This window comes from Barbus barbus (genome assembly GCF_936440315.1).
Source record: "Barbus barbus genome assembly, chromosome: 49".
Taxonomy (NCBI): Eukaryota; Metazoa; Chordata; class Actinopteri; order Cypriniformes; family Cyprinidae; genus Barbus; species Barbus barbus.
This window is the reverse complement of record NC_136727.1, coordinates 4,473,419-4,761,776: the sequence shown is the minus strand read 5'-3', so window position 1 is coordinate 4,761,776 and position 288,358 is coordinate 4,473,419. Positions and strand designations below refer to the sequence as shown.

The 288,358-nt window shown below is 36.5% G+C and overlaps 17 protein-coding genes, 1 long non-coding RNA gene and 3 pseudogenes across 33 annotated transcripts in view; 11 read left to right on the top strand and 10 right to left on the bottom strand.

Moving 5' to 3' along the window:
- Positions 1 to 9,282, bottom strand: part of LOC306867871 (centromere protein P-like) — a 61,018-nt gene extending 51,736 nt beyond the window's left edge. The window contains exons 1-6 of the mRNA XM_079413804.1: positions 9,233 to 9,282; positions 8,549 to 8,686; positions 8,198 to 8,349; positions 8,012 to 8,100; positions 5,794 to 5,882; positions 92 to 188 (exon numbers count right to left, since the gene is read on the bottom strand). Of these exons, the coding sequence (XP_079269930.1) occupies positions 92 to 188; positions 5,794 to 5,882; positions 8,012 to 8,100; positions 8,198 to 8,349; positions 8,549 to 8,673 (552 nt within the window). The 5' untranslated portion in view covers positions 8,674 to 8,686; positions 9,233 to 9,282. The remainder of the gene's footprint in view (positions 1 to 91; positions 189 to 5,793; positions 5,883 to 8,011; positions 8,101 to 8,197; positions 8,350 to 8,548; positions 8,687 to 9,232) is intronic.
- An 841-nt stretch (positions 9,283 to 10,123) lies between these two features.
- On the top strand, positions 10,124 to 24,816 carry LOC306867205 (nucleolar protein 8-like; the record flags this gene model as incomplete). The annotated part of the gene is given in 13 exon segments (XM_079412796.1): positions 10,124 to 10,253; positions 10,388 to 10,444; positions 10,527 to 10,605; positions 10,684 to 10,690; positions 10,694 to 10,834; positions 10,931 to 10,999; positions 11,337 to 12,408; positions 12,588 to 13,082; positions 13,181 to 13,269; positions 14,242 to 14,412; positions 14,477 to 14,534; positions 14,651 to 14,733; positions 24,562 to 24,816. Coding segments are annotated over 13 exon segments (2,706 nt in total), but the record flags the coding sequence as incomplete, so codon positions are not given.
- Positions 24,817 to 40,437: 15,621 nt separating this feature from the next.
- Positions 40,438 to 55,198, top strand: LOC306867883 (nischarin-like; annotated as a pseudogene). The gene is made up of 21 exons (XR_013786121.1): positions 40,438 to 40,662; positions 41,127 to 41,210; positions 41,296 to 41,478; positions 42,786 to 42,834; positions 43,615 to 43,778; positions 43,952 to 44,047; positions 44,124 to 44,219; positions 44,408 to 44,560; positions 44,661 to 44,729; positions 44,835 to 45,020; positions 45,099 to 45,227; positions 45,408 to 45,521; positions 46,855 to 46,969; positions 48,254 to 48,372; positions 48,462 to 48,514; positions 48,998 to 50,306; positions 50,990 to 51,166; positions 51,813 to 51,952; positions 52,140 to 52,265; positions 53,583 to 53,744; positions 53,850 to 55,198. The product of XR_013786121.1 is annotated as a nischarin-like (transcript).
- Positions 55,199 to 58,644: 3,446 nt separating this feature from the next.
- Positions 58,645 to 100,179, top strand: LOC306867204 (stabilin-1-like; annotated as a pseudogene). Its single transcript, XR_013786120.1, has 53 exons — positions 58,645 to 58,694; positions 59,601 to 59,696; positions 59,772 to 59,887; positions 63,147 to 63,223; positions 63,714 to 63,783; positions 63,871 to 63,966; positions 64,085 to 64,195; positions 64,964 to 65,151; positions 65,241 to 65,371; positions 66,988 to 67,115; positions 67,242 to 67,318; positions 67,456 to 67,604; positions 68,627 to 68,764; positions 68,863 to 68,951; positions 69,019 to 69,115; positions 69,275 to 69,328; positions 69,967 to 70,047; positions 70,186 to 70,348; positions 71,830 to 71,927; positions 72,653 to 72,739; positions 72,816 to 72,927; positions 73,056 to 73,077; positions 73,515 to 73,608; positions 73,742 to 73,892; positions 75,555 to 75,650; positions 75,809 to 75,904; positions 76,449 to 76,496; positions 76,615 to 76,742; positions 76,830 to 76,937; positions 78,434 to 78,609; positions 78,700 to 78,795; positions 78,883 to 78,928; positions 79,007 to 79,086; positions 79,210 to 79,336; positions 79,972 to 80,159; positions 80,264 to 80,383; positions 80,488 to 80,535; positions 80,621 to 80,701; positions 80,961 to 81,116; positions 82,102 to 82,233; positions 82,325 to 82,384; positions 82,455 to 82,631; positions 82,760 to 82,846; positions 83,125 to 83,270; positions 87,207 to 87,263; positions 96,074 to 96,239; positions 96,345 to 96,451; positions 96,807 to 96,926; positions 97,057 to 97,206; positions 97,292 to 97,405; positions 97,777 to 97,923; positions 99,735 to 99,842; positions 99,953 to 100,179. The product of XR_013786120.1 is annotated as a stabilin-1-like (transcript).
- Positions 100,180 to 105,298: 5,119 nt separating this feature from the next.
- On the bottom strand, positions 105,299 to 127,825 carry LOC306867858 (coiled-coil domain-containing protein 71-like). Of its 2 annotated transcripts, XM_079413780.1 has the most exons (3): positions 127,728 to 127,825; positions 122,069 to 122,166; positions 105,314 to 107,931 (listed from the first exon to the last, which is right to left on the bottom strand). In XM_079413780.1, the coding sequence occupies exon 3, from the start codon at positions 107,888 to 107,890 to the stop codon at positions 106,853 to 106,855; it is 1,038 nt and encodes a 345-aa protein (XP_079269906.1). In that variant the 5' UTR covers positions 107,891 to 107,931; positions 122,069 to 122,166; positions 127,728 to 127,825; the 3' UTR covers positions 105,314 to 106,852. The 2 variants fall into 2 exon arrangements, with proteins under 2 accessions (XP_079269907.1, XP_079269906.1); XM_079413781.1 differs by lacking the exon at positions 122,069 to 122,166 and having other exon boundaries at positions 105,299 to 107,931; positions 127,728 to 127,802.
- A 2,550-nt stretch (positions 127,826 to 130,375) lies between these two features.
- LOC306867193 (BTB/POZ domain-containing protein KCTD6-like) lies at positions 130,376 to 138,165 on the bottom strand. The gene is made up of 3 exons (XM_079412777.1): positions 137,898 to 138,165; positions 137,472 to 137,626; positions 130,376 to 131,909 (listed from the first exon to the last, which is right to left on the bottom strand). Exons 2-3 carry the CDS (start codon positions 137,496 to 137,498, stop codon positions 131,223 to 131,225), a joined length of 714 nt encoding a protein of 237 aa, XP_079268903.1. The 5' UTR covers positions 137,499 to 137,626; positions 137,898 to 138,165; the 3' UTR covers positions 130,376 to 131,222.
- Positions 138,166 to 138,699: 534 nt separating this feature from the next.
- LOC306867487 (pyruvate dehydrogenase E1 component subunit beta, mitochondrial-like) lies at positions 138,700 to 149,080 on the bottom strand. The gene is made up of 10 exons (XM_079413160.1): positions 149,003 to 149,080; positions 148,846 to 148,905; positions 147,262 to 147,369; positions 147,116 to 147,178; positions 146,994 to 147,029; positions 146,626 to 146,911; positions 146,438 to 146,548; positions 140,126 to 140,217; positions 139,666 to 139,807; positions 138,700 to 139,319 (listed from the first exon to the last, which is right to left on the bottom strand). Exons 1-10 carry the CDS (start codon positions 149,036 to 149,038, stop codon positions 139,174 to 139,176), a joined length of 1,080 nt encoding a protein of 359 aa, XP_079269286.1. The 5' UTR covers positions 149,039 to 149,080; the 3' UTR covers positions 138,700 to 139,173.
- A 1,117-nt stretch (positions 149,081 to 150,197) lies between these two features.
- Positions 150,198 to 171,391, bottom strand: LOC306867778 (PX domain-containing protein kinase-like protein). 3 transcript variants are annotated; one of them, XM_079413648.1, is made up of 19 exons: positions 170,984 to 171,391; positions 169,431 to 169,481; positions 168,574 to 168,621; positions 168,161 to 168,347; positions 167,989 to 168,066; positions 167,040 to 167,113; positions 166,697 to 166,771; positions 164,536 to 164,640; positions 164,341 to 164,442; positions 163,092 to 163,253; positions 162,890 to 163,007; positions 162,559 to 162,637; positions 160,891 to 160,939; positions 160,739 to 160,816; positions 160,415 to 160,501; positions 160,243 to 160,306; positions 153,596 to 153,658; positions 153,147 to 153,174; positions 150,198 to 151,767 (listed from the first exon to the last, which is right to left on the bottom strand). In XM_079413648.1, the coding sequence occupies exons 1-18, from the start codon at positions 171,095 to 171,097 to the stop codon at positions 153,158 to 153,160; spliced, it is 1,551 nt and encodes a 516-aa protein (XP_079269774.1). In that variant the 5' UTR covers positions 171,098 to 171,391; the 3' UTR covers positions 150,198 to 151,767; positions 153,147 to 153,157. The 3 variants fall into 3 exon arrangements, with proteins under 3 accessions (XP_079269774.1, XP_079269772.1, XP_079269773.1); XM_079413646.1 differs by lacking the exon at positions 153,147 to 153,174; XM_079413647.1 differs by lacking the exon at positions 153,147 to 153,174 and having other exon boundaries at positions 150,200 to 151,767; positions 153,596 to 153,655.
- A 266-nt stretch (positions 171,392 to 171,657) lies between these two features.
- LOC306867774 (ranBP-type and C3HC4-type zinc finger-containing protein 1-like) lies at positions 171,658 to 183,848 on the top strand. Of its 2 annotated transcripts, none has more exons than XM_079413641.1 (13): positions 171,658 to 171,701; positions 176,270 to 176,322; positions 176,400 to 176,544; positions 176,642 to 176,738; positions 176,841 to 177,039; positions 177,122 to 177,213; positions 178,767 to 178,943; positions 179,727 to 179,887; positions 179,970 to 180,081; positions 180,174 to 180,353; positions 181,058 to 181,156; positions 182,300 to 182,443; positions 182,526 to 183,848. In XM_079413641.1, exons 2-13 carry the CDS (start codon positions 176,286 to 176,288, stop codon positions 182,604 to 182,606), a joined length of 1,524 nt encoding a protein of 507 aa, XP_079269767.1. In that variant the 5' UTR covers positions 171,658 to 171,701; positions 176,270 to 176,285; the 3' UTR covers positions 182,607 to 183,848. The 2 variants fall into 2 exon arrangements, with proteins under 2 accessions (XP_079269767.1, XP_079269766.1); XM_079413640.1 differs by lacking the exon at positions 171,658 to 171,701 and adding an exon at positions 174,898 to 175,430 and having other exon boundaries at positions 182,526 to 183,425.
- On the bottom strand, positions 171,849 to 174,953 carry LOC306867776 (ribonuclease P protein subunit p14-like). Of its 2 annotated transcripts, XM_079413644.1 has the most exons (7): positions 174,872 to 174,945; positions 174,371 to 174,491; positions 174,169 to 174,253; positions 173,608 to 173,684; positions 173,248 to 173,326; positions 172,865 to 172,937; positions 171,849 to 172,747 (listed from the first exon to the last, which is right to left on the bottom strand). In XM_079413644.1, exons 2-6 carry the CDS (start codon positions 174,442 to 174,444, stop codon positions 172,866 to 172,868), a joined length of 387 nt encoding a protein of 128 aa, XP_079269770.1. In that variant the 5' UTR covers positions 174,445 to 174,491; positions 174,872 to 174,945; the 3' UTR covers positions 171,849 to 172,747; position 172,865. The 2 variants fall into 2 exon arrangements, with proteins under 2 accessions (XP_079269770.1, XP_079269769.1); XM_079413643.1 differs by having other exon boundaries at positions 172,158 to 172,937; positions 174,872 to 174,953.
- On the bottom strand, positions 183,329 to 193,123 carry LOC306867775 (TBC1 domain family member 20-like). Of its 4 annotated transcripts, none has more exons than XR_013784046.1 (9): positions 192,778 to 193,123; positions 191,097 to 191,282; positions 190,034 to 190,114; positions 189,748 to 189,934; positions 188,687 to 188,788; positions 188,350 to 188,491; positions 185,817 to 185,989; positions 185,195 to 185,739; positions 183,329 to 184,685 (listed from the first exon to the last, which is right to left on the bottom strand). XR_013784046.1 is itself a non-coding variant. In XM_079413642.1 (8 exons), exons 1-8 carry the CDS (start codon positions 192,839 to 192,841, stop codon positions 185,472 to 185,474), a joined length of 1,203 nt encoding a protein of 400 aa, XP_079269768.1. In that variant the 5' UTR covers positions 192,842 to 193,123; the 3' UTR covers positions 183,331 to 185,471. The 4 variants fall into 4 exon arrangements, 1 of the variants encoding a protein (XP_079269768.1); XR_013784047.1 differs by having other exon boundaries at positions 183,331 to 184,614; XR_013784048.1 differs by having other exon boundaries at positions 183,336 to 184,591.
- Positions 193,124 to 193,498: 375 nt separating this feature from the next.
- On the top strand, positions 193,499 to 196,102 carry LOC306867194 (biogenesis of lysosome-related organelles complex 1 subunit 1-like). The gene is made up of 4 exons (XM_079412778.1): positions 193,499 to 193,677; positions 194,272 to 194,344; positions 195,337 to 195,469; positions 195,568 to 196,102. Exons 1-4 carry the CDS (start codon positions 193,617 to 193,619, stop codon positions 195,676 to 195,678), a joined length of 378 nt encoding a protein of 125 aa, XP_079268904.1. The 5' UTR covers positions 193,499 to 193,616; the 3' UTR covers positions 195,679 to 196,102.
- Positions 196,103 to 196,987: 885 nt separating this feature from the next.
- On the top strand, positions 196,988 to 200,334 carry LOC306867367 (retinol dehydrogenase 7-like). Its single transcript, XM_079412978.1, has 6 exons — positions 196,988 to 197,032; positions 198,354 to 198,392; positions 198,488 to 198,813; positions 198,884 to 199,142; positions 199,256 to 199,419; positions 199,715 to 200,334. Exons 2-6 carry the CDS (start codon positions 198,376 to 198,378, stop codon positions 199,933 to 199,935), a joined length of 987 nt encoding a protein of 328 aa, XP_079269104.1. The 5' UTR covers positions 196,988 to 197,032; positions 198,354 to 198,375; the 3' UTR covers positions 199,936 to 200,334.
- Positions 200,335 to 200,882: 548 nt separating this feature from the next.
- On the top strand, positions 200,883 to 204,104 carry LOC306867202 (glutaminase liver isoform, mitochondrial-like; annotated as a pseudogene). Its single transcript has 10 exons — positions 200,883 to 200,953; positions 202,019 to 202,096; positions 202,181 to 202,244; positions 202,325 to 202,619; positions 203,036 to 203,158; positions 203,256 to 203,350; positions 203,479 to 203,540; positions 203,639 to 203,708; positions 203,805 to 203,868; positions 203,948 to 204,104. The product of its transcript is annotated as a glutaminase liver isoform, mitochondrial-like (transcript).
- A 1,031-nt stretch (positions 204,105 to 205,135) lies between these two features.
- LOC306867874 (SLAM family member 5-like) lies at positions 205,136 to 207,816 on the top strand. Its single transcript, XM_079413808.1, has 4 exons — positions 205,136 to 205,227; positions 205,553 to 205,882; positions 206,453 to 206,743; positions 207,160 to 207,816. The coding sequence occupies exons 1-4, from the start codon at positions 205,179 to 205,181 to the stop codon at positions 207,297 to 207,299; spliced, it is 810 nt and encodes a 269-aa protein (XP_079269934.1). The 5' UTR covers positions 205,136 to 205,178; the 3' UTR covers positions 207,300 to 207,816.
- On the bottom strand, positions 207,531 to 213,677 carry LOC306867865 (natural killer cell receptor 2B4-like). 2 transcript variants are annotated; one of them, XM_079413795.1, is made up of 6 exons: positions 213,388 to 213,677; positions 211,726 to 212,055; positions 210,873 to 211,163; positions 210,314 to 210,427; positions 210,120 to 210,217; positions 207,531 to 208,881 (listed from the first exon to the last, which is right to left on the bottom strand). In XM_079413795.1, the coding sequence occupies exons 1-6, from the start codon at positions 213,443 to 213,445 to the stop codon at positions 208,831 to 208,833; spliced, it is 942 nt and encodes a 313-aa protein (XP_079269921.1). In that variant the 5' UTR covers positions 213,446 to 213,677; the 3' UTR covers positions 207,531 to 208,830. The 2 variants fall into 2 exon arrangements, with proteins under 2 accessions (XP_079269921.1, XP_079269920.1); XM_079413794.1 differs by having other exon boundaries at positions 207,539 to 208,881; positions 210,120 to 210,187.
- A 12,644-nt stretch (positions 213,678 to 226,321) lies between these two features.
- Positions 226,322 to 232,038, top strand: LOC306867845 (uncharacterized protein). Its single transcript, XM_079413762.1, has 3 exons — positions 226,322 to 226,377; positions 226,849 to 227,011; positions 229,166 to 232,038. The coding sequence occupies exons 2-3, from the start codon at positions 226,957 to 226,959 to the stop codon at positions 230,647 to 230,649; spliced, it is 1,539 nt and encodes a 512-aa protein (XP_079269888.1). The 5' UTR covers positions 226,322 to 226,377; positions 226,849 to 226,956; the 3' UTR covers positions 230,650 to 232,038.
- A 15,347-nt stretch (positions 232,039 to 247,385) lies between these two features.
- On the top strand, positions 247,386 to 259,245 carry LOC306867852 (histone acetyltransferase p300-like). The gene is made up of 9 exons (XM_079413771.1): positions 247,386 to 247,643; positions 250,388 to 250,470; positions 251,659 to 251,908; positions 251,989 to 252,102; positions 252,741 to 252,968; positions 253,896 to 253,989; positions 254,087 to 254,218; positions 255,939 to 256,056; positions 256,316 to 259,245. Exons 1-9 carry the CDS (start codon positions 247,550 to 247,552, stop codon positions 256,424 to 256,426), a joined length of 1,224 nt encoding a protein of 407 aa, XP_079269897.1. The 5' UTR covers positions 247,386 to 247,549; the 3' UTR covers positions 256,427 to 259,245.
- A 1,581-nt stretch (positions 259,246 to 260,826) lies between these two features.
- On the bottom strand, positions 260,827 to 263,944 carry LOC306867877 (natural killer cell receptor 2B4-like). The gene is made up of 5 exons (XM_079413812.1): positions 263,605 to 263,944; positions 262,817 to 263,116; positions 262,234 to 262,353; positions 262,076 to 262,143; positions 260,827 to 261,797 (listed from the first exon to the last, which is right to left on the bottom strand). Exons 1-5 carry the CDS (start codon positions 263,819 to 263,821, stop codon positions 261,750 to 261,752), a joined length of 753 nt encoding a protein of 250 aa, XP_079269938.1. The 5' UTR covers positions 263,822 to 263,944; the 3' UTR covers positions 260,827 to 261,749.
- An 8,570-nt stretch (positions 263,945 to 272,514) lies between these two features.
- LOC306867864 (SLAM family member 5-like) lies at positions 272,515 to 282,069 on the bottom strand. 4 transcript variants are annotated; one of them, XM_079413790.1, is made up of 6 exons: positions 281,399 to 282,052; positions 280,883 to 281,215; positions 275,098 to 275,406; positions 274,792 to 274,914; positions 274,600 to 274,667; positions 272,515 to 273,759 (listed from the first exon to the last, which is right to left on the bottom strand). In XM_079413790.1, the coding sequence occupies exons 1-6, from the start codon at positions 281,445 to 281,447 to the stop codon at positions 273,709 to 273,711; spliced, it is 933 nt and encodes a 310-aa protein (XP_079269916.1). In that variant the 5' UTR covers positions 281,448 to 282,052; the 3' UTR covers positions 272,515 to 273,708. The 4 variants fall into 4 exon arrangements, with proteins under 4 accessions (XP_079269916.1, XP_079269917.1, XP_079269918.1 ...); XM_079413791.1 differs by having other exon boundaries at positions 280,883 to 281,197; positions 281,757 to 281,869; XM_079413792.1 differs by lacking the exon at positions 274,600 to 274,667 and having other exon boundaries at positions 281,399 to 282,069.
- LOC306867887 lies at positions 276,845 to 280,434 on the top strand. The gene is made up of 5 exons (XR_013784074.1): positions 276,845 to 276,962; positions 278,101 to 278,139; positions 278,218 to 278,665; positions 278,846 to 278,997; positions 279,695 to 280,434. It is a non-coding gene; the product is annotated as an uncharacterized lncRNA (long non-coding RNA).
- Positions 282,070 to 288,358: the final 6,289 nt, after the last annotated feature.

Genomic DNA, 288,358 nt, shown 5'->3' with positions numbered 1-288,358 from the left:
ATCAATCATTGCTGTCATTTCTCAGTACTGAAGAATTGTGCCCATACATAGTTGGTTGAGGACCTTATTCCCTGCTTCTATTGCTGGTTACCTGAAAGTGCTGAAACGTTTGACGCCTCTCCTCACATCTCTCAGAGAACGTCCTCAAGGTCCTGAAGAACAAGAGAAGATCTTTTGTGTCCTCCACTCTGCAAACGAAACAGAAGTTACATTAATACCCCAGAAAACCCATCACTGTATTGCTCACTTTGGTAAATGATACTTTCTAATCAGAGACGGTCTTATTTGATTATTTTTTAATGAAAAACATGACAGGGAAATTTCATTCTTAATGTAAAATTCAGCATTCAATATAGAAGGATAAACTGTGTATTTGCGTTTAATCCCCTTCACAGTCTGACGTTACGAGACACTGTGAGATTTTCCATAGATTTACTAGGGGCCCAGAAACTGTGGCACAGGACACAACTTTCCATGACTCTCGAGTCCTGTCTGTGAAAGGCCAGTGTTGTAATGAGTGATGGAAAAATGGCAAGTCTCTCAAAACTAAATGGATCCACTCCAAGATTAAAAGACAGCAGCTTAATGGCAAGAGCTGGAGAAAAGGCTCCCTGAGAATACCTAAACACCAGGCAATTAACATACGCCTTACATTTTTGGAATTTGGGTGAGCTGAAAGTTTACAAACATTAATCAACCATCTGGTCTGACTGACGTCTAGCGCTGTTTAAAAGAAACCACAGACAAATCACCCTCGCCGACGGATCTCATTTTGTAATGTGGGCAATTTCCATCGTATGCATTTCAGATTTGTTGATTGGGGACCTTGAATCTGAAAAAGTCATTTTAAACCATGCTTTCCTAGAATGCTAACCTTATAGTTTGACAGACTAAACATATTGAATGCCAGGATCGCTCTACAGACCGATTAATGGCAAATCAATGTTTGGCTCCTTTGTATAATTTCACTAAATTTGTCTTTTCAGTTTTTCTCATTTGCCTGGTTAGGCTGCCAAGAACCTGTAGCATGTACTAATATTAGACGTATAGGTTCCAAAAAAACTCATTTATTATGTCTACCTGTGTGGTTGTGCGTAGTTTCAAACGTCACACTTGTCAAAAATCAACACGTCAACAACAGAACAAAAGTTGTAAACGTGACAATAGAGTATACAGTAATGATAGCACAAAAACTCAACGTTTTAGCACTTTAAAACTTTCTCCCCAGACATGCCTGAATCCACTTATGTACCTGACCACAAGAGTGCTCAAAAATTCTTCTTAAGTTTACATGAAGCATAATGGTTATAAAATGCGTCTTCCTGAGACGCAGAGACAACTCAGACTTATGCGAGAATCATTATCTCCAGTATTTTTCCGACTCTCTCGTGCCAGGACAGACTCCCAGACCAGACAATATGATCCAGATGTACATCCAGCGACCAGGAGGCTGGCTGCACTTTAGAAATAGACCCAAACAAATTGCCGCCAAAACAGCAGCATTACTTCAAACTGTAATTTGTCATCCCAGCCAAAAAATCCTGTGACTAAGTGGAACAACTGTAGGAGATCTTATATTATGTCCAAAACTCTGAAATTTAAGCAAATTCATTAGTAATTCAAACATATAAATATAATGCCTTCGCATTTAAAGTAATTTTTAATAGATTGAGAGATCTACAGTGGTAACCAGAGAGTTGTTGGTTTGAACATCTGGAAAAAAGGTGAATTAATGGGATAGTTTACCTAAAAATGATAATTACCCCATGATTTACTCACCCTCAAGCCATCCTAGCTGTATGTGACTTTCTTCTTTCAGTCAAATACAATCAGAGTTATATTTAAAAATGTCCTGGCTCTTCCAAGCTTTATAATGTCAGTGAATGGCTGTTGATATTCAATAAAGTGCATGTATCCATAAAAAAAAAAAAAAGTGCTCCACATGGCTCTGGGGAGGGGGGGGGGGGGGGGGGGGGGGTTAATAAAGGCCTTCTGAAGCGAATCAATATGTCTGTGTAAGAAAAATTCCATATTTAAAACTTTATAAACCATTATCTCTAGCTTCCGCTAACTGTCATATGTGCGTTCACGAGAGCGTGGCGTTCCAGCAGATAAGCTCCGTGGGAATATGCTAGTCTTTCGAAACCCAGGTTTTGTTTACAGGAGCAAAGGAAGCAAAGTTTCCTTTGTTTAGAAAAGGAAAGCAAGTCTCCTCTTGGCTCATATCAAAATCATATTTTTCTTTACAAATCTTCATTTTGTACTAATTCATGACCGGTGTTTTGTTTTGCTCTCCTCTGTGTTTCCACGTTCAGCACTTCTCATTGGAGCCTACGCTACACCAATGTCCTACGTCATCTGCTGGAATGCCACTCTCGTGTATTTGCATATGACAGTTAGCAGAAGATAGAGATTACGGTTTATAAAGTTTTAGATATGGATATATTTCTTGCACAAACATATTGATTTGCTTCAGGAGGTCATTATTAACCCACTGGAGCCATGTGGAACACTTTATGGATGGATGCACTTTATTGGACTTCTATTGGACTATTGAAAATCAGCAGCCATTCACTGCCATTATAAAGCTTGAAAGAGCCAACACATTTTTTTTAACATAACTCCGATCGTATTCGTCTGAAAGAAGAAAGTCATACACACCTTGGATGGCTTGAGGGTGAGTAAATCATGGGGTAATTTTCATTTTTGGATGAACTATCCCTTTAACAGCTACCAAGTACCATAAAGCTACAGGATAAGGATAAGCCTTGCACCTCGATAACAAATTGACCATAAGATCAATAGAAGTCACAGGTTCAGACCTCAGCTCTTTTTTTCTTCAAGTACATTACAATACTGTACATGTACAACACAATCTAAATAGCCTTAACTTTCTAATTATCTTGGCTGTGTTCTCTGTGGATTGCTGGATACGTCAACATCAAAAGGTGTTAGTTTAATGGGAAGCGGTGTGCTGTACTTGTTCAAGTAATAATAGAAGACAGAACTGTGCTTTAAACCACGGGAATATTTACACTATAAACCAACAGGTAAACCAAATAAATCTACCTAGGACAACAATGGCTTTCATCCCTGAGGTGTCTGGTGGAGTTGTACAGACTGTGCTGCCTTACACGATCCAGAGTGACCTACAGGTGGTCCACAAGTTCGCTTTTTACAGTGCACACACTGTGGGGTGCTGTTAGCAGTCTATGACTTGCTGGTGCCATTTGTTGACAGTTTAATGAGCGGGACATGTTACGGACCGCCACCACAGCACTTTTAAAACATTAAATCCACACATCATTATGTTGGGTGCAGCGTTCTTCTGGACTCAAATGACTGAATCTCATTACAGCACAAGCAGAGCAACCGTCTATAAGCTTGCCTTGAAGCTGCTGTGTAGGAGCTTTACCACAAAAATAAAACAAAATAGAATTGAACAGAACAAAAATACAATAAAACAGAACAGAATACAGAAACGGAATAGAACAAAGCAGTACAGACACAACAGAAGCGAGAGAACAAATCATACAAAATAGAACTGAGAGAACAAATCATAAAAGAACAGAATACAATAGAACAAAACAAAAAGGAAAAAAACTGAACTGAAAAGAATAGAAAACAGAAATTTGTAAAAAACAGAACAGAAAAGATCACAACAGAATTAAACATAACTGGACAGAACAGAATAAGGCAAAATAATTCACAACAGAACAAAAAACAACAGAACAGAATGCAATGGAACAACAAGAAACACAACAAAACAAAGTACTATAAAACAGGACATACAAAAACTGAATAGAATACAATAAAATATAGCAGAAAACAGAATACAACAGAACAGAGAACAACAGAATAGAACTTCATACAACAGAACAGAACATGATAGAATTCAATCTTTCACAAATGATCTTCCTTAAAAGATGAAGCTACCACAGATATGGATCACATGCCTAATGATCAGAGACATGTATTTGTTCATTTGGCTTGGACCACGAATAAACAAATCCTTCAGCTGCAAGTATAACAGAAACCCCTCAAACACATAAACAAAGCCCTTATTTGTCTAACGATGGAATATTTTTGAGGTTATATTGCATTTTGCATGAATGCTGCCTCATATGAAAGATTCTCAAGAGTACATTGCCGTCAGTCAATCAGCCAGCACTGGGATCTAACCTGATCTCGCAACCCTTGTCAATCAGTCCTCAATGAGAAAATCAGACCTCTGTGGGAACTCTCCCACATCGCGTTGACAACAGCTGGTCAGGGTTCACTCAGCATCTTGCTAATGAGCCACACAGATACATTTATTTCCCTTGTATGGAGTTTTATTTGGATTTGTATCTTTTTACAAGACTAACATAAAGCAGAATGCTCTTCTTTGTTCTATGATGTCTGGGAATTCAATTGCCTGATGTTTACTTACACGGTAGGTTTTATGTTGTGTAACCTATTGCGCAATCTGGATTTTCTCCTAATGGGATTTCTGTTGATTCAATTATGCATAAAAGCAAGATACAACATTTTGTGAAGAGTACAAATTATCCATAGAATCTACTTACCTTTAAAAATAAATGTTAAAAATAATTGCATTAAAGGAATAGCTTTTCCAGTAATGAAAATTTACTCATCCTCAGGCCATGCAAGATGCAGAAGAGTTTGTTTTCTCTATAGAACAGATTTGGAGAACTTTAGTAGATTTACCAGTGGATCCTCTGTAGTGAATGGGTGCCGTCAGAATGAGAATTAATTAACAGGACTCCAGATAATTAGTTAACATCTTATGAACCAGAAAAATGTGTCAGTGTTTCCCACACATTGATTTATTTGTGGCGACCTGCCACAATATCAACACTGATCGCCACAAACAAATAGATTTTTGTAAAGATGTTGAGTAAACATGAGCTCTGCACATTTCAAAGTTAAAAACGTGGCGCGGGTGTTTTTATAATGCATCTTTGAAGGGAACCGTCTGTCTTCAGAAAAGTTTAGATGTCATTTTTATCTCATCTTTCCTATTATGCTTGATAAAGTAGCTCTAAAAGCACCACTTTCAATAAGCCCGTCTGCTGTTTTATATTTACATTATCTACACACACACACACATATATATAAATATATATATATATATTTACACATACATTTAAATATAAATATATATATATATTTCCCTTGGGGAAATGCCGCCACACAGAGTGTAAGTCTGTGGGAAACACTGATGTGTGTTTGTAAGAATCCTTCATTAAGCCATTTTAACCTAAAAGTGCTGCTTCTCACCAAAATATGATCCATAATATGGCTTACTCCAGTGAAAAAGTTCATCCCCTGTCGTCCTCTCACATCAAAGTCCACCAGCATATTTGTTTACAACTGTTTTCACTTCTAAACTGTGCTAGATCTGTGCATATTTCTCTCCTGATTCAGACAAGAATTAATTTTATCACTGGAGAAAGTAATATAATGGTAGTGGACTTGTATTTTAGCCAGAGAATAGTTAAATGTTAAAAACATCTTAATGACAGATTCATTACAAACATACAGCTTTTTTACTTAAGATGTTAATTGATGGACTGGAGATTACTTGTGGATTATTGTGATGTTTTTATCAGCTGTTTGGACTCTCATTCTGACGGCACCCATTCACTGCAGAGCATGCATTGGTGAGCAAGTGATGCAATGCTAAATTTCTCCAAATCTGAAGAAACAAACTCATCGTCATCTTGGATGACCTGAAATTGAAATTCAAACACACCATTGATATTAAGGAGTTACCAATCATCACTCTACCTTGACACAAATGTGGAGAAATCTTTGAATTCAACACCATCCACAACGATATTGAGCTCTGTAACTCTCCTGAGCAGTGCATCATCCTCCTGTAATAAAACACAGTTTGACAAGATCAGAAATAGATAGTCTTAAACTTATCTGCATTTAGCATATTACCTGTCATGAGACTGAGGGTTTATGGGATTTCCTCTCTTCAGGAAAAATCTTTTTTATAGTGAAGACTGGAGCACGAATCTGCTTTTACTTCTTTATATAACGTTTCAAATTTATTCTCAACTATTCTCATTGTAAAGATTTTCACTGACTCAGCTTTAGATGTTCAAACACAAATAAAACTTTCATTATTAGAGTCATACTGATCTTCCCACAGGCTGCCAGTTTAAAATAACTTACAATTTTTACGAGTGCCATCAGTCACCAACCAACAATTCTGTTCTGAATCATTTAATGCGGCTATGTAAATATTTGTGCTAAGGAGGGCCCTCAAAGAGCTGGATTTATGCCTGTCATGAAGATTTCAGAGAAACAAGAAGAACTGGAAGAACTATAAATGCCGAGTCTAATCTGTTAAAGAGATGTTTTAAGACTGTCGCACAAATCTCTGATGTTGAAAGGAAATGTCAAGGATAAAATGGAGACATGCTGCCCTCTAGTGATGAGTATAAGAATAATCATCACAGTCTTCATCACTGGTTCCAATAACCATCATGGACTGTATAGAGTTTGAATGATTGTAGCTGATATATTACGAGAATTTCAGCACTTAACCACATTTTCTTAAGAAAAAATGAATGGCACTTTTTAATACAAAACATGTCATGATGTTGATCACTTACCTTTCTCTTCAACATGCCACATGATTTGAGGCATTACACAAACTATATAGGGTTCAGGATTTAAACAAACCCCTAACCATATGAACGAAAAATCATAGCAAGCACTACTAATAATTACAAAATAAAACCAAATAGCAAATAATTTACAGCATCTTAATATAAACTTTGTAAGTTTTAAGGCCATGGCCTGGTTGCAACAAACCCTGGCTACATGTTTGTCAGAAACAAATCCATCATTAAGGCATTTTAACTTCAAACCATTGCTTTTGGCCAAAAAATGACTCCATAATAACACTTCCTCCAGTGAAAAAGTCCATATGCATATTTCTCTCCTAATTCAACAGACAACTTTTTCACTGGAGAAAGCAATATTAAGGATAGAGAACTAGTAATTTGTCATTTGTTTATTACAAACACAGCTTTTGGCTTCACAATTAAGGGACTGAAGTCATGTCGATTACTTGTGGATTAGTGTGATGTTTTTATCAGTTGTTTGGACTCTCATTCTGGCGGCACCCATTCACTGCAGAGCATCCATTGGTGAGCAAGTAATACATTTCTCCAAATCTGTTCCAAGAAACAAACTCATCTACATCTTTGATGGCCTGAAGGTGAGTAAATCTTAAGCAATTTTTTTTTTTGGGGGGGGGGGGGGGGGGGGGGGGGTGAACTATTCCTAAGAAAAACCCAAAACTTGTAAAACAAATGATTACTAATGGTTTTCTTAAAGGGGTCATCAGATGCGACATGCACTTTTACAAGTTGTTTGAACTGAAGTGTGTGTTGGTGTGTGTACACAAAATGAAGACTTTGGAGTGGCCTAGTCAAAGTCCTGACCTGAATCCTATTGAGATGCTGTGGCATGACCTTAAAAAGGCGGTTCATGCTCGAAAACCCTCCGATGTGGCTGAATTACAACAATTCTGCCAAGTTGAGTGGGCCAAAATTCCTCCACAGTGCTGTAACAGACTCATCGCAAGTTATCGCAAACACTTGATTGCAGTTGTTGCTGCTAAGGGTGGCCCAACCAGTTATTAGGTTTAGGGGGCAAGCACTTTTTCACACAGGGCCATGTGGGTTTGGATTTTGTTTTCCCTTCATAATAAAAAAAACTTCATTCAAAAACTGCATGTTGTGTTTACTTGTGTTATCTTTGATTAATATTTAAATTTGTTTGATGATCTGAAACATTAAAGTGTGACAAACATGCAAAAAAAATTACAAATCAGGAAGGGGGCCAACACTTTTTCACACCACTGTATGCCGCCACAAATAGAGTGTAAGTCTGTGGGAAACACTGGTATATGTTAATTGTAATAAATAATACTTGTGTTAATACTATTAAGCGCATGCATAAATATTTTGTTGCTTCTTTGTACCTGAATCTCAGTCACTGCAAATTCAACCTGGAACAAAAGTACACTGCTGTGACCTGCAAGTCTGAGCTGCTGTACAAGTTTTCTTTCACCTGAAAAAACAACAGAAGTTAATAACCCTTATATACAACCTAAATTATTTTTCACATAAATTATTTCATATTTAAAAGCAAATTTCAAAAGACTCACTTTTGTGCAATGTCTTCACAAAACACTCATTTAGAGCGATCCCGCTGATTTCTGTCTGTCGTCTGAGGTTTTTTTCCAGCTCTCTGACGTCTGTTATAAGCTTTGAAAGAGTGTGTTTTTGTGCTCCTCCTCTTCCCTCATAGACTGACTTTCTGAAAGAAAAATGTAATTCATTTGATCCAGTCTACAAGTAATACATTTTCATTGCGAATATGCTTTTTTACGTCACAGAAAGACAGTACGTTTTTTGTTGTGGTTGTTGTTGTGTTAGCTTTTGCCTGTTTTTGTCCAGTTTACGCTGCTGCTATATGACAACAGAACAAAATCCATTGAAAGGTAGCTCATACTAACAGTTTCTGCTGTAGTCGATCTCCATGCTCTATGAAAATGGACCGTAAAGTCTCCTCCTGTTCAGCCTCCAGCATTTCAATTTCCTGCTGGAGCATCTGGATCTCTTCCTCATATTTCTGCTCCATTATCTTCCTCAATCTACCAAGAAACAGTATGAAAAAATACATATATATATATATAGAGACAGATAAAGATAAATAACTTCATGTTCTACATGATATACACAAAACTAGCCTAAATAATAACATTTGAATGCCAGTTTTGTTTTAATATGATGCAAAGGTTCTAATTAATCAGCTCAAAACGTCAAAAACCTTAACTTATCTAACCAATATATAAAATTTCAACAAAATATACAACAAACTAATTTCACTGCATCTGTCATTAAACTCTGTTGGAGATTCATATCATAAACGCGTTTATAAATTATCACAAACCGACAATTATCCTAACAGCTGCCCATATGTTATTTGTAAACCTTTATATTACTTTATATAGTTTCATAACGATATTTTGAGAGTAAATCAGATGATAGGAGGTCGATTTAACGAATCAACAAGAAGACAAGGTAAAAAAGAATCTAAAGTTGTAATATAAATATGAATTTTATTTCTTATATGGATTTAATAATTTGTGTAGAACTTATATCAAGCTTAAATCCAATGTTTAAAGGAATAAACTTACTTTAATGTTCTTCTGAAGGTAAATACTGCGACTTCTCGATTCTGACTGATTCAACTAAATCCCGCGTCAACACGGAACATACCACATGAGAACTGCAGGGGTGAACCGTACACCCTAAAGCATTTAAATGTTCATCTAAAAATCATTATTATGAAGTGACGTGTTTATATAACACATTGATTTCTTCGTATAATTATGATCGCGTATGGTAGAAATTGAGAAGTTGTCTAATATTGCTTTTCTTTATTCGGTGAGTATGTTTTGTCGATGGAACTTTCCAAAGCGTTGAGTTACATTCGCAAGAACCAAAAACACGTCCATGGCGTCACAGTGGAACAGTTACAGTGTAACATCAGTATGTGTACATGTGAATCTTTGGCATGGTCGTAGTCTGTTTTGAGTTTATGATAATACCTTTATTCTGCCTTATGGAATATTTTTAGGAACTGTTTAACGAAGATATGCTAAAGTATGACTCAAAAGTATTGAGAAATTAGGATCATACAGTCTGTACTTTTGTAATAATCACATGAGTCTCATATAAAAAATTACATAATTTGATACTTGTATGTTGTCTGTTTGCAATGCAGTTAAAACATTTGTACAAGGCATAGTTATAGGTACAGTACTGCATAATCTTTAGGAATTTAGTATCTACAATTATAATGCGTTTTTTAAAAATTCATAATAATTAAATAATTGTGCCCCCTTGAGCAACAATCATTGTCTGAACATTTGAATTTTTACCCACAATAGTTATATAATGTTGAGTCCATCACTGTTACGTGTCAGTAAATTTCTGCAATACTATGATTGTATTTTTTGATGCTTGACTTCTGTGTGGTTCATTATGTGTGTTTTGATGGTACACAGAACTGGTCGGTTGCATGAAATCTGGCCATAAAACGGTTGTACATCGGTGGTCTCGGACACACTGTGTCTGAGAAGGACCTCAAAGACAGATTTGGAAAATTTGGGGATGTGTCAGATGTGGAAATCATAACAAGGAATGATGAGAATGGTAAAAATTATATAAAACCCCCCAAAAAAGACTATTAAATGCAACAGAATTTAATGCAATATTTCTATTACTGTAACTGGGTATCTGTTCAATATTGTTTACTTATGCATAATATATTTGTGATCTATTTGCAGGAGCTTCTCTGAAAATATTTGGCTACATAAACATCACAGATGCTGAATACAAAAGATGTATGTAAAGTCATTTAATAAATTCTTTCTTGCTTTCTTTGTTGTGCAGTAAATCAATCTGTACATTTGCTTTTTTATACAGGTTCAGGCATCCTAAATAAATCCACATGGAAAGGTGGAACCTTGCTTATTCAGTTGGCAAAAGAAAGCTTTATAGATGGGTAAAAACTTTCTTCAACCAATAAATATTGGTTAAACTGTTTACTATATATATTCATTCTGTATGGGTTTTTTTCCAGACTTGCATAGGAACGACAGCAAATCGTTGAAAAGGCCAAGACACCAAAGATCATCCCTCAGGAGAAATTAGTGGATTCGTTTAAAGCGGCCGGCGTTGAGAATTTCCACATGAAAGCTGCAGTTCCAGGAACTGAAATTCCCGGCCATACGGTCTGTGTCATTTTCTTTTGCTAAAAACTTTTGTCCAGATGTAAAAATGAACAGATGCGGATTTAACATTGGTTTTGTGTTTGTCCACTCTTCCAGAATTGGGTCGTGAGTAAATTTGGGAGGGTACTTCCTGTCGTGAATCTGAAGTGTAAAGGAAAGAACAACATATCCTTTTCCATGTTACAATTCTAGGAAGATTTAGCGACTTAAAAGCATTGACACAGATATGTTTGCAAGTGCCATTTTGCTTGGAGGAACAAGTCATTGAGGTGTTCATAATCTAAAACAAGCAGATGCATTTTTCAATCTACATTTTTATATTGCAACATGCACACTTCAGTGTATTTTAACCTGTCATCTTCACCCTTTCTTGTCTTTTGACATTGGCTTTTTGTAGTGAAGTACCATCTTTAAAAAAAAAATTGTATTCTGGGATCATTATGAAGAGCAGAATCATCATACTTTCAATGTAATTCACTATCTAACCTTAACTCTTGAATACGTCTTTAAGTATGATCCATCCAAACACTGCCACAACATCAAGAGACTGGAGGCTGCGGATGACGTCACATCAGTGTCCCAGCTGACGTGGGAGATTAAAGGTGGAGATGATGAAATCAGTAAGAAAAGGCGAGGAGAGTTTCCAAAGCAGAAACCGTATCCCAAAAGGTCCAACATAGACTTGAGTTTGTTTCTGAGTAATTTGGCTCAGAGAAATGGAATTAATGCGGCTGCCACTGGATACAAAAACAAAGTGGCGATCCAACAAAATGGACTCTCCGCTGTAAAGAAAGGGAAACAAAAATCTGTTTGTGTTTTTGACAACGACTCTGACGATGAAATCAGAATGTTGGTTGCTCAAGAACATTTGAGGAACCCTAAACAAACCTCAACAGAGGATGACGACGGCAACCTGGAGGTGGTAGGAGATGATTTTGTTGTCAAGTCTAATGTTTTCTGGGGTGGAGTAGAACAAGATGACTTGAAAATATCCCTGCTAACTTCATCAAAAGACAATGAGGAATATGATTCTGCGGACACTGATGAAATAGTCATTCGGAGAAAGACCCAAAAAACACAAGTTGAATCTGCACCAGTTACTCAAGATTCCCCAACATTATCCAGTCAAACCAAGTCTTCATCTGAATCTGATCATGGTAGCGACGAGGCATCTGATGATGTTAGTGTAGATCCTGATTATGAAGCCATGATGGGGAACTGCTACCGTTCAAATCTTTCCCTAGCAGACTTGGAGCAGCTAGCTAAAAAAACAGAGGTGATTTCAGATGATGAATGTGTAGAAGAACCCAAAGACGAACTCAAGACCCCAAATGCACCACCCAAAAAAACAGGCAATAACCCAGAAGATATTCTCACTTCTCTTCTTGGAGACGACACCACTGAGAAAGAAAGTAAGAAGAAGAAGAATCAGGTAAACACTGTATCTCTTCCTGCTTTCATTGGAACGAAGGATCTCTTTGGAGGTCCAGAGCCCAGCCTGAAAAGAGTCGCCCAAAATATAAACTGTGAATCTCCTAAAAGACTCAAACAAGACCTGAAATTGAAAGAACAAAGCATCTCAGAAGATACAATTCAACCGCAGTCTTCAAACCATCTATCTCAACCGAAATGATCCATTTTAAATATACAAACAGCCTCAAAAAAACTTGAGAATATAGCGTCCATCTCAGAAGATGATTCTTCTAGTGAAGAATCAGAAATGAAGATGTCTTCACTTCTAAAACATCTTCAGCGTCACAATCAGTAAGAACCATCCCTGAAACCGAACTAAAGACTGTTAGCTCTAATACCTCAAACACCCCAAACAAACCCAATCAGACAAAGACCTCCAGATCCTCCAGCAGTGACTCTTCTAGTGAAGAATCAGAAAGTAGCGAGGAAGATGATCATGAAGATAGTGCTGGAGTTTTGACTTCTAAAACACCTTCAGTTGCACAAACTGTAAAAACCATCTCTAAAACTGAAATGAAGACTGTTAGCTCTAACAATTCAAAGACCCCAGTGAAACCCAATCAGACGAAGGCCTCCAGATCCTCCAGCAGTGACTCTTCTAGTGAAGAATCAGAAAGCAGAGAGGAAGAAGATAATGCTAAAGTCTCCATTTCTAAAAGGTCTTCAGCATCACAATCAGCAAAAATCAATCAATCAAACCCAATCAGACGAAGGCCTCCAGATCCTCCAGTAGTGACTCTTCTAGTGAGGAATCGGAAACTAGTGATGATGAGAAGTCCAGAACTCAGACAAAAGATTCTAAGCCTGACAATTAGAAGAACATTCAGGAGAATGTTGTTTCACATCAAATAGTTCTTCTATCAACTGTGATAGATGCTAAGAAACAACAGCGGGACAACCAGAAACGTCTTGCGGCACTGGAGGAACAGAGGAAACTCATTCAAGGTGCTCTTTCTAACATGGTGAGTAGAAGTAGTCCATAATACTTTGAAGTATTTTAAGTGAGGACGTACAATGAATCAGTAAATTATTGGTTATTGGTGGTTTTTTAGACATTTTGTTTAATTTAATAGTATCAGTCATATCTTATATTTAATTTTTCATGCTTGTTACCTCTGTCATCATCTAACTTAAAAAGTGAATCTAATGTATTGTACATTATAATGCTGTGATGCCTAAATTGATGTGTAGAATTTAAAATAAGTGATTTTTAAGTTTAAAGTGTTTTATTTTTTATTTATTCAGACAAAATACAGTCAAAGTTTTATATTGGCTATATCTTATTTATTTATTCATAAATAAATAATAAAGAAAAAATCCTGCACAGTGCTAAGGCTTGCAAAACTTGAAAAGTTGAAGGTTTTTCAGTCACATGACCTTCATCAGGTTTACAAACATTTCAAGTTATGTAACTAAAACTTTGCTAATAAATCAAAAATACATATTTTAGTTTTGTAAACTTCATTATTTTACAAAAAATGTTGTCCATGTTTGCCTTTGTATTTTTCATATGTTTTGATTATGTGAAGTTCATTGATTTATTGTACATAAATATTAATTATACAATGATAATTGGCTTATCTGTTGTGGCCTAAATTTTAATATCATTGTGTCTCTAATTTAAAGTCATAATTCACTGAAAATTTAATTGGTCTTGTATTGTTTTGAATCTTTTAGGCCTGGTTTCACAGACTAAGACAAGATTAGGCCATAGTTCAATTAGGGCATTTAAGTAATCTTTATAATCGTGCCTTAGAAAAAACATTACTAGTGTCCATCTTGAGACAAAACAAAGGCATTGATATATATTTTAAGATCAATCAGTGTAATTTTCATTCAGTTGAAACAGCTCAGACTTACATTTTAGTCTGGGTTTAAGCCTTGTCTGTGAAACCGGGGGTTAGTGTTACTTACTCTAACATGACGTTTTTCAGGACGCAGCAAAAGCAAACAAAAGCAAACACATTGTGTTTGATTCTGAGGATGAAGATGAGGATGAAATCACAAGCAGACCAGGACAACCATCAACAAACTTGAAAAAAAGCCTCTTTGAGGACGATTCAGTATCTGATGAAGATCAACAAACGTCCATGTTGAAAGAAAAGGCAAATATGGACCAAGATTGGAATTGGAAGTTTATTTTCTTGAACTCTTTGATTTGCTCTTCAGGTTTCCATCATAATTCCGCAGAAGAACAGCAGGCCAGGTCCCAGCAAGCTGTTTGACAGTGAAGATGAGGACAATCATTTCCAGATCAAGCCCCAGATCTTGTGGCCAGTTTGATCTTGACCCAGTTTGAGGTTGTGCTTTCAAAAACTCCATGTACAAATCTCTTTTCTTCAGAGGGGCCAGGAATGTTTTGTAGAAGTGTAAAACTACAAGACCAGAAGGAAACCTGGGAACAGAAGAGGACGTCGCTCAGAGAGGTACCACAGATCTGATTCATATGGAAAAATTATTAATAAAAGTCATCATTTCACTTCAACCAAAGCTAAATGTTTCATTATCCCTCCAACATTAAGTAAACTGTAAATGCACTATAGTTTGTGCATGTTATTGTGCCGTCCCATTGCTTGAAACATATTGTGGAATCCTAGTTTAAAACGGTTATGTGACATTTAAAAGTACTGAAATTTGGTTTGCATTTATGACTTGAATTACAGCTGTTTTCCCCCCAACAGGAGTGTCGCAAGAAACACAGAGATGCCAAAAGACACCAGAGGCCTTCACTGAAGACCTAAACAATTTCAAGTATTCAAAGACATTCTTTACTCAGAAGATGACCAGTTTTTTCCTGTTCTGTTTAATAGATGTAATTATTATTCAAAATAACAGTATCTAATCCATATTCTCTTTGTATGATTAAAATGATTTGAGAATAAATGCTGGTTTGTACCACTAGAGGGTGGTGTGATAATACTTTCATGACTATTACAGCTGGCTTAGTGTTTGTTTTCATTCCCCACTCACTTTCTCCAAACCACAGGTTCAGCCCACAAAGTTGTTTTCTAGAAAACCTACTCTGTGCTTTTTAAAGCCACATTAAAGATTGATTAACACATATGTTCTGCACAGTAGATCATGCAAATGCAAACATTTTTTGTTATTTGTTGTGATTCTTGCATGTAGTCGCTTAGAAAAGACTGCACAGTGTCGACAGCTACTATCTTACATTTGGGGAAAAATGCATTTTTATGCGCAAAAGTGAGTGAAATCTCTTCAACCTTGTCCTAGATACCATTTTGGCTAATGATAGTGATATTTGACCCCTAGTGTTTATTCTTACCCTTATTTGCAGACTCAAGCAGTTTCCACTTACTAGTGCAAAAGGGTAACAGAAGCCTTTACTATTACTTTACTCTTGTGCAAACTTCCAAAAATGCTTAAAGATTTCAGGTTATTCAGTAAGGTTTTGATAACAGATATATTTTTGTAATTTAGACTCATGTTTTCACATAGAAATATATCTAATATATGAAATACATATCTTATAATGAAAGTTAAAATTTGCATATGTGTACAAGTTAAAATATATATATATATACACACACACACATATATATATTTTTGAGACTGCTCACTTTTTAGCTTTTGTAACTTTTTGGATTTATTGTAGTTCAAATTAATATTTTGGAAAAATTGAAGCATGCCTCACTTAAATCGCGATTTTGATTAGACTGTGAAATTTTCAAAAAGTCAGGCAAGTTGGCTGTGAACGTGTTTAACGTCAGCCAGTGCAAAGGCCAAGAATGAAACATGCAATCACTCGAGCAAAAAATCTCGCACTGTTATTTTCGTCTACTGATAAAACCCTTAATAAATCTACAGGAACCATTTGGCTCTGCCCAGCTATCATACATATTGTGTGTGTGTTTTCAAGAATATCATTGTACCATTGACTACGTGTTTGATTGATGGTGGTTTTGATCACTATAGGCAAAGCGGCACGTATGTGGCTCTGAACTATAGTCATACTGTGTTCTCTGAATAAACAGGATGCTGTGGTTTCCGATTTCACTGTGACATCACAACTGGTGTCGCCCGTGAAGGAAAGAAGCAGCTGTTCTTCGGTGACATAAGTCCCCCAAAACTGCGATTTTGTGTTACCAAGTCCTGTTTTTGGCCATCAGCTTTGATCATTGTTATTGCTGGAACTTTCTAGATCAAATGGAAGGCGCTCTGTCATCATGTTCAGATGTTTTGAGTGATTTTTAGCATGTTGCTAAAGCAAGAATGTTAAATGTGGTAGTTAGCATGTCGCTAATGGGTTTTAAAAGAAAGGGTTTTTTCAAGTTCATCCTTCAATGTATGTTTGTGGGAGTTTTTACCTGGTTTTCTAAAAACGCAATCAAAAAATTAATAACTCGCCTCTCCTCAACAAAACACATGATCTGACATAATGTTTCTAGCACAGATATACAAGATTCTTGAGTTGCTATGTGATTCTATGAAGATTAAGGAAGTTTTATGTTGTTCCTCAGGTTAGCATTTGGTGTCTTCATCTGTTAAAGCACCAGTAGTAGATGTTTTTCTAATGAGCTAGCAAATAGTCCTTTGTGTAGGTTAAAAATGGCTATGTAAAACCCATTTTGGTTCTACTTGCAGCATTTATTTTCCAAAGCTGATCTCACATTTAGGCTTTGTGATGCTAACTGTAATGCTAATGTGTGAATGGGGGATGGTAAGCCAAAAAACAGTTCTTCATTCTCCATTTTAACATTAACTGAGCACATTTTAAAGTCTCTTTCTTGTTTTTTCACCAGTTATGTTAGAAAAGATTAGCAAGCTGTTTGACAGATATTAATAAACACTTGTTTTTTTATGACAAAGGGAGGCTAATTTTTGAGCGGGCTGGAACCAGATGTGTGCTGGTATGAAATATTTACATTTTACTTCATAAATTCCTCTCATAGTGGGAATAGCTTCCACAGTTACCTGTTACTAATGCCTCAGCCAGCTCAAAAAGGCAGAGTCACGTGACTAGCCTGCATCCGACTAGAATAACAGCCCTTCCCCCAAATGACATACAGACACACAGTGCCTGCAAGTGTAAACTGAGGTTTTACGCACATATTGAGCTGCTTTGGACTTCATATCTTATATAAATACACAAACTGTGAAAATTCTTTCAAAAAAATATTAGCTTTAGCATTGCTGGATTGAACTGATTGATGTATAGCTGCAGTCTGTAGCAACAGATGCTATTATGCAAGACTTTGCAATGATCTGTCATGGGTTTACTTATGAAAAAACTCTTAAAAATCAGTACTTTTCCATACTAAAATGCCTTGTGTGTTTTTCACCCCAAACACTCCTCCCTCTGTTCCTCAAATCCCACCCTGTCCTGCCCCCAAACTTCTCAAAGAGGACTTGTTTGGATCTATAACTATTACTGTTCACATCCAAGCATAAGGCTCGGATAACAGCGGCGTCTTCCACGATAGGACGAGGCTAATATGAGGGGCTGTCATCAACGGCCATTTTAAAGGCTTCCTGCTCTCTGATTTGCTGTTGCTTTGGCTAATCAGGTTAGTGTGTGACAACAGGAATGTCTGTTTTTGCACCGAGTGATATCAAAATACCCCTCTTCCAGCCCTCCTTAGTTTTACACAAACACAAAAATGAGCTATGAGGCAAAATATAAAAAAAGAAGGAAAGGGGGTGTGTCGACTGGCACCAAAATTAGCAGTGTTTTAATATGCTTGAGTTTTAGTTATTCAAAGGCAGATAGTTAGTTAAGGGGTGTGTCACTGTACGGGTGGATCTTGTTGCACAGTAACAGTTAGAAAAGCTGAAAAGCTACAAATGTCTTCATTTCAAGCTTTCATGTGTATTTGTAGTGTTGTTCTCAATGTAAAAGCGTATACTTGAAAGATACGAGGATAATTTTGTAAAAGTTGTACTGAATTTTTGTGTTAAAGATGCAATTGTGTTAAAAATTCTTCTATTTTGCATTGTTTTCGTGATGAACCATATTTTAACCATATAATTTTAGTAAAAAACTGAATTGAGTTAGAATTTAATTTAGTTTCTTTGTATTTTGTCATATTTTACTTTACCCTATTTCCAAATAATTACCTTTTTTATTTAATAGCTATGCATTAGTGATGACAGTGAGTCTAGTAACTTTTCACTACAAAAGGCCAAAAATTGAGGGCTGTGAGTTGAAATGCTGCATTATATCTAATGGTATTATTGTATTTGACTTTTTTTTTAGAAATTAAATGTCAAATTCTCTACATTTCAATGCAACAATTAAAAAGAAAAAAAAATAATGATCTAGCAACATCATCCATGTACATTTTTAATGTTTTACTGTAAACTTTCATAAATGTGTTACTTTACAGTTTTACTGTAAACTTTCATAAATGTGTTACTTTACAGTTTTACTGTAAACTTTCATAAATGTGTAACTTTACAGTTTTACTGTAAACTTTCATAAATGTGTTACTTTACAGTTTTACTGTAAACTTTCCTACCCGTTTGTTTGTAACCTTAAGTGTTTAAATGCCTTTAAACTGATGCTGATTTACTGTCCGGACATCGTAATTGTACTCCTTTAAATGACTGACTTTAAATAATTGTGATGCTCGTAATAAAGCATCTGTTTCCTGTGGAAGACATTAGATGAGTCATTTCGAAAATGCCTTAAACATACAGGAACCACCTAAAATAATACAGTCACTGGCCTGTTAGTGAAACCATTTACATTAAAACCAGTTAGTGAGCAGTAATGCACTGAAATGTGTCGATTTACTTTATAGATGCAAAGTAAATGTTCTCCAGCCAACTGTTTTGCCCGTGTAGAAGTTGCTTTCTCAATGCTACACTGTGTTGTGGTTTGTTACCAGTATTGCTATATGCAGCTGCTAAGATGTTCTGAAGGTTTTTAGCATGTTGCTACATGAACCATGTGGTTTTTAGTTCTGTAGATATGGCTCTGGCCAAATTAAACTAGATATGAGAAACAGCAACAGGGATGCTTCCCTTAACACTGCCTTTAGGGAAACACCTAGAAATATTAGGGATTCACCTAACAATACTATTAATGCCGTCAGATTGTCTTCTTGGAATCAAAGTGGTTCGTTTATAGAAGTGAGAATCACATCCATAAAATGACGTCAAACATAACAGCAGCTGGGTACAAAGTCACAGAGGGAGAATCCAAAATGGCAGCATTGACACGACAGTGGTATTGTTACACAACAGTTTTATTGTTATTGAAACCATTAAATCGGTCTGTTTTTTGCTAATTGAAAATTTTACAATTTTTAATTTTTTTGAAAATAAAATCCAATAAAATATAAAAATAAAATAAACTAGAAATCTTGTACTAAAATTACTAAAACTGAAATAAAAATATATTAACATTTTTATATATTGTTATTATTATTTGGTCATTTAGCAGACACTTTTATCCAAAGCGACTTACAAATGAGGACAACAGAAGCAATCAATTGTAGTATTAAAACAACTAAAAACAGATCCAAAGCTAAAACTTTATAAATACTACCTATACCCATTTTAAAAATAAAGAAATTAAATAAAAATGACAAATGCATACAACAAAATTTCAAAACTTAACATTTAAATGAAAAACAACAAAGCTAAAAGCAATTCAAAATATTAAAGAACAAAAGGTACGAGTATAATAATGATTGTAACATAATACTAGGCAAAACACCAAAAATACACACACACACACTTAACTAAATGATTACATTTAAAACTAAATCTGAAAATCAAAAAATAAAAGCTAATTCAAAATATTAATAAATACTATAAAAATATGGCCCAATGCCAGGACACATTTTTTCTATGGATTTTTTTTTCTTACAGCGTATAAATAATTGTAAAATAACACCGCAAAATAAAACAGTTCTGATGTAATGCATAAAGGCTACATTCCTGATATCTATGTTTCATTTAAAGTCATATACAAGTGAGGGGATGCACAAAGGTCAACACTTTCTTCCTCTCTGACAATGAAAAACCCCATTTTACTTTCAAAAGCTTGTGCATTTCTGACTAAAACAGTCCCGTTGATCAAACACCAGCACTCAAACCTCTTCAGGCTGACAGAGACAGATCATCGGCATGAGACGGGGCGGTTTCTGTCGCATGATTTGCTCAATATTGGGTGTAGGAGGCACTTTATTGTTGGAGACGTCTGTGAAGGAGAGGATAGGATAGGATATAGAGGGAAAGGGAGGGGGCGTAAAACATGAAGCGCAGCCTTTGGGCCTGTTAGGAGATTAAGCTACGTGCGAGAGGAAGAGAGCGAGCCAGCAGGAGGGAGAGAGGCAATTGGGATTGAGTGTTCTCTTATATCATTATCTCACTGAATAATCCTGCTCGCAGCGTCTTTGCCAGCGGGGGAAGGGAATGGACCAGACCCACACATTCACAGCCTATGGGTCGTGCCTTCACCTTATCTGCTGCTTTTGCGCTATGCTGCTTTTGTTGCTATTTTAGAAAAACAGATCTTGTTTGCGCTGCGTGAATGTTGTTCAGCTAAAGTCATTCACATTTATGTATTTGACAGACACTTTTATCCTAATCAATGGGTTGAGTCCTTCACGGTGCATTCAAGCTACATTTTTAGCAGTTCATTAGCAGTTAGCGTTAACCGCTAACAGGAAAATATTCTTAAAATGCAAAAGTCATTGATTTAAACAATAAGGTACATTTTTCCATGCTGAGAAAAATAAAAACAGCTAAAACTAGTCATGCTGGTTGGTATTTCTGGTTGGTTTGAGCTGGTCAGGTCAGTGTTCCGCTGGTTGGTCAGCTGGTCTTCCGCTCTGACCAGCTAAGACCAGCCAGGCCAGCAAGTGGTCAAAAGCCTTCTAAAACCAGCCTGCAATCCAGCTATGACCAGGCTGGAAGACAACTCTTTTTTTCCAACAAGTTAAGAATGTAATTAAAGGGATAGTTCACCCAAAAACGACAATTCTGTCATTAATTACTCACCCTCATGTCGTTCCAAACCCATAAGACATTCGTTCATCTTCGGAACACAAATAAAGATATTTTAATAGCTTTGTGACACTCCATAGAGAGCAAAGGAACTACCATGTTCAAGACCCAGAAAGGTAGTAAGGACATCGTTAAAATAGCCCATGTGACATCAGTGGTTCAACCATTATGTTATGAAACTACAAGAATAGTTTTTGTGCGCAAAGAAAATAAAAATAGTGACTTTAATCAACAATTTCTTCTTTTCCTTGAGTAAACAATAATTCTTATAATGGTATAGCGCTAACTTCTAATTAACTGCTAAAAATATATCTTGAACGGCCTTTGAGTTTGTAAAAGTGTCTGTCAGATACATAATTATAAATGTCCATGACTTTAGTACAGCAACTTCTATGCAGGGTAAAAACAACCAAACAAAAAGTTACTGATTTAAGCAACAAGGCACATGTTTATGGCTAAAGAATGTAGTTAACTACTCCTTTAGCTGTGATTATACTCACAATGGTTGTAGCATCAAATGCTATAGTGATTACTGTCAACAAACTGCTACAAACATAGCTTGAACACACTGTAGATGCGTCCCAAATCGCGTACTTGTGTACTATTTATGGCTTTTGCAGTATAAATAGCGCAAATAGTGCGTTCACACTGAAAATCCAAAATGAAAAAGTGCACTTAGAAATGCCCGGATGATGCACTTAAATAACCAAAAAAAAATTAAATAAAAATTAAGTGTGGAAGGAGAGAGGGGAAGGGCTATCAGACACAAAATAACCTAATAAAATTCATACACTATACAGTACATAGTGTATAGTGTGTCTTTTGGGACGCAGTTTGGATAAAAGTCATATACATAATGTAAACATCAATTACTTTGGTGCAACAACATCTATGCAGTGCAAACAAGAAAAGATTACTAAAGAATGTATAACTTAGCTGTAATTATACTCAAAACGTAGCATAGCCTCAGATGGCACCAACTGCTAATGAACTGTTAAAAATGTATTGAACGGTCTGAAAGTCACTTTTCATAAAAGTGTCTGTCAAATATATAAATGTAGATGTAGACATTGATGATTTTAGTGCAACATGCAGTGTGAACAAAGGTTATTGATTTAAGCAAAATGTACGTGTTTATAATGTTAACTGCTAATGAAATGTTAAAAATGTATCTTTAATGCACTGTGAGTCCCTTTGGATAATAGTGTCTGACAGATATGTAAATGTGAATTAGATTAGCGCAACAACATCTATTTTTTAACCACACTCTTTAGCCATAAATATGTTTAAATATACCTTACTGCTTAAATCAATAACTTTTTCATCTCCAAACTCACAAAACCAGTCATAAGGGTCAATTTTTCGAAATTGAGATTTATACATCATCTGAACGCTGAATAAATAAGCTTTCCATTGATGTATGGTTTGTTAGGATATGACAATATTTGAAAATCCTTTAAAGTTGAAAAAAATCGAAATATTGAGAAAATCTCCTTTAAAGTTGAAGTTCTTATCAATGCATATTACTAATGAAAAACGAGATTTGGATATATTTACAGTAGGAAATTCACGAAATATCTTCATGGAACATGATCTTTACTTAATGTCCTAATGATTTTTGGCATAAAAGAAAAATCAATAATTTTGACCCATATAATGTATTTTTGGCTATTACTACAAATATACCCCATGAGACTGGTTTTGTGCTACAGGGTCACATATAGCCATTTTCAAGGAAAAAAGTTGGGTTACTTTCTAAAATGCTTTGTTTTTAAAGCACACACTTACATTGCAGGATGATTCAGTGACATTTGATGGTGTAAAAACACTCTGGATCATGGCAACATGCTAGTTTGTATTGATAACTCACTCGGCCTGTCAAACAGTTATGAGTCAGTCTGACATGCCTCTGGTCTTGCATGCCATGACATGTCATTGAGAGAGAAATAGAGGACGTGATTGTGCACCTCTTCCACCCAAAGTTTACAGCATAGGTCACAGATTTGTTTCTATAGCAAAGGCCTTTGAGAGGAACCCATCCCCCACAAAACACACACATCCACCCCAGCCCTCAACTGTAGCCTGGCTCTTGAGCATTTAAAGGTACAGCGCACATTTTAGTTTGCATGTTAGAAAGCATGTAAAGTTTTTCCGTTTTTTTCTGTAGTATTAGCCTGTGCAGATTTTTGCATTTTCCAGTCTTGACCACTGTTGGAATTGACTGTAATTGATTTGTTTTTTAATGTTTTATATGCAACCAAAATACAACTAATTAGGATTTACTTGGCGTTAGTCTCCATTGTGGCTTGTTTTGCTTTTAATTTGTTGTTCATTGACTAAATTTTAACACATACAATATATTTTGCCAATGACAAATGTCTCATCAAAATCTAGACACATTTATCTGACGCGATTAATGTTGGAGACACTGTTATCTAAATCAGCTTATTAAGGATTTTTACAAAATTTTATGAAATTGCACAAAGTTTACAAAGACATTTTTTTATTTGAGGAATGTGTACTGATTACTCACGCACAATAGGAAGAGGAACGGGTATTGAATAAGGTCATTGTTCATGTAATGTTGGCTTTCATTGGTTTCATAGATATAAATATGAAGTACTTTTATAAAAGATAAAGAAAAGGAGAACGAGGCATGCATGGAGAGCCAGGTCTAACATTACTGACAGAATCTTGTGTTTACTAAAGTCCCAGCTTGACTGTTAGCAGTCGTTATCCTGTTTTCCCCTCCTCCCACCATCAGTGTCTCACCATCAAGATCTTCTGCTTCTTTGGAACCTTATTCTTCCTTATTTGAGAGTTTCAGTTTGAATTCTATATTGAAATTATACATTTCCTCCCAAAATGTCATGTACATAATATAACTGCTATACTTATTTTTCTGTTATTTAACATGTTTTTGTTATATTTGTTTAATTCAATCATGAATATTGAGTGTCGATGTTAACTAGGAACTAAAGTACATTTTGCGTTGCACTCGGACATTTTTAAAAAAGGTGCAACAGGAAAAACACATATTTGGTCAGAAATTATTCTCTGTGTGTGTATTACAAAGTTACTCGTGTTTGAGTGAAGAAGTAAAAAAGATGGTTTTCATTTTTGTTTTTTGAACCGGATATTTTCAAGTGAACTCATTTCCCTCTTGGTTATATGCAGCCAGCGAGGTATGTGTATTACGTTTGTGTTTCCCGAGTGTATTTGTATTTACCTCTTTATAGTGTATGTGAACAAATCTTTACATTGTTATACTGTAGTTTGACGGTGGATTCATTGATGGTGAACGTGATGTGAAGGATGACAAGAGCAATAAATCCATCAGTAACCAGAACCACGGTGTCGTTTATTTCCTGGAGGGAGTGAAAGTCAAACTCGACTGCGTCAACGTTCCCGAACCTGCTCGTGCTCGGCCCGGACCTGCTGTGTTACAACTCGGCAAGACGGGAACTAACGTTATACAGATAAGCCCATGTTTAACATTAAGGACCTGCAGCTCATCAGTGTTTCATTAAGACGTCCATAAGTCAGACACTTACGCTTGTGTTCTGAAAGGTGACAATAAGTTTGAACACTACAAAGGACTGTTTTGTAACCTTAATAATGCCTGTGGTTTTAAATTGTATAAGGGAAATTTATTGATATTGTCTATTGAAGAAAGTAAGTGACAATTTGAAGGAGAATTATTTTGTGCACATTTTAAGCTGGCCAATATCTTTCAGTTTTTTGAAGTTTTTATTATTTTCTAAGTATGTTCACTTAAATGTGGCCATAAGCATCTTGTCAAGTGTAATTGACTAAGCCTGTACAGTGTTTTGCTTTAATTGAAGGGTTGATCTAAAGGACATTGACCTAATTTAATTTGATTGTTCACTTCAGTTTTGTAAAAAAAAAAAAAACTTTTCTGCTGTTAATTACACAGCTAATGTTAAGTGAGTACAGCAATTTCCCAGATAATGTAAGATGTCACAAACAAGTGAAAAGGAACAAGGGTCAGAGAAGTCTGTCGTTGTACAACAAGTAGTACAGCCTGTAAGGCCTCGTAGAAGTGAAAGAGATCGAACATTAACAGAAAAGGGTAAGGAATTTCAGAAGGAAAAGGTGAAAGGATTATTACTTCGCTTTGACAGTATTTATGAACGCTGGAAGGTTCTGACTAAGGTGGCTAAAAAATCTGTAATCAAACAAAATCCCAGTGATATCCTTCAAGAACACATTAAAGGTATTCAAAGAGAAGAATCTGAGCTGAACAGTGTGTATGATGAATACCGAAAGATTGACAGCCCAGCTCATGACATGAGACGCAAGTTGGACAGATGTGCATCCGTCACCAGAATTGTAATACAGAATGCACAGTCTCAAATTCAAGGAAATGAGGAGGAGATTATTTGGCCTGATGCTTCATCTGTATTTGCGTCTTCAACCTCCAGTGTTTCATTTCAGGGCAGTAATTCTAAGTCTAATTCCATTCACTCTTCTGTATCCTCATCCAAAAGACAAGAAGCTGCTGCTGAGTATGCGCATACACAGGCTGTATTGAAGATTATGGGTGAACAAGAAAGCCACCAAGCAGAATTGCAGAGACTTGAAGCTGAGGATAGGTTGATAGCTGAAGACCAAGAAGCAGCTGCATTAACTCGCCGTCTTCAAAGAGAAAAGGAAGAAATCGAACGCAAGATAGAAAGAGAAAGACAAGAGGCTGCTCTATTAAAGAGTCAGCATGAAGAGAATGCTGCAAGAAAAAGGTCAGTTGAAAATTTGAAAAGAGAGCTTGAGCGTTTGGAAGAGTTGAAGAGGCTTAATGCAGCCAAAGCAAAGCTTCAAGTGTACAATGCAAATGAGTTCTATCCAACCCAAGACTTTGTACCACAAAACTTTAAAGCTGAGATGCCTACTGATATGCAGATAATCAATCAAGCGAGTTTTGCTGATCAGCATCCACCACCACTCAGAGATGTGACTCCAAGAAGTGAACTCCAAAATGACATGCGAGAGCTGGTGAAGGTCTTAGCTGAAGCTATGACAGCAAACAGGTTACCCATTCCAGAGCCTTCAATCTTTAGTGGAGATCCACTCAAGTTTAATCATTGGAAATCGTCCTTTCAGACACTTATAGAGAAAAAGAATATTCCAACTCCAGAGAAAGTCTTCTTCCTTCAAAAATATGTCGGAGGAGCTGCTAGAGAAGCCTTAGAAGGTCATTTTTTGGCTGGTTCAGAAGATTCATACAATGCAGCATGGGATCTGCTCAATGAAAGGTATGGCCAACCCTTTGTAATTGCCAAGGCTTTCCGAGACAAACTACATGCATGGCCAAAATTAGCTTCAAAGGAGAGTGCTGAGTTGAGGAAATTTGTGGACCTTTTACGCAGTTGCGAAAGTGCTATGGCTAATAATGAAAGTCTCCACATTCTTAATGATGGAATTGAGAATCAAAAACTTGCTGCCAAGTTACCTGACTGGTTAAGCTCCGGATGGAACCGAACAGCCACACAATATCTACTTGAACACGGAAGGTTCCCAAGCTTCAGTTATTTTGTGACGTTCCTTTCAATGGAGGCTAGCATCGCTTGCAACCCCATTACATCCTTCCATGCTTTACGACAAATTGAGTCTGATAAAGCAAGGATCAGGAGCCAGAACATTATGATCCCTAAGAACCAAACTGTAGGTGCCAAGATCTTCACAACAAACACCAGTGAAAGAAAAATGGTGACGTGTGTGTTTTGTAAAAAACCAGGACACAGCTTACACAAGTGTTACAAATTAAGAGAGAAGCCAGTTGCTGACCGTGTAAAATTTATACAAAGTGAAAAACTGTGCTTCGGCTGTTTGAGCCCTGGCCACCAGTCTAAGAGCTGCAGTAACCGGATGGTCTGCGATTCATGCTCAAAGAGGCACCCCACATGCCTGCACGCAGAACGCTCAAAAGGGGACCATGAACTAAAGAAAGAACAATCTAAGGAGAGAACTCAACCACAAGACGTTACAAGGGAAACAACCTCTAACAGAGTTGTGCAAGATACTAATAGCACACAGACGTCGGCAATAGTACCTGTCTATGTGTCAACGCAAAGTGATCCAGACAAGGAAGTTCTCGTCTATGCTCTGTTAGATACACAGAGTGACTCTTCATTCATTCTTGATGAAGTGGCAGATGTTCTTGATACAAACACTGAACAAGTGAAGTTAAAACTATCTACGATGTCATCAAAGGGGACAATCATTCACTGTAAAAGACTTAATAGCCTACAAATAAGGGGCCTATTTTCCTCTAAAAGGTTAACAGTGCCAACAGTTTACACTCGTGACTTCATCCCTGCTAATCGCACACACATCCCAGTTCCTGAGACAGCAAAGGCATGGCCGCATTTGGAGCATCTTGCTGACCACATCGCGCCTCAAAAGAATTGTGAAATTGGTCTGTTGATTGGATACAATTGCCCACAAGCTCTAATGCCACGAGAAGTCGTTTGTGGAGAGGAAAGCCAGCCATTTGCTCAGAAGACAGACTTAGGTTGGAGCATAGTGAGTTATGGTGACCCAGGTGAACACTACGGTGATGCAATTGGAGTAAGTCATCGCATTATCGTAAAACAAGTCATGCCTGAATTGAATGCAATGGTCAAGCTTAAAAGAGAAGTCCACTATGTTTGCAATACCCAGGTCAGTGAAATGGTCACTCCAGATGACATAATTAAGATGTTGGAATCTGATTTCAGTGAGAGAGGTGGAGAAGAGGTAACCTTTTCTCAAGAAGATCTTCGCTTCTTGGCTAAACTGAAAGACGGAATCAGACAGAAGCAAGACGGTCATTTTGAAATGCCCTTACCTTTCAAACAAGAAAGACCAAATCTACCAAATAATAAATCATGTGCTGTTCAACGTCTAATGTCCTTGAAGCGAAAGCTCAGGAGAGACCAGCAATACTGCACTGACTACTTGGGGTTTATGAAAGACATCATTGCTCGTGGCGACGCAGAAAAGGTCCCTGAAGAAGAGCTGAACAATCAACCAGTCTGGTATATTCCCCATCATGGCGTATACCACCCCCAAAAGCCTGGGAAGATACGAGTGGTTTTTGATTGCTCAGCAAGGTTCCAAGAAACGTCACTGAATGACCAACTTCTTACTGGTCCGGAACTCACAAACACCTTGGTGGGAGTTCTTTGTAGGTTTCGCAAAGGCCCGATTGCCATTATGTGTGACGTGGAAAAAATGTTTCACCAGTTCCATGTAAGGCCTGAGCACCAAGACTACCTAAGGTTCTTATGGTGGGAGAACAGTGATCTAGAGTCTCCACCCTCAATTTTTCGGATGAAGGTCCACCTATTTGGGGCAGCTTCCTCACCTGGATGTGCCAATTTTGGACTTAAGCATCTAGCCGCTCAAGGTCAGGATAAATTTAACCCAAGCACTGTTAAGTTTATCCAAAGGAATTTTTATGTTGATGATGGACTCGTGTGCACAACATCTGATGCTGAAGCAATCCAAATGATTAAGGAAGCGAGAGAGCTTTGCAGCACAGGCAAGCTGAGACTACACAAATTTATCTCCAATAGCAAGGAGGTATTGAAATCAATACCGAAGGACGAGTGTGCTGAAAGTGTCAAAGCCATGGATATGGCTTTGGGAGAGCCACTCATGGAAAGAGCTCTTGGCGTTCTATGGTGTGTATCCTCTGATGACTTCCAGTTCAGAGTGACTGTCAAGGAACACCCAAATACCAGAAGAGGAGTACTTGCTACAGTAGCTTCTATCTACGACCCATTGGGGTTTGTAGCGCCTTTTATTCTCCGTGGAAAGCAGATTCTACAACAACTGTGTCGAGACAAAGTAACTTGGGATGAACCACTCCCACAAGAGCTGCGAGCACAGTGGGAAATCTGGCTACATGATCTTCGAAACTTATCTAATGTAAGGATCAGAAGGTGTTATATCCCAGATAACTTCGAGGATGTCAAGCAGTACGAACTTCACCACTTCTCAGATGCAAGCGTCATCGGTTATGGGCAATGTACTTACCTCAGAGCAGTCGACGTCAAGGGAGATGTTCATTGCACTCTAGTCATGGGTAAAGCACGAGTTGCTCCTACCAAGATAACCACAGTTCCACGGCTTGAGTTGTCAGCTGCAGTTGTTGCAGCAAGAACAAGTGTTATGCTCAGAAATGAGCTGGAAATAGAGGGTCTTCAAGAACATTTTTGGACTGACTCAAAGGTCGTCCTCGGCTATATAAACAATGATGCCAGACGGTTTCATGTGTTTGTAGCGAACAGAATCCAAAGAATCAAGTCCACTACAGATCCTGAACAATGGCACTTTGTAAGGTCTGAAGATAATCCTGCGGATTATGCGTCGAGAGGTCTCTCCGCAGATCAGCTTGTTGCTTCAAATTGGTTCACTGGCCCAGATTTTTTATGGGAAAGAGAGCTACCCAGAGGAGATGTTAGGGTGGGAGAAGTCTATGATGATGATCCGGAACTTCGAAAGGCCCTGGTGCTCAACAACAAGGTGAGGAAGGAGAGGTCATTGCTAGACCGCCTAACAAAGTTCTCTGACTGGAAAAGAGCTGTCAAGGCTATCGCTCTTCTAAAGCGCCATGCTAAGCAGATCAAGGGCATCAAAGATAAAGTAAGTGGAGCTACAAGTATCGAAGAAAGAAAAGAAGCAGAACTGTTTATAATCAAGTTGGCTCAGAGGAAAGCATTCAGCAGTGAAATCAGAGATATAAAGCAAGGCAAGGAAATAAAACCCAAAGACAAAGTAAACAAACTACACAAACTGAGTCCGTTTGTAGATGAGCATGGGGTGCTTAGGGTTGGAGGACGTTTGACAAGATCTGTTCTTCATCCGCATGTCAAGTATCCTGCTATAGTGCCAAATAAGAGCCATGTATCATCATTGCTTATTAAGCACTACCATGAAAGGATGCATCATCAAGGAAGAGGAATAACTACCAACGAATTACGATCCAATGGAGTATGGATTATAGGATGCAGTAGTGCAGTTGCCTCACACATTTACAAGTGCACAACATGCAGAAAATACAGAAGGAACACACAAGATCCAAAAATGGCAGATTTGCCAGAGGAAAGAATGGAAATGACACCTCCTTTCACATATTGTGGCATAGATTGTTTTGGACCGTTCTATGTGAAGGACGTAAGGAAGGAACTAAAGAAATATGGTCTTATTTTCACCTGTATGTGCTCTAGAGCCGTACATATTGAAATGCTTGATGACCTCACTACAGATGCTTTTATCAACGCATTGCGTGCATTCATCGCGATACGCGGACATGTAAGACAGTTGAGATGTGATCAAGGCACTAACTTCGTAGGTGCAAGAGGAGAGTTCATGAATGCAATGAAGAATTTGGATCATGAACAGTTAAAGGAACATGGATGTGAGTTCATAATGAACTTCCCATCATCAAGCCACATGGGAGGCGTCTGGGAGAGACAGATAAGGACGATCAGAAGTGTTTTAACCGCAATCCTTGACCAGTCTGCTAAACGACTCGACAGTGCCTCGCTCAGAACCTTTCTGTATGAAGTGATGGCTATTATAAATAGTAGACCTCTAACAACCGAGCATTTAAATGACCCAACAAGCCTCGAACCTCTCACGCCCAATCATATTCTTATGATGAAGTCTAACATAATATTCCCACCTCCAGGTGAGTTTGTGAGTCAGGATCTATACTTGCGCAAGAGATGGCGCCAAGTGCAATTTTTGGCAAACGAGTTTTGGTCGAGGTGGAAGAAGGAATATCTCCTTAATCTTCAGCAAAGACAAATATGGCAGAAAGAGAAGAGAAATACGAAGGTTAACGACATTGTCATCCTGCAGGAGGACAGTTCTCCACGTAACCAATGGAGATTGGCCAGGGTAACAGAGGTATATCCAAGCACTGATGGAATGGTTCGAAAGGTGAAACTGTTAATTAGTGACTCGACCTTAGATAGCCAAGGAAAACGCATTTCCAAGCCAGTCTACCTTGATAGGCCTGTACAAAAGACAGTTTTACTGCTTGAAGCAGAATAAAGGTTATGGTTGCTATTTCATAAATACAGTATTTTGTTACTGTAAGGTTTAAGGCATACTTATGGTTGAAATTAAGGTGTGAAAGGATTTCAATTCTGAAGTTAAATGACAAAATAGTCATTTGGTGGGAGTATAACTGCTATACTTATTTTTCTGTTATTTAACATGTTTTTGTTATATTTGTTTAATTCAATCATGAATATTGAGTGTCGATGTTAACTAGGAACTAAAGTACATTTTGCGTTGCACTCGGACATTTTTAAAAAAGGTGCAACAGGAAAAACACATATTTGGTCAGAAATTATTCTCTGTGTGTGTATTACAAAGTTACTCGTGTTTGAGTGAAGAAGTAAAAAAGATGGTTTTCATTTTTGTTTTTTGAACCGGATATTTTCAAGTGAACTCATTTCCCTCTTGGTTATATGCAGCCAGCGAGGTATGTGTATTACGTTTGTGTTTCCCGAGTGTATTTGTATTTACCTCTTTATAGTGTATGTGAACAAATCTTTACATTGTTATACTGTAGTTTGACGGTGGATTCATTGATGGTGAACGTGATGTGAAGGATGACAAGAGCAATAAATCCATCAGTAACCAGAACCACGGTGTCGTTTATTTCCTGGAGGGAGTGAAACATAATGTATTTGGCCTGAAATAATGATCTCTAACTTTGTCAAGTACAAGTGTTCCATGCAGTGAATCAGTATGTGGTCATAAAACCAATATGAGGTCATTATAATTATACATGAATTATAAATATGATGCAAGACACCGCCAGACATGTCATGCCATCTGCACATTTTCAGAATGGGAGCGTCCTTTTTTACAGTGATCTATATCATGTTTATTTTACAGTATGAGTTTGATGTTAAACCACTTTGTTTACTGATTAACTCCTCCGCCAACCTTGATTACAAGCCACAACTCACATTTGATCTAACACCTTAAGCTCTGGTCCAAAGGGCGGCTTTGCCTCATTTGACACATGCCCGGTCCCAAAATCTTGATCCTGGCACAAAGCGTGTTTAATCTTGAACCAGTTGGACAATGTGCATGTGTTTGAATAGAACAATAGAGGTAAAAAGTTCAATGCACTGCACTGAGAAAGTGTTCTTTTAATAAGGTTTAAGATTTAAATTATATTACTAAGGGAAAGTGTGCATTTTTAGGTGCTGTAACTGGTCACCAAATGTACTTTTTTAAAACTATTTTAATTGCTAACAAGAGTAAAGTTCATGAAATCTGTCATGAATGTCCATGCCACATTTAATCACAAAACATATGATATTTTTCTTACAGAAAATACAGGCTGTTGTAGGGCATTTATCTATCTATGCAAGTTAACACATTTCTTTACAATGTTATGACTGAAATGAATGAAGAACAAATAAAATAAAATATAAAAATATTCATACATAATTTCATATTATAGTATTTGTTATACTGTCCTTTATTTGTGCAGACTGCAATAAAATCTTTGTATTTTTTTTTACAGTACAAAAAATGCAAAATTATTTTAGTATTAAGATATTGTAGTTTTTACCATTTTAAATCATTATTATTTATTTTCCTTTTTTAATATTAGTTAGTTTTATTAACTTTGTTGTGTATTTAGTCTCTTTTTTTATTATTACTATTTTTTAAATGTCTATATAGTTTTTATTTATATTATTTGGGTTTTAGTTATTCATTCTATTTATTTTCAGTTAACATTTACTTCAGTAAAATAACTTTTTATGGTTTTAGTTTTAGTAAACTATAATAACTATATAACTATAATAACTAATAATGAGTAATAATGAAATAATGAAAAAACCTCTGAATGATCCTAAATATAGGCTCCATTTTCTTTGTTATATATAGACAGATAGATATAGATAGATAGATAGATAGATAGATAGATAAATATGTGTATGTGTATATAGGCTCTCTCTCTCTCTCTCTCTTTCTCTATATATATATATATATATATAAATGTAGAAATATAACATGAATATTAGAAACATTTCTCTCAATTAATGTGAGGTCATAAAAATACTTATACAAGAGTTTTTTTGTAGAGAAACACTCTAAAACTCCATCTGAAAGTCTCTTTTCCCTTCTCAGAAAAATCTTTATTTAATTTATCGGCAGTTAATGGGCTTCAACTGAAGCCAGGCGATAGAATATACAATCCTGCTGGTTTGGCCGGAAGAAGTTGCACCACAATTATCTGACATGCAGTTGGCAAGCTGCGCAGGAAAGGGGCTGAACCACTGCTGATCAAAACACTCGGGCTCTATTCACGAGAAAGATTTCATTGGAGCCTTTTTGTCGAACCTTTTGCATTTTTATTGACTAGTGGGGCTCTAAATTAACACCGATATCTTGTCATATACAAAGACCAGAGATCATAGGTCTCATTGTGTGCTGTGAAAACGGAAACCCAATTAGTGACGCAGATTATACGGTTATATAGACACTCTTTTGCACACACACACACACACACACACCTTGTCTCATGAGCTTTGTTATTGTTCTTGTGTCAGATCTCCAAAACCCAACTCTGCTGTACTAGAAGGGTGTGTATGTTGGAAAGAAGGTTCTTAAATGTTACACAGGCATCATATTTCTGTTATGCATCTCCTTCTTTTGTAACCCCAAAATATTTAGATTACTGTGCCATTCTTTGTAATGTAATAAGACACCGCATATTGATTTACTATTCAGTTTTAACATCATTACAAACATAAACCATGCAAAGGTTGAGAATAACTATCTCTGAGAAGTCATTCTATATTCTATACATTTTATAATTGCATTATACATTGAGCCAAGTATATCGAAAAAGAATCATGTAATAAAAAATATAGACCATAAGTGTAGCAAAATGTCGATTTATTATGAAAAACATTCACATAGGATTTAGTTTTGCAGTACAAACCGCTGCTATGTTTGTCAAGAGTGATCAAATGAGCTCGATGGTGATTGGCTGGCTGGTCACACTCCTACTTTGGACCCTTTCCCCGCCAATCGTAACACATCACAGAACAAACAAACAAACAAATGCCTCTCACATTGCAATCAACAGATTTAGTTGGTAAAAACCGTTCAGAAAACCAGTTATGTAAACACGTTACCTGTGGCAGGTGTCTAAATACATGGTGCCACAGTGTCACAGAATTCTTTGAAGTCCCTTTGCATGAAGTCTTCGCTTTGCATCATATCGTCTTCCGATGGGAAATACTGCATGCTTTCCTCTTGATTGAAACTGAAGAAGGAAAACGGCTGGCGTTGGTTCATCTGTCGAGCGTAAAATGTGGGTTGCGAAGGCAGATCTGGACTGTCCAAAAGTGCGCCTCTAGCGTTCTCCAGAACGCCCAGGTATGAGTCCATATCCGCAAAGTCTATTTCGCAGTCGGACCCGCTGTCGGTGCCAACAGAGTCCGATCGCATGTGCATCATCTGGTATTTCTCGTGCATGAGGAACTGGTTGGTGTTCCTGGGCGCTCTCATGCCAGGCGCTCGGTTGCCTTGAACGTTGGCAGGACGCAATGAAACCAGAGTGCCAGACCACCGAGACAATCTTGCTCGATTTCTGCGCATTTCTGGATAGTGCGCCCTTCTCCCTGGCCTCCTTCCCCATTTTTGCCACTTCTGTTTAGCGCCGCCGTTGGTTCTCCTTGACACGCTCTTGGGTTTCTCCGTCTCCTTGGTGGAAGATCTATTGCTGTAGACCTCCCATTGGCATATCATGCCCCTTCCGCACATTTTCTCAGGGTCTAGCATCAGCTGTAGTGCGCTCTCACATAATCTGGAGGGCAACAAAGGCTGTTTCTTCTCCTTGCTTAGGGGTTTTGTTTACTCGTGCCTCTCTACACGATTCACCCCCTCGGTCGTCTACCTTTTTACAATCTTTTCCGATTTTTTCTTTGTCACTGGCTTTAGATGGCACATAGCCTGGCGCAGTGACCTCTGTATAGGCAGCTTGACGCTCGTGTGGCTCTGATCTGAGACCAGTCACACCCCTCCTCAGCTTTTCCGAGTAACCAGTGTCTTTTTTGCTTCAGAATAAAAGCAGAATCGTTGCCTAAATGTCTGAGGAGTGGAAAAATATGTTTGTAGTTCGTTTTACTTTGGATAAGTGCCAACAAACTACGTTTTCTCTCCGTCTCAGACTACCGTCAATCTCGAAATGACAGTTGACATTAACAGAAATCCGCGTCAAGTGGGCTTTTTATAGTGTTGGGGCGCGTCAAACTGCTTCGAAGGGATAGGGGCGTTTCATTCTTTCTAGAGGTGAAGTATTTAAAATATGATTAAAGTATTATCTAACAACATCATATATATATACTAATTTAGATTCATATTTGTTATACTTTAGGACAAAAAATGCTCCTTTTACCTGAAGAGCAGCGACAACGCCGTTTTTTCGTATTCCAAAAACCCGACCCCTCCGAGAACAGAATGGTTTGTTCCATCTCGTCTTCGCAGCTGCTGTTCCAGGATCAGTTTTTTCAGTCATAATCCGAGACTCTTTCATATATGGTCAAGAAAGCACAACTGCCCTTAGATCAGCTGAGAGACGACACCACGACAAAGAGCGTGAATACGTGATAGATGTGAAAGATGTGAGGACAACAAACTAATGGCTGTTCTGTGAACGGTTGTTATCTCGTAGACAATTTGTTTATTTCTCAGTTCAGTTTTAGGCTTAGACGAAGACGCACGCTCGATTACCTGATTAAGATATGAAATGCACTATAAATGTATACAAACTCAATCTCTGTTTATGTATCCCTGATATGACTTGAGATTTTCCGTCGTTGTGGCATTTGTTTAATCAAGTCTAAAACGATTATTATTTTAGCGGAGACACACAAAAATGCTTACTTATGACATAACAGAATAAATACACCTGTCATTGTGTTGGAAGAAATGACACCTTTTCAATTCAACCAGCCTCGAAAAACCTTTGAATAACAATTAAAGAGGTATGTGTTTCTTAAACATGAGCAATGAGTTGCACTGCTTTTCTGTATTAAACAGCGAGATGAAAGAACCGTGTAAATTTAAAAGATGGTTGCCTTCATAAGACAGCCTGACTTGAATAAATGAACGAGTGAATGCATTTAATACGTTTTCACGTGTAGCAGGAAAGTAGTGAGGAATGAATGAACTCCACATGATAGATAGATAGATAGATAGATAGATAGATAGATAGATAGATAGATAGATAGATAGATAGAAGTCTATTTTAACTTGTGGAGAATATACCATCCCAGCAAACACAGAACGTGCCCCTATGTTCTCATATGGTTTGCATGCTTTTTGCAGGGAACCAAATAAGAACGTTCGTGGGAACCAGAAACTAACGTTTCCGAACATTCTGAAAACCAAAATGTGTGATTTGTGACCAATGAGGTTTACCAACCCTCCATTATTGAATTTACATATATGAGCCTATTTATTTATTCCATGTAAGTTATATATAGATCTTTTGTGAAACAATTAATAGCATTCTTTCTTGCAGTCATTGTAGCTAAATTATTATCATTATTCATATTTTTGAATATTTATAATAATACTTGACCGATAATTTATTTCGTTTATATACATATACATACATACATAGGCTACATACATATAATTCAAATTAATTAATTGTAATCTAATTTACAGAATTGTTACAGTTTGTATGTTACAATTTGTGTTATTTGTGATTATTATTTTTTTTTTTTTATGTATAATTAGTTGCAATCTATTACTTGTCTCTGAAGCCCCTAGAGGTTAATTGTGAAATTGCTAGGGTTTTGTGGGATTGTGATAAAAAGACTCTTATTTTTTAACAGTTAAAACTGGTTTTAAGTCAGTTATTTCTATCTTTTTGCTTTAGTGTGTTAGTAGGAAATATCAGTTTACATTTCCAAACTTCATTTTGCCATTAATTGTAATAGTCGAGTGAGATTTTTTAGATCTGATCTGATCATCATCCAGTCTGTCTGGAATGTACTAGTGGCCTTAAACTTTTGCACAGTACTGTATATATATATATATATGTATTGGGGACTTTAAATACCCCATAATTTTTGCCATGTTGGTTGGATGAAAGTTAGGTAGACAACCAAGAAGTGCCAGTAAGCAGAAAGAAACCTAAATCATTAATACAATAAATATTTAGTTTGAGCAACCTTTACCAGACCCAGTTCACAGGAAAACCCTGATGGTGTGGCTGATTTTTATTATTTATTTACGTCAACTTAAATGTTACAACTTGTAAAAATGTAAGTTATATTGCAAGACTAAGCGTTGTGTAATTAACAGGTGGGGACCAGCATGGTGATGCATTCCTGCACATTTTGTGCCTTGGTGACGAGACAACGACATCCCACACCTTCGCAATAACATCTTCCTTCCTGGGAATTTCTCCAGCATGCACTATATCATATTGATGGACATGAGTCTTCATGTGTGAAGTATTTGAGGGCAACAGTTTTTTCTGGCCACTTTTTATGTTTAATTTTTTTGTCACATGTATTGTCTGTTGTAGGTCTCTTTGTTTGGCTTAGTTTTAATGGCACAATGTTTGGACTGATTCTCATGTGGCAATAATCAATTTATTAGTGTTATGATGCTGCAATGTTGACAAAGAATAGGAATCTACAGTACCTAGTTTACAAAGTTTTGTGTTTTAAAGAAACTGATCTACAAAAACCGTTGTTTTATTTGTGTCTGTAGGGGTTGGATGTAATGTGTAACAATAGCACCCATTCAAAAATTGTTTTAAAAAGAAATGTGAAAACTCATTAAATTGATACTTAGTTGCATTTTTGTGTTGTGTAATTTTATTACAGAAAAATAATAATTTTACATTCCTTTGTGATTGTTATTTTTTTATTATTGGTAATATTGGTAAATATAAAGGTAGCAAGGCAATGAGCCAACAAATAACCCAATGTTTAGGTAATGTTTAACCCATCAACACAGTTAACCTGACCCACTGGTTGGGTCAAAACAACCCAGCGCGTGTTCTGTCCCATAGTTACCCAGTGGTTGGGTTATTTTTTAACCCAGCATTTTTAGAGTGTATATTGCCTATTTGTATATTATTCTTTTATTATCTTTGTCCTGTCACTGTCATTTTGTTGCACTGTGGAGCTTTTACTATAACAAATTCCTCGTATGTGTAAACATACCTTGCCAATAAAGCTCATTCTGATTCTGATCTTTAGCAAACGGCAGATGGGCAGCAATTTCTTTAGGAGAGCAGTAGCTTTCTTCTTGCAACTCTGCCATGCATACCATTGTTGCTCAGTGTTCTCCTGATGATGGACGCATGAACATTTATATTAGCCAATACGAGAAAGGCCCTTAGTTGCTTAGAAGTTACCCTGGGGTCCTTTGCAACCTCGTGGACTATTACAAGTCTTGCTTTGAGAGTGATCTTTGTTGGTCGACCATTCCTGTGGAGGGGAACAGTGGTCTTGAATGTCCTCCATTTGTCCACAATCTGCCTGACTGTGGATTTGTGGAGTCCAAACTCTTTAGAGATGGTTTTGTAAGGCCACACTTAATAGATAATTTTTCAATTGTTCTATTTTTTATTTATTTATATTTCGTTTTGTTTGAGGGATTGTTTGCTCGTTTATAAATTTGTGTTTTTTCCTTTGTATTATTTACCCAAAATATTTTGTGTTAGAGGTGTATGTTGACTCTTTATGCGAGCATTAAAGATCCAAGAGCGACAGAGTTCAGTACTAGAGCGCACGCTAGTGATTGAATAAAACCACAACTAGACAGAAATGGGTTTAAACTCTTTTTTAAAATTGTGTATCTTACCTGTGGTTCTGCCAGGATCCATAACTTCAGCATGGAACAAAGGCCTGTTATTAAAAGAGCATTTCTTGATGTAGGAATTATGGGAAATGTAGTTTTGGGGACCGTCTGGGTTTGGTTTGTTCTTTGGATGTTATGTATAAAGTTTGTTTTTGTTATTGCTTGGTTGAATGTAATTTCATATGTTTATAAAGTTTATTTATACATATTATATATTACTTTTCCTTTGAGGTATGATGTACTAAATTTAGAATTAAGATCTTGTGAGACCCCCTGTAATTATAAAATGGTTTGGGCTGATTTGTTAAAAGGGTTCAATTTTCAATGACTGAGTTAGTTCTGGTGAGGGATCCTGAAACATCTGAGGCCCAGAACTCAGTAATGTGCTGATATTGTATTTATTAGTTTTGTGTGTGTGTGTGTGTGTGTGTGTGTGTGCGCTTTCCCATTTACTTCTGCACCTTGGTGATCAGTACATGTGGCAGTGAATAAAATTGGAAATTTTGAAAACTCAATGAACGCCTCCTGGAAATTTATGGAAGAACCTTGACAGTAACCTTTTTCATCCTGAAGAGCAACATCAACTCTTTTTCCGAGGTCCTGAGTAATCTCCTTTGTTCGTGACTTGATTCACTTCCACAAACATGATCAGACTTTGATCGATCCCTGCTCTTTAAATAAAACAGGGCACACACTGACACCTGATAGTCATCTCAGTGATTGAAGACACCTCTGAACAAATTTCACCTTCAAATGAACTGCTAATTCTAGAGATTCACTCACAGATATGCAATATTGGATAATTTTCCTGAATAAATAAATGACAAAGAAAATATTTTTGTTTAATTTGTTTGATTGAGTTCTCTTTGTCTACTTTCAGAAATCTGATGATGTTTTGGGTCATAAATGCAGAAATATAGAAAATTCTAAAGGGTTCACAAACTTTCAAGCAGCCCATATATATATATATATATATATATATATATATATATATATATATATATATATATATATAGCCTATATATTGAAAGATTAGACCATTACATGAAATATCAGTGGGTACTTCATAAAGTAAATTGGGTAATCTCACGGAATCTAGATCACTGAAGTGATAGTGTTGATATCTATATATATATATATATTTTTTTTTTTTTTTTTTTTTTTGTTATAGTTGATATCTATAATTATTTTTTTTGGTATAGTTGATATCTATAATTTAAGTTCTGCTGACGATATAATTGATCGAGTAGTAAGATCCGCGTGCGGTAGGAGGCGATAAAGCTCGCCGCGGTGCGTCAGAAATATGAGAAGGCGGTGCTTCGCTCCGTTAAACCACAACAAAGATGGAGGCGCTACATGACAGCTAGGTTTGCATTTCTCATGGCGACGCGCTCAAAAATCGCGCTGAAGTGAAGATGGACGCGCCGCATCTACCGGAGACGAGCGCGGAGAAACGCGTCCGTATCGTCGGATCCGAGCTTGTGGAGAATTACACGGTCAGTTTGATGTGGTTCATTTCAGTGCATATTCGTGATACCAGTTTTTGAATAAATTGATGAAAATGAGTTATATTGTTAGTTTTGGTGGTTAAACTATATTTAGTTGATTAATAGATCAGTTGTGTAACCTTTCAGATAAAGTAGACAAGTGTGTTGCATTATAGCCAACGTTTGTTAATAAAACATAAGGGAATTATGTATCAATGTTTAAAGGAATCCCGTGTTTAATTGTTAATAAGTAATAATAATAATAATAAAATACAGCGACAAAGGCCACTTTAATTATTTGCATGCTTATTTGCATAATGGATAATATTAGTTATATTGTTTTATGGAGTGTATGATAAAGTGGAGAGTTGGTTTGCAGAGATTAAGTTACCCATTAATGAGCAATATTAGTGAATATCCATATTAATTATGAAAAACAAATGTAAAGATATAAACAAATATGCATTTTTCAGGTTTACATCATAGAGGTGAATGTTGGAGATGACAGTTGGACCGTGAAGCATCGATACAGCGACTTTCACGATCTGCATGAAAAAGTGAGATCAGACAACAGATATTGACATTTTGTTCATGGTTCAGAGCGAGTGACTGATAAAACTGATGAAATGTTGTTGACTTCAGCTCACAGTGGAGAGGAAGATCGATAAACATCTGTTGCCGCCCAAGAAGATCATCGGCAAAAACTCCAAAAGCCTCGTGGAGAAGCGACAAAAGGAGTTGGAGGTTTATCTCCAAACGCTCCTGAGCAGATTCCCTGCATCGACCCCCAAAGTCCTGTCTAACTTCTTACTCTTTCACTTATATGTAAGTTTTGATGTGCTTTGTGTTTGATAAGAAGCAGAAGATTGTAAACAGAAGATTTATATCTGTCACATGCTGGTTAAATGTTAACCGGAGTTTGTGTGTAATTCATCCAAAGAAGTTGCATGCAATTCTTGCTCTGTTGCTTGCTTTCTTTGCATTGCATTCTCTCATCTCAGCCGTATAAATGGTTCTAGGAACAGCAGGGCGATGTTTTTGCGCTGACAGTAGTGGCATTGATATTGATCTCTGAAAGGCATTTGTATGAATATGCATATGACCGGACTGAGTAGTTTTGGAGAGCTGAAGTGCTTTATGTTTATGCATTTGTCCTTGATTAGCTTTCTTTGTTGAATTTGTGCACATCAACATGCATTAGAGCTCAGAATACGTAGAAAGAAAAACAGGATATCATGAGGAAATCAGGGTTATTTCTGGTGAGATCTTTCAGGAAATGAGTTGAAGAAGCACCAGGAGTAGTTCAACCAAAAATAAAGATTTGCAGAAAATGTCCAGATTTAGATGAGTTTGTTCCTTCCTCGGAACAGATTTGGGGGAATTTAGCATTGCATCTCTTGAAGCTCACCTATGGATGTGAATGGGTGCCGTCAGAATGAGAGCTGATTAAAAAAAAATTCAACATGTAATCCACACCACATCAGAAAAGCTGCATGTTTGTATGAAACAAATCCATCGAGACGTTTTTCATTTCAAACATTGCTTCTGTCCAAAATCTGAGTCCTCTATCCATAATATTGCTTTCTCGAGTGAAAAAGTTGTCTTGTCTGAATCAAGAGAGAAATATGCACAGACGAAGCACTGTTTGCAAGCCTAAACAGTCTTAAACAAATATGTCATGTGGATTATCGTGTTGTTTTTATCAGCTGTTTGGACTCTCATTCTGACGGCACCCATTCACTGCAGAGGAACCATTGGTAATCAAGTGATGCAATGCTCAATTTCTCCAAATCTGTTCTGATGTGAAAATAAAATCATCTGCAACTTGGATGGCCTCAGGGTGTATACATTTTTGGGTGAACAGTTCCTTTAGACAGGATGTCATGAGGAAATCAGAGTGAGTTCTGCATTCCCCCGATACAATCTTTCAGGAAATGAGTTGACGAAGCACATGCAGATCATTAAACTCATTCCAGTTACGTTGCTGTTTTAGCTGGTGCCGTTTTTGCAGTTTAGTCAATGATGAAGGCCACTGATTATAATTTGTGAACGTTTAAAATGAGCAAATGTAATAGTTGAATAAGGTTTGTTGTGAGAGTTTCCGTCTTTGACTTGAACTTCATTATTTTCAGGAAATCAATGGAATTGTTGCTGCCCTGGCTGAAGAGCTCTTTCATAAGGGTCTGTTGTTATTCATTCCTTGTTGTTATATGCTTGAAACATTTAATGTATTGGCTGAATAACAATGAAATGGGCAGTATTATAAATTTATACTATTATAATAATGCTCCAAATGAAACTTACGCATGCTTAAAGTGAAATCAGACATCAAATATTTTATTGTAGAAAAGGTTTATAACTTATAAAAAAATATTCACATTGCACTCACAATGATATGTTATAAAAAATTATGCAGTCCGATTATAAAATAACCCTAGATGCATTTTCTACAGTCCCCATGTTGAAATATTGACATGTACATCATTTTTAATTGGCATAATACATAATATGAGCAGTTTTACACTATTTAAGTTTGAGATTGGTAAGATTTTGCAATGTTTTTTAAGAAATCAAACAAAGGCTGCATCGTTTCTATTGAAACTACTTAAAAATGTAATTCACTCCTGTGATGCAAAGCTGAATTTTCAGCATCATTACAGTCTTCAGTGTCACATGATCCTTCAGAAATCATCCAAATAAGCTGATTTGCTGCTCAAGAAACATTTCTTATTATCAGTGCTGAAAATGGCTTATAAATGCATCATTACATTTATTAACATGATTCTTTAATGAACAAAAAATGCAAAAAAAACTATTTTGTAGCATTATAAATGTCTTTACTTTTAATCAGTTTAATACGTCCTCATTCAGATATTTCTGTATATCTTTATTTCTGTAATAAAATCAGTTTTGAATGACATTAAGATCTCTAAGATGTAGTAGTTCTGTCTTTTCCTCTAGGTGAGCGGTTGTTGGCTGTAGGCGAGGTGTTTCTCCTCAGGCCGCTCCAGTTGTACGCCGTCACACAGCAGCTGAAACTCGCCAAGCCAACCTGTGCCAACGGAGATGCCAAAGCCGACCTCGGACCCATCCTGGACTTCACCTGCCACCTCAAGTACCTCAAGGTTTGAGTCTGTCACTTTACTAAAAGTCATGAAATGCTAGTGCCAATATCAGTTTATGTATAAACTGGTTCACTGTTGGTATCTCAACTTTTAGATTCTCTATTGAAAATATAGTAGTAGAAATAGAAAAAAGTTGAGAACTCTCATGTTTTAACCGGTGTTGAAACACTCAGATCCCTGGAATGAAAGCAGCGGTGGGGACGAGTAACATCGAGGAGAAGAACCTCCCGTTTGACCTGTCCATCTTTAAATCGCTGCTTCAGATCGAGGTGAAGAGACTCACGGTTTGTGTTTTGTGAGGGTCCGTGGAGGGCAAAGTCTCTAAAACTGAATGTTCATTCTCAGATCAGTGATAGTGATGCCGGACAGATCAAAGGTCTGCCTTCCCTCAAGCCGACACTGTCCACACTCAGCATCCATCTCTCCGCCAGCAGCATGAAAGTACGCCATCTCACTTTGTTCGAAAATAACAGGTTTTTGAATCTCCAGAAATAAAAACTGATGGTTTTAGGGTCTGTTAAAAGGTTGCAATGTTTTAGTTTTTGCAAGTAAAAATTCTTGAAACTTCTAAACCATTTCATTAGTGCTGCAAGTCATTCGAATGACTATGTACGCTACGTCTTCAATAGGAAATCTTAGTTCCTGAAGCGTCCGAATTTGAGCAGTGGGAACCTGAGGGTGTTGATACGGAATGTCCTGTGACGGCGATCATTCCCAAGTGGAAGATGCTCACTACTTTGGACATGAGCCGAAACTTCATACGCTGCATAGATGAGTCTGTGGTGAGCCACAGTTGTAGATTACATGAAACACATACCAGTTTTCATTTATCTTTCCTTGTTGATTTTAAAAGTTGAGCTTTTCCTGATCTTTTTGGTACAGAAACTGATTCCTGAAGTCGAATTCCTTGATCTCAGCCATAATGAATTGTCTCTAGTGGAAAACCTTCAGGTGTGTTGTCTCTAGATAATTTCATAATATTATTTTTAAAGTGCAAAGAAGGTTTGACGTGTAGTTTGAGTGAATTTTCATGATTTCTTATTATTTTCACTGCAGCATTTGTACAACCTGGTTCATCTGGATCTGTCCTTCAACAAACTCACGGTGCTGGAGGGCGTTCACACTAAACTGGGGAATGTCAAGAGTTTGAATCTGTCTGGGAATCAGCTGGAGACACTTTCCGGCCTCAGTAAACTTTACTCATTGGTTAACTTGGATTTAAGCAGGAACAGATTAGCACAGGTAGTTTATTACAGTGTTTGCTTAGGCATTGTTTTCTTGATTCCAACGTAATTCTCTGTCTTCTGTTTTTTTTTGTAGCTGGATGAAATTAAATACATTGGCACTCTTCCCTGTCTGGAGAAACTGTCTCTGGCTGGTAACCCCATGTGCATCATCCCAGATTACAGGACTAAAGTTTTGGCCCAGTTCTGCGACCGGGCCTCTGAGGTATAGAGCTTTTCATCCAGGGTTAGGACTGTTTACTGCGCAGTTTTGCAATATTATTACACCGAGAAGAAAAAAAGAGTGCCAAATTATTCAATTTATTTGATAATTTTTTTTCAGACATTTTTCTGGATTTGTTTCTAATTGATATATATAAAAGTATAATTCATGTTTGTCATGCAGGTGTGTTTGGATGGGGCAACCACCACAGAAAAAGAGCTCGACACAGTGGAGGTGCTAAAAGCCATTCAGAAAGCAAAAGAAGCCAAAGACCGAATGGCAAACAATGAGAAAAAGGTATTTTGAGGATTTTATATTTGTTCTTATTTTTTTAAATATAAATGAAATGGATAATTTTGTTCTTCTTATTATTATTACAATATCATAACAACATTATTACTATGAACATTTATTATTCATTTTTGCTATTAACATAAATTATTATTTGTCTGTTTTGTTTTTGCTTAGAAGGAATTAAAGAAAAAAAATGACGTAAAGTCGGTTGACAATGGAAACAAATTTACGTAAAAGCCCTGCTGAATGAAAAGTTATGTAAGAGGTTCTAATTCAGTCTGTTTTGTCTGGCAGGTAAATGGTTTTCTGAGTAATGTGATTACATTTGTGATGTATTTATAGTGTTTTAAAGGAGTGTGCTGATGGCTTTCTTTGAATTCATTGTGACGGTTTTTTTAGGTGCGAATCGACCTAAACCTTGATATCCAGACATGAGAAATCAACAAAAAGATGATTCCTTGTCTGGCTTTATATGCTCACATTGATGCATTGGCGTGTCAGCATCTATTACATAACACAAATTTTCCAGTGCCGTCAAAGACACGAGTTGTGGCGCCTCCTCCTGGTCAGACTCTGATTGTGACTGGATATCATCTACACTTCACAAGTCTGCAGTCATGCTTTGTTAAATAAATATTAACTTAAAATATGCATATGCTATTGTAATTTTATTGTATATCTTTAACATTGCAGTGCACTCATGACTCTGAATTTCCATAATTACTATGACAGAAAAATACTTGCTACATCAATTGAGCTGTTCAGTTTTGAGTCTAAGGATTTTTATTTATTTATTGGTCATTTAAATAGTTTTAAAATTAAAATTTTTTTTTTCAATTTAATTTTACAATCAAGAAAGCATATCTGGCAGAATCATCTATAATAATAAATGGCTCCAAATATAAAAAAAATGGCAGTGAAGCTTTGAACTGTTATGGGGGGAAAAAGTGCTAAAAGTCTGCGCTTTTATTAAATTAGACAGAAAAATTATAGTTATGGTAATAACACGCATGTACTAACATCGTGTCCTAACCAGGCATGATGTTTTGGGCATCAAGTAAGCGAAATATATCAATAAATCCACAGCCAATCAGCAGTAAATATGTGATGTTTTTTATGGAGCACGATTTGGACCAATTAAATTTCAGTGTGGGTGGAAAAACTGATTAAACATGGCGATTTATGGCTCATCGCTCTGGTTTGGACATGTTATAATATTTTAAATGAACATTAAGACGTTTACGATCCCTCACACCCTTTACACTGACCTCCAGGGGTCTTGAATTAGTCACACTGTGTTTTTGGCTAAAGAGGAGCCTGATGTTATCGTTGTCAGGTGAGTGACGTCCCAGGACAGGTCGCAGGCGTGCCACAGTCCTCTTCGTCCTCTCTTGTCACAGCGCCCTCCTCTTCCTCCCCCTCTCTGTCTCGTTCCACCTGCTCCAGTCAAGGTAATCATGTATGTATCGCGCTGCTGGGACGAGGGGGGGACACAAATGGAAAATTAAAAGTGAAGTGTGTTGTTTCAAACACTCCCATCTGTCACTGGTTGAATAAACAAATAGTCTCGGCTAAACTCGTGTCTGCATATTAAGATGGGAGAGGAGAAAGTATTATCAAAAAATAAAAAATACACACTTCACCTTTAAAATAAAAAAAGGCATGTCATGATTACATAATTAGCATGCTCTCTGTGTTGCCATCATGTGACTTTCTTTATGATTGTAAATGAATAATCAGAGAGTATTGAATCCTTTTCTTATGACAATCTGAAGCTATTGAATTTTTATTCCTTACAAAAAGACTTTTTCTTTGCACCAGTGATCTCTAAATCTCATTTCATTTACATTTCTGTACTCCTGCATATTGACTTATTGCAGCTCTGCCGCTCGTAATTGCGTTTCAGAGATTTGGTGCGTCCGTTTCTGCATTGCAGATAAAATAAATTTCATCAGCATTCCTCAATGATTTTTCTCATATCCTTGCTTTGAATGAGTATAATGGGCATCCATTTCTTTCCTTTGCCGTGTCAAACTAGCTTAAACGTTGAATTTTGTGGTGGTTAATTTTCATGTGGTGCTCTAATAGCGATTGGTCCTGATTTATAAAACATTTGATCTCCATATTTGTCTCTTGAGTGTTAGTTACTAAGCAAAAGCCTCGGGTACTTTGATAGACTTTACGTTTTTGCAAACAGCATCTAAATATTCAGTGTTATGCACTCCTAAAAATGTAATTTTAAATAGTGGTTCTCAAATATTAATGGAATATTATTATACTCAATTGTAATCGTAATAATTTATACATCAGTTCGTAATCTATACAGTCCATTACATTTATATATAAAACAGAATGCACACATTACATGGGATTGTATAGTGTTTAAGAGTGTAATTAATATACACACATATGCATGGGGGGGGGGGGGGGGGATGTAGTGTTTGACTCCAAACTTATTTTATTTTTAACTGCCAAAACCTTGATTCAACATGCATTCAATATGTGGTCTGAAGTCTAATAAGCTGCTGCCAGGTGTTGTCTGTCAGTCTCTTGACATCATCCTGACATTTGCATTGTTACTATATCACCCAACATGGATACAGTATATATTGCCTGAACAAACAAATCAGATCATCACCATCCATTTTCATCATCACCGCATCGAATTGTGCTGCGTGAACTAAACTTTAGTAACTAAAGAATGCCTTTTTGCTTTCCGTCTATCTCCCTTTCAGAAATAACTACTTGTAAAGAAAAAGCTTTTATTACCAAAGAGATATTAACTCCTGTGAATTCTACACTTACCCAGAGATGCTATGATGTTTACAGCTCAACCTGTGATGTCATTCCGCAGGTTGGTTTGTATTATAGCACAATTAATTAATTAGTATTTTAGTTTCAGCAACAAACAAGAACACAGCACTGGTCCTTTTTTTTTTGCAGGTGGAAACTCAAATTGATTCCAGTTTGTCTTCGGAGGTCACCTTTGAAAGCAGGTTAGTTCTTATATTCTTGTGTTTTGTTTCTGCCGAAACATACTTGTATCTAATAAATGTGGTTGCAATGAGTTGACCAAGCTGTTTTGTCTGTTTATATCCTTAAAGGGATAGTTCACCCAAAAATAAAAATTCTTTCATCATTTACTCACCCTCAATTAGCTCCAAACCTGTATGAATGTCTTTGTTCTGCGGAACACAAAGGAAGAACAAAGACATTCATACAGGTTTGGAACTACTTGAGGGTGAGTAAATGATGACAGAATTTTCATTTTTGGGTGAATTATCCCTTTAAGTAGAGTACATTTTTGGCCTTATAACGTTTGATTGACTAAGGTAGTAAAAAAAATGTAGTTACTAAACCATTAAACTTCAAGTCTTTGAAGAGTAAGTACAGGTGGTGTTGAAGTGCTAAAAGGATGAACAGTTATGGTTTCGTTTAAGATTCCAAAGCTAAACCAAAAACGTTTCATTCCTCTTTAGCCCCTGTTGCTGTGAAGAGTGGAAACCTTGGACCTCAACTCTTTTAAATCTATTTGTACCTCCTTCTTTACTATCCTACACTACCACCAACCAGGAGTTTTTACCAACCAGCTTTCTGCTCACATCAGCCAGGCTAATAGAGAAGAATCAACTCCGATACCTTGCAAAACCATGTCTCTTGAGGTCACAGACCAAGGCAGTCCTCAGTCTGGAGATGGGTACTTTGAGATGACAATAGATGACACCAACGACATCATGGGTTGTTCCTTCTCATCTACCATTCTGGAAAAGATGCCAGATGATGCGAAGAAGGAATCTGCAATTGAAAATGTAAAAATGGTGGTTTGGTCTCTTTGCATCAGTGTTGGAGAAGGTTTGAGTCAGCGGCCATCTTGTTTGGTGGCAACGGACCGCTTGCTTGTGGTTCTCCACACAAGGTCAGAAGAACCAGTGAGTAACTTGGAAGAACTAATGGAGAACCTTGAGACAGACTTGGTTGTGCCACCAACATTGAGACCTTTCAGTTTGATATTCCAGAGGTTTGTTTCTCCTTGAAGGTTAAGTCAAACAATACGCGATGGTTCTTTTTCTCAGGCGCCCAAAGTCTGAAGGAGATGCACTCTTGCATTGTTCCACATGTGGACCAAACTGATGAGCAAGTTTTGAATTCCTCTAACACTCAAGTGTTTATCCGACAGTTTCTGAAATCTTGGGACTTTGAGGAGAGTGAGGGCAGCATTAAAGGTGGACACTTGATCCATTTCCTTGATCTAGACTCATCTACCTCCGACAAGAAAGTTGCAAACAACCCACAGTTTCCAAAGAACTCAGCAACCTTGGATGTATTATCCCAAATCAGCCAGTTTGAAAGCGGTCAGAACCAAACCTCCAATCCCATGATTCTATTCCTGACCTCTCGGCACCTCTGCATTCTCAAGGTAGACTTTGTCACTCTGGCGTCCCGGGACCCTTCAGAAGCAAGTGCGATGCAGAGCTGCTCCAAAGTAACCCGTATCCCATTCTCATTCACGCTTCTCGACCCAAAGCAGTGCTGTTCGTGTAGGGCTGTCTCAAACTCTCGGCGCTTCTACGATGAGTATGTTGTAGAACTGATGACGGGTCACGAATGCCTGACTGTTGTTTTTGCCCTTCCACAAGACAAGTTCACATTCCTGAGAGAGTTCACACAGCTTCGGTCCAATCTGAGGGAAATTAAGACCATCGCTCTCCAGCACACCAAGAAAGGACACTTGAAAGTGCACATTTGTCCCACTCCTGCTACGGCCACGGAAAGAATGCCTACCAGCAGGTAATGGGGCTCATTCATTTATTTTCAAAGATATGTATAGATGCCATTTTAGCTCCAGTCCTAAGCTGTAGACTGGAATGTATCTGAAATGTTTTAGGTTCAAACCTCGCAAAGGCTGTCAGCATTTGTGCCTTTTAACAAGACACTTTCACAAAGAATATACTGGACTACATGTGGCTACAGTAGCTTTCTACTGGCAATAACTTCAGTGTCCACCAGTTGGGGTTGGGAATTGGCACCATCATATTGTATCAATTGCAGCTATAGCTGTTAGCATGATAATTGTCAATAAATCTTAACCAGAAGTGCGTTGGACTAGACAAGAAATCCTTGATTTTAAGATTTTACTATATCCCTAACCAATCTATCAATTCACCCTTCGCCGGGAGTTTGACTGGCAGGTGATCTGACCAATCATAACTCAGAATCTTCCATTTTGTTTGACAAACAAACCAGGCCTGCGTTTCCTAAAAGCATCGTAATCCTACATTAATCTTAGCTCCATTGGTTTCAATTGGTCTGCGATGTACCTACTTAAGCTTACAATGCTTTTGGATCTGCTAAATGACTACTCATTTTTCCTAAGGCAGCATTTGTTAATTAGCAAAACCTTAATGGTTCTTCTTAGCTGTTTTCACAGTAGATATAACTGCACTGTTTTTTTTTTTGTTTTTTTTCCACAGCGTCCCTCAGGAGGCGCCAAGGCCCCATCTGACCCTGTCTCTGCTGTATCCAGCCAAATCCCTCATTCAGCAACTGATGGAGGACAACCAATGTCCCTCACACCTCTCGCTTTCCTCCTCATCTCGTCTCTCAAGGGAGACTAGCTCGTTCACTTCTTCCACGACAATATTGCAGAGGCAAGTCTTTCGCACATTTTGTAGATTTAGATCCTACGAGGAAATTTCCTGGATGGTTGTGCTGTAGAATGTTCCCTACGGAAGCAATCTCTTGGGTTTTTCCTGTGGTTCTGTTGTTGTCGTCACACTGTATATTCCTTGATTTGTCCTTCCGGTCAACCCCTCTCTTCCTGTGTGCGCTCTTGGCTCCTTTGCATTTGTTTATTTACTTTGACTGTGTTACATTTGGCCAGCTGCCTTGTTTTCAATATGACTATCTGAACCTCTTTCCACTCATTCCTATTCAATCAGTGTCTGGTTTTTACAGGATATCCTAGACTGAATTTAAACTGTAAACAAACACACCTAACATTTGAAGTCTGTAACATGATCAGTAACCCTCACTAGAATCATTAATGCTCTACACTCAATTTGAGGTGTTTACAGAGTATGTGGCTGTTTTCCTGGACATGTCCTGTATTCTTCAAAACAATAAATTGCTTGGTTCAAGGTATCCTTCATGTTCATAGCACAAAATGCATGGAGGATACAATTCTGACCCTACATTTGAGCAATTGTAATCCTTGGCTAAGCAAACACTCATAAATAAACTGCAGTATTATGCAATGAAGAGACGGAAAACTTTTATCTAACCGTTTACATGCAGATGGAGAATGAGGAGCTGAAACACATCCTGTGGACGTCGGTGCTCTTCTACAGATCCCCTGATGTGGAGATGAGCGCCTGTGTCCTGCTGTGTCTACTTCATCCTGGACGATACGGCATCCTCACTCACCAACCAATCAAGTGGGCAAAAATTTACTTAACATTTGCAGTGACAATTTTATTCTAATCTGATCTTCAGCCATATTCAGTTTTGTTCATTTGATATACTAATTTATATTTTATATTAACATTTGCTATTCTATATTCTGTTCTAGTTAACAGTCTAGATAGAATTAAAATCGATTCATTAAATTGATTGATCTTTCAGTGATGTGGACCTGGCACCCGTCTGAGCACAAGGACACTGATTTCCTCTTCTCCTTCTGCTTCACCCTAAAACTAAAAGACCTGCAGAGCGTCAATGTGGGCTTGTTCGATCAGTACTTCAGAGTGAGTTTGTTTTGATCACTTCTGGTCAAATTTTCCATCCAAAATGAGTCAAAGATATATGTGATTGGATGACATATTTATTAGGCTGACACCAATTGTAATCATCATTTTAAAGGATTAGTTCACTTCCAGAATAAATTTTTTCTAAAATTTGAACTAATGAACTAATCCTTTAAACAAAAGGACTGCCAATATATAATATACACAGTGGTGGCCAAAATGATTAGAACACTAGTATTTTCAGCAGCTGAAAAATGGTTTTAAGTCTAAATCTTTTGCTGTACTGTGTCTGTAAGAAATATCAATTTACATTTCCAAACATTTATTTTGCAATTAATTGTAATAATCCAGTGAGATTTTTGTCTGGCACAGCCAGTGCTCCACACAGAGATCTGATCTGATCATCATCCAGTCTGTCTGGAATGATATAAAGAAACAGAACAAACTGAGACCGACTCAATCCAGAAAAGCTATGATAACGTCTCCAAGATGCTTCAAGAATCCTACCTGCAAAGCTGCAAATTGTTAACAGTTTTTGGCACTTGTGTAAAAAATGCTGTAAAATGAGGATGCTGTTCAAAATAATGTCATAAATAGATTTTCTTTATCAATTAACTTCTATTAACTAAATTAATTCATCATTTGGTGTGACCACCCTTTGCGATTAAAGAAGCATTTGCACTAGGTACACTTGAGCACAGTTTTTCAGGTAGCTTTGCAGGTAGGATTCTTGAAGCATCTTGGAGACGTTGTCATAGCTTTTCTGGATTGAGTCTGTCTCGGTTTGTTCTGTTTCTTTATATCATTCCAGACAGACTGGATGATGATCAGATCAGATCTCTGTGTGGAGCACTGGCTGTGTCAGACAAAAATCTCACTGGATTATAACAAATAATGGCAAAATGAATTTTTGGAAATGTAAACTGATATTTCTTACTGACACACTACAGCAAAAGATGGAAATAACTATCATCAGCAAAAAATGGTTTTAAGACAAATTCAAGTGTTCTAATAATTTTGGCCACCACTGTGTATAAGTGCATGCTGTTTAAATTTTCACAAGTCCATCCATTGGCTGGTTTGTTTTGTGTGAAAGCTCCATGAATTCAACTCTGGAACTAAATAGCATTTCATTGTGCTGCTTCTCTCTGGAGAAAATGTGAGATCACATCTTTGGCATTTGTTCGCACCAGACCATTTTGTGCATGTTTGGTTATACAACCCAAAACAGTTTCCAGTTTTAACTTCTTCTCTGAATTGATTGATTGCTGCAATGAAACTGAGATTGAAAACACTTAAAGTTTAACCTTTCTCTTCAAAGGGCCCTCGGCTGATCACATCATTTCCTGTCTGACCCGTGATGGTTACGGCACACATCGGTTCCTGCAGCAGCTGATGATGGTTTTGTCCTTGCTGGAGAAAGTTCCCTCTCCTGAACCTTCTGAGCTGGATTTCTACTCGCAGTTTGGAAACAAAACCACAGGTTTGACTACTTGCATTGTGAATATTCAATATATCGCTCATGCTTACCTGGATGTTTAGCAAACAATTTTTGATGTTAAACTAGTTGTACGTCCTCTTAAATCAGGTAAAATGGAGAACTACGAACTGGTCCATTCCAGCAAAGTGAAGTTTGTATATCCAAGCGAGGAAGAGATTGGAGACCTCACTTTCATTGTAGCGGAGAGGAAGACCCCTCAGGCACCATCTCACTCCTTCGAAATCCTTTTGTACATACTGGTATTCCAGGTCCACGTCGTTCCAGGCCAGACTGCTCAAAACCAGACTGTCCTACAACCCAAGACTCTTATACTCACCAGCACGGACGTCTTCCTCCTAGATGAAGACCACATCAGCTACCCGCTACCCAAATTTGCAAAAGAGCCTCCGCAAAGAGACAAGTACCGCCTCACGGATGCCCGACGAATACGCGACCTGGACTGTGTTCTAATGGGCTACCAGACTTACCCACAAGCCCTCACGCTGGTGTTCGATGACGTCCCTGGACCGGATCTTTTGTGCCACCTTACCATGGACCATTTTGCGGAGAGTGATGGGAGGGGTGACAGGACACAAGGGGTCGGAGGAGCCGAGGGGGAAGTGCAATGGTGTATTTTCGTACCGGGAGCGGACAGCAGAGAGCGGCTAATATCGCTCTTGGCTCGCCAGTGGGAGATGTTGTGTAGCCGAGAACTGCCGATTGAGCTAACAGGCTGAAGTAGGAAAAAAAAATGACAATTTGCAGTATTCACCTACACAGTATGATGAACATTTCTTTTTACGAACGTTTTTTTACAGTTTTGACACAATGCATCCTGGGAAGCTGTATTGTAGAGTCCACACGAGTGTAATATATATATATATATAATTTTGTCTCAGGCTTCAAACTTTGCTTTTCAGACATATTTATTGTGTTCAATCGGCTGTGCATCATCAAATGTGAAACGTCGGTTATACAGTTTTGTGCAGTTCAGTATTATTTTAAGTAATTTTGTGTTCTGTGGCAACAAAATGATTTTCAGATGGCTTTTAATGAATGGAAAAAGATTATATGTGTGTGTGTATATACTGTATGTGTATTAGTCTTTTGTTTTTTTTGTTTTTAAATCTAAATGCGGTTTTAACATTTTATTTCAATTTTAGAAAATATTCCCGAGACTAATCTGTGCATTTATTTGTACAGATATTCAAACGGAAGACCACCGAGCACATGTTAACAGAGCGCTTTTAACTTCATGAGATTATTCACCACGGGAATTCAGACTGATTATCCACTTTGAATTTTTTTAAATAAATGTGAGTAAATGTAAATGCTTTTTTAAAATCTTCATTTAATGTCTGTATCTGTAGAGAGGTATATATTCAGGCTGTGAATACAAAAATTGTTTTTGTTTGTCATGTGTTTGTAAAAAATTTTTTTAAAATATAATATCTGTTAAAATAATATTTCTTTGTTGTCCTGTCAAGAACAAATTTTACATCCATAAACACACACACAGTTAGGTCCATATATATTTGGACACAGGCACAATTTTTTTTTTTTTTTTAGCTGTCTAAAACATTCAAGTTACAGTTATATAATGAATATGGCTTAAAGGGTTACTCCACCCCAAAATGAAAATTTTGCCATTAATCACTTACCCCATGTCGTTCCAAACCCATAAAAGCTTCGTTCGTCTTCGGAACATGATTTAAGATATTTTGGATGAAAACCAGGAGGCTTGTGACTGTCCCATTGACTGCCAAGTAAATAACACTGTCAAGTGTTTCATAAAAGTATGAAAGACATCGTCAGAATAGTGGAACTGCCATCAGTGGTTCAATCTGACTGTTATGAAGAGACGAGAATACTTTTTGTACACAAAGAAAATAAAAATAACGACTTTTATTCAAATTTCAAATAAGGATGATATCTCAAAAATTGAGCTTTCAGTAAGATTTTGTTTGGGCGCAGCACCAAATTTTCCCCATTAGATGCCAGAAAAACTCTGCTGGTGCACACAATGGTTGGATTTGTGATTTACAGTAGAGTTTTTTTTTTATTTTTTTTATGACACAAACAAACCACACTCTGACATCCATACCAACACACCCACACAATTATAGCTGCATTATTTATCCAGTTGCCTCTATAATATGCAGAAGCAGAAAACATGAATTTTTACTTTATAGACCAAACCTGAAAAAATGGCACCATCTGGTAAACAAATTGTAAAAAAAATTAAATTTTAAAGCCTTGCCAACAGACTGAAAGCGTATAAACAAAAATTGCATAACTTTACAATTAAATGTCACTGCGATTAAAAATACCAGTTTTAATGGGTTTCAATGGGGACATTTTTGTCCTTAAGGTCCTGAGAGGAACAATTTTTGTACCTAGTGCAAAATAGATTTATTCAAGGAAATGGGGGCGAAATGGTAAAATTCCAATAAAAATACACTCCTGTGCCACAATTTATGCAGATGGCAATAACACAGGCAAAATTATCAAAAAAACAAAACTGAAAAGGACACAAATGTCCAAAAGGTTGCACAAGGGTTAATTTAGGAAGAACAATCATAGTCCTCTGAATTTCTCGGATATCTTCAACACCTCGCTGAGCCAGGCAGTCGTCCCCACGTCTCAAATCCACAACAATCATACCGGTGCGGTACCAAAGAAATCACCTGTGTCCTGTCTAAATGACTACCGTCCCATAGCACTGACTCCAATCATGATGAAGTGCTTTGAGAGGCTAGTCATGCATAACATCAAAACCAGGCTCCCCAACACACTCCTATTTCAACCGACGCAGCTTTTGTAGTCTTTACGGTAGTGGTAACTGGCAGACTCCGGTCCGAATTCGTGAAGGCTTTTGACATAATGAAATAAATAAATACCAAACGCTAATTTAATGAATCAAATTTATATTAAGCACGTCAAGGTCAGCTCTAGAGCCATTTGGTGCAGTCGTGCGTGCAGTGATGAGAGCAAAGAGCGGACAGATGAAACTCTGAGTGAAAAACGATGGAATTTTAAAAAATTAGGAAAGTTGACGGGGTCCTTAAAAAGTCTTAAATGGTACAAGAAAGTCTTAATTATGATTTCAGGAGGTCTTAAATGTGGGGACTGAATGACAAGAATTGCGATTAAACTTAAAAAGGTTATTAATTCAATAAATATGAGCGCTGCACGTTTCAGATTCAGCTGCTGCGCTGCTTTGTGGAGTCTGTCTCTTGGGCTTGTGTACTGCCATTCCGCTGGAAGAGAATGATTGACTCTGTCAATAGTGTCTCTATTTAGCAGAAAGACAATAGCAGGAACTCTCAAAGTCTCAAACTGATGACACAGCAGTGCTGCAGGGTGAATGCAGCTGTTTTTTTTTGCTAACTATATAGAACGTCTGCTTTCCAATTTCTATCTACTGTAATCTAACTGAATTTAGCCATTTTTTTCCAACAGCTGCATTAAAAATAAATTTTTTACAAAGAACACTTTTCTTCATGGTAAAAAGGAGATGTAAAAGTTCATGATTCTTCAAACTTCATTTTATCATTCCTGTAGCTCAAATGATAGAGCAATGTGCTAACGACTTCAAGGTTCGACTCCCACAGAAAATGCCAACTGATAAAATAGTTTAGATAAATGTGCTACTAAATGTGTGAATGTCACTCTTTAAAAATCTTTTTTTTTTTTTTTTTTACAAATTTCTTTTTTAATAAGAAGTGAACCACAACTCTAACTCTAGTGGTGCTGGCACTATTTATGTGACCCTTTGAAATAAAAAAAATGTGCTAATTCTCAGTGTTCCATTTTCAAATTCTGCTGAAACCTGCAGTCTTGTCAGCTGACAGACATGGACTTCCCAAACCATCACTGAGGCAATGCGGTAGAGGAAATCTGGTGATTTTCCTATCAGGAAAAGATGTTTTTCTCACCCTTTCTCTTGCTTGAAGCTGCTGTGTGGTCACATCAAACCTCTCTCGCTCAGTGGCAAGCTGTTCAACATGCAAATCCTTGAAAATACATGAGTGACATGATCTGAAGAGATTTTTCTGGAGATGTTAGAAATCGAGATGTCCTGTTGTGTGCATTGACTGGAGATAGTGGCCGGTCTCAAGAGAGGCAGTTCTGTTTGTGTTGCATGTTTATCTGTTGAATTTTCAGGATTTTTTACCAGCTTTGGGGAAGCAGACATGTCTTATCTTCTCATTTTAGGACTCATGGTACTGTGGATTTCACACATTCAGGTACGTTGCATGAAAACTGTTTGCTTACGTGTTTAGGTAACTTTTTACATGATTTGTTAAACGTTTTTTTGGACATGTACTGTGGTAATACCAAGGTATTCATTGAAAGACCATGAAAATACTATACTATGTGAATATGGACTAAAAAGTACTACGGTATTCCCATTATAAGTACAGCCATGGTGTCCAAAACAAATCAATGCAGCCATGGTACCATGTCTACTTTTTAGTATTTTTTTGTGATTAATCACTGCACCATGGTACTATTGACCCATTACACTTTTGTAAGTGTGGTATCATTTTTAATTAATAATACTTTTTTGGACATGCACTATGATAATAGCATTTTATAATATGTAAATGCCGTGCAAAAAGTGGTGGTACCATGGTACATTGCTGATATCAGATGGTAATGGTACTTTGATTTATACTATAGTTATTTACCATGATAGATAATATGACAGATACATTCAGGAAAGTTGCATGAAAAGAGGTTGTTTACGTCTTTAAGTCAGTATTTAAATGATTTATTATTCAAATATTTTTATTAATTTTCATTATTATACAACAATCTCAGCTACACAAACATATACAACATTCTACTTAAGTAAAAAAAAAAAAAAGGGGGGGAGGGAGACATACCAGGGTCAGATATGAACAATTATGAAATAGTGTCCCAGAAGAAGAAGGAACAAGAATCTTGGTAATATTGTCATTTTAATGGAGTTAATCTTCCCAGCCAAAGATAAAGGAAGGGTTGACCACCGCACCATGTCTTTAAATGATTTATTAAAAGATTTTTGTACATGCACGGTTGTATTTATTAAGGGCCATGTAAATACTATACCATATATATATGCACTTTAAAAAGTACTATGATAGTTTTGTATTTGGACTTTGGTAGTACAAATTATAATGGTGTTTACATGGTACTCCAAGGTACTTCCGAGAATACAATGTTACACTATAGTACATGCCCAAAACAAATCGAAATAGTCTTAGTCCCATGCATAATCTTTGGTATTTTTTGTAACTGATTGCTGAACCATGGTAGCCTACTGGCCTAGAATGTTTTTGTAAGTGTGGTATAATTTTTTAATATATAATACTTTTTGGACATGACATGTACGAGGTTATACAGTGGTTTTCTTTGAAATGCTATTCAAATGCCTTACAAAAAGAGGTGTCACCATGGTACATTGCTGAAATCAGATGATTTATACTAAGGTTTTTAGATACAACCAATGGTAATTAATGATAGTAGCCTACTACTTGGCCAAAATACATGGTAGCCTTATATTTATGGGAATATGATATTATCACATTTTTGGACGTGTATGACAATACCATGGTATTTTAATGCCATGAAGTACTATAAATACTATGGCATAAACATTTGATCTCCTCACTAAAAATGGTAGGCTACTTTACCACAGAGTAGCCTATATTCGTGTTTAAAGAATAGTTTTTAATACATTAATGATTTTTCTAAATGGTTTACGTGAATTTTGAACAATATTTTGCGATACGAAATGCTTGTTCTCTAGCCGCCTTTTGCTTTTGTTGTTGTTCCAGGCCGTTTCTAATCGCTGCGGTGCGCCCGTTACAGTCCTTCACAGGACTGCCTGCACATCCTGTGCCACTTCCGCCGCCGTTGTTTGCCCGCGAGGGTTCAGGAAATCACCCAGAACCCCGAAATCTGCAGGTGTGTGATTATCCAGGCTTTTCCTTTCTGTTCGCTCAGAAAGTTTGTGTTCTAATGCGTTCTGTGCTGTTTCAGATACATTGTGGAGATCGGCAGTCGCCAAGTAGAGCTGTCAGGGTGCTCTCATAGCTGTCAGGGCGTTACAACAGTCCAGCACTGCTGTCCTGGCTTCTGGGGGCCCCTGTGCTTGCGTGAGTTACTATGGCCTAAAAAAAGTGTTTCTCCACTTGAGAACTTAATTAGTGCTGTCAACGATTAATCGCATCCAAAATAAAGTTTTAGTGTACATATGAGTGTGTTCTGTGTATATTTATTATGTAGGCCTATATATAAATACAAACAAATGCATGTATATATTTAAGAAAAATTTTATGTTTATATATTAAATATATTTATGCATAGTATAAAATATAATAATGTAAATATATCACTGTATATACATGTAAGTATTTTCAAAATATATACTGTATTTATATATACATAATAAATAAACACAGTACACAAGCATTTATTATGTAAACAAACTTTTATTTTGGATGCGATTAATCGCGATTAATCGTTTGACAGGACTCATTTTAATATGTCATTGCTTTATATCCTCCCGGTGCCAGGATTAAACTTTTGTCCTCTTTAGTGGACAGTATATTTTAGTGAATTTCTCTGAGAATATACACATGCCACAGTTTTAAGTCTGGATGTCTTGTAAAGAGCATTCAGGGCTTTTCATAGATACCAAATGTTTGGAAGTTTTACCATGACCACTCCCTCTCCTTGGTCTTTAAAAATAACTGACATTAATTTAGCCAGTTTTACTAACAGCTTGCACCAGCGCAAACCTTCTTTTGGCATTAAAATAGTACTGTCAGGTTTTACTAAAGACGCGCAGTGACGAATTAGCGCTGAAAAGGCGTGGACACAGTCATCTTTGCGCCTGACCTTATTGAATATGCATTTCTAGTAGTTTCCCTTTCAGACTCAAAATTTATGGCCGAGAGTATTCAAAAGAATCACGCAACGAGATTTACTAACTTTTGCGCTCGTTAGATTACTGGCATTTGCGCCATTATTTAACGCACAAAAAAAGCATGTCTTAAACTATTTTGATCTTGAAATGGATGTAATTTGTTGCTATGAGGAGACACTGCGGAGAACAGAGAGCGCGTGGTAGAAGGGAGAGGATTTTTTCCACACGTATTAATTTATTTTGAGTGCCACAATTATCCGAATATATCATTTGCCAAGCCATGTTATTTTTAATTTGCTTCAGGAAATAAAAGACGACTTGGAACCCTCAACTAGGAGTCACGCAATACCAGGTCTATCAAAAGTGCTGCAACCCTTCATTTTTTGGCTTCCGGTTCTTTTCAACGTACTGTGGCTTATTTCTTTATTGTTAATTCGCGACTACGCAAATTTGCTCTGCGCTTGATATACAGTATTGTGTTGGTTGATATGTAAATGAGATGTTGCGTCTGTGCGCGTTGTTAGTAAATCAGTAAATTTTGTTAATAAATTTCCCCTCCCATCAGCGCTGTTATGGAGTTACGCTCTCATGCCAATTTGCCCTGTTTAGTAAAACTGACCCTTAAGCCAAGCTCACACTACAGGATTTTTTAAAATCCTAACCGATTATGAAATCTGGTTGCAGCACACACAAGGAGAATCTTTGCACATTATTTTCCCTCAAATCTTAAATGGTTCATCGGATGCAAAATTCACTTTTCAAGTTGTTTAAACATAAATGTGTGTTGGAAGTGTGTATACACTTCCAACCTATTATTATACAAATCCACCCAGTGTTTTTTTTTTTTTAAATCCCTATTTTAAAATCCCCTTTCTCAAATCAGGCTGTTCTGAGATTCCTGTACAGGCCCCTCCCACGATAATTGACCAATAGGCCATTTTACCTTAGACCCAGTTTAAGCGATTGAAGTGTTTTGTTGTTAGATGTAATAATCAATATAGCAGTCGTCATTTACTCCTGACTTCTGAGCCTCTGAAGACGCAGAGGATTAATGTTACTTTCATTTTGAAGGGAATGCGTCAATCCCCAATCTACCTAAATGCATCTATGTTCGCACGAATCATTCGTGATCCAGCTTCATCTACAGAAGAAGTGAGTATGAAGGTTTTTTATGAATCTTTGCAAATCGCCTTTCCTAATAATGTGCTTGTTAGCCAGTTTCGCAGCTGAAGTAAACAGTACTTGCTCGTCACCCCACGGAAGAGAGGGGCGTGGTCAGCAGAGTTATTAGCATTTACAGCAACATTGACTAAAAAACGGCTTACTGGCAGTAATGCAACACTATGGATTCCAACTGCCTAAAATTCCAACGAAGAAGAAGAAAACGGCTTGCTGAAAACAGAGCTGATTTTGACCCTAAAGACCCTAAACAATCATATCAACTTGTGCAAAATGGGCATCCGATGACCCCTTTAAACATGCACACACTACAAGATTTGAAAATTGAGGCGCATGGCACACTACTTAATTATTAAGATTATCATGCCAGAGGGAGCCAAATATATCAAATGTAACACTCTAATATGTAAACATCACTGAAATATCAATGACGATCTGCTGCGTGAGATCACGTGAGGCGCTCCTTCTGGCATGATAATCTTAATACTGTTTTATAGTGTACGCTGCGCCTCGATTTTCAAAACTTGTAGTGTGTGCATGTTTAAGATTTGAGGGAAGAAAATCTGCAAAGATTCTGCTTATGTGTGTGCTGCAACCAGATTTCATAATTGGTTAAGATTTTAAAAATCCTGTGTAAGCATGTTTATTATGCATTTTGGAAGACACAATAAAAGAATAGGGAAAGAACTTATATTTCAATATTCATAAGAAATAGATATTATTGTGAAAAACTTGCCAATTATTACTAGCAAGAAAACCCTCTCATAGCCATTTTACACACAATAACATAGTTGAGAATCATCCTTATACAAAGTTTGAAAAAAAAAAAAGATCCTGAAACCTAAAAAATTATTGGTGATGGAAAAAAAAGATTGTTTTTGCCTATGCATGTTCATTCATGTTTTTTTATTTATTATTTTTTTTTTTCAGTCCTGGTGTCTTCTACAGAGGACATAGCATGAAATAGCATTTTCAAAAAATTTATTTGTAATTTGTTATGCTCTAAACAATGTAATGACATGGAAAAATACTAAATTCACAAAATGTTTTTTCCCGGGTTTCAGGAGGATATAATTTATTATGACAAATTAATAAGAAATTTAAAACACATTAAAATCTATATGCTGTAATTGTCCTCACAGTTTTCAGTATATGCAGTTTCTTCTGAACTGTACCAGTTAAGTATGGCTATGGTTAAATGTATGAACAGGAAACCCAAAGATTGCTGCTTCAAATGTTATTTGCTTTACGTAAGAAAGTAACTACTAAATGATGAATTTTCTAATCAGTCCTGTATGTTTTTCCAGCTTGCCCTAGCTGGTCCGGAAAGATGTGTAATGGTTATGGTACATGTGACTCTGGAAATGGCACCTGTGTTTGTAATGTAAGTGTGTATGACTTATTTTACTGAAAGTAAACTTATTCATTAATTCTAAATAAACAGATAATATAAATAGATAATACTAATAATGTAAAATAAAAACTTACTTTTAAAAAATATTTTATTAAATATGTTAATTCAAACATTTTTGTTGAAATAGATGCATATTTATTAAATTGTTATTAAAGTGATATAAAATAATTTTTTACTTCTGCAAAATTCTGTGGTTTTTGATTTCACAATTTAATTTCACAATCTATTATGTATTTGAGCATTGTTGGGGCAAGTAATATCACAATTAAAAATAGTAATAAACAAATAAATAAATATATAATATGTTCTTTTACTTTAATTTTTATGTTAATTATATAATTTTGTATTAAATATATGTTAATTCTTTATTTAAATAAGCTTTATTCAATGAAATTTGTATCTAATACTATCTTTACTACTACTACTACTATAATAATAATAATAATAAACAATTTTTCAGGAGGGATATACAGGTTTTGCATGCCATAATTGTTTGAATGAGGACGCCTATGGAGACCACTGCCGTTCAGGTCTGTTATTTGTAGTGATTTCTGATATCACAAGCTAATAATCACCATGTTTGGAGATAAAATTGTCTATTTGTAAAACTGCTGTAGAGTGCAGCTGTGTTCATGGAAAGTGTAACTCAGGACCAGACGGAGATGGGGAATGTTACTGTCAGCCGCCATTTTCAGGACCAAAGTGTGATAAGGGTAAATTAGGGCCTATTTCTGTAAGCTTATCTACCCGTGGTGCAATAAATATCCACTTATTCCTAGTAAATATCATCATGTTGATTTTGTTAAATCACACTTATTGTTTCCTGTGCAGTTTCTTCATCCTGCTCAAACTGCCCGGCCTATTCGTACTGTAAGGGAGACAACACAAATGCTGTGTGTGAATGTGTACCTGGATACAAGAAGATTGGAAATGCGTGTATAGGTATTTCTAATGTTTAGCGACATGAAATGTATGTTTGTTTTGTGTCACGTTTTGAAAATATAGGTTAATATTCCGCTAATTTTAAGGCAGGACGTCCCAGGTGAATATGGTGAAAAATTAACTAACAGATAGCACCATATTTCCCCAGCTGAGAGTTTCAAGCATTTTTATCTTGCAAGTTTTCAGAAATTTTATGTTTAATGAAATATTTGCTTACATTTTCTAAAACAATGGAAAATGCCAAGTTCAAAATAGATGTTTAATTTTATTGACATATTAGAGTTAAAGCTTTTTACTGATGGGATTTTGGATATCTCTTTTTATCACTTCATAAATCAGAAAATACTGTCGACAGCCAGAAAATATACATTTTAACCATGTTTTTAGGAATAAAATGTTGTATAAAACCAAGCGAATGATATATGAACAAACCCCACAGTAAAATCCTTCAGAATACAGATAGGAATAAAACTGTAAGTTTTGGTGGATGTAAGTGCTACTGAAGTGGAGGAAAAACTTTTTTACATTAAACTGCTTTTAATGTACTGTAACAGACACAAATAGATAAACTGCAATAAAATAAACACTCAAAAGTATTTTTGCGGATGCTTTCTTTCCACTAGCCTGAAACAACATGTTATGAAAAGCCAAGTAAACCCAAATCTCAAAATTGAAAACAAAGCTTTTTCCTGTGGTGACTTGACTTCAAATTTCTCAACCATTTTAGAGGCTAGTTCCTATCCATAATCTGTTTCTATCCTGTTCCAGGCGTGTGTTTGCAAGGAATTTGCGATGTTAACGAGAAGTGTTCATTTAGCGGTGGGAAGTTTCAGTGTGAGTGTGAAGAGGGATTCAAGGGAGACGGCAAACACTGCCTTCCCATCAACCCCTGTGACACTAATAATGGGGGCTGTCCTGCAGAGTCCACCGTCTGTGAATTCACAAGCCCAGGGAAGGTGAGCAGTGTACTGTGCGATAGAATCTGAAACTAATGATGCATTCAATGCATAATTGTTATATGAGTTTTGTGTGTGTTTCTCTCCAGTCAAAATGTGTTTGTTTGCCTGGAATGGAGTCGTCTGATCCGTCGAAGGGCTGTACGCAAAAAACGGCCTGCACACCGGGTTCATGCCACGTCAGCGCCCGCTGCGAGACCAACTCAGATGGCACACCCAGGTCTGTCCCGGTGCTTCTCTCATGATAACATGACAAAAGCAACTTTCACTTCCTTCAACACCACCACTGTAATGACTGAGAGAATCTTACAAAACCTGTCCAAGTCCATCTAGGTCACATTTCACCCCCAACAATAAGAATATTGAAAATGAATCATGTTTTTGGACCATTTCAATTTTCAAATATTTAATGATATTTAAAAAAAAAAAAATCCCCACACTTTTCCTCCTGCATTATCATTAAATAATTAAATAGGTTTTATTATTAATTTTTAACAGCATGAAAAGTACCATGAAATGCTCTTTAGCATCAAATATTTTCTGGATCTTCTCTGTTGTCGTTTGCTCCATCCATCAAAGGACATTTGAAATGTTTTATGTAGTATATTAATGCTGAATTTTATTAATACAGATTAATTGTATTAAAGTAACTACAGTCCTAAAGATACTTATTTAAACATCTGGATGCATTACAGTAATATTAAAAGCAAATAATTTAGAGGAAATATATATACAATCTAAAAAGGGTCCTAAAATAGACTTATTCAATTTAAGAAATTATATTTAGTTTAATGAAAATGAAGCTTATTTTTTAGAACATTGCAATGTTTGGAATTGGTTTAAATATAAATCAGTATAAATTAAGAATAATTTGTTTATTAATTTTGTATGCATTTAATTTTTTTTTATTAGAATTAAGCACATTTCCCACTAAATTGTAATCACCATAATGCAGATAAATTTAAATTTCATTACTGTAATTTGAAATGCATTATTTGTTTTTAAATATTTAAAGTATTTAAACAGCATGTGATTGTTAGTTGTACCACTTTTAAATTATTGACACATATGGATGCATTATGCTAATATAAAAGGAACAAGATATAAAAGAAAATTTTTTTTAATTGTGATTTTAAATAATGTTGCAATGCAAAAATGTCTTTTAAAAATGATAGACAATTAAAGATGCACACCTATATTTGTTTATAAGAGTAAACATTTATCTCAATTGATATGATCAGACATTTATTGCCTTTTAAGTACTAAATATTAAAAATGCATGTTTTTAATCAAACTTCTTCTTAAGGGAAGTTTCTTAAACATGAAAAACTGAACAGCACTTCCCTGAACATTATGAAAATGTTATGTAGACATTGCATTAACTGCTCAATGTTCTCTCCCTTTGGAGAAACACTCATGTATGGCATCTTTAACACACATCAGTGTAGTAATATACTGAATTGCGTTAATTATGATATAATTGGTAGAAAAACAACTGAATCCCTTAATTAACCATGGTTTTATTAAATTAAAAGTGTTGTAACCATGATTTTTTTGGGCATATTGATTACCATTTGTACAACGACAGTTTTACCACAAATACCATGGTTAAACTATGGTTAGTGTAGCAAAACCAGAGTTAATTTGGTTTTACTAAAGTAACCATGTTTTTTAATTCTTTTTATTTGTAATAAAACCATGGTTAATTTTCATAAGGGATGACCTTGTAAAGAGATCAGGATTAAGAGATTCTGTTGCGTCATGTATAGCTGAGATGTTTTGCTCAGATGCTCACAGAAGGCCAGGGGTATAAACCGAGACGTTTCATTCATTCAGCTGCCACTGCAACGCTCAGCAGATCAGCGATGGCAGACGTTGCTATGGTAACCTCATGGAAAGAGTTCTGGAGCTGGACAGAGAGGGCAGTCAGGCAGGAAACCTCACTGGAAGCGTTTGGTTCTTTGGTGGGTCCGCAGAGATCACCAGACCTGCTTTCTTGCGCTTTTTTCTCATCCAGCATTGAGTGAACAATTGAATTTGTTTTATCAGTTTGAAAGCAGCCTGCACTGACAGTGTGTGGTGTTTTTCAGAGCAAGCGTGTGAGTTCACACTCAGCCAGCATGGCCCGTTCACTGCGTTCATTCCTGTGGGACAGAATCCTTTCCAAGTGGGTTGAAGCAGACTGAAAACACCCAAACAGTGGCCTGGCAGTTTGTGTTTCACGTCCTCATAATGTTTCTTGCTTTTTGTGTGACAACTTCATGTTTGTCGAGAGCAGATGTTTACGTATGCTGTGCTCTTCAGACGCTTGCAGGAAAATCCTCGAGCAGCGTCCTGAAGGCAGTGTGCAAAAATCACCAGAACTCTAAATCAGACAGAAACTCTACAGTGATCTGGAGGGGAAAGACATGTGGATGTACGGAGGAGAAAAGATCAGATTCAAAACAAAAAAGGTGTCCATCCATCCATTCACCTATCTATTCATCCATCTATCCATCCATCCATCCATCCATCCTTCTTTATGTCATTCTATAATTATGTCATTGTTTATCATTCTATCTATCATACTAGCTACCATTCTACATCATTCATTCTATCCTGCTGTCTATCGTTCTGTCATAATGTCTGTCATTCTCTTTGTTGTGCTATCTATCATTCCACTTATCATTCTATCATTCTATTTATCGTTCTGTGAGTGTCTACTGGTTTAACACTCCATCTATCGTCCTTTACATTGTTCTATCTATCATTCTATCATTGTATCGATCGTTCTATCATTCTGTCAATCGCTATCATACTATCATTCTTTCTATTGTACTAACATTCTGTCTGTCATTCTACATCAATCGTTCTTTTTTTCTTTCTGTCACACTGTCTATAATTCCATTATTCTTTATATCGTTCTATCACAGTATCTATCATTCTATCATTATAACATTCTATCTGTCGTTCTATTATATTGTCTACCATTCTTTCTGTTCTTTATATCATTCTATCTATTTATAATTATGTATGTATCATACTATCTTTCGTTCTATCTATCATTTTAACATTCTATCGATCGCTCTTTCCATCGTACTGTTTATAATTATTTTTTTCATTCTTTATATCGTTTTATCCTTCTATTGTTCCGTCTGTCAATCTATTGTTTTGTCTATCATTCTTTATAGCGTTCTGTCTACAGTAATGTCTTCCATCGTATCTGTCGTATTATACTATTTATCATTCTGTCTATCATTCTATCAGTTTGTCTCTCTATCATACTATACATTGTTCTATTTTACAATGTATCGTTCTTTCTATTGTGTTATCTAAAATGCTGTCGTTCTGTCTGTGGTTCTATTGTTCTTTCTATTGTTTTGTCTATCATACTATCTATGTCTGTCTATTGTTCTATCCATCATTCTCTCATCAGTCTATTTTTCTGTCTGATCTATTCATGTATCCATCCATTGATTTGTGCATGTGTCTGCAGCACTTTATCCTGATGAGGGATCCAGACGTGTTGTTTACTGTACTTGAGAGCGATATCCCAGCATCCAACGGAATAATTCATATTATTGATAAGCCCTTTACTCTTGCTCATATCGAGTCTTCAAACAACAACATGGAGGTAAATCTGTTCAGCCTGTTTCACGAGCAGCTGATCTAATAATATCTGATGAATGACACCGCACCAACCTCAACATGTAGATGTTCTAATATCTCAAGTTCTCCTCAAAGACCATCGGGGAGATTTTCAGAAAGGATGACAGGTTCAATCGATTCCTGTCTCTGGTTGATGTGAGTGATCTCCTCTCGTGCTCTTTTTCTGCATTTCTCCACTGAACCCAAGCATTGAGAACATTTTCTCTCTTTCTGCTGCAGAATTGTCAGAGGTTCAGGTCCGCTTACAGTGTTTGTTCCAACCAACACAGCCATAGACAAATCCAGAGATGGAAGTCTTATGTACATGCTGAATGAAGTAAGCTGCCACTATATGCTTTCTGCCTCAAATGAAGTTGGATTTGTATAAACAAATTATTCAGAACAAATATTTACTCAGTGTTTTAATCAGATCTTTAGGATATTCATATATTTGTTCATATAACACACACTGATCTTTCATCTCTTTGTTTTAAAGGCCAAACCTAAGCTTCAGATGCTTCTGAGACACCATATGCTCTCCCTGGCCGCTGTAAGTCTCCTTTGACATACAAAATCATTTCCCACAGTTCATTTGACTTTAAAATGAGGCATTTATGAATGTTGCTTTCCATGAAATGGTTTGACGAATGCAAAATTGGAAGTTGGGGAAGCACATATTTGCTTTTTGTCACACCTCCAAAGCTACGATACATGCTAATGCTAGTCATTTTCAGGTTATATTAAAAGTTGGGACATTCCTATTCTAGAGAGCATTTGATTTGGGTTGTTGGGGCGAATGTTTAAGTCATATCAAGATGGTAAACCTTATTCTGTGAAGCTCTTGCGAAATTAGCATTTGCTGCTAATTTGCTGCTCAGCATACATTATCATAAGAGCAATACTTTTGGTCCATTTTCCAAAAGGTAGCTGTATTTGTCAAGTGTTTAGCAATACACACATACACAGATAGCCTCAAAGTTAACAGACATTAATTAAAAATCTTAAAAATCTTTAATCTAGGATGTAAGTGCAATATTTAGTATAATCTTTGAGTCAGTGAGTTTTAAAATAATATGTATATTTATGTTTTTAAACTAGTCTTAAACCAGCACATTTGGTGAAATCTTTGGCCCAGTTTCATAGTTGTGAAATGGATAACATACATCATGTCAAATATCTTTGCCTTAGGTCACTGTGGACCAGCTTGCTAGCATGTCTGAGATTACAACAATGGCCAATGAGATCTTAAGGATCAATGCCTCTGAGGATGTAAGTGAATGTTTCTGTTCACTTCTGTTCCTCATTCTGTTTTTAAATGAAAAATTTGGTGACTTAATGACATTGTAATAATGGGAAATCGAAAAATGACGGAACTGTTGGATTTACACTCTCTAAATCAATCCACAGGGAAGAGTCTTCCTGGGCGATAAGGGAATACCTCTCGAAACGAAAGACATTGTCGCATCTAATGGAATCATTCACATAATTGATGGAGTTCTTGTACCTTCCTCTATAGTTCCCATAATGCCCCATCGATGTGACATTAATGGGAGCAGGATCTCTTTTGTAGGTGCCTTTTGATGCGTGACTACACATAGTTGTTGCTAGCAAAACAAATATTCAACACCATAATTCTATTCCATAATTAAATTCTTCCACCATAATTCTATGGGGAAGTCGTGGCCTAATGGTTAGAGAGTTGGACTTGTAATCCGAAGGTTGCGGGTTCGAGTCTCCGGCCGGCAGGGATTGTAGGTGGGGGGAGTGAATGTCCAGCGCTCTTATTGTATAATTTTGTTTACTCACTATAGCATTATCTTATTCAAAATGTTAGACATGTTTAAGAACATAATCCATGTAAACTATGCAAAGTGTGATATCCTAATATTAATTACTATTATACTGGATGTCTAAATACTGATTATGGGTCTTGGAGTGCCATCCACTGGCCATACTGATTATAAGTCTTTAAGGGCCATGCACTGGTCGGATGCAGGTGTGTGAACTTAGAATAACCCGAGGAACTTTGGGTGATTTCCAGAATATGACAGATACATGTAAACAACTATGATGTATGTCTTCTGGGATCACTGCCAACCAATGGGAGTGATACAACTGTGATGTATGTCTTCTGGGATCACTGCCAACCAATGGGAGTGATGGAATAAAGAACTTTTTACTTTTTAAAAATGGCGGATCTGGCCAAATGCCACCATTAAAATTGGACCAGGTGGGCTAGTAATTAATTGTGGTAAATCAGACAGACATAACCAATAAGAAAAACAGGAACTACCAAATTTGGGCAATAAAAAGTGTATATATGAAGATGTACCAACACTGAGAGCTCAGAGGCAGTTGATGTGGCGGCTGCGTTCTCGGCTTTATTGTTTTGTTATAATAAAGTCTTTTCTTCCACATTTGAAACTCTGCTGTTTTGAGCCTTTCTAATTGCACCAACTGAGATCCAGACGAGACAACCTCGGCGTGCCACGACACTCTCTGCACCCTCAATACCACGACTGAGGTGCCCTTGAGCAAGGCACCGAACCCCCAACTGCTCCCCGGGCGCTGCAAAATGGCTGCCCACTGCTCCAGGTGTGTGTTCACGGTGTGTGTGTGTGTGTTCACTGCTGTGTGTGTGCACGTTGGATGGGTTAAATGCAGAGCACGAATTCCGAGTATGGGTCACCATACTTGGCTGAATGTCACTTCACTTCACTTCACTATTCAACATAATTTCATGGATAATAAAACAAGATTTTCTATGAATTCTGTGAAAAATGTTGCTTCGTTTCATAGGGTACCCGTGTCCGATGCAGCCATATCCATGAGACACAATGTCCGCCTGGAAGTTTTGATCTGGTATTTGATGTTTTCAATCATTTATGAACTATATCAGCAATTAACACATTTATAATCAATATATACTTATTAAAAGACATTTTAAATGAATGTATTTTCAAAATTACAACAACCAATTAAGAAAATCTAAACATCAGCACTGTTTCCAGCAGAGCTCTTAAATGATGTCACCTAGGGACATCATTTAAGAGGCTGCGAACCAATTCCTGATCGCCGATGGTCGTATTCTTTATTCGAGGAAGGCTGTGCCAAATACTGCAACATTACTGAGAGGGTATGAAAACAAGGTTTGAGATTCCACATACAAACACAACCTTCCATAAATGTCTGCAATTGTTGTAAAATTGTAAAAACAGCATTTTCTACATAGGTAAATAGTTTTTTATCAATAACTTATGAACCTTTCAAGACAGATCTACTATATATATCTACAAGGTTGATCCTCAATAGTATATACTTCAGATGAAGCCATCAACCTACATTATTTCAACTTATTTTTTAAAGTAATCCCATTTAGCAGCAGAATTCATGATGAAAAACTACATTACCCATGATTCTGTACAAAACATACCACATGAGCTTGTAAATAAACGCATATTTTGCAATAAAATTAAACTATATTGTTTCTACTGATATAATCAACAACTTTAAATGAATAGTTTTATATTTTCGATATTGTTTAATTTGATTATATCATTCAGTGGTTCAGTAGTTCCATTAAATACACAGTCTTGTACCTTTTGTCTTTTAGTCCAGTTTGTTTTCTCTTTGCTTCAAATCAAAGTTTGTAATGTTGTGATTCTTCTCGGAGCTAGTTGGCTTGGTTCAGGGTTTGTAACTTTTTAATGAAGACTTATGACGTTTTTAAAATTCTATTGGGGAAAATAAATAGCAAAAATGGTTTCGGAACCGATACCACTGAAAACGTGGGCGGGCACTAATGCACTCAGTTTATAACCAATAATCTGTATGAATACAGAGGTTTGTGAGACGTGTGACATCCTGTTTTCAGATGCCACAGTGTTGCAGTGGTTTCTATGGGCCAGACTGTAAACCGTGCATTGGGGGTTTCCAGCACCCGTGTTATGATAAAGGGACTGTAAGTATGCAAATATGAACTCACTACGGTCGTGACTGGAAGTTCTGGTGTTTATTTGTCGTGTGTCTGTTCGTAGTGTTTTGATGGCATCAATGGGAATGGCTCCTGTAAATGTGAACCAGCGTTTACAGGTGTAGGCTGCCACCTCTGCTCAAACCCCAAAAAACATGGAGAGAACTGTGATGAAGGTGAAGTTATATACATTATATACTTTCATAATACCGCCTCTTCTGTCTCTGTCTAAAGCGTAAATCTGCTGGTACAGTACCAGCGTCCGTGACCTTCTCTTCTGCTCGTGCTCTGTTTGCTCCTGTAGATTGCCGCTGTGTCCATGGTGTGTGTGATAACAGGCCTGGCAAATATTTAATTTTTTTCTTTATTAATTTATTTTATTTAGAATTATATTTTTTTACAACCCACTACTTTTACTCTGTAGTGCACATTATTTCCATTTTATTTTATTCTATTTTAGAATTTTTTTATTTTATTTTGGACATCATTTTGGCAAATATTTGTTTTTACTATTTTATTTTATTTCAGTTTAGTTTAGACAAAATGTTTGGCAAATATTTACCTTTTGTTTTTGTTTTTACAAACCGATACTTTTACTCTGCAATGCACATTTATTTTTATTTTGTTTTGTTTTTTTTCAACCCAGTACTTTTACTGCAGTGCCTACTGAAGCAAGCATATCAGTAATGCCAGTTTATGTGCTGATTTGTTAATCGCCATCAATCTTTGGCATGTTATTGATCTGTCGTCCATTGTGCTATAGGTGTGTTTGTCTGCCTGGATACGAAGGAGATGGTTACACCTGCACTAAAACCAATCCTTGCCCCCAGCCTCAGAGAGGAGGTTGCGACGTTTATGTGAGATTATGTGTTTATTTCCCTTTTCCAGCAGTTTGCCTAATCTGAAATCTGAAGTGATGTCATTCTGATCAAATTAAATAATTATAATTATAAAAGTAATAATTTTGAGCTTAACTTTTTTGTTTTATAGGCCGAATATATGTACGATGCAGGAAAGGTAAACTGTGTTTGTATGGAAGGATGGACATGGCGATTTGTGTGTGGGAATCAATAACTGCTTGAGTGAGAGCCGTGGTGGATGTCATGAAAATGCACATTGCACAGTTGCTGGACCAGGACAGGTAATACTGAACAAGCTGTGAGGATACAGTCTGTTAACGTTCACCAGAGCGACGTCGCACTGAACGCTCTTTGTTTGCATGCGTCATTGTTTTATAATAGAATAAATGAAACGGGACAAAGTTAATCTTGACAAACTATATATCATTCTGAAGGTCTAAGCCTCAAGCATCGACGACAGATCGCTGTTTTTCGATGGAAAGCTTATAAGGAATGTATTTGCTACATTTGTGTAAGCAGTACACATCCAAACACGCAGAGTAAAAAAGCAGTACGTACCTTTATCATTGTAATAACGAGCCACAAACGCGTCCACTGCTGAAATCCCAGTTTAGTTAGAGAGGTAAGGGTCCACAGAACAACATCCAGCGAGCACTTTTAGTCCAGCGAAACAATAACGTTGTAATAAGGATGAATATTCCTTTGTTTACGTTTCATTTCTTCAGAGAGTTATTGTTCGCGTCCGTTATGGAATAAATTACGTCTTGGTGGTAAAAAACAACAACACGTTGTAGCATACAGTTTTACAAACAGAATGAGACCGTCCACGGAAAAAAAAAAGTCTCAGAAAAGCGGAATATAGATTGTTTGAATTTGGCGCTCCCTCCTGCCGGCTCTGACGCAGGCTATGACGCTGTCATCTGAGCGGGGCTTAATTTAGCGATCTGCTTTTTACATAAAAAAGCTGTTTTTTTTTTCTTCTACATTTTTTATATATGTGTGTGTGTGTGTATTGTGTGGGGAATGTGGCCGTATCTGCATGATTATAATATATGGACGGACATCAGCGTGTTTATTAGCGACTCTATGACGGCTATCATTGTGATTCATTGATCAGCTATTATTGATTATATGGCCCATCTGTTTTATTATCATCTGAATGGAAGCACATCAGCGTGTGTTTACTGACTCTATGACCATGTCTGGCAATATCACTTCACGTCTGGCAGTGATATTTATCATTGTAATAACGAATAACGAAGAATACTTCAGTATACATACTATATACAAAACATTTTTTTTTTCTATTTTTTTTTTCCATTTTTATTACTCAAATAATTATTTTTGTATTTTTTTGTGCTCAAATAAATCTGTCTATTATTTTATAATTGAAAAACTATGCAGGAATATGTATAATGACTAAAATAGCTTGTATAATTCTGCAATCCATTTGGTGGTTATTTTTCCTCAAACAGGGGGGTGGGGGGACTATAAATAGTTTCAGAAAAAATATTGCAGGAATCTCATTTTTCATGGTATCTTCTTCAAATTTGAAATATAAACTCATGAGACACATGGCTTTCAACCCATTACTTTTCTGGATTGCTCCAGGACTTATTTCATGTATTTGTATATGAAATAAAAAAACATTCAGTGTGGAAAAATATTTTTCAAGGCACATCAGTGTGTATAACTTTTTATCTTTTTGAGCATTATCAACTCTGGATGATGGATAGTAAAGCCAAGAGTGTCTTCTTTCCAAAGATACCTAATTTGTGTGTGTAGCATACTTTGTCACGAACTGTTACCATTTTAATTTAGGTAGGTTATTTTCACCTATGAGGCCCACAATGGGGGCGAAGGTTAACAGGTTTTTAGTATAAAATAAATATTACTATTGCAAACCCAGAACTGAGTTTTGTTCAACCTATTTCTCTGTTCAGAATGAATGTAGCTGCAAGAAAGACTACATGGGAGACGGCGTCGTCTGCAAAGTCGTCAACCCCTGTTTGTCAGATAACGGAGGCTGCCATTCTCTGGTCTGTATTTCATGATTGCAGATTTATCTGTTAAATACATCTGTACATCTCTGAACAACCTGTCAAAATACGGATGCTGGTGAAATTAAGGCTAACACTCCTTAATACATGCAAGAGCTAGCGTGTAATGTGGCGTAACAGTATTATAATGTGTTCAGGCCACAGGTAAATTAAAGAGCCCAGGAATACGTGAATGCGTGTGCCGAAACGAATACGAAGGCGACAGACTCACATGTTACGGAAACATGCTTGTGGTAAGATGATGCATTTATGCATTTATTTAATTGTAAAGTTATAAATTAGTTATCAACAACATTGTTTTTAGGCTGTTAAAAATGCATAAAAATGGTTTAGTAATAAATAATAGCAATAAATGTATTTAATTTTTTTTACATTTTATTTAAATGATTAAAAGTTAGTACTAATAACATAACTAATTAAAACATACATAATTGTTTTTCATTTTTTTTTATACATTATATTTCAAATGAACACAACATACACAAACCATAAGCGAAAACTGAAAAAACGCATACAGCTCAGTCAGTTAGAATGAGAGTTCATTGAAAAAGGAAATGAAAAAAAAAATGTATTCATATCTCTTTTTAAATGAACAACAAAATGTCAAAACACAAATAAAATACCTTATATTTCAATTTTCAAACACAAAAACATTTGAATATAACATATATGGACTCATGCACAACAGATTTGTTCATAAAAACTGATTTTGATCAAAATCAGCATTCAAAATCGAAATGTAGTTGTTCATCTTTTTATTATTGTTTTTATTTTCAGGAACTAGATGGAAACTCTGAGTTTTATAATTTCAACTGCTTCCTTCTAGTAAGTTAATCTTTACCCAAGTAAACTGTCAATTAATTAATTTACAATAATTTTGTAGTAACATAATGCAAGCATGTAAACAAATAATATAATACAACATTTCTGTGTTCATCTGCAGATGCACAAAGTGATTGACAACGACAGAAGAGTCACAGCTTTGGTTCCATCTAAAGCTGCTTTCAAAAACCTCACCTATTCAGAGGAGTCGTTTTGGGTCGATTATTACAGGCTTCCTCACCTTCTGCAGTAAGTGATTGGATCGACATCGCAAACTGATTTCTGAGGTTTAAAAAAATAAAATAAATGCATTTTTCGTGTGCAATTTCTGTCTAGAGTTCATTTTTAGATGGGATATACACCTCTGAAGACTTACAGCAGCTGGTTGGTGAAACAGTACAAACTCTAGGAAAGACTAAATGGAAGGTCAATAGCAACGGCAGGGTAACTGTCACACAAACCGGATTAATTAGCATCTTAAACTGGTCATCTTTAACTGTTCTGATGTGACCTGTTAACCCTCATGTTAAAGGCATGTTAACCCTCATGTTAAAGGCATCATAAAAAGAAACCATATCAAGGAGTTTAATCCATGTTTTGTGAAGAGATATGAACACTTTATATCAGGGGTGTCCAATCCTGTTTCCAGGGCCACTGTCCTAAAGGCTGCGTTTACACTTGGCATTAACATGTGATCACTGTGATCCAATCAAGCAGATCGGATCATCAGTCAATCAGAACACGGCGTGTTTACACTTGGCAACATCAGCTGACTTCTCTATCTCGATAACCGATCGGATCTGTCTTTCCCACGCAATATTTAAATAAGTCTGCAGAGAATGGCCTGGTGCAAAGTCAACCTGAAGTGTTGGGTTGTCTTTTGAAAAGCATTTTCAGTCGCGGGACATTTTACAAATCAAAGATAAGTGTAGGAGTCTCACCAGCGCTCCACATGGGTGTTCCCTGTCTTTTTTTTCTGACAATTCGCAATAGAGGGGGCGGTGTTTTGTGTGATGTCAACACGATGGCTGGATTGTGTTTACATTACACAGAGATTCGTTCACAATGCGTCCTCGACTACCTCTGGAGCAGGACATGCTGATTGGATAACATTCCGATCAGAAGCGCGTTTACACTTGTCTTTTCAATGTGAATGTGGACAACATCCGGATACAGGTCGCATGTTAATGCCAAGTGTAAATGCAGCCATAGATTTAGCTCCAACCAACTTCCAACCCATTTTCCTGGAACTTTCTTATGTGTCTGAAGACCTTGATTATTTGGTTCAGGTGTGTTTAAGTAGGGTTGGAGCGGAACTCTGCAGGAACAGGTTTGGACACCCCTGCTATATATCTTCAATGCTAGGTTTCTTGTAAAGATGAACCGTCTTGTGGGTTAAGAATGAAATGAGGATGAGTAAATTACAGAATTTTCATTTTTGGGCAAACTATCCCTTTTAGGATGTTGAGTTAAAATAAAATTTGGTCAATGAAAATTTCACATACTTGGATCAAGTTGTATTCATTAAATTAACTATATTTCTTCTTCATTTCAAACTGACCTAGCTCTATCCACAGCTTCATAAAAGATTGTACACATTTGCTGTTAAACAGTTTATTATTCAGGTAGCTATAAGCATGTTGATACTTGCTCTTCAAGATATTTTTTGAACAGTCTTGACAGTTGTTGATCTGAAAAGGAAAACTAACTATATAAGAAGAGTATAAACTAGTCTCTGCTATAGTGCCCACTTGTGGTAACAGTGAAAATGCAAGCCATTCTTGCACTCTGAACATGTGTGAAATCAAGATTGCACAGCTAGAAATTCCAGCAATTATGTATTTAGGGCCAGAGTGTTATGTACAGGTAGTGGGTTTACACTTCTAAATTCAGATTCAAAGCTGATTCAGATTCAAACCTCGTGATAACTTTCCTCTTAGGACCATTCCTGCTGTCCAGGATACTTTGGGCACGATTGCTCCAAATGTCCTGGGAGTGTGGATAACTGGTGCTCCAACAACGGTCAATGCAAGGATGGGTTGTTTGGCAGTGGGGAGTGTCTCTGTAATGAGGGCTTCCACGGAACCTGGGAGATATGGAAAAGACTGCAAGTCTGGTAACCTCTACAAGCAAGCTTTCCGTTCTATATTCTTTCAGGCATTCTGTTGAAGCATTATTCAACAAACCCTTGGTTTCTATTTGACAGAATGCCACTGTGAACATGGCAAATGTTTGGACAGTATGGAGGGAAATGGGCAGTGCATTTGTTTCAAAGGTTGGAAGGGAGTGAATTGCTCTGTTGGTCAGTATTAAGGTCAAACTAATTGTATGTCAGATAGCGTGTTTCTCACCTTCGTGCACTTGACGTCATAAAATTTCTAAATTTCAGTGGTAGTTAATGATGCCTGTGGTGGAGTTTGTGATGTCAGTGCTAAGTAAGTATGGACAACATAAATATAAGACACATTTTTAACACATTCATCACTGTTTATAATGCAACATTTTTCTTCCAGCTGTATCTCAGGAGGTTCAGGAGCTCCTCCAATTTGTTCCTGCGTAGCTGGTTATAATGGTAATGGGACATTTTGCAAAGGTTTGTTTGTGGTTCTTTAAGTTTGCCATTTCAGTTTTTTTCCATCAGTGAAATCAAAATTCACCCTGTTTACTTTCCCAATACATAGTCCTGGTCTTATTGTAAATGATTTGTGTGCCACAGAATTTGACCCATGTACCACAAACAACGGAGGGTGTTCCATAAATGCAAACTGCACAAAAAACATCGCCTGGTGAAAGGAGCTGTACATGTAAAGCTGGCTACATTGGTGATGGGGTTATGTGTCTTGGTAAATGTGTAGCGTGGACCAGTGGATTCATGGAATTTGTGTTTGAGATTTGATGTTTAAATGATCTCTTTATTGATCCCTTGTTGTTTTTTTATTCAGTTGGTCTTAGCCTGCTTTTTATTTGATTTTAGTTTAGTATTATAATCAGCCTTGATTAAGATTTTTTTTTTGTGATACATGGTATGTGCTTAGGGTGTGCCTCAGGGCTCTGTATTGGCCTCAATTATGAGTTTTGCAGTATCTGTATGCATTTAAAAAAAGTGAGTGAGTGAAGTGACATTCAGCCAAGTATGGTGACCCATACTCGGAATTCGTGCTCTGCATTTAACCCATCCAACACACACACACAGCAGTGAACACACACACACCGTGAACATACACCCGGAGCAGTGGGCAGCCATTTTATGCTGCAGCGCCCGGGGAGCAGTTGGGGGTTTGGTGCCTTGCTCAAGGGCACCTCAGTCGTGGTATTGAGGGTGGAGAGAGCGCTGGACATTCACTCCCCCCACCTACAATTCCTGCCGGCCGGAGACTCGAACCCGCAACCTTTAGATCACGAGTCCAACTCTCTAACCATTAGGCCACGACTTCCCCATTTACTTCTTTAAAGCTGTGTAATTGTGTTTTCACTACAGCAATGGATGCCTGCTTAGTGGACAATGGAGGATGTGACAAAAATGCTTTATGTATGAAAACTGGACCAAACATTACGAAGTTAACATTAAGATGCTGAACATTACATTTGTTTCAGGTTGCATGCGCATGTAAGCCTGGCTTTATTTCTCAAGGTCATAGATGTCTACCAGTTAATCCTTGTCGGAAGGTAACAGAATTCACAAACAGTATTACGGCAAATAATTGTATTAAATCATCATCTGATATTAGGTATTTTTGTATGCAAAACATTTTTATTTGAATTCATAACAGGATAATGGCGGCTGCAGTATTAATGCTGTTTGCAGATACCTTGGGGATGGGGAATGTAATTGCACATGCTATATTGGCTACAAAGGAGACGGTTTTAATTGTGCAGGGACTGTCAGTAGAGTAAGTATCATCTAAGATGAATTTTAGGCTAATTAATAATGACTGACAAAACATGAGAAACAACTTCTACTTTTCAAATTAATTTTATAATTTTTTATTTGCAGGAGCTTCTTCGTATGCCTGAGGCAGCATGGTTGAGGAGAAATATTGGTGTAAGTGCATGTTTCAATTTGTGAGAGAATATGCTAATTTCTTGATATAATCAAGATATATTAACAATAATAATCTGTGTTATAGGTAATGAGAGTCCGAGATCTGTACAGTAAAGGCCTTTTCACTGTATTTGTTCCTCATGCTGATTATGTGGCAAATGTTTCGGTATGCTGAACTGAATCATACCTAAGTAATATAACATTATAAGTATTATATCGGTATTGATTGGATTGTAAAAAGTAGGCAATACTTAACAAATTTTGTTTTTCAAATGTTGTGTTTAAAAGTAATGCTTGCAAGATTGTGAAGGCAGTTTCTCTTAGAAATAGCATAAACCATTGAATCATGTACATTTGCACAAATCGAAAATTTCATGATGACTTCCTTACTTTTTCTATTGTCATATAATTTCTTGTCATGACAGACTCAGCAGGTTGAAAATTGGACAAATACAAGTCACAGTTCAGACCTGCTGCGGTACCACATTGTCAGTTGTGAAGAACTGCGTGAATCAGACCTCAGATCTGTTAAAGAAGTGGCTACCAGTAGCGGATATAAATTACGCTTCAGTGTTAGAGATGTGAGTTTCAAATGCATTTTATATTTTTAATATTGGATAATTGTCTGAACAAGAGTCAGAAATTAAAGGCATAGTTCACCCAAAAATCAAGATTTTGTTATCATTTACTCACCCTCAAGTTGTTTCTTTCTTTTGTTGAGAACGAAAGAAGATATTTTGAAGAATATTTGAAATCAAACAGTTGACTGTAGCCATTGTTACCAACATTCTTCAAAATATCTTCTTTTTTGTTTAGCAGATGAAAGAAACTCATACGGTTTTGGAACAACTGGATGGTGAATAAATTACATAATTTTAATTTTTGGGTGAACTATCCCTTTATTGATAGCAAAAATGCAGCCAAAATGAACAAAAATGCCTCCCAAATTCAAGATTCTGTGGTAAAAATTCAATTCAATTCAAGTTTATTTGTATAGTGCATTTCACCATACAAATCATTGCAAAGTAGCTTTACAAAAAATATTAAGTTTCTACATTACATTTAGGATTATTAGCGGTGACTATGGCAGAAATATACAGTAAAAATCAAGCAGTTAGTTACAAATGTAATCAAACAGACGGTGAACACTATTAACTGCAATGATAATATGTTGCGATTAAACTTTGCGATCGCGATAAACATTAAATGTTGCGATTAAGCAAAATTTGGTACTCAATTATTCTATTTTAGAATAAAGTATAAAGACAGAATAAAAAAAATAAACATCATTAAACATACTGTAAAATGCCAGACTCCGCTTCTGTGCCACATTGCAAGGTAAAGATGGCTTTTTGTTGATTAAAATTTTATTGGAAACAGCCTGACTGTTGGTAGGTATTCTGACTGATTAATTAGATTAATTGAAGAAATATAATAATTTTACATATAAAAGACAACACAGATCCATTTATAAGTTGATTATAAAAGCTGCCCTTGTAAATCAGTTTCCCAAGTGGAAAAGTTCTTTTCTGTCCCTAATCTGAAGTGTCTGCTTTTGTCTCTCAGGGTGTTGTGTACATCAACGATAAGACAAAGATCATCACCAGTGATGTTGAGTGCTCCAATGGAGTCATACATTTCATAGACAAGGTCCTCTTTCCATAAGATCTAACGGGCAAGGCAGATATCAACACTGATGTATGTAACTCAACCACTGTCCACCATTTTGTAAGTTCAGAAAACTCATAAAAATGTCATTCCACAAAGTAAAACTCAATTTATGTTGCAGTTGAACATTACCACAGCTGCTGAACAATATGGCTTTAAAATCTTCAGCAAGCTCCTACAGGTAATATTTATGCTGCATTTCAATCTTTTTTGGACCATATGCATTTTTCTTACAAACATCTTCCAAACAGGATGCAGAATTGATGCATGTGGTGCAGCATCGACCCTTTTACCCATTCACCATGTTCTGGCCAACGGATGACGTTTTTAACAGTCTTCCTGAGGACAGAAAGAAATGGCTGTACAGCGAAGACCATCGTGATAAGTTACAAGCCTACCTCAAAGCTCACATAGTCCGTGACCAGAGGGTACGAGACTCCAACATCAGTTAAATTGATTTAACTGAATTTGATTACGTTATATATCAAAGTACCATGGTGTTGCCATCTGATAGCATCAGAACGGTCACAAAATGGTTTTGGATGTATGTTTCCAGGTAGTTGCTCTTGCTCTTCCTGCTGAGAAAAGCATGGAAACATTGTTTGGATCCGAGCTCACCTTCAGTTGCAGCAAAAATTTAATTGTAAGCATTGGCAAGTTGGCAAAAATTTCCTTCAAAACTCTCCCATTTGAAATGTAAATTATTTATTTATTGTTTTTGATATTGATGTTTTAACAGTTATAAAGGTATTCATAATGTGTGTTATTGTGAAGTTAAAATGCATTATAAAGACTCAAATCTAAGATTGGAAACTACATCATGCATCGTTGCAAATTAATTTGCCGTGTTTTATTGCCATTTTAGTGATTGTAAATCAGTTTGATAGTAAATCTGCTCAACTCTTATTGACTGAATTTCAGGGCGACATATTAATCAATGGAAACAATGCAGAATAGTAGCGCGGAACATGATGTTTGATTCAGGAATTGCTCATGGGATTGATCAGCTTCTGGAGCCACCGAGCATTGGTGCTCGCTGTGACAACTTCACAAGCATAGAGATAAAGGTACAAAACCTTAAGACTAAATCAGATTATTATATCATCAAAAACTGAACAAAATAAGTTCAAGTTCAAGTTCAAGTCAAGTCAGCTTTATTGTCAATTCTTCCACATGTACAGTACATACATACAGAGAATTGAAATTGCATTACTCTCAGACCCTTGGTGCATACAGTTAACATTAAACACGTTCAGATACAGATAAATACGGTTTAAACATATGTACATACAACTATACAATTATACAAATGAGGATATTGTAGAAAAAAAATAAGAATTAGATCGATAAAGTGGCATAAGGCGCATGGCAGATAGAGTGCAAAACCAGTTAAATAAACAACACTGTGTAGATATATTTTTAGTGCAAAAGAGCTTATCAGTCTGAGGACATTGTAGAAAATAAAAACAAGAGAGATAGATAAAGTGCATAAGGCACATGGCAGAATAGATGGAGTGCAAACCAGTTGAATGTACAAAAACAAAAACAAAACTGTGCAGATGTTTTGTTTTGTTATGAGTGTAGTGCAAGAAGAGCTTATCAGTCTGTTAAAGTGACAAGTCGAAGAGACTGTTCGGATAGTTTTTGTCAGACTATCCGAAGAGGTAATTTGCAGTCAATGTTGGATGGGTAGTGATCAGCCAATGCTGCACAAGTGACAGGTGCCGGTTACAGTTTGTTGGTCGGTGGGGTGGGGTGTCACAGAGTCAGAGTTCCTAGTGTGTTGCTGTGTTAAATGGGGGTGAAAGAGGGGAGGGGGGGCAAGGACGGGAGGGAGTTCAGCTTCCTGACAGCCTGATGTATGAAGCTGTCCTTCAGTCTGCTGGTCCTCGCCTGGAGACTCCGCAGTCTCCTCCCTGATGGCAGCAGACTGAAGAAGCTGTGTGTCGGGTGGGTGGGATCGCCTGCAATGCGGAGGGCTTTGCGGGTGAGACGGGTGCTGTAGATGTCCTGGAGGGAGGGGAGAGAGACACCAACGATCTTCTCAGCTGCTCTCACTATGCGCTGAAGTGACTTGCGGCAGGATGCGTTGCAAGCGCCATACCACACAGTGATGCAGCTAGTCAGGATGCTCTCGATGGTGCCTCTGTAGAAGGTGCACATGATGGGGGCCGGGGCTCTGGCTCTTCTGAGTTTGCGGAGGAAGTAGAGACGCTGCTGTGCTTTCTTGGCCAGTGCTACAGTGTTGTTAGTCCAGGAGAGGTCCTCAGTGATGTGCACACCCAGGAACTTGGTGCTGCTCACTCTCTCCACAGTCGCACCGTTGATGGTCAGAGGGGCATGCTGAGTGTGTACTCTCCTGAAGTCAACAACAATCTCCTTCGTCTTCTTCACGTTCAGAGAGAGATTGTTGTCACTGCACCACCCGGCCAGGCGGCTCACCTCGCTCCTGTAGTTTGTCTCATCTCTGTTGCTGATGAGACCCACCACAGTCGTGTCATCCGCAAACTTAATGAAAATGTTGGAGTTGTGTGATGGTGTGCAGTCGTGGGTCAGCAGAGTGAAGAGGAGGGGGCTCAGCACACATCCTTGGGGGGCCCCAGTGTTCAGTGTGATGGTGCTGGATGTGTTACTGCCGACCCGTACTGCTTGAGGTCTCCCGGTCAGGAAGTCCAACAGCCAGTTGCACAGAGAGGTGCTGAGCCCCAGCTGGACCAGTTTGTGAGTGAGCTGTTGAGGGATGATTGTGTTGAATGCTGAACTGAAGTCTATGAACAGCATCCTGACATATGAGTCTTTTTTCTCCAGATGTGTGAGGGCTGGGTGGAGGGCAGTGGTGATGGCATCATCGGTCGAGCGGTTGGACCTATATGCAAACTGGAAGGGGTCCAGGGAGGGGGGGAGGACAGACTTGATGTGGTGCAAGACTAGCCGTTCAAAGCACTTCATGAGGATGGGAGTGAGTGCTATTGGACGGTAGTCATTGAAGCAGGATGGAGATGACTTCTTAGGGACTGGAATGATGGTGGTAGCTTTGAAGCATGTGGGGACAACAGCCTGATTTAGTGAGATGTTGAAGATGTCTGTGAAGACCTCAGTGAGTTCCACTGCACAGTCTCTCAGTACACGCCCAGGAATGTTGTCAGGACCCGGAGCTTTGCGTGCATTGATCCTGCTGAGGGATCTCCTCACACTGTCCGGGGACAGCGTCATCACCTGGTCGCCGGGAGGAGGTGGAGTCTTCTGTGCAGTGGTGCTGTTTTGTGCCTCAAAGCGAGCAAAGAAGGCATTCAGCTCGTTCAGCAGGGGGATGGTGTTGTCACAGGTCTGTGGTGGGGGCTTGTAATCCGTAATGGTCTGTATCCCCTGCCACAGGCTCCGCGTGTCTCTGCTGTCGCTGAAACGATGGGCTATCCTCCTGGAGTACTGTCTCTTGGCCTCTTTGATGCCGCGGGATAGGTTGGCCCTAGCTGTCTTCAGGCCCTCCTCATCTCCAGCTCTAAAGGCAGCGTTCCGAGCCTTCAGAAGTCTGTAGACCTCCCCTGTCATCCACGGCTTCTGGTTGGCCCGGACAGTGATAGACTTTGTGACCGTTACATCATCAATGCACTTGGAGATGTAGGCAGTAACAGTCTCTGAGTACTCTTGGAGGTCTGTAGTATTGTTGTATGTGGCAGCCTGTTTAAACATATTCCAGTCAGTGGTGTCAAAGCAGTCTTGAAGTGCCTCTGACGACCCTTCCGGCCACACTTGAATCTGTTTGTGAACTGGTTTGGTGACTTTAACGAGCGGTCTGTATGCAGGCATTAGCATGACAGTGATGTGGTCTGAGGCTCCGAGGTGGGGGAGGGGGAGGGCCTTGTAAGCTCCTCTCTGGGTGGTGTAAACAAAGTCCAGAGTGTTTTTTCCCCTTGTTGGAAAGTCTATGTGTTGGTGAATTTTTGGGAACACACTCTTTAAGTCTGCGTGATTGAAATCCCCAGCCAAGATAAGAAAAGCATCTGGGTGGGCTGTCTGCTGCTCACTGGTGTGCTGGTACAGATCATTTAGTGCCTCACTCCTGTGGTTGTTGCTGGAGCTGGGAGGGATGTATACAGCAACGAGCAGTATGGCTGAATATTCCCTCGGTAGATAGAACGGCCGGCACTTAATAATCATAAACTCCACCAGGGGTGAGCAGTGTTTGCAGACCACAACAGCGTCGCGACACCACGCATCATTGATGTAAACACAAAGCCCGCCGCCGCGGATCTTACCTCCCTCGACGAGAGTTCTGTCAGCTCGATAGCATGTTAGCTGGTCAAGCTGTATGGCGCAGTCCGGTACGCTGTTGTTAAGCCATGTTTCCGTAAACACAAAAACACAACAGTCTCTTACAGTCCTCTGAGTCGAGCGGAGTAGTCGGATGTAGTCCAGTTTATTGTCCAAAGAGCGTACGTTCGCCAGTACGATGGTGGGGATAGCTGGCTTGTGTGGGTTGGCCGCTAGCCTAGCTCGGATACCTCCGCGCTTACCCCTCTTCTGCTTCCTCTCACGCCGCTTGTAGCGCCTCCGCTGTGGGCGAGATGCAGTAGTGGGGGTCGGTGATGGGGAAGGCCTTCGGAGCAGACCGAGGTCCCGCAGCTCTTCAGTGTGCGCGGAGTTTAACTCTAAAAATGTGGTTCTGCCGACCTCGAGCAGAAACTCACGACTGTATGCGCGCTTAAAGACAGGTAGACGAGACGAAGATGTGCAAAAACATTGCGACTTACAAGACAAAAAACACGAAAACACCGGTTTGTCGGGAGAGAGAGAAGCTGCTGCGACTGCGCGCGCCGCCATCTTAGTTATAAGCTTTTTATAAATAAAAAGTAAAGCACAAATAAAAAAGCACAAGTGTGTAGAGACCATCTAGTTATTTATCAGTACAATTCAGTTCCACTACTGGTGAAACTGGTGTTTCAAAGTGATTTTAATATTAAAACAAATGAGCAGTCCTAATGTTGTTGTACTGTTGTCTTTAGGGACTCTGTGGTTCTTGCAGTGTGCCTCCCCATTGTCCCCTTGGATCAGAGGACTCAGTGAGTGGATCTTGTTGATTTGTGGTTCTGTTTATTAACAAAACTTCAGCAGCACTTTATTGACCTTCTTTTTGTTATTTTTTGGTTCTGTTTCGTCAACAAAACTTTAGCAGTTAGTGCTTTATTGACTGACGTTTTGTCATTTTTAGGTTCTGTTTCATTAACATTTTTTAAAAATCAGCGCTTTATTGACTTGATTTTTGTTATTTTTGGTGCTGTTTTGTTAACATTTTTAGCAGTCAGTGCTTTATAGACTTATTGTTATTTTTTTATTCTGTTTTGTTAACATTTTTAGCTTTATAGACTTATTTTGTTATTTTTTGGTTCTGTTGCATTATCAGAATCAGAATCGGCTTTATTCGCCAAGTGTGCGCAAACACACAAGGAATTTGTTGTGGTTTTTAAGAAGCTCTTGGTACATACATGCATACATACATTCATAGATATATACATACATATCTGACATGAGAACAGAAACATTTGAGATGAGATGGTATGGGGGAAAAACGTATCGGTTACGTATGTAACCCTCGTTCCCTGAAGGAGGAAACGGAGACGTCATGTCGGTGACCGACGAATTGGGATCTCGCCGGAGAGACCAATCCACTTCGAGTGTAACTAAATGAGCGAATGCACATTGGCATGCGGTATTTCGCATTTGACTGCCACACCCCGCAGCACGGGTATAAGAGGCAGCAGGTGCACCGCATTAATTCATGTTTTTGCTGAGGAGCCGAGCCAGTGACCCGGCAGCTCCGGGCTCTACACAGAGAAGGTTGACTACTGCTGTTCCTTGAGCAACTCAAACAGTAGGACTTGGATAACACTGGTAAAGCATGCCCTTCCACCTGGAAGAGGCACACTGCGGAGTCCCCTCCTCCCAGAGGGGGTTAAGTGACATTGACTCATGTGCCCTATTGCACATGGAAGTCTTGTTGAACTCAGGAGGAAACCGGTTTGACACGCAGGCTATAGAACCTAGCGAACGTGTTAGGAGTCGCCCAGCCCGCAGCTCTACAAATGTCTGCTAGCGAGGCACCGCGAGCCAGCGCCCAGGATGATGCGGCACCCCTAGTGGAATGAGCACGCAGCCCGAGCGGGCAGGGCACACCTTGTGCTTCAAAGGCCAAGGTGATGGCATCCACTATCCAGGGGGCCATCCTTTGCTTGGAGACAGCCTTCCCCTTCTGCTGTCCTCTGTAACAGACAAAGAGCTGTTCTGAGATCCTAAAGCTCTGAGTTCTATCCACGTACTGTCGCAGTGCGCATACAGGACAGAGCAAAGCTAGGGCTCGGTCTGCCTCCTCCAGGGGCAGCGCTTGCAAGTTCACTACCTGGTCCCTGAAGGGAGTGGTAGGAACCTTGGGCACGTAGCTGGGCCGTGGTCTCAGTGTTGCACTGGAGTCAGCCGGCCCAAACTCAAGTCACGATTCGTTGACCGAAAGTCGTGGTAGGCGGAAATAGCAGCAACGTAAACGTTAAGGGTGGAGGGGGACAGCCTACGCTCCAACCCTTGCAAGAAGGAGGGAAGCGATCCCGTGATGCACAGCTCGCAACTCTCCTCCTCTTGAGACCCAGAGACTGAGGAAACTGCTCTTTTATCGAAGTTTTGGGCGAGTTTTGGACCAGCGGTGGAACAAAAATACAATGAAACAAAAGATTCTCCACCCGGCCCTTCTCTGGGGGAGGGAGTGGTGCGGTCACCATCTCCCGATGAGCAGTCTCCTCCATCTCTGGGTCGCCCGTCTCAGGGCCTCTTGCACTTGCGCTTGCTGCCAGGTTTGGCGGGGGCCTGGACGGGCTCTCGACAGTGTCGCCGAAGAGGCTGGTCTGCGACACGGGAACATTCAGGGACTGTACCTTCTCATGCTCCTTCATGTCAGCTAGACACAGCCAGAGATGGCGCTCCTGGACCACTAGCTTGAACATCGCAAGACCCAGAGACTGTGCAGTCACCTTCGTCACTTGAAACGCGAGGTCTGTCGCAGCAGGCAGAGTGGTAGCGGCTGTTGGACACAGTTGCATGGGGATGCCCGCATACCCCAAAGTGGCCCCACCATCGAGGGTGGTGAGGGCGGAGGAACAACAAGATTTGTTTCGGGCAGTAAAAGGTGCCTTCCACTATCTTATGAGCTCCTCATCCATTTCTGGGAATAATGGCACGGGGGGGGGGGGGGGGGGGGGCACTGAGAACCAGCGTGACCCCCACCGAGAAACCATTCATCCAGTCTCAAAGGACCAGGACGTGGTGGAGGATTCCACATGAGCCCGACATTCTCAGCGGCCCGGGAAAGCATGGCCGTCATCTTTGGGTCTGGCTCGGACAACGCTACCACACCCGAAGTGGGCAACGCAGCCGGGTCGTCATCCCCTCCGATGCAGCGATCGACATCTGGTCGTCAGAGGGGGCACCGAAGGAAACGCGTGGTGCACTCTGTCCAGCATAGGGCCCAGCGCGCTCCTTCGGCAGATGTTAATCCCGTGGCAGAAAGAGAGAAACAAGTAGAGACATAATTAGCGTAGCTGCTGTTCCATCTAAGCAAAAATGATTTGTTCAACCCAAGCTAAAGAATAATAATAATGTACATTTGATCAGATATAACTGCAGTACAAGATTATAAGATGCATTATGTGAATGCTTGGCTAAAGAGTGTCTTTAATCTAGATTTAAACAGAGAAAGTGTATCTGAACACCGAACTATTCCAGAGTTTGGGAGCCAAATGTGAAAAAGCTCTACCTCCTTTAGTGGACTTTGCCATCCTAGGTACTACCAAAAGTCCAGAGTTTTGCGACCTTAGGGAGCGGGTTGGATTGTAGCGTGGTAGAAGACAAGTTAGGTACGCAGGAGCTAAACCATTTAGGGCCTTATAGGCAAGTAATAATATTTTGTAAATGATACGGAACTTAATAGGTAGCCAGTGCAGAGACTGAAAAATTGGGGTAATATGATCATATTTTCTTGACCTGGTAAGAACTCTAGCCGCTGCATTTTGGACTATCTGTAGCTTGTTTATTGAAGATGCAGGACAACCACCTAGCAGTGCATTACAATAGTCCAGTCTAGAGGTCATGAATGCATGAACTAGTTTTTCTGCATCAGAAACAGGTAGCATGTTTCGAAACTTGGCAATGTTTCTAAGATGGAAGAATGCTGTTTTTTGTAACATGGGAAATATGATTTTCAAAGGACAAGTTGCTGTCTAATATAACACTCAGATATTTGACTTTAGAGGACGTAACAGTACATCCGTCTAGTTGCAAATTGTAATCCAAGAGATTTTGTGTACTGCTTTTTGGTCCAATAAGTAATATCTCTGTCTTACCTGAATTTAATAGGAGGAAATTATTAGTCATCCAAGAAGAACATGAACCATCCAGCTGAATGCCCAGACACGTGAGGCAGCGATCGTGACCGTTAGAGGTGCCAGAAAACGATCACACCCAGAAACGCATGGGTGATAAGACATCTTTAAAAAGACATGATCACCAGTGTTGCTCTTTTAGAGAAATTGCTCTTTTAGTCCTGAAGCACGAAGACAATCTCTTTTTTTTTTTTTTCTCCCGTGAGACTGTGACCAACACTGATACGCCATAACGCCCGCACTCGTCTCTGCAGTCACTCGAAGGAGGGAAGAGCAGTCGTTATGCACCACAATTCGGCTCTGAAGCGAAAAGATGAATAAATGCGGTGCACCTGCTACCTCTTATACCTGTGCTGCAGGGAGTGGCAACCAGATGTGCAATACCGCATGCCAATGTCCATTGGTTCGTTTAGTTACACTCGAAGTGGACTGGTTTCTCTGGCGAGATCCCAATTCGACGGTCACCGACGTGACTCGGAGTGACCGACTGAAAGGGAACTGTTTTTATGCCTAGATGTTCTAGTGCACTGAGATTTGTAGTGTCAGCCTGAAGGGAGAAGTTCAAACAGGTTGTGTCCAGGGTGAGAGGGGTCTGTGATGATGTTACCTGCTCGTTTCTTTACTCTGGAGTTGTACAAGTCCTGAAGGCTGGGCAGGTGGACACCAATGATCCTTTCTACTGTCCTAATAGTCCGCTGCAGTCTTCTTATATCTGATTTGCTGGCTGACCCAAACCAGACAGTTATAGAGGAGCACAGAACCGACTCAATAACAGCTGAGTAAAATTGTGTCATATGCGCCTGTGGCAGGTAGAACTTTTTCAGTTCACGAAGGAAGTACAACCTTTGCTGAGCCTTTTTCACGATGGAGTCTATGTGAATGTCCCACTTCAGGTCCTGGGAGATGGTGGTGCCCAGGAACCTAAATGACTCCACTGTCATTACAGTGCTGTTCATGATGGTGAGTGGGGGGAGTGCAGGGGGGTTTCTCCTGAAGTCCACGATCATCTCCACTGTTTTGAGCGTGTTCAGCTTCAGGTTGTTAAGACTGCACCAGACAGCCAACTGCTCAACCTCTTGTCTGTAAGCAGACTCGTCGCCATACTGAATGAGGCCGATGGCTGTAGTGTCATCTGCAAACTTCAGGAGTTTAACAGAGGGGTCTTTAGAGGTGCAGTCATTTGTGTAGTGGGAGAATAGCAGTGGGGAGAGAACGCAGCCCTGAGGAGCTCCAGTGCTGATGGTGCGGGTGTTGAATGTGAGTTTTCCCAGCCTCACTAGCTGCTGCCTGTCTATCAGGAAGCTGGTGATCCACTGACAGATGGAGATGGGTACAGAGAGCTGGGTCAGTTTATTCTGAAGGGTATCTGGGATGATGGTGTTGAAAGCGGAGCTGAAGTCCACAAACAGGATCCTTGCATAAGTCCCTGGTTTGTCCAGATGATGGAGGATGTAGTGCAGTCCCATGTAGACTGCATCATCCACAGACCTGTTTGCTCGGTAAGCAAACTGCAGGGGGTCCAGCAAGGGTCCAGTAATGTCCTTCAGGTGGGCCAACATGAGCCTCTCAAATGACTTCATCACCACAGACGTTAAAGTAACAGGGTGTAGTCATTAAGTCCTGTGATTTTTTTGTTTCTTGGGTACTGGGATGATGGTGGAGCGTTTTTTAGCTTTCCAGAGTAGTTTTTCTTTGTCACGCTTATCTCCGTATTTAGTGTGTATTTGGCCTGTTTGTACAAGTTTTTGTCCCCACTCCTGTAGGCGTCCTCTTTGGCCTGGCAAAGCTGTTTGAGTTTTGTACTGAACCAAGGTTTGTCGTTGTTAAATGTTAAATAAATCTTGGTGGGTACACACATGTCCTCACAGAAACTGATGTAGGATGTCACAGTGTTAAACAAGTCTTTAGCAGTCAGCTTTTATTATTTTTTTGGTTCTGTTGCATTAACAAAACTTTCGCAGTCAGCGCTTTATTTGCTTACTGTCATTGTTTGTTTGATTGGTTGGTTAGTTCTGTAATATTAAAAAAATATTAGCAGTTAACACTTTTTGCATTTTTTTGTTCTGTTGCATTAACAAAGCTTTAGCAGTCACAACTTTATTGATTCAATTATTTTTTAACCAAGTCAAAAAAGTTTTTTTTTTTTTTCTGTGGTAATCAGTCACATGCTTATACAAACATAGCATGCCTTGATCCAGACTGATTTCTTCTTTACAGAACAGAACTAGCATATGTAGACAACCTTATTTGCCTTTCGTGTACAGACGGCCAAGTTATTATAGGTTGTACTCATACGGTTATGGATACAACTCATACAGAGGCTGTAATCGGGTATGCACGAAAATGACGTGGGCTGTTAAATGCTGTAAAAAACACTTTGGAAGAGACTGTAAAGGTGAGAATTTAGTACACAAAAAGTAATAGGTTCCTTGAATGTTACATGAAACGATGCAGCCAATAGGTAAAAAACATTATCTAAGTGAAATATAATACACTCATTTCATTTAAAAAATGAAGAATCAAGAAAATCTAAACCCACTTAATTTTAATAAATTTTTACAATACAAGTCATTTTGCTTCTCAAGTAAATGTATCTTGAATTAAGAATTTTGAGGTATTTGTAATGAAGAATAAGACAAAAATACTGAATAAGAAACATTTTTTTCAGAGCATTAAGTAAAACTGATTCAGCAGCATGGATTACATGCCATTAGGCTACATTATATAAGCTGTTAAATATATATTGGAGCCATGGCCACATGTTTCAGATGTAATTTTCATGTGAACGTCTTGAGTTTGAATCTGAGCTCCCTCTTCTATTATATTTATAAAAGTGGCAATAGGCCATTTGAATCCAGGACAGGCATCTTACAATCAGTCTAATATAAATTCATACCCGTGCAGTTAATGCCATTTCCCCCATAGGGCGGCACACACTCGCAATTATTTTCTGGGAGGCACACTGCATTGAGATCACATGCAGGCGAGCAAATCGGCTTGACTTCTGTTAAATAACAGGCAAAAGAGAGTGTTTTAAGTCTAAAATATTTTCTATGGTTTTCTACAAAACTGCATATCTTTTATAGATCTAGTACATTTGATAGAGTTCTCCATGTGAAGCCTGCTCTTACCGATTTTTGATTCGCAGTATTTACCCGTCCACCCCTCTTGACAGAAACAGCTGCCATCACCGTCCAGGCCGCTATCACATTTGCCATTGCTGGTGCAGTTACATGCTGTGAGAAATTATGAAAAAAACTGTTCATTATAGCTGTAAGCAGTTGAGTAGTTGAGTAGTACTAATACAATAACATTTAAACAAAAAAAAAACATTTATACTGATCTGACAATAAATGTAAATGTAAAAAGTTATGTCATTTTAGTATAATTTTCTGTGTATATTTCTATATATTTATGTTTAATATTTATTTATATTACTGACTTTTAAAAAACTGAATTTTTTATTTTTTTACACTGCAAACATTTTTCTTAATCAGCATTTTGTCTACATGTAAACTCACTTAAAACAATATAAATTTACATGAGAAGAAGAAAAAACACTTTCAGTAAATAAATCTTAAAGTTATTTTATCTTAATATTTTGGCTTATTTCTTGTTTAACCCTCTGGTGCTGTTTGCATGGTGGTCAAAAATGACCAAATAGTTATTTTTAATTTTTTTTTTAATTTTAGAACTTTAAAGGTTATAGTTATAAAAAATACTCTTTTTATATTTTATACGAAATATATATTTTCTAAAACATGTTTTACTCTAAAACTACATGAAAATCAAAGCCATGAATCTGTGAAAAGTTGTCTTCCAAATTTGAGGCTGATATCTCAAAAAAGAGCTTTCAGTAAGATTTTGTTTGGATGCAGTACCAAATGTTTCCGCTAGATAAAATTTGCTTCCTGTTAATTTCCAATGTGGCAATTTTTAACCACAAACAGTACAATTGTGACTGCTTTTTCACACCCATTTAACTTTCTTGATTCAAGGTGTTTTTCGTGTTTACATAGCAAGTGCCTAAACCTTTACCAAGTTTCGTCCCATTCTGAAGAACTAAACAAAATTCTCTAAAAAAAAAAAAGTAAAATTTTTCACAAAAAAATGATTGAACAGAACCAGTGTCAAAACAAACCTCACTTAAGTTTAATGAAAAAAATTACCAGAAAACAAATGCCAACTATTCACAAATTGCCAAAACTGCCTAAAGTGTAACCGTTTATATATTATATATATAATTTTGAATTTTTAGAGCTCTATTTGCATAATTGTTCTTACAGTTGAGTCTGATTTGCCTGTTCATTTAGTCTTCACAAACACTTGTGGATAAGGATTTGGGGACTGTTTAGGAAAACTTCATGGTTTTTACCTGTGCAGTTCGGCCCAAAGTGACTTCTTTCACACAGCTCACAGCCTGTACCTGTAAAACCTTTGTGACATCTACACATCCCTGGGCCAGTGCGCCCATCATCACAGTCTCCATGCTCTCCACATGGTGCCTCGAGTCCTCCAGGACACACTAAACCACAACCAAAACATACTTAATGCACTGAAATTTTTTTTTCTTATTCAGTATTTTTGTCTTATTCTTCATTACAAATACCTCAAAATTCTTAATTCAAGATACATTTACTTGAGAAGCAAAATGACTTGTATTGTAAACATTTATTAAAATTAAGTGGGTTTAGATTTTCTTGATTCTTCATTTTTTAAATGAAATGTGTATTATATTTCACTTAGATAATGTTTTTTATTTAGCATTTTGTATTTTGGGCGATTTTATGGTATGGTAATTTAAGTTAGAAATTTAAATTTCCAACTTAAATTGTCATAAATCCTTAATGCTTAAGTTTGGAGTCCTTGTAAAGATGGCACTCAGCAGATTATTGCTAAAGTGAAAAAAGTTACATTTAAAAAGTTTTAGATGTTTATTGTTATGAAAAAAAAAAAAAAACAAGTTGTGTTCCAAATTGGAAGTTAATATCTCAAAAAATTAGCTTTCAGCAAGATTTTGTTTGGGTGCAGTAGCCTACCAAAAGTTTTTCGCTTCCCCATTTATTTCCCATTCATTATCAGGACCATCTTCAGAACCTTTTCAAAGCATTTCCATAAATTTTTTTTAATACCAAGTTTTGTACCATTCGATGAAGTAACAAATTGTCAATAAAAAAAAAAAAAGACCAAAGAGCACCAGAATCTCACTTAAGATATTAAGGGCTAGATTTACTAAACAGGGCAAATTAGCATTAGAGCGCAATTCCATAAAAATGCCGATGGGAGGGGAAAATTTTGCAGGTGATTTACTAACTTCTTCTTACTATCTTTTCAACTTTCTATTCATCAAAGAATCTTAAAAAAATTATTAAGCAGCACAACTGTTTTCAACACTGATAATATTAACACTTAAGACTGGAGCAAACAAAGCTTTTTTATTGTTCCAGTTGGGAATGCATCTATGTGTGGCAGGATGGATGGACGGGAAGAAAGCTGGCAATCCGATCCGGTTTCCTTCTACTAAATGTGGGGATAATCTTGTTGGTATTGTGCTGTACAAAGAGCCAGTCAATGCCAGTTGGCTGTATGACGCGTACTGCTACAGAATGAAAGGTATGACCATCAGGAAATCCTGCAATCAGTTGAAATGTAATTTGAAATTTTACTGTACCTGAACAGTTTTGATGTAAAATTGATGGCAATTTTTCTCTTATACAGAGGTGTCTTGTGAATGTAAACCTGGATACGTTGGAAACGGGGAATTCTGTAATGGAGACTTGGCCTCGGTTGTTGCCACCACTTCTAATTTTTCTCTGTTCTACACAGTAAGTAGCCATGTACTGTTGTTTCCCTCTAAAAATAGTTGCCACTTCCTGCAGGATGATGTCATCAAGGAACAGATTTTGTAGTTAAAGCCAACAGACTAACCAGATGGAAAGAGAGGACACAAACTGACATAAAGTTAGTTACCTATTACAACATATTTATAACAACGATTTGTTATAATCGTTTTGAGTGAAGAAAGGGGAAAAAACAAAGCAATGGATATCAACTGAAGTGAAAACAAATTAAACATTTTCACATAATTGTTGTCAATACAAATGAAGTCCTGTTCGAAGAGAAATATCCATGTAATTTAATTACAATGGAGTCAAACATTTCTTGCCGGTTTCCTCCTAGACTTTACTGAAGTATGCAGAGGATGATGAGGAGGGCAAGAACCTGCTGAAGTCCCTGTCCGACAAATCATTAAACTTAACAGTTCTTGTACCTCAAAACGACGGTTTCTCTGCCAACAAGGTGATTATCGATATAAACCAGAATAAAATCTCATATGAACATTTTTGAATTGCGTCTGAGTCAGAGGAAGAAAACTTGGACACTCTCTTTCTCCGCTGGCCTTGAGTCTGCGGTTTGTTTCCTTTTTCAGACCTTATCTTGGAGGGATTTGCTGTATCATATATCCAGCATCAATAGTCTGCACTTCTATGAAGACTTGAAGCACAACACCATAATCCCGTCCCGTGTGGGTTCTGATCTAGTCGTGACAATTCCCTCCAATTCCACTGGTCAGGCTGAGGTAAACAAACCTTAGCAGCTTCAAACTGCTCAGACCACATTTACTGTACATAGACAAGAAAACTATATTTTTATTGGTTTCACAGGACTCTCAACCTCAAAAATTTGTGAATAAGAAGGTCATATTGGCCTGGAACATTCCAGCCATCAATGGTCTGATCCATGTCATTGATGGGCCTTTCAGAGCTCCACCTGTTCCAGTAAGTGGCTGCTTTTGTAGAAGTACAATAGAGTATATGAGAGAACCGCTTTGCTTTATGGATGGACAGGCAGAATTTATTTTAAAATTTCATGGGTAATTGCATTAACACCAATGGATTAAATTTCAGCAGTTTTCAGATAGAAAACACACTCCCAAGCCTTCTGATGAGCAATGACTTTACTGAAAAGAATTTTTGCTCATATTCAGACAAAGATAACAACTATGACTCATCAGAGCAAGTCAACATCCTGTTTGACTAAAATGGATGTCCGTCTAGTTTTTTCAAAGCAGTATTAGACAAAAGTTGGACCTCACTTACAATACCCAGTTCATTTTTTAAAGTCATCAATGGTGTTGTCTAATTTTTAGGTGCCGGCAGTTCTTCCAATCTCACAGTCCAGTGGGGTCGCAATCACCACTGTGCTGATTGTCTTTGCCATTGTTGGTATTGTTGCTGGGCTCGCATACTACGTCCTCAAGCACAAGAACGATGCCTTTCGTTTCCATTATTTTAAGGTTTGTTCACGTAATAGAACTTCAGATATTTAGGTTTACGAACAAAGACACTTTACCATTGAACAAAATGTCTGACTCTAACTCTTCTAGAGTTTTCTACATCTATCTGTTGTTCCATCCATCCATCCATCCATCCATCCATCCATCCATCTATCGACAGTCGTGGTCAGAATTACTGGCACCCTTGGTAAATATGATCAAAGAAGGCTGTGAAGACGTTCATTTATTTTAAAAAAATCACAAAAAATCGAACCTTTCATTGGATAATAAGAATTTAAAATGGGGGGGGGGGGGGGTATCATAATGAAATAAATGTTTTTTCTCTAATACACATTGGCCACAATTAACGGCACCCCTTTATTCAATACTTTTTGAAATCTCCATTTGCCAGTTTAACAGCTCTAAATTTTCTCCTATAATGCCTGATGAGGTTAGAGAACACCTGACGAGATCAGAGACCATTCCTTCATCCAGAATCACTCCAGATCCTTCAGATTCCCAGCTCCATGTTGGTACTTCTTCTCTTCAGTTCACCTCACTCATTTTCTACAGGGTTCAGGTCAGAGGACTGGAATGGCCATAGCAGAAGCTTGGTTTTGTGCTCAGTGACCCATTTATGTGTTGTTTTTGAGGTTTGTGTTTGGATTATTGTACGGTTGGAAGATCCAAACATGGCCCATTATAAGATTTCTAACAGAGTCAGTCACTTATTGATTTTTTTATCTGTTGGTATTTGATAGAATCCATGATGCCATGTATCTAAACAAGATGTCCAGGACCTCCAGCAGAAATATAGGCCCACAACATCAAAAATACAGCAGTATATTTCATTGTACACATGGGTTTTTTATCCCTGTGTTCATCAAACTCATCTTGAGTGTTTGCTGCTAGAAAGCTCATTTTTTTAGTTTCATCTGATCATCGATGCCAGTCCCATTTGAAGTTCCAGTTGTGTCTGATAACTGAATATGCTGGAGTTTTTTTTTGGATGAGCTAGGATAATTTTTCTTGAAACCCTCCCAAACAACATGTGATGATATAGGTGCTGTTTGACAATTTTTTTTTAAGGTCTTCTGACCCTGAGACTCAACTATTTTCTGCAATTCTTCATTAGGACGATATAGACACACGTCCTCTTCCAGGCAGTTTCGTAACATTTTCTGTTGATTGGAAATTCTTAATTATTGCCCTGATGGTGGAAATGGGGATTTTCACTGCTCTAGCTCTTTTCTTAAAGCCACTTCACTAATTTTTGAAGCTCAATATCCTTTGCTGCATATCAGAAATATATTATTTGTTTTTTTCTCATTGTGATGGATGATTAAGGGGATTTGGGCTTTGTTTCTTCCCTATTTATATTTCTGTGAAACAGGAAGCCATGGCTGGATAATCTCATGTTCATAATCACCCTGGAGTGCTCAAAATTGTGAATATGAATGGGAATATACTTCAGAGATATTTTACTCATAAGAGTTTCTAGGGGTACCAATAATTGTGTCCAACGTGTATTTGAGAAAAACATTTATTTCATAATGAGATTGTGCCCCATTTTCAATTGTTTTAGTTCAATGAAAGGTTAGATTTTTGTGATTGTTTTTAAATAAAAGGATTAATAATGCAGGTTTATTTTCAGAGCCTTCTTTGATCATATTTACCAAGGGTCTATCTATCTTCAGTTCTAAAGTTCTGGACTGTCTTTATAATTAAACTTTATATAGTGATCCCAGAAAACGAAATAAGGTATATATAATTTGTGATGTATTATAATCTACTTTCAAAGATGAATGAATGCCTTATTTATCGTTCAACAGAATGATGATGAAGATGGTGCTTCTACAAAAGGTGGTGGAAACCCTGCTTTAGTATCAATCCCAAACCCTTTATACAGTGGCTACAGGGCGTTTGCAGAGCCATTTGGGGTAAATATAGAAAAACATCCTTCTATGTGCTTGTAATTTTAACTACATGCATTTCTTTGATTGCTACTACTGGTCAAACAGTTGTCCTAATCAATATTTGCTTATTTCAGGATTCAGCTGCTACAGACACACCCAACCTCGTTGACTAGCACAGACATCAGCGCCGACCTCCTCTCCTTTTCATTACCTGCTATCAGCTGGAGAGCCTGGCTGGAGGAGGTGGCCTCAACACCTTTGTATATGGTTAAACCCAAAAACAAAAGACTTAAATGCCTTAATTATGTCCTAGACAACATCAGCCAACTGTGGTGCCTTCAGTTCAATATAAATATCTGCTAAAAAACACTGGGTGCATTTGTTAGTTTACCTGTTGTTTTCTTCTTGGCCAATTTCAAAGGAAATCATCTTTCCAGGGACTAAACCTGGGGTCTAATTAATGTCTCCAACTGCAATGCAAAATCCCAAAGGTCTCATCGACATAATAGAAGGGTATTTTTGTCTTGGTCGATCATACTAAAGATGACTGAAGCGTAACGCAAGAGGGAGATGGGTGAAAATTTCCCTGAGGTAAACGACCACCTGTTCATACTACTTGACAGGAAAACAACATTGTTTTGATCTGCTATGGACTGGGGACGGAGAAGCTGGTCAGATTAGAAAAATTAGTCAACGAGTTGTTTAGTGTGGAATTTGAGTTCTCTTTTTTTTTTAATGACAAATTAGTTGCATTTTCATTGTTTTCTGCTCAAATGATTTTTTCCCCAATTTTTAACTGAGGTAGGTGCACATTCAGTTCTTCATGAATTAAAATTACATTCATATGTTTGACATGTTAGAAAGGCAAGACCAATCACAACCGAATATGCATATTAATTCAAGAAAGCAGGCCAATCACAATCATTGGTTTGATTTTGTAACTAATAGAAATACTTAAAAAAATACAGTTTAAAAGGACTGTGTACTTCTGTTAAGCAGCTCAAGCTAATTCATCATAATAATTGTAGAGAAAATGTGATTAATTGTGGGGATGATATGTTTGATTAATATCAATGCAGTGCTGCATTGCAAATACTGTAGTAATAATTTAGTCCATCAATCACTGACAGTGAATGTGTCTGACCTCATACAGGAAGCTTTTTGGCATACAAAAAACAGACGTAACAGCGTTATAGTTCTTAAAATGGATTGTAGCGATGAAAGACTAATTTTTAAGTAATTTTTTGTGCTAATTTTTGTTATTTGGGAATTCGCCTGGGGACTTTAGGACCCAGGGCTAATGAGAACTGCAGTGAATTCACAGCTGGGCTTTCCTCCACCATTTTTCCAGTTCCACTCATCTCCCATCCCCCCATTTTCATCGTGCTCTTTCGCAACAAAGCATGACACCCATCCCCACTCTAGACAGAGCTGCTTCTGGGTCACACACAAATGTGTCGCGTCACACCTGTCATTGTGTTTGCTTTGAAATGTATGAAAGGAGGAGACTACAATGTAGTCAAGATGGCATGTGGTACTTGTCTGTTAGATAAAAATCTTTGAAGTAAATGTGGTGAGGGGGTCAGGTGTTGAAGAAGAATTTGCTCACTTTGGGTGAGAAAAATCAAAATGCACCTGTAGTTCAGTGAGCAAACTTTGGACAGAAAAACAAAATGTTTGGCCAAAGATGTTACGTAGAAGTCCAAGCTCTACATTGAGCAAAGACAAAAAAACTTGAGTCTACGAAACCTTGCAGATAATGACCAGTATTGGTTCCAAAACATCTTGCCAATTACATGATAGCTATATTAAATTTGTTGTTACAATGTCTAACTGTTTTTATTACGTTCGCCATCGGTTTCTATGAATGTGGCCAGAACTGGCCGTCCACCAAAACCACATGCCCAGAACAGATGTCCCAGAGGCCTTCGGCCTCATATGGCGTATGTTTGCTCCAAAAAGAAGTTGCTGTCCTTTCAATAATTCAGTAATCTGAAGTTCTCTTGTGCCAACCAGAGTTCCTCAAATGCCAAATAATGAATGCCGTGATGAGACCAGACGTTTAGGCCTTGTGTTGGTTTTGGTGGATTTGGTGCAATCCTTACATATTTATTGTCACAGTGCTGAACTGTTTTTGTTAGTGTGAAAACCGAGGACTTGTTTTTTATCTTTCTAGACAAAAACACATCTTTGAGCCCAAACAATAAGCCCTATAGACAGAACATTTGGTAGAATGGAAGTACTCCCTGACCAGTGCAATGTTTCGGCTCAACTGGGAACGCAAGAGCTTAATGTCATTGGATTCACTGAGTCATTTTTTTGCAAATGCTACTTTTGTAAAGTAATCTTTTCCCCCCAAACTAGTTAAGCACAAACCCCACCCACTAATAATTCTAAAGATTTCATTTGTAAACTCAATCACAACGCTGATTATGGACACAATGCTGAAACAAATACTAAACCCTAACCCAGACGTTAACCCTAGCATTACTTTTCAGATTCATACATTTTTTTTAAGTCCAAATTTTTCTTGATGGTTGACTGTGATTGAGTTGACCAATTAACTGCAGAAAAAGGGTTTGTGCTTACCTGGTTGGGGAAAAAAAAATCATGCACTATGTTCAAGGCTGGTTGCCAGATTGTAATCACACTACATATAAGTATCATGTATGGCTACTTTCATTCAAGGGTTCACTTTGAGAATACCTGAAAGATTTGATGGGGCTTAGCCACATGTTGGCACTAATATGGTGCTAAAACCATGGGACTGTTTGTCCAATCAGTTTGAAATTTTGTATGCAGTATTGTTTATAAAATATAGCCACTGTCAACAAATTCAGTTGATAATCATAGACATTCAGCCAAGTATGGATACTCGGAATTCGTGCTCTGCATTTAACCCATCCAACGTGCACACACACAGCAGTGAACACACACACACCGTGAACACACACCCGGAGCAGTGGGCAGCCATTTTATGCTGCAGTGCCCGGGGAGCAGTTGGGGGTTCAGTGCCTTGCTCAAGGGCACCTCAGTCGTGGTATTGAGGGTGGAGAGAGCGCTGGACATTCACTCCCCCCACCTACAATCCCTGCCGGCCAGGGACTCGAACCCGCAACCTTTGGATTACAAGTCCGACTCTCAAACCATTAGGCCACGACTTCCCTACTATGTTACAAGCACAGTAGATATATATTCCACAGTGTCTGATATTGAGAAAAAGCAATTCCATCACTTGATGGGCCCCCTCATGCCAAACAAGAACTATTGGTGTTCCTCATATCATTTCAATAGTAAAAAATAATTACTTACAGTAAAAAATAAGGCCCTACAGTAAACGTCAATTATTAATTCTTGCAGCTTTATTTTAATCTGGCCTGATTGGCATTTCTCCAAATTCACATGCCCAGACCAGAAAAGACAGGGAAATAGAGGCCACCAAGAGGCCTGTGGCAATATTAAAGACAGCAGTCCTTCATGAGAGATGTTTGAAATTATACACAAAACAACAATGTCCCACCCATTTCATTAACGTAGAGGAAAGCTTTTGTTGAAACATACTACTTCCTGGCTGGAATTTGCCCAGTGGCATGGGAGATTTTCAATTTGATTTATTGAAACTGTGTGATGAGACCTGGGCCCATATTCACAAAACATTTTATCTTACCACTAAGGGCTTCTAAATAGCAGTGAAAATTTTTAGCGAAGAGTATCCTCTTAAACCTATTCACAAAGCTGCTGATGTTTTTTTTATTAAGGAATAGAGAGAAGTCTTGATCTAAGCGTGACAGTTGCTATGGATGATGTCAGCATGCTTACTAACTATGCACACAGTGATTGACTGATAGGGGAGGGGTCTCTGTCAGAGACTGATTCATAGAAATACTGTAGAACGCAATATTATGTTGCCATATTCAAATAAAGGTTAAAAAAAAGTTAATTGCCACATTCAAATAAGATTTTAAAATGTGTCACTAATTAAATAAGTATATGTTCAGATAATTGTCAGCCTCTTACATGTATGCTTCTCGTAAACAATTTAGCGGATATGCATATAAACAGCCTTTTAATTAACAGAGTAGAATAATCATGGCTGATAGTAAGACATGTAAACGTAAAAGAAAACCAAACTTGATGCAAGAACAGCTGTTACTTCTTGCCCTACTGGTTAATGAAAACAAGGATATAATCAAGGGAAAATTTGGAATTGGGTTAACCTCCAAAACCAAAGGCTATACCTTTTTAAAAGTTCGTTATCGTCAAATATTTCTAAATTTTTTATGTTCCGAGGCAGATTGCCGGCAACAGCCATTTTAGGATAGTTTGTGGCTAGGTCTTAGTGACTTAGGAGTCCTCTTCACTACTCTTAACATTTCACAGGTTTAGGAGCTAGTTTTAGCACTAAAACGCTTAGACTAGAGAGATGCTCTTAGAGCAAAAATGTAGTTCTAAATTTAAGACTGACACGCCCATAATTTTCAAGTTTTGAGCTACGCTTAACATTAAGATGTTAAGTGAATATGGGCCCAGACTTTTAAAAATGTTCATGCCTTGAAGGTAAGCTCTTGGTTGGTTTAGTTTTGTGAAAAGAATGGTGGTGGCCTCTTTTGCAAGGATGGACTGTTAAATGGTTGGGGAAAAGCACAGAAGAATCCTGGTGCTGCATTGCATAAAAACTCTATAAAAGAAACAGAAACTAGAAATGTTCATCATGTAACAATTAAATTCCAACTTACTGTAAAATAACAATTCTTCAAAAAATGACCAACAGTTCAAAAGGACTGAATAAATTAAATTGTTTCTGATTTTGTATGGATTCTCTTTTTTTCTGGCCATTGTGTTGCAAATATTACATAATATGGCTGAATTAAGTGAAATGGTTTAAAATATTAAATATTTATAGGTGCTATAAATATCTAAAATTTTCAAAGATACAGCAGTAAAAATATTTTTTTTTTACACCAATTATTCTCAGAGTTTGCACAACAATATGGCAGGAAAACCAAGCATTACTAGAGGTTTTTAACACTTAAGAAATGCTGTTCGGCACATGAAACCTTGCTTAAAACCCTTTTAACTGTGGCAGCAACATCAAGATGGCAACACACACCAATGTACAATAAAGAATTAAATATATTAGTAACAATAATCACAATAAGCAATTCATCTGCTAAATAACATCTGCCAAGTTAATTAGCCAAACAGTAAGTCATTTACGGTTGCCAAGCAACTTGGCATATTAATATAATATTGAATTCATGCCGTTTGTTTGTGTGCACATTAGCTATTTTAAAAGTGCTTTTAATGTGGCTTATCCAGTCAGATTTTATAGCAATATGTTTTAACGGTTTTGGCCATACAATATGCAACTATGTCCAGACCTCATGAAACCGCTAATGGAGATGTCTTTGAGCAACAATTTGTTTCACCAATAATGTTGCCTGTTCTTTAAAAAAAGAAAACACTGAGACTCCAGTAATCCACACAAAACATTTCTCAAACATATTTTAATTCACAACTCGATAACCGAAACTAAAGATACAACACTGACATTTACAACTTTTGAGTGTCACAGATTCAACTGGATAAAAATAAAAACGGATTAACAGGAAACCAAATTCTGCATGTGAATGAAATGGTTTTTATTTTATTTTTATGAAACCCATATGTAGGTTGTCAAAACTTAAATTTATAAACATTTTTAAATGTTTGCCTTGTGGCGCCAATATACTGCTGCATTGCCATCTTCTACTTTAGTTTGAAAGAGACCTTATGAACCAAAGGCCTTAGGAGTTGCTGAACGCCAACTGAATTCTCACATAGCTTTTCCTCCTTTTGCACAAAAAGCAAGCATTCATCCTGTTGTGTCTTAAAATGATTGCTCTATGCACATGAATCATCCTCAACAAATGAATCCTGGTGAGGCCGAACAATGACCTTAAAAAACACCTTGAGCAAGATTTAACAGACAAACTGAATACATTTTTCTTTTTCCAATTTGCTACCTTCAGATGTTGCCTTAATTAGTGCTGGATCAAAACCATCCTATTGAAGATTAGTGTGCAATTTACAAAATTTGGTTAAATGTGTAGAAGGCGATCGAGATGGCCACAAATCAAACAAACCAACCAACTTACGGATGTATGGAATGAACAATATTAACTGCAGGATTAATGATGACAACATTTTCGCATTCAAGTGTTTGAGGTACGTTCAATCAATGGACAAGTAAGTCCACTGTTCGACGGGATGCTGAGAACTCAGAAAATGAAGCATTTTTTTTGCAATTCTTTGTGGTCATGGCACCAACAAAACTGTAAAGAAACGAAAAACCAGGGTTGGCACATTAAAAAACATTTGAGGAATTTATGAGAAGAGGAGTGCAGACAGAAACAAGTACATGAAGGAGGAAAGAGTACAAAGATTCAGTTGAATTTCACTCTTAAAGTATAAGGCCATTTATTTTGCCCTGAAATTAAATTAATATGCAAAAGTGCCCCCAATTTGAACATGTTAGAGTCTAAACAAAAATACAATATGCAGTCTATGCCGGCAGACTAACATATTCCAAAAAAAACAAAACAAAAAAACTGCTGATGTCAAAAAAAACCCTGGGTGACATTGACATCAGCAGGATCCAAGGACTCTACAAATTCAGTCTATTCCCATGATCCAGTGAGACAGCAGTCCATGACCACAGTATTCCAACACAAGGAACATTCTGGGAACTGCATAGTCATAAATACGGGTTTGTTCATCAGTCCAATCCTTCAGAAGTTAGATAAAAATACACAAAAGAAAGGCAGGTTGGGATGTGTCTGGAAAACAAAATACTGTGCGAGCAGAAAAAAGCATCCCATCTTTGGATTATGATGTCAGTAACTACTTGATAATGCAAAATTTGGAGGTAACTGCAATGCTCCCATCCAGAGATAACCTAGGGTTTGCTTCCACAAAACGCAACTTTGCAAAACAAGGAAACTTAACAAAAGACGAAAAAAAAAATTAAATAAAAAAAAATCCCCAGCAAGTGTCTATACAGAGTCAACAAGGGGATGGATCTGTATCACAGGCGACAAGTTAACTTGCAAGATTTTTTGTGCCTTCCTTCTCACCTCTTCATCTGTGACCGAATTGTCTACTTTTATAACCTTCCATTCAAGACCAGTGCCATTCAGTCTAGAAACGTCTTGGCCATTGGTGAGTGTAGACTGGGACCAGTTATAGCTTTGGAAACGGAGTCTCCTCACTGAACCATTGTCCAGACCACTGGTCATCACATCAGGTTTACCTGATACAGTTTCAATCTTTTTATAAATGCTACCATCTTTAAGACCGAAACCATTCTGACAGACGACTGGGGCAGAGTCTCCAATAAGGGCATCGTCTACTTTGAACGGACATGACACAACACGTTTGTTGTCCAAGGCAACTACATTTGATGTCTGACTGCCATTTTCCGTTGGAGAGTGTGGAATTCCGGAGCGATCCGGTGGTCGTCCTAGAGCAAAATTGGGGGCGCTTTTAGAATCCGAACCAAAGTGAATTTGCAACCTCGCGGTGTGGCCTCTGGTCAACCCCTTTATGTTTGTTAGCTTGAGGCACTGCTGCGCTTGAACAGAATGTTTATCTAGCATTGCGGTTGCAACATTCTGCTTAAGACTGTCCACCGAGAGATTGGTAAGCAGGATCTTGGGTTGGTTTTGGAGAATGTCCTTCGCCGCTCTACTGAGCATCGCGTAATTCACATCCTTGGACTTGCTCGAACCTTTCCGCCCTCGCTTCTTGCAAGGTTTCTGCACTCTCTGAACCTTGCTGCCAATCCCGGAAGAGATTGGCTCCGTGGTGCAAGACGTGTATCCATATACATCTTTGCTCCTCAAAATCACAGGCTTGGCTCCCTCTTTCCTCAGCTCTTGAAGAAAGGACACCATTTGTCTCTCAGTGTCCGACAGATCCTTGGACATGGGGTTGAAGACCCTCAGGGCCTCTTCGAGGGCAGTTTTTCCAGCTGGGGCAAATCTGGCCCAGGAATGGACAACCCTCCCCATGCCCTGCTCTTCACAATTCATGGTGCACCTTCACAGCTGGTATGCATAAGGACTTCAGGTGTCTGTGAATTTGAAAAGGATATTAAGGTGATGATTTAAAAAAAACACATGAATTACAGTTGATATAATCTAATATGAAAAGCAGTGTAAATTCTGCAACACTAGCACCAAATGGACATTGATTGAGCCAACTGATAGTTGTATCTTCCTAGATGTAGACCTAGATTTAAACTAAATTATCCCAGCCAGTCTTGACTGATGCAGTTTGGCAAAACAATGTTTTTTATTGTTTGCTTTGGGTCAAAACAGTACCATGACTCAACTAATCACAACATTCTGGTTATGCAGTTTGAACTGTCAGTTTTTCAACAGTTCTTTAACAGTGATCTTCAACAATAATACTCCACTAAATAAAGTAGCCTATGCTTCACAAAGTAAAGTAGTTGGTAGGGCTTTTATTCCCCACAAACTAAGTTACATGAATAACTGTCTCAAGAATATTGTGTGGTTGAAATAATGACTTCAACTGTGAAATGGGGATTTACGGGTGTTCACGTAGTATGTAAAGTCTTAGTCTCAGACTTATTTTCTCACAATAACAGATTACCTACAGGAACACTGGCCAATTTTATTTTTGCAAACTGTTCTAATTCCCTAAGATTTTTTAAGAATCTCTCTAACCATCCATGGGAAATGGATCTGAACTCACTGCTTTCCACTTCAAAACAGTTTTACAATTTCAACCAATTGCTTATAAGGTTGTTATATATTGTTAAGAGCAATGGCTTTTGATAGACATAGCTTTCTGACTGTAGTTTCAACATTGAATCTCCAAATGCTTTGTAATTTTTATAATTTAGTTTATTGAAGAAACATACACAGGAAATGTTAGAAATAAAACAAGAGCTATTTTGATAACATTTGAAATAATTCCACATAGGAAAGGGCATTTGCAAGGCTTGTTGAATGTTTTACTGCAAGAGATTTTTCACTATGCCTGTGATAAAATACTGAGATGCATTGATATATCAAGAACAAAGTAAATTGTAAGGTGAATTCCACATTTAGCAATTAAGCATCAGCGGATTAATGATTTTCTTCAAGGCAGTTTCTGAATTTCAAATCACCTTACCAGGAAAACTACAACAGGATACAATACTGTACTCAAGACGCTACATTAAAAGAAGCACAACACCACAATGTAGGTAAACAATCAGTTTTAAGAAAAGTAAATGTTTAAAGGGGTCTTGACATGAGGAATTAAATTATCCCTGATCGTTTGACATTTGACTTCGGTCACTGTACTATAAAAAACATTCTGTAAGTTTTAGATCTCAAAACTTCTTCATTGCTCCAAAAACAGCTTTCATTGAAACAAAGCATGCAAAATTACTAATTTTCTACTTCAACGTTTTAAATAATGTAATAATACATCAACACAAGTCTTCTTGCACAGATATGGATCAACACCTACTTCTATATCATTGCTCCTTTACAGTAAAGGAATTTCTTTTGCAGTTCACTGTAAAAATTGTCAATTGTAAATGATACTTTAAAAATGCTATGGTACAAAACTGTTAACTGGTTAATAATACGTTCTCTTACTATAAACAATGAAAACTAATGAATCTAACAGGATTTTACTCTAAAAGTTACAGATTTTAGAAGTTAAACAGAGCAAGTCATCTTATAGGCCTAATTTACAGTGAAACCGTGAATTGACATTCCCATAATTACCTGTATGGCTCATCACATTTGATGTCTTGCGTTTAACCCTAAAAGAGGCAACGTATCCTGGGGGATACAAACATTTGAGAAGCTGTGGGGAGAACCAGTGAAAGTGTAGGTCTTATTTCTTGCTTTCATTTTGAAAGGGTGTTTGTTGTGAATATTTAGATGAGGTGACTTTAGTTTCTACATAATTTTTTTTGCTCGCAGGAAGCATGCATGGCCGCCTGTAGTGGGAAATCTACTCATCTCCAATAAAAGTTGATCTCGTTCACAAATGTACACGTGTTGGAGGGGACTTACCTGTTTAAAAAGTTGTTATTCAGCATTAGCTTATTAGGTTTACATTGACATTTTATATGTTAATGTAATTAAATGCTTAAATATTTTTGTAATCAGTCTCTAAATGTTCGTATCTCAGGGGATACGTCGCCCTTTTAGGGGTATAAATCAAGATATAAAAACATATACATAGACTTGTGGCTTGTGTTTTAGAAAAATCTAATTTTTTAGTAATCTTGACAAAACACACATCATTGGAAATACCTGACAGTCAAGGTTCCATCTTTGGTCATTTTGTAATAGAAGTGATATTGTGACAGAAAACTGCAAAAAAAATAGAAATCAATAGAGTTTGCCCATTTGGCCAAAAATCTGTGTTATTTTTTTGTATAGTGCCCAAACAAAATCTCACAGGAACCACAATATATCAACTTCAAATTTGGAACACAACTTGGTTAGACATATGGATTTGATTTCATAGAAATTTTAGAGTTCAACATTTTATAAAATAAAATGGTATACTACATTATCTTTATTGTAAACTGAAACTTCTATAACTTATTTTGAAAAGCTTTCACTTCAGCAATAATCTGCAATGTGTCTTCTTTAAAAAGAGACCAACCTTAGGTCTGTATTCCAAAGCGTTCAGAAATTTGCAAAAAGCATTGATAAAAATTTTCAGTGAATTTATACCCCCCAAAGGGACGACGTATCCTGAGGGATACAAACATTAAAATAAAAAGAGTCAAATTTGAAAAAAGAAAAATCATGAAATTGTATTTTGAGTTCCAATAAGAAATAAATTCATTTTCTGATGTCTCTTCATGGTTTTGCCCTTTTTAGGGTTAAAAAACTTTCTTTTTTCTTATGGTATTGACTTAAGAGTTACCTGCATTATTTTATGTATGGTACCATGATGGTGTTTAGTATTTGTGTGGTCTTATATTGTTTTTAGCATTTGCTTCAGCTTTTGGAAAAGCTACTTGTGGCGAGCTGTGATTCATCTTGTTGCTTTCTCATTACCATCTCTGTTTTTGGGTGGTGGTCAATATATTATAAAAGGTATAAAATCAGATTTTAGTACTCCAGGAGGTTGGTATATTAAAAGGTTAGTTCACCCAAAAATTAAAATTAGCCCATGTTTTACTCCCGCTCAATGCATCCTAGGTGTATATAACTTTCTTCTTTCTGACGAAATTCAACCAGAGTTATATTAAAAATTGTCCTTGCTCTTCCAAGCTTTATAAATGGCAGTGGGCTGGTGTTTTTTTTTTTTTTTTAACAGTTCAAAAGAAGTCAAAGTAGTGGTGGCTCGATACCACTTTTTCCGAACCGATCCCGATCCGATACCAGTATCTGCCAATACCGATATCGATCCGATACCTGAGCGTTTTTTTTTTTTAAATCAAGTGTTGAATTGTATTACCTCAATGTGTGTTGACCTGATCATGACTTTTTTTTGTTACACAATCTACTAAATATAGACAACTTTATTGTATAGAAAAACAACAAATGAATGCATATATAATTATAATCTATGACAAAAAATACTATTATAAATTAGGTTAGGGGATAAATCAGTAGGAAAAGTTACTCTAGAAAAAACGTGCACAATTTTATAAAATCAAATTAGTGGGAAAAAAACATTTAGTGGGGAACAAATAAAAGTGAATAAATGTAGGACTAAATCTAAAATGATAATGTAAAATTATATAAATTGCTCTGTGTTGTTGTAAAATACATTCATGAAAAAAAGTTATATTTATATATAAATATATACACTGTAAAATTAAGACATTTCTTTTAAATGTACAGCACCGTAATGAGGCAGAAACATATGATAGATATGAACATAACATATGATTGAACAAGGAAGGCTATTAATAATCTTTCATTGTGCAAAGCGCTTATGCGCATACCGTGCGCAGAATGATGCGCTTGAAGCATCACGGAGTCACAGTACGCAGCGCATAGAAATGTTCAAAGCACAAAGTGGAGAGATATTAATGCGTAGTGTATTAAATCTGTGGTATAGTTTGAGCATTTTCTTTTAACAGTTCTTTTAACATTTTCTTTTATCAGTACAATCCAATATATGGCGCTGTAGCCTGTATCCCCTGATATACACTGTCCCGCCGCTCCAGTCGATCCACGGCGCGTTTCAGAAGCGGCTCTCCGCGCGGCTTCACTAAAGACAGGCACCTAGTCTATTTTTGACAGTTCAAGCCGCACAGAAAATACAAAATAAAAAGTCAAAATAGCTATATACACACCACAAAAGTGGCACCATTGTAAATAAGTTACATGTTTTGAAAAATGCCTTGTATTGGAACCGTTTTAAAAATGATTAAAAGACTTTCCAGTATCAGAACAAATGCCAGCGTTATCCTCCTGCTCACGGGTGCTGTCATTTTGTGGGGAAAACATGGAAATAATTTGTCGTTTTATCTTGCAAAGATATGCCTTCTTCTATTTTCCACAAACATTTTTATGAAAATGGATATAGTACTGTTTTTCTGGATTACAAATTGCGTTTTTTCATCTGAAATGTGCTGCGATTTCCAAGGCGACTTATATAAAGCAATCAAGGTCAAGCACAAAGCGCACACATTAGGATTGGTGATGAATGAGAAAAGGCAAGTGAGTTTGTTTTGAGTTTGCAGGGGTAGACAATAAGGGAAAATTTCTTTTGAAGTTCACTGGCCCAGGTCAACGCGTCGGGTATTGATCCCAATAATCACGAAAAAGAACAGTTTGCTTGAACAACATGAATAACATTTATTTTTTTTAAGGTAGGTTTAGTGCAAAGTGCAGCAAAACTGTGCAAAAACATGAAACAAGTGCAAATAAACCTATTGCATAGGATTCATTCTCCGTAGTCACACAGCAATTCATTACATTATGTTCATACCATAGGTTTCATACACGTTAACTTTTCTCTAACTTACTTGTCTGCATATGTGGGCATTGATCTGCAGAGCTCACAGTAAACCTCTTTTTTTTTCTTGATCGTAGCCCAGCTAGGGGTGGGCGATATGGGAAAAATATCATATCACGATTTTTTTTAGAAATATCACGATTCACGATTTTATCAAGATTCTTTGTCATGTTGGTTTTACAAGTTGTCTGAGCATTACAGCCAAACTAGAAAGACAAAGCCTTTCAAGGTAACAAAAAACAAAAAAATAAAGACATGGCAGATATTTAGGCCAAAGTGGGCGAAGATAAAAAATCTTTGTCATCATTCTATCTTTCTTATTTTTTAATAAGAACAAAGATACAAATTACAAATACACATAATATACAAATAAAACAAACAGTGCTTTATTTCCAGGTACAATAGGTGTATTTAGCAGAGCATTCAATGAAATTGAATGAACAAATATAAAAATAAAACACTAGATAGACTGATTCCTAAAGCAACCGTATTAAAGTTTTTCAGTCAAGAATAGTGAGTGATTTTTCTCTTTGTGTTTTGATTTTTTATTATAATGTTTTATTTTTATACCATCATTTACTCAAAAGTTGTTTTAAACCTGAATACGTTTTTCTTCTGCTGAACATAAATGCTATTTTGAAGAAGGTGGAAAACCAAACAGTTGCTGGTCCTCAGTGACTTCCATAGGATTTTTCTTTCCTGCTATCAAAGTCAATGTAGACAGCAACTGTTTGGTTACCCTCATTCTTCAAAATATCTTCTTTTGGATTCAGCACAAGAAATTAATAGAGGTTTGGGACAACATGTGAGTGAGTAAATAATGACAGAAATTAAATTTTAGGGTGAACCATCCCTTTAATGACAGTCGACAGCACGTTTAGTGTCCTGTCCCTTTAAGAGCTGCACACATCTAATATACAGGCACGCATCTGTTTCTCTCTTAACTATTTACTTTCATTTTAGAGATAACCAACTGAGTCTGTATGTAAACCTTGTGTGTTTTGACAGTATTAGCGCAAAAGATAAGTTAGTTGAGTAATCAGGCGCTGTTAGACAGGCTTTTTAGTGCGCGTGCTTCAGGTGTATGCGCTCAGAAAAAGCACACGTCAGACCAGCGCGCGAATTAAACAATTAACCAGCAAGCCTTGTATGCAAATAATGTACTTTTGCGATCGCGAATAAGTGCAGTGTCCTGTCAGAGTAACTCTACTGCTGTATGTGGTGTTGTACAGTATATAGAGACGGAGGCGCCAGAACTGTATTTGACAGAATGTGTGCTGTAGCACGATACTACCATATTTCTTCAAAAGCAGATCGTGGAGACATTTTTATCGTCCACGATCAAACATCGTCATATCGCACACCCCTAAGCCCAGCCAATTCCAGCGGTCTCGCCACTGGGGCTGAAACTTTCTCTGCCTTTTCTTTTCGTATTCCCTTTCGCTTTCCCTCAATTCCTCTGGTGATTTTCTCTTCCTTGCCTTCTCTTTTTTACCCAGCGTTTGGCCGGGTGATGTGGGTTTCAGAAACAAGTAGCCTAGCTTAATAGTAGCTATAGGTAGGTGCTGAGCAGCAGTGTGCAGTTTGCGCGCGTAACCGCGGGAGCGAGCAAAGGCTGTCAGGATCACGTAACGTGTTAGCGGTGGTTACCGAGACGATTAAACAGAAATCAAAACACAGAACCACAGGTAATTAATGTGAAATTAGACTTTTTTTAATCGAGGCATTATTTTTACTGGCCCCACCGGGCTAGTGGTTGGAGCGATCTGGTGACCCTGAAGGTTTTAAAAGTACGTCCGGGCCACCGGGCCAATTATATTGTCGACCCCAGGTTTGTATTGTGCATTTTCCCGCAACCACGCCGCTAGTTTCAGTTTCCCCTTAAATATTTAAGGCCAGGCAATTATAATATGTTTATAGTGAATGCCACTATAATTTGTGTTTGTTTTTTACTTATATTTTCGTTCTTTTTTCTATTCTGAACACTGCTAAATTTACATGATTGTTTGTGGAGTGTAGGGAATATAAATACGTTTCTAATGTTTGTAAACGTTTCGTTTATTTTACATTATTTCTGAATGAAATTATAAAATGTGTTTTATACATTAATTGATTTGCACACTGATGCAACTTATCTGTGTGTTATAAAGTGCTCATAAAAATAGGTAGAGATGTTACAAGAAAAGAACTGCCATGTAGGTACAAGTATACATAGTACAGTAGTAAGTGAGTGTCAATTTAGATTTTTTTTTTTAAATAAATCAAAGCTTCATATTATGTGGCCCCTAACTTAATATGGAAAACTTGATGTGGCCCTCGAGTCAAAAAGTTTGCCCCCCCTGCCTTAGACAGTTTTAAATACGTTAGATGGTATAAGAAAAAAAAATTCAAATTGCCTTAAGAATTCTGCAGATACCTTGTAAATAGTAAAATAAAACTCTTTCCTTGATATTTGTTTACTGAAAATGTTTTTGATTGACATTTATGGTCTTTATTTTATTTGGGCTAGTTAAATTAATTTTCGGGCTACCAAAATCTGAAGAGTACCTGCCCGAAGGGCTAGTAGGGATTTAGAAATTTTGCGAGCCTTGGGTCTGGTGTCTCTCATATTCCTCTTGGCAATACCCCATAGATTCTCTATGGCATTCAGGTCAGGCAATGAATCTAAAATACACTCACCTAAAGAATTATTAGGAACACCATACTAATACTGTGTTTGACCCCTTTTCGCCTTCAGAACTGCCTTAATTCTACGTGGCACTGATTCAACAAGGTGCTGAAAGCATTCTTTAGAAATGTTGGCCCATATTGATAGGATAGCATCTTGTAGTTGATGGAGATTTGTGGGATGCACATCCAGGGCACGAAGCTTCCGTTCCACCACATCCCAAAGATGCTCTATTGGGTTGAGATCTGGTGACTGTGGGGGCCATTTTAGTACAGTGAACTCATTGTCATGTTCAAGAAACCAATTTCAAATGATTCGAGCTTTGTGACATGGTGCATTATCCTGCTGGAAGTAGCCATCAGAGGATGGGTACAGGTGTTCCTAATAATCCTTTAGGTGAGTGTATATGACTTACAAGAAAAACATTTTTCACCACTTTCTAATTTGAGCTGCACCTGTACATAAATAATATTTTGGCATTCAAATACATCGCGAATACGGAAACATTTGATTTTGTGTCGAATGAGAGACCCAACGTTGGTTTCAGTTTCTTATATTTTGAATTTTTGTTCTTTTCTAAATACTGTCAATTGAGAGCATTTGTTGTGGAGTGAGGGGAACTAAAATAGCCTATTTACAAACATTATAATATACACTGTAAACATAGCTAGGCTATTTTACTAAAGACTAAAGGGTACTTCACTAAAGACTCGACTCCCTTTTACTGGCGGCATTCAATCAAATGGCTTCCCAACTCATTTTTGTGTGCGCGAGAGGCACATTATTTCTTCTGCGCGTCCGCGGTGGAAGAGCACGCGCGCTCAGCTTAGAGGGAACACTGCATGGGAGCCCTGTATTTAAGGTAGCCCGTCGGGCAGGGCAGTGATACATTTTGGTAGACCGACTGGAAAACACAATAGCCCCGGGACGTGGGGCTAGCGATTTTGCGAGCCCTGTGGAGGGCCGGTATCCTGCAGAGTTTAGCTCCAACTTGCCTCAACACACCTGCATGGAAGTTTCTAGTATGCCTAGTAAGAGCTTGATTAACTGCTTCAGGTGTGTTTAATTAGGGTTGGAGCTAAACTCTGCAGGACACCGGCCCTCCAGGACCGAGTTTGGACAGCCCTGAACTAGACGAAATGACTAGCAACATGGGCACTATCTTCTCTAATACATTAGAAGCTGTTGCCCCCCCCAATTTAAAAAGATTAGAGAAAAAAAAAACGTACTGCGCCATGGTACAACAGTAATACCCATTCTCTCAAGAAAAAAACTCGTAATCTTGAGCGCAAATGGAGAAAAACTAACTTGGAAGTAGGGGTGTGTGATTATGACGATTTTTGATCGTGGACGATAAAAATGTCTCCACGATCTGCTTTTGAAGAAATATCGTAGTATCGTGCTACAGCGCACATTATGTCAAATACAGTTCTGACGTCTCCGTCTCTATATACTGTACAACACGACATATAGCAGTAGAGTTACTCTGACAGGACACTGCACTTATTCGCGATCGCAAAAGTACATTATTTGCGCACACAAGCCTTGCTGGTTAAATGTTTAATTCCCGCGCTGGTCTGACGTGCGCTTTTTCTGAGCGGATACACCTGATGCCCACACACTAAAAAGCCTGTCTAACAGCGCCTGATTACTCAACGAACTTATTTTTGTGCTAATACTGTCAAGACACACAAGGTTTACATACAGACTCAGTTGGTCATCTCTAAAATAAAAGTAAATAGTTAAGAGAGAAACAGATGCGTGCCTGTATATTAGATGCGTGCAGGTCTTAAAGGGACAGTACACTAAACATGCTGTCGACTGCAGGGCTCCAGACAAAAAAAATCGAGTAAGGAGCCATTGGCTCCTATAAAAGAAAAACTTAGGCGCCAAATTATTTTTTTAGGTGCCACAGAATAAAAGTGGTTTATTTTATTATTATCATTTTATTTTCCCCCCCTATTTTAACATTTCAATCATTTTGTCATGCGTTTATGTCTTATCTTTTCTAGGCTTTATCAGCATTTTAATCCATCTTGTAGATGATCAGGTCGACCGGGGGACTAAGGTTCACTTAAAGTGTGAATTAAATGTCTTTTACAACTTGAAATATACAGTCACAAAGAATTGTTCATTACACAGAATCTGTACCAATATCATGGACCATAAGCATCACTTGGCAACTGAGTGCAGTGCATCCTATAAATGTTGTCACGTCTTTCACACATTCAGTCTGTTTTGCTTCATTAGTAAAATGCAATTTTATAGGAGGAGTTGAATCATGTACAACAGAATAAGTAAAAATATTAATATGCAACAGCGCATAAATATAGCAAAACGCTCCTCTTTATAGTTATTTTTCTAGCTGACTGATGAGTTTATGGACACTGAGTGGTTATTCTGAGGTAAATATATTACAATGCAATGTTTACAAGCTTTATAACATTTCCTCAGTTTGAAACAACGAGCTTTTCCATAAAACATTTCAGTAAGTTGTACTATAGGCTTTCTTATTGCCTACCTTTTGATCATGTTCATTTCATACTATAGTAGTAAATCGAAATATATAATGGGTTCACTTGCTGCTTTTACTGAGGTGCTAAAGAGATCGCGCCTGAGCATTAAGTGCGATACTCTCCGCTCGCGCGATCCGGACACATACACGAACCGTGTGGACGCGGGGTACTGGTGTTTATATTATCACCTTTCAGGTCTCTCTCACTGCGTTCAGCAGACTGTGTGCGGCAGAGACGAGGACTGTTTGAAACTCTTTTCCAGTAAAACTTTGATGCGCATCGTCTTATGTAAGTTTAATACGTGAACATAACAAAAGATGTGAGCGCAAAACAATCGGGAAAAAAGTCCTTTCATGCAAATTATATATAGTCGCCAGTGGCGACCTCAGCAAAAACTTCACTCGCAAATTAATATTTTTGGTCGCAAATGCGACCATTTTAGTCGCAGTTTGGAGCCCTGCGACTGTCATTACTCACTCACATGTTGTCCCAAACGTCTATTAATTTCTTGTGCTGAACACAAAAGATGATATTTTGAAGAATGAGGGTAACCAAACAGTTGCTGGTCCACATTGACTTTGATAGCAGGAAAGAAAAATCCTATGGAAGTCACTGAGGACCAGCAACTGTTTGGTTTTCCACCTTCTTCAAAATAGCATTTATATTCAGCAGAAGAAAGAAACTCATTCAGGTTTAAAACAACTTTTGAGTAAATGATGGTATAAAAATAATACATTATGACAGAATTGACAGACAGATGACTATTTAGTTTTGGGGGGGAACTATTCATTTAACGTTAACAAAACGCAAAAGAGAAAAATCACTCACTATTCTTGACTGAAAAACTTTAACACAGTTGCTTTAGGAATCAGTCTATCTAGTGTTTTATTTTTATATTTGTTCATTCAATTTCATTGAATGCTCTGCTAAATACTCCTATTGTAACTGAAAATAAAGCACTGTTTGTTTTATTTGTATATTATGTGTATCTTTGTTCTTATTTTTTAATAAGAAAGATAAAATGACAGATTTTTATCTTCGCCCACTTTGGCCTAAATATCTGCCATGTCTTTTTTTTTTTTTTTTTTGTTACCTTGAAAGGCTTTGTCTTTCTAGTTTGGCTGTAATGCTCAGACAACTTGTAAAACCAAAATAGTAAAACCAACATGACAAAGAATCGTGATATTTCTAAAAAAAATCGTGATATAATTTTCCCATATCGCCCACCCCTACTTGGAAGTTTTTAGAATTGCGTGGAAAAACAGTATGTCCAGCTATAGACAGGCTCTAAAAGCTGCCGAGGCCAAGCATATCCACAAACTCATAGATAACCAAAACAATCCAAGGTTTTTATTTAACACAGTGGCTACATTAACCAATAACCAGACGCCACCCGAACTAAATATTCCCTCACAGTTTAATAGTAATGTCTTTATGAATTTCTTTACTGATAAAATAGATAACATCAGAAATACAGTAACAAATGTAGATCCCACTGAGTCTAGTATTTCAGCTTCATTCATCGCACCCAAAGAAAAACCGCAGTGCTTTACAGCTATAGGAAGAGCTAAATAAACTTATCAGTGCATCTAAACCAACAACATGTTTATTAGATCCTTTACCCACTAAACTACTGAAAGAATTGTTACCTGTAGCAGAAGAACCGCTTCTCAATATTATTAACTCATCGTTATCTTTAGGTCATGTCCCAAAACCATTCAAGCTGGCGGTTATTAAGCCTCTTAAGAAACCACAACTAGATCCTAGTGAACTGGCAAATTACAGACCCATTTCAAATCTTCTGTTTATGTCTAAAATTTTAGAAAATTTGTGTCTGCTCAATTGTGCTCCTTCTTGCAAAAAAATGATCTCCACAATGAATTTCAGTCAGGTTTCAGGCTCCACCATAGCACAGAAACTGCACTTGTTAAAATTACTCATGACTTGCTTCTTGCGTCAGACCAAGACTGCATCTTATTGCTAGTTTTACTTGATCTTACTGCTGCGTTCGACACTATAGATCATGACATACTCATAGATCGATTATGGGTATTCAAGGGCAGGCGTTAAGATGGTTTAGATCCCATCTGTCCGATCGCTACCACTTTGTTTATTTAAATGGGTCATCTCAGTTATCACCAGTAAAGTATGGAGTGCCACAAGGATCTCTCCTAGGTCCTCTGAAATTTTCAATATACATGTTGCCCCTTGGCAATATTATTAGAAAATACGGGATTAGTTTTCATTGTTATGCTGATGATACTCAACTATATCTCAACAAGACCAGATGAAACTTCTCAACTATCTAAGCTAACAGAGTGTGTTAAAATGTTAAAGATTGGATGACCAATAATTTTCTCCTATTAAATTCGGATAAGACAGAGATATTACTTATTAGACCAAAAAACAGTACACAGAATTTCTTGGATTATAATTTGCAACTAGACGGATGTACTGTTACTTCCTCTAAAGTCAAAAATGGGTGTTATATAAGACAGCAACTTGTCTTTTGAAAATCATATTTCCCATTTTACAAAAACAGCATTGTTCCACCTTAGAAACATTGCCAAGCTTCGAAACATGCTAACCTGTCTCTGATGCAGAAAAGCTAGTTCATGCATTCATGACCTCTAGACTGGACTATTGTAATGCACTGCTAGCTGGTTGTCCTGCATCTTCAATAAAACAAGCTACAGGTAGTCCAAAATGCAGCTGCTAGAGTCCTTACCAGGCCAAGAAAATGATGATGATATTACCCCAATTTTATGGTCTCTGCACCGGCTACCTATTAAGTTCCGTATCAGTTACAAAATATTATTACTTACCTAAAAGGCCCTTAATGGTTTAGCTCATGCGTACCTAACTAGTCTTCTATCTCGCTACAATCCATCATGCTCCCTAAGGTCGCAAAACTCTGGACTTTTGGTACTACCTAGGATAGCGAAGTCCACTAAAGCAGGTAGAGCTTTTTCGCATTTGGCTCCCAAACTCTGGAATAGCCTTCCTGATAATGTTCAGGGTTTAAAAGACACACTCTAATTAAATCTAGATTAAAGACTCATCTCTTTAGCCAAGCATTCATATAATGCATCTCATAATCTTGTACTGCAGTTATATCGGATCAAATGTACATTATTATTCTTCAGCTCAAGTTGAACAAATCATTTTTACTTGGTTGGAACAGCAGCTACGCTAATTATGTCTCTATTCGTTTCTCTGTTTCTGCCACGGATGTAACTAGGAATTACACAAGCTTCAGCTACTACTACACAAGCTACTACTAAATATATTGTAGAAACTTAATTTCCTGTAAAGCTGCTTTGCAACGATTTGTATCATGAAAAGCGCTATACAACTAAACTTGAATTGAATTAAAAGCCACGTCCCAAACACTTCAACATAAGCAGGCTAATTTGAACAGTTTGTGTTTTAAAAATTAATTTTACTCCCCTATTACCAAATTCCTCATATGAAGTGTCTTACAATAAACAAATAAATATATATAGACCAATTTCATGTAGATGTCACAGTTAAAATGTATTGAGAGATAAAATGTATTGTTGTGGCTTTGGATGTCAGAATCAGAATGCAAATAATTTTTATAGAATACTGTCGTCAAAAACGCATACGTTTAAACGGACAGACTAATGAATGAAACCTGCTATGATTACTCTACTTTTAAAGCATAAATTTGATTTAAACAATTGGTCTACATAATATTCACATATGCAGTTCATAGGGAACATATTATATTTGCCCTACAGTTACAGCATGAAAAACTATTTAGACCCAAAATATTTTACATTTAAATGTTACCTATTTTGTCTCAATTCTTTTTTTAAACTTTTTTCCCTCGGAAATGCAACTTTATATCTCTCATTTCGGACTTTATCGCTCGATTTAACTGAGCAATAGTGAGTTTGTCCATTCTGAGGGAAAAAAAGCCAGAAGTGTGGGATATAAACTCAAAAGAGAGAATGAGTTGATTTTTCTTATCAGAATTGTGAGATATAATCTCGGAATTGCGAGAATAAAGTCAGAATTTTGAAATATAAACTCAAATTTACCTTTTTTATTCTTTTATTCCATGGTTTCCATAGACCGCCACTTGAAAACGCTCATTTTCTGCCATCAGATAGGCTCCGCCCACCAAAAAACGTCATCACTGTTTGAAAACACGAAATTGGTCTATATATATTTATTTATATATGTGACTCTGGACCACAAAACCAGTCATAAGTAGCACGGGTATATTTGTAACAAGAGTCAACAATACATTGTATGAATCAAAATTATCGATCCTATCAATATTGTCCTATATTGTCCTAACAAACCATACATTAATGGAAAGCTTAGTTTATTCAGCATTCAGTTGACGTATAAATCTCAATTTAAAAAACAATTGACCCTTATGACTGGTTTTGTGGTCCAGGGTCACATATATAAGTCATTGGAAATCATTACTTCATGTAAAGAATCAAAATGCATGCGCAATGAATCAATAAAATGGAATAACCTCTGCACAGACAATGATGAAATGATTTTAATTACTAAACCATATTGTTGATGAAAATAATGAGAAAAATAAAAGTGGTGGTTATTATTAATAATGCATCAATGATTTTAATAAAAGTAACAAATTAATACCACTGTTTTAAATAGCAGAAATGCTGTTTGAACTGCGTGTGCTGGAGAGAAGCGCTTTGTTAGCGGGTAAATTAGGCTATATGAGAATCAGATATTTATAAAACAAACATAATATTATAACTTATACAGTATACACACAAAAAGACGGAAATGCACAAGTTATCTTGAACCAAGTTATGAGCTAGTCAGATGTTTAACTCGTGGATGAGCTCTTGGCTCTTCCCGTAACAACGCGCTGAAACACGGCAAATAAACCCCAAGAATTCATAACTTACTATGGTAGTGTACTCTTTATAATGTTATGTATATGACAGTCCTAGTTATAGTTATTAATTTTATGCATTGCTGTTCAAGCTGAAGAACTGAATGAACACTGGTAAACTGTAGTGCTTTAGTGAAATGCATCCTATGAGATTAATCAGATATTTATACAACATAAACATACCAAATTATATGAACAAGGTATTGTGTGCTTTAGTCAGAATGTGTAACTCCTGTTGCAGACAGCGTGCTCTTGGCTCTTCCCATAACGTGCTGAAACACGGCAACTAAACCCAAAGAATTCATAACGTTTTAATATTCTCATTAGAACGTTATATATCCACAACATTTCCAATCATAGTCATTAATGTTTTGCGCTGCTGTTTGAGCTGCGTGCACTGAGCTGAAGATCATAGGTAAACTGAAGAGCTCTATTAGCTTAACCAAATATATATGAGATAAATCAGATATACATAAAATAAACAATATTACAATGTACAATTGCACAAAAGGCTGCAAATGCTACAGCGAACTTAACGGTCATGGAGGTGTAGCTTCGTTGTGGGCATGCTCAACGCGCGCACAAAATACGTGCACACAACAATTCCACAAAATTATTTACAGTAATGTTCATATTATAATTTTATGTAGCCTTTATGACAGACTTGACCTGTACATGTTGCACTTAAGTATACTGCCTTTTCAAAGTGATTCCAATCCTATTTCAAGCATTTCAAAACCATCATGGCGAACAGTGCATATCTGAAATGTCTCTGAAGGAAATAATACATTATATATGGGTTTTAAGATATCAGCCAAATGTTTTTATCGGGCCGATACCGATAACAGTAAAAAAAAAGAACATTTAGCGGTATATATTTTTTGGAATTATGCCTTTAAATGTTGAAAGCATACTAAGACAAAGATATCGCTTTCACTTTGAACAACTGATGGCAAACTGAATTTTCACAAATATTTGACTACACCTGAAGAAGGACAGACGTAGGTAATCCCACACGCTTATTTGATCTCTCTGTACATGTAGGCTTGTTGCGTGCAAATTTCTGAAACCTCGCTACAAATCAGAATGGTACACAGATTTTTTATAAAAATTAAAAATGCAGTTCATCGCCTCTTAAATTAAAGTTATGAATAACTGTTTCAACCTGAAAATATAAGCAGAGAAAAACAATGTAGATGATTTATTTCCCAAAAATGTGTCTTTAATACATGCATTTTGTCTTGCAGCAATTGGCAGATTTTTTTTTTATTTGTTTCAACCATAAACAAGTTTAAAAAAAGTGAAAAGATCTGCCAGTGCAGTTAGTCAAAACACACCAGATCTGTTTGTCTGATGAGTTCACTCATTCAAAATGGATGACCAGACAAAAACACATTGGCACTGAAGAGCAATTATGATATCCAAAGTACAAATAGTCGCTTTGCAACCAACCAATCTTTTAAACCAAGACAGACATGTCACCATCACATTGATGAAATAGGACTGCTTTGCTCTTGGTGTTAATAGATATTTTGTTGGACCAATTGTTCTGCAGCTTGTGTTATTACCAACTTAGCCAATTCAATTCATGCAATTCACAGATTGACCACAAATGACAACATTCAGTGCCATGCTCTGAATCTGCAGGGTAAAATGTTCAGACTAGACTACTTTTGTGCGTTACAGAAAATAGGTGACCATTTATAGGGTTGTGCCAATAGACAATAGTATCGTATATTAACGATAGTCAGAGATTTCTCCAGTGGCTGACGCCTTTGATAAGAACAATACTATTATTATTAGGCTAGTATTATTATCTAATTAATATTAGGGCTTATTTGATCCATTTTATTTCTTTTTACGCGTTTTACAAGGTTATGCATTATAACCAATCACACACACGATTCTGTTAAGCTTATGAATTCAATGGCCAATCAGAGGCGTTCAGACGAGTCATTGCTGAAACACCAGAGTTTAGTTGTTCAGTGCGCTCGCTGACTGAATTCTGCTCTCTCACAAATTCTCTCATCATAAACAAAGTGCAGATGTACGTTAAATGTAAGTAAATTCACACTAGACTGAAGTCAATGATGTTCTTTGATAATGTAAATGTTCCTTGCTCGTTTTTGTAAAAACAAAAAAAAATTGGATTGTCAGTATGCAAATGTTTGCACCTGGCGCGAATGGAACCACTCGCAAGTGTTCAGCCAGTGTTGCAAAAGTGTCTCGTTTAACCACTTTAATTTTCAAAAGTTTATGTAAATTGTGTTTCTGACATGTGACCAGATCGCAAAACATTTTGGATCTTGTTTACACTTGTGTAGCCCCATCCAACAGACTCAGTTGTTTGCACCCACTCCATTCCCTTTTCAAATGCAAAAGTTCACAACTGAAAACTTGTGAAAAAAGCTAGCTTAATGTGTATCCTTTGCTATTCGTTTAGGGTATGGAATGTTTTAAAGTATCGTAGACAATACCCTATTACTCTAAAATGTAATTTTACAAATGTAGACGCACATATTGAACAGACATCTAGACTAGAACAATTGGGGCAAGAGAATGAATCAATAACTGGAAATTACTGGTCAGTGACGTTTTTTGTTAATTTGCAAAAAATTAAAAAACATTTGGTAAATTTATCGTAACTTTTGTAAAAAGATCTTTTTAAAAATCGCCAAATCAACACAATAGCACCCGTTAAGTGTTATTCACAATGAACCTTCACAATGTTTTTGGCCAAACATTCATGTCTAGATAAAATATTTTTCTTGCCTTAGAACGTACATGAATGTAGTGCACAAACACAACTTAATAGAATGTTATGATTACACAAAGTGCTTTAGCACGCATATCAAACCTACATGTGACTACTGGAGTCCACAAGTCGCAGAGATGACTATGTGCTATGAACAAATGTTAGTATTGAAAATATAAAAGTAATGTTTTTGTACAAAATAATTGACATGTTGTGGCACTTGCTTACTGGGATTTAACGTTTCCTGTGCATTTACATTGCCAAGACATCTAAATGATGCGTTTTCATCATTTTAGAATGTATTATCATCTGTAACATCTAGAAAATGTAGCTAGTTTTTACAAAATAATCAGATGTTAAGAGCCGTTCACACTCAATGCACTCCTGCATTATAAAAAGTGGAGTGCAACACAAGGCAAGTTGAAAGGCTTTTAACATTTGCGATTTAACGGAAGTAGCGACAGATTTTTTAATATTGTGATGCACATTTGAGCAAAACGCGTTCAAAAAAAGAAAAAAAAATGCTAGCTGGAGACGCGGTTCTATCTATTGTTGATTGGATGAATGCAGGTGTGAATCAAAGTTTGCAGTCAATTGTAAGAAAGGGGCGTGGTTTAAGTGCACTAAACGATTTGAAGAAGTTTATCATAAGTCATGAGTCTATTCAAATTGGAAGAAAATGAATGTTCACAATAAGATTAATTTAGTAAACTTCAAGTAAATTTATGGGAATTTTCATTTCTTGCCGACTTCAACTGCCTTTCAATGTTATGTAATCGGTTTATTTTATACCCAACCCCCAAATTCATGAGATCAGTCCTTTGTCTTAAAAATTACACTGAGCTGCCATGTTGTTTTTCAAAACATCTAGAATCTTGCTGGTGCTTGTGGTGTGAAATATTTGAGAGGGTGCTCGCTGCAGAGCCAAATGCGAGGCGCTCTAGCTCCCCCTCGCTGGAGGTAATGGGTGGAGATAGACACCTAACCACACCCTAACCCTACCCCTTACCCCATCACTAAACATAACTCCACCCATTACTTCACACAGAGGGGGAGCTGGAGGTAATTTGGCTCTGCAGTGAGCAGTACTTGAAATGTTTCATAACTGCCAAAAACGTCCCAACAGCGAATATTTAGAGTGACAATTTAAAATTCCTCAAACTGAACACAATAACACGCGGTGAATAGACTCCTAAAAGCCCAGAAACAGCAGTTTTCGCAACATTTACAGTTTAGTGAATGCAAATTCGCTCTTTTTACAAATGCTCAGATAGTTATTCCAAATAAGAATGCAGCGCTACATTTTGGCAATGTGATATTGTTAATTAAGATTATTGCATCGAATCACAAATTATTTAAAATTAGTAGTTTTGATTTGTAGTTGAAAAAGTAATTTTCCCAAATCAAAACAAGTCATGCAAATTATAATTTTACACAACTGAAAAATAGGCATGCCTTTTGTTTCCTAATGAAATCTATACTTTAAATCTATGTCTGTATTTAAATTCATAACACATACATGAATATAGACACATCTTTCTAGTAGCTAGATCGCGCAGCGCCCTCAACTGCGATACTTCACGAGGTTTGACGTAACCGAGCGCATACGAAAATACACAGATCCGGTCTTTACACGCTAAATTAATCTTCCTTAGCAACCAAAGCGTTAAAGCAGATCGAATGATAAGCAAGAGGCAAAGTGATACTGCGAAACCAGAGGTTTGTAGCAGTAAACGGCAATAATTTAGAATTACATTCAAATGGCGATGCAACAATACAATAGAGGAACCTTCAGCTGGAGATAAACATTCGTCTGATACTTACCGGTTAAATATTACCTCGCAAATGGATTGAATAAAACGTTTAAAAAACAACAGACGTTTTTCACTTTGGGTGTCTACTTGAGAAAAACTAATACGCGAAAAAGCCAGACTAAAATGTAGTTGAGCATAAGCCATACATGGAGACTTTATGGCGAACCTGTTTGAAGTAAATGCCATACTGCTGTAAGACCGCGCTTCCTCCTCCAAATAAATACATAATTTTTAAAAAAATGTCTTACCTTTTACCGAGTCCCTTCTGAGAGCATTGAAATGAGAGCTGCCTTGCTCTCTGCCATGAAACAAAAATGGCTCTCAAAGCGTTTCGGAGTGGCTGACTGGAAGAAGGGGCGGAGCTATCGCGATAATAGCTAGCTAGGTTAAAAATTGTTTAAGTGCAAAAGAATATTTTCATGTTGTTGTGGACAATGGTGCAAAAATATGTACGTAACATAAAAGGAAAAAACAGATCACAATTAAACCATTAAATATTTATGTATAGTATTAATATTAATATAGTCACGAATTGTCATAACTTGATATATGCATAAAATATATATTTAATAAAGAATATTACAAAAGGGTGATTATATTCCTACAGGATTTGTAGTTTGGCAGTGGGAGATGGGCGAGCAGGAGCCCAACCCCCACAAATGGGATTGAAGTACTGAACAATAATGATAGGAATGTTGGAATTTACAACTATGTACTTGGAAAAATACAAAAGAACTCCACTAGAAGTTGGGCTGTCAAGCACGTTTTATCACATATTCTGCAGAAATGTGGCTGCATGGCGTCACATTAACAAGGCGGCTTTCAGGAAGATGATGAACATTGAAAAGCAAATATAATCCATCAAACTTCCCAAAAACAACATCTTCAGCCAATATTTGTATAGATTTCTAAATAATGCATAACAAAATATCGTCCATATTGATCATTGTAAACATGCACGCCATAATACCATTGCATCGTTTATCCTCAACAATTTGGTTGCTAAGAGTTCATTATTTTTTTGATGATAATGAACCGCAATGCTAATGACAGCATTGCTATGTTGTTTCCTTACGCAAACATTTATCGGATAATAGAATGTCTTTGTGGTCAAAAGTTGGACATTTCAAGAGGGAATATCATATAGCTTCTTGACATACTATTTGACTATGTCACCTATTTGACATAGTAGTGTGGTACTGGTCAACTAGAGTTTTTTTTTTTTCTAGCTTATGCAATACTGTTGCTAACTCCAGCATACCATGGCCAGTATACTGTCTTTATTAGATAGAAGATTCTAATAGCACTTTCTCCTAAATTTTTCCACTTTGGTTTGGAGGGACATCCTCTCAGTCCTTCTGATGGCGGCCATTTCATGATTTGGTGGATGGGTCAATACCAGTCAACACAGAATTAGGACATGTTCTGCAATGAGGAAAGCTTAAATAATATACACAAATGAACAAAGAACATGCACAAGGACCCTTTTTTAAAACATAGGATCTTATAGTATTTGCTGTAATCTAATGAACATGATACTGTATCTCTAAAGAAGCATTAGCATCTTAGCATTAGCTTTCTTTGCAGGTTGTTCGTGTAGACAGCATCTACCAGCAGGAGCGTACACTACCATGCTAACCAGCTAAACTTTGGCCAGCTAAGCTGGCCCAGTAATGGCAGAAAGGCATGGTGGGGTGTACAACATTCAGTAACTGGATTATTCTAATCATGTCATTTGCTGAGGTGTCCTGTCAATTTTCATTATTAAGACCAGCTAGGCCAAAGATGGACAAAATAAATAAATAAATAAAAGATTTGTATTGAAGGGAGATCTCAAGATTTATCTAGAGACGACGATATCATAGAGACTTGGTGGTGGGCTATTTTTACTGAGGATAGTGAGCAACCACCTAGCAACCACCCAGAGCACCCTAGCAACTGCATAGTAATGTGCTAAAAACAACTACTTTGCAACGCCATGGCAACCACCCTAGCATAATTTTACATGAGCAAACACCACTTACCGTTTCTTCAGAAAAACGAACTGCTACAACATATTAGATAACACCAAAATAGAACTAGCCCACCTGCACATACACATTACCAGTAGACATCACTTTTAGATTTCTGGTAGCACCAGGAGCAAATTATCAATTGAACCACAATGCTAGCTATCAGAAATATGCTAAAGCTGTCAGTACTAATAGGCCATGCTAATTAATCTAGAAATGGTGAATCTTGATGCTAGTGTCCATTGTACAAAGCTTTTTATGATTAATGAAAAATCAGGGGAAACATGGCTAATGAGTTACCAGTTACCTGCTTCTTTAGTGGTTATTTACCATATTTCATTTAACTACTGATACTGTTGGTATTTTTAAATGCTAAAACGCAGTATGCATAAAGAGATTATTTAAACAAATTTCCCTATTTGTCATTGATCAGACAAACATTCCTCACCCCAAACTTACACCATTGGTTGAGTTATTGTTGCTGTGCAACACCACTCAAACAAATGGACTGAAATTTCATTTGGCGTCACTAGTTGCAGAGAAATACACACTGCAGCTTTAAATGCAATATTCACAAAAAGAGAAGCATGTTTATAGATTTTCATCAATTCAAGATTATGACTAATTCAATAAAAATAAATTATAAATATTTTAGATCTGCCATTTTTAACATCTTGCACAAGTTTTTCTTTTAAGCAAAATCAAAATAGATTTAGATAACCCAGTTATTATTTATTCAAGTTATTGCATTTGAAAGAATGGCACCAAAAGTAACTTAAAAAATTACACTAGAATAATAATTTAAATTAATTCCAATAATAAAACTAAAGGTTCTCCCAATCCAATGTTATTCAAAGGCATCTACAACCAAATAAAAACAATGTATGATGAAACTCTTGTTTTTAATGTGTAGGTCAAATTCATTACACACAGGAATGAACTCTTCAATGTTAATGGATGTACTCAGCTTCAAAGACGCTAACCTGAGTCTTACATGCATTTTGAGACTAAAATTAATTTTAAATGGGACATTAACTCCAAAATTTGGTCTGGTCTAGAAGCTGGTCATAAGAGGTATTGTTTTGCTCAAAGCTATGGGCAACGAAACATATTGTGCATCATGCAAATTACATAATTTTCACATTTCAAAGGGGAAATATTACTGAATCAACAATAATGCAGATACCACAGAATCATGCAAACCATTTACAGTTGAAGGACTCAATCACAGGACAAAATATCTGCAGAAATACTATAAATACAACTGAATACTGTATATTTAACACTGATGCATTATATATTAAAATGTCAGATTTAAAGGTTGCATATATGGATTTGACAATTAAGAAAAAAAAACTTGTCACTTTTTCCAGGTATATGAGGTATATAGTAGCTCTAGAAATTGTTCACGTTCCTTTTGTCTATACACATCTGAAGTGGGAGAGATGATGCATAAAATACGATAGGACAAGTTTGCACAAATACAACAGAAAACATTTTGAATGAATGATGCATTTATATAGCGCTTATTTTCATTGTGTTCATTACTGGCTACCTCAAACAGGATCTGTAGTGGAGATGTGGTGTGTTCAGGTAATTTCAGAATTACCTTAATTATGAGTTTGCAACTATTAAAAATCACTAATATCTTTGTTAAACTCATAACTGCTCAAATTGCTTTGAATTTTACCAATAAATAATTTTAATGTTCAGACATGAATGCAGTATTAATCAGTCTTCAACCTTCTGCGCAACTCTACAAAATGTCCAGTGATGTTCTACCGTGTTCTCATTGGCGCGTTCACTCATGTGATGAACCCGCGTGTTGCGAATCGTGAAGCCTTGCTTGGAGATGTACTCCACCAGATGCACCCGAAGGGAAACCTCTTGGTGGTAATCACATGGTCCAAAGGTAAAAGACACTTGAAAGTCTCTGGTGTCCATCATGTGTTTATTCCATCTGGTGAAGTTGTTGGAGATGCCTTCAAGTAGCGCGTGAACTTTGGTGGTGACAGTGAGTTGGGTGATAATGACCGCCACCGGGTTCGAGTATTTGGACAGCTTACGAGTACTTGAAAGTTCTACCACTTGCTCAAAAGTGTCCAATGGATAAAGGGGTTTGGTGTCTCCTAAACACTGGATCAAGGCCTCGATCTGATAGAAGTCTGCTTCCTTCCTAAGGAGATCTGTTTCTTTGAAGTCGCATGGTAGTGTCAGTTTCGAGGTTTGTAAAAAGTTCAAGATGTAACGGAATAGAGGACCATCTCGATCTATGAAATAGTTGCCCTGGGCGTCTCGTGAAGTGGGAAAGTCACCACGAAACATGGCGCCCAACATAGAGTCCGGATAACGTTGGAAGGTGGAGAGCGACGTGGTGTACAAATGGCCACCAACGTTTAGGGTAACCGTATCCATCATCTACAACAAAGAAGAACATAAATATAACATGCATTTTGTTCCTGCTGAGAATGTCAAGAAGGTGCATGCACTGATATTACAAACACTCAACCAATTTCTGCTGAAAAGGCCACTTTAGACCAGCATGAATTGCCATGCAGATCCATTGATTTGGTGCTGTTCTAGTTGCTGACCTCCAAACTTATGTTGTTTCCCAGCAGAACTTTAGCAAATTGTTTGACCAAGGAAGATTTGTTGGGGCTCAGCCTTGAAAACAACATTTGCTGCTTTCACTACCCTTAAGAACATTGGTTTCTATGAAAACTTTAGTATTTAAACTAAAGCCTCGTTCAGACTGTCAGCCCAAATCCAATTTTGTGCATATCCGATTGGAATCCAATCTAGACGACTGACTGTCCACACAGTTGCTGTGTCCCAATTCGCCTACTTTTACTATGCCCTAAAAGTATGTACTCTTTTTGTGAAGATAAATTACATACTTTTGAGAATAGTAGGCAAGCTTTGGGACATTCTACTTCATCATAACTGCATAATAGACACCCTGTTGCTTAGTTACGTGCATTCTGTTGCCATTTAAATTACACTGTCAATCATCTTGTCAAAGTTAACATTATCCATATTTAGTTTGATTTCCTACCATATTGGAGAGAAGTGAAGAGGCACATTAAACTGCCAGTCATGGGTCTATCATGCCGAGAACTCTCTTCATATGTTTGCATAACGATGATACATTTAAAAGTTAATGACCAAACGTATCACTATAAAAGTTCACAATGTTGCTGCAGATTAAATATATTGTGCATAACATAAATATTTTTTAACCAGGTTAGACATTGATTATCACTCAAACCCCTTTCCCTACCCGCCCGTCAGTCTCGCATATCCGATATGTTTGTAATTTTAAACACTTTTTATGCGTGTTTGTTTCTAATCAAATCACATGTGCTGTCAAAATGATGAAGATGTTTTCTTGATTTGCTGGTGTTTTTTTCTATTTGCATGTGTTTTCTGAAGTTGCAGTGCGTTGAGCTCTCTCGGCCACCGTAGCAATGCTAGTTTTAAATATGAAACCAAACAGTAGGTGGCAGCGAATGACTGTTTGACCGAGTGAGTCATTTAGTCCTTCAACAGATTCGTTCAAACGGCTGATTCATTCAGAAACGAGTCAAGTGACTAGTCTTTATGAATGGGTTACTGACGGTGTGTTCCAAACAGGATATATTGCCCTCCGAAGGGCACTTCGGAGTGAAAACAATCATGGCCGCCATATTGAAGGGTCGTTCCAAACCGAAGTGCTCAAAACTAGCCACTTCAAAGGGCCCTTCGGAATGAAAGATTTCGAAGGGTACAACTGATGGACACTTCAGGCTCCCATGATTCTTTGCACAGATTCTTTCCATGATGACGGCTCCTCCATGTGGGCATGGGATGATGACGCAGAAGGGCACTTCAAGAAACAGTTGTTTGGTCCCCTACACCCTTCAACCCTTTGAAGCTCTCACTCCGGAGGGTAAAAATGCTAGTCTTAAGGGATTAGGGCATAGGGATGAGCCCTTCTGAATGGAACGCAGGGTAAATCATTGACTCACTTGATTCGTTCAAAAACGTGGATTCATTCAGGAACGAAACACTGCTATGTTGCTCGAAGAAACAGTTCTGCTGTGGCTTTGATTGGAACTATTTTCACCAGTGAAATTGAGCAAAAACAATCAATATTTTATCTAAAATGGAAGTCAATTAATTTTAAATTCTTGTTTATTGAACTACTATTGTATAAAATCACATTGCAATCGTGTTCAAACATTTTGGTCGTGCAATGTTGCGTAGAAAGTATCTTGAGCCTGTGTAAACCACGGACCTTATTTAAGGGATTTAACCAAAATCCCATTCAAAAAACCCATTGACTCTGGGATGATGGAACCGGAAGTACTAAAATGCTAATTCTCTTCCGGGTTTTCGCCTACAAAGTGACATCATAGTTCCACCACTCTATTGAGGGGGGCTAGTCCCCCCAATTGATAGTTTTCAGTCACTTGACCGGCTCGAAGACTTGGAGGGCAAAACGTCCATAGAACTGCTGCACAAGCGTGTAAATTTTTCATCTGTTTCACAGCCGCAAATATTTAGATCACCTCTCAAAAGAATAAAACAAAGGTATTTCCGAACACAATTCAAGTTTTAGCCATTTGCAATCCATATTGAGCACCCGCTGCAATATTTCAATCATAAACAGTGCGACAAAACGTTGTAAAAACACTTAAAGTGCCTTAATATATTTAAAACAGTAATATTAAAAGATCAAATTCAGTAATCACCACATTAATGATGCATAGTTTACACAGGCAAGCAGATGAGGCCGGAATATGAACGCAATCCGCTTAACGGTTCAGTGTTTTCCTTCTAATGGTTTTCTATGGGAAGCCATTTAATGTGAAGGTTTGCACATCGCGTTTATATTCTGGCTTCATCCTCTTGCCTGTACAAAATAAACATCATCAATAAGGTGTCCACTGAATCTCGCCTTTTAATATCTGCGTTTTTACTACATTATTACTTGATGCAATCTGCGTAAAAATAGCTGGCGGTCAGTGGAGCAAAGCTTCGTTTTGCCTGCCAGGTGGGCGTTCCTATAAGGGTGTGATGTCACATGAAAACTATTAATAATTAGAAATCGCTAAACCCTTTTCTCAAATGTTGCCAAATCGAGAGAGAGAGAGAGAGAGAGAGAGAGAGAGATGAAAGTTGCATGTATGTGTCTCTCTTTGCAGTGAGTGAGTTTAGTTCAAAAACAGCGATTTTATCCTCTCATTGCTGGAGAATATAATAGCGATTCAGTATTTAAACTGTTATTAATAAAAGTCGTGGGGCAGCGTTGACAAATTTCTTTGCTCCTGGATGTGTGAGCTGCGCCATCTCCGATGTGTGTGTTTGTGTGTGTGTGTGTGTGTGTGTGTGTGTGTCAGTAAGCAGCACATTAATATTGAACGCCAAGGCTCTAATGCACACTAGCACACCAGGTGTGTAGGAGCTAGACGTGACTGTATGATCATGTGTGACTGTATAGTAGTGGTGTCCCAATTCTTAGGGGAATATTTTCACCCCTACCCCTTGACACTCTGTTTCAAGGGACAAGGGGAAGTAGTAGGCGAAGGGGTAGGGGTAGGGGAAGAATTGGGACTGGGCCTTACTCTGCACTGTGCAGTTCGGTTTGAACGATGTCTCTGGGCCAAAAGCGCTGTATGAATGTGAACGTTTGACACAAAAATGAAAACATCAAAAAGGTTTACTGTGTATACCCCCTCCATGTTTCAAACACAACACTGGGAGGCACTTCAGTTAAGAGGTCAACTGGTTAACGATGTCACAGAATTTACCAGCATTTTGAAATGGATGTCTGAATGGTGCTTTACTGGTAAAAAGACGGAAGATCGTTGCCTTTGTGAACAGCGCATTTTTGTATTTACAGGTAAAGTGGTTTCAGTAATTTTATGGCAATTTACTAGTATTGCCGTGTGAAATGGGCTAATGTCCTGAAAACTACCTGTCCTGACAGCCTAGCACGAAGGTGTCCAAACTCAGTCATGGAGGGCCGGTGTACTGCAGAGTTCAGCTCCAACTTGCCTCAATACACCTGCCTGGGAGTTTTTATTAAGACCTTGAATAGCTGGATCAGGTGTGTTTAATTAGGGTTGAAGCTAAACTCTGAAGGACACCGGCACTCCAGGACCAAATCTGGACAACCCTGGTCTAGCAACACCCTAGAAACCACACAAAACACTCTAGCAACTGCATAGCAAAGCACCGTAACTGTATATTAGCACGAGAATAGGGTTTCCCAAACTGATCATTAAAAACAAATCAAAACTCAAAAAAGATTTTTTTTCAAGTGACCATTAATCAACTTAGATAACTGTGAACATGCAAATGTGCTGTTAAATTTATTAAAATATTAACTTAAAGGTGCAGTGTGTAACATTTAGGAGGACCTATTGACAGAAATGTAATATAATATACAGAGGTTTTCAGAGGTGTATAAAGACCTTACATAATGAACCGTTATGTTTTTATTAACTTAGAATTAACAATTTATATCTACATACACCGCGGGTCCCCTTGCATGGAAGTCGCCACCATGTTTGTACAGCAGCCCTTAAAGGACAAACAGAGCGCGTTTCGTCACTATGTTGTTCTTGTGAATTAAAACACTGACACAATGATGAACAAGTAACAATAATATTTGCAATAACATATCAATTTATTGAATAACTAAGTAAATATAATTCATTCATTTACCTTTGTAAAGAAACCTCATTGCTGGCTACTCTCTGCGGTCGCAGACTACGACGTCCTGTGCCAGCCACCGTAGTGTCTCTAAAGCCCTAAACACACAGCACGATTTTCGGCTGTCCCAGATGAAAGATTGGCATCGTGAAACAATCGTGGCGAATCAGAAATCGCTGCGATTGTTACACGATGCCAGTCTTTCGTCTGGGACAGCCAAAAATCGTGCAGTGTGTCTCAGGCTTAAAGGTCCCATAAAATCAAAATTGAAGTTTTTTGGGTGTTAGTATCAATATGCTAGTCTTAAGGTTATCGGTATGCCAGTGTGCACCAAAACAGTGACAAAATTCATATTTAGAAGATATAAACATGCAGTTCGTCACTTCTGCCAAAACGGCTCAATGATTTTTTTGACGTCATATCGTACTTCATTTTCTCATCAAACTTTCTGTCCAATCAAATGCTTTCTAGAATTCGAAGCGCCCGCCCCCTACACTATAAATTGATGCTGAAATAGTTTACTTGTTCACAGAATTAGTATTTTCTGTATGGTGAATGGGGGGGACAGGGAACGATTCAGACAGTGTAAATATGCTTTCCATTGTGCACAGTGTCACGCTAACCACCGCACCGCACACACACTCTGCTCCGGTCCAGAGATCCGATAGTACGGATAGTGCGGATCACAAGTGTGAGTCAGCGCAGACCACAAAACATATCGGACCTATTTGAATTCTATACAGAATGCTATGTTTTATAGCAATATGGATGCGATTGTGGCTGTCATACCCTGTCAAATGCAGCTTTACGGAGCTCAACGGCTCTGAACAGCTTTAGGCCAAGCTGTGATATAAAAAGGGGCAGGGCTGCTTGATATGTCCCGCCCTGTCATCTTGTTTCAGTTCAAATGAGGTCAACACATAGTGTGTTCCAAAGCATTTCAGGGGACCTTTAAAGTGAGGGGTGAGCGGGGTGGGGGGTGGGGGGGGGGGGGACTGAGCCGTTTGTTGCAATTCGGAACCTCGCCGCTAGATGCAGCCAAAATTTACACACTGCACCTTTAACATTAATATTTTACATCAAAGGGGTCCGCTGACAAAAATATTTGTGAATTCTTGCCAAGCAACACCCTAGCAACGACCCAAAACAAATGGCTTTTCTTGTCAAATATATATATTTATTCTTGTTTTGCACATTATTCTGTTTGTATTTGTACAGTAAACAATATCGACACGGTTTTGGGTTGAGAACCGTTGCTTTATTTTGTCTGTTTATATTTACCATGTGTGCCCAGTCTCCATTCTCCATGTGGCCAACTGTTCCTCTTCAATGATGTGATGAATGCAGCCTTTATGGGGTATAAACACGTCACCTGCAGTAAACTAAAGAACTATATACACTCCTTTACAGTTTAGACGGGATTCAAGATGAAATCACTGCGGAAACATGAATGAAGCATGTGAAGGACACCTAAGGATTTCCCAGCACATATTTTTTTTACGTCTCAAAAACAAACAAGAAAATTAAAACGTAACTAGCTACAGAAAGCAACAATCTATCGATACTGATGAAATTACTGAAAACGATTAAAGATGATGCAGCACGCGCATAATTTATAGCTGCTGCGTACCGTATTAATTAACACAAAATAAGCGTAATCAACAATGTATCGTTTAATGCGAATAAAAACGGATTGCTTATATTTACCTCGTTGCAAAAACGTTAAGTCTCAGGGATTTAGTCTCTCCTCCTCGTCCGATGGACTTCAGTTGTTTCAAAGCATCAGGATAATGGAGGATAGGGGAATTAAACAGGGACAGTTTATGAGCTTTTCGTGACTTTTTCAAAATATAAATACATTTTGAAGGCCTTGTGTTCAAAAGAGACTCGTTTGCTTGAGTAAAGGCTGTAAAATAGCTGTAATGTTTCTGTTGTTGATTCACACTGAGCCGGACAGATGAGACGGACATGGGATGAGCGGAAATGACACACCCACGAAACAAGCCACGCCCACCACACAAATCCCCGCCCTCTCTGAATCTGTAACATTGATCCAAAACACTTAAATCAGCAGAGTTTTGTTTAATGTGACTCTGACGAAGTGTAATGTATTTATGAATATTTCAGATTTATTCTTTTCGTGAAAAAGAACATACAATATTTCAGCATTTTCTTTTTGTTGTTAAAAGTGTCCTTTTTATGTCCTTATCATTCATTTCTACTTTTTAAACGCGTTTTAATAATACTTTGTCATATTCTGTATGAAAAATCGTAGATATGGTTACACTTTTAACCTCTAAATTATATTTGATTAAAGTAAATATAAACCATTACATTTCTGTGAAAATGATCATTAAGTTTTAAAAAAAACAACAACTATTCCTCAACTGTGTCTTCATTTCTAGCAATTTAACAACAATGTAATGTAAGACTAAAATCCTTATCTCATGGACATGGCCACAAATATCTGAAAAGTGCATGGTCAATCAAAAGAGTAGAATACTTTATTGGACTAAATACTTTATTATAATTACTGATTATTTTTATTTGTTCCTTGCAAGTAGGCAAAATATAACTTTACAAAACTGTAAAAATATAATGCATTTTATAGAAATTTTGGTGTTACAATGACTTTAATGACTACGCTTAATTTAAATGCTGCAAAAAATGTAACGAGATGAAAGAAATCACAACCATTCTTACAACCCTTTGTGATAAAAGTTTATTACTTTAGCTTACAGTAGACCTTACAGCATAATACACATGGTTGGTTGTTTATAGCCATAATAAAGGTTACCGTCATGACAAAATCTCATTTTGGAGTCAAAATGAGAAAATTATTTTAATATAGTGCCAATGAAGGAAGAACCATGTAACAGAAAGACCTGTACAAGATGAAAGAGGATGTCCTATTTCCCAAAACATTGAAGCTGAAACGGGAATATTTCATATTTAACGTGTCCTGGTAAGGACATCTATTATGTTAAACATTCAAAGTCTTTTTGATGCAGAAGATGATGTCCTTGATTTGCGGTATGCTGTTGTCCTCCAAAATCTTGGCGTACGGCATTGGAATATCTACACCCGTAACTCGGACCGCAGGGGCGTCGAGGTAACTGAAAGCAGGACCTTGGAAAAAAAAAAAAGAAAAAAGATAAATAAATCCATTTACTGAGGAGAAAACAACGATGGGTATGTTTGCAATGACACACTGCCTAATATTTTTGAAAGTACACAAGTAAAATTAATCATCCAACATAATGAGATCATGCAACAAAAATACAAATACTGTTGTTTAAATATGTTTGTTTCATACTAGAAAACAAAGCAGTATGCAGAATACAGCAAATAGTGCGCTAGTATTCCATTCAGAACACTTCAAATGAGCATTTTTGCGATATTGATAGATAAATAAAAATTCATGTTATAAGTCATGTTATAGATATATTAAAAAACGGATTTAAAAAAAAATTACCCTCCATAATCCGGGCAAGAATCTCTGCCCCGACTCCAAACTGAGGCCAGCCGCCCTCCACAGTGACGAGATGATTAGTTTTCATTATGCTTGTTTCAATGGCTTCCGTGTCCAGAGGCCGGATTGTGCGCATGTTGATCACCTACAGACGAAAACATACAGGGTCAAAGTTAAACCAGATTAAATTGAAATAGTCTTAGTTATTTCAATAAGTATATATAAATTGCATTAAACGTGAGATTATATTCATTTTCTCTGAGCAAATGTAAATGTCTCAATATTGGGTTTTAATTTTTGGAGAAATTTTCACTGCAATTTACATAAATACAAAACTGGTTCATTCATTTACTATGAATCAAATCAGCTCTTTTGAATCTTTAAAAATGCATATCAAGTGTCTATTTTACCCGAACTGGAAATGGCACTTAAAATAATTACACCATGAAAAAAGACGTCATACCTCGCATTCAATCCCTTCCTTGGCCAAGACAGCAGCAGCATCGAGACACAGACTGACCATTCGGGAATGAGACACCAGCGTGATGTGATTTCCTGCATCAGACCGACAACATTAATATCCAGAAATCAATTCAGTCGCAATTAATGGCTGGCAATTAATCATCACTCAAATAATACTATTAACAGTAGCAGTTACAGATTTTTAACAGGTTAATAAAAAGAAGATTTTAAAATATACATTAAAAAGAACTTTTAAAAAAAGTTCCATTTTTAAAATGCACAAATCAATAGTAAGCATTTAAGCTAAATATACATATATATGGTGTCTGTTTCAGTCTATTTAAAGGGATAGTTCACCCAAAAACAAAAAAAAATCTGTCATGAATTACTCACCCTTATGTCGTTCTAAACCCGTAAGACTAGTGTTAATTTTGTCAGCTATTTTCAGTTTTAATCTTATGGTGCGTTCAAGTCATATCAGATAGATCGTATTTACGAGTTGAACGCACATGGATGTACACCACAAAGATGTAGCATTTGGACCAATCAGACACACAATTTTGCACTTGATTTAACAAATCAATTAGTTATTAGATTAACAAATAGTCACAGACCCCTCACCCAATACGCATACTGGGTACTAGTCTGTCTGTCAATGACTTCAGGCCCCCGGTTCCATGGCAACCGATCTGATAACACTAGTTTTATTGCTCAAAGGAATGCAGGCAGAGCAACACTCTGCACAAAAAAACATTATGCCATAAAAATGGACTCTTCTCTAATTAATTTATAGAAAAACCTTTCTTTGAATGAACACATATCTTTAGGTCATTGTGTATATTACTGTTCTTATATATGTTCTTGTGTATTGTATCCTGTTTTATAAATGCTTATGATAGAACACTAGTTAATATTAACTCACTTATACTATGTTTGGTCTCTATCAAGTCGTCTTCGGATGATCTAATTGAGAGTGTATATTATATGTCGATACCTATGCAACATATAAGTGTTCTAAGAATCTTTAATAGTTTGTATATCAACTTCCAATCCAGTTCATATGCAAATTACCATGCATGGAGACAGAGTCGTAAACTTTCCCTCCAAAAGTTCAAATCATCATAGGCTCTTTGACTCCCCAGAGGAGTGACCTCTATAGCAGATAAAGCTCTCACTTCAGTGACGCCCCTGCAGTCTGCGGTTCTGTTAGATCCTAGGAGGATGTGAACTAGAACTCTTCTGGACCCTTAAGTTTTGTGCCAGGCCTTGCGGCCTTGACTTTCCATTCAACCAAAGCTCCTCGGACCTCAGCAGATTTCTTTCTTAGCTCTTTTTCACTTTCTAACTGGGAAGAACATTTCTACCTCAGAACATCTTTGGAATTCATCACTCTTCAACCCGGAAGAACGTGATCGGGAGTCCAAAACCTTGAATCCATTAAGACTTATCTGCGACTGCATTCCGGACACTCGGCACAACCAAGGCAATGCAAGTATCGTACATTTATTGTATAAGTTATAGAACCAGTTATAAACGGCGCTGGTGGTTTTACTCAGGTCGCTAAATGACTTTTTCCATAACTGCATTCTCTGGTTTTCCTGATGGTTTCATCCATCAACTCTCATTTGCCCTTTCCCCATGTATGAGTGATTGCATGTTTGTTTGTTTGTTAGACTTGTCTGTGTTAGTGTTTAATAAAACTCTTGTGCACAAATTACATACAGTTTCTGATTCTGCCTTGCAAATTAATGTCCCTTTACGATTTTTGATCCTTACTACATGCTCTAATGTATTAATACTTACACAGAAAGTATTGTCTGTGGCCACGAAAATATCCTTTCTTAGAGTTGATTTGAACTTACACTGAATGTTCGCTGGACGAACAGATTAGTTGTTGGCAATTTATTTCTGCTACAGATATTACGGTCAGCCAATATAAATAATTGTAATTAATCATAATTAATTGTAATTATTTATATACAATTCCCTTTTGAGCTTATAAATCAGAATCAGAATCAGCTTTATTGCCAGGTATATTTGCACATACAAGGAATTTGTTTTAGTGACAGTAGCTCCACAGTGCAACAGAATGACAGCAACAGGTCAGGACACAGATAGTAAAAAAAAAAAAATTTAAATAAATAAAAATTTAAAATAAAATAATGTACAAATATACAAAAATGGACAATGTGCCAAATAGCACAAACACAATATACAAAATAGACAATTCAGTATGTACAGGTATGTTAGGTGCAAATTTGAAATGTAATAAGTGTGTAAAATAAAAATAACAAGTATGATAGTGTTGTGCGTTTCATGTTTATTGTTAAGAGTTCAAGTGTTCATGAGATGGATTGCCTGAGGGAAGAAACGGTTCCCATGTCTGGTCGTTCTGGTGCTCAGAGACCAGACGGTAACAGTTCAAAGAGGGAGTGTGTGCTGGGTGTGAGGGGTCCAGAATGATTTTACCAGCTCTTTTGCTCACTCTGGATAAGTACAGTTCTTGGAGAGTGGGAAGGGTTGCACCAATGATTCGCTCAGCAGTCTGGACTACCCTCTGTTGTCTTCTGAGGTCAGATTTGGTAGCTGAGCTGAACCAGACAGTTATTGAAGTGCAGAGGATGGATTCAATGATGGCGGAGTAGAACTGTTTCAGCAAGTCCTGTGGCAGGTTGAACTTCCTCAGCTGACGAAGGAAGTACAACCTCTGCTGGGCCTTTTTCACAATAGAGTCAATGTGAATGTCCCACTTCAAGTCCTGAAAAATTGTGGTGCCCAGGAACCTGAATGACTCCACTGCAGTCACAGTGCTGTTCATGATGGTGAGTGGGGGGAGAGCAAGGGGGTTTCTCCTGAAGTCCACAATCATCTCCACAGTTTTGAGCGTGTTCAACTCCAGGTTGTTAAGACTGCACCAGACAGCCAGCTCCTTAACCTCCTGTCTGTAAACAGACTCGTCACCATCCTGAATGAGGTCGATCAGTGTGGTGTCGTCTGCAAACTTCAGGAGCTTGACAGAGGGGTCTTTAGATGTGCAGTCATTGGTGTAGAGGGAGAAGAGCAGTGGGGAGAGAACACAGCCCTGAGGAGCTCCAGTGCTGATGGTGCGTGTGCTGTATGTGTATTTTCCCAGCCTCACTAGCTGCTGCCTGTCTGTCAGGAAGCTGTTGATCCACTGACAGACAGAGGTGGGGACGGAGAGCTGAGTTAGTTTGGGCAGGAGGAGGTCTGGAATGATAGTGTTAAAGGCCGAGCTTAAGTCCACAAACAGGATCTTCACATTAGTCCCTGGTCTGTCTAGGTGTTGCAGTGTGTAATGCAGTCCCATGTTGACTGCATCATCCACAGACCTGTTTGCTCTGTAGGCAAACTGCAGGGGGTCCAGTGATGTCCTTCAGATAATCCAAAACCAGCTTTTCAAATGACTTCATGACCACAGATGTTAGAGCCACAGGTCTGTAGTCGTTAAATCCTGTAATCTTGGGTTTCTTTAGGATGGGGATTATGGTGGAGCATTTGAAGCATGAGGGGACTTCACACAGCTCCAGTGATATGTTGAAGATCTGTGTAAAGATGGGGGCCAGCTGGCCAGCACAGGATTTCAGACAGGCTGGTGTCACACCGTCTGGGCCTGGTGCCTTCCTTCTCTTGTTCTTTTTGAAGACCTGGCACATGTCATTTTCTCTTATCTACAGTTCAGGTGTGGGGGAGAGGGGGGTTGCAGGAGGTGCGAATGGTGTTTTTTCAAACCTACAATAGAACTCATTAAGATTGTCTACCAGTTGTTGATTCTCCACAGTGTTGGGGGATGGTGTCTTGTAATTGGTGATGTCTTTCAGACCTTTCCACACTGAAGCCGTGTCACTGGAAGAGAATTGGATTCTTATCTTATCGGAATAATTCCTCTTTGCCACAACCATATCACACTGCAGCCCAAGACCGGTTGCCCACTGAAACTAAGCAGGGTTGAGCCTGGTCAGTACCTGGATGGGAGACCTCTGGTGAAAACTAGGTTGCTGTTGGAAGAGGTGTTAGTGAGGCCAGCAGGGGGTGCTCACTCTGTGGTCTGTGTGGGTCCTAACGCCATATAGTGACAGGGACACTAGGCTGTCAAAAAGTACCGTCTTTCGGATGAGACGTTAAACCGAGGCCCTGACTCTCTGTGGTCATTAAAAATCCCATGGTACCTCATCGTAAAGAGTAGGGGTGTAACCCCAGTGTCCCGGCCAAATTCCCTCTACTGGCCCTTGTCAATCATGGCCTCCTAATAATCCCCATTTACTTGATTGGCTCTATGACTCTCTCTCCTCTCCACCTGTAGCTGGTGTGTGGCGAGAGCACTGGCACCGTTGTACTGTGGCTGTCGGCGCATCATCCAAGTGGATGCTGCACACTGGTGGTGGTTGAGGAGAGACCCCCCCACATGATTGTAAAGCGCTTTGGGTGTACAGCAAGACACAAAGTGCTATATAAATGCATCATTCATTCATTCTTTTCCACTCTGATCTACTTTTCCAGTGTGTATTTGGCCTGTTTATACAAGACTCTGTCCCCATTCTTGTAAGCATCTTCTTTGGCCTGACGGAGCTGTCTGAGTTTTGTAGTGAACCACGGTTTGTCGTTGTTATAAGTTAGATGAGTCCTGGTAGGAATGCACATATCCTCACAGAAACTGATATATGATGTTACAGTCTCTGTGAGCTCGTCCAGATCATCAACAGCTTCAAAAACACTCCAATCAGTAAGTTTATTGCTGTGTAACAATGATCCAGTATATTACTGTCTCTGCTGGTAACATGCTGTCTGTATTTTGGCAGTTCGCGGGAGAGATTTGCTTTATTAAAGTCCCCGAGAATGATTAAAACATTCTACAAAGTCGTTGTCACACGTAGTGGGAAACTCAAAATTGTCTGTAAGCCCAGAGTTTCCAAGTTGGGGGCGTGTCAGTGAGAAAACGTGTCGGATGCAATGGACGCAGCCAAAGACTATAGATATGCAGTCTGTATTGACCTTAAATTTGTTGAAATTAATCAAATTATTATTTTTTTGTAATGTAAAAAGAAACTACATAAGTTACATATACAAAATATTGTATTGTATATTTACCATAGAACATAATGATTCAGTTTACATCACCTTCATAAATTGAATAAAAACAGAAAAAAGCAAAAACACAATGATGCACATTCTTCATTCATCATTTTGTAGATGTAGAAGAAACATCTTGTTCCGACCAAAGTGACTTTGCATTTGAAGTCGTTATTACGGCTTGCCAACTCGTAAGTACGAACATCCCTGGAGGACTTGAATGCAGCATTAGTCCAGTGTTAAATGTCCTTGTTAGTTTTCATCATATTTAGTCAGCCTTATCCCATTGAGTTTGTCAAAGAAAAACTGAAGTTTTTAGTCTAGTTTTAGTCAATGAAAACTTAAGATTATTATTAATTAACCATACAGCAGTATTAAATTTGGCAGCCATTTTTTATTTAGTCTTCCTCAAATCTCCTCCACGTCACCCTTTAGCACCATTTTGGAGAGTATCACGACGCATGCGCGTGCAATGATCTGAATGCAAACATATGTTGTTTACGTTCAGATCATTGCATGCGCATGCGTCGTGATACTCTCCAAAATGGCACTATATTGCTTAATTCAATGGTTCAATAAAATCTTTATTTTTGTTTTCTTTTCCACACAAAAAGTATTCTAGTATCTTTGAAAAATTATGGTTGAACCACTGATGTCAGATAGATTATTTTAACGATGTCCTTACTACGTTTCTGGGCCTTGGTCGTGGTAGGACCCTTGCTGTCCATGGGAGGGTCAGAGAGCTCTCGGAATTTATAAAAAATATCTTAATATTTGTTCCGAAGATGAACGGAGGTCTTACGGGTGTGGAACGACATGAGGGTGAGTAATTAATGACAGAATTTTCATTTTTGGCTGAACTATCCCTTTAAGTTGTATCACAATAAACAGTGCTGGGAAATAACTCATGTAATCTTGATTATGTAATTAGATTGCAAAGATTAAATACTTGTAATTAGATTACATTACGTTGTAAAATACTCAATCATACCACAGTTTCCCCCCCATTGATTACATGATTAATTAATATTCACAAAATGGCAGTAAGTTAGTAATAATTCATTGCTTGCTACTAATTCTTCTTTAAAAAAAAAAAAACTTTTTTTTATATTTATTATTATTATCATTATTATAGATAGATAGAAATAATTAAGTGTGATATAATATTATTACTACTACTACTGCTACTATATACTCAACTTATAATACTCAAAACATCACCCACCCTGTCTTTCAATCTTAGCTTTTCCGATTGGGATAAGGAAGTCTTTTGACTGAGCCTCTTCAGACATCTCAAACGGCACACCATACATCAGCTCGTTCTCCAAAAACACCACTGAAAGAGACACGATACAACAGTCAGAGGCATCTTCACTTCCTGTGATCGTCAGCCTCACGTGGTGAGGAACTCACCAGGATTGTCGTCACGGATGGCTGATTTCAGAAGGCCCCTAGCATCCTCTGCGCTCCAGGGACTGACCACCTTCAGACCAGGACAGTGTCCATACCAGGCAGCAAAGCACTGGGAGTGCTGAGCCGCCACACCGGCCGAAGCGCCGTTGGGCCCGCGGAACACAATCGGGACAGGCTGCAGGCCAGCAGACATGTAGTAGGTCTTGGCGGCGGAGTTGATGACCTGATCAATGGCTTGCATGGAGAAGTTGAAGGTCATGAACTCACAAATTGGCCTCAAACCGGCCTGAAAGAGGATGTGATGGGTTATTTTGGGAACACGATGGAGTTTCACATTCTTTTATCAATGTTGTTACAGGAAAACTCACCATGGCAGCACCAACAGCAATGCCAGCAAAGCCCATCTGAATGGAAAAAATCCGGAAATTTTATTAAACATAATTAAAAACATACATAGATGATTTTTGGACAAGTTTATCATCATTCTCACCTCTGTAATTGGTGTATCAATGATGCGTTTGTCGCCGTACTTCTTCCAAAGGCCTCTGCTAATCTGAAAACCAACACAAGCGACTTTAAAAAAGATTCTTGGGCATCGTTGATAACTGAAATATAATACAAATATTTGGATCTAACCTTATATGCACCGTCATACTGTGCGACTTCTTCTCCGAGGAGGAAAACCCGTTCATCCCTCTCCAACTCCTCATCCATTGCCTGGTTGAGGGCATCTCGGACTGTTACCTACAACAATAAAATTCAACAATTATGCATATTTCACATAGTCGTGGCCTAATGGTTAGAGAGTCTGACTCGTTATCCAAAGGTTGCGAGTTCGAGTCTCGGGCCGGCAGGAATTGTAGGTGGGGGGAGTGCTCTCTCCACTCTCAATACCACAACTGAGGTGCCCTTGAGCACCGAGGCACCGAACCCCCAACTGCTCCCCGGGCAGTGTGTGTGTGTTCACTGCTGTGTGTGTGCCCTTTAGATGGGTTAATTGCAGAGCACAAATTCCAAGTATGGGTCACCATACGGAAGAACTATGGCATTCAAGGGCAAGAGAAGTATTTAATATATAAAAAGAAACAAAAAACCCCCACAATTATTTCTTAATCAGTTGCCCATTAAAAAAAATGAATCAATAAGGTGGAAATAAATATTGGCTAATATTTTGAAATAGTATGTATTTTTATTACACTGGAAACACTGCAAATTATTTTAAAATAATCATATTAATGCTATGTATAATTATTCTAAACTAATCACTATTATTTATAACTTTATATTACAGTACTTAATTATATTAAAATATTAGTTAACTTTATTAATTATATTTACAATATAATTATAAACTATGAGAAGTGCACACTTATAATAAATATGCAATTATGAGAAAATCTGAAATATTTCCATGATAATTTGCAAAATAATCAAGGGAGTGTTCATTTATGAAACATGGTACTAAATAAAACCCAAGTACAGTTAAGAAAAGCATGGTAATACCATAGTACATGTACATAAAAACATAGCAACACTATGGTATATGGAGAAAAAAGGTATATCATGGTAAATTTACAATTTCTATAAAACCATATTTACAAGGAAAATGTTAATTTTTTTTAAAGTAATATACAAAATACAGTGGTATTTATATAATATAAATAAAAAATTACCATGGTATACAACAAAAAGTGACTTTACCACGGTATTACCACTGTAATTATGGAAAAACTATTGCATAACCATGGTATATTCACAAAATATTTCCATTTAAACACTGTAAATGTTCAAATAACCATAGTATTACCATGGGACATAAAATAACATGGCTCTACCATGGTACATATGGAAAAAAATATGGCATTACCATGATATATTCCCAAAGAATGTCAATTAAAACATGGCAAAGGTGTTACCATGGTACATATAAAGAAAAACCCAAAATATGGCTTCACCATGGCGTATGTGGAAAACAACTATAGCATTATCATGGAATATTTCCAAAGTAAATGTTCATAATACCATGGTATTACCACAGTACACACCCAAAACAATGGCGTTTTTGTTAGCAGTTCTGTATGTTTTGTTGAACTCAATGGTGACCGTTAATGGGCTGAGCAAATATACTAATATTCGACACATTTTCCAGGTGTTTTCTGAAGGTTTAGTGTTTAGTATCATGCAGCATCTGTTGAAGGTGAGAGCCGCAGCATCACTGACCTGCACCGCAGCCGGCGACGTCCCGTGAAACTCCCGCCGCAAAACCGCTGCAACGGCATTCTGAGACACAAACACAACGCCATATCAGTCTCAAACCTCTCATCTTATTATTATGAGCGTACTATGTTGCTAATATGTCATATTTCCACACAAATACCTTCCCCGAGCGCAGTAAACACCTCAGAGACGCCATGTTTCACTGTCCTCTGTCTGGAGGCGGGGCTGTCATGCCAGTAGTTTCGACCAATCAGAGGGCGCGTTGTAAAATCAGAACAGGAAACAAAGTGACAGCGGCCAATCAGTGCAGCTGAATCGTGACAGAGCGGAAGTTGCCGTCAGACTGTCATTGGGCGTCCAAGGGCAAGAGAAAAATCTTTTTATACAAACCAAAAAAATCAATGATTTCTTAAATAAATTGCTTCACTATTTAACAAAATAGACAAATATGACGCAATTTTCATTAATGTTAAAATATGGGACGTGGTCATGTTGAAAATGGACTAAACTAAATTTAATTGTTGCCAGATGTCTAAAATATTCCATAATAAAGGGTCGATAAGGTCAAAATAAATGTCAAAACATTTTATTTAAAACAATATCTAAAATATTGACAATATTTTTAAATGTACGTGATTATAAACTAGCAACTGTTAAAATATAAAAAATTTTATTAGCTATATTTAAAATGTAATCATAAACTTCAAGATCTCTGTGTATTATACATGTTTATATGGCTGAAATATTTACATGATAGTTTTAAAATTACATCATGAAGCTAATAAATGTAATAAAACATTAGTTAAAATATCAATAATAAATAACATTAACTATAATTTATATCAACTACATTTACAATGTAATTATAATTCACGAGATCTCTACATATTTATTCATTTGAATATATATATATATATATTGTAGAATATATTTTTATTAAAGAAGTGAATAAATGTTGATTAATAAAGCATATAGTTAAATATAATAATAAAAAAACATAACTCTAATTTTAACAATATTTTCTAACATATTTGTAAACCAGATGAAATATGTACATATATTAATTGGTAATGAAAATATCGGAAATATTTCCTGGTTTTAAAATATCATTAATAAACATGCTAATAAATGTCAATGAAGTTAAAAATCTTATATTATTAAAAAATATTTAAAATATTCCAAATAAATATAAAAATATATCTATATCTATACATATTTAAAAATGTGTATAGATAGATAGTTGTTATATTTTATTTCAAAATACAATTTAATATAATTTATTTTATTCACAGCATAACATATACATAATAGTTATTCATTTATGCTTGTTTGAAGAAAGAATTAAACCACACGTGATCTGTTCCATTGTCTTTACTTCAATGTTCACAACTAAAAGCACAAGACCATTCTTTTAAAATATTGTCAATACAAGTTTTTCAGAACAGGGAAAACTATTTTGTAGCATTTTGAGGATATTCACCTCCAGTGCTTTGAACAATGGTTGTGGCAACTGTACAGAGGCGAAAATCACTGGCAATTTTCTTCATTATCAAACGCACCGATTCCTCTCCTGTCCTCGGACATACATAAATCTCTGTGTAAACTTTAGAGGATTTCTTCTTCTCCAGACCACTGCTAAATATTCAGCGGTAAAGTGCTGTAGCGAAAATGAAAACATTATTAAACTCTTCCCCCACGATAAAGCCGGGAATACATATTATGGTAAACAGCTGTTATGTTTTCAGTGTCTGTATGAATCTATATACAAATGAGTTTACTGTTACAGGAGCAAAAGATGAACTATTGTGCATTACTGTACATCATTCTAGATTACAAATGGATCTGGTTTTCAACAGGACCCTGCGATGAATTTGAATGATAGAAGTTTCTCTCTCTCTATATGTGTGCAAAACAAGAAATCACTTCCATTTACCACCACTTTCTCATCTCTGATTGGCTGAAATTCTCTACCGGGCTGCAACAGCCAATAGGATTAGACGGCGTAAGTGACATCACAATGGTCATTATACAATCACGTCAGTGGTAATTCAAAGCCGTCGTTCATTGTGTCATTAAGGGGCACAAATGATAAACGCATCGTATAAATTACCTATTTGCGCAACATATTGATTGTGATCTTACAGAACAGGAATGCAAATATTACTTAGTTCTGAAAGAAAATACGAACAATGTAGCTCAAAATTTCCGCAGGAAAAAAACGAAAAGCTCTCAGCTTTTGTAGGCACAATGGTAAATGTGGCAAACGCTTAAAAAGCATAATCCCAAACCCTCCGAAATAAACCATAACCAAAGTTGAATTCAAATGTCAGAATCAAATATCACTCATTTTATGAACCAACAATACAATCCAGTTACATTTTCATTCATAGTAAATGTGCTGCCCGCATTCTCCACCATTTTGTGCCTTCGCCTTCAGAAGTCAGTACTTTAAAATGAAGATGTTTTTTCGTCCGAACGAGTGTACAAGTCCATTGTTTAAATACAACAGCTGGTCCAAGCAGAACTGTTTAGGTTACATCGAGCAACTTAAAACAAAACAAAAAATGCAGGGCTGTGAATAAAACAAATGAACAAAACAAACACTGAATAAGTTCAGGTAGAAACAGTCACTTTTCACTGCTAGACGCAAGTTGCTAAAAGACTTTGAGTGGACGAATTGCACTAAAACAAAGACGAGCGTGTTTTTTTGTTGTTGTTTTTTTCACGAACGTGGGCCACTGTGGTCAACAGTATCTGATTTTTTCAGTTTGCCTTTATTGAAGGACTGGATGGAGCTGAGGAGGGCGCTCCTGCCCACGCCGTTGCCACCGGGAGGCGAGAGGGGCGGAGGGACGGGTTCGCTCCCGGGAGGAGGGGGAGGAGGTGGAGGAGGAGGAGCAGCGGGGGGAGGAAGTGGAGGTGCTCCTGTGGGAATCAGAGGAAACAGTCCGTCACAATCAGCTGAATATAACTAATGCTGTTTAGTTATATCGAATATAACGAAACGAAGCGTAATATAGCTACTCAGAATCCTGTGCCGTATGTTAACATGAAACGATAAAATACAAAAGCTGTTCAGAATGATACACTTACCACAAGCAGCAACATTTAAAGTCAACATGAAATAACTGAATATCTTTAAATTTATTTATATTTAATACATAAATACACAATATAATGCAATATAAAACATTCTATGAAATAACATATTAAAATGAATTATATAGTTATTAAAATAATAATAAAAATTGAATTAATAAGTAAAGATAATTGAAATTCTTTATTCATTTAAAAGCACACACACACAATATCTAAAAATAAAATATAATTCATAATTATATCATTAATTTCGAAAACTCTAAAATGTAATATTCAAATGATAAATATTTAATAATAATTTAATAATTAAAAATACAGAACTTGCAATATTTATAAATAAATATACAATATATCATGACAGATAACATACTGATATCATTGAAATAAAATTGAACTATTAAATACAATTCAAATACTTAAAATAATTAAATATAAAATATTATATTTTATAATATTATAATTATATAATGATACATTATAACCATTGATTATATAATTATAAATTGTTAATTTGTTCAATATAAATTAATTATACAATTAATTTAAAAGATGTACATTTAAAACATTTATAAGTAAATATTGTGTACAATAAATTATGATACTACAAATATAATTATTACATGAAAATATGAGTGATTAGAAAGAATACTACTATTTCATGTTGACTTTAAATATCTTGCTGCTGATTTATCATTTACTGACCAATCACCTTCTTGGAAATAAGTGATGGACAGAATGACTCATGCCTTCTGAACCAATCAGCAAGATGCAAGTATCGTCAGCATACTAGTTATGCTTAACTGTAACTGCTTTAAGACCACTATTTTGTTTTTATTCCTCATTCAAAAGAGCATATAATAATAGTATCTTAAAAACAAGTATTATCATTTACTTATATTTCATAATTAAGAAAAAATATCCATCACAATCCACAAAACCAGAGTGTTTGTTGTTAAGAACCAACAGAATTTACCCTCAGAAAAGCCCTCAAAAAGTCCAGAATGAAGCAAGTTTTGTGCCTAAATAGATAATTGCAGATTGTGAACTGTTAAAGTTGCATTAACCCTTCTCAGTAGGTTGGAAACGGTCTGGACAGAAACTCATTTATTGATGAGCAACAGCTGTGGGAATCCAAATGTACTACTGAGGGAGGGTGAGCTGCAACTTTACGGTGGAAATAGATTATTATTATTGAATTACTTTACCCCACACACGTTCAAAATGGCGCATGCTCTAGTTTTGAAGACAGCATGTAAGAGAGAGAGAGAGAGAGAGAGAGAGAGAGTGAGGAACACACAAGTTACTGATCATATAAGAATGAGGCGACACATCGGATGATTATGATCTGGTAAAATGAATGGAGATTGCAACCAATTTCATGAGGAATTTGATGATTAATTATGGAAATGAGAAAAATTAGATCTCTATAGCATACAAAAAGGAGATGTTAATGTGCCGATGAGTTACAATCGAAAACATTTTACCGCATCGTGCAACAAATACAGTATTATACTGGGAAAACTGATTGCTGACATGGACATAACTGGCTGTGGAAAGGGAATGTTTGGATAAAACCAGGAAAAACAAACTCTTCTGATGATTTTTTTGTAATGAGTAAGGATGGACGGGACATTTTACTGTAAATGGGACGTACCTGATCCTGGTAAGGGAGTGGGTGAGGACGGGCAGGTTGGAGGTGAACTCGCCCCAGAACCTGCTAGAAGACAAAAAATATGATTTTTTGTTACCGTGTACATTTAGTGTATTTATACATTGAGAGCTGCATTTTGAATCAGGTCATAATAAAGTTCAACAGAAGGGTTCTGGTAGTGAAAAAGCCAATAATGATAATAATCAGACTTTTCGCAATAATTATAAACCTTTGAAAAACTGCGATGAACACCAAGGCTGTTTGTGGCAGTATTTGTGCCTTTAAAAGTCTTGAGTTCACATCATATGCACCTAATTAAAAAAAACAACAAAAAAACCCCAAAGCTTTTAATTTCCAAATTCTGGGTGAACTAAACATTTAAAAAAAAGTCCTTTTCAAAAACCTTTTCATATCGGAAGAACGTTTGTAATATTGCAGTTTATCTGAAGCAGGTTTGTTTGGTTCATGGTTTACAACTCTTTACTAAACAGTAATTTCATCTCAAGTGGTCCAAAAATGGTAAAGTTGGTTGCTTGACCATTTTTAATTTCCTTTTTTATACTTGATTTTTATCTATTTTTAGTATTGGCATTTTTATATTTTTTTGCTACATAACTTTATTTTTATTTTACTATTGTTTTTAAATGGTTCAACTGCACACACACAAAAAAAGAAAATTAAAAATGATCAAGCAACCTTCATTGTATCATTTGAGAACGAGTGACCCTCAAGATTTTTCCAAAATCCCTATGGAGAAAAATACTCAGGAACCCAAAACATTATAAATGCGACATTAAGTTTTAGCATTAAATTAACCGATGCTTATTAAAAGAATAGTTCACCCAAAAATTCACCCAATAATTTGCTGGAAATTTTGTCATTCTTAGGCCATTCAAGATGTAGATGAGTTTGTTTCTTCATCAGATTTAAAGAAATGTAGCATTATATCACTTGTTCACCAATGGATGCACTGCAGTGAATGGGTGCCGTCAGAATAAGAGACCAAACAGCTGATAAAAACATCACAATAATCCACACCACTCCAGTCCATATATTAATGTCTTGTGAAGCAAAAAACTGTTTATAAGAAACAAATTATTTTTGACTTCAAAGCATTGCTTCTGACCAAAAAAAAAAAAAAAAAAAAAAAAAAAAAAAAAAAAAAAAAGAGTCCATAATCCATAATAACACTTCCTCTAGTGAAAAAAATTCATCTCCTGTTGTCCTCTCACAACAAAATCTACCAAAATATATATTTAGCTGGTGAGCTGTTTTGGACTGTTTTCACAGGTAAATGGTGCTTGATCTGTGCAGATTTCTCTCCTGATTCCGATGATTGTTTTTACTGTAGAAAGCAATATTACGGATAGAGGACTCGTATTTTAGCAGGAAGCTAAATTGGTTTGAAGTTAAAAATTCTGAATTATGGATTTGTTTCTTGCAAACACACAGCTTTTCACTTCAAAAGTTGTTAAAGGGTAACTAAACCCCTGGTCAGAGCCTAACTCCACCCACTGGCAATATTTGAAAAATGCTGGAAAAGTATTCAGCGGAGACAGAGGGGGCGTGGTGAACTCGTGCAGGGGCGTGGTTAGTAAGTGCCATCATATGTCACAGGGGTACGCAACGTCCAATAGGAAAATTCAACTGCAGTAGCCACCGTTCAACCTGAAGAGGGCAGCACTCAGACGTTTTTACACCATATATTGTAGAATTAAAACACTTTACAACCAAATGTCAAAATATTTACTCGAATTAATGCACAGCACTAATAAAGACACAGTCTTACAGATCATTAACTCAAAAAAGTTGTTTTAATTAATGAACTGGAGTGGTGTGGATTACTTGGGGATTATTGTGATATTTTTATCAGCTGTTTGGACTCTCATTCTGATGGCACCCATTCACTGTAGCAGAGTTAATTTTGACAGCAAATTTTGATTTAGTTTTAGTCATAGTCTTTTGACTAAAATGCCATTTAGTTTTAGTCATATTTTAGTCATCTGAATTGTTCGTAGTTTAAGTCGTTGTAGTAGACTAAATATCATAAGATTTTAATCCACTAAATCTACAGTAGATTTAGGCCCCGATCACAACGAATGCATTTTTTGCAGTGAAAGTATTGTTTTTTTATTTTTATTGTTTTCGGTTGTCAATGAGCGTTCTGCGCACTGTTTATGCGCCCCGGGCGGCGGGCGCCTCTCGTTTTCGCCGCCTGCTACACCTTGTGTTTTTGAGCGCCTGAAGTTGAAAAAAAGCAACTCTGAGCGGAAAAGCGCCCAGCATCATCGTGTTTTTTCCATTGTCCAATCGAATGAATGGAGAGGCGGGCTTTCCGTTGCGGTGACGAAAGTTTACCGTTGCTTAGAAAGTCAGGAGACTGCAATAATGGATGGGAAACTTGTGGTGTCTGTCGCGGGTTTTACCCGGAGCTGTATTTTTTAAGGTTTTTGTTAATATGACAGTTTACTTAACAGACAAAAAAAAAAACAGCGCTCACGCTATAATCCTTTGATTAGACTGACAGGACGACTGATTTAGTGGTTGCCTAGCAACATAAATTTAACTGCGGTGACGCACAACATGCCTTTATGTTAAAATTAGGGCTGTCAACGTTAACGCATGCGATTAATTCAAAACCCTTAATGCGTTAAAATAACTTAACGCAATTAACGCAAAATTACCGAAACACAATTTTTATTCTAAACCTGTTTTCCTGATTTTGCTTCTCTGTTTGCAATCAGATAATTTTAAGCCACTAAACTCTGGGAAAGTTTTCAGTCCAGTGATCCAGCAAGCAAATCAAAATGATTGTTTCCGAAGAGCGCGAGAGCTCACTCACACGTCGCGCAGGGTGAAATACAGACTGAACGTAACATCAAAACATCCCACCACTGTATGATATGCAAACTATGTTTTCTCGGCTGGATAAAGCAAACCAGCTTCTTTTGATGTTTGAGGATTGCAATCAAGTTAAAGACGACTGCAGTGACTTACAGGAGTCGGAAGCACGCGTGAGTCTGATACACCATGTTTGAGCGCTCTTGACACACAGATCATATGTTGTTTTCATGCACAGACACATTTCAGTACATTCACGTTGTTTCCACACACTTTCAGGATAATGTTTTGATTTGTCTCGTGTATGTTGCTGTGTTTAGGGGGTGGTGATGGCGCAGTGGATAAGACACATGCCTTTGGTGTGAGAGACCCGGGTTCGAATCCACTGTGAGACACCAATGTGTCCCTGAGCAAGACACTTAACCCCTAGTTGCTCCAGAGGCGTGCGACCTCTGACATATATAGCAATTGTAAGTCGCTTTGGATAAAAGCGTCAGCTAAATGAATAAATGTAAATGTGCACAAATATGGTGTCCTTTTGGAGTCTCCCAAATGTCCTTTTTTTGAAAATATATCTAAATTTATCTTGAAATAAGCTTGCAGAAAATACAGTTTTGTGAGAATCACCCTTCAATCTTTTGGTTTACTCTGCTGGATATAGTAAATAATGACAAAATTAACATATTAAGCAAGATAAATTGTATATGCTTAACTTCATGATAAGTGTGCAATTAATCACGATTAATCACACAAAAGGATGCGATTAATCGCGATTAATTTTTTTTATTCTATTGACATCCCTAGTTAAAATGAAATAAAACCACTTCTCATGAAGAACAAGAACATGGTCTTCTTTTCAATGAAACACTAATGGTTATATAGGCTAATTATGTGTTGTTTACCATTAGGGCTGGGCGATATGTCAAAAATATCTTATCGATAATCGGCGTAAAACATATTGCGATATCTGAGAATATCGTCCACCCAAGCCCCATATCCACCACGACTACATTGCCGACATGCACCACACATGTTCAGTTTGGTCTTAATTATTGCCACATTACAGTTTCGGTTTAACTATTTCTTAGTTTGTGCTTAAACTAACAGAAAACATGAGCTTTATTATTATGTTGGGGTTGGCAATAATTTCCATTCTGTTTTTATCAAATTTGAGTTTGAAATGAATTTCGTTGAGAGAACTGTTGAGGAAAAATAATAGAACCCAATTTTAAGTTCATCATGGTGAAGCTGGACATTCTGGCAGTGATTGTAAGAATGATAAATGCATGTTGATGTCATTAATAAATGCCTCATTCATTCATTTAATATCTTGAGTAAAATATGCCTACATATCGCCTGTGTAGACATTTCATGATGGTAAGTTTAATTTCCTTGAATATAACAATTGTTGCGTTGTTTTTAAACTTGTAGTCAAGCTATAACGTAGGCTATTTGATATTTATCATGTATGACTAAAATCATGCAGGGATTAAAAACGAATTCTGAGCAAAAACATTGAGGTTTTTTTCTTTCCTGGAAGCCTAGTTTAGAGGTCTCTTTTGGCCCGTTTTTAACGGAATAAAAATAACTGCTTTTTATTTAGAAGCGGGGTCATTTAATTTTTGTATTTTCATTTTTATAGTTTTTATTTTATTAATCAAAATACAACGCCCACAATATAATTTGCAGTGTTGAGCTGCCGAAATGTTGAGGGGCGAGCTGAGATAGGCCTAGGCTAGTACTATAATGCCTTTATCTGTGTGGAAGAAAATTCATTTTATGCTTCTGTAGTGCAAAAACCTTTTTGGTATGGCTGTGTAAAATTGGGAAAGGGTCTGGAGATTTCTAGCCTAAGATGTATGGACGACAAGGGAGGGGTCCACAGAGGGTGTTGAGGAGGAAACCAGACCCAGGGGAGATGGGCCAGATGTATGGTAATGACCTGAAAGGTTATTTGGGCCCTAAATATAAGAAGATATGCTTTTGTAAAATGATATAATAGAATGTTGTTTTTTACTTCAACATATGTGGAAAATTACAGCAAAAAGATGTTTTGTAACCTTGTGACCTTGAGTGTCTAGAGTGTGGATATAAGGTGGAGGAGCACCCTCCCCTGATGGTCACACTCTGCAGGAACTGGTGTTTCTGTATGACTGTCTGACCCTCTTTGCAAAGAATTAAACCTTTTAAAAGACTAAGAGTGAGTTTGTCTCTTGACTGATGAGAGTAAGTTAAAATTTGCCACAACATCTGTTTGCAACAAAATGTTATAGTTTTGTTGCAAATGAATTAAAGGGATTCAAATAAGACATCATTTATGTTATATTAAGCTATACATGTCTTAATACCCGGGGATCCCTTTACGAATTTATAGTGCTATATTTCAGCTTAATTAAACATAATTATACTAGATACACTGTTTTAAAAAATCTTTAAAATAGAGCACTATGTGCGCTGTATGAATAGGGGGTGAAGGAATTTGCGTATTTTAATTATAACTGGCATGTTTGTGGTTTTTCATCATAATACATTCTGTTTAAATAAATATTCAGAAACACATGCAGTTCTACTATTTCTGTTGAACTTTTATTAAACTTCAGATCAAAATAGAATAGGTCTATACCCTAAATAAGGATAAATAGGATTGGAACGCATCTCCAAAATCGCATACACAGATTCACGTTGTCATTATGGTAGTCAGTGCCGAAAAACAGGCAAATAAATATAAACCGAGGTTCCAAAAGTGATTCAGTCAAGATCAGTGAGGGATTTTCTTTTCTTTTGTTCTTTGATTAACATTAATGACTGGCGGCTGCGGCTGCTGTCAATGCATGGATCCAATACATCCTTGTATTCTTTCTTTACGTTCACTCAAGACATAACCGATTGTATTTATGGGATATTTTGATATAATTCTGTGTGTATTTGTCCATTCCAATGTGTAAGAATGCGAGAAAGAGAGCTGAGTCCAGTGTTTGCGTATATAAGAGGCGGCTTTTGTGCGTGCACTTCGTGTGTGTGCGCAGCACGGAAAACAATGCGCGAGTGCAGAAGCACGTTCTATTTCGTCTTCTTGCAGTTGAATCTTTTGAAATCACAATAAATGCGCATACAGGAATCAAGAAGCAGAATCTAAATTTAATTTTATAACAAGAAATTCGGTTCCTGACCTTCCTACTGAATTATTTCATTATTTCAATTATTTCTTGCATGCACCTGTATGACGACTATGGGGGTCACGTAAATTATTATTATTATTATTTTTTTTTGCAATTTACTAGATTTTTTATTTGTCTTTTTTTTTATTTTTTATAAAATCTTGATAAAATCGGTAATCGTCTTTTACCTGACTGTTGACATCGACATTGCAATACTTACAAGACATCGTCGATATACGATAATATCGTCATATCGCCCCGCCCTATTTACCATATTCTTCATTTTTTCAAGCAGACATATTTATTTCTAAAATAAATTGATTAATTCAGACTGATTCAGTCAAGAGCAGTGAGTGATTTTCTGTCTTTCTTTTGTTGCTTGATTAACACCAATGACTCGGACAATAGCAACTAAATTAGGCTGCTATCCCTTTAAAACCGAATGCACCGATGCAATGTACTGATACACGTTCTCCCTACTGTTTACGTTCACTTAAGACGTAATGGACTGCGTTTACGTGAATACTCGTCAAAACTGACAATTCAGCATCATTTTGTGTGTATTTCTCCATTCATGCGATGCACAAGAGTACTCATGTGCTGTGTGAGAAATCTTTAATAAAGGAAAGTTTAATAATAAACGAAACCTACCAGAGTTGTTATTGTATTTGCCAGAAAGATCCTCCTCATTTTCATAAGTTGACTGTCTCGATTTCTGAACCAAAACAGGCATGTTGATTTTAACAACAATTATGTTTAGCATAAAACAGTGTGATTGTTTAGTGTGAATCATAATTATGGGAAAGTGCTCAAACTCATGTACCTTTCTGGCCAAGATCTTCCTTTTCCGCTTCTCTTCCTCGGAGCCGTGGTGCGACTGCGCTCGCGTCAGCCTCTTGTGCTGGTGAATCTGAAAACACACCAGGTTTCGGTTACGTAAACCTAAATCTACAGGACCTCTAAAAAAGTTTGATGGAAATTCCTGTTGTAAAGTATTACATTTTATTCAGCTGATGTCATAAAGTCAACTTTTCTAGACTGAAATGATGGAATTTGTGTTTGCGACACTGTTGTGTAATGTTTCGTAAGCAAGCCAAGCTAAACGTTTGTTGCACAAGAAACTTAAAGTGAATTAATCAATGCCAACCGTCTTCTGTTCCTCCACTAGGCGCTTCTCCAAGCATTCCTTGGACGATTTCAGAGCCTCCTTTAATTTGGAGCTGACCTGGAGTTTGGAAAAAAATAAGATTTAGTAAAACAAAAACTGGTTAGGTTAGTTTTTTACATCAGTGTGTTTACCTTAAACTGGGGTTTCTCCGAGTTAAACAGCAGCACGTCATTGAATAATCTGTTAGAACGAGAGTTAAACTCAGCAGCGGTTCGTGCTTCAGTTTTAAACAATGTCAACATTCACAATTACCACTGTAAAGAAGAAAACCACATGCTTTGGTTTGCATAAAATTAAGACTTTATACTCTGTACACAGATGAATCTCACAAAACTGGTTAAGAACAACTTTAGGGTCATATTTCACCCCAAAAACCAACAGAAAACATATTACATTGTATTTCGGTCCGTGCCAATAGTTTAAAGTTGAGTTTACATCCCAGCTCGAGGACCTTTCCCGATCCCGCCCCCCTCCGCCAAAAATAATTCTTAAAAAAAAAAAATAGTTTTTTTGAAAATTAGGTCTTTTTTTTGCACCACTGCAATCTGACAGTATTTTTAGGATATTATGCAATAAATGAATGAACTCATGACAATTATACCAATAATTTTATTTTTAAAATGATTTTACTTCTATAAAAAAAATTATAAAACGTAATACGTAAATAAAAATGTGATAAATATATTTAAAAATATCCCAAAATAAAATACTATATAAAATATAAGAAAATGATATCATGAAATTAGAGCTGAATAACGATTAATCGTATTCAAAATAAAAGTTTGTTTACATAATATATGTGTGTGCTGTGCATATTTATTATGCATATATAAATACACACGTATATATTTAATTTTTTTTATATATATTTATACTTGTATATAATTTATATTATATATATATATAAATATAAATATTTTATATATAAATTGAACATATTTTCCTTAATATATACATTTAAATATACACAATAAATATACAGAGTACACACAAATATAGTATTTAAACAAACTTTTATTTTGAATGCGATTAATCATGATTAGATATTTTGCGCAAGTAAAAAAAAATAATAATAATAATAATACTTCAGGCAAATACTTCATCCCAAAGGAATAATATATTAAATTTTTCATATTTGCAAATAATGCAATTTGACATTATTTTCATGATATTAAGCAATAAACAAATTAACTCATGACACTTATTACAATAATTTTTGTATCTCAAAATTAAATTATATAAAAAATTGTAATAAAAGAAGACTATATTAAATATATGTGACCCTGGACCACAAAAGCAGTCTTAAGTTGCTGGGGTATATTTGTAGCAATAGCCAAAAATACATGGTATGGGTCAAAATTATCCATTTTTCTTTTATGCCAAAAATCATTAGGATATTAAGTAGAGATCATGTTCCATGAAGATATTTTGTAAATTTCCTAAAGTAAATATACCAAAACTTATTTTTTGATTAATTTGGACAACTTTAAATGCGATTTTCTCAGTATTTTGATTGTTTTGCACCCTCAGATTCCAGATTTTCAAATAGTTGTATCTCGGCCAAATATTGTCCAATCATAACAAACCAGACATCAATGCTTATTTATTCAGCTTTCAGATTATGTATAAATCTCAATTTAAAAAAATTGACACTTATGACTGGTTTTGTGGTCCAGGGTCACATATGTGAGAAAAAAAAAATTACATTTGAACTAATTGCAAAATTAGTCCCAAAAGGAATAAGATATTTTTGTGAGATTCCCTCCTGAGCACAAGCAGGCCTGAATATCGTAACTCACGGTGTTTGTAGGAGTTGGGAAACGGTTGGCATTCCCGTTTTGCAAGCTTCCGTGGACAGGATGGACTGAAGTACAGAGACTGTGGGAAAACAGAAAACAAGTGGTCACGTATTACATAAAATCATTAACTACAAACGTATGACCCACAACACACTTTGATTACTGCTGTATGGATTCAACTATTGTATAAAACAGAACAACAGCCAATGCTTAAAATGGCAATTCAACTTATTAAATGAACTTTAACTATTAACATGTTTAGATGCATTTGTTGGACACTTTAGTCAAACTCTAGACAACATTTCTAAAGTGAACAGAAGATTATACTGACCTACGGATGAGAACGGAGCCGGAGGATACTGATCCACAGGCACAGCGTCAGGCGGGCGGCCGTACGTCATTTCATAAAGCAAATGTCCAAACGAGTAGACGTCTATGCTTTCTGTTGTCTGATAAAATGAAATCACATATCTTAATTACTAATATTTAAATAATTTACTACTAAAATAAAATAAAAAATAAGGTTATATTACATTAATTTTCCTGAACTGTGTTACATAGGGTCGGTAAGATGACGGCAGTCCCAGTAAAGAATTCTCTATATCCAACAATTTACACGTGTTCTCCTCGATCAGGACGTTAGACGCATGAAGATGCCCATACGGAAAACCCTTGTCATGGAGAAATTTTAGTGCCTGGAAGAAAACAGAAAATTGCATATTGCATAATTACAAATTTCCATTTCCAGAAAGAAGTACAGCAGAAAAAGAGCAGTTTAAAGTCTGAAGTGAAATAAGAGTTAGTAAACTAAATGGACTTTTTTACATTTTTTAAAAGAAATTTGTTTCTATCAAGAATAGAGTAATATTGCGAAATATTATTATAATTTAAAATAACTTTTTTGCATTATTTATTTTACAATGTCATTTATTCCTGTGAGACAAAGCGGAATTTTCAGCATTACTCCAGTCTTTAGAGTCACACGATCTTTCAGAAATCATTCTAATATGCTGATTTGCTTCATATTTTTGTGCAAACCATGTTACAGGCACATTTTTTGCTGAATAAACGAGTTCAAACAGGTGCAATTAATACAGGTAATGAGTGGAGGATAGGAGGGCTTCTTAAAGACAAACTAACAGGTCTGTGAGAGACAGAATTCTTGCTGGTTGGTAGGTGATCAAATACTTATTTCATGCAAGAAAATGGAAGATAATTATTTTAAAAAAATCATACAATGTGATTTTCTGGATTGTTTTTATATTCTGTCTCTCACAGTTGAGGTGTACCTACGATGCAAATTACAGATCTCTCTCATTCTTTGTGTGAAAACTTGAAAAAGTGGGAAAACTTGAAAAATCGGCAGTGTATCAAATACTTATTTGCCCCACTGTATGTGGATGAATAAAGAGATGCAAAACAGAAAAGATCAAATATAATTCTGTATGCAAATAAAGGCAAGATGTCAATTCAATATGCAAATATTACAACGACATCACAGTTATTAGTGTAGATAATGAATGCAAACATCTGACAGCAGTGTAAGTCAATGGGAGATGTTCAAACTTTAACTTTTCTTTAAAAATGTTGTGAGTGTAAAACCCAATGGGTGGATGTTAAGCTGTTCAGGCTGAAAGTTGATTATCTACGGACATAGAGGTTTAAAACAAACAATAAACAGGATGTTTGAGAAATATCAACAGCGCGGTCTTAAAAGCACAGGAAAAAAAGTCTACAAATTCATGTAAACTGGTTATTATGAACATAAACTGTTAACCAGACCTCCAGAATCTGTCTTCCATAGGAACGGATCTGCTGCTGCTCCAAACCCTGGATCTTTTTGGGATTGCAGTACTTCTTCAGAAAGGGCTCTTTGGGCTTCACCTGAAGAATCCACAAAATTCAAGACGGAATTACAAGAAATGCAAGTATGCTGCAATTTGTTATATTTGATCAGTCAAGGTAAAGCATGCAAACCTTGCAGATGTGATCCCTAAGCGTTCCTTTCTCGCTGAAAACTCGAATGACTAGAGCAGACGATTCACTGGTTATAGCGAAACTGACAGGAGAGATGTTTGAATGCTACGGAAAAATACAAGAACAGCTGCAGTCAGACACATACAAACACTCGCAGTGTTTTTGTCCATGCAAAAGACACTTTGAGGACAAGGACATGGAGTTATGAGAGTATTGCTATGCGGTTGAATTCAGAATTCAGATGTCTCGCATGTTTTCCCATGAGCCTCATGCTCTCCTGATTAACGTGCATCTCGGTTGGATTGCTTTAATCTGCTCATCTGGAATGCAGATGTCAAACGAACTCCTCCATCTGACTGATCATTTGTCTTCAAGTAACCCTTTTCCATGGTATTACATGGAATATTAACTAAAACTATTCAAAATTATACGACTCAAAAATAAAATACAGAAATGTTAGATGAAAAACTATGCCTCAGCACCAAACTGAAATAAGTTTAAGTTACTAAATGAAAAAAAAAACTAAAAATTTAAAATAATTATACATTATGGATAATAAAATGTATAAATATTAGTTATTTAAACATAACTATTTATTTGACATTTCATTATTATAATTTATAAGAATTTTAATACTATTACAATTATGAAAAAACCCTTCAAACTCTTATATTTAATGTCTTAAACCTAAATATTAATAAAAACTACACTATGTATTTGTATTAAAATAAGAACCAAAATTGAAAAATAAAATCTAATTCAAAAGTATTAAGAAAAGCTACACTGTATATTTGCATTTAAATAAAAACGGACAATATAAAAATAAAAGCTCATTTAAAAATAATAAAAACAACACTATATATTTGTATTAAAAAGAGAACCAAAAATAGAAAAATAAAATCTAATTTAACAATAATAAAAAAAAACTACACTGTATTTTTGTATTAAAATGAGAACTGAAAATAAAAGCTAATTTAAAAATATTAATAACTACACTGTATATTTGTATTAAAATGAGAACCATAAATATAAACATAAAAGCCAATTCAAAAATATTAATAAAAACTATGCTCTATATTTGTAAACTGTAAAATATTTTTAAAATGTAAACTTTAGGTTCTAAGATTACTGGAGTACATTTTAAAAGAAAATACTAGTTCAGTCTTTGTGTTATTTGCTTTTCTTTTGTAGTTAACTAAACAACTAGATACAACTACTTTTGTAGTTAAATAGATACATTTCTTGCAATTTCTGAGACAAAATTGTTTTATTGTATAAATAACAGGGTGGATTATGTTTGGGTGTCTAAACATGATTTCCACTGCGAGTTACTGTAGAGCTGTCTCTCAGTGATCTGTTTAATCTTGCTGTACGGCTGCTGACGTTGAGGAAGCAGGAAAAACAAGAGCACATGACAGTGTTTGTGCACAAAACATCCAAACATTCGGGTCTGTATACAAAGACAGGCTCTTTTAGTTCATTCCCGACAACTCGTCGGCTCCGCTTAACACAGTAAAATTGAAATGATATACTCTTATTCATTTTGCATTACAATAGCAGCAAGGAAACAGTGCGTAATTGTCATGAAAATAATGTCTATTGTCAAATAATGACTAAACTACAATTTTTAGGGGCCAAGCACCGAAGGTGCGTAGGCACCTATTGTGTTTGTTAGTGTTATTATTCTTTTGCTACTTCTTCTTCTTCTTCCGCCGCGATTCAATGGCAGCACATAGAACCGATTGCGGGAAAGTTGTAAAATTTGGCACACTGATAGAGGCCAGTCTCACCATTAACCGTAGCTAATTTGGAGTCTCGAACTCAAACTCTCCAGCGCCACCACTTGTTTTTTTTGCATCTATTATGACTTTAATATGATCAGAACTGACAGGAAGTGGAAGAGAGATGGAGCGGGATCGGGAAAGGTCCTCGAGTTGGGATTCGAACTTGGGACGCCCGTAGCGCAACATCGCTGTATGTACACACTACAGTAATATTTTTCCTTTTTTATTTATAATAAATTGATTTGCATCAAAATTATTTAAATGGTTGAACATTTGTTTTAGGCCCTAAAACCAGCCAAATCTTCCTAGCAACACCATAAAACATTTTTGCAACCATATAGCAACGCTCTAGTTACCATCAACTTTTTACGACTTACAGACAGAGTTGGAAGCAGCTTCATTGCAGACTGGAGGTCTTTGTCGGACAGGAACTTATCTGGACCCAAATCCACCTATAATTGGTAAAAAAATGTATTACGGTCAGTACAAGGGTCACACAAAGCTAAATATAGAAGAAAATTAACACAAACACGTCACGAGAGATTAGTAGGTTAGTTAAGTTCTTTGTGCAGCCAAGAATGCGATCAACAGGAACAACTTCATCAGGGTTACGCAGTAATGGGAAATAAACAGGCTGAGGGTCAAAGTACTTGATTAACAGAGCAGAAGTATCTAGGAAATGGTTTGGTCTATGTTTGTATGGGTCAAAATGAAACTTACCCAACTTAATACTTGTTTGTCTTTGGGTTGATCTTTGTCTTTGACTAGGAAGTACCTCTTTCTCAATCGCCAGCCTATGACAAAACAGATATTAGATGATTGGAGAAATTTCATGTAAGAATGTCACATTTCAAACCAATATTAGAAAATACAACAATTTTTTTTTGCATTGTGACATTAATTTAATCAAAATAAGCATATTTTCTGCTTTACATTTTCATTATCGCAATGCGTAAAATCCAAATCTTTTTTACTATAATACAGTAATAAACGTTATTTTTTTTACATTTTAAAAACTATACTTGACAAACATACATTTTAAAAGAAATAATATAGCATATTTTGCATTACAGTAATGATGATTAAGGTAATGACAGATTGCAGGAAATTACCTTAATTGTTCTTTAAAAATAATACTATAATGGAAAAGGTCCTACTTATAGCCTTTACTTTCTTTAAATGAAATATAATATCCTATTTTTCCTTTTGAATTTGAGGTAAAATTACGAAACTTGAACATTGAAAATGTTGAACGTGAAAAGTAATTTATCTATTTTTTATTAATGAATCTTCCTCTAATAGAAACAAAAGAGCAAGTTTCTTCTCAACTGTGTCTCGGCTGTAAAACTCTGGCTGTTTTTAGAGGATAAAAAATTTCCCATGAGCCTCTGAAATCCATCAATGTGTCAGGAATACTAAACGTGTCGACGTAAATCAACGCCTGACGCTATATATAAACTGAGTCATTGGGAGAAACAAATCAAAACTTAAATCATTAACTTTTATAGTTGTGATGTATCTCAAGGCTGACAGCGCAATCATTCATGGTCAATCTAAAAACCAATTCTTTCCCATATAAAAATATTTCAATAAATAACAAAATATGCTATAAAAATATAATATAATATGAAATGAAATTGGATAGAAGTTACTTAACTGCTTTACTCACCAATGTCTTTTAACGGCTCAATAACCTCCCATTTTGGATCGGATCTGAAGAACATGGACACCTGCTGTAAGGCTATTTCTGAAAAAAGAAGGAAGGGGAGGATTTTACAAATAATAGCGAATAAATGCAAAAACACATTTTCTAGAGTTAAAATATGCCCTGGTTGCATTACCTGTGTAGTTTACCGAGTAATTGTTAGTGTCGAGAAACTTTTTGACCAGCTCACAGCTGGAGAGGATGTGGTGACGAGTGATGTTGTTCAGATAGGCCTGGAGACCCTTTTGACGCTCAGCTATAAACTCTCGGTCCATGTTTCCTAACAGCTTCTTAGGAGGAAGCGGCAGGTTGAGGCCGGAGATCTGTGAAGACAGAGAGATTTACTCACAGTTACTCTTTCACTGATGGGAAGGCTAATGTTAAAAGCTTTCTGGGGCCTGTGAGTTTTTGAGGACTCAGCAAGAGTGAATCATTGCCATTGAGACATCAGAGCAATGCTTTTCAATTTATTTTGAAACAGCAGCCGTCAAACGATTATAAGGCAACGGATGTTTTTCCAACACAGACTTGTTCTAATGGTCCACTTACCAGTAAACTATTATTCAGCATGTCAAAATCGCTGTATCTACGGATGACCTGTGAAAATCAGAACCAAAATCAATCATTCTGGTAATAACAAACATGAGAGAGAGAGAGAGAGACAGACAGTAAGACAGGTAGATAGATAGATGGATGGATGGATGGATGGATGGACCGACAGTAGACAGACATGCAATAGATAGGTAGATGATAAACAGACAGATGAAAGACAGACAGATGAAAGATAGACAGACAGACAGACAGACAGACAGATAGATAGATAGATAGACAACAAGCAGAGAGACAGACAGACAGACAGACAGACAGATAGATAGATAGATAGATAGATAGATAGATAGATAGATAGATAGATAGATAGATAGATAGATAGATAGATAAACAACAAGCAGAGAGATAGAACAATGACAGACAGACAGACAGGTAGATGATAAGGACAGACAGATAGGTAGACAGATAGAGAGATGAAAGATAGATGGATAGACAGATGAAAGACAGATAGATGGATGGATGGATGGACCGACAGTAGACAGACATGCAATAGATAGGTAGATGATAGACAGACAGATGAAAGACAGACAGATGAAAGATAGATAGACAGATAGACAGACAGACAGACAGACAGACAGACAGACAGACAGACAGACAGACAACAAGCAGAGGGATAGAACAATGACAGACAGACAGACTGACAGATGGATAGACAGATAGAAGAGAGACAGATGACAGGCAGAGGAATAGATAGATGGATAGATAGACAGACCGACAATAAACAGACATACAGTAGATAGACGATAGATAGAGAACAGAAAGACAGACAGATGGACAGACAGACAGATCTAACTCACTGTCCAGCTGCTGTCTGTGGAAACGCCCCTCTGTACACGAATGATGTACTCCTGTTAACAGACACAAACAATGAGGACTGAATCCACAGAAGCAAATATACATTAAAACTAGTAATAAAATAAGACCCTGCTGGAAAAAAAAACCAGGTTCATCTGATCTTCAACCCCCAAATCACCCTCAAAATCACCAAACTAGTTCAGCCTGACTAACAGAACCCAGCTTAACAAGCAATCTTTGTTTTTCTTCTTCTTCACAATATTGGGCATTCAAGAGACCAAAGTCATGTCGTCACGGATTTGTGGTTTTTACAGCTGAATTGTGAAGCAAGACCAAAGCAGGAAGTGAAAAGGCCAAATGTAACAGTCTCCAAAACCTCAGGCTGACCCTGACCCTTACAGCCACTTCTTATTCACATTAATGTTTGACTCTCCTTCAAAACGTCACCTGATAGTTTCCATTAGAGTAAAACAAGAGCAAAGGCGCTCAGTTTCCATCTATTTCAGATCACATCCGTTATTGTGGTTATTTTTACTCTCCTCATATCTTAAGACATATCAACATTGTGATTTTCAGCTTTCAAAGTAACATTAAATATATATAATCATGTAAGTGATGATTACGGTCTAGTTGTTCATCAACCCTGAATCTACTCTACTCTAAAATAAAAAGAAAATATTTAACAGCCTGTAAAGTTTGCGGAAGATAGAACTGAAAGCAGTTTACTAGATTGCACTTTCACATGAATGACTATGAGAAACGAACAGATGAATAAATGAAAGGAAAACTCTCGTATCTCGTGGCTTTGGTTTCACAGCAAGCACAAATGCAAATGATAAATGTTCAGTTCCGCCCGTAAATCAACATGAACGGATCCAGTTTATTTTACATGTCACATGAGATCTACGGTATACCAGATCTATTTTGAAAATAGCCTACTTGTATGTTGTTCAATCTTAATAAATTGATAGATAAAATCAGCAAAGTAGCTAATATTTACATAGACCAATCACTTTCTTTTAAAGTCGATTATATCATAAATTAATATTAAAATAAAATGTCGACTACTTCATCACTTCATTCAAATTTGATATTTGTTTGTGTAATGTTTAAAATAAAATGCAATTGTTTTTATGTTTAGAAATATTTAAACTTTACAAAATGTACAATAATTGTTCCAGTATTGACTACTGAAATTAACATTAAACATCTAAACATAAACTCATTTTATACTGAAAATAATCTCGATTATTAATCGACAAATAATCGAGAAACAACCAGGCTAATCATAAAAAACGTCATGCAACCTAAAGTTTGACTTTAAACCCTTTTCAATCTTTTTTTTAACAAACATGTAAATGCGTATTTGTAATAAATATAAATATAATCGACAAATAATCGAGAAACAACCATGTTAATCATAAAAAAAACGTCATGCAACCTAAAGTTTGACTTTAAACCCTTTTCAATCTGTTTTTTTTTTACAAACATTTAAATGCGTATTTGTAATAAATATCAATGGTTTAATGGATGCGGATCGGCTTGTGCCGTTTACCGTGTGTGACTGTAAACTCTGGCTGGCCTCGATCACGGCGATCAGCGGCACGGTGTCGTCCAGCGGCGGCTTCCTGCCGGATAACGGCTGCGGCTGCTGCTCCATGAACGCCATCCCGGACCAAAACAACACCAAACAGCCCCGGTTCGACAGGGTTCGGTAACCGAGAGCCCGCCTCGGTCGGGAAAGGGATGTGACGGTTCACTGCGCGTCTGTGCTATTGTGACAACGTGGGAGAAACGAATCAGAAACTGCCAGTGAAATCTGACGTAGATGTTTCAGCGGAGCTCGTCCACTCTGTAGTGCGCACTATCAAGTGGAAGTGAATGACACCGCATTTTTAGACTAATATACTTGTAAAATTATTTATATTTGTATATAGCGCTTGCGATGTGTTCTTCTTGCAATAAAAATGAGAGAAAAGACTGGCGCCATGTTTTAGTAAATAAGTTAGCCTCAAACAGGAAACCTCATAGGGCTCCCGGCTAAATTCAGTCATATTATTTCTTGTGGGGCTCGGAATAAAATTAAACTTCACAAAGTAACAAACAAACCATTTTCAACTTTATTTATGCGCCTGTTGTAATGAATTTTCATTTGGAGTTTGTACCACAAGCGTTGCATCTTTACGAAGCTGCTAGCAGTGAAGCTAAATGTTGTTAAGGGTACATCATGTGATCAGCTGGAGTAACGTGTGATTCAATGTAAACAGCACTCGGTGAGTTCTCGTTTCTGTATTTATAGTGTGATTACTTCCATATAATGTAGAAATATTAATCAGTTAAATATAAGAATATGGTTTTCAGAAATACATATCATTATTTGCACATAATGTACAAACAAAGCAGACTCAAATATTTAAAGTGTGAGAAAAATTTATATTTTTAATATATACATGTAGTTAATGTATGTGTTAGTTTTTCCAGTAACCCAAAGAGAAAGAATGAGAAAAGTTAAAGGACCGAGAACTAGGCCAAAGGTTATTTGAAAAACTTGGGTTGAAGAACCTGGAAGTTATACTGGGGAAAAGTTCAACTGATTTAGTTTGAAAGCTGACATTAGCTGATTCATGTAATTTTACTACCATTGACCTTATGATTTTTAAATAACTCTTTGAATGTATTCGAAAATTTTTGAGGTTAGACACAGCCAGTTAATGCCCACACCAAACAATGAAGTCAAAAAGCTGTTTATTTTCTCACACTATTTTTATTCAAACAGCTTCTCGGAGAACAAAAAACAAGGAATATTTAGTCTCTAAATGAGTGTTACATTTCAGAAGAACAACAATAAGCAAGAAAGAGCATTTATTTCCTGTAAGCACATAAAAATTGAACGTCAGCGTTCACTCAAATTCCTCATGATTGTTGTGCGGCATCATGACCATGACCTCTCCCTCCATGACCACTTTGTCTTTGACAGTGCAGGAAACAGAAATAAAAGCGAAGGACATTTTGATCTTTTTGACCTCTGCTTCCGCCACAACCTCCTCTCCAATGTAGAGGGGTGCCGGAAAGCGTATTTCCTGGTAGAGAAACACGCAGCCTTTGCCAGGCAACTTGGTCCCCAGAATTGCTGAGATCAGACCATTAATCAGCACTCCGTGAACAATGGGGGTCTCAAAAGAGGTTGTCTTGGCATATTCGGGGTCGAGGTGGAGAGGATTTGTGTCCCCCGTTAGCTCAGCAAAAAGTGCGACGTCTCTGGCACTGAATGTTTTGTTTAGCGAGGCCCGTTCACCCACGTAAAGCGACCTGTGCCCTACTGTGAGGGATGTAGGAACCGTCAATGCCGAGTTGACAAAATGGTATATATTTCTGCTGAAAATACTTCTTCTGAGAAAAAAAGTCATTTTTTCCAAGGTATTTTTTGTAGGCCCACCTCACAATGTCAGCTGGTCTCCAAACTGCAGCTCACGGCTATTCCCGGACAATGCTAGCAAAAACGGCGAGACCTGCAAAGATAAATAAAAAGAAAATTAGAGTTGCATTTAACACTTACGCCTGTGACATGGATTAGAAGTTCAATGGGGTTCAGTATCTAAAATTAGATAAACAGTAACCGCCCATCAGCAATCTGACGCAAATTGCAAAGTACACATAGTTTGGCTGACAGAATGCCAATGGTCACATTAAAATTGTGTCTAGTCATTCCTGGCAGATTTACAACTGAGCCACAAGCTTTTTGATGACATCTAGTGCCAACAGACTGCAACTCAGGACAAAGTAAATGTTGAATCAGCTTCAACACTGGGGAAAATGTACCTGCGTCACTCTGAATGCACATGCCTCATTCTGATATGATCCCAGTAAAGTTAACGCACTCCACAATTTCACCAGCCCGCTGAGATAAAGAAACAACAGAATATTAAGACTGAACATGATTAGACTGACAAAATGGGTTGGACAAATCCATAAGCATTTATCAATTTCATAAAAAACTGTCTGCTATGCAATTTCAAACACTAATTTCTAAAAAAAATTGCAATTAAAACGGTCCTAAACTTAAGCCCTGAGGGACACCCCAAGTTTCTCCATGTTTATAAACAGCTCTGTACCTCAAGTAAACCATGTTTAAACACTCTGGCCTAAATGTACAAGATTTGTTTTATGAGCATGTCTTACCTGTTGTACACTCTCAGTATCCCGGTCAGTTCGTTCTGATCAAACTTAAGCAAATCAAATGGAAAAGAAGCTCCAACCTGCCATACAGAAAAAAATCATTATGCACAGTCAGGAATCAGGACAAAGTCAAAACAAATTACTTAGTACAGCTCATATTATATACAACACAGAAAATGGTTTATGGACTATATTGAATATAGAAGAATTATGTTTTTTCTTTATTTTATTGTTTTTGTATCTTATATTTTATTGTTTTTCTAGTCATTTATATTTTTATTATATAAAAAGACTTGATCATTAAAATATTTCATTCAAAATTAAAATATAATTTGATTAGCCTAAACAATTTAAGTAATTTATTATTTAATATTACACAATTATTTTACATTTTGGCATCATTTATGATTAAATGAACAATTCTCAATGTATTATGCTTATCCAAAATCTATTTTTGTGACTCATAATGAAAAAAACAATTAATTGTAGCAAACAATTAAAAAATCATAACTGCATTGTTACACACTTAAATTGTAAACAAAGAGAGACAAACTATGTGCACACCTCTCCGTACAGGTCTTTAAGTCCACAGATGATCAATTGTTTGAACTGTGCATCAGTAATGAATTTGTTTCCATTTTCCAAAACTCTAAAAAAATTAAAATCCAAAGAAAAAAAATTAAGCGATTTGACCATTTTATGTGCACCATCGAAATATTGCATTAAAAATGACCAGATCAAAACTGACCTGTCTCATGACACTTACAGAGATATCTTCATATAATGGTAAACTGAAGCATTTTTGTACACATATCGCTCAAATTGTGAAGGTTCCTCCATAACTTGCAGTTTGACACTGAAATCGTTTTAGATGGTCTGCGAGTATGCTTAAATGAAGAAAGATAGATACTCATTAATTCAGATCAATTATCAGTGCTGATTACTACAAGAATATGTAAATGCATACAAAAGCTGAGTTCCACATTCAATACGAATATAGTGACCATTCAGTTACAAGATATAAGACAAAGCAACATGGTATAACCATCTGTATCATGGTGTATTCTTTACAATGGTGAATAATCAGAGTAATTCACACATTTATGGAAGCTCCATGTCTTCCAGCTCACGTGCAAGTTCGGGTATTAGCTTTTAACTCTAAAAACACTTATACTAGTTAAAGAGTCTCTATCCGCTATGTAAAGCATGCTGCATTTAAATATTAAATTAATCAACTGTTAAGTGGTCAGAAAACAGATAAACTTACAGAATTGCAGGTTGTGTTTGTCCTTTATTCACAGCATGTGCAGCGCCATGCGCCCTCTCATTCTGTCAAATCTCGCGAGAACACTTCGATAAAAGTCAATAAATGAATAAAACAACAGGGAAATTGTTCATAACGTGATGACGGACTGTATTTTTATTTTTTTAATTTTTTTCAAGACAGATTCGGCTAAAGCTAACATAATTATTGATAACTTTTTGTTAAAATACTTCGTTTTTTAGTTACGGATATTTTTTATTTTTTGGTTCATTTTTATTCTTTGTATATTCTGATCGTTTTTTTGGTTAAAACTATTATTATTATTATTATTTTATAGCATAAATTCTAGAGAATGTCTTCCGCATCTGTGTTTCTGAAGTTGCGCAATTCTCTGTTGAGACTTTACTGGCTGGGAGCTTCCTGATACACTTCATTTCACTTTTCATTTCTGTGAACTTGGCTGATTTTGAGAAGAGCAGCACGGATGTTTTGATCAACTCTGTATCGTTTAAAATACAAATACGAACACGAAGAGTGTTTTAAAACTGTTGTCCTATGGTTGGTAAGTTTATTTCCACGTGTCTTCACTGTCTCTGCTGTTGAGCTGAACGAGCGCATTTGTTTTAGTTGGTTAAGCTGGTTAACGTTGGTTGGTTACATAAAGGCTAAAAATACGTAGTATGTATGTATGTTGAGTATTTCTATTATGATTTTATTAAAACTTACATGAACAAAAAGTGCCTTGGTGAAGATGGCATCTATTTTAAACATTTCTGAGTGTAGTACCATGGTATTCTGGAATTACCTTTAAACATACCATGGTACGACCACAGTACTTTTTTAGATGGGGATTCAATATCTACAAAAAATGTTATGGTATTGCTTATGTGGTTTGGACATATACTTTAATATATATTTAGATATAATATATGTAATATATAATATATATATATATATATATATATATATATATATATATATATATATATTTTTTATTTATTTATTTATTTATTTATTATTTATAATATATTGAATACAGTAACCATTTTAACCAATTGTTGCTTGAACAATTGCTTTTGTGTGTGTGTGTGTGTGTGTGTGTGCATATACTATAATTTACTATAGTTTTGGACATTTACTATAATATAAATGTGATATTTAATATTTATTTTAATAAAATATTTGAATATATTTACGTATAGTAACTATTTAAAGCAAACCATGGTATTTTTTATACCGTAATATATATTATTTATAATAGAAAACTAATATTTACATTTAAAATGTATTTTAATGTATAAAATAAATAAATAGTTATATTAATTACATTTTCAATATTTAGTAATTTTTTAAAAACTATATTAACTATTTAAAATAATACGTTTTTTTCTCTTTTTTAAGGTTTCAAGGTTAAAGTATGGCTGCTCTAGATGCCTGTAAAAATATAAAAGAAGGTGAGTGTTAGCAAATGTATTATACAATAAATACATATAATAAGACCCATGTTAACATCACATCTTTGCTGTCTCAGCGGAGGATGCAGCTCAAATGCTGAGTGATGCCATCAACTCAAGAGACAAAGATGATGCGACCAAATACCTGAATCAACTTTTGGATCTGAACCTCCCAGTGTGTGTCAAAATAAATCCTGAAGCGTACTCTAATGACAGCATCAGGTATGCTGTCGGACTGGTTCTTTTGTGGTGAGGAACACTTGTTGCTGGGGATCTGTAACTATACGTGATGGATTTGTTTTGTTTTGAATGATGGCAGGTTGAGAGTAGGAGTGGCGGACGCTGCATCAGATGCCCACATCCCAATAACAGTGATGGTACCAGTTTACTTGACAATCTCAGAGCTGAAAGAAAAGGTAAATAGTGTTCTCGATGGACCTGAGAAGAATATTCTTGTTTGAAACCGAAACCCAAAATTACAGTTTAACTTGTGTCCTTATTCATAATTTGTTTTTCAGATCAATCGTGACTATGATTTCCACCCGACCCTCCAGCGTTGGGTGATCGGGAAGCGTCTCGCCCAGGACAGAGAAACCTTGTATCATTACGGGGTCAGAGACCACGACGATTCGGCCTTCCTCTTCATCCTCTCTGCCCAGGCCGCTAATCTGACCCGCGAACAAGAGAGAAAAGAGAAAGAAGACAGACGGATTGATGGTACCTGGTCTATATTTATGCTAAAAAAACAGCTTGTATATTATATAGGAGTTTACTGAACCGTGTTTCTTTCTTAATGAAGATATAATCGGGATCATTGATCGTCCACCTAATCAGCCACCAGAGCTCATCGCCAGAGGAGCCAATCGCCCTCCTCTACCCCCCAAACCTCAGGTCTGTCTGTCGTTCTGTCAATTATTCTGTAGCTCCATCGTTCAATCTGTTGTTCTATTTGTCTCTATATCTATATATCTGTCATTCTATCCATCATTTGTCATTTATCTGTTGCTCTATCTATGGTTCTGGCACTCTTATCTGTCACTGTATCGTTCACTATATGGCACTCTATCGTTCTTTCTGTCACTCCATCATTCTATTTGTTGCTCTATCGTTCTGTTGTTATGCCTTTAGCTCTAGCTAAATCACTTTACTATATAGTCAATTTATCTATAATTCTGTCTATAGCTCTATCTGTCATTCTATTGCTCTATATAGGTTTCTATCACTTTATCTGTCACTTAATGTATTGTTCTGTCGCTCTAGCTATCATTCTATCTGTAGCTCCATTTATCATTCTATCTGTCTGTCTATCATCTACCTATCTATTGTGGGTCTGTCTACTGTCGGTCTATCTATCATCTATCTGTCTATATCTATCTCCGTCTGTCTGTCTGTCTATATCTATCTCCGTCTGTCTGTCTGTCTATATCTATCTCCGTCTGTCTGTCTGTCTGTCTATCTATATCTATCTCCGTCTGTCTGTCTGTCTGTCTGTCTGTCTGTCTGTCTGTCTGTCTCTATCTATCTCCGTCTGTCTGTCTGTCTGTCTATCTATATCTATCTCCGTCTGTCTGTCTGTCTGTCTGTCTCTATCTATCTCCGTCTGTCTGTCTGTCTGTCTGTCTGTCTGTCTATATCTATCTCCGTCTGTCTGTCTGTCTGTCTGTCTATATCTATCTCCGTCTGTCTGTCTGTCTGTCTATCTATATCTATCTCCGTCTGTCTGTCTGTCTGTCTCTATCTATCTCCGTCTGTCTGTCTGTCTGTCTGTCTATCTATATCTATCTCCGTCTGTCTGTCTATCTATATCTATCTCCGTCTGTCTGTCTGTCTATCTATATCTATCTCCGTCTGTCTGTCTATCTATATCTATCTCCGTCTGTCTGTCTGTCTGTCTGTCTATCTATATCTATCTCCGTCTGTCTGTCTGTCTGTCTGTCTGTCTGTCTGTCTCTATCTATCTCCGTCTGTCTGTCTGTCTGTCTATCTATATCTATCTCCGTCTGTCTGTCTGTCTGTCTGTCTCTATCTATCTCCGTCTGTCTGTCTGTCTGTCTGTCTGTCTGTCTATATCTATCTCCGTCTGTCTGTCTGTCTGTCTGTCTGTCTATATCTATCTCCGTCTGTCTGTCTGTCTGTCTGTCTATCTATATCTATCTCCGTCTGTCTGTCTGTCTGTCTCTATCTATCTCCGTCTGTCTGTCTGTCTGTCTGTCTATCTATATCTATCTCCGTCTGTCTGTCTGTCTGTCTGTCTATCTATATCTATCTCCGTCTGTCTGTCTGTCTGTCTCTATCTATCTCCGTCTGTCTGTCTGTCTGTCTGTCTATCTATATCTATCTCCGTCTGTCTGTCTGTCTGTCTGTCTATCTATATCTATCTCCGTCTGTCTGTCTGTCTGTCTGTCTATCTAGCATAATTCTAATAATTTTATTTGTTTTTTTAGCCAGTTGGTTGGTCATGTCCTGGCTGTACGTTTCTGAATAAACCGACACGTCCAGGATGTGAGATATGCAGCACAGCGAGACCTGACAACTATAAAGTGCCTGACATATACCAGCTGGACGAGGTAGAAACCAGGAGACTCCAGCAAGAGGAACTCGCCAGCCTGCTGTACGAGCAGGTTAGCTGAAGAGACACAACATACTGGACTACAATGAACTGTTATATTGGACCGTGGGATGAAAACCGCTCAAAAGGTTTACATCCGTGGAACAAACTGTGGAAATACCTAACGTTATGCCTGCATCAACAAAGCTTTACTGTTTAAAAAGATGAATGGAAAGTGAAAATGGGGAACTTTTAGAGTCTTCATATGGATGTACTTTGCAGCAAAAAAGTTTCTATTTTGTTGTTCACTGACCAAGTAAACAAAAATGAATGTTTTAATCCGTGAAGCCAACCTTAATTCATTTTATGTATGAATAAAAAAAAAAAAAATCCAAATGAGGATTGCTTTTTTTTCTTTTTGGTGGAATGTGGATCTTAAAGGATCCTGTTGAGAATTTTGAGAAAAATCTAGATCTTTTTGGTTCCCAATTAATCATTGGTTATATCTACGATAAAATATGATAAAATGCTATATTAAATGAATTATAATTATATCATTATTATTAATAATATTAATAGTTAGAGAATAATTAATTGTAATTAAAGACTTTTTAGTAATTATTAGTTAATCTTTCTAAAATAATTTTTATTTTTTATTTTTACAGTCCTATTAGATATTGTGTAATTTATAAATGGTATACATGATATATGATATAAATTAAATAAATTGCAGAAGATTTGTTTTTGTTTTTTTTACCTTTTTTACAACAGTGGCTTTTCCTGTTTTGAACTAGTAATACTGCATTTAAAAAACCCAGAAATATAATTTATGTGGCCTGTCCGTTTATTTATGTAGTCTGTGAAGGATGAACGGCAGAGGAATTTCCAAGAACTCCTGGAAACGGATTCCCGCAGTCTGGTGGGGAATGTGGATGAGCTGGATTGCGCCATCTGCTTTTGCACCATTATGCCAGGAGAGGGTGCCGTGCTGAGAGAGTGCCTGCATAGCTTCTGCAGGTGCTGTGAGACTGTTTATCAGTTACTATAAACAGAAAGTTCCACTAAAACACACTGAAATGCAACTTTGTATATCCTACAGGGAATGTTTGAAGGCAACGGTTCTGAACTGCACGGATCCCGAGGTGGCTTGTCCTTATAGAGACAATGCTTATTCCTGTAACTGCAAACTTCAAGATAGAGAAATCAGATCAGTAAGATCAAAATTCTGTATTATTTAACCTTGAATTATTGCGTTTACCTGTTGACTTAATAAAACACACCAAACCTTACTGTTTTCAAATAGCTTCTCTCTCAGGACGAGTACCAGAAGTTTCTAGAACTGAGGCTGAACATCGCAGAATCCCGCAGTGAGAACAGTTTCCACTGTAAGACGCCCGACTGCGCCGGCTGGTGCATCTTCGAAGATGACGTGAACGAATTCACATGTGACATCTGCAACGAGACCAACTGCCTCCTCTGCAAGGTGAACACAAAGTTTGTTTGTGTTTAGTTAAAGGGATAGTTCACCCAAAAATGAAAATTCTGTCATTAATTACTCACCCTCATGTCGTTCCAAACCCGTAAGACACTTCGGAACACAAGTTAAGATATTTTTGATGAAATCCAAGAGCTCTCTGACCCTCCATAGACAGCAAGTATCCTACCATGATCAAGGTCCAGAAACGTAGCAAGGACATCAGTAAAATAGTCCATGTGACATCAGTGGTTCAACTGTATGCATGTGCGTGTTAACGTAAGCAGCAGCAGCATGCGCATGCGTTGTTTATGAAGCGGAAGCAAGCGCATACGTCGATAATCTCTCCATAATGGCAGCACGCCACAGCATAAGGGATGAGGAGGAGAACATTTTTCGTTATTTTTGTTTTCTTTGCGCACAAAAACTATTCTCGTAGCTTCGTAAAATGGAGTATTTTACCGATGTCCTTTCTACGTTTCTGGATCTTGAACGTGGTAGCAACGTTGCTGTCTATGGGGGGTCTGAGAGCTCTCGGATTGAATCAAAAATATCTTAATTTGTGTTCCGAAGATGAACGAAGGTCTTGCGGGTTTGGAACGACACGAGGGTGAGTAATTAATGACAGAATTTTCATTTTTGGGAGAACTATCCCTTTAACGTCTAGTTTTGAAGTGCATGTAATGGTGACCTAAAGGACTGTACATGTGCAGGCTATTCACAAGGGAATGAACTGCAAGGAGTACCAGGATGACCTTCGTATTCGAGCGCAAAACGACGACGCAGCCCGACAGACCACGCAGATGCTGGATGTAAGTGAAAATTGAATTAGTTAACTTTTTTAGTTATTATTTGAAGTTATTGCAGTTGTGAAACATTACCCACTAGGGATGGGAATTGTAAAGAATTTCCTGACCGGTATTTCAGTTTTTAACAGTTCAACTAACAAATAAAGTAAATGTAATTGCATTGCGAAAACTGAGACCATTATAATAATAAGTCATTTTGGACTACACTGGTTGTGCTGAATGCATTTGATCGACTAAAAAGAGCCGATTCATAAGAGTCATTTGTTTAGTAATAAATAATTTAATTCATGGTTCGTAAGAGTCATTTGGTAGAGGAATCAGACTAACACTAACTATGTTTCATCACCCTGTTTTAATGTGCATTTTGAAGTATCGCATCAGAAATGAGAGATGGAAACGCCAAATTTCGAATAAAAATCCCTTAAATAGAAAAAACTTTTTTACGCTCGCTTGATGTGGTTTTTGACTTGTGTGAAAAGGGGTTAATGCGAATAATGGAAGATGGAAACGCATTTGCCGAAAAAATTCCTCCATGCGCATCAAAAAAAGTCATGTGATGGAAAAACCTGACTAACCAGTGGGAGGATCTCGTTCCACAGCAACTGAAATGTTGTTGTGGTCATTCTTAAAATGACTGAGCAAAGAATTTCTGTGTAAGAGCCAGTTTATTAGGAAGTTCTCTTTGACTCATTGGATGGAAATTTGGCTTGTTCGCAAATGTTTTATGCGATATTCCAAAGTTAAATTCGCAACTTTGGGTGGAAACCCAGCTACTGATCTAGCTATGTATGTGTTTGATCGACTACAAAGAGACGATTCATTAGAGAAGTTTTTTCTTTGCGAATCAGACAACAGTATGTTCGATTCACTAAAACAGTCGGATTCAAAAGAGTCACTTGTTCGGGAATCATACCACATTGGTCAGAATGTATGTGTCTGATTCACTAAAAAGATAAGATTCTTAAAAGTCGTTGTGTGGGAATCAGGCTACACTTTTTGCACTTTATGTCTGATTCCCTACAAATAAATCATTCCTAAAATTAATTGGTTCGGGAATCAAACTTCACTGGTTGTGCTTTGTTTTCAATCCACTAACAAGAAGCAACATTAAAACATTTGTTACCAATTGACCGGTTTCCCTTCCAGCAACTCCTGATGAACGGAGAGGCGATGAACTGTCCCAAATGTCAAGTGATCGTCCAGAAGAAGGACGGCTGTGACTGGATCTGCTGTCTGATGTGTAAGACCGAGATTTGCTGGGTGACCAAACAAGCCCGATGGGGACCTCAGGTCAGACAAAACTACATAAATCATTTGTTTAGTGATTCACAAACATCAGATGGCTAACCTGGACCTGGTTTTGGCTCCTCAGGGTGCTGGAGACACATCAGGTGGTTGCAGATGTCGAGTCAATGGAGTCCTCTGCCATCCACGCTGCCAGAACTGCCACTGAACACCGGCGACATCGCTGAATGCTGCTGATTCAACAAACAAAAACCTGCGCTACAGCAAAAAAAACACAATGCTCCTTAAAATAATCCAGGTGGGGCTGATGTGCAGCATACAGATTGCGATTATGGCTTTAATATGTTCATTAAGTCTAGTCATATCACTGGCACATTAATCCAGATGTCTGTATTTAATTGAAATGTTCTATGACTAAATGTTTACAAAATTTTATGGGATTGTATAAACTGATGAAAAAGTGTAAATTTTAAAATATACATGAAACGTCTTAAATCACTACCATTTTTTGGCAAACTGATGCTCTGGGACTTTGTGCAATGATATTGTAAGAGGAAAGCATTATTGTAATCAAATCTTGATCTCTTAAGGCAATTTTTGTTTAGAATCCAAAGATTTTTTTGTTGTAGGATCATATCAAAATATGCAATATGAAGAAAACAACATATTCAAGATTCATTTAAATGCTGAAAAATGCAATAGATTGTACTCAAATTAGTAGCTGCCCCTTTTATGATGCATCAAAAAATGCTTAATTATAATAGAATATATCAAATATGAAAAATCTTCCAATATTTTCAGTATGTTGTTGACAATATTTTATGATTCAATAAAGCTGGCATACAAAAATGGAGCTAATGCTAATTATTTTATATAAATACAATTAATAAATCACCTTTAAACTCCTCGATGTAAATAATTCACATAAAAGCCAGAATTTATCTTTTATTTAAACATATTTAGCAACATGGTCAAATGTGACACATTAACTTGAGTGAACCAGAGACAACTTATGACAATCTCTCAAAGTGCAAAAATAAGCAAGAAGCATGTTCTTTAGTGCAAAATTAATGCAAAATAAAAGCATAAACAGTAGTACTGTGTGGATGGCAGCGTGTTATTTCACCAAATCGTGATTCAAGAATGCTTTCAGTGTTAGAATCCTGGAAAATATCCACTTGAATGTTACTCAAAGCTTAGAAGATTATGTTTAATGGAAACCATCAGCATTTAAACAACAAAAAACAATGTGCCATGATTCAACATCGAATTAGAGAAACTACCTAATTCACCGTTTACACACTCCAGAATCAAGAAATCTCACGTTAGTTGATCAGCTGAAGTTATTCCAAAGTGGTTTCGATTCCAGCTGAGATTTGTGAAAACTGCACATTATGTACTAAGATCGGCACTTATCACAAAAATACTGTAATTAAGGTGATTCGGAGAGAAAAAAAAAACAGAAATGTAGTGAAAAAATAACCTCAAAAAACATTAACATACAAATTATGAACATAATAAAAAGACGGTTCGTTAACTGCTTTCGTAAATATTTTCTTTCCTAACTTTACATACACTTAAATAAGATTCCTGCCCAATTCTACAAACAAGGGCTCGGAAAATATTTTAGTCTCGTTATATTAGGGATTTTTAATTTTAGCAAAGTACATGCCGTCTCAAACATGAAGTTGAGCAAATTTATGAATAAATTTCTAAAAAAAGCTCTTGTAAAATTGTTGCTTTTGAGTGAAAATTGACAAGATAGTTATTTTGAATGGTTGTTTTTGTACGTGAATTTCAAACATAAATTGTCGCAAAAAGGAAAAAGCTTTACGAAGGATTTTTGTATGAGCGCACTTGCGCAAACTATTGAGTTTGGTTTGACAATTTATGGAAAAAATGTTTTTCAAACATTGTACATAAATGTTTCAAAACAAGAACTTTAAACTTATGTACATAGTTCACAAAAACATTCTTATGTAAACTATTTGCATTCAGTTTGAATTTCAAAACTAAAATTCTAACTATCGATACTAAATTGTTGCATTCAATTTAGTGTGACAGTTTAGATAATTGTATTATGAGCAGAGTACATACTAAATGGTTGATATTAATTCAGTGTGACATAAAACTGTTAAACAAATAATACACATGAATTCTGAAAGAAATAGTTCCCCCCAAAATGAAAATTTGCTGAAATTTTACTCACCCTCAGGCTGTTCAAGATGTAGATGAGTTTGTTTCTTCATCAGAACACATTTGGAGAAATTTAGCATTATATCACTTGCTCACCAATGTATCCTCTGGAGTGGATGGGTGCCGTCAGAATAAGAGTCCAAACAGCTGATAAATACATCTCAATAATCCACAACATTTTTTAATTTTAAAACATAGCTTCTGACCAAAATATGAGTCCATGATTTAAATAGACCTGAGAGTCCATATTTCTCTCCTGATTCAGATAACAAAACTTTTTCAATATTTCGGATAGACGGCTCCTTAGTTAAAAACATCTAATGATTTGTTTCTTACGAACACACAGCTTTTCACTTCACAAGACATTAATAGACTGTGAATTAGTTGTGGATTATTACGTTTTTATCAGCTGTTTGGAGTCTCATTCTGACGGCACCCATTCACTTCAATGGATCCATTGGTGAGCAAGTGATGTAATTTTCTCCAAATCTGTTCTGATGACGATACAAACTCATCTACATCTTGGACAGCCTGAGGGTGAGTAAAATTTCAATCTCATCTTTGTGTGAAAGAGAAAAATAATGTTACACAGAAATTTGCTCAGATCGTGTTTCATTGATGAGACGTGGGGTGCACATACCTCCACAGTACATCCAGGAAACACCTTCATCGTCTACTGAAGGAAGAGGTATACTTTGCTAAATATCCGCGCCTCATTCAATGGGAAAAAAAAATCTTGTTTAATTACAGTAACTATCTACACAATATTTTATTTATAAGTCTGACACGTATAAATTGTTAAAGAAAAAAAAAGGTAAAATAACAATTTTCAGTCCTCAAATAACTCCTCAAAACGGGATGCTGTGGTTTGGCTCCTTCACGGGAAGAAGTCTAGTTTCGGAGCCCATTCCAGGGCAGAGTTTACCACGGCTAAAGCAGCGGCCCCCAGCGCCACAGTCAATCCCATGACCGCCAGACGCATGAAGCGGCGCGCTGTGGGCTGCACGACTGCTACGCCTCCTCGCTGTGCCTCCAGTGTGCGCTGCTGTTGCTGCTGCAGCTCTTTCCGTCTCTGCCGGAGCACTGTGTCCGGACGCTGCTGCGTCGACGCCAGCTCGAAGTCTTTGAAGGTGGAGACGGCCGTCCTGGACAAAAAAAGACAGTGGTTTGTGGGGCATGTTTGTTGTGAGGGAAACATTCCAAGCGAGGGAGATAAGCTTACAGCTGATTGCGCTCTCTGGCCAGCTCAGACGGGGGGAACTGGACGAACAGGTCTCCGGCGCGGCTGATCAGCGTCTCGTACGGCAGGTCCTCTGGGATGCGGGACAGGAGATGGTGCATCATGGCCATATCACACTCACAGTCCAACACCTCCTCCTCTCGATGCAACACGATCTGAAAAGAGAGAAAATGACGCTTGGTTTGAAATGGAGTCAGAGTGCACTTGAGCATTTGGATTTCTACTGAATCTTATAATGTATACTGATCATGTAAAATCTCTCAATTTTATTTATCCGTAGTCTAATGTGAAAATCTCACTGTCAAGTAATTTTAAACATTTTCAAACTGATTTTTCATGGTAGTATTAACCCTTAAATGCATGAATGTTTCGCCAATCATTATTACATATTCGGGTCTTTAGTGACCCGGACCTATATATCCAGCACGGATGGATCTCTAACTGCTGCAATAGTAAAAAACTCTTGATATTTTAAGAACAATTACAGAATAATTAAATATTTCGTCACCTTTTGAAACTTAAAAAGGTTTAATTTGAGCAGATGATTTTAGCAGAGCGCACTTCTACAGTACATCCAGCATCTGCCTCTTATTCGTGAACTCAGCCATATTCTCAAAACGATCGTTTTCAATGACTTCATATTCAATATTTTGATCACTGGTAGCTTATTCTCCACATCCACCATCAAATGACAGTAGCATTTATATTTCATTGCGTATAGTAATTGCTTTGCAGTAAAACCAGTTCAATTTGTGCTGATGATATTAGTTTGTTTTATGCCTGAGGTAATTATGAGTCATCATTGTGTATCAAACAGTACCACCTCGAGGAAAAAAAGATGCATTGCACATATTGAGTCATCAGATATGTAAATATAGTTGCTTGGAAAAAAATACTTACACATTTACATACCTCGGGTCTCTAGCAACCCTATACACTTTTTACAAAAAATTAATCAGAAAACAGGCACTCTTTTATATTTTTATATTGTTTATAATGAATAGATTGAGGAATCCTAAGAAAGTTGATGAACTATTATACTACTATTATGTAACTACTAACAAATTTGTATTTACAATCTACTTTACAATTAAATATAATCTAAATGTATGCTACTACTAGAAAATATTGAATGAGAATAAGATTTTTGCATTATGGGAATTAATGAAAATTTAAAATGATTAAATAATATTTAATTTATTTTATGTAAATTAGATTTTTATTATGATACAGACAATGATATTTTTAAATACCAAATAATGCCTAATTTTGTTACTATAAAAACAATAAGGTTTTTTCCATTACGGTAATGATTTAAAAAAAAAAACATTTAAATGATATATTGATTTTTCTTACGTAATGGCAATGATTTAATATTACAATGAATATATTTTTGTATTAATTACAATTTTTTGCATTATGGTAATGATTCTTAAAAATATTAAATAATAGCTTATGTTAAGTTAATAATTTTTGTGCATTATGAGACTGATGATTTTTTTAATATTAAATAATATTTCATTATGTTACTCTATTGACAATGGGGTTTTTTTTGCATTACGGGAATAACATTAATTGTTTAAATATAAAATAATATGATGTTTTTGTTATGGTAATGATGATTAAATAATATTTTATGTTACCTAAAGATAATGATTTTTTTGGATTATAATAATATTAATGATTTAAAAAAAGATTAAAATCATCTCACTTCATCCTACGGTAATAACAGTGAGTTTTTTTGCATTATGGTAATGGCATTTAAAACAAATATTAAATAATATCTCACTTCATGTTACAGAAAAAGCAATGTGATTCTTTACATTATAGTAACGACAATAACATTTAAAAAAAATAATAATAATATCTCACTGTATTTTATAGTAATAATTCTATAGTAACAATTTTTTTGCATTATAACAATGATTTTTTTAAATACTATATAATATTTTTTGTTTACTGTAATGACAATGAGATTTTATTGCAGTATAGTAAATTTTAATTTTTTTTAAATATTGAATATCTCAATTCAGGTCATCTCACTTGCTACGGTAATAAGTTTTTTTGCATTATGTTTGCTTTTAAAATTTTAAAAACAACATCTCATTTTACAATGAGATTTTTAAAAAATATTAAACCAAATTCTTAATGATCCTAAACTGGGTTGTTGAAGTTTCTTTATGCAAAATATAATTTCTTAATTTGTTTTTTTTGATTTTGTGGAATTCACTCTATATAAAGCGATTAGTATTTAGTCCCTGACCTACTTCTTGTCAAACATTAAAACCCCAGGTTAATGAAGACTGCAGATGGCAGAACACAGTACTTTACTGTTCAAAAGACAAATATTCTCGACATGACAGATTCTGTCAATTATTTATTCAGACGGAACAACAGCCTGATTCACGCCTAAAAATAGCTGCAGTGAAACTGCTGACCCACTTCTGCTGAACATCAGAAACCAGAGACTCAAAGCTTCAGAAGATGGTTTAGATGAAGACAAACGGAAACGTACCACAGCAGCAAAGTAGATGGGCATGAGGGGATGGCAGGCCAGGAAGAAGTCGTATAACCGAACCACATGACGGAAATCTGACAGCACGTGTCCGAACCAGGTGATGAGCCAGCTGAGGGCGAAAATAGTGCCGACTTCAGCTCTGCAGACAAAATAAAGACATTTATCTAAAACTATACAAGCCAGTAAAGAACACTGGGCATCTTTCTTTCAGGAGATGCTGTTAAAGTTACATAATGATGAATTATTAAAAAAAACAATCAAACCATTGTGCTTCAACACACAGACAAATATACAAGCCAAACAAAGAAATCAAACAAAACGGGCGTCTACTCACTGCTGCATGAAGTCGTACACTTCAGGGTTGACTCTCTCGATTATGGGCATCAGGTAGTTCAGGATGTGTTTGGTGTTGTCCATAGTGGGGTCCATAAAGTCCCTGTAATGCAGGTAAGATGGATGAAAAATATCAGCTAGATATTTCAGAGGCGATGATTTGTCCTGTCTAGAATAACTGAAGAATTTTTCCCCCATTTATTTTCAGAATAAATGCAGAATAAATGCCCATACAAGCAATATATAAATAAAACATGTATAAATATTTTAAAATGTAAATATAATTTAAAATATATTAATTACCATTTAATAATAATATCAGTGTATTTTTACAGTGATGAGATTTTCTTATTTCAAACATAAATGAAAGAGGTAATGAATATAATTAAATTATATTTAATAGATTGTTTGTACATTAAATTGAATAATAATTAAATAATAATAATAATGATTTTTCAAATTACAATAGATTTTGTTGAAGGTAACTGTGCTTTATTATCTTGAAATATTGGTTTTAAAATTTAAACAATACTGAATATTATTAAATTGTATCTAATACATTATATGCAGATTACACTTATTAATAATTAAATAATAATAATAACACATTTTTGGAGTACAGTGGATTAGATTTTTTGTTGAAGTAATTGTGCTTAAATATCTTATAATGATTATAATAATGAATAAAAGTAAATTATATTGAATAAATTATATGCTGATTATATTTAATAATAATTTTATTTCACATTACAGTGATGAGATTTTTTTCTTGGAAATAACTGCACTTCATTATCGTAAAGAAATAAATGATGTATAAATATAAAAAAAAATTATAATGTTAAATTTACATAATATTAATTATATGTAAATTATATATACAAATATTAAAAGAACAGTACTAATGTTAATAATATATATTTTTAATATTACAGTAATATTAAGAATTAAAAATAATAATAAATAAATAAAATAAAAAGGTATAAATAAATCTTTTTTTGTCTGTGTTTTTGGTCAAGTGTCCAGACACATCGTAGCCATGTTTGTTGTCTGCTGCTGGCCCACCTGAGATGGTGAGTGGAGAGTTTCTCCACCAGGGCAGTGGCCAGTCGTTCCCCCAACACCAGCAGGAAGGTCACCACGATGTCATGGTAACCCTGATAGTAGTGCAGCTGTGGGTTTTTGACGAGCACCCGCAGGATAATATCGATCAGCTCCTCCTGAAGGCCTTCCCGCTGCTCGTCTGGCATCCCTGCGTTCATTAATCACAGCAAACAAACAGAGAGCAGCTTAGACACGGCACACAGACCAGCTGAAGATCGGAGGAAGCAGCGGAGATGGTTCTGCTCACCTGGAGGGAAGCGTCTGAGGGATCTCTGAACATCTAGAAGCACTTGGTTGAAGTCCTTGTTATCGTCTCGATCGACCGGCTCTGGGAATAAAACTAGATTTACATCTACAGTGCATAGGTATGTTATTTTTCAGCATAAATTAAAGTACATATACTAAATATGTAAATAAAAGATATACGATATTTTATGTAAATAATAAATAATATAATTAAAGAACATTTGATTATATGTATTATATATTATTAATTGATAAAACATTTATAACGTTACAATAATGGGAATGAGATTTTTGTTGAAGGTAATTGCAATTATGTATAACATGTATAAATAATAATAAATTATATTTAATGAATTATTCATAGGTTAAATGTAATAATAATTGCATAATTATTTTTATTATATTTTCCAATGAAGAAAATGCGATTTTCTGTTGAATTTATATTTAATAAATTATATGGAGATTATATATTTTTTTTTTTAATTATATTGTTTACATTACAATGATGAAAAATACTTTTTGTTCAAAGTAACTGATTATATAAATATTAAATAACAAAATTAAATTCTATTAATAAATCATTTGCATTTGTATTATATTCAATAATAATAATAATAATATTACATTTTTCACATTTCAGTGATAAGAATGAGGATGTTTTGTGTGAGGCAACTGCACTTGGTTATCTAAAACATAAATAAAAGATGTATAAATCTTTAAAAAATTACTTAAATTACAAGTACATTATATTTAATAATTAAATACAAGTATTTTTTTCACATTATAATAATGAAAATGAGATTTATTTAAATATTTTTCTTGTTGAAGGTAACTGTGCTTGATTACCTTGAACATGAATAAAAGATGTTAAAATATTTAAAAAAGTCAATCATATTTAATGTAATTAATCATATTTAATAAATTATACAAAGACTATTTAATAAGTAAATACTACTTTTCACATTGCAGTGATGAGTATGAGACTTTTTGTTGTAGGAAACTGCATAAAATGATATTTATTTATTTATTCTCCAGAAAGTGAACTTTGATTTGATCGCTCTTACCTAATTGCTCAGGTATATTTTCTACCGACACGTTGAGCAGTCTGGGCCACACCTGGCGGCGGATCTCGTCGCTCAGCAGACCTCCTTCACTGATGGCCATGCGTCTCAGAGCTGCCACATCCACGGGCATCGTGTTCAGCGCCTGCGAGATCTCCACCATCTTCCTCTTCCGTCTGGACTCAGCATCTGACAACATGATGAGCGCGGTCAGCACCTGAACACTGAGCTATCACGGGCTACATGTGCTTCAGCAGAAACGTTCGCTGGAAATGGAGAAGTTGACTAAGATCTTTCACCCTTCCTCTTCATTTGCGCAAGTGTTTCTGTCAAAACATCTGTTCCCAGAGGAACAGCACGTTTAAAAGACTTGATATTGTTTTGAAACTGAACTATTTTTGTCTGGCACACAAAATACAGTAACGTCCCAAACATCTGGCGCAGTTTGTGTTAATACTGTAACAGATATACAGTATATAATGAGTGCACAGATATTTTATGCACAATAAATCCTTCAATGTTATGAATAGTGTTTAAAATATGAAATGAGACACCTTTAAATGCGAATATAGGCCTAATTCACAGGACACTCCCACAGAAATAATTAAAGGATTATGAGGCAGAAATTAATTATTCTCACACCCAGGGAAAAAAAAAGTGTGAGATTTGATATATATATATATATATATATATATATATATATATATATATATATATATATGTTATTTTTTTACATTTATCTATCTACCCAAACAGAAAGATATTAATTTATATACATTATTTTTCATTTAAATACATTTATTTTATTTATTTCTAAAATCCCAATTTCAGACCGTATAACTAAATTAAATGTGATTATATAAATCTATATATATATATATATATATACAGACATAAATTACACATAATACATACACACATGCATATATATCCATACACAGATTACATATTATACATAGCTAGATAGATTAATCTAAAAAATATTTTAAGTATTGTATAAATCTAAATCTACATAAATATATAGTTATATAAATTATACATATGCATGTATATGTAGACCAATAAATATAGTTATTATATATTATATATTTATAGCAAAACAGGTATTTATTTATTAAATTACTAATTTATTAATTTACATGCATAATTGTTTTATTTATATACATTTATCCATTTCTAAAATCCCCAAAATAAATAATACCGTGTGTGTTTTTAAATACACTGTAAATATTCTTAGATTTATCTATCCAGCTAAAAACTATATATATATATTATATATATATATATATCAGCATGTTTATGTGGACACATTTACATAACTTATATATCTATATATTTATATACACATATAATATTCGTAGATTTATCTAACAGTAAACAAATAAATATTGTGTATATATATATATATACACACACGTAATCTGTCTATACATTCATATAGATTTGTATAATACTGTAAATATTACTATGTTTAAATTTAGTCTATCTTGACCATTTTTCTTATGTCTTCTTTTTATATCTATTTATATGTAGCACAAATAAAAAAAAAAAACCTTACTTCAAATCACAAAGCATTGATCAAAGCTGTAATATTTAATCGTGCATTCACTTATCGAGCGTAAAAGTGAAGCAGTAAAATCTCCCATCGTTATATCATAAATGAACACAGTTCAATAAAACACACCTTGTTTTCCGAGTCCATTGAGCGAGGAAGACGCTCCGACGCTCCGGGACTTCTTCAGATTCATCCTGTCGCTTTCAGCAGCTTCAGGTCCAGCTACATCTCTCTCTGAACAGCTGATGGGCTTCTACTTTAGCCTGACTGCTAAAGGCCCCATCTTCTCCTTCAGGCCCGCGTTAGCTGGATAAACAACTGTCTCTCCGGTCTGTGTCACTCATGTCAAGGGGTTTACATCAGTGAGCTCCGCCGAACCGAAGCGGCGTCTCTGCGCATCTTTTGTGTCATTTCATGAGAAGCGCTTCAGAAGCTCCAGCTGTAGTATCCTCTGGGTCGATGTTTACGTGTGAGTGAAGGATTCTGGGAGTTGTAGTTTCATTTAGCTCACGTGTAGGCAGAAACCCTTCAAAATAAAGGTTAAAAAATAAAAACATAAAAGTATTAAAAATAAACAGACACGAAATATAAACACATTATATATATATATATAAAAAAAAATGTGTTGTGTGCTCCCTTAGAAATTGTCTGTTGCACTATTGTGTTACACACAAAACACAAAAATACATTTCAGCTATGTACACATTTTGTGATTAAAATAAATAAAATGAATAGATAGTTTCAGTCAGTCAGTTGTTATCGCTCTGTGATATAAAATAGATATTTTTCCTAATCTAACTTTTATTTTGAAATGCCGTTTAAAAATATAGTTTACGTATTGTCCCTCCGCGCTTTCCGTATGTTTTCGAGATGCTTGTCATGTGAGGCCAGGGATTGTCAAAACGTTTAGAGAACACTGACTTTATCAAATGCACATATTTTAATTTCCATTACAATAAATAGTCAAAATGCTCTCCCGTTTATTAAAAGAACACCAAGCGAAACAGAACGAAAGGAAAGAGTTACAAGGTATGCGTTTCTGTAAATCTCTATTGACTAACGTTAGCTGTGATAAAGACGCATCTTCATATTTGTCTGTTAAAGTATTGTATTTAAGAAAAGTTGATACAGTGATATAACGTTAAGTAATGCAATTAGTTATTGATTTGCATTTGAGTCGCAAATCCTGTTTTCTGTCATTTCCTGTTTACATTGCTTGAATTTTATTAAGTAAATGTAAGAATACATTATTTTTTATAAATTCTTATGTTACGAACAAATTAATAATGTAATAATTTTAATATATTATACACTTTTGTTTATATATAAATATATACAAACATGCATATATATGTATATACGTGTGTGTCTATATATACAATATGATTTATATGAAATTCATATTACATAAATATTCCATGTAGTAATCTTTTAAATTATATGAGGTCATAAAGATTTAACAAAAAACTGAAATTGTCACAGAGTAACACCAGTGGATACTCTTTTCATTACTTGAAATTTCCTGTCAACCACCTAAAATTGTATTGGTTTTGTCAATACAAATCAAGTGATATGAAATAATTGCTTATTCTTGTTAATGCTTGATGTTTCTATACGGCACAGAAAGACGAAGACGAGAGGCCATAGCAGCTGCAACATGTTTAACAGAAGCTCTGGTGGATCACCTCAATGTGGGGTGAGCCGGATACATTTGATATGTTTGTAAAGGTGCGCAGGATTATATTATCACTGTGGTTATAATCCCAGTCGTTGTGTGATACTGTTAAAGCAGTTGCATGGTTGGATGCAATAGAACATTTTTCTTGCAACAGACAAATTTATGCATACAGCACTGGAATAAAAACATAATAGTTCGCCCAAAAATGAACATTTGCTGAACATTTACTCACCCTCAGGCCATCCAAAATGTAGATGTTTCTTTCTTCATCTGAACAGATTTGGAGAAATTTAACATTACATCAGTAGCTCACCAATGCATGCTCTGCAGTGAATGGGTGCCGTCAGAATGAGAGTCCAAACAGCTGATAAAAACATCGCAATAATCCACACCACTGCAGTCCAACAGTTAACATCTTGTGAAGTGAAAAGCTGTTTGTTTGTAAGAAACAAATCCATCATTAACACGTTTTTATCTTTTAAAATAAATATTATCCATAATATTGCTTTCTCCAGTGAAAAACTGTCTGAATTAGTAGAGAAATACGCACAGACCAAGCACCGTTTACAATCCAGAACAGTTATAAACAAATATTTCGGTGGGTTTTGATGTGAAAGGACATCCGGAGATGGACTTTTTCACTGGAGGAAACATTATTATAGATTATGGATTCATATTTTGGCCAGGAGCGATGGTTTGAAATGTCTAAACGATGGATTTGTTTCTTACAAACATGCAAGTTTTTGCTTGAATTGACATTAATTGTTGGACTGGAGTGGTGTGGATTACTTGTGGTGTTTTTATCAGCTGTTTGGACGCTCATTCTGACGGCACCCATTCACTGCAGAGGATCCATTGGTGAGCAAGCGATGTACACGCTACATTACTCCAGATCTTTTCTGATGAAGAAACAAACTCATTCACATCTTGGATGGCCTGAGAGTGAGTACATCTTTAATAAATTCAACTATTTCTTTGAGACATTGTAATGTATACGTGTTTCTGGTCAGGGTGGCGCAGGCGTACGTCAACCAGCGCAAGCTGGACCATGAGGTGAAGACGCTGCAGGTTCAGGCCAGTCAGTTTGCCAAGCAGACGGCTCAGTGGATCAACATGGTGGAGAACTTCAACCAGGCATTAAAAGTACATAGGTTTTCTTTTACATATTGATTCATGTGGGATTGAAATGATGGCAAATTTAAAGAACTGTACAGATTTAATAGCAGATTATTTCCTTATAGGAAATCGGAGACGTGGAGAACTGGGCACGAAGTATCGAGATGGACATGCGGACGATCTCGACCGCTCTGGAGTATGTGCACAAAGGCCCGGTTCAGTCCGAGTCTTCATGAGCGGATGGACTCTGATGCTCCAAAATGGACAGAAACGCTGAGGCTTTTCCTCCAGTTATTGGTGAAACATGGACACTGTTTGAGACATTTGTGTCTCGTTCATTCCAGTGAAGAATTGGTGGAACAACTGTTTATTTCTGAATCGGTTAATTTTTATTTTCGTTTTACATATGCTCGCGTAATAAAAAATATCTGTTGTGCTATAACCACTGCGTTGGAATTTTTTTACCCCAAAAAAGTTCCCTTGTACACAGATTCACTGTCCTGCTTCTAACTTCATACAAACTGTTTTGAAAAACATTTGGCACGTGTTTTCCATTTAGCCTCAGTAATGAACGTATAGTAGCAGGATTACAGTTTTCCCTGTCCTTTTTAGCTTTTATAGATGTAACAGTGAGCTAAAATAGATTGATGTTTTTGTTGGATTTCACGGCTTGTTCATTTTTACTTAACCCATGTTAAACCGGGTACACACTGTGACGCTACATAATCCACATTTACAACAAAGTCTTTCAGCCTCAGGATTAACGTAAGGAGAAAGAGTAAAACGTAAAACTAAGATGAAATGAAAAGTAAGCGCAGAATGTGGTGGTTTTAAGTCCACAACATGCCAGGTTTCAAATATTTGCCTGTTGGGACTGCATAAAATATGATTTTTTACTCGATTTACCAATTGTTTTAGCTCTTCAAGACCATTTTCATATAGGATATATAGGCCTATATATATATCAAAGTTATTCAACTAAAACAATAAAATTAAACAGGGTTATACAAACTAAGACATTTTCCTTACTTGAAATAAAAACTGAAGTAAAATATGATTATGAATGCAATTTTGAAAACGTTAACTAAAATGAATATAAAATTGTTAAAAATACTGAAACAAATATTTTTTATATATTTTTATAAAAATACTAAATATATTGGATTTGTATATAATTGTACATTCTAATTCATATTTTTTATAATTACTAATATGCATGTAGTCATTTTTATGAGGTCATAAAAACGTCACATAAAATAATTTGAACAAATTTCAATTTAAATTGTTGAAAACTGCTGTCGACAAAAATGTCACTGTCAAACTCCCAATAACTTAATTCAATCAACCTAAAAATAAAGTGAACTGGCATGATTCTCCTTAAAAGTTCCTCCCAGTCCAGCTATTTGTGGATCATGCTTACACTAGTGCACAAAAAAATGGCCAAACAGCAAACCAGTGAGATTGGAGATTAGAAATTGCGGCCCTGTCTGAGAGGATCAGCATTAGGGATAAATCTGAGACACAGACCCACTTCAGATCACTCAGCAAACGCACTCAGGACCTCCAGCTCCAGAGCCAAGAAGGGAAAAAGTAAGTATGATAATTCACTGCATTAACCGATAGCAGAATTTCTTATATTTATCCTCAGTAAACAACGTGAATTGACATTTATTTAAATGTTTAAATATGTATTTATTTACAGATAAACAGCTTTAGATGTTTTACTAAATATTTGCACTTGCGAACATGTATAGTTTATTAATTTTGAATTATTAATCAGATCAATTGGAGTAATAATTTGATGTCCTATGATTTTTGTTAAAAATAAAGTAATTTATTTAATAAATTATGTTGATAAGGGACTTCAGTTAAGTAACATGTTCTTATCTTTTTGGACTATGGTATGACTGGTTTAGAAGTTTCAGTTAATAATAATTAAGATTCTTTAGCAATTTTATGTCATATCATCTGAAAAAATAATTTAGAAATATTGTATGTATATGCTTTTATTATCGGAAGGCACATAAATATATATATTTTTTTATAATTAATAATAAATACATAACATAAATAATACAAAACATAAATAATTCTTTGATAAAAGTGCTGTTTGTTTGATAATGAATTAGTATACATTCCTCAAAGCATAATATGCATATAGGAGCTTAAATGGTTGGTTTTGTCCGATTCGTAACACAGAGATGAATCCTCCACCTTTCTCTTTCCTAATTAGTCCCTGCAGCTAATAGGTTTTGAGCTTTGAGAAGCTTATAGTGTTTCTGTGGTGCTGGATTTTCAATTTTACAGCATTCTCTAAACCTTTACACCGATACAAAAGTCTCCCTTTGTTTCATAAGAGCCTTAGTTCAAGATTTCTCATGTGCTCTGAAAAAAACGAGAGTGTTACGTATGTTAGACTACATAATCTAAAACCAAAGAAGAGCTGTGCACATGGATCAATAATGTTCAATAAGCTGCCAAATACCATGTCACATCATTCTAACAAGAGTCTTACTATTTCTGGCTATTTACCAGATTTTTTTGTTTGTTGAATGATGGTTCTGTACACTATAGACACAACCAAATCAAGCAATGATAGCTAAGGGCGCATAATTCAAACATTAATTTTAATTAAAGAATTTATACAAACAAATTAGCCACAGTTTATAGTTATAAAATAGTTAGAACATTTTAGAAACACATAGAATACCTAATTTGAATTTTTAAATGAGTTTCTATAGGATTTATCAATGTTCACAAGACCTTTTTGAACTAGTGTTTGTTGGGTTATGGTGCCCCCTGTGGTGATTAAGGATGCTTCATAATTAAACCTGCATTGTTGTGTTTTTTTCTTTCTTTTACGTCATTGGCATTCTTCCAAAAATAAATTGTTTACAAAACATCCTTGCAGAATCACTCAGGAGGCAGAAACGATGTACGAGTACTTGAGGTAAGAACGTGTCTGATTAAAATACTATCAAAACAAGCAAATGCACCAACAAAACTCAAAAATATGTCAATTTTGTATGCATTTTGTGCTTACAGTAACAACTGTACATGCACATACGTCTTGGGTGCATTCGTGCTGCTGTGGGTTCTGGTGTGGTTCTACCGGGACAGCCTGGAGATCACCAAGGTCTCGGAGAAGCACGTTTTTGTGACTGGTTGCGACTCTGGGTTTGGACACCTACTGTGCAAACGCCTGGACAAACGTGGTTTCCGCGTCCTAGCCGGGTGTCTTACAGAAAAGGGTGCAGATGATCTGAAGCGAGCGACGGGACCTTTCCTGAAGACCTGCATCTTGGATGTGACCAGCACCGCCAGCATTCAGAAGGCTGTGGAATGGACCAAAAACGAAGTTGGAGATAAAGGTGTGTTTCAGGTGAGATGTCGAAATTAGTTTTTGAAACATTCGTGCCATCTTTGTTCCCGACTTTTCAGGACTTTGGGGTCTCGTGAACAACGCCGGACGCTCCCTACCCATGGGCCCATCAGAGTGGATGAAAATCGAAGACTTCGAAAGCACGCTCAAAGTCAACATGACTGGCGTGATCGAGATGACCATGAACTTCTTCCCTCTTGTCAAACAAGCCCGTGGACGAGTGGTGAATGTTGCATCAGTGTTGGGAAGAGTGGCAGCTAATGGTGGAGGGTATTGCATCTCAAAGTTCGCAGTGGAGAGCTTCTCTGATTGTCTCAGGTATCACACTTCAATGAAAGCAATGGTTTTTATGTGGATGTATGTATCAGCTTGGACCTTTGAAACCACCTCTACCTTCAGTCATAATAGAAAACCTCTTGATGTAATTTTAGGAGGGACATCCAGAATTTTGGGGTCAATGTGTGCATCATCGAACCTGGTTTCTTCAAGACGCAGGTGACCAGCTTGGACCCCATAGAGAGGGAACTCCATCGCCTCTGGAACCAGCTGACCCCTGAAGTAAAGGAGAGTTATGGAGACAAATACTTGGATAAATGTATGTTATTTACACCAACAACTACTTTTCTCCATTTCTCCAAACATATCAAATAAACATTCCATATAATGCAATAGAAGAACCATTTGGTTCCCAAAGAACCTTTTAGTGAACAGTTCTTAAATGAACCATAGTGTGACGAACATTTAATAATCTAAAGAAACTTTTTCAACTATTAACTACTTTTTGTGCATTGAAAAGGTTCTGTGGATGTTAAAGGTTCTTCATGGAACCATCAATGCCAAAAAAGAACTTTTAAGAGTGTAGTCCATTTGCACATTCTTTGTCTCTCCAGACATCAAGATCCAGAGGCTGATCATGAACACCATATGCGACGCCGACCTCAGTAAAGTGACCAACTGCATGGAACACGCCCTGCTGGCCGTCCACCCAAGAACACGCTACAGCGCAGGCTGGGATGCCAAGCTCTTGTGGATTCCCTTGTCTTATATGCCCGCTTGCTTTGTAGATATTGCCCTGAAACTGGTGTTGCCAAAGCCTGCAAAAAGTGTCTAGATTTGCAAGTAACTTTAGGCAAGATACATTTAACTCTTACCTTTCGTCCCCTTCTCATGATACATGATGCTTTATTTGGGGGTCTTACTAAGTAACTAGAGTTTACAAACACTATGTGTCTGTAAATTTAATAGTGTATTTATGATGCAAAGTTATCTGGTAACTGGACACTATCAGTCATTTTGTATATTTATGAACCATTATACAAAGTAGTTATAATGTGCCTTGAAAATGCATCACCAGTTTGTGCCTGTTGGTCATCTAATGTATGGGTTGCTAGAGTGCCACCAACTTTGACTATTGGCATTATATTTGTATGAAACTGTCAAGAGTTAGGCTACTGTTTTGCAGGTAAATGGAGTAAATATAACTGTATAAACATAATTCAATAAACGTTCTAAGAATATTTTCTGTGCATTCTTCCCAGAATTAAAAAAAACTGCTTAAATCAGCATATGGAGGTATAAACTCGCCTGAAAGTTGTTCAGTAATCTGTGACAGTGAACTTGAGCTCAGTGTTGGTAAAGTGCCACGGATTCCACGCGCACCTGTTGATGCGCCTCAAAACAAACCAGCCGCGCGAGACTCTGGAGACAGATATTTTCGACACGGAATAGTTTTAAACCCCCTTTAACGCTTCAAACTTTAGACTTTGTCTTGTGAGATTCTGGAAAATGATCTCTTTCAGGACCCTACGACTGACTAATGAGTTATTGGTTTACTGGCGAAAGACATCGTAAAAAGCAGCTCAACGTGTCTGAATGCGGCGAGGAGGTCGTTCAGTTTATATACATTTGTGTTTAATGTTTGCGCAATAAATGCATTGCACAGTGGCATTACATAAAGTAAACTGAATGATTGAGAAAAGCCAGAACAGTATTTTTCCCATCTTACAGGCAGTAAAAAGCACCGGCCTTCTGACCTCTGACCCCAGATTGCACGACTGCATGGAAAAAATACGCAAAGCTGTCCAGGAATCAGCTGGTGAAGTCATGATGGACCGCGAGCTGTTTCGAAAGTGAGTATTCTTCGAGGTCAGACAATACAGATTTGCAAACGTCCCGCAGAAAAGGAATATTTGGTAGTTTACTAATTGCAATTTTTTTAAAATATCGTAACAGGTGTGTAGGTGGCAACATAGTCCTGCTAAGTCTCGCTTTCAGACGGAAGTTTATCATTCCAGAATTTGAGGTATTTGTGGGTGTCATCAATGATATTTACTACACATCAAAACTGCAACATGATGGACAGGTTGGGATGATTTTAATCAATTTTTTGTCACTTATTTGTATAGCTATCTATATAACCTTATAAATTTTTTTAGGTTGCAAAATACATTCCTCATCTGACCAAGTTTAGTCCTGATCTTTGGGGTGTCTCTCTCTGCACTAGGTTCCCTGAGTTCTTCAGTACAAGCTAGAATACACAAAAATCATGCATTGGTCAATTTTACTGTTGTTTTTCTCGTTCTCTACAGCCAGGTGTCAACAAGGCCGAGAAATTTGACTATGTAAGTTATAACCTGTTGGATATTTCCATTTAAAATAAAAAGTAGTACATACGGCATTTCAGCTATATTACAAAAGTCTAGGAATATCTTTTTTTTAAGGAAAAGACTGTAATTAGTTACTTACCAAAGTTGTTATTCCCTGAAAATACAGTATATACCTTTTTGGGTATGTATATTGCCATTATCGCAAAAAATGGACCAAATGTGATTTCAAACTCTTACGGTTTGCTACAAAAATGTGAACCTGGACCACAAAACCAGTCGTAAGGGTTAATGTTTAGAAACTGAGTATAAATAAGCTTTCTATTGATGTATGGTTTGTTATGATAGGACAATATTTGGCCATTCTAAAATCTGGAAATCGGAGGGTGCAAAAACATACAAATATTGAGAAAATAGCCTTTAAAGTTGTCCAAATGAAGTATTTGGCAATGCAAATTACTAATCAAAAATTAGGTTTTAGGAAATTTACAAAATATCTTCATGGAACATGATCTTTACTTAATATCCTAATGATTTTTGGCTATTGCTACAAATATACCTGTGCTACTTATGACTGATTTTGTGGTCCAGGGTCACAAATAAGTATAATTTTGTTGAGTTTGTGAAGAAAATGGCAGGCAGGGAGTATGTGGGTTTCAGCAATGCAACGTATGTCTTTCAATTAGTCATTTTAGACTTGTTCTGCACCCAATATCATTGCTTTTGCCTTAAGTTTAATTTTCATTTCACCAGGTTCCAGTCTGAGAAGGAGACAGGAGACAGAAACTACGCAATATACTACCTAAAAGAGAAGAAGGTTTGTGCTTTAGCATCTTTAGCAAACTAGCAAGATTTGTTGATTGCCTGCAAACGCAACTGTGACGTCCTTCTTTACAGTGTTTTCCTGAAGGGGCGGATATGATAGATGCACTGGACTTTTATTTCCAGGTAGGTTGCCACTTTTTCACTGATAAATCAAAAGTACTCCTGGTAATCCTATCAGAATTTCCTTTCTGTCCCTCAAAGTTGTGCTCCATAGAGGTCACGTGTGAATCTGGCTGCCACACTGGCTAACGGAGGTATCTGTCCAATCACAGGAGAGAGAGTTCTGAGCACAGAAGCCGTACGAAACACATTGAGTCTCATGCACTCCTGTGGGATGTACGACTACTTGGGACAGTTTGCTTTCCACGTGAGTAAAAGGATTGTTTCTACTCTCTCTGTCTTTATATGTAGTCATGTGCGAATTATATAACAACAATTTTTTTATAAAACATTGTTTATTAAAAGTACATTTAAGAGTGCAATCTGTTAAGATTTTGCGCAACCCCTAGTTATTATAGAACTTTAAATTTTTATAATTTTTATTAAAAAGTGCTTATTTAAAATTACTTATTAAAAATGTTACTTATTTAAATGTTAATTTAAGTGTTCAGCCTTTTGAGGTCATACATATATGTCATATATATAGGAGAGCTTTGAAAACTTCTGAATAATATGATATTGAGGACTTTTCTGGTAGCTTCTTGTAGTAAGTTGTAATTGATTTTGTCGTACTGATACTTGTCGTAGTACCAAACCATGTCTTTATACCCCAATACATGTCAGGTTGGATTACCTGCTAAGTCTGGTGCAGTTCTTCTGGTGGTGCCAAATGTGATGGGTGTCATGTGTTGGTCGCCCCCTGTGGACAAAGTTGGGGACAGCGTCCGTGGAAACCGCTTCTGTCAGGTTTTCAGACAACGTCCTGTTGGTTTTACACCCTCTTTTTAATTCCACGTCATAAATTTAATCTAAATAACAAATTTTGTAACCCTTCCATAATTAGGAACTGGTATCTTTGTTCAACTTCCATAATTATGACAATCTCTGAGGCACTTTCTGAAGAAGCAAGACCCTCGCAGGCAGTCTGGTGATGACAGGGTAAATCTAAAATTAGAAAAACAGCTTTCACATCAACCATTTTAAACCCCAAATGTTGCGAAAATACCCTACATTAAACTCTTTTTTTAGACTGATTATTAGTTCCAGCAATTAATGCCTTTTCTTCTAATAAATCAGTGGTGAATCTGATGTCTGCAGCCCACAGTGGAGATGTCTCAGCTCTGAGAAGGTCATTTTATACACTTCACAATGTCTTTATTACTCCAAATATTTGAGTGCTACTGAAATATAAATGACTTACTGCCTTCTTTCTCCATTGATGCTCAGGTTTGCCCTTTCATCTATGGATATGGAGCTGGAGGACTATGACTCTCTCTTCACATAGCTGCCGCAGAGAGTAGAATTGTTTTCTGCAAACATATAAGAATCTTTCAATCCGAAACATGATTTGTTAATCATAAATGTAATTTGCCGTCTATGTCTTCTGTTTTAGGTGACATGGATGTTGTGCTATTTCTGACACAGTCCTGCAAAGTCAACCCTTTTGTGAAAGACCGGTACAGAGCCCTGTTTCTTTACACGTTTACCTTCAGCTTCATCCATTTGGTGATATTTAACCTCATATCTCTTATTCAGGTGGGGAAACATTCCTCGGGATGATGCCATGCAGTTCGGCCGTGTGGATGTGGTGAAGGTCTTGGAAGAATATGAACAAAACTACAGTCTGCAAACATCTCAGACCGACACAGAAGACCATAGTCATCAGTCCAAATGTTCATCTCTGGAGGGATGAGTGTAATCTTCTGTGAATTTAATCAACTTAAGGACTATAGATCATGTCATCAGATATTGTGAAAATAAGAGCACATATATGGAAATGTTTCTGGACAGAGATAAAAAAGCTAACTATGTTTTTTTTTTTATTTGATGTGTAAATCTGAAATTTTTGTACATAATTTGTGTTAGCTGCGTGGTAGCGCTATTATGATGCCAAATGTTGTTGAGCAGCCTGTATTTTAGTACATCATCCAGGTGGATATGATTTTAAACAGATGTATTAGATACTAGCACACTTGCATCTGTAAATGAAACATGCACTTCTTCTGCCTCAGAGATCAGACGGAAGTTGTGGCTAACAGAGGTGTCAACCTAAACATTTGCTCTTACATTACCTAACCTTTTGTTCCTACCTGACTATTTACATTATTCAGTAGTTGCAGTGTATAATTCTCTTTGAACATGACTATCCCCGGGCGCCGCAGCATTGGCTGCCCTCTGCTCCGGGTCTATGTTCACTACTGTGTGTACACTTGGATGGGTTAAATTCAGAGCACAAATTCGTTGTTGTTGAATGAATCTCAAAAGTGAACGAATCGTTCTGAACTAATAAATATTTTTCCTTTATTTAAGCCCCTTATTCACTTACCGGCATCTACTTGGAGAAATTGCATGACCTCTAACACAGTTAGCTTGAAGTGGAGAAGGGTCTTGTGGACAGAAGGTCTATGTAAGAGAGCTCTAACTAACCACAGTGCTGCAGATGTTCTTCGGCCTTGCATGCACTTGAAACCTCTGACGAATCATATTGTGCCCACAACGCGCATGCAGACGTTTGTGCTTAGCAACAAAAATAAGTCTGATGCTTTTTTGTAGTCTGATGTGTTATTTTTACAACAAGAGAAAGAGATGTTTAAAAAGAGCATCAGTGACCTGAGGCTACATTCAATCAAATAATAATAATAATATGAAGTCCATTTTGGTCAACTCTGACTGATACTTCCTCATAACAATATAAGTGGCCATTGGCTAAATCGTCACCACATGCTCTGTTTGTGAACTGAAACCACAGTCACACCACTCTTCTAAAATGATCACATACATGTTGCGTTTAGTCTTGCTCTTCATTTGTGTTGAAGGTAAGGTGTGTATTGCTATTTATTTGATTCATGTGTTTTTGTAAATGTTTGGTGGGATTTTTTAATCTTTTCAGAGGTTTTCAAAGAGTCACTGAGCATAAGTGGTTGTCACTAGCTCAAATTACCCAATATTAATTTGCCTGTTTCACTGATATGTGCCAAAACACATTGTATAAAAGTAAACTAACATGTAATCATTATAGAGACATTCATGGGCTAGTGACCAACAGTGGAAACCACATCCTGCCATGTGCTAAATGTTTAAAACCTAGGTTTTTCAAGATCTCTCAGTTCAGTGAAAGATGTTTATATGAATGTGTTTCAGGTGTGTTTGGTGGTGATTCAGATGAAGTGAAGTCAGTATCAGTAACTGAGGGAGAGTCTGTCGCTCTAAACACTGATGTTACTGAAGTACAGAGAGATGATCAGATACTGTGGATGTTTGGACTAATAGAGACGCGTATAGCTGAACTCTATAAGCACAGCATTGATATGTTTAGCAGTAATGAGATATTTGGAGACAGACTGCAGCTGGACTCTTTCACTGGATCTCTGACCATCAGAAACATCAGAACCACAGACTCTGGACTTTATAAACGACAGATCCGCAGCCACCGAGGAAACTCAGACAAGACATTCAATGTTACTGTCTATGGTAAGACCAATATGACTTTAAAAACTTAGCATATGTGTAAATGGACAAGAAGCTTATTATTGGACTGTTATTAGTGAAACAAGAATTTGACAACTCTTAAAATTAAGGTTTGTGTTACAAAAATGAAATATTTCCCAGCTACTTTTTATGCCAGCAAACTGAAACCCATTGCTCTTTCTCAATACAGGATGAATTCGTATTTTTTAAAACTAATATTTAATGCAGCCTTTATTTTCTGTACAATTGTTATGTATGCTGTCTTTGTGTTTTTGTAATGTGAACTTATATTGATTTTTAGTTTGTAGTTGATTTAGTTTTCCATCTGTCGCTCCCAGATTATGTACTCCTGTGTCTTGTTGGTTAATTTACACTCTGTGCATATATAGCCATGCATTTCCTTGTGCTTTGTTGGGTTTTATCAATCCATGGTGATAATGTTGTGTAGCTCAGTTCTGATTTCCGTGGTCTGGATATTTTGATTATTGTTTCGCTTCATCTGCATTAAGGATCCTGCTGTCCCTCATGTCTGGGTTACCCACATTACAAAAATTTAATCTACGTGTTTTTCAGCTCATCTGCCTCTTCCTGTCATTACCAGGGACTCTTTAAACTGTCCATCATCATCAGTGTCTAAATGTTCACTGCTGTGTTTAGTGATGAATGTGAGTCATGTGACTCTCTCCTGGTACAAAGGAAACAGTTTATTGTCCAGCATCAGTGTGTCTGATCTCAGCATCAGTCTCTCTCTACCTCTGGAGGTGGAATATCAGGATAAAAACACCTACAGCTGTGTGCTGCTCAATCCCATCAGCAACCAGACCACACATCTGGACATCAGTCAACTCTGTCAGACATGTCCAGGTACCATACATCCGTGATCTGACATTAAATGTAACAATTCACTCAAAATTAAAAATGGTGTAATTTATGCTAATTTCTAAAGAAGTTTAAAACCTGTGTGTTGGTTCACCCTGTTTTAGTTTTCAATCGACAAATGTAGTATGTGCAACCAACAAGATGAAGCTACTGGTGCCCTCTATTGGTCAAAACAAACACACACACACACACACACACACACACACGCGCACTCTCTCTCTCTCACTTGTCTGTTTGTTGCTTGTTCTTTCTTGCCAATTTAAGTGGGAACTGTCCCGGCAAAATGTTAAAATTCAGAGTTGGAAATATCCATTCAATTTTTTTTTTAAGTAAACATAAGTTAATGAGCCTAAGACTTTTAAAAACAAACATTTGATTCCGCAGTTTTTTTCTTTCTCCAGGCTTTTACGGCAATTCTGTGAGTGTGACTCCATCCTTGATGTATGCTGTGGTGGGCGTGGCCTCTGTTGCTCTTCTCGTTTGTTACGTCAGATATAGAACGGACTGGAAAAAGGAAAAGCCACCATCACGAGGTTTCTAGATTTATTAGTGTTGTGCAACTTTCTTTTACTATATGAACATGTAATATTTTTTTGAACTATGACAAGAAGTTTGAAAATGAGGCTTACATAATCTCTTGATTATAGTTGATAAGTTTCATATTCATCGTTGTAAATTCAGCAATCAGAAACCTCTTTTCTCTGTGGTACTTAAGGAATTAGGTATCTATATAAGCACCATTAAGGAGAGTACAAACAAAAAAGCTGTTATTGTGTTATTGTGATTTAGCAAGGCCTTTCATTATTTTATTTTATTTGTTGATTTTATACATACATGTATAGTTAATATGTACTTTTGATATTTTTTATGTACACCCTTGGCACTTTTGTTTTGTTCAAGCATTAAAACAAACAAACAAACAAACAACAACAACAAAAACAACCATCACAACCTCGCTGACGAGATCCTCTTCTATAGACACCAGGCGGCAGTATCTCATCATTTTTCAATGAAACTCATGTGCACTTCCCAATGTAAATAAAATATAGCAAAAGTGCTTCCTTGTATTCTACCAAAATTTTTATTTCATTAAAACATCAATTAATAGTATGCAAGACTGCAGTCTCGAATACAATGTCATGCCAAGCTCTCATAACAGGTACAACACAAGTTCTAACTAATTAGTGGTTCTTAGTTTTGTACCTGCCCCTTTAACATCTGCCAATGTGACTTACAAACATAAACACAAGTTAAGGTGTTCATCTAAAAACGATCATTTTACTAACCCTCAGGTCTAATAACACAGAAGCCAATAATGTTTCATTTTCATTTTTTTTTTGCCTCACACTTTGAAGTCACTGACTTAAAACATCAAACACCTCCATAAACACTGTTTTTAATTTGATGATCAATGGCAGTTTAGGAATTCACATCCACTCATCTTGAAAATAACCAGCTATTATTGGAACTTTGGGTATAAAAAAATTCTTATGATAATAACATGCAAAAACAAAAAGTTTAACACAGCGCTTGGTCAAATTTCAGCAGCCTGTGTGTGTAAAGCAATAGTGTATGACGAGACATGTATTGACTTGCAGTGCTATGATACAGGGCATAAAGGTAAGAATTACTGGAACAACAGCCGGGGTTGAGGCTTTACATAAAAACCATGAAGACATGAATTACTGCCAGTTTTTTTGTATATCAGACATATCGAGAGAGCATAAACATGGCATGCATATATTACACATATGCAACTCTGCTTTTGAACAAGAATGAAGTCATTTCTGACTTAAGTCAGTTGTTTTTAATGTTCATTTTGACTCTCACTGTGTCTCCATGCAAAATAGATATTTGTTCGTCAGACGGGAATTTGGATATGCAAAAAAAAAAAAAAGTTATCTAATATAGAATGAGTTGTTAAGGCTTTAATTTCCTATATATTAGACATGCTGATAATGTTGTTTGGACCCAAAAGTTCTTCAAAATAAGCCTCAATCAAGTGTTGTAATGCTGACAGAGGCAGGTGTACAAAGCCATTGTGGTGAAATGAGAGACTGCTGCTTGTCCCATCAGTGTCTATTGACAGTGGAGTATATGGTCTCTTCTGTCCCATTAGACTTCTGTAGAACAACAAAAACAGAAGTTAATAAGTCTCATGAGACATTTTACATACAAACAGTTAGGCCTAAATCATGTGCACTTGTGGTGCTGCTATACTATAAAGGAAAAAGTGGAGCACGCTAACATATAAATACCAAAACTTGAATCAAAAAACGAATTAGCTGGATTTTGGGGCAAACTAAACAAATCAGGTCTAAAATGTTCAGTGTAATTACCCCAGATAAACTTTTTTTTTTTTTTAGAAATAGTTTTTAATTTTATGTATAGCAGTCAGTTATTTTAAACACCGATTGTGAAAAGCCAAAACACATGTATCTAGTATTTTATGGATGCTATTGTTGATATTTATTGCTGAAAACCATAATCTTACAAATGCTATGTTTTCACCGTTCTAGAGCAATCACACTACTGAAAACCCCAGGGGCCTGTACCATGAAGCTGGATTAGTCTGCACCAATCCTGGGTTTTAGGTACCATGAAAGTGGCTTGGCTTTTAGCTGCGTTCATTGCCATAGTAACTTACATTTCTTTTATTTGTCCTCTTTCATGAACAAGTACTGTTTTTCATTGTAAACTCTTAACCTGTAGCAAAACCTTCAACCTTTAACCAAGGCTCGTGATTGGCTGTTCGCCAGTGATGTCACACATTCATGTGCACGTGCTCCACAAACTCAGCATCAAAGCCTGATTTGACAAAGAAAGTTGAAGATCAGCATCATGGTACCAACAAAGCTGGATTGGAGTGGATTGGTTTTCTCAACTCAAAACTAATCCTTTAACTCTGAATTTGTTAATCTATCATCGTGGTACAGGCCTTCACATCAGAAGCTAAACCACAAAGAAGAAGAGCATTGTTTTCTGATCAATTTACATTTACATTTATTCATTTAGCTGACGCTTTTATCCAAAGCGACTTACAATTGCTATATATGTCAGAGGTCGCACGCCTCTGGAGCAACTAGGGGTTAAGTGTCTTGCTCAGGGACACATTGGTGTCTCACAGTGGATTCGAACCCGGGTCTCTCACACCAAAGGCACGTGTCTTATCCACTGCGCCATCACCACGCCGCAGTGGATAAGACACTGCGGCGTAATTCTGTAATTTACTAGTGTTACAGAAATATTCCTGTGAGAGTATACTGATGCTGTGGTTTCAACAACGTGAGTCCAGTTCATTTGCAAAACATAAGTTTATCTCATTTATGGTGTAAAGTCAACATTCCCATGAGAGTCATACCTGTACATTTGGAACAAATCTGGTTTCAGCATAAGCTACTTCTTCGTCGTCTGTCTGAATTGTTTCAGCTGCATGCGCAGATGGTTCAAAATAATTTACTGAAGGCAGGAATATTAAATAAAGCAATAAAATAATTAATAGTGATCATTAAAACATGAATGCACATATGTCTGTTAGCTCAAGAGAAGACCTGCCTTTTGGCTTTGATCTTCTGTATTTCCTGTAAAGACAGTACATCACGATGGCAAGCATAACCAGAACTCCTGCAGTTATTAATGACGCAATAAGCTTTGAGCTGCAATTTGAAACTGAAAGATGAAAAATAATAATTAACATTCATCTGTGCCTCTAAAAGAGCAAGAACAAAAATAGTATTTATGGAAAAGCAAGGATATGGAGGCAGAAAATAAATTCCAATGTTTTATTTTTTTTAAATGACATTAATACCTATTAAATTTTTTTTTTCCAATATATAAATAATACATGCAATCATGCTTTTTTTTATATTTAACTACCATACAGAATGTGCAAACTAAAGGTCATTGGTTCAATTGTCAGAAACGATTCGAAAGTGATTTCAGTACAGAGTATAAAAAGACTGATAACACAGCCCACCTCAAAAGTATATTTTAATACAATCTGAAATACCACCACCGTCTTATTGTGAGATATAAACTATAAATGGAATTTAGTGAAGTGATTTAGCTTAGTAAAAAAAAGAAAAGAAAAAAACACTTGTTACTGTGGACATACCTTTACAGAGTTGAGTGATGTCCAGATGTGTGGTCTGGTTGCTGATGGGATTGTTGAGCACACAGCTGTAGGTGTTTTTATCCTGATATTCCACCTCCAGAGGTAGAGAGAGACTGATGCTGAGATCAGACACACTGATGCTGGACAATAAACTGTTTCCTTTGTACCAGGAGAGAGTCACATCACTCACATTCAACACTGAACACAGCAGTGAACATTTAGACACTGCTGATCCTGATGATGAAGAACAGTTTGAAGAGTTACTGCTGATGACAGGAAGAGGCAGATGAGCTGAAAAACACGTAGATTAAATTTTTGTAATGTGGGTAACCCAGACATGAGGGACAGCAGGATCCTTAATGCAGATGAAGCGAAACAATAATCAAAATATCCAGACCACGGAAATCAGAACTGAGCTACACAACATTATCACCATGGATTGATAAAACCCAACAAAGCACAAGGAAATGCATGGCTATATATGCACAGAGTGTAAATTAACCAACAAGACACAGGAGTACATAATCTGGGAGCGACAGATGGAAAACTAAATCAACTACAAACTAAAAATCAATATAAGTTCACATCACAAAAACACAAAGACAGCAGACATAACAATTGTACAGAAAATAAAGGCTGCATTAAATATTAGTTTTAAAAAATACGAATTCATCCTGTATTAAGAAAGAGCAATGGGTTTCAGTTTGCTGGCATAAAAAGTAGCTGGGAAATATTTCATTTTTGTAACACAAACCTTAATTTGTCAAATTCTTGTTTCACTAATAACAGTCCAATAATAAGCTTCTTGTCCATTTACACATATGCTAAGTTTTTAAAGTCATATTGGTCTTACCATAGACAGTAACATTGAATGTCTTGTCTGAGTTTCCTCGGTGGCTGCGGATCTGTCGTTTATAAAGTCCAGAGTCTGTGGTTCTGGTGTTTCTGATGGTCAGAGATCCAGTGAAAGAGTCCAGCTGCAGTCTGTCTCCAAATATCTCATTACTGCTAAACATATCAATGCTGTGCTTATAGAGTTCAGCTATACGAGTCTCTATAGGTCCAAACATCCACAATATCTGATCATCTCTCTGTACTTCAGTAACATCAGTGTTTAGAGCGACAGAATCTCCCTCCATCACTGATACTGACTTCACTTCATCTGAATCACCACCAAACACACCTGAAACACATTTAGAAACAGTTTTGCAGAATTAATTGTAATGAAGGTTTACAATTCATAAATAGAATTTACCAATAGCAAGTACTAATAATAATACTAATAATTTAAAAATGATACTGTAATTTTTTGTTAGAATTACAGGAAAAAACTATTCATATGAAAATAAATTGTATAATGTTAACACAAACTAAAAACTTAAATATTTTACTCAGGGTATCATACAAGACTAAAATAACACACTTAACATGAACTAGATAGCATAAAATGCAACATAAAACACTCAAATAACCAATATATATATGGCAAGGTAACATATGACCTGGACCACAGCAATAGCCAACAATACATTGGGTCAAAATTATTATCTTTTATGGCAAAAATCATTAGGATATTAAGTAAAGATCATGCTCCATGAAGATATTTTGTAAATTTCCTACAGTAAATATATCAAAACTGAATTTTTGCTTAGTAATATGCATTGCTAAGAACTTCATTTGATCAACTTTAAAGACGATTTTCTCAATATTGTGATTTTTTTGCACCCTCAGATTCCAGATTTTCAAAAGTTGTATCTCAGCCAAATATTATCCTATCCTAACAAACCATGCATCAAAGTAAAGCTTATTTATTCAGCTTCCAGATGATGCATAAATCTCAATTTCAAAAAATTGACCCTTATGACTGGTTTTGTGCAAGTGGGTAATATATAGCCAACCATTTGTTTTTACTCATTCGTTTTATTTTTCTGTTAAAAACTAGTTAGTCTCCACTTCTGAAGAAGAAATTTACTTATTTTTATAGGTCTATTGCGTTTATTATGATTATACATGGCCAAATAAAATTACAAAACAAAACAAAAACAGCACCTGGATATTGCAGAATAAGTCTGTGCAAGGGGCGGGTGCTTATTAATAACTGTTATTTATAATTCAGGGCTATATTTATGTTAAGTGCTAATTAAACGTGGTTATGTTAAACTGTGTCACTTTAATGTACCCTCATGGAGATTAGTGCTCCCTTTGTGAACTGGTTCAAGTAAGATACGTTTGTTTGAAACAATGAAAATATTCCCCGGCTGATCCAACACTTGGGCGCAACTTCCATTAGTTAACAAAGCCGACTACATAGTAGGCAAGGCTCCTGAATAGATCCCATATCTGTTAAACCCACAGAAATTCAAGCATTTAATCCTAACCTTTGTTTTTGGCCACAATCCATAACGTTTTGACATAAATGATGCAGCGCTATCTAAAGGAGATTAAGCGAATAAATATAATCTTTATGTTTTAAACCCAACAGACTAAAGTCGAAGTGACACAGTAAAACACTTACCATCCATGACCAACAGGAAGAGACATAAGAACGTTGTTTTACCAATAATTATCCTCATTTTGTCCTAAAGATAACTGAATTCCACATGATGTGTTTTACGAGAACCGTCAAGTGTCCGATGGATAAAAGACACGGATCTAACGCATTCAAACCGACCAGTGTCTACTGATTTAATTTATACGATTTCATCAAATCGATAATTCACGAGCCTACAAATTAAAAAGAAAAAAGGTTCATATGCAGAGCGTTTGAGTCGACCTCACTCTTTTGGTCCCGCCCAAGAGTGAAGTAGTTTTCTGGTATATTGCTACTGTGTATTTTGCACGGTCTATTTTGCGATGTAGTCATATGTTTTTGATGAAAACTTTCCCAATTTTATTTATCATGTGCAAAATTGTCTCATATTATAAATACTGTTTTTCTTATACTCTGTTTTGTAGGATTTTGTTCACTAAATCTTTTACCTGGAAAATGGTACTGTTTTGGAATAAAGATTGTTTAAGGCTGGCCCAAGGACCAGCAAGTAACCAGTCCAGCTGTCATATAAGCTTATAGGTTGTTAAAGAGTTTTTTTTTTTTTGTATCGGCACAACTAACATATGCTTGATGCACTCTTTAAACATTAGAGCTTTTGTTAAGCCTATATGCAGCAGTATTATTTAGTTTTAGTTACTTTTTGTTATTTGTAAGTTGCTTTGGATAAAAGCGTCTTCTAAATGACTAAAAGTAAAGTAAAAGTAAGTATTAAGATCAGGCCATCAGAAGCACCTCATCCACCTACACCCTGCACAAGTACCGCATACGCACACACCACCACACATCCATCTCTAGAAATCATTTGTTGTGCACAAGTTGCAAATTCCACTGGTACAAACCACACTTTGGTACACAACTTACAAGTACAATACCCTGACCTAGATTTATAATAACAATACATTTATTGAGGTGATTAAACTAGTTGCACATACACAATTCTTTGAAGCGTTCGCTTAATTTATTGGACTTGCTAACTCTACTAAACTTCATTTATACACGTGTTAAAACATGCTGCACATTGCAAACTCTTCAATCTGAATGATAAACCATGTTACAGTCTAATCATCGCTGTGGTTTTCAGCTCTTCTCTGAACCCAAAGCCCCTTCCTCATCTTTTTCACTCTTTTACAAAGCCCAAAGCAAACGGAGGCCTCTTATCTGACTCAACCATCTGAGATCTCAATGATCTCTTTGTGATGTTTGCAGGAAAGAAAGATGCAGAAGTTCTCACAGCTCAGGCCTAAAAGTTCTCTTCAGTGCAGCGCAACTCACAACAGATAGTTGATTAATAAATATTAAAACAATAAACAACAATGTACAAAAATAATCAGATTAGCACAATCGCAAACCTAATTAGGTCACTCGGGCTGTAGCACCTGCCATGAGACCGTCTGCCGCATCACGTACAGAGTGACCACCACTTCCTGTAGAGATGTAACAAAGATCAAAGAGGTCAAAACCAAAATGCAGTGTGCATACAGTTGTCCTTTTTCACACGACTAGTCACCTTTGTGTTAATGTCAACTTTTAAGGGAAACATACACTGCTCCGGGTGTATGTTCACTACATTTACATTTATTCATTTAGCTGACGCTTTTATCCAAAGCGACTTACTATTGCTATATATGTCAGAGGTCGCACGCCTCTGGAGCAACTAGGGGTTAAGTGTCTTGCTCAGGGACACATTGGTGTCTCACAGTGGATTCGAACCCGGGTCTCTCACACCAAAGGCATGGGTCTTATCCACTGCGCCATCACCACCACCACACTACTGTGTGTACACTTGGATGTGTTAAATGCAGAGCACAAATTTAGAGTATGGGTCACTATACTTGGCCACACACCACTTCCCTTCCCTTTCCCCTTCCCTTTCTGCATTGTGATTGTAAAAGACAAAATGTGTGTAGATAGTATATTAAAATGCAAATGAAGCTATTTAAATACATTTTTTCACCAGATATTTACAGTAACTGCTCAGTTCCGTCAAGCGGAGTGTAGTTTGACAGTTGGATGAAAGAATAAAATGCCAGTTCAAAGAAGTTATTACTTCTAAATGTCCTCAGTTGTTTTTTTTTTTACCTTAAAATAAGCATTATATCCAGTATCTGCTTGAATATCTGGCATGACATTATGGTGCCATTTTGAAATTGGAGTTTAATATCGTCCCACATCCCTGTTTTCAAAACAAATGAAGGAAATGTTTCCATTGCTCAGTACCTCTGATATCAGGAAAAGCAGTTTGGGCAGTTAGGATGTAGTTTAAAGATAGCATAGCTGTGTACTATAAACATGTTCTCCCAACAGTGTTTTAGAACCAGTTTGGACAAAAAGTCCTGAATTATTGTCCATGTAATTACTGCTTTTATAGAATTATGTACATTCCTTTTACAGACAAATTGCTAAGCTGTCACAGACTGAACTAAAACAAAATTTCATAAAACCCTCAGTTCACACTCTTTTCACACGCTGGGTTCTGGTAGGCCACCATTTCCTGTAGATCAGAGAGATAGCACACTTTCCCGCGGTCCCATTAGATTTGTGCTGAGCAATATCATATTTATGTAATGAACTCCAATTGACTGACCAACTGTTGTTAGGATTTGATCTTTTGTCTTTCATGTTTTGTGGTCATGATTATGATTCAGACTGACCAAACCTGATTGTATCTCCAAAGAGACAGTAAAGTGAAAGGGCTTCAGTGTTTTAACTACCTTATTGGTCGTGTCGGTTGCCAGGTTGGTTGCCAAGTTACTGCTCCCAGATGGCCGATGATATCTGATACGTGCACCTACTGTCTTTTGTTTGCATACAGTGTGATATATCAGCATGACACCAAACACAAAGGACAGGGGGAATTTGGGATTCTGTGTGACATGGACATCAGACCATCAGTGTCCACCAGTGCTTACACACTCATTCCCTATTTCTAATAATAAACATATTCAGTAACCGAGAATGTCCATAACACAATCAGAGGATGTTGGTCTGGTTAATGGCAGTCTAAGGGAGGAGCCCAGTGTTTGAACTGTAACTCGATCTGCCTCCAGTAAGCGTGGTCTGATTTGCATGTTTACAATTGGTAGGGTTTAATTTGAGGGGATCGCAGGTAGGAAAGTTTTGTACATAAAAAGTGGGATTCCCTGAGCTTTCCAGTTTTTCAGTACCAGTGTGGTTCATCAAGATACACCATTATGTAAGCAGCCGATTATGTAATGGAAGTGGGCTTTAGAGTTCAAATTTAGCTTAGAACTTATATATCAGTTCCTCATTTTAAGACCTACTTTACTTTCAGATGGTGCACTTCCTAGTTTTACAACGGTTTTGTCTATTAGACATAATATTCATAATACTGAATCAAAAATGAAACAGAAAACTAGTAAAACGTGTGAGGTACAAGAGAAACTGCAGAGCTGTAAACGTGCATCAATACAAGTTTCGTATTTTTATCTTGGTCTGTCACTGTTTCACTTACCAAACCGCATCCTGTGTCAGAGGTCTCAAGACAGACCATGTGAGCCGTCAAAGTTCTTTAAAAAAGACCCAGATTCTTGACAATCTACCATGTTTGTCCTTTCCTTTACAAATATTGACATCAGTTCTCTGTTCAAAGAAAACACACCTAACCTGTGGGAACAATACAGTATGGTTAAACACATAGTGACAATTTCTAGCAAAGACTGACACCAGGAAAAGGATCCATTTTTTTCTTTCTGTACCCTCCCCCTCACTCCCAGTCTTCTGTGCAGTGTTTATCTCACACAAGGGAAGAGGGAGCTTGGGGATTTCCATGGAAAACAAGTGCAGTTGCTTTATCTGACATTACAGAAAGCAGAAATTGAGCCTCGGTGTTCTGACGCATGCCGTAAAACCACAAGTTCACCAGAAACATAAAATAGTTAGCTAATATATTGTAATCATTTCTTTAATAACTAAGTTTTCCATAAAATACATAGGCTACAACAAAGAAAAATATGTATAAATACAACAAAAAGCTGTTAATCTTAAAGGTCCACAATGTATTTTGTTTACTTTGCTCTGACTCCTAGAGTCTTCTTTGCTTACAAAACCCTCACAAGTCACAACCCGTTAAGGCTGTTTCAGTAGACCTCTAAAGGACTGTCCTCATCTCGAAACCCGGGAAAAGGCTCTTTATTTTCCCGCCGGCGCCAAACGTCAAACTCCCCCGGGTTCTTTTCCATGCACCTCATCACAGAAACATGCAGTGACGTAAGGTAAAAGATTACATACTTTAAATCGTTTCTGCCACCTTCTGGTCGCTAAATGTTATTATTTCATGGTGGCGAGAAACACAGAAATCACACATAAATCTACAAAATAAAATCTCTAAAATATAACTTCAGCTGGGAGAAATAAAGTTAATTTAAAACACACTTTTTTATTTATTACGAAATTAATAAATTTTCCCGAACACAAATATGACAATCTTTAAAATGTGACCCTGGACCACAAAACCAAATGTAAATTTTTCGAAATTGAGATTTATACATGGTTGAATAAATAAGCTTTCCATGGATGTATGGTTTGTTCTGATAGGACAATATTTGGCTGAGATCTGGAGGGTGCAAAAATAAATAAATAAACAAATAAAATAAAAATATTGAGAAAATCACCTTTAAAGTTGTCCAAAAGAAGTTCTTAGGAATGCATATATTAAGTTTTGATATATTTACGGTAAGAAATTTACAAGATATCTTCATGGAACATGATCTTTACTTAATATCCTAATGATTTTTGGCATAAAAGAAAAATCTATAATTTTGACCCATATCATTTATTTTTGGCTATTGCTACAAATATACCCCAGCGACTTAAAACTGGTTTTGTAGTCCAGGGTTACAAATGCTGAAAAAAACAACAAAAACAACAACAACTACATAGTCGGCTAACATTTGTATTACTCAGATATTATATCCACCCCCCCCCCCCCCCCCCCCCCCCCAGCTTTCACATCAAATTTCCCATTTCAACAAGACTAGATTTGTGTTTTCACCTGAAGTGGAGCTAAAAGAAACACTTGATGCTAAATAACTAGTATTACTGGGCAAAGAAAAAAAAAAACCTATATGACATTTTTTTTTTTTTTTAATGTAGAAGATGGTCTACTTTGGTCTAAATTGTACTCAATAGCTTGTATGCAATGTTACATGTACTATCATGCTGAAACAGTATATGGTTACCTGCAGCCTTAATCATCCAACATAGCCTACACTATTGTGTTTGATATTTTTAATCTTAATGTGCAACATAATCATGTTTACTTCATTGTTGGCTAATGCGTAATCCTGTTTTGGGTGTGAATAGTAAGAGCTTAGTATCAGAAAACTAGCCATCCCACATTAACACTGCAGATTCATTAGATGGGCTATTATCAATCTCACAAATATTTAATAATTCTGTAAATACAAAACATTTTAAATATACAGTTTTAGAAAATGCCTTTATTGTTGCTGAAATTAAAAATAAAGTTTAGTCTAAACTTTGCTGCCACCAACTGGAATATTTGAGCATGTGACAACTAATACATAGCATTGTGAGGGAAAAGTGCAAAAATAGTGCTGAAATATAAACAAAAAAGGTGACACTGAACCTTTAAGCTATAATTAACCTTGATAAATAAGCAAAATTGTATTTAGACCTGTGTACAAGCAGACTGGAGCCAGATGGTTGACCTGGTTTCTGAACAGTATTTCATCAGAATGAAGAAAATACAAGTTCAGACAAGATATATTAGCTTGGCGTCGCAGGAGGTGGTTATTATGATCCTGTTGTGCTGAATTGACTTTTCAAGTAGACTAACTAGATGATTCAGAATTGCAGAAGTGTTTTGTGGTTATTGCATGTCCCCGATCTAAAACAAATGAAATAAAATTATGTTAAATTTTTTTCAAACTAATGGACTTTACAACACTTGGAATGGCTTCCTGCAAGAAAAACCACAAAAGACATTAAGCAGACGGACCGGACCCGCTCTCCTTCTGCCACTTTGAATGTGAAGTTGTTGTGATAATATTGTTTATGGTCCATGTATCATCCAATCATTCTTTTTTTTTTTTATTTAGGAAAAATCTGAAAATGGTTCCTTTTTCAAGGAGTTAGGCAGCTAAGAACTAGAGTTTATCCATAAAAAGATAAATAAATAAAAGTTACGTCCAACAATGAATATTGGACCTATAGATTCCACTGTTTCTATAAACAAGCACTAGATTATACTCACACCCTCGTATTTATTTCTTCTAAATCCAGTAGAAAAATCTTTACAACTTTAAAATGAATTCACACGAAATAGCCACATGATAGTTACACTTTTTCATGAGATCATGAGATTCTTGTAGCCAGGGGTGAGGCAAATCAACATAGGCTATATAATTGATTATTAAGTAAATCATATGGACCTTAACATTTAGGCCTATGTTTGTCATATTTTATTTATTTAAAATTTAACTGAAACATTAGAAAATAACTCTTGTAAATACTCATCAGTATGTTTTAAATGAACTCCTGAAAGGTGCTGTAGGGGGCAGCATTTACATATTATGTAGAAAGTGCAAAGGAATTCTTTAATCTCTGAATTCAAGACAATGGAGATAAATTAATTTTGTTTTTTTTTCAACTGTATGTAGAAATCTGCATTTAAAAAAACCCTGCAGTATGTAATTTTAGCATGCAGAATGACAAGTTAAAGGCAGAGAAAAAGAGAGCAAAAACAGCCTTTGTTGAAAATGTATTTATGTGTGAGTCATACAGTAGATATATGTTTCAATCTAAGTTAAAGTTACACAGCAGGTCATAGTTAACTGGGAAGAGAAACAAATATATTAATTTCAAATGAGCATTGCCTTGATGTAAAATATATGCAAAGCAGACATAAATCACAGGTTATGATCATTCCAGATACAAAAAATAATCACAATAATCTATTTAAAGGAAATATTTGTAATTAAGTTGCTTGTCTTTTCCTATGACATCCTGAAACCCATCTGCAAAAAAAATATTTCAGATGCAGTGTTATGGTTTCAGACTTGGTTTGTATTGAGTGTATTGTGAAAATGCATTTTTCCTGTATCTAACCTGGTGGGGAATTTTGACTGTTTTCAGTTTGATTCCCGGCATCACAAATTTATCAGACCATGAGATCTTCCACTGACAGTCTTTCATTTTGCAAAACTGCTGTCACACACATTTCTGTATTTAAGTTTAACAGCCTGTGATGTCCAAGTGTGCTAAATCATAAAACTAAAACCACAAAGGCAAAAAAATACTTTTGGTTCTCCACTTGTGCAACATTGTCCTCCACAATATTACACTCCAATATTGTGGTGTCTCATTTGACCTATTTTTGCAGTCATGTATAAGCTGTAAGTACTTGCCATTTTGATTTGCTTGTCTACATTTCCAGACTCTCACAACTACGATGATTAGCAAAAGCAATGAAACACCAGCAACAGTCCATCCACTTATCATTAGCACCCGGCTCTGATCTGTAACAAACATAAGAAAAGAGTAATTAATGCAATTGAATCCTGACAAACATCTTTTTTTTTTTTAAAGCAAGTAACAAAATAAACTCACAGAGTAAATGCAGCATGAATTTATTTAATTATTTTCATATTTTTTGGTCTCTACACTTCAGTTGGTGTTGTTTAGTTTTAATGCTGTGCCTATTTAAATATGGAAAGTAGTCATAAAGATTGAGTGCGTGTGTACAAATTTTAGTCTAGTATGGTTTCTTATGCTATTAGCTAATTACTGCCATATCAACTTACTAAATGGACACTAATATCAGACATTGGCAAACCTGGACAAAGTTGACTGATGTCCAGATGTGTACTCTGTTTGGTGAAAGAACTGGAAACCACACAGCTGTAGGTGTTTTTATCCTGATATTGCACCTCCAGAGGTAGAGAGAGACTGATGCTGAGATCAGACACACTGATGCTGGACAATAAACTGTTTCCTTTGTACCAGGAGAGACTCACATCACTCACATTCAACACTGAACACAGCAGCACACATCTGGACACTGATGATCCTGATGAGGAAGATGAAGAACATTGTGAAGAATCTCTGGTGATGACAGGAACTGGCAGACGAGCTGAAAAAAATGAGATAATAAAGAAATTGTTCGATGAAAGAACAAAGGATAACTATAAGTTTCCAGTGTTTACAGATATCAATATGTCTATGGTACAGAGTGAATAACGACAGTTCATTAAAGCGTCAATGTAGATTTTACTCTATGCTCTATACTATATTATCTAATTGTCTCTTTATTGCACTTGAAACACTATACCGAAATAATTTATTAATTCACTCACCATAGACAGTAATTTTGAAACCTGTTCAATATTGACTGTTGATCTGTAGTAAATAGACTCCAGAGATTGCTTTGCTCACTTTGCTGGTGAACACAGTATTTCAGAAAAAGAACATCATGCCAACAGTAGAATATGGTGGTGGTAGTGTGATGGTCTGGGGCTGTTTTGCTGCTTCAGGACCTGGAAGACTTGCAGTGATAAATGGAACCATGAATTCAGCTGTCTACCAAAAAATTTCACTCAGTTATCTTCTCTCCTCCGTCATACAAAAAAACATTTCATGTTTAGATCCTCCTCTTAACGGCGAGGCAGCATCCTCGTCAAATGTGACGCGTGTCAAGCAATAAAAGGTCTGTTCCATATAAATCATGAAAAAGAAACGGAATCCAAAATTGTCACAGTGAACAAAATTTATCCTCAAGATCAGTGGATAGTGTGAGACTGCAGATCATCTGAACAATGGAGATTCTCCCAAAAGAACCAAAGTAGAACCATGTAAAACCAAAGTGGTTACCATGGTAACAAACAAGGCATGTGCTATGTCTGATGTGATTACGGTATAAAATTGTCTTAATTTTTTGTTGCAAAAACGTGACAGCTTATAAAAGTAACGAATGAAATAAAAGGACATAAAAGTTTAAATAAAAGTTTATAAATTGAGCTAAACGTTTTTGTGTAGACTTATTCATTTGTTCATAAAATGCATGTTTGTGATAACACATACATTGTGAAGACATCTAGCCTATTTGATGTTCATGTTCATTTTGAAGATGTGTTTTTAGAGCTCATCTGCAATACGTCAGATCAAAATGTGAAAGTTTTAATAGATTATGAGATGATTGTACACAACAAGAGTAATTACTTCAAGAAAGCTTCTCATGCAAAACCAAATCATTCATACCATTTATGAGAAACTACGAGATAATGTAAATGTTATAAGAAACTAAGTCATTATTACTAGAAAGTTTCTCATTATTATATTTTCTTTTTCTGAATATTGTAACATTAATTATGAGAAGTTTCTATATGAGAAATAGCCTACTCATAATTATGAAAATGTTTCTCATTATTATAACTTACAGAATGATTTTTTACTCAAGTGTGGCAGAAACGGCTTCCAGCGAAGAAATACTATAAATGGTTTTTGGGCTTTAAATTTAATGTTACAGTACGTGTAGTCTGTGGGAAATTGTTGGGGATTGATATCCCTAATGAAAATGAACCATATGGTTTTATTGTAATAAAAGCATAGTGTATGTTTTTTGTTTTGTTTGTTTGGATTGACTGTCATTTGTATAATCATAGTTTTGACACAAATACCATGGTTAAACTATGGTTAGTGTAGCCATACCATGGTTTAATTGTACCATGATGTTTTGGTTTTATTTGTAGTTAATTTTCATAAGTGATCCAGTGCTGCAGCGATTTTATTCTTTTCTTCCCTTTTGACATTTAACTTATATATTCTGACTCAAATCTGTATCTACCGCAAACAACACAAATGCAAGAATTGGTAACAGATATTCGGCTCATATGAAATTAACAAAAAGTCTCATTTATAGTTAATTAAACTTGTATTTCTCTAATTATAGACTTAATTGGTGTTATTGAAGCCACATTTTTCTTACAATAAGTTTGGTAACAGGATTGATAAGTGCAGTCAACACTACAGTTTGTGTAATCTAAAGAGTGGACTAACATGTTGAGTTTTTGAGTTTAGTTTTTTAAATGTTTGAAATTAAAGCTTTTTCTCTTTCATTTTAGACCTGTTAAAAGAGAACAAGGAGAGTGAAGAAAAGAGAGAAGCAGGAGAAAAAACACGTCAAAATTAGAGAAAAAACTTTGAGTCACTCATACACTGATATAATTTTGAACTGCAAAGAAGAGCAGAAAAAATTTCTTCCACTTGCCCACAGTGTGAATAGTTTCCTATACCAAAAAAAGTTTTAAATTTAACATGAGCGCTCATATAGTAGAGAGAAGCTGCATGCATGTGATCAGTGCAAGAAGTTTTTGGCACGAAAAGGAGCCCTTAAGCAACACATGAAAATCCACGCTGAATGCGATCAGTGCGGGAAGAGATTTGCACGAAAAGAAAACCTCAAGAAACACAAAAAAAGTTTTGCACAAAAAGGACACCTTAAAGGTCACGTGAGGACCCACACTGGAGTGAAACCATACACATTATCAGTGCGGGAGGACTTATGCCCATGCAGGTGCTTTTAAAACACATCTGAATTGTCATTCTGGAGAAAGACCATATAACTGTGATCAGTGTTGTAAAAACTTTCTTGGGGCAGGTTACCTGAAGAAACACCTGAAAGTTCATTCTTTGGAGAAGCCTCATCTGTGTTCTTTGTGGGGAAAGAGTTTTAGTCAGCCGAGTAGCTTAAAATTACACCAGGGAAGACACAGCGATGTGAAAAATCATATGTGCTTTGACTGTGGGAAAACCTTTTTTAAACATATGGAATTGATAAGGCACCAGAGAACTCCCACTGGAGAAAAACCTTACAAGTGTTCACTCTGCGACAAGAGATTCACTCAGTCAGGAGCCATGAGAACACATGAGAGGATCCACACTGGACAGAAACCATACACCTGTGATCTGTGTGGGAAGAGTTTTAACCAAAAGATACACCTTAATGATCACATGGATATCCACACTGGAGAGAAGCCATACTCATGTGATCAGTGTGAGAAGAGTTAGTTTCAAACATGTAAGCGCTTTTAAATCACATCTGTATTCTCATTCTGGAGAAAGAAAGTTTTGCTGCGGTCAGTGCGGTAAGAACTTGTCAGATAAGCTGAAACAGCACCTGAAAGTTCAGTCAAAGGAGAAGCCTTACACGTGTTCTTCATGTGGACAGAGTTTTAGATGGCTGGGTGGTTTTAAAAGACACCAAAAATCACACAGTGGTGTGAAGAATTACATGTGCATTGAGTGTGAGAAGACTTTTGTTACAGCTGATAAATTGAAACGTCACCTGAAAGTTCACACTGGCGAAAAACCTCACAAGTGTTCACACTGTGACGAGAGATTCAGTGAGTCAGGACAAGTGAAATTACACGAGAGGGTCCACACTGGAGAGAAGCCGTATCACTGCCATCCATGTGGGAGAAGTTTCAGTCAATTATCAACTCTACGCACTCATATGAAAAACAGTTGTCCAAAGTCACAGTAAGTATTTCATCTTCAAGGGTGACAATGCATCCTCTCCAAACATGATGCAATATGAACGAATGTCTGAGTTTATAGCCTAATTGCAGCAATGTGTACCTGGACATAATGTCGGTTGCTTAGTTTCTATTATTGGATCGCTATACTGAGTAAACACGCCTTCTGTGAAAAGTCATTGGTCAAAAATCACGCTGCGCATAACTAAAGGTTAAACATCAGATATGGTCATGCCACATGTGGTTGGGACATGGTGTGAGATTTAGATAAACTCAAAAATGGAAATTACAGTAAAACAGCAAAATCATTAAGTTTTGAAATAAATGAATATCAAAGGCAATTTAAGAAAGCTAATGTATCTTACTGTGGCTTTGACAAATCCGATGGTCCATGTTATGTAGTATGACATGATCTAAAATGTTTAATATTTGTCTTGCATAATTTATTGTTTTTGCCAGAACAACCACAAAAAACATGGTTCAGACTGAAAGGAGGCAACGTTGAGGAGAAGACAAAGAACAAAGAGGCTGGTGTTTGTAATTTCTTATTACTGATGCTGAAGGTCATTTTGTTGATGCTCCAGGTGAAATTTGGAAAGGAAAAGGCGTTGAGGGAGCAATCCTGATGGATCTTTTTTTATAGCACTTGTTTTCTTTTTGTTATTACATCATAATCAATGTATGCCCTTTCCCTTCACATTTCTCACTGATTTACTTGAAATTAATGCATTATACTTTCATTTTAGACTGAATGGAAGAGAATAAGGAGAGTGAAGAACTGAGTCAGAGGCAAAACTTTATGTTAGAACTGGAGAAAAAAAAAAGAGTTGCTCACAAACTGAAAGTATTTATTTATTTATTTTTAAATAAAATGAAGACTCAAAGCAGTTTGGGAAGAGGGGTTTTTTAGGGGTTTACATTTAAAAGCAGTGAGTCTTTGGCCATTAATACTATTTAAAAAAAAAAAGGTTTGTATTTTTGTAAACTATTGTTTCCATGAGATTCCAGAATGTTGCTACAGTTATTACAAGCTGTCAGTCATACCAATTTTGATATTTAGCAGATTTATAATCTACTTTATGATCTGCTGGGAAAAAAATAATAAAAAGCAATGTTATATGTTTCATGATATGTTGCATTGCATCTGTACTTTGATAGCTGGTTCTTTGCAAAATTAGCATTTCTTCATTTCTGAAAGCATTTCTAGTTTATATAGTATAAAACCCCTATCCAAAAAAGTTATGGATAGTTTAATATGTCTCACTACGTGAACGTGATTGAAATTAAGCAATGAAAGGTCTCTTCCATATAAACCGGGATAAAAACAAGGCGCACGTGTCAGTGGTTCATTCGGCGATAGGTGGCGGTAATGCGCTTATGTGTCCACGATCCGCCGTGAAACAACAAGACGACGCTACCAGTCAGCGTTGGGTCTCCTGAGGTAACTCAGTTCACGGTGCTTCACATAACGGTACAATTATAAAAACAGAGTTTGTTAAAGCAAGACATTCTGTATATTCATCGGGTTTATTTGCGCGTCTTTTCTGGCGTCTGCTGACTGAAAAATATTAAGCCTAGCAGACAACGATATGAGGAACTAATGCTAAAAACATCAATACCTGTGATTTTGTGTGTTTTTATCCTCGTGTGTTTGATAATTTAGATTATTTGGAGCAATACTGTTTTTGAATGCCACAAAAGTCGAGTATGATCTGTGAGGGGAATTAATGCGAGTCGAACTTGATTTGCTTTCAAACAAATTCATATCTACGTATTTATTTATTTTTTTTGTCTGTGGGTTTTAATATGATCTATTATTGACATGAAGAGCCTTAAGTGTAACACTCGATTTGATATTGAAAGCATTGATTTATTTTTGATTTTGGCATTTCTTGGTGCTCCTACCCCACAGAAATTCACCTTAAGTTCAGCTTCTGAAAGCAGTTCACCAGTAAATGCTGGAATAGTCCCATTAGCCTAAAAGTGAAGAAAATGAAGTTTGTGAAAGAAAATTGAAAACATGAATGATCCGGAGCCCTGCGAAATAAAACAGGAAGATGCTGAACAACAAATAGGTTGGTATTTGTTCTTAATTATTTAATAAGGTTATAATACTTAAAGCTGCAATTGCTGTGCAAGTACATAACCAATCAGTGTTCAACTATCTCAGTACCTTTGCCCGATTCACATCAGAAAGCTTGTAAAAATGTTTTATAATTTGAGTGGTTCCGGTCATTCGCTTTGAGTTATTATGTTGTGTCTGAATACGAATGTGGGATTACTGTACTTTCAAAAGATTTGTATTTAAAAGAGAACAAGTTCTAAGGAACATTAAATTGCTTTTTGAGGTTAAAAGAACAATTGATGACATTCGAATGGTTTGATGATTATACTGTACAGAAATGCTACTACACACTGAATACATAGTCACACAATATTGGTGTTGTTAACATGATCAATTTGAGAGAAGAGTATAACAATACGAATAATCTCACTTTGCTTCTGTTCGGTTTAATCACCATTGGTAGCACGATTTATTGTAAAACATTTTTTTGGTCAGACCAAAACTGGCAGACATGGCACTTGTTCAGATGACATTTCAAAACTTCTTATTTTGGACGTACAGTAAATATCCACACAGGGGCATTGAATGACAGTCCACACATACACCTCAAAATATTACATTCTTCCACACTGGGAGCGTGCCGATGCACAACCCACATAAAGAAGATAAAGAAAAGCTATTTATAAAGCTATTTGCTCTGTGTAAACACTGATAGAGGCCGCGCTGCATCCAGTGTAGACCTCATCACTGATTAAAATGAGTTCTTTAGTATTTTGTTGCACCATATTGCTCGCGTCCGTTGTAGACACGGTGTAAGCGTAAATAGATATAGATTCTAATTACACTGTTAAAATAGCATGATTTTCTGCTATATATACTACTTAATGCAAATAGTGGCTATTATCTGCACCTCAGTATTGAAGTATATTATAAAATAGTATGCAATAACATATTGAATGTAATAGTGACATATTAAATTATAATTTTAATTAAAATTATTAAATGGATGCCATATTATTGGGACAATGAAGCCCTCCTTACACCTACCCTAACTCATTTTTATTGAAAATAAATGCCTTTCCGATGTGTTATGAGATTTGAAAAGGTAGGGGAAAAAAGTTTGACGAAAGGCAGGTTCGAACTCGGGTCGATCGAGTCAAAAAGATTGTGATACACATTTTGCCATATACGCCACTCGAGCTGATGTCTGACAGCTGTCTTTTGTAGTGTTGACTAGCCCAATCACACGTTGGTGGGCGGAGATGGTGTAAATAGCCTCTGCCAACAAGGCAGACAACTACTTTATACTAACAACTACTTAGTATAAATAAACGCTCAGTAAAGATTATTCTGCAAATAACTGCAATTGCAGGTTTCAAACAGAGATGGCGACAAAGAGGCAAAACTTATGGACTGCAGTTAAGTGTTAGGTGATGCTGATGTTTGAAATAATGTTTGCCAGATGTCTTGTATCTATTGCAATTTAAGTTGCCATCTCTGAAAAGCTTTGTTCTTTTTGTTTGGACATGATGTCATCATGCGAAGATGAATGTGATGAAATGAAACTAACATTTCCCATTAAATCCAACCTGACCATTCATTCATATTATAAAACATTATTATATTCTTACCATTTTATTCTTTTGGACACTGTTTTTTAATGTACTAGGTCAATGATTGATTAATTGATTTTTGTTTGTTTTAAACACAAAACTTTCCTGTACTGCAGCTTTAAAGCCAATAATATCCAGGTAACTTTCCATGAATTGGGCACAAAATGAAGCCCAGAACTCAATTTCCTTACCAAATATTATCTGAACTGTTTTATTTTATATTTTTTTATATCAGTTTCACAATTTTTGCAACATTACAATTTTTTTTTACATTTTACATACCTGCTCAAAGTATAGCTAATTAAATATATTAGTAGTTTTCATTACAAAAACTTTCAATTTGTGCCCTTAAAAATAATAATTGGATGATATATTTACTCAGTTCAAATGAATGCATCCACAATGTTCATATTTCCACTATTATGTCAGGATTCACGTCTTTTTGTTTCTAATTTCTTTCTTTTATTTTTAATTTAATATATACATTTTTGGCTGAAAATCTAACTTGAAACTTTCTAAACTTTTTTTTTTTCTTCTTACTTTTATTTTAGACCTGATAGAAGAGAACAAGGAGATTGAAGAACTAATTGATGCAGGGGAGGAACATCAGGTCAAAACTGAAGAAACATTCTGGAGCTCCCCATTGAAAAACGAGAATATATGTTTCACTTGCCCTCGGTGCGGAAAGAGTTTCTCATGCAAACAAAATTTTGACGTTCACATAAAATTTCATTGTGGAGGAAAGCCATATGCATGTGATGAGTGCGAGAAAATGTTCATAATAAAAGGAAACCTTATTGAGCACATGAAAATTCACACTGCAGAGAAGCTACACATCTGTGATCAGTGTGGGAAGAGTTTCACACAAAAACAAAACCTTGATGAACATAAGAAAATCCACACTCTTGAGAAGCCATACACATGTGATCAATGTGGGAAGAGTTTCCCATTTAGAGGAAACCTTGAGGAGCATATGAGGATTCACACTGGAGAGAAGCCGCACAAATGTGATCAATGTGGGAAGAGTTTTGCACAAAAAGGAAACCTTAATGTACACATGAAAATCCACACTGCAGAGAAGCCATACATCTGTGATAAGTGCGGGAAGAGTTTTTCACAAAAAGGAAATCTTAATGAGCACATGAAAGTCCACACTGCAGAGAAGCCATACACATGTGATCAGTGCGGGAAGTGTTTCCCACAAAAAGGAAACCTTAACGAACACATGAAAGTCCACACTGGAGAGAAGCCGTTCGCATGTGATCAATGCAAGAAGAGATTCACACATAAAGGTAACCTTAATGAACACATGAAAATCCACACTGGTGAGAAGCCATATGCATGTGATCAATGTGGAAAGTGTTTCGCACATAAAACAAACCTTAATGAACACATGACAATTCACACTGGAGAGAAACCGCACACGTGTGCTCAGTGTGGAAAGAGTTACGCACGAAAAGGATACCTTAATGATCACATGAAAATCCACACCGGAGAGAATCTACACAAGTGTGATCAATGTGGAAAGAGTTTCAGAAAATCAGGCGTTTTTAAAGTACATCTGCTTACTCATTCTAGAGAAAGACTATATAGCTGTGACCAATGTGGTAAAAAGTTTTTTAGGGCAGATTTCCTGAAGGACCACCTGAAAGTTCATACTAAGGAGCGGCCTTACGTATGTTTTTTGTGTGGAAAGAGTTTTAGACAGATTGGTAATTTAAAAATACACCAGAAAAGACACAGCGGTGTGAAGGATCATGCTTGCTCTGAGTGTGGGAAGACTTTTTTTACAGATGGTGCGATGAAAGTGCACAAGACGGTTCACACTAGAGAAACACCCTTTAAGTGTTCACACTGTGACAAGAGATTCAAACGGTCAGAATATCTGAAAATACATGAGAGGATCCACACTGGAGAGAAGCCGTATCACTGCCATTCATGTGGGAAGAGTTTCACTCATTTTTCTTCTCTAATCAGTCATAAAAGACAATGCTTGTCTGAAATTACAGCAAGTAGTTCGAGTTCTGATCTGTAAGACTGCATCAAACAACTGTATTGATTAATCAAAGATTATTAGAACAATAATGAACTGACTTGATTATTTCAGATTAATGTTTTTTTATTGTTTTAATCATTTTATTATTATTGTTATGCATTCGTCATTCTATGTTTTTATATTTTATATGACTTCATCTTTTAAATATTTTATTTCTCATGCAATGCTCGCTATTGTTGTTTAATTGTAAGAAATCAAAGAATGTCTTTGTGTCAAGGTTTTTACCTTTGCAGGACTATGTTGTGTAGCAGTACTTTTCCCTTGATTTTGCTTTGGTATAATAAGACTCAATAATCTGGTATTTGTATTATCATCACTTCTTCTGTTTCTGTATTTTATTTGCACTAGATCTGATTTATCGGTAGAAAGGGAATACTAATTTCTTTAGCTATCTGTGTGTCCCTGCAATGCCTGTGCCAGCAAAGCACGTTTTCTCTGCAGATGGCATTATTGTGAACATAATGCTGGCTTTCTTGTTGACTTTCACCAGAGCATGTAGATATGATTGTTTTTTCTCAACAGGAACATAATGTGAAATAATATAAACATGATAATTAATAGATGCCGACTGTTTATGTATGTTTTGTACTATATATATTGAGAATTCTAGCAATGCATCTCTACAACTTTTCCTGTCAGATGTTACAAAATGTTCATAATGTCTTTAAGATGTTTATGATTTCGAGTGTATGTGAAACTGATTTTTAAAGTTGAAAGACTTGGGAGGTGAACTAATCTTATATAAGACTTTTGCATGCCATTCAAAATAAAGTTGGTAATGTGAGGAACTGGGGAAGGACTAGGACAGAAGAAATAGTGATGACGAGATTAAGAGTAGGTTAGGAGGACACATGATGAATAGTAGCCTACAATTCAGAGGTCTTCAACCCTGGGGACCCACTCTCCTGGAAAGTTTATTTCCAATCGGCTTCAGCACGCCTGCCTGCAAGATGTGCGACGCAATTTATGAAAAATACAGAGTTAAATGTAACAGTTTACCTTGTAATCGGTCTGTCATCTGTTAACTTTTGATACTTTAGAAGGATTAACAGTATTATTGCCCATTGTTGTTATTTTGGGAAATTTCATTGTTTGTGAATGCACTTGGATTTAGTAGCCTAATATATATTACTGTCAAAGTCAGGTGTGATCAGACCAGGGTCATACAGAAACGTCCACTTTTGGTATGACAAGATGTCTTAAAATGTTTTATTAGATTACCTTTTGACTTTATGAATACATATAAATGACAGCTTAATTTTTTTTTTATTGCTTTTTTGTGCAATTATTTCAAGACCACATGTATCATTTTTTGTCACTGGTGTTGCCTTCTTTAGCAATATTAAAAGTTTTGATGAAATATTTCTCAAAAAAAAAAAATTTCAGCACGTTACAGAAAAATAATGAAAATGCAAGAAAGCCCTTTTTTCAGGTCAGAGCAACTGCCCCTCAAAATTCCTGTGCACGTCCCTGGTTTAAACCATTTGTATTGTAGTTTTTTTTTTACAATTCCCTAACAATAAATAGGTCATACCAGTGACATCAATTAAAAGCTTCATATGAAAGATGTCTTCATAAGATACAGTACATGAGAAAATTTCTGATCACTGAAAAGAAACAGTGGACTAAACACTGGCCTTTTTTCATAGATGTTTAGAAAATAGGAAGGAGGAAGTCAAGTGATGCCATCAGTGTGATTTTTATTTTTATTCTTTTTATTCCAAAATAAAAGACTTTTGTTGAGCGGTAACACCAGTGACACAACTCCAGGGGACCACTATTTTAATTATATATTTTATAATATTTATTTGGAAGTTTGTTTTTATTATGCCATTTATATCATATATCTGATAGTTATGAATATACTTTTGTATTTTAAATGTTAGAAAATCCTGTTTTTGACCTCAAAATAAAGCACTTTCCCTCTGTACATGGCTGTCAGGACAAGCAGTTTTGTGGTACTTGGAATTCTATATAATTAATAATAATAAAAAAATAATGCCACACATGGCTCAGGAAGGTGTAATTGTTCAAATAACATATTGTTTCATTTTAAAATATAAAAAATTGTAACCTGTGTATTTCAATTGTAATATTTCTGTAAAGTCTAGGGACGTTTCTGTAGAATGACCCATCAATTATATTTTCTTCAATTGCACATCCTCTGCATATTTAAAGCTGTAACTTTTATTTATAAATGTTACTGTGCATGTTATTCTTGATTTAGGAAGCGAATTATTCTTTTGTGAATAAGTACTTATTTTTTCTTATAATAATGTTATGTTTATGTTATTTTTAGACTAATATTCAATGCACTCTGGAAAGAAGCTCTGGTCTCCTCATTCTTTGTGTCCTGACACCACCATATGAGAGTTTACTGTTTATAGTTAGAGCCAGAGCCTAGCAGTCTCCTTCCCTTTCCAACAAATAAGCTTCAACACACATCTGATTTTCTCCTAATTTTCATTGCAGACATAAACCGGCTGTGCTTGTTGAATACTTGCCAAGATAACTATTTTGTGTGGAATTCATCGGTCAAAGCCCAAAAGCCGTGCACCGGCCCAGGATTTCTTTTGAGTGGAAAAGCGTGGCCCGGTTCCCGATTTGGCTCCGGTTCCGCTACTAGCCCCGGTGGAAAAGCAGTATAGGACTCCTGGCCTTCACTTCTGAGTTTCCTACACCATACTCCCACCACTAAAGGTGTGCTACGTAAGGTCCTAGAGAATTGATATGATATACTGGATGATATAATTCTTTGAAGCCTCCAATCTCCATTGATCCTGGCCAGCCTCAAGTCTCTTTCCTTGCTGCCAGCCCCACCCAGCCTCCCACTCATGCTATGACCAACTATATTTGCTACATACAACTGCTATAATCTGCTAAATATAAATTGAATACACTGAAATCAGTAAGGAAGCTGTGTACGGAATACAAACTCCTACTGTGTTGCAGTATGCAATGTGTATACTGTTAAAAGTATGTGGATTTTCTGTATGTATGGACTTTCCGGATTACTTATTACATTTATTGAAATGTGGTGTATGCATCTAGGGACATACTGCAAGCGATACTATTGCAATGTGCTCCATGTGATGTTTCATCTTCAGGTGCGGAAGTGAACTGGAGGCAGGATAATAAATTCACAAATCGATTATAGGTTGACGTCTTAATTATAAATCAAATTTTTGATGATGGCTGGGACATAATCTACCATGAATCTTAAGATCATTTTTTTATGATGTTTTGGAAAACAAAGCTATAATTAGTTATTTTTACCTATGTATAATTGAAGTATTCTACACAGTAAAAAGTTGTTCTTTTAAGGAGCTTTACTGTACCTGAACCCTAAAAATTAGCCAACCTAATGCAGTCAATTTGATTCAAACATGATAATGATAGATAGATTGTGAGAATACAGCAATTTTATACTATTTCGGCATATATTCAGACTCAAATAATCAGTTTATACCACAGATACTTTGAGTAACAGAGAGATCTCTGTTGATCAGAGGCTCGTTTCAGGAGTCAGACAGCTGCTGTAAAAGCCTCTTTACTTAATGTCAATAGTTCCTGTTTTAACCTAATTCGTTATGCTGATGTCTTCAGATCATCTGTAAAGAATTTGTGAAAACTGTATTATACATTTCATTTTCTGCATTGAATTGTTTGGGTAGACTTTTATTTTGACAGGGTTGTACCGTGTAGGCCTACCGATGTGATTTTATAAAGTGCCACACCTGTGTGAATGCTAAGCCTGCGCTGTATCCTGATCATCTCACTGAAAGAGTTAAGAGGTAAATTATTTGATCGTTTATCGTCTAGTAATTAGATGATGTAAACTGGGTTTTAGTTGGTTTTATTGCTTGATAACGGTTCTCATTGTGTGTGTGTCTTTCTGTAGCTCTTACAGTGTTTTACTAATGCTTTTGAAGACATTAGTTAAGAAATATTGCCCATCAGTGCAGATTGAGGCAAACTATCTTACACCATCACTGCAAATCAACAACGACAAAAAAAAAACACTGAACAAACTCAGCGAAATGCCAAGTTAATATGAAGATGAGATTTACTGAATTATGTGTTGCTTGGAAAAATCTACTTTTTTGTTGTTAATTTTAATTTATTTTTAAGTGTCATTTTAAACAGTTTACATCCAATTTATGATTTTGGCAGGTCTGCTCAGTACCACATAGCAGTTCGCCCTGTCCTGTCCTACACGTAAAGAAGATCGAGTTTATGAAAGCACAGTGAGGACATGAGTGATCCAGAACCCAGCAGAATAAAAATTGAAGCTACTGAAAAACAAAGAGGTTGGTGGTATTTATTTTTTTCTTAATTCACTACAATTGGAAGAAACGTTAAATTAAAAAAGGGGAAAATGGTGTCATAACCGGTTCAGTTAACAATGCAAATGCAAATAAATTGTGAAAATCAATGAAAATGTTTTAGCTAAATTTAGTCTTAAGATTAACTAAGACTATTTTATATATATTTTAATGTTAACATTACATAAATTTGTAGTTCATCAAACATTTAACAGTTCTTACTATAAAAGCAAGGGTTTCTATATTTTAGAATAATAATTGGAAAATCAATGCATGTAAAAGGTCAACTAAACTATAATCAATTTACTGTAAAATCATCAAAGCTTTTGTGGCAATTGTTTTCTTTCAGCTGCAGGGTTTACTTCTCCATCACCTCTGCTTTTTTTGTTCAATTTATTTTAAGATTTAATTTTTTACTTCTATTTTAGACTCGGTGAAAGAGAATGAAGAGAGTGAACAATTGTACACAAGTGAAGTAGAGGAGAAACGGCATCTCAAAAGCAGAGAAAGTAATCTTTTACTGAAAAGAAGAGCCAAAAAATCTTTCACCTGCTCTCAGTGTGGAAAGAGTTTCTCAAGCAAACAAAGTATTAAATTTCACATGAGAGTTCATAGTGGAGAGAAGCCCCACACATGTGATCAATGTGGGACGAGTTTTGCACGAAAAGAAGCCCTTATTACTCACATGAAAATCCACACTGGAGAGAAACCGCACGCGTGCGATCAGTGCGGAAGGAGATTTGCACAGGCAAGAACTTTTAAATTACATCTGCGTTCTCATTCTGGAGAAAGACCATATAAGTGTGATCAGTGTGGGAAAAGCTTTTCTTATGGAGATTCCCTGAAGAGCCACCTAAAAGTTCACACAAAGGAGAAGCCTTATGTGTGTTATTTGTGTGGGAAGAGTTTTCCACGACTGGGTGCTTTTAATTTACACCAGAAAAGACACAGCGGTGTAAAAGATCATATGTGCTTTGATTGTGGGAAAACCTTCATTACATCTGATAAACTGAAACGACACCAGATAATCCACACTGGAGAAAAACCTTACAGCTGTTCACAATGTGACAAGAGTTTCAGTCAGTCAGAACATCTGAAGAGACATAAGATGATCCACACTGGAGACAAACCACACAGTGTGGGAAGTGTTTCACATGTGTGAGTGGTCTTAAATCACATCTGCTTTCTCATTCTGGAAAAAGACCTGCCTTCTAATGAAACCTTCTGAACTTGTTCTGAAAAACAGGACTGAGATCTTTTGTTAAACCACGTTCTTTAATATTAAAGACTACTTTAGTTTCATTTCAGTTAAGACTCTTGTTGGCTAGTTCAGTTACAATTGAGCACTGGACAATTCAAATATTGATTCTGTTAAATTCAAAAGTTAATATCCTTTGAGCTTCCCTTTAAGTGTGATCAGTGATGCAATAAAAAGTTTTTGAACCGATTCCAGTTTCTTTTCACTTCATTTATTATACCGACGTCTTCAGATCACCTGTAAATTGCCACTTAAAGCTCATTTTGTTACAGACTGAGGCAAACTGCATTGTCACCATAAATGTTTAAATGACAAACCATGTTTCATGTAACAAACCCAGTGAACAAAAGCTCAGCTCAATTAAGTTGTGATTTCCTAAGGGATGCTCCTGTTTTCACTTCATGTATTATTCTGGGGCCTGTACCATGATGGTGGCTAAACAAACTCAGGGTTACAGGATTAGTTTTGAGTTGACAAAACCAAACCAGTTCAATCTGGCTTTGTTGGTACCATGAAGCTGATCATCAACTTTCTCTGTCAACTCAGGCTTGATCCTGAGTTAATGGAGCTCGTGCACATGAAAGTGTGACATCAGTAATGAGCAGCCAATCACATGCCTTGAAACTGGGATTCACTTCTCGTGAGAGAGTCAGTGCGAATTCACTACCAAAGATTGAACAATATGAAGAATTTAAACACATTTACACAGCAAAATGAAACAATCGATCCATTAAAGAGGAAAACTTATCTTACAATATAAGTGCAAGTAAAATTTGTAAAGTTTATAATATTTATAGATATAACAACACTTAAAAATTGAAACTCATATGTAGTTATGTTTACAGCTATTGATTCTAAAACGTATTTATATTGCATATTATCTATGTTTATATTAATTTAAAATAAAAGCTTAATTACTATTAAATTAAGCTGTCTTGTGTAATGGATTAAGGGTATACTAATTATATAAATAATAAAAAATAATCATGTCTAAAAATCACATGATTTTATCTTTAAAAATGTTTTATGTAGCGTCCTTTAATTTGGAGTAAGAGAAACTGGAGGAGTGGCTTTATTGCGTCAGAGATGTGTCACTTTGCTTGAAGCTGATTGGTGAAATTTCAGATTGAGATCTCTAAACCAGAACATAACCTGCCCCGGAGCAGGTTAGCCGTGCAGCGTAAGATACCATGGCGACGAACACCGATTAAAGCCGAGCTACTTTCATAGTACCTAAAACCCAGGGTTGGCGGAAACTAAGATGAAACATAGCTGGCTAGCCACCTAATCCGGCTTCATGGTACAGGCCCCAGATGTCTTCAGGAGCACCTTTTGAACAATAACAAAAATTAGCCTTCCCATTATGAAGTAATATTGTACTCCTGAAGGTTATTTACAGGGCAATTTTTATTTTATTCAAAGTGTTTTCTTTTGTCAGATTCAGAAGTGTATTTTTATAAGCTTTTCAAAATTTCTAATTAAAACAATGGAATAAGAAGTTACTGATCAAATAAAATCAGTAACAAAATTGATTTGCACTACAGACTTATGGCTTGTACGTTGGATATTTACAGACGTTTAGTGAGGCTCAGAGGTGACATGAGTGCAATTAAATTCATGTTGAGATTGTTTAAATATAACATTTTGATTATAGAAATATTCAATGATTTAAATAACTGAACTGATGCTTTAAAAATGAAACTAAAACTGCCATTAGGTGCCAGCAAGTTACTGATTTTATCACTCAATCGATTGTTCGAACAGCTGATTCATTCAGAAACAAAGCACGTGACTGTCTTTATGATAGTATTAGAAATATAGTAATTGAATTGACTCCCTAGATTCGAAAACATCCAACAGGTCTGTGTGAGTGTTGCCAGGAGGAAGAATCAGTAGATCATGTACTATGCCAAAAATATATTACAGAAAGAGAAATAAGGACACCACAGGAGATACTAGCTGCAAAACAAATATAATAGTATTTAGAATAAATGTTTAAAATGTTAAAAATAGATTGATTCACTGACAGAACAGTAAAATACAAAACATTAATTTGTTTTAAAAAACAAAATCAGTATACATTTTGATATAGATGAACATAAAAAAATAAATGTAATAAAATGGGTGAAAAAATAAATGTATAAAATGGGTGAAAGCATGAATAATTAATTATTTTATTTTGGCAGATCTGCTCCTCCTACAACATAACAATTCACCTTCACTGAAGCTCCTCCCCCAGCAGATCAGCAATAAATGCTGGAATATTCCCACCAGCCTACAAGTGAAGAAGAAAGAACATTGAGACACGAGTGATCCAGAACCCTGCAGAATAAAACATGAAGATACTGAAGAACAAGGAGGTTGGTGTTTATTCTTGATTCTTCATTGTTGATGCTGAAGAACAGCAGTTTTTCAGATTATTATAGTGGCTGAGAGAGCTCAACGCGCTGCAAATGAAAAAACACCTGCAAATTAAGAAAACAGCTTCATCAGTTTGACAACACAAGCGCTACAAATACTCACAACCCAAACAAGTAGAAACGCGCTGTAAATGCTCAAAACACAAATAAAGAGACATTCTGCAAATTCTCACAACACAAACAAATCAGAGATATGCTGCAAATAATCACAGACCACATCGGAAATATTTACGGGAACAGCAAAGTGACAAACATGTCTGAGACATTTATCAATTAAATCTGTTTATTTTAACATCCTGATCGTACGATTCCTTAGCTTTTTTTTTTAATATAAATAAATAAGGTGACGAAACTACAAAAGAGGATTAGGGCCAAGCAATTAAAAAAATAAAAATAAAAGCAACCATCCGTTAAATTTCGAGAAAAAAACTCAAAATTAAAAAAGAAAATAGTCTAGATAAAATGTTGAGAGTAAACATTAAATTTCAAGAATAAAATCATTGTTTAGAGAAAAAAAATTTAAATAAAATGTTGAGAATAAACTGATTAAATTATGAGTAAAAAGTTGTTTATTATTAAACACTCCTTAAGCAATTGATTTCCACTTTTCCGATGTATTATGTGATGAGAAAAGGAAGAAAAGTGAGTGGCAAAAGACGGACTCGAACCCAATTGATTGTATTATACACTACTCCCCTGTGTATTAGCCTACTCTCCAACCTCCGTCACTGCAGACGCTGCATAACACTTGTCCAACGAGATGAAATGAACATGACACGAGTACATTTATTCTCAAAAAAAATTCTCAAAATGTAATCACTTTTTTCTTGAAATTTAATGAGTTTAATCTCAACATTGTATCACAATTTTTTTTTTCTTTAAATTAGACATTTAATCTCGCGATGGTTTTTATTTCTTTATTATTGCTTGGCCCTTCCGTACGAAACACACAATTTCTGTATTGAAATGTTATGTAAGCTGGCTAACTTTCCTTAAAATTAACCATAGCCTATATGGTAGGCTATTAAAATGAATTAATTGATGAATACATTTATTATATAAAAAAATAATAAAAATGGTTACCATACCATGGATTTACTACACTAACCATGGTGTTTGTCCTACTGTGGTTACAGGCTACAAATGGTAGCCTAATCAATACAGCAGCAAAAAAATTAAAATCTGTTATTGCAGTTCGTTTCTTTGTTTGTGTTGTGAGTATTTGCAGCATGTTTTGTATTTGGTTGTGTTGTGAGTATTTGCAGCATGTTTTGTATTTGTTTGTGTTGTGACTGTATTTGCAGCATGTTTTGTATTTGGTTGTGTTGTGAGTATTTGCAGCACATGTTCTGTCAAACTGATTAAAATGTTTTCTTAATTTGCTAGTGCTTTTTCTGTTTGCATGTGTTTTCTGAAGTTGCAGTGCATTGAGCTCTCTCTGGCACCGTAGATTAGTGTTGTAGTGTAAAAACAAAAATAGGAGTTGTGAAATAACACAGTTAAAGTAAAAATAAAATACAAGACACTTTCCATCAACTTGATAAAAAATGTAACCTGACACTTGAGTGTCTTTTTGTTTAAAAAAACGTGAAAAGAGTTTTAGGAAATATTTATAATGATAATCAGCATCAGGAACTCTGAATAAATACTATCCGAGTAGATTTATTTCATTTTGTTTTATTTTATTTATATATTTTATATCTGGTTCACAATTTCAATGTTACTAAACCTTCATTACATCTGATAACCTGAAACAACACCATATGATCCACAGTGCAGAAAAACCTTACAACTGTTCACAATGTGACAAGGGATTCTCTCGTCCAGAACATCTGAAACGACATCAGGGGTGTCAAACTCAGTTCCTGGAGGGCCGCGGCCCTGCAGAGTTTAGTTCCAACCCTGCTCCAGCACACAAACCATGTAGTTTTCAATTGAGCCTGAAGGCAAAGAACGTATACTGACAAGAAGTAAAAGCCAATAGAACGTTCCATTGCAACAGCAGCGCCCAGCAGAAGCCCTACGCTTCTGCCATTCTGGAGTGAAAGCAACTTGGCACTCCACTAGCTTCTTGCTGTCGCTATGGCAAATAACAGCTGCTTTGTTTAAAAAACCGTACATTAAAGCTGAAATACAACCTGAATGATGACAACAATAACGTACAGTCACTAGACTAGTGATCATCAAATCCTTTTAACAGTTTATTTTACAGACTTTGTCTTCCCTTTTTTTTCTTTTTTTTTTTACACAAAACCTTTGCTCTCTAGAAACCATGTCAGTTTCAGTTAAAATTATTTTAAGTTCAAGTGTTAGCATTATAAACCGTGAATTAATACCAACATATGAAGTTAAATTAATGATAGAAAAAATAGGAATGTTGGACAATAAATATATAACAGGAATATAACAGTTTTTGCAGTATGTTTTTGCAGTATGTCTGTTAAAGGAAGACTGTAAAAAACAAAACACACACACACACACACACACACACACACACACACACACACACGTACAGCCACTTTCTCCAAAATTATTTAATTATGACAGACAGCAATGCATCATGTTCTAGAGATCATCATGTTTGTAGTGTGTTCCAGGGGATTACCTATAGCAGCTATAGGTAGCCAGTGCAAATTGATAAACAGAGGTGTGACGTGCATTCTTTTCGGCTCATTAAAAATTAATCTTGCTGCCGCGTTCTGGATTAATTGGAAAGGTTTGATAGAACTGGCTGGAAGACCTGCCAAGAGAGCATTGCAATAGTCCAGCCTGGACAGAACAAAAGCTTTAACAAGAAGTTGTGAAGCATGTTCCGAAAGAAAGGGCCTGATCTTCTTGATGTTGAATAAAGCAGATTTGCAGGACCAGGTAGTTTTAGCAATGTGGTCTGAGAAAGTCAGCTGATCATCAATCATAACTCCAAGGTTTCTGGCTGTTTTTGAAAGAGTTATGGTTGATGTGCCTAACTGGATGGTGAAATTGTGATGAAACGATGGGTTTGTTGGAACCACAAGCAGTTCTGTCTTGGCAAGGTTGAGCTGAAGGCGATGGTCCTTAATCCCGCAAGAAAGGTCTGTTAGAAAAGCTGAGATGTGAGCAGCTATTGTCGGATCATCAGGATGGAATGAGAGGTAGAGTTGAGTGTCATCAGCATAGCAGTGATATGAAAAGCCATGTTTCTTAATGACAGAACCTAGTGATGCCATGTAGACAGAGAAGAGAAGTGGTCCAAGAACTGAGTCCTGAGGCACCCCAGTAGTTAGATGTAGCGACACCTCACCTCTCCAAGGTACCTTGAAGGACCTATCTGAGAGGCAGGGGCGCGTTATCATAATGGGCAACATGGGCTGCAGCCCAGGGCCCTGAACACTAGGGGACCCCCGAGTCAACTCTCTTTTGCATTTTTTTTTATCTTTATTCCACACCGCTCTGTTCCTTCTCTGATAAACGCACTTTGGAAAGGGGGGGGGGGGGGGGGGGGGGCAGTAGAATCTGGTGGTTAACCATGTCAAAAGCAGCAGACAGATCCAGCAAGATAAGTATAGAAGATTTGGAATCCACTCTTGCCAATCTTAGAGCTTCAACAACTGCGAGCAAGGCAGTCTCGGTTGAATGTCCACTTCTGAAACCAGACCGGTTGCTGTCCAGGAGGTTGTTCTGTGTGAGAAAGGCAGAGACTTGGTTGAACACAGCCTGTTCAAGTGTTTTTGCAATGAAATGAAGAAGGAAAAAAGTGTTTTTGCAATGAAAAGAAGATTGTAAATATTTTACAATGTCACAGCTGTGATTTTATTGATTCCTAGAAATTAACATAAAATATCAAAATGAAAAAATGTATCAAATAAATAAACTTTGCTAGAATGGGTAACAGGCCTGTAAATTTAGTGTAAATTAACTACTCTCATTTATAGCTACTTATAAACTTTTTTTTATGCTAAATTTGCTAACAGAGTTGATGAATGCACTCGATACTACACATGTTTACATGCAATTGTCTACTTATTACATCAGGGTTCACTCTCTTTGATTATTTATGATTTACTGACTATTAAAGCTTTTTACATTCATTTTAGATTTGATCAAAGAGAATGAGGAGAAAGAAGACTTGAGTGAAGCAGAGGAGAAACATCATCATGTCAAATCTTTGAGTCACTCACAGACTGGTCATTTTTTTCCCCAGAAAATATCCCAAAAATCTTTCACCTACCTTCAGTGTGGAAAGAGTTTCAGACATAAAAGAAACCTTAGTGAACACATGCATATTCATGCTGGAGAGAAACCACACACATGTGATCAATGTGGAAAGATTTTGAGACATAAAAGAAACCTTAATGAACACATGAAAATTCACACCGAAGAGAAGCCACACACGTGTAATCAATGTGGGAAGAGTTTCAGACATACAGGACACCTTAATGATCACATGAAAATTCACACTGGAGAGAAACCACACACATGTGATCAGTGCGGGAAGAATTTTACACATTTAAGTACTTTTAAATCACATCTGAATTCTCATTCTGGAGAAAGACAATATAAGTGTGATCAGTGTGGTAAAAAATTTTCTTGGGCAAATTCCCTGAAGGATCATCTGACAGTTCATTTAAAGGAGAAGCCTCATGTGTGCTCTTTGTGTGGAAAGAGTTTTAGACAGCGGAGTTATTTAAGAAAACACCAGCAAAGACACAGCAGTGTGAAGAATGTGCTTTGAGTGTGGGAAGACCTTTATTACAAATGATGAACTGAAACAGCACCAGAGAATCCACACTGGCGAGAAGCCGTATCACTGCCATCCATGTGGGAACAGTTTCACTCATTTTAATTCTCTGCTCAGTCATAAAAAATAAAAGCAAATTGTCTGAAATCATAAAAATCTTGTCAGAGTTTATCTAAAGATCCAGCTCGTTCAAGTGCAATGCTGCATCTTCACCAAACGTGTCCCAATCATTTTGATTTTTGAATTTAATAATCATTGTGCTTCATTATGATTTTTTTGTATTATAGTACAACAATCACGTTGTATTTGTCACCGTGTGGTGTAGGAGAAATGCACAAATATGGAGAAGATAACAGTAAACAGTCTTTAATACAGCCACATAAGATAGGCAGAATACACACATAGGTAGCGTTAAGACCGGATGGCATGCACTGAACAGACTGCAACTTAAATAGGAGGGCTGATGAGGGACAGACAGGCGAGGAGGATGAACTAATAATGATATAACGAAAACGGGAACATAACCAAATATGGGCACAATCAAACATGAGGGAAAACTAGGTCACACAGAGCACATGAGGAATGAAAACACAACAAACAGTCCTGGGGGCTATTTCATAAAACAAGTTTACCAAATAAGCCAGGCTTATTTCAGTTAGTCTGACTTATTTTGAATCAAATCAAATGAAAATCAGACAGACTAACTGAAATAAACCTGTCTTATTTGGTAAACTTGTTTTATGAACCAGCCACCTGGCGTGTGACAGTATTATGAACAAAAATACAATCATTTATTTTTACTTGTTCCTGTGCTTGCATGTCTAGTTCGGGAAGCGGATGTCATAACTTCTTTTATTGTTCAGTTTTATTTAGTGCTCATTATTTCATACTTTAAAACAGGGGTGCCCAATCCTGCTCCTGGTGATCGACTGTCCTGCAAAGTTCAGCTCCAACTCTAATCAAACCCACCTGCCTTTAATTTTCAAGCAATCCTGAAGAACTAAATTAGTTGCTTCAGGTATGTTTTATTAGAGTTGGACCTGAACTTGCCGGACAGTCGATCGCCAGAAGCACGATTGGGCACCCCTGCTTTAAAATATACTGGAAGCCATGAAGTGTTTGGTTTTGGGGCTTTGTTTAATTTTTGTTTTGTTAGTTTTTTTGACAGTGCTGACTAATAAAATTATATATTAATATTGTGCGTCCAATAAAAAAAAAAGCTACTCATAGGCCCATAGTGGACAAAAATGTCCATGTCAAAAAACTGTCATAAAAAGCTTGGGAGCACAGACTTAACTTTGGTCTCATTTAAAAAAAGACCCATGGCATTATTGTTAAAGTAAAAAAAAGTTTAAAAAGTGGAGCTAAAAAAACAAAAAGATATAGAGGTTTAACTTCATGAAAATAATTTATGAACAATATTTTATATAAAATTTATATTTTATGAAACATGTACTCTAAACCTGCGAGAAAATCAAAGCCATAAATCTAAACAATTTGTGTTCCAAATTTGAGATTGATATCGCAAAAAATGAGCTTTCGGTAAGATTTTGTTTGCGTGCAGTACCAAATTTTCCCCATTAGATGCCAGCAAAACTCCGCTGGTGTGCACAGTGATTAGATTTATGATTTGCAGTAGAGTTTTTCTCTCTCAAATACTACAAGCACACACATGACACACATACAAACCATACTCTGACATCCATACCAACACACCCAAACAATTACAGCTGCATTATTTATCCAATTGGCTCCATAATATGAAGAAGCAGAAAACAGGTATAAGCGACTATTTGCTTTATAGGCCAAACCTGAAAAAAATGGCACCATCTGGAAAAAAAAAAAAATACATTTGAAGCCTTGCAAACAGAATAAAAGCCTATTAACAAAAATTACATTATTTTACAGTTAAATGGCACTGCGATTAAAAATAGCAGTTTTAATGGGTTTCAATGGGGACATTTTTGCCATTAAAGTCCTGAGAGGAACAATTTTTTCGTACCTAGTGCAAAATAGATTTATTAAAGGGAATGAGGGTGAAATAGGAAAATACACACCTGTGCCAAAATGTATGTAGCTGGCAATAACACAGGCAAAGTGATCAAAAAATAAATAAAAAAAAAACTGAAAAGACAAAAATGTCCAAAAGGTCACACAAGGGTTAAGCTCTCAGGAGCAGAATTTGTCTGCGTGAGAGATCAAACGCTGGAGAAAATGAAAGTCTAGGGAGGTATAATATAATATATAATATATACAGAGCTCTGGGAGAATATTCGTTTGTTCCTGATAATGCTAAATGAGGACAAAAAAAGAAAAACTGCATAGGCATACAAAAAATAAAAATATAAGGAGAAAATGTCTGAGAGCACCAAAAAACAGAGAAATATAACTATTGTTGTTAGGTTAAGTAACTTGCTGTTTTGTGACATTGGAGTTAGTTTTTTCACTCAAAATGACCCATTCATTCTCAAACACTATTTACTGATTGTCACCGTCATCGTGTATCATGTGCCAAGTATTCAGGTCTCTGTGTTCATTTAGTTTATAACTATATTGAGTCAACATATTACCTTTAAAAAAATAATGACTTGTCTACTTGTTACATATGTGATTGCAACTTAACCACATGCTTTGTAGGCATTTTCAAGTGCTATGTTGTTTGAGTACAATTACAAACCATGACTGAGTGAAATATACTTGAGTATTGCAGGGTAAACTTAAAATAATTAAGTAGAAATTACTCATACCTGGCAATGTTAAATTTACTTATTTCCTTTGCTAATTTTACATAACTGAGTTAAGTAGATTTTACTTAATTCCGTTTTTAAATTTTACTTAAAAAATATGCGTGCAAAATAAAAAATTTACTAAATTTATGTGCACAATCAAGGCACATAAATGTAGTAAGGACATCATTAAAATGGTCCATGTGACATCAGTGGTTTAACCGTAATTTTATGAAGCTGAGAATGCACTTTGTGCTCAAAGAACAACAATTCGTCTCCTCCGCATCACCTTAGCTTCGAAACCTTTGCAAATCTTTTTTTTTTTGATCGCTTATCAAACTACAGTCAATTAATCGATAATAATAGGCTGATTAAAAAATGCTTTATAGGCACTTCTTGTTTATTGGTATTTATATATAGACATATTTTAAAAAATTATGAAAAGATAAAATCAAATTGTTTTCTGCAAACCATATTCTTGTTCTACAGGTAATAAATAAGAGAGGTAATATAAAAAAGAGAGGTAATAGCATTTGTCTTGATTTTGGTATGCAATTATTAAAAAATGATACAGTACAACAACATGAAAATCACTACAGTTTTACTTGGAGAGATGCAGAAGAAGAATCTGGTGGATTTTACAAAAAACAATTAGATTTTATATTTTTTATACATTTTTAAAATAGTCTATATAGCAATGTAAATAGCAGTTGTCATGACTTTGGTACGCAATTATTAAAAAGTGATACAGTAAAATAACATGAAAATCACCTCGGTGCTTGGGGAGATGTAGAATAATATATATTTATAGATGTAGAATATATATATATTGCGGTCAAAAACTGTTCATATTTATTTGTCTTTTATATAAGGTTGTACAGCACAGTGGTCAACTACTGTTGTTTTTATTGTGCTTTATAAATAAATTTTGATTGATTTTTTGATTGATAAGAATCTGGTGGAGTTGGCAGAAAACAATTTGATTTTATATTTTTATGAATTTTTAAAATATGTGATACTGTGAGGTAGTAATGCCATTTATATTGACTTTGGTATGCAATTATTAAAAATGATACAGTTAAACAATTAGATTTTTCATTTTCATGAATTTTTTTAAATATGTCTATATATAAATAAACAAATACCAATAAACAAGAAGTGCCTATAAAGTGTTTTTTAATCAGCCTATTATTATCGATTAATTGACTGTGGTTTCAGTTTGATAAGCGATTGGACACACTCTTTAAAAAAAAAACAAAGATTTGCAAAGGCTTCAGCTTCATGGCCATCACTACCATGCAACGCCACGTAGACGCGCAACGAAATCGTCGGCGTGACTGCAGTGGAGAAGTCGAATGTGTGAACATCTTGAAACTTTACCGAACTTGGAAAAGCTGTCCTACGCGGGATAAACACTAAACCGGAGGAAAACTATGGCTGATAATGTGCTGGAAACCGGTCCGCCTTCAGCTACAATACCTAAATTGACTTCCCCGGCTCTGTCGGTCTCCGCGAGCGATGGAAACTGTAAATAATTATGTTTTATATGCCTGCATGTATGAAAAAAGACACTCGACGTGTTTCCAAGAGCTGCTGCTTCTTCTTCTTTTGATGTTTTATGGCGTTGGCAAACCTTTCTTTTGTTGTATCTGTTTGTTTGCATCGCCCCCTGGTATTTAAATAACTTAAATAACCTGGTATAATTAATAACTTAATTTGAAGTTGATGGGGGTGTGTTAACTGTCTGTGCGTGGTCATCTGAGTGTTTTTCCGGGTGTGCGCTACGCAAACTTTTCTCTTTGTTCGTCGTTATGAGATGTCGAGAGCTGGGGTTGGTGTCAAAGGTTTATGAGGTGATGCATTTTGAGTTGTCAGGAGAAGGAATACTGTAGGAACATGTAATAAATCACGTCGTTTAACTGTCACACGGTTGGGAGCTTAGACGCCAGACTCAGAGTAGCACGATGACGTACTGGATCATTGCCAATACGTATTGGATGTTTTACGCGCATGCGCAGTATTTGATTTTAATGAGCACGCGCATAGTGGGGCTGTCATTGAAGCTAGTATTTAATGTAAATTAAACTGTACTTACGAGATATGTGTTTCAGAGGCGTTTATAAATAATATTATACTGTGATTTTAAACTTCTGTATTCAAAAGCAACAATGTAGTTTTGAATGAAAGAGTTTGGTGTGTAATGTTTTATTATTATTATTATTAGGTTCGTTTTGGAAAATAAAAATCCACTAATTACAATTTAGTTTGTTCTTTATGAAAAAATGGGGTGTAACTATTCTTTATTTTTTCCTCTGATAGTCTTATAGTTCTGTCAATAATTCGTTCATGAGTCAAATATTATTTTCCGTTCTCACTCTCAGTATAAAAGTTATAGGCCTACTAAAATATGCAGACATCTTTTTTATACTGTATAAAAATAAAAAGAAGAAAAATAATCCATATACATCATATGTATAATTTCATAATAGCAAATAAGATGAACAATTCAACCCTCTTGTCATTTCTGACTTATAACAAAAACAGAACAATATCTAAAAGCTGCTCTGTGACAAGTTGTACACACTGTAAAAAATTGTCGTATTTTAACGGTAAAAAACTGTGAAAATGCTACAGTAAAAACCTGTTAAATGGTTAACGGTAAGTTCCTGTAAAATTTACAGGGAAAAAGTTAAACTGACGTTCCCAGAATTGCGTTGGATTTCAAAATCTGTTTGAATTTGACGTTTTTTCTTTGAAATAAATATGTTTCTTCTTAGTTTTTTCTTAATAGGTTATGTTTATTAGGGTTGTATGTTACATCTAAAGTTGTTAAATTAATGTTTCTAGCATATTTCATTTTAATGAGTCTCACCATGATGTGTTTAGTGCTTGTGTGAATGACACTTTCTATATATGCTATTATTTAAAAGCTGCTTGTGATGGGCTTTGGTTCATCATGTGACTTTCTCATCACCACCTGCATTTGGTGGTTATCAATGTATTTTAAAGGTAAAAAACAGATTGCAGAACTTTAATAGGTTGGTATATTAACATTATATCAGTTAAAGAAATTACGGTATTTAACTGTAAATTTAAGTTAAAACCTAAAACGTTGTTACCGTATTTTTTACGGTAAAATTCCGGCAACCACATCTGCCAGTTTTTTCCCGCAAAGTTTACGGATTTTTTTTTTACACTGCAGCAAACAAACTAAAAAACCCATAACTAAGTTTTATAAGCTACCGAACCATAAAAGTCAGCCTTTAGGAGACAAAATGAATACAGGCAATAAGACGTGAAGCATCAGCAGGAAGAATGGGTAAATTGTGGGATCCTGACACTCAATATGCCTACGTGTGCAGTAATTGTATCTCCTCTCAGGTTCACATAGTGTGGTGAAATAATCCTTTGACATGGCCTGCGTCCCAATGTGCGTACTATCCTTCCTAAATTCTTTGTGAAATTAGTCATTTTCAATACTATTTAGGGCAGATAGGGTGGATAGTATGCACATTGGGACACAGGGATGGTTAAAAATAATGTTTCCTCTCGCCGATTACTTTTCCCTTCAGTGGGCGTAGTTCTCAAAGTACTTCTATCTGCAATTACATAAATATAAACCAGGCATAAGATGGTTATTTTAATATTCAGAATATTGAAGTCAATGTAAAAATGTTTTTTTTTAATTTTTAGAAATTTTCTATAGATGGAAAAAAAAATACATGCCAAAAAATGTATCATGCGTCTCTTGAAAATGTACATGCATTTAAAAATTCTCCTTTAAATTTAAAATTTACATTTATTCATTTAGCTGAAATGAAATAAAATCTCTCACCTATCCACAAAAAGGGTTGTATGTAGACTTTAAAACAGATAAAAGTGTGAAAAATACTTCTTTAGATCAGCCAAGCATGTTTTGGTTCTTGGTCTATGACCGTAATCTCAAATTCGAATCCAAATATTGTCTGATTAATTGCTTGGCTGATGATATATCGATCTAATCAACCCATGTATTGACCAGGCCAAGTAACTTCCCGGTGTATTGAAATTACAGATGTGTTTTCCACTTATTGTTGTTGTGTTTTAGTATTACTTTATCTCATCAGATTAAATTCTGTCTAAGAACAAATATGGGTTCGTTTGCTGTGGCTTTGCTGGACATGTCTCATTTTTTGGGCATGTACTATAATTATTCTCTGATGCATCTCATTATGAGTGATTTTTCTGTGAGCAACAACCTTAATAAAGTCTCTTTTTCCCCTTTCTTTCAGATTTTGGCTCCCTATTTGACCTGGAGAATGACCTCCCAGACGAGCTCATTAGCTCCTCCGACCAGGGCCTTCCTAACTGGAAGGTAACGTGAACAAATCAGAGTGTCAATATAATAATTCTGTGTGCAACCAATAAACTGCTTACAAATTGGATTTGCTTCAAGCTTTAAGGTTAACTTCAATCTGTGTTTTTTTATCTCATTATGGAACATATACGCTCGTTTCGAACTGGAATCATGGCGGAATATCCGGTGATGTCCACTTAGCAGGGCACTTACAGTCAAATAGAACAAACGTCGTACGTGATAAGAGATGCATACGAAATATGCAGAGCTGGGGAGCGTGAGGACTGGGATCGGGAAACGCTGCTTTAGAGAGAACCTAAGTATTAAAGGTCAAACAAATAGTTCTCAGGATTTATGACTTTAAAGGCCAAGTTGTCTAATTTTCAAACTTTATAACCTGAAAAAAAAAAAGACTCATGTAGTGTTTATCGTTGGTTGCTTGATTTAAACACTAAATTTGGAAAATTCTGGTTTTCATCGTCCGAATAGACACTAAACACTTAAGAACATTACTTATGTTCTTGTGACAGCACTGTACCCCTCCTTTAAAAACACAACCCTTTGTTTTTTGTCTTGTAAGAGTGTTGCTAGAAATCTTTTTGTTTTGCTGGGTTCTTCTCGATTTCAAGCTGCTGTTTTGAGGTTTATTTTGCAGAATTGATACCGAAGTGTCACTAACATTATATGTATGCTGTGAGTAAACAATGAGAACAGTCAAACAGGCTGAATGATTGATTCTCATCTTCGGAACACAATTTAAGATGTTTTGGATGAAAACCAGGAGGCTTGTGACTGTCCCATTTACTGCCAAGTAAGCAACACTGTCTAGGCTCAGAAAAGTATGAAAGACATCGTCAGAATAGTTTTGCATTTAAATCAGTTTTCACAAAAATATTAATCAACACAACCGTTTTCAACATTGATAATGTTTCTTGAACATCAAATCAGCATACTAGAATGATTTCTGAAGGATCATGTGACACTGAAGCCTGGAGTAATGAAGCTGAAAATACAGCTTTTTATGACAGGAATAAATTACATTTTAAAATAGAAAAACGGTTATTTTAAATTATAATAACATTTCACAATATTATTGTTTCTACTTTATTTTTGATCAAACAAATGCAGCCTTGGTTAACCTAAGAGACTTATTTTTAAACCAATCCCATTTTTTTGAGCCAATTCTCTGTTTTTCACACTCTGCAGCAGCAGGAAGATGAAATCCTGTCCCTGGGTAGCATGCCAGGCCCAGGTGGGGCGGTGGCGCCCCCTGCAGTGGACCAGGAGAAGCCTAAACTCATTCAGCAGCAGCTACTGCTGTTACTGCACGCTCACAAGTGCTGTCGCAGAGAGCAGGCCAACAGAGAGGTCCCCCAATGCAACCTGCCCCACTGCAGAACCATGAAGAACGTCCTTAATCACATGACACACTGTCAGGCTGGAAAATCCTGCCAAGGTGAGCGTTGCCACCTGTTTATATTCTTTTAATTGTATTTTATTTTCCCACAAATAAACAATGCGTGTGTTCCTCTGCAGTGGCTCACTGCGCGTCCTCCAGGCAGATTATCTCTCACTGGAAGGACTGCACGCAGCATGACTGTCCCGTCTACTCGCCGCTTAAAATCTCTGGAGACAAAAGAAACCAGCAGTGTGAGTTTTAATATGTACAAATGCTACTCATCCTGATGTTGTTCAAACGTCTCTCCAACGCAAAATAAGTTGTTTCAGTAATGTTTCAGCTGTTATAATGTTTCAGCTGTTTTCACCCATAAAATGAAATTCCATTGACTTTCTTAAAGGGATAGTTCACCCAAAAATAAAAATTTGTCATTAATTACTCACCCTCATGTCGTTCCAAACCCGTAAGACCTTCGTTCATCTTCTGAGCACAAATAAAGGTCTTTTTGATGAAATCCGAGAGCTCTCAGACCCTCCCATAGACAGCTAGGATTTTAGTATAAAAGATGATAACGTCTTAAAGGGATAGTTCACCCAAAAATGAAAATTTGGTCATTAATTACTCACTTTCATGTCGTTCCAAACACGTTCATTTTCAGAACACAAATTAAGATATTTTTTATGCATTCCAAGAGCTCTCTGACCCTCCCATAGACAGCAAGGATCCTTACACGATCAAGGCTCAGAAACGTAGCAAGGAGATCGTTAAAATAATCCATGTGACATTTAAGACGTTATCATCTTTTATACTAAAATACTACTATATCAGCATATTCTAGTATTTAAAGGGTTGGTCTATCTCTCATCCTTTCATCCATTTTTCTCTCTAGCTCTGCTGGGAGGTGCTGGGATGGGCATGGGTGGTCCGTTAGGTGGGTCATTACCCAGTGGTCAGCCTTCAGCCCCAAACATAAACCCACCCAGTCAGATTGACCTAAACTCCACTGAAAGGGCATACGCTGCCCTTCAATTCACCTACCAGGGCAACCAGGCATCCAATCAGAATCAGCAGACCTTTGTGCCCGCTCAACCTGGCATGAGGACGTTCAACAATATAGGTGAGAGTTTCCATAAGTTATAGTCTCTGATTACATGCAGTGTTTCCCAGTCATTAACTGGTCTGTGGTGGCTAATCTGTCCTGCCACAGTTTCATAATAAACCAAAAATATATTGATGATACTCACAGGACACTGCACATATTCACAATCACAAAAGTACATTATTTGCTTTAAAGTCTTGCTGGTTAAACATTTCTCATGCGTGTTGTTCTGACGTGCGCTTTCCCAGTGCGCGCACATCTGAAGCCTGTCAAATAGTGCCTAATTACTGCACTAAGTTATGTATCGCGTCTGATTGAGCTAATACTGTCAAAAACATGCAAGGTTTACATATAAACACAGTTGCATGTCTAAAATGAAAGTAAACAATTGAGAGAAAAACGGATGCGTGCTCTTAAAGGGACAGTACTACTGCCGCTTGTCATTAAAGGGATGGTTCACCCAAAAATTATAATTCTGTCAGTATTTACTCACATTTTGTCCCAAACCTGTATTAATTTCTTTCTTGTGCTAAACACAAAATAAGGTATTCTGAAGAATGTGGGTAACCAAACTACAACTGGTCCCCATTGAATTTAATAATAGAAATGATCAAATAGATTTAAAGGTTTAAAGCAACCTGAGAGTGAGTAAATGATGGCATAAAAAAACACTATGACAGAATTGACAGACAGATGACAGAATTTTCATTTTTGGGTCAACTTTTCTTTTTATGCTAATAAAACAACAAAACACAAAGAGAAAAATCACTCACTGCTCCTGACTGAAGAACTTTAATACAATTGCTTTAGTAAGAATCAATGTACAATTGATGTATATATTGTTTCACTTTTTATATTATGTTAATTCAATTTCTTGAATGCTACTGTAGTAAACTAGTAAAGCTAGTGTACATCCTTAACATGTCTTGCCTACAATGTCTTGAGGTGGGAACTCAATGGGAGTGAAAGGTGAAGTCGGCGATCTGATGACGAACCAGCATCCAGGAATGCTGCCTGACAGGAACATGACTCCTCAGAGGTACCGGACATCACTGCGGCACAGTGCACCAGACCTGGTTTAAATGGATTGCTCAGTGAAAGGTTTGTTGATGTTTGATGATTTGTCTCTCTTGCAGTTTGATGAATGACTGCTCTGGTGTTGGTAACATGGGTTCTGCAGCGGCAGCCACTCCCCCCTCTGCAGGAATGAGGAAGAGCTGGCATGAAGACATCACACTGGACCTCCGCAATCACCTCGTACACAAACTGTGAGTGATATGCCAACACACAGCCTGTCATTTTATACATCTTTTATAAGAAACAGTAAAAATATGTTGGGGAATTTTACATTTAAGATAAATTAATGAAAATGAAGGTGTCCTCAACACTGAATAATTACTAGTTAGTAGTAGACGTTCATGCTTGATCGCTGTATTCAGCTGAAGTAGGTGGTGGATTAGAGCATGCACTCACATTGGCTGTCGGACGAATCACATCGCTGCTCATTCGCATAAAGCAGTCATAAAACTGTTTCTTTAGGTCGCTTCTCTGCTGCAAATCACTGTCAGTATTGACACATCACTTATACACATTACTATTCAGTGAATAGGAAGTCCAAAAAACAGCATTTATTTAAAATAGTTATCTTCTGTAACGTGATAAATGTCTTTACTGTTATATTTGATCGGTTTAATGCATACTTGCTGAATGAATGATACAAAAGTGTGCAATGTTACAAATGCATCTATTTATATTTAAAGGTCCCCTGAAGTGCTTTGAAACATGCAGCATTATTCTATGTGGTGACGTAATTTCAACTGAAACAGGAGGACATCGAGCAGCCCCGCCCCCTTTTTTAAAATAGCCAATAGCGTTTTGTTTATATCTGCTCGAGCCAGAGCCATATTTGAGCTTAGTAAAGCTGCATTTGACAGCCATAGTCTAATTGTCATAGCCATAGTCTTTAAAGTGATAGTTCACTCAAAAATGAAAATTCTGTCATTAATTACTAAACCTCATGTCGTTCCAAACCCATAAGGTCTTTGTTCATCTTCAGAACACATATTAAGATATTTTTGATGAAATCTGAGAGCTCTCTGACCCTCCCATTGACAGCAACACAGCTGACACAGTCAAGGCCCAGAAAGGTAGTAAGGACAATTGTTAAAATAGTCAATGTGACATCAGTGGCTCAACTGTAATTTTTTTTTTTTAGTTTTTGTTTTTGCACAAAAAGTATTCTTCCACTGATGTCACAAGGACAATTTTAATGATGTCCTTACTACTTTTATGTGCCTTGAACATGTCAGTTACATCGATGTCATGCATTATACATGAAATAAAAGAAACGTTAACTGAAATAAAGCATACAAAATGAAACATTTTATTTCAGCTAGCTATCATGGCCACATTTCTCAATTTCAAGTTGATGTACTAAAATAACTAAAAAAAAACTGAAATAAAAATTCAGAAAAACTGCATATAGACGACAAAAATTAAAAACACAACAAAATTACTGAAACTTTAACAAAAATTTAAATGAAAATGGAAAATACAAAAATAAAAGTTAATTCAATAATTGAGTCTCACACTGTGTCTACACTGGACGCAACAATTGTGGAGTCGCGCCACAACAGCTAAAGTCTGTCTACACTGGACGCGACAAAGCAACCGTTGCAAATCATTTGAACTTTGTGTCAGGATGTTATAATTCAAACGAGGCATCAGTTTACTGTCAGGGATTTGTCGTGTCGCGCTGCACCGCATCTAGTGTAGACAGCATCACTGATTATAATGGGTTCTATACTATTTTGTCATGCCGCTCGCGTCCGGTGTAGACATGGTGTCAGTGATACTGAAATAGCACTGATTTTCGCTCTCCATAAAATGATTTAAAATGTAATCGCACAAAACTGGATCAAACATTGTGCTGTCTAATTTCATGAACTCACTCTGTTAAATGTGTCTTTTTCTGTGTGTGTTGAGTAGTGTGCAGGCTATCTTCCCCACTCCAAACCCTGCAGCACTGAAGGATTGGCGGATGAAAAACCTTGTAGCTTATGCTCATGAAGTGGAGGGCAACATGTACGAATCCGCCAACAGCAGGGTAAGAAAACACTTGCACAGTCTCATGTCTGTGGATTATATTTGGTAAATATCTAAGTGAATCCACAGAATCACTTGACTCCTCACATTTTACCCATGATGCAGCTGTCACAGTCACGATCTCTGGAAAATCTCATCCTAACAAGGCGTGATACGTCCATAAATTTTTCTGTCGCCACTAAAAGCTGCATGAAAAACACCTTGAACTGAAACACCGTACATGTTTAAAATGAATTGTTGTGAATGTTTAACTTTTCCAGGCGGAGTATTACCACTTGTTGGCGGAGAAGATTTATAAGATTCAGAAAGAGCTGGAGGAGAAGAGGAGAACCAGAATCAACAATGGTCTGCATGGTTGGGGAAAGAACTGATACACACACAAACGTTTATAGGACAGATACATAGTTTATATACTTTTCCTATCATGCATATTAATGTATCACTGAACAAAGATTTTCAAAATTGATCGGATACAAACATGAACAGATTTTCATAAGGTGTTCTACTTCTGCACACTTCACCTTTAAGAATGTAAATACTAAAACCAAATTTAAGACCAAATTTACATAAGTTATTGTATGTTTACACACAATATCCAAAGTAAATCAGGCACGATTCCTAGGGATAGCTTTCAGCTGTGCCTGCCAGAGGGAATGAGGGCAGAAACATTCCAGTGTTCATGCTTTGAAGAGAAGTCAAACCTGTGGAAACATGTCTTGTTGTGCAGGAAAGTGTTGGGAACTAGATGAACAAACTCAATTCACTTTTTAAAGTTTGTGAAAATAAGGTTTATTTGATAGTCTGCTTTGATTCGGTGCAATATCCATGACATAATCAGTGCTGAATTGTGATAAAGTACAATTGACACTTGTTGTTTAAGGCAACTGCAGCATAAACTCATATTATCATATCAAACAGATAGAATAGAAGCTTATGCTGCTATTTTAAACCAATAATCCGAACAAAAAGCTGTTAATGCCAATAAACTAGTTGTTATTATTTAGCCTCTTATTCTTTAAAGGTCTTTCTGAGAAATAGGGAAGTGTTGAGGTAGGACTCAGTTAACATTAACGATTTAATTCAAATTAACATTAATTATTTATTATAAATAATAAGCCTATGTGACTACATTCACACAGTAATAATAATGCTGTCAGTCCAGTTGTCAGTTTAAAGTGTTACAATCACAGACAACTTGGTTATTAATGAGGTTGATAATTGCATTTAAAATCTAAAAACAGATTTTCAGGACCACTGCATTTTCAGGAAAACCATATATTCAGTAAACCTGTGTGTGTGTGTGTGTGTGTGTTGAGTGTTGAGTTCCTTCATGTGCCACCCGAAGGCTTTACATCCAGTTTTCCATTGGATCCCCTCCATATTCCTTCATACATACTCCTATTACTCCTTTAGTATGCAACTATGTGCTACTCTTAGCAGTTTGAGTCACAATTTTTTAGTAAATACTAATAATAAACACTGAGTGTGGGAACACAGCATGGGTAATCTGATCCTTCAGGCTTCTGTAAGAATCTGAAACAGGTAAAAGTTAGAAAAGGGGAAGAAAAAAAAGGAAGATGCTGCTGCTATAGCAACACACGAAAACTGGGGAAGGTCAAAAATCTTTGTGAGAATAAACTACAGACAGAAAATTCAGCAAGAAGGTCCAAATTAAGACATTTATTGCCTAAACGTTCACCATCATTTCCCCTTTGGCATGCCTTCTTGAAGACTTTCAACTGTTTTAATAACAGTCAAACTATAAAACATTATTAATCTGAACTGGTGAAAATTATATTACAGAACAACAAATTTAAAGACTCATATCACTTGTGATGACACTTACCCTGTTCTCTGGCCTGATTACACTCTTAAAAAACGGTGCTTCACGATGCCATAGAAGAACCTTTTTGTCTAAATGGTTCCTTTAACATCTGAAGAACCTTTCTGTTTCACAAAAGATTCTTTGTGGTGAAAGAAGGTTCTTCAGATTATAAAAAGTAAGAAAGAGATGGTTCTTTAAAGAACCTTTGGCTGAATGGAACCAAAAATGGTTCTTCTATGGCATCACTTGAAGAAACTTTTGAAGCACCTTTATTTTTAAGAGTGTACAGTTCCTCCTGCAGCAGAACACGAGGCCAAAAACTACAATTATGGCTAGCAGCCCTGCAGCAGGTATCAGTGATATGAGATGGTGGCTTGGTTCTGTAATAAACAAATATAAAACAGCACTTCAACCTTCATCAGCCAAGACACAATACATTAGAGAGTGAAGAGAGACAATATAAATAAAATGCAATCAAACATCTCTAAACTCAACTGATTTATCTCTTCGCTCAGAGAGTTTTAATAGCAGGTGTTAAACTACACAGACCAGGAAAACTCTCCAGAATACAGAGATCATGAGTTCATTAAAACAAAAGCATAGGTAGCTCATAAAAATAAATGTCTCTGGTGATGACATAATGGACAGATGAGCAGGGGGAAAATGTTATTTGAGGAATAATTGTTGACATTTACTAATTAAGACATCTTTAAATATCATTAAACATGCAGGTCATCTTATCAATAAATAAAGTCAAATCAGGGTAAGATGCCCCCTGTTTTATTTTTTGTTTCATCACAGTCTGGATCATCATGAGCTGGACATCAGTTACTCACCAGAGACAGTAAAGCTCTGCACATATTCTTCAGATTACAGTTAGAAAGATGCAAGCTTTGTTTATAAACACCCACAGCAAAAATACATTGTCAGTATAATACACGTTCATTAATTGGCTGTGATATTTAAAAAATAAAAAAATAAAAAAAAACATCTGGCTCAGGCCAGGTTATTTGTATTTAAAGAAAGTGATTACTGCTGGTGTCTTGTTAACATTAGGTTTTGTAGCCTATAAAATGTTGAAATGATGCTGCAGGTTTCCTGATATCTTCCTCCCCACAGTTCTGAATGTATTATTATCCATGTTGTTGACTCTAATCTAGTAGCCATTTGATGATGAATGTAGAAATGCATGATGTATTTGTTTCCTTTTTTATTTTTTCAATTTCATAATTTCCTCTATGGTTATGTCAGCTGACACAGATGTGCATATTAAAGCATAATAGCGCATTTGCGCCTCAGTGCCCAGATGTGGTTGCTTTTTAAAACAAGTTACAAATCATAACCATAAATTGCATTTGGGAAGTATATGTTTCTCTCCATGTCTCTCTTTTGTTTCCACCTTTTAATGTTGTGTTTATGAACTGTGATGGCGGTTATCTACTCATGAGAAGAAAGTCCTAAAAAGGCTAATATATTTCAGATTCTTATAGCTTCCTATTTGCCACGGCCATCGGCCACTCTAAAAATCAATATTCATATAACAGCACACACCAGTGTCAATCTGGGACAGGTACAGTCTGTGTTCTGTAGGGGGCGGCATTAGTTCAGGTGTGCCCAAACAAACCTGTTCCTGGAGGGCCACTGTCCTGCAGAGTTAATTAAGCTAATTAATGAAACACACAGGAGCAGCATTGGACACCCCTGAATTAGTTCAAATATCAAAGAAGTAAAATGAAGTGCCTATGCTGTGTACATGGTGACAAAAATGATCTATTATTATTAAAATATATTAATTAATATCGAGTCTTATTGTGAATCTCACAAACTGATGGATCTCACAACAACACTTCCTTCTAAAAAAACACATTATTTAAAGTTTTGGCAATTTTCTGAATGCTACATTGTTATGTGACACCCATCAGTTATCATTGCAATCACAAAGAGTTGTTTTGTCTGAATGGCGTTTAAGGTCACATCGTTGTCCTTGTGTGCTTTCATCATCATTATAAATCTTCTTGGTGTTATATATAGTTACTGCATTAATCCTCTGGGTTTATCCAAAGTGCCTTACAAATAAGAAATATGACAAGCAATTTATCCTACAAGAACAACAAATCCCACAGTACTGTCATGGTAGGTTTCAGAAGTCAGCTTGAGCAGAAGTGAAACTGGGAAAAATGTATACAGATAGGGAGGGAATACATTAATAGAAAGTACCTTTGTGCTTAGTGTTTGTGGAAGAGCTGTACTTTCAGCTCTTTCTTAAAAGTTGTGATGGTCTCAGCTGATTTTGGAGGCTGGAAGCTTCTTTCAACGCAGGGGAACAGAGAGGATGAAGGTTCTGAAAAGCAACTTTGTTCATTTTGATGGAGCCAGTAGGTGCTGCTCATTCACTGATCACAATAAAAGGGAGGGCACATACAGTATATACCTGCAAAGGTGCTGGTCCAGTGTGCCAATCTTGAAGGCCAAAGTTCAAGTTAAAAGGTGGTAATAAAGGGATACTGTAATAATCACCAATATAGGACACTGGTCATCTTTAAGTGCTTTTTATAAATAGGATGAGGGTGGAGACACAATGTAAACAGGAACACAGAACAAGGATCTCTCTCAAAAAAAATTTTTTAAACATAAGTGAAAGCATAGGTTTAGGAGTGAATAACAGCCAAAAGAAACAAATAGCAACACACCAACAAACAACAAAATGACCACATGAAAAAATAAGAAAATTAAATTATAATAAAATATATTTGAAAAATGTATATAAAAATAAATCACTGTAACTAAATATATATATATATATATATATATATATATAATTTTTAGTTACACATATATACAGAGGCCTTGTTCAGACTGCATACAATCTGCATACAATCTGACATTTGCATATCCAGATTTAGATGGGGTTTTTTTTAAGAAATCTTAAAGCATCACTATTTTTTTGCACCACTACTAACGTGACCCACAATTATGACGTCAAAACTGTTGATGGAAATGACATGTATATATATGACACCCACTCCTAAAGCATTACAAAATATATATAAAAAACATACAAAATAATACTGTGAAAGGTGGAGTGAAATGAAAATATACATATTTACAAAAACTACCTCACGAACCTGACAATAATCTTTAACTTTAGCTGCTCCTAAATGAAATGCAATGAAACACATATAAGGGGAAAACATCGGTTTTATCAAAGCGACATCAGGGGTGCTTCTCATTTCTTTGTGCTTCCTCGTTTCCTTTCCTCATGTCTTAGCTCCACCCCCTTAGGACATGAGGGAAGGATGCAAGGAAGGGAAATGAGGGCGGAGGAATGAAAGGATGAGCATTAGAATAGTCGACTCAAGTGTCACTTCGAAGCCTCATCAGCTGTGCTAAAGGGATCCGCCCTTATGTTGTTGAAATTCGTTATTTAAGGCATTCATGATAAATATTAACAAAGCAAGATGCCCTGTTGAAATATATGACATGTATGGCTTATTTAAAGGGGTCATATGATGCGATTTCAAGTTTTCCTTTCTCTTTGGAGTGTTACAAGCTGATTGTGCATAGATGAGATCCCTGAAGTTGCAGAAGGTCCTTGGCTGCTTTGAATGACCAAGGACTGCCAAGAGGTCATATGACTGACAGGTACAGCAACTAATCATATTTCATTTTGTGCCGCGTCATGTTTAGGGGCATGAAAATGTCCCCACAATAACAGAGCGCTGTGTAAAAATCTTGGACATATTTTATATATCTATAATGCTAACTTTACATATTTCACATACTTTTGAAAATTCAGCATTTAGATGAGCCTGATAAACCTATTTTCACTGTTGTAAACACAATGGCTTTCTTCTTTCATCCAGGGTGTTTCATGTCTTAACAGTTGAATATTCTGTTTGATCTGCTGCAACGACATCCTGCAAGGAAACATCACAATCAAAAATAAAATCAAGTAGGTTCAAACACTGAATTATAAAAGTGAAGGACAGAATCATTTAAAACAACAGCTCTATTTCCCACAGTTGAGCAGAATGAGTGAAGAAAACCTTTCAGCGTCATCACATCAGAAAGAAGCACAGCAGTGTGATAGCATATTCTCAGACACATACACAACAGACTTCAGGTATTTAAAGAAGCAGAGGGTGTTTACACATGGAAAAAAACAGAGTTCACATAGAAATACAATATATCTTACCGTGCTATTAACCCGAAATGCACAGAATGTTGTATCAGCATAAAGTATCTCTTCCTCTTGAGCCGTAACTGTTTTAATAATAATCAAACATTTAATAAACCTAACAACATTTAATCAACGTTTTTTATTATATATATATTTTGCATGTCAATACTTGCCTTCTTTTTCCAATTGTTTACGCTTTCTGTGGCAGTACATCAAACCTGCAACTATAGCTAACACCAGCAGCAGTGCTATAACAGCTACTGAAATGTTGAGACGTGAACCCTTTTCCAGTTCTGTAATGCACAGAAAAAAGCCAATAGTGTAATCTTAATAGTTTAAACTTTAAAAAATAAATAATTATGGTGATGGAATCTATTACATTTGACCTAATCGTGTATTCAAGTAAAGTACTTGAATATTTTGATGTTTAAATTGGGTCTTCACTTTATCACTCCCAACAAGCCTGATGACCTTTTTTTTTTTTTTACTTGGTTAAAATATTTCCTTTTGAAACAGGATTAGGGTGGGACAAAAGGAATGTCATTTTTGTTTTTTAAACCGCCAACAGGCTTTCATTTAAGACAAATATCACACCTTGACTGGCTAGACAAATACTTATGATAATATCTGCTAACAATGAACTGGTAATATGTAAATAACATTACAGATGAGAGAACATCTTAGACATTTAGACTATAGCACATAGACTATTTTTATTAATTTAACACGATTTGAGAAAAAGAGATAATGTGATACCTGGACATGTCTGACAGAGTTGAGTGATGTTGAGATGTTGAGTCTGGTTTCTGATGGGATTGTTGAGCACACAGCTGTAGGTGTTTTTATCCTGATATTCCACCTCCAGAGGTAGAGAGAGACTGATGCTGAGATCAGACACATTGATGCTGGACAATAAACTGTATCCTTTGTACCAGGAGAGAGTCACATGACCCACATTCACCACTGAACACAGCAGTGAACAATTCTGACCTGGTGATATTTCAGATGAAGAACATTGTGAAGCGTCTCTGGTGATGACAGGAACAGGAAGAGCAGCTGAAACATTACAAATAAAAACGTTGTTCAGTAAAAACAACTGAACGTTAAAAACTCTGCCTGCTACCCATATTTGTGTTTTTAGTTTATATGTTTGTTTTTACTTTGATTTCTGATGCTTTCAAAATGTAACAGACATGATGTCAGTTATATTTACATACTTAAGACTTCATTCTTACACCAATTTATCCATAAACTATAATAATAAAATTCTCTTTCTCTTTATAAATGTGGCTTTAAAGCTTTTTCTAACTATCATTGTATGTAAAACTGTCTTCCTTCTTTTATAAGTATTTCCATCAGGAAGTATAAAGCAATAGCCATTATGAGAGAACAGTCTTGCAAAACAGGGTGTAGAAAATCAATTTCACTCGCACTGTAGTTTGTCATTAAGCACTTATAAATCACAGATGAATCAGGGGGGAAATGTTTTAATTTTGAGAATCATCAGAGTCTGGATCATCACCGGCAGGACACCAGTTACTCACCAAAGACAGAAACACTGAATCTCTTGTTTGAAGTTCCTCTGGTGCTGATGATCTGTAGTTTATAAAGTCCAGAGTGTTCAGTTCTGATGTTTCTGATGGTCAGAGATCCAGTTTGATTGTCCATCTGGAGTCTTTTCTCAAATGTTGTATTAGTGGCATCTATATAGATGTTCTGTCTGTGGATTTCAGCTATTCGCCTCTCTTGAGGTCCAAACATCCACAGTATATGATCATCTTGCTGGATTTTAACATCAGTGTTTAGACTGACAGAATCTCCATCAGTTACTGATACTGACTTTATAACATCTGTATCACCGAACACACCAGGAGAAAGAAAATGAAAAACCTGTTTAAGATCAAACAGAATATTAATGAGGAAGATCCACTATGACAACTATTATTGCTCTTAAGGCAAGACACTTTGTTCATATATAATTTACCAGAATTTAGTTCTTTTTTCTGAACCTTGCTTTATTCATTATTCAGGTTTTTGTTGCAGAAATGTATGCAATAGAGTTCATATTTAATTAGATAATGCCTTATTTGCATATATAACATTTCAGAAAAGTTGTAATACAAAAATGTTCTTAATAATTCTTAATTTGCGATTCTTAAAACAAAGGATGTTATGACGTACCAGTCGAAAGCAAAAGACACAGACAGAAGAAAGATGCGCTGTGAATCATTTTTCTTAACTTCATCATAAACACCCGACAATAGACTAAACATGACGCGAAAACTGAGTGCGTGAGAAACACTAATTCATCGATCAGGTGCTCTGCTTACAAACAGAATGAATGACCATTCTCAGATAGGTAACGTGTTCCATCCCCTCTTCAGTAACAACGTCCAATAATTAAAAAATAATAATAATAAAAAAAAACGTTCACAAGCGAGAAATAATCCAATTATGAAGATTGTTCCATTAGGTTTGAATGTTAGGTTCTGAAAAAAGAAAGTCACGCACTACGCTACGCTTACGCACACAAGCCCCCCCTCCTTCTCCACCCCTGGTACCTATACAGTAACCAGATATAGCCTAGATCCTCTTCTCTAGAACAAACAGCGCTAAGTTCTCTACTACAAATAAACTTCGTTTATCGTTTATAAAATCATTTTGCCAAATAATAATAATAATAATTCACCATACTTGCTCCCACATCAATGCATCCATGCTTTTTTCATCCCTCAATAAAATTAAGCAGCAGATCAGTGTAGTAGGGTTATATTGAGTTCATCCATAATTCTGATCATTTGTTGTTTGCATCTCTGCTGCTGAGTTGAATACTTTATTAAGGGCCCATCAACTGCATTTATTTTTATAGCATACTTGATGTTATGTATTGGCCCAGATCCAAGAAAAGTGCTTAAAACATTTGTGCCAGTGGAATTTTGAGATGTTTATGCACATGCTGATAAAGAAAAAACCTTGAGAGGAGCCACGTTTTATCTGGGAAGCTCTCATCCTGGTACACACAAACATATTTATGCAAGGCATGCACATTTCCAGCAATGGACTTTGCTAGTTTCTTCTGAAAATAACGGCTATGTGTGTGATCCCTGCAGGATTGATTGCCAAATGGAAGAGCGTGATTGGTGGATTGTGTGGCACATACCTTTAAAAAGGTCTTTAGACAGGGTGTTCATTTTAGTGTTGGCCCTCTTGAAGTGCAGAGCTCCATGGATTCTCCTCCCAATGACAGATCCAAACTGTAGTGTATCTAACGCATGTTTGATACAGATGTGTCCTGTTAGTATTCAGAGTTGCTACATACATTATTAGATACGTATAGTGTACAGGCTTGACCTGACGTTTATTTTTGGATTAGTTTGTGGTTTGATTCTTTGTCAGGCAGTTAGGAAAACTACTTGGTATTTTTGTTTCATTTCATCAAGTGACTTATGTTTGATGACTTCTTTGGTTAATTTTGGTCCCCATGAAGTCATGGCATCTTAAAATAATGATCTTCCAGCTGGAATTGGACCACATTTAATGGCAAACATCTCATGTGACGTTCTTTTTCTCTTCTTCTAGGTTGGGACATAATGCACCTGTGTCTGTGAGAGTCTAGTGAACTAACATGCAATTTGCAATGCAAACCATAGAGTTTACATAACATCAGGAAGCTTTCAGGTAAGCACACATAAATTCACCCACTGTTCACTGTGTACATACATACTGCATGAACAGAGGAAAATGGTAGTGTGCTATTTCACACAGTACTAATGCACGACCCCTAAACCACTGAGAAGCTGTAACAGCCTTGTTCCTCTCAGTTAACCTCAAGAAAGTTTTTTTTTTCTGTAGACACCTTGGTTTCTGGTAGGCCACCATTTCCTTTTCAGCTAAAACTCAACCTCCTTGTCAACTTTCTCATCGGATGGTTAAGGCTAAACATATTTGTAATACTTTGAAAAATCATAACTGTGGAGAATATGAATCATAATATTTGTATTAATGTAGCAGCCTTTTTAAGCAGATCCTTTTTAAGACATCAGCTCAGTTTTAACCAAAGCGACATGAAACAACAGGAAATCAAATTTGATTAGACTTACAATGCTTCTTATTACTTTTATTTCAATCATTTATATATTTATTTGTGGAAATGCAATTTGTGGTCAAACAACGGAATCTGTTTGTAATTTGTTTTCTGTGTCTCTCGAACTCAAACTAATGCTACCATCAGGTCAAAAAAAAAATTTCTTGCTATTTACTTTCTTTAGTTTTGAAGCATGATGCTTTTCCCGAAGCTCAAAATCTTAATGACAAGCTACATTCTACATTCAACACAATACAATTTTAACAGTTTTGATCCCAAATGGGTTTTATTCAAAACCTAGAATGACGCAGACCGTCTAGAATGATGACGGTGAAGCTGAAAATAAACACCAAAGAGAAACATTCCTTAGTAAATTTCACTAAACAATACTCTCATTTCAAGCTGATCTTTTACCTGTACCTGTATTTAAAGTATGTATTCCAGCTCTCTGAAGCGTTCTCATTACATTTGTTATCAGTGAAGCACAAAGGGTGGTAAGGGAGTTTCACAAGAGCTTGTGAAAAAGCACTCGCTGTGGGCACAAATACACCTTATACACACTAACACTCAAGTGCACTCTTGCGTGTCCAATAGTAGGTACAACAGAACACCTGCTGCTACTGCGTTCAACAACAACAAAAACGCTCGATACCCCACACTGACCTAAATAGATCTGACCACAGGTATCATTTTGAATCTAACACCGAGCTGCTAGTAAAGGCACAAAGCTCTCATGTTCATTCTGCATTTAAAAAAGGGCCCTTGTGCACCACTGCTTCAGTGCAAAACATTTTTGTGACAAACATGCCAATTTTAATGTCTTTTGAGATGGCTATAGTTAATGCTGTAGGGGGAATGCTGCAGTAACTGCATATGTTTGGCATACAAGACTGTTTTAAAGGAACAAAATGTAAAATCATAAAGATGCTCTGGCATCTTTCTCTCACACAAAAATTATATAGAGTAATTTATAAAGAATCATAGTTTGATGTCTAGACAGTCTATAGTCTATACTAAAAAACTGTCCTGGAAAGGTATGGTCTGCTATTGTGGTCAGGTTGTTATGCTGTGTGTCTTTGCATAATGCAAGTCCTGCTAAACCTCAATTTCTCAAAATGTTTTCAGTGCCTTTTGATTTGGTTTGACACACTGCATGTTAGTTTTGGCCACGTAATTCACATGTATTTGAAATCAGTTGGGTGTTTCTTATGCTGAAATAGCATTAAAAAGCTTGTATTTCAGGTTGGTCTAGGCAGTGTACTTTTTGTTTTTATGCAAACCAGAGCTTCTAAAGGGAGCTGCTGTGACGTGATGACTTTATCAATTGGCAGCTGGCTTTTATTTTTGGGACGTTCTCCCATTCATAGTATAATAGCGGTGTCCCAATTCAGAGGCTGCATCTTTCAAAGGTCGAATCACATGTTGTTGAATCACTTTTCATGATAATTAAATTAAAAACAAATTAAAAAAGTTGTATGTACAGTAGCTTTACACTCTGTGTTGCTTTACACTTAAACAGTAACAGTATTACAGAATATTTTGTGATGTAAATTTTTCTCACCAGTCACTGTAGAGGAGGACAAGCGTTTATATTTAACCACACTAGCTAATGCGTAATGCTTACATCAGTCTCTCATGGCAGCTGAATCAGGGTCCATGATGGGTCATGGTTTGACTTTGCAAAAATAGGGAAGCTTAGTCGGCAAGCTCACCTTAAACCAGAATGTCAATCATCCTGTAGCAGGAATGCAGTGCACAGCAGAATTCTGCACAAATTGTTGCACTGCTTTGCTACACACTTTTCTTCTTTGTTGTTACAATGATACAAATTTTAGGCTGGTCTGCCTCAGTGGTCTAACAATACTTCCTCAATGTCAACATGATTGAGATGACTAATCAAATCAAAGTAGGTGGGCTTTACTGTTCACAGAAGCCGAGAGTGAATTCAAAGCCACTGGAAGGCAAGCCTGCAACCTTTAGCCGAAAAAAGCATAACGGCTAATGCTAACGCTGCTGCTTTGGCAGTGCACAGGAAAGGAGACCAGAGACCGTATTTTTTGAATGGATGTCACTGAAGGAGAGGCTTCAATACACAGAATAAACAGCTTCCGTGAGGAAACAGCTTATCAGTTAATGCAGTGGTTCTCAAACCTGTCCTGGAGTACCCCCAGCCCTGCACATTTTGTATGTCTCCCTCATCTATCACACCTGATTCAACTCATCAGCTCATTAGTGGAGACTGCAAGACCTGAAATGGGTGACCGCTATAGGGAGACACACAAAATGTGCAGTGCTGGGGGTACTTCATGGTTAATGAGTTAATGAATTTACAAGCTGTTTGCTAATCTTCAACATGTTTTACACTAAACAATATTTTCATTTTAGTTCAACTATATGTAGATACCTTTATAATTTTTTTTTTTTTTTTGAGAGGAGGCTTTTTTTTATGAATGTTGTGACAGGTAGGACTCATTTTTTTAAAGTCGTGACGTATTGTCAAGTATGGTGACCCATACTCGAAATTGGTGCTCTGCGTTTAACCCATCCAAGTGCACACACACAGCAGTGAGTAGTGAACAAATGCACACACACACACACACACACACACCGTGAACACACACCCGGAGCAGTGCATTATTTACGGCATTACTACCAGCAAATGTGCTATTAAATAAACAACAAACAGTAAATTTAGCTGAAATGCATAATACATGGAACAGTTTTGATGATGTATTATTGATTGTTTATGTTGCTAAGGGTGTTGCACAGTGACACAGAACTGTTGGGTAAAGCGGTCATAGCCTTGCTTTATTGTGAATAAAACACAGCTGCTGACCAATCAGAATCGAGGACTGGAACTAACCATCTTGTAATATTTAATAACAGATGTTGTGTAATAATGTGTAGCCTATTTTCTAAAAAAATATCTGTTTTCTTTCTTTGGTTTTACCTGAAGACTTGTAATGGTTATGACTGCCACTTGCCTTATGTTATGCGGTTTGCGCTCTTTTTTCCCACTCAGTAGTACATTCTACAAACATTACATAGCCTACTACTAGATAACAAACATATCATGTTAACTTTTTGACACGTCATCTGTTTTAACACTAATTACGATATCAGTAAAAGCAACAAAATCACTTTTCTTATGTATTCAGTTTATGTATTCACAAGATGATCAAACCAATCTACATGAAACTGCAACGTAAACTGTCTGTCGCTGGCTGACTTTACTGAAGACCGTCAGTTATAATGTTGTAAGAAAGTGTCGTAAGACACGATACAATTGTTTTTATGATACAAATGTTAACTAACAGTAATATCCAGCGATGATGCCTACTCTACTTTTTTTCTCAATTATGGCTGCTTTGAACTGAAGATATGGTAGCATTTACGCAGGGGCAGATTTAGCGATTTGGGGGCCCCAGGCAAAAATGGGGCCTTTTACATTTGCACACATTTACCTATAGATTAACTTTGTGGTTCCTTTTTTGTTGTGATGCTTGCTGCTGCACAGTGGTGCCCCATAGTGGTGTCCAACGTTTCTACATTTTTTTTTTTTGTGTATATGGTATGGCTTTTTCTCATGTTGTAGACCATGAAATAGCAATTGATTACTATACGGGGAGGCTGCAGACCTGGAGCAGGCAGATCTACGCCCAGACAGTTTCACGGCAGTTTTACGCCTCAGTTGTTCCTGATGTGTCCAGTAGGGGGAAGAGGATATACAGCAAAATTATTAAACCACGACGCTCGAAATTTCATTGATAACCGTCCCGTCCGTAAACATTGACTAATTGGGAGTTTTGTTGTTGTTGTGTGAATTTATAAAAATTGCATTAAGATATCAGATGATCTGCACTACAGATTAAAATATCTGCAAATATTCAATGTTGGTCTACATAGCCTACAGGAGACAAATGATTTAGTGTTTTTGAAAAATAAAAAAATAAATCATCATTAAACATTTAATTAGTGAATTAAAAACTTAATTATATACATATTTGGATCAAATGGACAATGCAATGGTACATGATCTACTGTAGCCTATATATATATATATATTCAGGTTTTCATATGAGAAAATATTTTTCCATTTATTAAAAACATGAACTAGGATGACTCCCGTTGATGACTCTCTTTTAATTGTTGTTCAGTCCTTCTGTCAAAATGCTCCCACTCACTGGTAAAAAAAACTAAAGCTGGATAGTTGTAGAAAGAAATGGTTATTTGTGAATAATGGCAGGATGTCATGTTTGCCCACGTTTTCCTTTATAGTATCCTCAGCCTCCAGGATGGACAGATTTTCCACAAAAGCCAGGGCACAGATAATGGACTACCAGAGAAAGAATTGAGATTGATCACACATCCCAAGTAGCCAAGTATCATTTCACATGTTTAGCTTTTTACAACAAAAACACGATGAAAGCATTATCCTAAAAAACACATATAACACCAATAAAGAATTCCTTTTGTTTTACTTCTGACTTATGGTAGATGTCAAATAATATGATTTATTATAATACTCACTGGAGAGTAGGCTAGAGGATTGTGGCAATAACATGCATGTTGGCAGTGTCAACTCTGCAGGAAGGTAGATCTCCAGGAACAGGGTTAGGCACCCCTGCTTTAAATGCTGTCTATAGCCCCCTCTGGTGGTGTTTATATATATTACACAGTACAGACACACAAGATGCTGATTGATAATTTCACAATAACACTGAGTTTAAACAAAGTGAAATTTAAGAAATAAATCTCAAGCCACACCAGTGATTCCAACATCTTACACTAGCGGAAACACAACCCATTAAAAAACCCTATAAAACTACTTTTAAATATGTCTTTGACATTCAATTTGTTTTATTAGACATCAACGTAAAAAAGCATTACATTGGAGCATTTTTTTTTTTCTTCAGGTAACCGCTAAATAGTATTTCAATACACAATAATCTACATTTTGTATACAAACTGACAATATTAAATATAACTTTAGATGAAATACAATATATAAGACCATTTGGGTTGGGTGTTACTAGTATATTTTTTCCAAATATAATACACTTAATAGTCTGCAAATTGTTTAAAAAACCTTTTGAACACTAGATTTTGATAAATAAAGTCTGATATCATTTAATGAATAAGATACTACTTACCCTCTGTTGTTGCTTGTTTGTTCTTCCTGCAGTGAAAGTATATCACAATCACAACTAGGCATAACCAGTATCAATAAGCCAGCAAATATCTGTAGTAGAATAAGATGTGACTGCTGAATGATGATGAGTAAATCTAGTCAATGAATCCTGCAACTTCAATCAAGACATTGTAGAATGCTGTTGATCTCTATATAAACCTCCATCATGAAGTCACAGACAATGCAAACTAAATATATTTGATATGATAACAGAAAAAAAACCTAATTACAAAACAAACCTAAATCTATTAATGTCTAAAGTGACAATGAGAGTTAAACTACTTGAAAAAAACATTGTTAAACAAAATCTTTAGTTTAAAGCTCATAAAGACAAACCAGCACAACAACTGCTATTCTGCAGCATTTACAACCATTAACGCCACAGCCATATCACCCTGCAGCCCAAGACCGGTTGCCCACTGAAGCTAAGCAGGGTTGAGCCTGGTCAGTACCTGGATGGGAGACCTCCTGGGAAAACTAGGTTGCTGTTGGAAGAGGTGTTAGTGAGGCCAGCAGGGGGTGCTCACCCTGCAGTCTGTGTGGGTCCTAACGCCCCAGTAAAGTGGCTGGGACACTATACTGACATAAAGCACCGTCTTTCGGATGAGACGTTAAACCGAGGTCCTGACTCTCTGTGGTCATTAAAAATCCCAGGATGTCTTTCGAAAAGAGTAGAGGTGTTACCTCGGCATCCTGGCCAAATTTCCCCATTGGTCTCTGACCATCATGGCCTCCTAATCATCCCCATACACTGATTGGCTTCATCACTCTGTCTCCTCTCCACCAATAAGCTGGTGTGTGGTGGGCGTTCTGGCGCACTATGGCTGCCGTCGCATCATCCAGGTGGATGCTGCACACTGGTGGTGGATGAGGAGACACCACCCCTCACAATGTAGAGCGCTTTGAGTGCTTAGAAAAGCAGAAAAGCGCTATATAAATGTAATGAATTATTATTATTATTATTATTACATCCAACAAAAACTACTGAGCAACTTAGGATATAATCACTAATATCACAGCTATTGATTGATGTCCGTAAATTCACAATGACATCTTACTAGAACATGACTAACTTTACCTCTTTGGATTGAAGACGTCAGTAAAAGACTCTTTATAGATACTTTTTGTCATGGCAAAATTGGGGCAACACCGATTTAATAAAATAAACACAGGGTCAGTGCTGTTTTAGATAGTTTAATACATGAATGTAGAAAAAGATAAAGGTGTTGTTTACATTGTATTATTACCTGTGAGAGTAGTACAGTATTACAAAAGTAGGACACATTACAGAAAACAGTATTAGTACACTTGTTCACAACATTTTCTGATGAGCTCAGAGCTAAAATGTAAAATACTGTGGAAAATTTCCAGTATAAGTTGCACAAACATGTCCTGTCTGACAAGCTGAACATCTAACTGCAGACAAGTAACAGGTCGTCGGTGTTGGATCTAAAAAGGAAGTCTATATAATAACTGAAGATGGTTAACCGTTAAAATTCAATCACAGTGCTGTAAATGTCACCTGACTAACCATTCTGGAGCTGCAGGAAATAAAATACAAAAAATCCTTACAATGTTGACTGTCTGATGGCACCACAAACACAGATGGTCCAGAACATTTGATCAGAATGTGTAGATAAATTCAAACTGTTCATATGAAACTTACACTGACTTTCATCTCCTTAGAAGAGAGGGAACAATAATACAAAATAGGCATTTTAATATAAAAGTATAAATGCAGTATAAATGCATAACACTTGTTAAGAACTGATCCAAAAATCAACAATAAAATATACAAAATACAGAAAATGTATAGAATATTACATAAAAAATACATAATTTTTATGCCAATAAAAAATACCAGAGTTAGTATATTTTGAAAGGGCTGATAGTAGAAAAACTACATAAGGCTTTTGTTTAGACTTAAGTGTCTATTGTGGATGTTTTAACAGAGTATAAGAGAAAGATTCCAGCTGAGCTTGCATGAACATGTCTTGTCTAACAGGTAAACTAACCGAAAACAAGTAACAGCAAGGTGGAAGGCACAGATGGCAAACACTGAAGGTCTAATGTAACACTTGGTATAATCCATTAAAACATATATATTCAACTTCACAGATGAGTTGTCAGTGGTCAGACTTACCCACATCTTTTTCATATTTGACTGCTGAAAGCCAACTGACCAATCAAAATCAAGTATTCCAGAAAAATGAATAATACAAATATAGGATGTTAATGTATTCGCTAACAGTCTATGATATGAAATGTCAGTGTAAGCCAGAGAAAATGCTGATCCTGAAGTCAATATTTGAAAATTACTTATTACTACAAAGACAGTTTCATATTAGTTGCAAAAAATTACCACTGATCACGTCATTTTGCATTAACACTTGAGTATATGATGTGATCTTCTTCATTGAGTTTCTGAAAGAAAACAAAACATCAATATCAGGAATTAAAACATGTAAATCAATGTGTGTACGTTTATATGTATATAAGTAGTGTTTGTGTGTATACATATATACCAGGAGTCTGGTAATGTTCTTGACTATAAACACTATAAATCAGCTCAAAGACAACGGTTGAATACAAAGACAATTACAAGCACAGGACATGATAGCAAAAGCATGATCGATTTAAATACTGGTAAGTTGTACACACACAATTTCTACCACAAAACGGCGACTTCAAACAGAGCATGGATTTTGGCTTTTGAAGGGTATTTTGAGCATTTTAAAAACACATTTTTGTCTGTTAATTGTTCATTGTAATCACTGGTAGAGCTGCAAAACAGATGGCATTTCCAGCACTGCCTTCCTGCCACTGAATCGTCAGGGTTGACAATAAAAGCTTTTGTGATTCAATGACTATTCATCACTGTTTGTGCTTCTGTTACAGATGCCTGTGGCTTTTCAGAGGCATAAATCATGGCATTCAGTAAAAGTACAACCTCCACTCTTCCTAAACTGTACTAGATCTAAGAAATGATAACAAGAAAAAAGAAGAAAAGAGTTTTTCAAGTTATCTGATGTTGCACTGTGCCTTCATGTTTGAAGCCTAAACAGAAACAGAGCACGCATAAGCAGACATTAAGCTAAAGAGTGGTTTACATTGATTTAAAGGCTAAATAATGTACAGACAACACTGACATCAGCACAGGATTGCACATTTTCTGCTTCGTTACATGTGCAAGCGCATATTTTTCTCTCGGCCTCTGTGGTTTCAGCGGACAGATTCATTGCACACTGCAGTACAGTGTCTTACCGTACTGTGAACTCTGCGTGCACAAAACGTTGTTTCGGCATAAAGTACCTCTTCCTCACAAGTCTGGACTGTTTTAATAATAACGTCACATTATTCAAATAAGTCTGAAATGGTGTTTAAAATACAGATATAGTGGCACATCTCCTGAACACCAGAATGCTCATATTATTAGATGAAAAAGGTAATACTTGCCTTCTGATCTTGGTTGTTTGCATTTCCTGTGGTGTAAGTATAACACCACCACAGCTACAGCCAAGACCAGTACTATCACTATACTAACTGATAATGCCACCGACTGTGACTGCTGCACGAGTTCTGTAATGAACAACAGAAAAACAATAATTATAAATGAGTCCCGAAGTGTCTGATTACAGTCAAGACATTGCCGCCATAGCTCTCAGCTCACTTAACCTGGCTTTGAACGGACAAGGTTAGAAAGCTCGAAGAATATACTTTTTTAAACAAACTCATTAATCACTAATATCACCACTGACTTACCTGGACACATGTGAAAGAGTTGAGTGATGTCCAGATGTGTGGTCTGGTTGCTGATGGGATTGTTGAGCACACAGCTGTAGGTGTTTTTATCCTGATATTCCACCTCCAGAGGTAGATAGAGACTGATGCTGAGATCAGACACACTGATGCTGGACAATAAACTGTTTCCTTTGAACCAGGAGAGAGTCACATCACTCACATTCAACACTGAACACAGCAGTGAACATTTAGACACTGATGAACGGTCAGATGATGATGATGATGAAGAGTTTGAAGTGTCTCTGGTGATGACAGGAATGGGAAGAGGAGCTGGAAATATTGAGAATAAATGGAAATAGAAATGTTACTTTATTTCAATGGGGACAAAACTGAAGAAGTGGTATTCTGTGTTTGCACTCTCATTCTGACGGCACCCATTAACTGCAGAGAATCCACTTGTAAGCAAGCAATGCAATTCTTAATTTCTTAAAATCTCTTCAAATGAAAAACAAATAATTTACATCTTAAACAGCCTGAGAGAGAGTTTTGTGTGATGTTTGTGTGAACTATTCCTTTAATATGTTAAATAAATAATATCTATTTTAAGCAGTAACCCAGATAGCAAGGTGATATTGATTCAATGTTGAAATTCCATCAGAATCATCATTTTGGTTGAGGTTGAAAATTCAATGCTAAATAATATTGGATCAATGTTGATAATTAAATGCTTTTCAGTGTTGAAAAGACAAATATTGAATCAATGTTGATTTTTGGTCAGCATTTCACTGGTGGACCTTAGACTGTCAATCCCTCATTCAACACTTAAATATGGTACATTTTCCTGAAATGTAGTGAGCACATGCTCATCAAACAATAAATTGTTAATTTTGTGAACTGGTCACCACTAGTAGCGCCAATAAATAAATAAAATTGTCTGCTGATCGTGTGGATTAACAAAGAACTGTGACCATTAGATAGAACTCATTATTAGCAGCAGTAATGTTTTTAGTAATTAATGTGTTTGATTACCTGTTTTCAGCTCGCTACATTCAGCCAGAGTCTGATAATGACTAAATGAATGTCACAAAGTCCTTATAAATCTTGCGGTCGTCCAGTTATATCATTAATTTAAATTAAACATGATTTTTAAAAATTAAAATATTTTTTTAATTATAATTAAACATTTAAATTATGATTCTAATTTATATTATTTATGATTTATATGTTCAATATAATTATTAGATTTAACATCAGGCCATTAGTTGGCTGTAATGCAGCTAAAGCTGTCAACCGCCAATCAAATCAAAGCGCGGGATAACAAGAGACGAGGCTAAAGGACAACGGCAAAGTGTTTTTTTTTAGAGGCAAGTAATAAAAGATTACTAAAAAAAAAAAAAAACTTGACATAACATATAACGCCTAGAAAAATCCGTATATCTTACTTTCTTTACAGAGATTTCCCTTTATTTGACGACAGTTGACAGATGTTGATTCTCTACTTAGCTATACAAACACAACGCATTCACCTCAGAGAAAAGAAAGGACTGCAGACCTGCCAACCTGTACGCATTTTGCGTAGCGGGCACGCATTTTGACCTCTAAGTACGCAGGTATGATTTGTCACTTTAAACTACAAAAAACCTGCTGACGCCTTTGTGCAGCACAAACCAATCAAGCGACAGCAATGAAAGAGCACTTCGACCAATCAGAGCGCGGGGTTCATTCCTCATCTAGCAAGTGGGATGATTGACAAATGCGTAGACCTGTCATTAAAAAGAGACTGCAAATAGACAGCAAAACAAAATCCCGCTCGGTCTCGTACCTTTTTTTTACTCCCGCCGTCTGATTTCTTAACAGAGGACAGTACACACGGTACTACAACTAAGGTAAACGGGTTGGGGTGGATGTGGAAAGTTAAAATATTGAGTTGAGTTAACTTTATCCTCTGGAGTCGACGTGATCACACATTCATATTCAGTCAGATCTGCTGCGGGTTATTAGCTGCACTCACTGAACAGCGTCCTAATATTAGGGCTTTAGTCCAAAAAAGTGCAGGTACTTGGATAAATACTGATATATTTGCACTAGAGCTTCGCCCGTGTCTAATAAACCTTTAAAAAGTCTTAAAACATTCACCTCAGCGTTCAGCTGCTGACAGAGCAGACAGTTACAGCTTCACCTTTTCAACTACACAGTATTATTTCTGTATTACAGTCATTCATAAGTTAATAGTTCAGATATAAACACTGATGTTTATGGTAGCGATCAAAATAGACCTTTTGAAAGTTAACTGTTGCTTCAAATAACGTTTGTGTCGATTGCATTGTTTCGCCACTAGGTGCAGAAAAGTGACTTAAAAATGTATTTGTGATTGAATCAAGAGATTAGTTTAAAACACTTGATTCATCCAGTAAAGAAACAAGTGAAGTATTTATGAGAGACATTAAATCATTCATTCAAACCACTTTTTCATCATTTTAATATGAACTAAATATATTAGAAATGCATATTAATTTAAATGTTTAATAATTCGTTCACTTTTAAATAGACTGTAGCAATGATATTTTGTCACACACTATTTTGTTTCGTGGGAGAATCGTGATCTCTGTTTGAGACAAAAAAAATCGTGATTCTCAATTTATTCATGCAGCTGTCGTATGTGACTGAATGCAGACCTTTGGGAAATATCTAACATGAATAACATTATCCTAACACTACATAATGTTCAAGCTAGTTTGCCTATTCACCTGGCATTTAAGTTGGCAAAGTAGTGTAAAGTTATGTGCTCGGTGACAGAAAAGTGTGTGTTTTCATGCCTTGCAGCTAAAAAACAAAACATAAAAACATGACATCAGATGAGGACACTGACAGGGAGAGAGAGAGCAGCAGACCTAAAAAGAAACCAAAAAGAGTCCATGCCCCACAGCAGTTCCTCACAAAATATCAGGATATATATATATGTATATGTATATTTGATTAACCTAATTGCTATGTTTTTCACTCTTCAATTTTCCCTTTTTGTAGGCCCATCAGAGGGACATTTCCCAGGTTTGCTCACATCAGGTAAGAATGAATTTCTGCTAATTGTTACCTGTGACGGTATTGCATACTCTTAATTTTTACTTTGCTTTTTAAATCTAGGTCAGGGGATGGAATCTCCTGAATCAATGTAGATAATAAAAGGCAAGTCATTAATAAATGTACAAAATGCATATCTTAATGCATTCTTTAATTTTGTAAAGGGAGGTAAAATGCAGCACTAAATCATAAAAGAGTCATAGTCCTCAGGCCCCCCCTCCCAGAATGTTTTAGATGTCTCACGAATTAAAACACCTGGTTCTGCTGTAATATTCTGGTTCTGGGGGCCTGAGGGCTGGAGCTGAGAAACTCTACACTAAGGTGTTATGAAAAATTAACGCTGTGTATCATAAAAGTTGTTGCTATACTGTTTTGTTTTTCCTTCAAACCGCTTTCCCATTGCTGCTTCTGAAACGACTGGAATACTGGCTGAACTAGTGTCTGGAGGTCTGGGGTTTCATCATGAGACGCAGAGCTGATTCTTCAAAGTGAAGATGCCAGATGTGTGATGGTAATTTACATTTTAAGATTTAGTTTATTTATTTATTGATAAACGCAAGTTTTTCAGTTAACATGCATCTACCAGGTGAATGCTGTTTTTATTGTTCTCTAGCTGGACAACTACATTCCCACGACATCTATTTGTAACCTATCCATGTTTTGTGCAAATGTGTTCCTGACACACTTTTAGGTTGGCTGTTTTGCTGTTGAAGGAGCATCAGTTGAGGCACGTATTAGGATGCTGGGCTGTACTCTAACCAATGATCCGGCTTCTCAGATGAACTGGGCAGTAGAAGACCAAAAAAACTCCATTGAGAGACACCAGGCTCCAAGATGTGCATGGTAAGTCAGAGTCCACATGGGTCCTTTGGTCTTAAATTCAGTGTGATCACATTTAAATTCATTAAAAGTCCTAAATATCTTGAGAAAAGCCTTGTTTTCCGGAGGTTTTAACTTTGGAGAGAGAAAAACAGGAATTGTAAAATGGCTCAATATGATTTTTAAAGGGTTAAGGCCCGTTCAGACCAAGAGCGATAACTTTAAAGAACTATGTTCATATATATATGTATGCAGCCTACCTACCTCTGTCCTGTCAATGGCTAAATTTATTTTATGTTCAACAGAAGAAAGAAACTTTTGAAACATTGTATATTGAATGAGTTTGTATGATATATAATATAGCATGAGGCATTACCATTAATATATAGTAGTTTATTACAAGCACATCTTAAGAATAGGGGGCACAGAGTGAGCTGTTGTGTGGAAGGTGCATAATCCAATTTGTTCCAAACATGAAAAATGCTTTATATTAAGGGTTTCAAAGTAAATGTATGTCTGCAGGTGCTAAAATTTAAAATTGAATCCACCCTGTTTTAACTTGAATGTAAACCATTTTATTTCAATTTGCACTTAATTTTGTAGTACATTGTCACATTTCTAAATATTTAGGACCACCTTCTTTTCTTTCAGTTATACACTACTACCAATCAAATGTTTTACATTGTGCAGTTTTAACATCCCGTTTGTTTTTATACTTTAGATGCTTTACAACAACAAGTGAAAGCTGAGAAAAAGGAGGCCTCATAGATCATCTTTGCTGAGACGGTGCAAAAATGGCAAAGTGGCTGCGTTGTGGTCCTGAACGGCTTGGGGGTATTGCTTTGTGGTGGAGAGCCCTAAGGTCATCAGACTATCCGTTTAATGAGGAGTAAAGACATCTTTTTTGAATCAGAAAAGTAGCTTCAATCTGTGAAAAGCTTCAAGTCCCGAACAGCAAACTGGTAATGTTTCAGTCTGTAGTACTTTAGCCTTGGATATTGAGTTTTTATTTGCATTTACTTCCAGTTTGCAGATGCAGGTTGCATTTGTTTTAAGTTGTAAGTTTTACAGGCTCTTCTCCTGGCATTTGCTTTATAAATTCAGAATTAACTGTTCCATGTAATTAAGTCACTTTGTCATTTTATCATTCTGTATGTACATTGTATTTTAAGCTCTGTCTCCCAGTTTCACAAGGCTAGTCCCAGACTAAATGTATGTTTGAGTCGTCTTAACTGAAAATAACTTGGTCCGACAGATCTTAATGTCATTGCCATTGCTTTGTCTAAAGATGCACACCAGTAATGTTTTCTTTTTTTTTAAACATCCTAATTTAACTAAGGCCTAGTCCTGGGTTACGATAAGCCAAGTGTGTGAATCAGGGCATATGTTTTACCTGAATGTAATGTTATTTTCCTGTTCAAATAGTGTGGGGCAAAAATAAATGTATTTGCATGTAAACTGAAGGATGCTGTTGACTTTTTGAATCAAAACCATATTAATTGCAGTCCTGCATGTTCTCTGATTGAAAGGAGTAAAAGCAGGATTGATTTGATCATGTTTCTATGTTGATTCAATGTTAAATAAGTGATTTAAGTTGAAGAAACGTTGATTTTTATGACAATCTTTATTGATTTTTCGTCATTGAAATAACATTATTTCAGGGTGCAAACCTGACGGAAAATCAATGTTAAACTTCAACATTGATTCAATGATAATTTGATTGATGCATCAACATTGATTCAGTGTTGGTCTGCTTTCTGGGAAGGCACTGGTGGCTGTATAATGTGGTTGATAATATTCCGAACCTATACCGTAGGCTATTAGATGGGTTATTCATCTTAAAGGACAGTTCTTTTGATAATTTTACATCACTTTTATTTCTTGGTATTAAACAAGTAATATTACTCACCATAGACAGCAACAGAAAAACTCTTGTATGTGACCTGTATGATCTGTATGATCTGTAGTTTATAAAGTCCAGAGTGTTCAGATCTGATGTTTCTGATGGTCAGAGATCCAGTTTGACTGTCCATCTGGAGTCTTTTCTCAAATGTTGTATTAGTGGCATCTATATAGATGTTCTGTCTGTGGATTTCAGCAATACGAGTGTCTGTATTGTTAATGTTAAACATCCACAGTATCTGATCATTGCTCTGCACTTCAGAGATACCAGTGTTTAGAGTGACAGAATCTCCCTCAGTTATCAACACGGACTTCACTTCATCTGTATAACCAATCACACCTGAAACACACACAAATATATTTTTATTATTAATGTATTTGTGCAATTTGAGAAACAATTACATTACAAAAAACAAGCCCACTAAAAAAACGCTTGTTCACCAGCTCAGATTTTAGTTCCGACATATACAATGTTATTGTGTGAAAAGATAAAAAAAGGCAACATTAAAGATTCATCACTTACCACGTGAGAGCCAAATCCATAGGCAGAGGAAAAAAGATTCATGAATCATATTCACAGTTCCCTAAATATCCGATCAAAACTCATGATTTAGTAAAGCGAGTTTGCTCATCCGCTTTTTTCAAAATGAAATGAAAGTCGAAGTAGATATTAAAAGTCTCCTAATACGTTTAAAACAAACAAAGACCATTTCGAGGAATACAGTTAATGGTGCTATCAATATTATAACTTTTATGTTAGTAGGCTAACGTTTTCGCTTTTTCAAGATGGGATGCAAAAAAGAAAAGCCCGTCCCTATTATAGTCTTTGTTAAGATTAAGCTGTGCGTGGGCCTATTACTGTACATCGATTAAAATACAACCTGAAATTTCTGGTACATCCATCCATTTTAAAAACGCACGATGTTTTTTTCTGTGAACAAAAAAGAAGTAGCTACCATAATCCAAAACAGTTTGATTTCAGTTTCCATAAATTACTTCCAGATTTCGGTTAGCCTGCTTCTGGATTAAATCGCTCCGCCCTTTATATGGGTCTCCCTGTTGCTTCAGTGATGAGCAAAGCTGAACAGTAAATTTAGCATGGATTGTGTTTACAGTAGCTATATGAACACCAGGGCAAATTCAGCTCACTGACACAAACAGGATGAAGACTTTGAGCAGGAACTGTTGAGGTGCAGATTTTTTGCATGATTGTACTTATTTTGTTCAACTTGTGGTTTTTTTCTCCCAGCTTAACTCCTCCCTGTCATTTTCCTCTAAGCAAAAATAAATAGGCTAAACAAATAAAAATAAAAATCCCTTCAGAGTATAGCTCTGATTAACTAAATGAAATGAAAGCACCTTTTTTTCTGCTCTCATGAGTTACCATACTAAATTGCAAAGCTGCTGAGTCTATAAATTAAAGAGTCTGTTACGTCATTAACAGGTGGTTTAGACTGAAAAGACAAAAATATATGGTTTACATCAGCTCAGGATTCAGCCTCAAGCACACGAGCCAATTAACATCAATAAAGATGTCAGAGCACAAACCATTAGATATTGAATAATGCCATTTCATGTCTATACCCACTAGTTCACACTATCTAGAGATGTTATGACACTGGTTGGATGGCCACTATTTCCTGTACAGAAATCTTCTTCTGTTGAAAGAAGTGTTTATGATAAATGCACATTTGTGTGAATAATATTTGTGCATTATACCTGTGTTTAACAAAAATCCTATAAATGACACATTAAAATAATGTAACACATTAAAACACCATCCATAATGTTCAGAGTCCTTTACTGTCAAATGATTTGCACAAGGGTATCTGCACACTTGAATGGTGTTTCATTGGAATTGTAGAACAACTGTTTTCTATATTCAATCACAGTTGACATCTTGTTCTATTTTAATTTAGACATTTCTGTGATGAAGTATGTTGTTTTAATGTATAGCTATGACACATTTGCTTTTTATACAGGTATACAGGCCTTGGGTTCATCTGCAGCCCCGTCGCCCTACAAACAGTGTTTCCACAGCATGTTCTGCACACCTTCTGCATCTCATATCTCCAATAATAGACACCCGTACCACATCTGACCAAAGACCACAGCGCATCTCATTTAGAGCAGAGCAGGTAATGTGTCACAGTGCATGAAGCATTTATTTGGTGCAACAAAAAAAGCAAAACAAGATGCTTGTGCAGGTCTGCTTGGAAGCAAAACTAGAAATACGAACAGAAGTGGTAACAGTTTTTTTTTTTTTTATATCTGTAATACATTGCATTTACTTTTATGGTTTTATACCATTTTGTTTTCTAATTTTCTGCAACACAAAGCCCAAATTTATAATTGGTGTGAAGTGGTCAAATAATGAAAAATCTAATTTCCCCTTGATCTTTTGAAATACAACAATTTATATATCGCTCAAAACCTCCTCCTTCCTGTAAACACTCAGAAAATGCATGAGTTCAGTCTTGATTAGATTTTCTAAAGTACAAATGGCAGCTTAGAGCAATGTGTTGACTTTCATTGCAGAAGAGCGGAAACACTTCTGATGTTTTGTTTTCACAGCAACAAGCAGCTGCAAGGCAGGGTAATGGTCTCCCTGGATGACCACCCTGGATGACATCCAGGGTCCACATCCAGCCTAGTCAAGAAGGCTCACCAACGCCTCTTCTTCCTTAGGACACTGAAGAAGAACCACCTGTCTCCAACCATCCTGGTGAACTTCTACCGGTGTGCGATTGAAAGCATCCTGACCAACTGCATCACAGTCTGGTATGGGAACTGCTCAGCTGCTGACCGCAAGGCACTGCAGAGGGTGGTGAAAACCGCCCAACGCATCACAGGGACACCACTTCCTGCCATTGAGGACGTCCAGAGAAAACACTGTTTACGTCGAGCTCGCGGCATTCTTAAGGACTCCTCTCACCCTGACCATAGACTGTTTAACTTACTGCCCTCTGGGAGGCGCTTCAGGAGCCTCCGATCAAGGACAAGCAGACTCAGGAACAGCTTTTTCCCTACAGCTGTTTCCCTACTAAACTCTGCCAAATGATACCCCCCTCACACACCACCACAAACTCTTCACCCCTCCCCATCATTAAATCGGTAAAAAAACATCCACACACTGAGTACTATGCACTGGAAATTTTTATTTCTATGCACTTTCAATGCTCATTGCACTAGTATTTATATATCTTAATGTATAGCTTATTCATATCCATTTGTAATTATTTTCATAGTTTTTGCTCATAGTGTACATACATTTACTGTACAATCCATCTGTATAGTATGTTCATATCACCCATCTGTATATCATACTGATAGTATTTAAAAACTTGTAAATTATGTCCATAGTACTACTGCCTTATCTGTATATTCTGTACATATGTAACATATTGTAGGCACTGTATATCCTGTACCTCTGCTTATTGCACTTCTGGTTAGATGCTAACTGCATTTCGTTGCCCTGTACCTTACATGTGCAATGACAATAAAGTTGAATCTAATCTAATCTAATCTAATCTGGAGTAAATGATCTGCACAAACAGAAGGTGTGATGGGGGCATACAATTTTTTTCAGGTTTCATTCTCAAGCACAAGAGCCAATTAACATCAATAAAGCTGTCAGTCAGTGCACAAAAATTAACATTAGATACTGAATATTAATGCCATTTCATGTCTATACCCACTATCTAGAGATGTTATGACACTTTGGTTTTTGGCTGGCCACTATTTCCTGTACAGAAATCTTCTTCTGTTGAATGATGTATTTATGATAAATGTACATTTGTGTGAATAACATTTGTGCGCTATTCCTGTGTTTAACAAAAATCATTTAAATGGCACATTAAAATAATTTTTTGAACACTGTATTCAAACAGTTGACTCATTGCTCTTACTCATGAGAACTCGAGGTCAAGGTCAGCCGCCATCCTCAATGCAGACTTTTATTTCCTCTGAGCAACAAGTTCAAGTAAGCGTTTCTGTCAATCTTCTTTCTTCTCGCTTTTCCGCTATCACATGTTTGCCTCAGTTCTTTGCAACTTCCTCAACATGTGAGTGTGTTTCTGTTTTAGTCGACAGCCAATTGTTTTTACAGAATCTGTAGTCGGTTTCTGGTAAAAGTTTATCAGAACATCTTATTCTGTTTTCATTTAGACATTTCTGTGATGAAGTATGTTGTTTTAATGTATTGCTATGACACATTTACTTTTTTTAAAAATCTACAATACTGTTATACAGGCCTTGGGTTCATCTGCAGCCTTTTGCCCTACAAACAGTGTTTCCACAGCATGTTCTGCACACCTTCTGCATCTCATATCTCCAATAATAGACATCTGTACCACATCTGACCAAAGACCACAGCGCATCTCATTTAGAGCAGAGCAGGTAATGTCACAGTGCATGAAGCATTTATTTTAGGGCTGTCAAAGTTAACGCGTTAACGCATGCAATTAATCTAAACATTTTAAAGCGTTAAAAGTGTAAGTGTATGCATACATGTAATCGCAAAAGGAAGTTATTACAAACACTCGATGGTGGTTTAAAGTGAGTTCTGAGTAAAAGTGTACTATTAATCTCATAAATTGTCTCATGTAGTATGATGCTAATGTTAGCTCTAATGCAGCTGCAGAACAGCTCCAATTCTTCTTCATAATGCATTTTATCATAATACTTCACGTAAGGTCGCAAGAAAATGTTTTGTTGTATTTATTTTGAAATACTTTTGATAATAGTTGGGTAAATGTATAATGGGATTGAAGCGATGTGGCTTGGTAAATGTTTTATTGCCAGTATAAAGGCTGATAACTGAATAAAAACAAAAGAATAATAAGGATTATGTCTCATACCTGGCGGAGATGTGAAAGGTTCTGTTTCCTTAAACTAGTTTGTCTTGCATTCCTTTATTTCAACACATTTACAGGTAAATCCTAGTATTTTAAATTTGCGATTAATCACAGTCCTGGACGCGATTACATTTTTTAATTGATTGATAGCACTAATATATATATAAAATATGTACTTTGCATATACTTTTATGGTTTTATACCATTTTGTTTTCTAATTTTCTGCAACACAAAGTCTGAATTTATAATTGGTGGTCAAATAATGAAAAATCTAATTCCCCTTGATTTTTTGAAATACAACAAATTAACTCAAAACCTCATCCTTCTTCTAAACACTCTGAAAATGAGTCCAAATGGCAGCTCAGAGCAATGTGTCGACATTCATTGCAGAACAGCAGAAACTGACATCTGATGTTTTGTTTTGCCTCTCAACAACAAGCAGCTGCAAGGTGGGACAATGGTCACCCTGGATGACATCTGCGGTAAATTATCTTCATAGGGCTGCACAAACAGGGTTGCAGGGTTTTTCCCCTGCAACTACACACAACATCTGCTCTATATAAAGTGAAACTGCAGCATAAAAACAATGAAGTATAATAGTCTCTTTGTGAAGGCAGTGAAGGAAACATAACACACCATTAGGGGACGTTCATACTGGACTTGTGTCAGTCAGCAGGGTTTTAACTGTTATTATAAATATGCAGTAGTTGGATGTGTTTGATAATTGTAGAAATTTATCAGAGGCTCATTATAGGTCAATTATCACCCTATGTCACGCTGTTTCAACTGCACATGACGGTTGCAAAAGACGACCGGGAAAATGTTGTGTTGTGCAGTGGGATGCCAGAATCGGAAATCTGTAGTCTTAAGTTTTACCGAATACCTTCAATTCACACTCCTTGTAATGCAACCGCAGACGTCTTTGGTTACAAGCCCTCAGAAGAGCAGATTGGAAAGAGGACCAAATTAAAAATGCCAGACTCTGCAGTTCACACTTCATGTGAGTTAGCATTACGCTAAATGTAAATCAGACACATCATTTGGTTTGACTCACAGCAACAAAATATCGGTAAATAATGAGATGTACGCTTATCTAACACAGAGTAATGTAAAAATTTGTGTTGAACTAGTTCACTAGCTAACTTTTAATTGTGTTACATTGCTAGTAGTTTGCCTGATGGCTAGTCTCTCATGCTTGGTTAGTAACGTTAGCACTTGGCTAATACGTTACAGAAAACTCAGGCTAAAGTTGGCTGTTAATCTCTATCATACTGTCAATCACCAGAATACAATTTTTCTTATTTTTTTTTGTACAGGAGAGGTATGGACTTCAATAGTCCAGACTTTGTCCCTTCTGTCTTCTCCTACTCAGCTGTGAAATAAACAAAGGCGATGCTAAACTTGAGAGGTAAATATTTAGCCTCATTTAGTTGCTAAATGGTATCACATTGCATGCATTAAAATGCAGAGAATTTATGTCAAGTAATGGCACTTCGATTTGGTAAAGATAATTTTCTAGACCATGATCATTTTTGTGATGCCCTTTGAGGCATGCTATGGAATTTGCATTTGACCTTATTTGGGTACCTGATAACCTCTATGGTATTCAAGCAACTAAACTGTTTGGACTGACTGTTTGCACTTATCAATGAATATCAGATTTAAGAGGAAAAGGGATGATACCGCCCACAGACCACCAGATGATGTAAAGCAGTCAAAAGAAGTTACTGATGAGGTTGCATCAGAAGGTGCAGATGACTGCAGAATGGAACATGGTGCTGGTCCTTGCACTGGTAAGAACTTGTGACATCTTACCTATGTAGGGCAGTCGTTACTGGAATGAATCAGGTCATCCTGTTTATGTATTGTTCAATACAGCAGAACTGTGTTGAAATAATTGGTATATTTTTTATAAGATGCTTTAAATGCTGTCTGTGCCCCCCTATGGTGATGTTTGTTTAATATAAACTCTAAATATTACACGGATACAAAAGATGAAATTACTTTTATTAGGCAGCAAAGTGAAAAATTAAGAAACTGTTGCAATTTTTTTTGTAGGCTATATAAAAGTATATACAAAATCCAGTAGCCATTATTAAAACTGATAAGTTATAGTTTTCAGTTGATATTTTTACCATAAGATACATCAAGGCTCACTATTTGATTAAAGTTACAATGTGGGTGAATTTAGTAGTATTAGTTGCATCATCCATTCCTTAAACAACTAAAAAAATCAGAACCAAAACAATGAAGCCAAAAGACCACTTCTTGTGCTAGTTCTTGAGGAGTACACATGTTTTGTAAAAATTGCTCCACTCCTCAGTTTAGTCAACATTAGTCTATGAAATGTCTTCACAGAAGCTATCTGTACATCAAAAAAATATCTCTTTCAAAATCACAAACAGGATGAAGACTGTGACCTCTTTGTGCTGTAAGGAAACATTACTCGTTCAGCTTTGTGGTTTGTACTTCTAAATCTCCTTCCTGTCAATTACCTCTCAGCAAGAAAAAAAAACAACAAAAAACTATCCCTTCAGATTTTGCAACTCCATAACTGATCAACTGAATACTTTATTATATGAATATCATAAATCACAGAGCCCATTTGCAGAATTTTTTTTTTTTTT

Bases quoted from the DNA above. Each gene is read 5' to 3' on its own strand.
- LOC306867858 (XM_079413780.1), bottom strand. From the start codon at position 107,890: ATGAATTGTGAAGAGCAGGGCATGGGGAGGGTTGTCCATTCCTGGGCC.
- LOC306867193 (XM_079412777.1), bottom strand. From the start codon at position 137,498: ATGGAGAATGGAGACTGGGCACACATG. The intron at 131,910-137,471 runs GTAAATATAAAC...TCTTTGTTGTAG, and splicing joins ATGGAGACTGGGCACACATG to ATGATGGATACGGTTACCCT.
- LOC306867487 (XM_079413160.1), bottom strand. From the start codon at position 149,038: ATGGCGTCTCTGAGGTGTTTACTGCGCTCGGGGAAG. The intron at 147,179-147,261 runs GTTAGATCCAAA...GTTGGTTTTCAG, and splicing joins AGTATGACGGTGCATATAAG to ATTAGCAGAGGCCTTTGGAA. The intron at 146,549-146,625 runs GTGAGTTCCTCA...TGTCTCTTTCAG, and splicing joins CATCCGTGACGACAATCCTG to TGGTGTTTTTGGAGAACGAG.
- LOC306867778 (XM_079413646.1), bottom strand. From the start codon at position 171,097: ATGGCGTTCATGGAGCAGCAGCCGCAGCCGTTATCCGGCAGGAAGCCG. The intron at 160,502-160,738 runs GTTGGCATTGAT...GTGTGTTTTCAG, and splicing joins TAGTGGAGGAACAGAAGACG to ATTCACCAGCACAAGAGGCT. The intron at 151,768-153,595 runs GTACGTCCCATT...TGATTCCCACAG, and splicing joins CACTCCCTTACCAGGATCAG to GAGCACCTCCACTTCCTCCC.
- LOC306867776 (XM_079413643.1), bottom strand. From the start codon at position 174,444: ATGGAGGAACCTTCACAATTTGAGCGATATGTGTACAAAAATGCTTCA. The intron at 174,254-174,370 runs GTAAGTGTCATG...TAATTTTTTTAG, and splicing joins CATTATATGAAGATATCTCT to AGTTTTGGAAAATGGAAACA. The intron at 173,327-173,607 runs GTAAGACATGCT...TCTTTATCTCAG, and splicing joins ATACTGAGAGTGTACAACAG to CGGGCTGGTGAAATTGTGGA.
- LOC306867774 (XM_079413641.1), top strand. From the start codon at position 176,286: ATGGCTGCTCTAGATGCCTGTAAAAATATAAAAGAAG. The intron at 176,323-176,399 runs GTGAGTGTTAGC...TTGCTGTCTCAG, and splicing joins CTGTAAAAATATAAAAGAAG to CGGAGGATGCAGCTCAAATG. The intron at 182,444-182,525 runs GTCAGACAAAAC...TTGGCTCCTCAG, and splicing joins AAGCCCGATGGGGACCTCAG to GGTGCTGGAGACACATCAGG.
- LOC306867775 (XM_079413642.1), bottom strand. From the start codon at position 192,841: ATGAATCTGAAGAAGTCCCGGAGCGTCGGAGCGTCTTCCTCGCTCAAT. The intron at 188,789-189,747 runs GTGGGCCAGCAG...CCTGCATTACAG, and splicing joins CTCTCCACTCACCATCTCAG to GGACTTTATGGACCCCACTA. The intron at 188,492-188,686 runs GTGAGTAGACGC...TTTTGTCTGCAG, and splicing joins GTGTACGACTTCATGCAGCA to AGCTGAAGTCGGCACTATTT.
- LOC306867194 (XM_079412778.1), top strand. From the start codon at position 193,617: ATGCTCTCCCGTTTATTAAAAGAACACCAAGCGAAACAGAACGAAAGG. The intron at 194,345-195,336 runs GTGAGCCGGATA...GTTTCTGGTCAG, and splicing joins GTGGATCACCTCAATGTGGG to GGTGGCGCAGGCGTACGTCA. The intron at 195,470-195,567 runs GTACATAGGTTT...ATTTCCTTATAG, and splicing joins ACTTCAACCAGGCATTAAAA to GAAATCGGAGACGTGGAGAA.
- LOC306867367 (XM_079412978.1), top strand. The intron at 198,814-198,883 runs GTGTGTTTCAGG...CCGACTTTTCAG, and splicing joins AAACGAAGTTGGAGATAAAG to GACTTTGGGGTCTCGTGAAC. The intron at 199,143-199,255 runs GTATCACACTTC...ATGTAATTTTAG, and splicing joins AGCTTCTCTGATTGTCTCAG to GAGGGACATCCAGAATTTTG.
- LOC306867874 (XM_079413808.1), top strand. From the start codon at position 205,179: ATGATCACATACATGTTGCGTTTAGTCTTGCTCTTCATTTGTGTTGAA. The intron at 205,228-205,552 runs GTAAGGTGTGTA...AATGTGTTTCAG, and splicing joins GCTCTTCATTTGTGTTGAAG to GTGTGTTTGGTGGTGATTCA. The intron at 206,744-207,159 runs GTACCATACATC...TTCTTTCTCCAG, and splicing joins ACTCTGTCAGACATGTCCAG to GCTTTTACGGCAATTCTGTG.
- LOC306867865 (XM_079413795.1), bottom strand. From the start codon at position 213,445: ATGAGGATAATTATTGGTAAAACAACGTTCTTATGTCTCTTCCTGTTG. The intron at 212,056-213,387 runs GTAAGTGTTTTA...AATGTGTTTCAG, and splicing joins CTTCCTGTTGGTCATGGATG to GTGTGTTTGGTGGTGATTCA. The intron at 210,218-210,313 runs GCAGGTCTTCTC...TCCTGCCTTCAG, and splicing joins CAGAAGATCAAAGCCAAAAG to TAAATTATTTTGAACCATCT.
- LOC306867845 (XM_079413762.1), top strand. From the start codon at position 226,957: ATGAATGATCCGGAGCCCTGCGAAATAAAACAGGAAGATGCTGAACAA. The intron at 227,012-229,165 runs GTTGGTATTTGT...CTTTTATTTTAG, and splicing joins AGATGCTGAACAACAAATAG to ACCTGATAGAAGAGAACAAG.
- LOC306867852 (XM_079413771.1), top strand. From the start codon at position 247,550: ATGGCTGATAATGTGCTGGAAACCGGTCCGCCTTCAGCTACAATACCT. The intron at 250,471-251,658 runs GTAACGTGAACA...CACACTCTGCAG, and splicing joins AGGGCCTTCCTAACTGGAAG to CAGCAGGAAGATGAAATCCT. The intron at 254,219-255,938 runs GTGAGTGATATG...TGTGTTGAGTAG, and splicing joins AATCACCTCGTACACAAACT to TGTGCAGGCTATCTTCCCCA.
- LOC306867877 (XM_079413812.1), bottom strand. From the start codon at position 263,821: ATGTTTGGACCTCAAGAGAGGCGAATAGCTGAAATCCACAGACAGAAC. The intron at 262,144-262,233 runs GCAAGTATTGAC...TTATTAAAACAG, and splicing joins TAAACAATTGGAAAAAGAAG to TTACGGCTCAAGAGGAAGAG. The intron at 261,798-262,075 runs GTAAGATATATT...GTTTCCTTGCAG, and splicing joins CATTTCGGGTTAATAGCACG to GATGTCGTTGCAGCAGATCA.
- LOC306867864 (XM_079413790.1), bottom strand. From the start codon at position 281,447: ATGATTCATGAATCTTTTTTCCTCTGCCTATGGATTTGGCTCTCACGT. The intron at 275,407-280,882 runs GTGAGTAATATT...CAATATTTCCAG, and splicing joins TTTTTCTGTTGCTGTCTATG to CTCCTCTTCCCATTCCTGTC. The intron at 273,760-274,599 runs GTAAGACACTGT...GTTTTCTTTCAG, and splicing joins CACGCAGAGTTCACAGTACG to AAACTCAATGAAGAAGATCA.